The sequence below is a fragment of the Thunnus maccoyii genome, chromosome 8, assembly GCF_910596095.1.
Source record: "Thunnus maccoyii chromosome 8, fThuMac1.1, whole genome shotgun sequence".
NCBI lineage: Eukaryota > Metazoa > Chordata > Actinopteri > Scombriformes > Scombridae > Thunnus > Thunnus maccoyii.
In genome coordinates, this window is record NC_056540.1 from 24,181,009 (window position 1) to 24,436,657 (window position 255,649).

Here is a 255,649-nt window from a genome sequence, read left to right on the forward strand (position 1 = left end):
CAGGTGTACAGTGCAAAACGTCTTGTGTTGGAGTAGTATTTTAGGTGGGTTGCCTCCTATAGTGTCTTTTTCAATGACTTCTAACACCATGACTCTCAGTGTATTGGGGTTGCCATGTCGCGTTCACACATAATGTGAAGCCATAGCATAATCAACATTTTTTGTGCTTATTTTCTGCATTTTTCTGTTCAGCAATTCTGTCTTTTAGTCCTCTTTATGTTCATCCTACATAGAAACAACCACAGGGGCACTCCAGTCAATAAACAACATGTGTAGTGTTGCAATTGGCAAAGCGTCTCATTTGATATGTGTAAGATGCACTCCCATCTTAAAAATGATTGGTTTTCACAACATTATCACGATGATTACAACTCCCACATTTAAAAATTCCAGCTAGTGTAATGGGTAGCTTGGTTAGCAGTAAACTAATTGTGGAAAAGCCAAATCACAAAATCACCATATAATGAATAGAGTACCTACAGACGACGCTCAAACAAGGGCATTTAGGGAGAAGATAGATATCTTGTCAACACTTGTTTGGTCACCTTTCTGGTAGGACTGAGTATGTTTCACTGGGAGGATGCAGGTCTAGACCGCTCCCTGTCACCTGTGGTGTTCCACAAAGATCGGTTCTCGGCCCCATCCTGTTTACTCTCTACATGCTCCCCCTTGGACGACTCATGATCAGACACAGGATGTCTTTCCATTGCTATGCTGATGATACCCAGCTGTACATCAAAACAGCCCCAAGCCCTTCTGCAGCCATGTAATGCCTCAGCACCTGTCTTAAGGAGATAAAGACTGGATGAGCAGAATTTTCCTCCAGTTAAAAAGCAGCAAAATTGCAGCTCTCCTTATTGGCTCTCCACACCAGATTCAGTCATCCCCCATACATCATCTCACCTGACAGCCAGGACATCCCCCTTTCCTCCTCAGTCACTAATCTGGGTGTTAGGTCTGACCCTCAGCTGACTTTTGATGACCATTTAAGACGTCTGTGCAAAACTTATTTCTACCATCTCAGAAATCTCTCTAAACTCTGCCCCTCTCTAACCCCGTAAGATGCAGAGAAACTTGTCCTGACCTTTATCTCCTCAAGACTGCACTACAGCATTGCACTCTTAACAGGGATCCCTGGCAGGAGCATCCAGAGGCTCCAGTACATTCAGAACAGTGCTGCCAGATGAGAGTGCGAATACACGAACATATAACACCAATTCTTTTTTCACCGCACTGGCTCCCTGTCTCCTTAAGGGTTGACTACAAAGTCCTGTTACTCACATACAAATCAACAGACATGCATCTCCCTACTTACAGGAACATAACCTTGCATGCCAGATGGTTTGTACACAGAACCATCGTCCCTGGAAACTGTTTGGAAAAGGGCAGGCACTTTGAAAAAGTACTTGGCAGTTGATAGGATGAACCATCTGTCTATCACTGCTTATAACTGTCTTACCTTGCAAGGCAGCTGGATTTGCCAGATCATGAAATCATGCAAGAATCCTCATGGGATGCTGATTGGTTTGACTCAACGGTGGCTGTTTTCACATTCATCAACTGAAAGTGGAAAGTTTTTTTTCGGTGAGCACAGAGAAACTTTCCTCTTAATTAATCACAGAGAAACTTTCCTCTTAATTAATCACAGAGAAACTCTCCCTCTGACAGCTTTCTGGTATCAAACTTTCTAGTATCAAACTTTCTAGTATCAAATTCTGCACATAAATAATTTTGCACAGTGAAGTTCAAACATCCAACTGTAACAATAAGTAAAATACATTTTTGAGTGGAGGAGGACTATTTTAGTTATGAAAAACATATGGGTCAAATTACTTATAATCCTGTGTTTTGTTCCTCTGTCTTTGTCTAGCTCATTGAGTCTGGACTGTGACACAACCTGGTGTTCCTATCAAAAACCCCAAAGACCAGAGGTCCAGCTTCACCCTGTGTCTACACAGTAAACGTAGCATGAGCAGCAGAAGCAGCGAGTGCAATGGAGGCGTTCAGGTGATGCGTGTAAAATGGAGGAAAATAGACTTGAAGCATAAATGAATGCTGGTGCAGACAGCTGCATAGATTACATGCGCATGAAAAACATGTCTGACACACTTGCTGTCTAGACACGGGGTTAGGCCGCATTCACACCAAATCTGGCAAAGCAGGAAAAACAGCAGCAGCAACAACAGAGAAAGAGAGAGAGAGAGAGAGAGAGTGAGGGAGGGAGCAAGAGAGAGCAGCAGTGGTCGAGGGAGCTAGAGAAGAGGGGGGCGGCAGTAACAAGAACAAAGCCGTGAGTTCTAAAGCACAAATAAACACGCCCACACCTGAACAACAACCAAATATACATAGGCCTATGACAAGTATCAACAGTATGAGCTGGGATGTTTCAACATGGACAACTGACCATCAATGTAGCAGGTTACTGTTAACATATAACTTTAATTATTCTGTCATAATGTGTTAAAGAAGTTTGTGATGCTATCTATCCAGATATGCTAACTATCCAGGCTGCTTACAAGATTAGTGAAGTCTGTCACATATTAGAGAGCAGACACCAGGAGATGAGAGTAGAGATATGGACGTATGAGAATAGCATGCTACTGTTTGAAGCAACTTTTGGTTTAGTTTCTGTCTGCATCTATTTGTTAATCTAAATGAACTGAAACCAACACTGAACTCAGTGCATCAATAGCGACACAGGAAGAGGGTCACGTAGCCGAGTGAGGCCCAGATCCTGTTGTTGGCAATTTTAGTATTTTGGAGTGGTAGTAACCGGTACAGCCATAAGACTTAGCAGTGATTGAAACCAAATATTTGCGGTCTTCACATTATCAGGGATTATCATCATTACCATTAAATTGCTTAATACACAATGACTGTTACGCGCGTAAAACAAAGGAAATACTTCCACAGGCAGTTCAAAACCAGTTTGTCTCATATGTTCCAAGACCGTGGCTATTGTGAAGTGCCTCTACAGACAAAGTACAAATCTTTTGAGCAAACACAGTGTGAGCAGCACATTTAGCAGCAGCAGTAGCAGAAGTGAGTCAACTGTTGTGTCTACACAGGAGGCGTTCAGGTACATGGTGGAGTGTAGGTCACCTCTCAGAACACAATACATAATGACTGTAGTTATGTGCCTAAAACAAAGTAAATACTTCCAACGGGCAGTTCAAAACCAGTTTGTCTCATATGATCCAAGAATGTAGCGATATATAATACTCTGATACTGTCAGAGTATTAATTATTTATAACATCTGTATATAATATAATGTTAGTTCTTTCATGTTGTTGGTGTATATACTCATTCACACCTCACATCAACTGTGTTCATTTTTCGATGCTTTGAATTAGCGGCTGGAAGCCAAGCAATCGGCCCGTTCTGAACAGACACTGCACTAGTTCATCATTAAACAAGACATTCAGTCAGTCAGTCAAACTTTATTAAACTAGAGGCAAACTACACTGATTGTGATTTTTAAAATAAACACATCATGGCTAAAATTAAGATAGATGAGAATGTAAAAAAGATGTAAAAAAGTGTTTGGGAAAGAATAGTGCAGTAAAGGTTAAACGTTGTGTTCTTAATTTAATCATTAGTTTGGTATCTGTTGTCATAATGTATATTTCTTAATTAAGAAGAAAGCACAGCTACGCAACCACCAATTCATTTTAATGAAATACTTTGGCATGGCATTGAAACAGATGTGGGTCATGCAGGAAATTAATAGACTTAAAAATACATGATATACACTCTGATAAAAACTCACACAATAAAACAAACATTCATGGTGGGACACCTACTCTATAGGTCTATCACCAAGAACTCATTTCCTTAAACATATACAGTATAAACATGTATAAATGAAATGGCAAAAGTAAATATAATACATGTTGCAGGTTATTTAACATTCACCAACTCAAGAGCTGAAATGTGTACATCAGTATATCTTCCACACAATGTGCCATATAAACATTATATCAGCATCAAATTTGTGTTTAGACTGTTAATTCAACCTGAGAGCACTGGCATCAGTGTAGATGATATCTTCCTCTGCAGTTTTTCTATCCCTTGTCCTGGATTTGCAAGATTTTCTTATGAAGGTTGGTGCAGAATAAACCAATGAGTCCTCGTCTCTCTGAGTATAATATAAAACATATAAGAAATATATGTGTCAAAAATGAAATAGAAGATGTCAAAATTTATTTAGAGAGAAAAACACACTGATAAGCTTTCCAGCTACATTTTATGCTTGTATACCTTACCTGCCAAGTTTGCTGAACACTGCTAGCGGCAACATTTTTGTGTAGATCAACTGCAGCTGTATTATAAAATAAAAACACAACACTCATAAGAATCATGTGAATCTAATTTTGCCAAATATGTTTGATTAATCAATGTATGAGTGACTTCTCTTACTGTTACAACAGTCACAAGATTTTTTCTTGATTTTCTTGATTGAATAAATGAGAACGACTATAACAATCAGACTGAGAGCCAGAGCAGCACACAGCAGAAAGAGAACTGTATTGTCCTTCTGCAAATCACAGATGTTGACTGCTGAAACAGTATGAAAAGGTGCAAATAATGAAAGTTTAGAATGAATAAAAGTGTAATTATTATTTTTTTTGTTAATTATTATTTATGTTACTTAATAAGATGTTAAAGTACATTAAGGATACAAACTAGACATAAATAGGGTAATTCCCCCATTAGATAGAAATATTGTTTGATGCACTTACCTTCAGTGTTGAGTTTTGTTCCATTTCTACTCAGTGTCTCCCCACATGTGGTCACAGCACAGTAGTGAGTCCCAGTATCAGAGCTGCTGACATTGTTCCTGGAGAAGTCGTAGATGCATTTCTGTAAAAACTGAGTGTCAAGACTCTTCTCACTTCGATCATCACTGTTTTCATGAGTATAAATAAAACTGGCGTTAAATTTATCCAAACTGGCACTGAACCAGTAAACACTGTGTTCTTCTAGACATGTTTTGTTTGCCGAGAGGACTGAACACTGGAGAGTCACAGAGTCTCCTGGATGCACTGGATCAGATGGAGGGACTGTAGTGATATCTGTATGTGGTCTTCGTCCTTGGAAATTGAAAAAAGGATAAAAACTTCAAAGATTAATTTATATGTTCAAGTCTGGAAATTTTATGTAAATTACGATAGACGCTTTGATGTATTTACCTTCAACTTTTAGATGTGTTCCTCTCAAAAATATCAACTCTTGTTGTGATGTTCTCACACAATAGTAAACTCCAGTATCACTAAGCTTTGCTTTTTTAATACGCAGAGTAAATTTTCCAGGTTCTTCTATGGCTGTAATGCGAAGATCATCCTCAGAGCCATATACTCTTCCGAAGACCTGAGGCACATTTTCAGAAACAAGTTTGATCCAAAACAAGGTTTCAGCTAACTTGCGGGGACATGTCATTTTTACATAATTTCCAACACGAAAAGTCTTTGTCTCATAGATCCAATCGTCCGCACATCCTGAGAAGACATTAAACAAGAATCATATACACTGTCTCCTATTGTAAGAGGATGACAATACTTTAAATATACTGTATATCTGGAGTAAATCTGACCTTTCTACATATACTTACGCCCAACTCTGTGCATCAGCAGTAAATATAGTATGATCAGCATTTTCCTGTTAATCCACTTGAGACTGCAGTTAAATCATACTGTATTAGAAGAGGATTCGCCTTAATGTAATCATATCAAGTGGGAGGGAACAATTTCAGAGCAACCTGATTGGCCTCTCACTACGTTGATGTTTCACTGTACCACAGTGGAAATAATCTTGACTAGCTTTCCAAACACGTGACACAAAACCAGCATGAACCCCTCTCATCTCATATTTGATTCTCATTGTGGGTTTCTATAACTGCCACTTACAGTAAACATGACAGATCTTTTGTTTACAATATCTCTGCTGTAAATATAAGGTACAAAAACAAAAAAAGTTTTTTTTAAATATCATGGCTCTTATTTCACTTGATCTTGATGTGAAATAATCTCCCAATGTCAATATATAGATGGACTTTTCTGCTGATAGGCTTGTGTGAAAATGCCATCCAAGCTGTTGAAGCCACACACAAATATCTCCAACTTAAATATCATTTTATCCTGTGGGGTCATGTGTCAAGTATATGTGCCCCATTTCCCTTAAAGGGGAATTCCACCAATTTTACACATCAAAGTCTGTTTACATGTGTTGGGGAGTAATACTTCATGTGTGAAAAAAGTTTGTATAAAAAGCGTTTTGTGGCTGCAGGGGATGCTTCACAGAGTTTCATAAATTACCTCAAGTAATGTTACTTGAGTCAGCATCAGTTGGGGCTCAAGACTACTAGGTTTGAAAATGAAAAAATTCTCAGGCTGTGGAGTTAGAAAGAAGTGAGTTTACCAGGCCTCTGTAGCCAGCTGCTCATCTCTGCTTGAGCCTAGCGGCTAAAGGCTACATTAACCACTACTTGCATAATGCACCCTGATCTGCACAGTCAAGTGAATCAAGTCAATTTGCATTGTGGGTAATGTAGGCATGAGGTTTTGACAAGGACGACAAATGTATGGAATAAAAAATACGATATCTGTGGTTGTACTGCATCAATTGTCATCCTTTCTTTTAACTATCCATTGAGAGTCTGATAATGTTATGAGTGCAATACTAAATCAGTGGATTACTCTTTTAGCACAATACAGTACATTGTACTGTTTTGTACATCTTGCTCTGTCTCACTGTCATTCACTGTAGCACTACCATATTTATGGGGGGATGTGACCTGGTTTCTAAAATCCCTGAAATAGACTGTCTGAATGTATTGTCTTGATTTTGAGTCTTTTCACAAACACCCAAGATTACATCAATGATGAAGACAATGTTGACTTCAAATGTTCGATGCCATTTTTTACAGCATAGTTAAGACATGGTTAAGGTGAAGCAACTGCATGTTTTGATCTGAGAGAGGGGGGAACCTGGGAGAAAGCCCAATTAAATTCAGCGAATGAAGAATCAGGGCCGAAATGTGAACTCAAGACCTTGCTGCTGTGAGGCAGCATGTTTATGACAGAGAGACTAGACTAGAAGCTTTTCACTTACAGTAAAAATACCAACTTAATTAACATGAAGAAAACCTTGGCTACCCCACTGGTGAACACCCTAGTCAGAACAGGAACACACAATGCTCTCTCTTTGACCTTACAGTCACCCTGACACTGCATAAGACAAATACACAGTGAAATACAGAGAGAGTGCACAGAGGAGAAGTAACAGTTACAAAATTCAAAAGTCCTGTGATGAATACTTTTATGTGCTTTGTGTCCTGCTTTGTACTTTATACTTTACCCTTGCGCACGCATGCACAACCACATACACACACACAAACACACACAAACACACACACTTAGTTACAGTTTGTTTACTGGAACAATGTATGGAAAGTTTAGTATTATTGTGGTTGAGCTTTTAAAATAAGTTGTGAATTCAAAAGGGGCTCTTCTTCCTTTCCCACTCTCAGTCTGAAGTCTGAGCACAACTGTTTGTCCTGTTCATCAAGGCAAATGCAATAACATTACATGGTTGTATCATCACAACCATTTACAGGAGTAGACAGGGGTTTTTGCTTTTTAGTGGTAGTTGGTGTGAGAAGATGCCACAAGGATCTGGGTGAGACCATCATTCTTTTGAATGAGACCATTGTGAAGGTGCTGACGCAAGTGGCCTGGCAAAAAAGCTGAACCTGGCTCAACCTTCCAGGGCTGTAAAATCCTTCATCATTGCATCACATTACACAAATTCTTGTTGCTTACAAAATTGAAGATACATTTAGTTATCGTGCATGGGTCGCAAGTATGATGCTGTTTTGATAAGTGAAATGTGTCCAAATAAAAGAGAGAGGGAATGTTGCAAATTTCAGCTTGCATATTGCACACTTTGTGAAATGAGCTCCAGGATTGTATTTCATCATCTCTCTGTTATCTAAAGCAACACACCTGCACTAACCCCCTGCTTTTTTTAATGCAAGGCTGTTTTCGGTATGAATGCCCACTTACTGGCACATCTTCAATATCAAGCACCTCCACTTCACCTACCCTTCATGAAACCATGGAACCAAAAGGTAAAATACACGGTCATAATAACTCTCTTAGCTGAAGTCAGCGTAATCAGCAAGGCTGTCATCACCAAGTGTTGTCTCCTAACTCCCAAAAACCCTCATGACAGGAGGAAACAGCTGTTGCATATACTTTAACAGTGGCATGAATCAGCCCCTTTTCAACCAGATATTGTAGAAAACCTTTCTCACTGCACATGTCAGGAGGTCTAATCTCCTTTACTCATACCAGCGTTTGAATCCCAATCACTTTGCTTGTAGCAAGCAATGGTGGATCCTGCTCTCGCTGCCTGGACTGGTCTTCACCATCTGTCTGTCAGTCTGTCCCTCTCAGGAGCCAAGTCTCGAGAGATTGGCCAATGTAGGCAACGCACCTATCAAGCCGGCCTCCTGCGACAGAGCCCCCCAAAATTGAGGGATGGACCAGGGCTGGGCTGCCAACATCTGGGTCATCTCTGCTTACCACAGCACTGAATGGCAGTCCAGGGCTATCAGGATGACTGACAGCTGCTCTTGTCTCACTCTTTCCAACAGAGGGGGAATGAGACAAAGAGGAGTAAAGATGTAAAGCAGCCTCCCGGCCAAGGTGCACATGCAAACGCACCCCCCCCCCAGGGATGGATCCTCTTGGAAGAGAACCAGAGTGGGCAGTGGGTCTTGTTTCGACTGGAAAACAGGTCCACATCCACTCTCCTGAACCAGTTCCAAATCTGCCGCACCACCTCGGGGTGCAGCCCCCACTCGTTTGCCAGAGGGCTGCCTCTTAACGTGAAGTCGGCACCCCTGAGTGAAACAGACATGACGTCTCCTCTCCTTGGTTTGTGTGTGAGCCTGTTGCTTTACTCCTTAAGGGGGAGATAATGCTGCTGGCCACGCCATCATTAACCCGAGAAATAAGCTGTGTGTGCTGGTCCCATGAGGGATGACGACAAGATCAGCGGGAGACAGTGTTGACACTAAGTAGACATGTAGTGTCCTCTCCCCGCCCAATGTGTGTGCACAAAGCTTTATTCCTCAGTGAAGAGGTAACATCGCTAGATGCATCACCATTAGATGCATCACCGTTAGACTCGTCACCATTAGCTGGAGAGATGAGCTGTGCTAGCTGGTCTAATCGGTGGTGCCAGGGAGCACAGTGAGAGACAGATCTGCTTCTCTGTGTCACTGTGTCGGGTGGGATGTGTTTCTTTCTCACAACATCGTGCCTAACATAGCACTCGTGCATGGTCTTGGCGCTGAGCTTTTCCCGGCTAGCATAGCACGTAGTTGAATGAGGCCGCCCCCCATCTGCTTCCCTAACGGTGGGAAGAGAGGCAGGGGTGCCAGCTGAACGAGTGCTTTCTGCACTCGTTCAGAGGCTGTGCACTCTTACACAGCCTCTGTGATGAGCTGAATGAAGCAGGCTGGGCCGCTATCATCACAGTGTCATGGAGGGCCTGAGAGGTGGTAGAGGGAAGGGTGGAGGATTTTGCTCTTTGATGGAAGATGTCATTTGTTTTATTAAAACATTCTCAACACAGCAGAACACATGAACATGAACAGTGGTGGGAGGGGCCAGTGAACTCCACTGACACATTCAGGAGGGCGCTGTTGAACATAATCCGTGCTGATATGATGCTCTCTCCCACTAACAGTCACTTCAGTGCTGCTGCTCTCCCTACATGCAGGGCTTCTGCGTGGGACTGCCGGCATTTTTCATTCTGGCATGGACCGCTCCACGGTTATGGGAGGGCCAGTGCTGCGGTGTCTCTGCTGAGGTGGTCTGGGAGGTGGCTGATGGTGTTGACGGTGCTCTCCTCCTTGCCATGGTGTTGCGACGATACACCTCGTCACCTCTTTGGCTAGAAGAAGGCCTCTTCCAGCCTCTTGAAGCACTGATACAGTCATGTGACTGCATCACACGATTGTCTTGCTGAAGTATACTTCAGTGTATACTTCATCTATGGTTGCATCATTGAAAACACACATAAAATACACATTTTCAGACATGAGCCCATTAACAAGCAACTAAAACAGTCAATTTGTTCAACTAAACTTAGCCTGCTATTAAAGCTTGCCGCATTCTAGATCATCTGTAGAGGTTTGAGTGTACATGCAGGGAGGCCTGCCAGTAAGGAGTTGCAGTAGTCGATACGTGATATTACAAGAGTTGTGCTGCAAGCTCAGACAGGTAGGGTCTGATCTTCCTGATGTTGTACAGGGCAAATCGACATGATCGAGTGACTGAAGCCACGTGAACCTTAAAGGTTAGTTGGTCATCAATCATGACACCCAAGTTCTGGGCAGACTTTGTGGACAAATGCAGACAAACACACACACAACACAAACACGACATCATCTGACCTTTCCTTGTCTCAGAGCCGCGTTGTAAAGTCCATGTCATTGTAGCCAACTTGTGATAAAACAGAAGCCTTGTCTCTGGAGTTATAACATTATATATTGTAAATAAAACCTGGCACTGAACTGCTGCTGCTATTCCTGATTTGAGTTGTGGATCTGCGGTAAAACCCAGAGTGGACTTTTGAGTTGCTGTTCTTTTGTATTTGTGAAATTAAATAGGATTGGACTGAACTGATTTGGGGCTGTGGTGAAAACAAAGCGGATTGAAATCTGAGATTTTGGGACGCATTACACTTTTGCGTTAAAAGTAACACAAAAGATATGTTCCCTTGTAACTAATTACTTTTCATATGCAGTAATTGGTAAAGTAATTCAATTACTTTTTGAGAGAAGTAAGTGTAACTAATTACTATTTTTCAGTAACTTGCCCAACACGGTTTAAGACATGGTAAAGGTTAGGCAACTGCATGTTTTGATCTAAGGGAGGGCAGAGAACCTGGGAGAAATCACAATTAAATTCTGCAAATATAGAATCAGGGCTGAAATGTGAACTCAAGACCTTGCTGCTGTGAGGCAGCATGTTTATGACAAAACTACGACAAAAAATAAGCGTTTCACTTGCAGTAAAAATACCAACTTAATTAACATAGCACCCTAGTAGGAACAGAAACAGGAACACACAATGTTCTCCAGTACAACAACACAAAGAGCTCTGGCATCAAAAAATGACCTTACAGTCAAATTAAGGATTCCTGGACACTGCATAAGACAAATACACAGTGAAATATACAGAGAGTGCACAGAGGAGAAGTAACAGTTACAAAATTCAAAAGCCCTGTGATGAATACTTTGTACTTGTACTATGTGCTTTGTGTCCTGCTATGTACTTTATACTTTCTCTTCGCGCACGGACACACACGCACACACACACACACACACACACACACACACACACACACACACACTCATACACTTAGTAACAATCTGTTTACTGAAAGAAATGATGTATGGAAAGTTTAGCATTGTTGTGGTTGGGCTTTAAAAATAAGGTGTGAATTCAAAAGGGGCCCTTCTTCCTGTGTCACTCTCAGTCTGAAGTCTCAGGAAGCTGGGCTTGAGCACAACTGTTTTACATGTTCACCAAAGCAAGTGCAGTAACAATACACGATTGTATCATCACAACCATTTACAGAAGTAGACAGAGGTATTTGCTTTTTATTGATAGTTGCTAAGAGAAGGTGGATCTGAGTGAGACCAGTGACCATTATTCTTTTGAATGGGACCATTGTGAGGGTGCTGATGCAAGTGCTCTGGCAAAAAAGACGAATCTAGCTCAACCTTCCTGAGCAGTAAATCCTTCATCATATCATGTTACACAAATGATTGCTCCCTGAGAAGACATTAAACAAGAAACATATACACCTTCTAATGCTATCTCTCTCTTTCTCTCTCTGTCTCGCCCTCTGTTGTAAAAGGATGACAATACTTTAAATATATATCTGGAGTAAATCTGACCTTTCTACATATACTTATGCCATTTTATATCCCATTTTATTGCACTATAAGTTACTGTAGTTACTGCCTCCAAACCTGAACAAATAAACAACTTGCAACATAGTTGAGGCATTTTAAAGCTGAAGTGACAACCTCTGCCTTAAATATTGTGTCTCTTTTTTGTGTAACATCTCATATGCTGCAAATTATATGTGTATAATTGATATAGAAAGTAGAATGCAATAATGTGAAACAAAAACATTGTAAGCTGTAATCAGCCTAAACAAGTTTCAAAAATATTTCTAGGACAACACCCCACAATGTAAATACACAACATAGAACATAAAGAGCAATTATGTGAGCATGTATATATTTAGATATGTATATGCATATATGTATAGGCATCTAAATGAAGGTATGTGCCTATATGTATACATGCATAAAGGCATATGGGCACTTATATATATATGCTCACTCTCAACAAAGTTAGAAGGAAATCCAATACATTTATTTACATAGAGTGTCAAAGGTCAGTCCTGTTAACCAAACCTCAAGTTGTCAGCGTTTAACTTGAGCGTAAACACTTTCATCAGTCAACTCTTTTTTCTTCCAACCTCTTGTAGCTTTTGTTTTAGAGAAATGCAACCCAGCATAGTTCAGATCATCTCCACCTTCAGTCTGTGCAGAAAATGAAAGCTCATTATAAAGTCACGTTGTTATATAGTGCAGTTGGGAAATACATGGGTGGGATATAGTCTGGGATATGTTTTGTGACCCACATAGGGTCGACCTTTATCAGGGTTATTGTCAGCAATAGCTTACACACCTATAGTGTATTACAGTAATGAGTTGAGTGGGAGGATAGTTCTCTATAAATGTGCAAGCCAAAAACAAGGAAGTGATGCATGATTAATAGACAGCAGAGGGAAGGAGGGAACAGAAAGGGGAGGGAAGGGAGATGAAAGGAAGGGAAGGAGTGGCTACCAAGTCAAAGTTGACTTAATCCATATGTACACATGATAAATTCACCAATCTCTCTGTCTACTCTCTCTCTCTCTCTCTCTCTCTCTCTCTCTCTCTCTCTCTCTCTCTCTCTCTCTCTCTATATATATATATATGTATATATCAAAATTCACACACAAATTCACTGTGTGTGTGTGTGTGTGTGTGTGTGTGTGTGTGTGTGTGTGTGTGAATTTATATGTATATATATTCCTGAAGTAATCATTGGGACCGGTGTATTTAGTTGCTTTCAGGTGTACAGTGCAAAACGTCTTGTGTTGGAGTAGTATTTTAGGTGGGTTGCCTCCTATAGTGTCTTTTTCAATGACTTCTAACACCATGACTCTCAGTGTATTGGGGTTGCCACGTCGCGTTCGCACATAATGTGAAACCATAGCATAATCAACATTTTTTGTGCTTATTTTCTGCATTTTTCTGTTCAGCAATTCTGTCTTTTAATCCTCTTTATGTTCATCCTACATAGAAACAATCACAGGGGCACTCCAGTCAATAAACAACATGTGTAGTGTTGCAATTGGCAAAGTGTCTCATTTGATATGTGTAAGATGTACTCCCATCTTAAAAATGATTGGTTTTCACAACATTATCATGATGATTACAACTCCCACATTTAAAAATTCCAGCTAGTGTAATGGGTAGCTCGGTTAGCAGTAAACTAATCGTAGAAAAAGCAAATCACAAAATCACCATGTAATGAATAGAGTACCTACAGACGACGCTCAAACAAGGGCATTTAGGGAGAAGATAGATATCTTGTCAATACTTGTTTGGTCACCTTTCTGGTAGGACTGAGTATGTTTCACTGGGAGGATGCAGGTCTAGACCGCTCCCTGTCACCTGTGGTGTTCCGCAAAGATCAGTTCTTGGCCCCATCCTGTTTACTCTCTACATGCTCCCCCTTGGACGTCTCATGATCAGACACGGGATGTCTTTCCATTGCTATGCTGATGATACCCAGCTGTACATCAAAACTGCCCCAAGCCCTTCTGCAGCCATGTAATGCCTCAGTGCCTGTCTTAAGGAGATAAAGACTGGATGAGCAGAAATTTCCTCCAGTTAAAAAGCAGCAAAACTGCAGCTCTCCTTATTGGCTCTCCACACCAGATTCAGTCATCCCCCATACATCATCTCACCTGACAACCAGGACATCCCCCTTTCCTCCTCAGTCACTAATCTGGGTGTTAGGTCTGACCCTCAGCTGACTTTTGATGACCATTTAAGACGTCTGTGCAAAACTTATTTCTACCCTCTCAGAAATCTCTCTAAACTCTGCCCCTCTCTAACCCTGTAAGGTGCAGAAAAACTTGTCCTGACCTTTATCTCCTCAAGACTGCACTACGGCATTGCACTCTTAACAGGGATCCCTGGCAGGAGCATCCAGAGGCTCCAGTACATTCAGAACAGTGCAGCCAGATGAGAGTGCGAATACACGAACATATAACACCATTTCTTTTTTCACCGCACTGGCTCCCTGTCTCCTTAAGGGTTGACTACAAAGTCTTGTTACTCACATACAAATCTATCAACAGACATGCATCTCCTTACCTACAGGAACACAACCTTGCGGTGAGCACAGAGAAACTTTCTTAATTAATCACAGAGAAACTCTTCCTCTGACAGCTTTCTAGTATCAAACTTTCTAGTATCAAACTTTCTAGTATCAAATTCTGCACATAAATAATTTTGCACAGTAAAGTTCAAACATCCAACTGTAACAATAAGTAAAATACATTTTTGAGTGGAGGAGGACTTTGAGTTAAATTTATTTTAGTTATGAAAAACATATGGGTCAAATTACTTATAATCCTGTGTTTTGTTCCTCTGTCTTTGTCTAGCTCATTGAGTCTGGACTGTGACACAAGCCCACTAAGGTGTTCCTATCAAAAACCCCAAAGACCAGAGGTCCAGCTTCACCCTGTGTCTACACAGTAAACGTAGCATGAGCAGCAGCAGCAGTGAGTGCTCCATCTGTGTCTACACTGGAGGCGTTCAGGTGATGCGTGTAAAATGGAGGAAAATAGACTTGAAGCATAAATGAACGCTGGTGCAGACAGCTGCATAGATTACATGCGCATGAAAAACATGCCTGACACACTTGCTGTCTAGACACGGAGTTAGGCTGCATTTACACCAAATCTGGCAAAGCAGGAAAAACAGCAGCAGCAACAACAGAGAAAGAGAGAGAGAGAGAGAGAGAGAGAGAGAGAGAGAGAGAGTGAGGGAGGGAGCAAGAGAGAGCAGCAGTGGTCGAGGGAGCTAGAGAAGAGGAAGGTGGCAGTAACAAGAACAAAGCCGTGAGTTCTAAAGCATAAATAAACACGCCCACACCTCTGCACAACCCTGTGGGAAGGTGCCACATTTGGTGTGAATGCAGCCTTACAAAGACAAAAACTAATGACACTTTTCAGTGGTCCTGAACAACAACCAAATATACATAGGCCTATGACAAGTATCAACAGTATGAGCTGGGATGTTTCAACACGGACAACTGACCATCAATGTAGCAGGTTACTGTTAACATATAACTTTGATTATTCTGTCATAATGTGTTAAAGAAGTTTGTGGTGCTATCTATCCAGATATGCTAACTATCCAGGCTGCTTACAAGATTAGTGAAGGTTATTACTTGTTTACCATTAACCCTGCAGTGTTTTTTTCAGTACAGTTAATATCAGATTTACCAAGAACCCCCGAACTTTGACCACCTGAACTCAAACAAACGCCTACAGGAATGCAGTTTCTTTTACCTATATTTAGTCATAAGCTCTATTTTCATATTTATATGTCATGGTCACAGGTTGCCATTTGTCATTTGTGATAGGTTGCTAAGCTTCAAGAGGGCAGGTCTTGTCTAATATGTGTCTGTCACATATTAGAGAGCAGACACCAGGAGATGAGAGTAGAGATATGGATGTATGAGAATGGCATGCTACTGTTTGAAGCAACTTTTGGTTTAGTTTCTGTCTGCGTCTATTTGTTAATCTAAATGAACTGAAACCAACTCTGAACTCAGTGCATCAATAGCGACACAGGAAGAGGGTCACGTAGTCGAGTGAGGCCCAGATCCTGTTGTTGGCAATCAAGGCTTTTAGTATTTTGGAGTGGTAGTAACCGGTACAGCCATAAGACTTAGCAATGATTGAAACCAAATATTTGCGGTCTTCACATTATCAGGGATTATCATCATTACCATTAAATTGCATAATACACAATGACTGTTACGCGCGTAAACGAAGGACATACTTCCACAGGCAGTTCAAAACCAGTTTGTCTCATATGTTCCGAGACCGTGGCTATTGTGAACTGCCTCTACAGACAAAGTACAAATCTTTTGAGCAAACACAGTGTGAGCAGCACATTTAGCAGCAGTAGCAGCAGTGAGTCAACTGTTGTGTCTACACAGGAGGCGTTCAGGTACATGGTGGAGTGTAGGTCACCCGCGTTTTGGAAGTGCTCAGAACACAATACATAATGACTGTAGTTATGTGCCTAAAACAAAGTAAATACTTCGAACGGGCAGTTCAAAACCAATTTGTCTCATATGATCCAAGAATGTGGCGATTGTGGAGCCCCCCGACAGACAAAGCACAAATCTTTGGAGCAAACATACCCACTATGCCTTCCAGACAGAAAATAGAAACATTTTAAGAGACCAATACGATTGATCCACTTCATTTTAAATGCAGCCCTTATTTTACTTGAAATGAGAAAAGAATATTTATTTACTGTCAGAGTATTAATTATTTATAGCATCTGTATATAATATAATGTTAGTTCTTTCATGTTGTTGGTGTATATACTCATTCACACCTCACATCAACTGTATTCATTTTTCTATGCTTTGAATTAGCGGCTGGAAGCCAAGTAATCGGCCCGTTCTGAACAGACACTGCACTAGTTCATCATTAAACAAGACATTCAGTCAGTCAGTCAAACTTTATTAAACTAGAGGCAAACTACACTGATTGTGATTTTTAAAATAAACACATCATGGCTAAAATTAAGATAGATGAGAATGTAAAAAAGATGTAAAAAAGTGTTGAACATCGGGAAAGAATAGTGCAGTAAAGGTTAAACGTTGTGTTCTTAATTTAATCATTAGTTTGGTATCTGTTGTCATAATGTATATTTCTTAATTAAGAAGAAAGCACATCTACACAACCACCAATTCATTTTAATGCAATACGTTGGCATGGCATTGAAACAGATGTGGGTCATGGAGGAAATTAATAGACTTAAAAATACAAAATATACACTCTGATAAAAACTCACACAATAAAACAAACATTCATAGATGTGGGACACCTACTCTATAGGTCTATCACCAAGAACTCATTTCCTTAAACATATACAGTATATACATGTATAAATGAAATGGCAAAAGTAAATATAATACATGTTGCAGATTATCAACAAAAAAAAAAAAAAATCACCAACTCAACAGCTGAAATGTGTACATCAGTATATCTCCCATACAATGTGCCATATAAACATTATATCAGCATCATATTTGTGTTTAGACTGTTAATTCAACCTGAGAGCACTGGCATCAGTGTAGATGATATCTTCCTCTGCAGTTTGCATTTCTTTCTTGTGAATGTTGCTGTAGAATAAACCAATGAGTCCTCGTCTCTCTGAGTATAATATAAAACATATAAAAAATATATGTGTCAAAAGTGAAATAGAAGATGTCAAAATTTATTTAGAGAGAAAAACATACTGATAAGCTTTCCAGCTACATTTTATGCTTGTATACCTTACCTGCCAACTTTGCTGAACACTGCTAGCGGCAACATTTTTGTGTAGATCAACTGCAGCTGTAGTATAAAATAAAAACACAACACTCATATGAATCATTTGAATCTAATTTTGCCAAATATGTTTGATTAACCAATGTATGAGTGACTTCTCTTACCGTTACAACAGTCACAAGATTTTTTCTTCATTTTCTTGATTGAATAAATGAGAACGACTATAACAATCAGACTGAGAGCCAGAGCAGCACACAGCAGAAAGAGAACTATATTGTCCTTCTGCAAATCACAGATGTTGACTGCTGAAACAGTATGAAAAGGTGCAAATAATGAAAGTTTAGAATGAATAAAAGTGTAAATAATTATTTTTTAAAATTATTATTTATGTCATTTAATAAGATGTTAAAGTACATTAAGGATAAATACTAGACATAAATAGGGTAATTCCCACATTAGATAGAAATATTGTTTGATGCAGTTACCTTCAGTGTTGAGTTTTGTTCCATTTCTACTCAGTGTCTCCCCACATGTGGTCACAGCACAGTAGTGAGTCCCAGTATCAGAGCTGCTGACATTGTTCCTGGAGAAGTCGTAGACGCATTTCTGTAAAGACTGAATGTCAAGACTCTTCTCACTTCGATCATTACTGTTTTCATGAGTATAAATAAAACTGGCGTTAAATTTATCCAAACTGGCACTGAACCAGTAAACATTGTGTTCTTCTAGACATGTTTTGTTTGCCGAGAGGACTGAACACCGGAGAGTCACAGAGTCTCCTGGACGCACTGGATCAGATGGAGGGACTGTGGTGATATCCGTATGTGGTCTTGGTCCTTGGAAATTGAAAAAAGGATAAAAACTTCAAAGATTAATTTATATGTTCAAGTCTGGAAATTTTATGTAAATTACGATAGACGCTTTGATGTATTTACCTTCAACTTTTAGATGTGTTCCTCTCAAAAATATCAACTGTTGCTGTGATGGTTTCATACAATAGTAAACTCCAGTATCACTAAGCTTTGCTTGAGTAATACGCAGAACAAATTTTCCAGGTTCTCCTTTGGCTGTAATGCGAGGATCATCCTCAGAGCCATATACTCTTCCGAAGACCTGAGGCACATTTTCAGACACAAGTTTGATCCAAAGCAAGGTTTCAGCTAACTTGCGGGGACATGTCATTGTCACATAACTTCCAACACCAACAGTCTTTGTCTCATAGATCCAATCGTCTGCACATCCTGAGAAGACATTAAACAAGAATCATATACACTGTCTCCTAAGTTACTGCAAGAGGATGACAATACTTTAAATATACTGTATATCTGGAGTAAATCTGACCTTTTTACATATACTTACGCCCAACTCTGTGCATCAGCAGTAAATAAAGTATGATCAGCATTTTCCTGTTAATCCACTTGAGACTGCAGTTAAATCATACTATATTAGAAGAGGATTCGCCTTAATGTAATCATATCAAGTGGGAGGGAACAATTTCAGAGCAACCTGATTGGCCTCTAACTACGCTGATGTTTCACTGTACCACAGTGGAAATAATCTTGACTACCTTTCAAAACACGTGACACAAAACCAGCATGAACCCCTCTCATCTCATATTTGATTCTCATTGTGGGTTTCTATAACTGCCGCTTACAGTAAACATGACAGATCTTTTGTTTACAATATCTCTGCTGTAAATATAAGGTACAAAAACAAAGAAAAGTTGTTTTAAATATCATGGCTCTTATTTCACTTGATCTTGATGTGAAATAATCTCCCACTGTCAATATATAGATAGACTTTTCTGCTGATAGGCTTGTGTGAAAATGCCATCCAAACTGTTGAAGCCACACACAAATATCTCCAACTTAAATATCATTTTATCCTGTGGGGTCATGTATCAAGTATATTTGCCCCATTTCCCTTAAAGGGGAACTCCACCAATTTTACACATCAAAGTCTGTTTACATGTGTTGGGGAGTACTACCTCATGTGTGAAAAAAGTTTGTATAAAAAGGATTTTGTGGCTGCAGGGGATGCTTCACAGAGTTTCATAAATTACCTCAAGTAATGTCACTTAAGTCTGCATCAGTTGGGACTGAAGACTACTCGGTTTGAAAATGAAAAAATTCTCAGGCTGTGGAGTTAGAAAGAAATGAATTTACCAGGCCTCTGTAGCCAGCTGCTCATCTCTGCTTGAGCCTAGCGGCTAAAGGCTACATTAACCACTACTTGCATAATGCACCCTGATCTGCACAGTCAAGTGAATCAAGTCAATTTGCATTGTGGGTAATGTAGGCATGAGGTTTTGACAAGGACGACAAATGTATGGAATAAAAAATACGATATCTCTGGTTGTGCTGCATCAATTGTCATCCTTTTTTTTAACTATCCGTCGAGAGTCTGATAATGTTATGAGTGCAATACTAAATCAGTGGATTACTCTTTTAGCACAATACAGTACATTGTACTGTTTTGTACATCTTGCTCTGTCTCACTGTCATTCACTGTAGCACTACCATATTTATGGGGGGATGTGACCTGGTTTCTAAAATCCCTGAAATAGATTGTCTGAATTTATTGTCTTGATTTTGAGTCTTTTCACAAACAACCAAGATTACATCAATGATGAAGACAATGTTGACCTCAAATGTTCGATGCCATTCTTTACAGCATAGTTAAGACACGGTTAAGGTGAAGCAACTGCATGTTTTGATCTGAGAGAGGGGGGAACCTGGGAGAAAGCCCAATTAAATTCAGTGAATAAAGAATCAGGGCCGAAATGTGAACTCAAGACCTTGCAGTTGTGAGGCAGCATGTTTATGACAGAAAGACTAGACTAGAAGCTTTTCACTTACAGTAAAAATTCCAACTTAATTAACATAAAGAAAACCTTGGCTAACCCACTGGTGAACATCCTAGTCAGAACAGGAACACACATTGCTCTCTCTTTGACCTTACAGTCACCCTGACGCTGCATAAGACAAATACACAGTGAAATACAGAGAGAGTGCACAGAGGAGAAGTAACAGTTACAAAATTCAAAAGTCCTGTGATGAATACTTTTATGTGCTTTGTGTCCTGCTTTGTACTTTATACTTTACCCTTGCGCACACATGCACACACACATACACACACACACAAACACACACACACACACACACACACACACACACACACACACACACACACACACACACTTAGTTACAGTTTGTTTACTGGAACAATGTATGGGGAGTTTAGTATTATTGTGGTTCTGCTTTTAAAATAAGGTGTGAATTCAAAAGGGGCTCTTCTTCCTGTCCCACTCTCAGTCTGAAGTCTGAGCACAACTGAGCACAACTGTTTGACCTGTTCATCAATGCAAATGCAATAACATTACATGATTGTATCATCACAACCATTTACAGGAGTAGACAGGGGTTTTTGCTTTTTAATGGTAGTTGCTGTGAGAAGATGCCACAAGGATCTGGGTGAGACCAGTGACCATCATTCTTTTGAATGTGACCATTGTGAAGGTGCTGACGCAAGTGGTCTGGCAAAAAAGCTGAACCTGGCTCAACCTTCCAGGGCTGTAAAATCCTTCATCATTGCATCACATTACACAAATTCTTGTTGCTTACAAAATTGAAGATACATTTAGTTATCACACATGGGTCGCAAGTATGACGCTGTTTTGATAAGTGAAATGTGTCCAAATTAAAGAGAGGAAATGTTGCAAATTTCAGCTTGCATGTTGCACACTTTGTGAAATGAGCTCCAGGATTGTATTTCATCATCTCTCTGTTATCTAAAGCAACACACCTGCACTAACCCCCTGCTTTTTTTTAATGCAAGGCTGTTTTCGGTATGAATGCCCACTTACTGGCACATCTTCAATATCAAGCACCTCCACTTCACTTACCCTTCATAAAACCATGGAACCAAAAGGTAAAATACACGGTCATAATAACTCTCTTAGCTGAAGTCAGCGTAATCAGCAAGGCTGTCATCACCAAGTGTTGTCTCCTAACTCCCAAAAACCCTCATGACAGGAGGAAACAGCTGTTGCATATACTTTAACAGTGGCATGAATCAGCCCCTTTTCAACCAGATATTGTAGAAAACCTTTCTCACTGCACATGTCAGGAGGTCTAATCTCCTTTACTCATACCAGCGTTTGAATCCCAATCACTTTGCTTGTAGCAAGCAATGGTGGATCCTGCTCTCGCTGCCTGGACTGGTCTTCACCATCTGTCTGTCAGCCTGTCCCTCTCAGGAGCCAAGTCTCGAGAGATTGGCCCAATGTGGGCAGCGCACCTATCAAGCCGGCCTCCTGCGACAGAGCCCCCCAAACTTGAAGGATGGGCCGGGGCTGGGCTGCCAACATCTGGGTCATCTCTGCTTACCACAGCACTGAATGGCAGTCCAGGGCTATCAGGATGACTGACAGCTGCTCTTGTCTCACTCTTTCCAACAGAGGGGGAATGAGACAAAGAGGAGTAAAGATGTAAAGCAACCTCCCGGCCAAGGCGCACATGCAAACGCATCCACCCCCAGGGATGGATCCTCTTGGAGGAGAACCAGAGCGGGCAGTGGGTGTTGTTTTGACTGGAAAACAGGTCCACATCCACTCTCCTGAACCGGTTCCAAATCTGCTGCACCACCTCGGGGTGCAGCCCCCACTCGTTTGCCAGAGGGCTGCCTCTTAACGTGAAGTCGGCACCCCTGAGTGAAACAGACATGACGTCTCCTCTCCTTGGTTTGTGTGCGAGCCTGTTGCTTTACTCCTTAAGGGGGAGATAATGCTGCTGGCCACGCCATCATTAACCCGAGAAATAAGCTGTGTGTGCTGGTCCCATGAGGGATGACGACAAGATCAGCGGGAGACAGTGTTGACACTAAGTAGACATGTAGTGTCCTCTCCCCACCCAATGTGTGTGCACAAAGCTTTATTCCTTAGTGAAGAGGTAACATTGCTAGATGCATCACCATTAGATGCATCACCGTTAGACTCATCACCATTAGCTGGAGAGATGAGCTGTGCTAGCTGGTCTAATAGCTGATGGTGCCAAGGAGCACAGTGAGAGACAGATCTGCTTCTCTGTGTCACTGTGTCGAGTGGGATGTGTTTCTTTCTCACAACATCGTGCCTAACATAGCACTCGTGCATGGTCTTGGTGCTGAGCTTTTCCCGGCTAGCATAGCACGTAGTTGAATGAGGCCGCCCCCCATCTGCTTCCCTAACGGTGGGAAGAGAGGCAGGGGTGCCAGCTGAACGAGTGCTTTCTGCACTCGTTCAGAGGCTGTGCACTCTTACACAGCCTCTGTGATGAGCTGAATGAAGCAGGCTGGGCCGCTATCATCACAGTGTCATGGAGGGCCTGAGAGGTGGTAGAGGGAAGGGTGGAGGATTTTGCTCTTTGATGGAAAATGTCATTTGTTTTATTAAAACATTTTCAACACAGCAGAACACATGAACATGAACAGTGGTGGGAGGGGCCAGTGAACTCCACTGACACATTCAGGAGGGCGCTGTTGAACAGAACCCGTGCTGATATGATGCTCTCTCCCACTGACAGTCACTTCAGTGCTGCTGCTCTCCCTACATGCAGGGCTTCTGCGTGGGACTGCCGGCATTTTCATTCTGGCATGGGCTGCTCCACGGTTACGGACAGCAGAGGGAAGGAGGGAACAGAAAGGGGAGGGAAGGGAGATGAAAGGAAGGGAAGGAGTGGCTACCAAGTCAAAGTTGACTTAATCCATATGTACACATGATAATTCACCAATCTCTCTGTCTACTCTCCCCCCCCCCCCCCCCTCTCTCTCTCTCTTTATATATATATATATATATATCAAAATTCACACACAAATTCACTGTGTGTGTGTGTGTGTGTGTGTGAATATATATACATATATATATATATATATATATATATATATATATATACATTTGGTGTGAATTCAGCCTTACAAAGACAAAAACTAATGACACTTTTCAGTGGTCCTGAACAACAACCAAATACACATAGGCCTATGACAAGTATCAACAGTATGAGCTGGGATGTTTCAACATGGACAACTGACCATCAATTTAGCAGGTTACTGTTAACATATAACTTTAATTATTCTGTCATAATGTGTTAAAGAAGTTTGTGATGCTATCTATCCAGATATGCTAACTATCCAGGCTGCTTACAAGATTAGTGAAGGTTATTACTTGTTTACCATTAACCCTGCAGTGTTTTTTTCAGTACAGTTAATATCAGATTTACCAAGAACCCCCGAACTCTGACCACCTGACCTCAAACAAACGCCTACAGGAATGCAGTTTCTTTTGCCTGTATTTAGTCATAAGCTCTATTTTCATATTCATATGTCATGGTCACAGGTTGCCATTTGTCATTTGTGATAGGTTGCTAAGCTTCAAGAGGGCAGGTCTTATCTAATATGTGTCTGTCACATATTAGAGAGCAGACACCAGGAGATGAGAGTACAGATATGGACGTATGAGAATGGCATGCTACTGTTTGAAGCAACTTTTGGTTTAGTTTCTGTCTGCGTCTATTTGTTAATCTAAATGAACTGAAACCAACACTGAACTCAGTGCATCAATAGCGACACAGGAAGAGGGTCACGTAGTCGAGTGAGGCCCAGATCCTGTTGTTGGCAATCAAGGCTTTTAGTATTTTGGAGTGGTAGTAACCGGTACAGCCATAAGACTTAGCAATGATTGAAACCAAGTATTTGCGGTCTTCACATTATCAGGGATTATCATCATTACCATTGAATTGCATCATACACAATGACTGTTACGCGCATAAAACAAAGGAAATACTTCCACAGGCAGTTCAAAACCAGTTTGTCTTATATGTTCCAAGACCGTGGCTATTGTGAAGTGCCTCTACAGACAAAGTACAAATCTTTTGAGCAAACACAGTGTGAGCAGCACATTTAGCAGCAGCAGTAGCAGCAGTGAGTCAACTGTTGTGTCTACACAGGAGGCGTTCAGGTACATGGTGGAGTGTAGGTCACCGCTCAGAACACAATACATAATGACTGTAGTTATGCGCCTAAAACAAAGTAAATACTTCCAACGGGCAGTTCAAAACCAGTTTGTCTCATATGCTCCGAGAATGTGGCGATCGTGGAGCGCCATGACAGACAAAGCACAAATCTTTGGAGCAAACATACCCACTATGCCTTCCAGACAGACAATAGAAACATTTTAAGAGACCAATACGATTGATCCCCTTCATTTTTGCACATTGTTTTATTTTTTAAATGCAGCCCTTATTTTACTTGAAATGAGAAAATTTATTTACTATCAGAGCATTAATTATTTATAACATCTGTATATAATATAATGTTAGTTCTTTCATGTTGTTGGTGTATATACTCATTCACACCTCACATCAACTGTGTTCATTTTTCTATGCTTTGAATTAGCGGCTGGAAGCCAAGCAATCGGCTCGTTCTGAACAGACACTGCACTAGTTCATCATTAAACAAGACATTCAGTCAGTCAGTCAAACTTTATTAAACTAGAGGCAAACTACACTGATTGTGATTTTTAAAATAAACACATCATGGCTAAAATTAAGATAGATGAGAATGTAAAAAAGATGTAAAAAAGTGTTTGGGAAAGAATAGTGCAGTAAAGGTTAAACGTTGTGTTCTTAATTTAATCATTAGTTTGGTATCTGTTGTCATAATGTATATTTCTTAATTAAGAAGAAAGCACAGCTACAAAACCACCAATTCATTTTGATGCAATACTTTGGCATGGCATTGAAACAGATGTGGGTCATGGAGGAGATGAATAGACTTAAAAATACAAAATATACACTCTGATAAAAACTCACACAATAAAACAAGCATTCATAGATGTGGGACTCCTACTCTATAGGTCTATCACCAAGAACTAATTTCCTTAAACATATACAGTATATACATGTATAAATGAAATGGCAAAAGTAAATATAATACATGTTGCAGGTTATTTAACATTCACCAACTCAAGAGCTGAAATGTGTACATCAGTATATCTCCCACACAATATGCCATACAGACATTATATCAGCATCAAATTTGTGTTTAGACTGTTAATTCAACCTGAGAGCACTGGCATCAGTGTAGATGATATCTTCCTCTGCAGTTTTTCTATCCCTTGTCCTGGATTTGCATTTCTTGCTTGTGAAGGTTGCTGCAGAATAAACCAATGAGTCCTCGTCTCTCTGAGTATAATATAAAACATGTAAGAAATATATGTGTCAAAAGTGAAATAGAAGATGTCAAAATTTATTTAGAGAGAAAAACATACTGATAAGCTTTCCAGCTACATTTTATGCTTGTATACCTTACCTGCCAACTTTGCTGAACACCACTGGCTGCAGTATTTGTGTGCAGATCAACTGCAGCTGTATTATAAAATAAAAACACAACACTCATATGAATCATTTGAATGTAATTTTGCCAAATATGTTTGATTAATCAATGTATGAGTGACTTCTCTTACCGTTACAACAGTCACAAGATTTTTTCTTGATTTTCTTGATTGAATAAATGAGAACGACTATAACAATCAGACTGAGAGCCAGAGCAGCACACAGCAGAAAGAGAACTGTATTGTCCTTCTGCAAATCACAGATGTTGACTGCTGAAACAGTATGAAAAGGTGCAAATAATGAATAAATAAAGTTTAGAACGAATAAAAATGTAATTAATTATTTTTTAAAATTATTAATGTTATTTAATAAGATGTTAAAGTACATTAAGGATACAAACTAGACATAAATAGGGTAATTCCCACATTAGATAGAAATATTGTTTGATGCAGTTACCTTCAGTGTTGAGTTTTGTTCCATTTCTACTCAGTGTCTCCCCACATGTGGTCACAGCACAGTAGTGAGTCCCAGTATCAGAGCTGCTGACATTGTTCCTGGAGAAGTCGTAGACGCATTTCTGTAAAGACTGAATGTCAAGACTCTTCTCACTTCGATCATTACTGTTTTCATGAGTATAAATAAAACTGGCGTTAAATTTATCCAAACTGGCACTGAACCAGTAAACACTGTGTTCTTCTAGACATGTTTTGTTTGCCGAGAGGAATGAACACCGGAGAGTCACAGAGTCTCCTGGATGCACTGGATCAGATGGAGGGACTGTAGTGATATCTGTATTTGGTCTTGGTCCTTGGAAATTGAAAAAAGGATAAAAACTTCAAAGATTAATTTATATGTTCAAGTCTGGAAATTATATGTAAATTACGATAGACGCTTTGATGTATTTACCTTCAACTTTTAGATGTGTTCCTCTCAAAAATATCAACTTTTGTTGTAGTGTTCTCACACAATAGTAAACTCCAGTATCACTAAGCTTTGCTGGAGTAATACGCAGAACAAATTTTTCAGGTTCTCCTTTGGCTGTAATGCAAGGATCATTCTCAGAGCCATATAGTCTTCCGAAGACCTGAGGCACATTTTCAGACACAAGTTTGATCCAAAGCAAGGTTTCAGCTAACTTGCGGGGACATGTCATTGTCACATAACTTCCAACACCAACAGTCTTTGTCTCATAGATCCAATCGTCTGCACATCCTGAGAAGACATTAAACAAGAATCATATACACTGTCTCCTATTGTAAGAGGATGACAATACTTTAAATATACTGTATATCTGGAGTAAATCTGACCTTTCTATATATACTTACGCCCAACTCTGTGCATCAGCAGTTAAATCATACTGTATTAGAAGAGGATTCACCTTAATGTAATCATATCAAGTGGGAGGGAACAATTTCAGAGCAACCTGATTGGCCTCTCACTACGTTGATGTTTCACTGTACCACAGTGGAAATAATCTTGACTAGCTTTCAAAACACGTGACACAAAACCAGCATGAACCCCTCTCATCTCATATTTGATTCTCATTGTGGGTTTCTATAACTGCCGCTTACAGTAAACATGACAGATCTTTTGTTTACAATATCTGTGCTGTAAATATAAGGTACAAAAACAAAAAAAAGTTTTTTTTTAAATATCATGGCTCTTATTTCACTTGATCTTGATGTGAAATAATCTCCCACTGTCAATATATAGATGGACTTTTCTGCTGATAGGCTTGTGTGAAAATGCCATCCAAACTGTTGAAGCCACACACAAATATCTCCAACTTAAATATCATTTTATCCTGTGGGGTCATGTATCAAGTATATGTGCCCCATTTCCCTTAAAGGGGAACTCCACCAATTTTACACATCAAAGTCTGTTTACATGTGTTGGGGGGTACTACTTCATGTGTGAAAAAAAGTTTTTATAAAAAGGATTTTGTGGCTGCAGGGGATGCTTCACAGAGTTTCACAAATTACCTCAAGTAATGTCACTTAAGTCTGCATCAGTTGGGGCTGAAGACTACTAGGTTTGAAAATGAAAAAATTCTCAGGCTGTGGAGTTAGAAAGAAGTGAGTTTACCAGGCCTCTGTAGCCAGCTGCTCATCTCTGCTTGAGCCTAGTGGCTAAAGGCTACATTAACCACTACTTGCATAATGCACCCTGATCTGCACAGTCAAGTGAATCAAGTCAATTTGCATTGTGGGTAATGTAGGCATGAGGTTTTGACAAGGACGACAAATGTATGGAATAAAAAATACGATATCTCTGGTTGTGCTGCATCAATTGTCATCCTTTTTTTAACTATCCGTTGAGAGTCTGATAATGTTATGAGTGCAATACTAAATCAGTGGATTACTCTTTTAGCACAATACAGTACATTGTACTGTTTTGTACATCTTGCTCTGTCTCACTGTCATTCACTGTAGCACTACAATATTAATGGGGGTTTGTGACCTGGTTTCTAAAATCCCTGAAATAGATTGTCTGAATGTATTGTCTTGATTTTGAGTCTTTTCACAAACACCCAAGATTACATCAATGATGAAGACAATGTTGACTTCAAATGTTCGATGCCATTTTTTACAGCATAGTTAAGACATGGTTAAGGTGAAGCAACTGCATGTTTTGATCTGAGAGAGGGAGGTGAACCTGGGAGAAAGCCCAATTAAATTCAGTGAATAAAGAATCAGGGCCGAAATGTGAACTCAAGACCTTGCTGCTGTGAGGCAGCATGTTTATGACAGAGAGACTAGACTAGAAGCTTTTCACTTACAGTAAAAATACCAACTTAATTAACATAAAGAAAACCTTGGCTACCCCACTGGTGAACACCCTAGTCAGAACAGGAACACACAATGCTCTCTCTTTGACCTTACAGTCACCCTGACACTGCATAAGACAAATACACAGTGAAATACAAAGAGAGTGCACAGAGGAGAAGTAACAGTCACAAAATTCAAAAGTCCTGTGATGAATACTTTTATGTGCTTTGTGTCCTGCTTTGTTCTTTATACTTTACCCTTGCGCACGCATGCACAACCACATACACACACACAAACACACAAACACACACGCTTAGTTACGGTTTGTTTACTGGAACAATGTATGGGGAGTTTAGTATTATTGTGGTTCCGCTTTTAAAATAAGTTGTGAATTCAAAAGGGGCTCTTCTTCCTGTCCCACTCTCAGTCTGAAGTCTGAGCACAACTGAGCACAACTGTTTGACCTGTTCATCAAGGCAAATGCAATAACATTACATGATTGTATCATCACAACCATTTACAGGAGTAGACAGGGGTTTTTGCTTTTTAATGATAGTTGCTGAGAGAAGATGCCACAAGGATCTGGATGAGACCATCATTCTTTTGAATGAGACCATTGTGAAGGTGCTGATGCAAGTGGCCTGGCAAAAAAGCTGAACCTGGCTCAACCTTCCAGGGCTGTAAAATCCTTCATCATTGCATCATATTACACAAATTCTTGTTGCTTACAAAATTGAAGATACATTTAGTTATCACGCATGGGTCGCAAGTATGACGCTGTTTTGATAAGTGAAATGTGTCCAAATTAAAGAGAGGGAATGTTGCAAATTTCAGCTTGCATGTTGCACACTTTGTGAAATGAGCTCCAGGATTGTATTTCATCATCTCTCTGTTATCTAAAGCAACACACCTGCACTAACCCCCTGCTTTTTTGTAATGCAAGGCTGTTTTCGGTATGAATGCCCACTTACTGGCACATCTTCAATATCAAGCACCTCCACTTCACCTACCCTTCATGAAACCATGGAACCAAAAGGTAAAATACACGGTCATAATAACTCTCTTAGCTGAAGTCAGCGTAATCAGCAAGGCTGTCATCACCAAGTGTTGTCTCCTAACTCCCAAAAACCCTCATGACAGGAGGAAACAGCTGTTGCATATACTTTAACAGTGGCATGAATCAGCCCCTTTTCAACCAGATATTGTAGAAAACCTTTCTCACTGCACATGTCAGGAGGTCTAATCTCCTTTACTCATACTAGCGTTTGAATCCCAATCACTTTGCTTGTAGCAAGCTATGGTGGATCCTGCTCTCGCTGCCTGGACTGGTCTTCACCATCTGTCTGTCAGCCTGTCCCTCTCAGGAGCCAAGTCTCGAGAGATTGGCCCGATGTGGGCAGCGCACCTATCAAGCCGGCCTCCTGCGACAGAGCCCCCCAAAATTGAAGGATGGGCCAGGGCTGGGCTGCCAACATCTGGGTCATCTCTGCTTACCACAGCACTGAATGGCAGTCCAGGGCTATCAGGATGACTGACAGCTGCTCTTGTCTCACTCTTTCCAACAGAGGGGAATGAGACAAATAGGAATAAAGATGTAAAGCAGCCTCCCGGCCAAGGCGCACATGCAAACGCAAAGGCCTATGACAAGAATCAACAGTATGAGCTGGGATGTTTCAAAATGGACAACTGACCATCAATGTAGCAGGTTACTGTTAACATATAACTTTAATTATTCTGTCATAATGTATTAAAGAAGTTTGTGATGCTATCTATCCAGATATTCTAACTATCCAGGCTCCTATCCACAAGATTAGTGAAGGTTATTACTTGTTTACCATTAACCCTGCAGTGTTTTTTTCAGTACAGTTAATATCAGATTTACCAAGAACCCCCGAACTCTGACCACCTGAACTCAAACAAACGCCTACAGGAATGCAGTTTCTTTTACCTGTATTTAGTTATAAGCTCTATTTTCATATTCATATGTCATGGTCACAGGTTGCCATTTGTCATTTGTGATAGGTTGCTAAGCTTCAAGAGGGCAGGTCTTATCTAATATGTGTCTGTCACATATTAGAGAGCAGACACCAGGAGATGAGAGTAGAGAAATGGACGTATGAGAATAGCATGCTACTGTTTGAAGCAACTTTTGGTTTAGTTTCTGTCTGCGTCTATTTGTTAATCTAAATGAACTGAAACCAACACTGAACTCAGTGCATCAATAGCGACACAGGAAGAGGGTCACGTAGTCGAGTGAGGCCCAGATCCTGTTGTTGGCAATCAAGGCTTTTAGTATTTTGGAGTGGTAGTAACCGGTACAGACATAAGACTTAGCAGTGATTGAAACCAAATATTTGCGGTCTTCACATTATCAGGGATTATCATCATTACCATTGAATTGCATAATACACAATGACTGTTACATGCGTAAAACGAAGGAAATACTTCCACAGGCAGTTCAAAACCAGTTTGTCTCATATGTTCCGAGACCGTGGCTATTGTGAAGTGCCTCTACAGACAAAGTACAAATCTTTTGAGCAAACACAGTGTGAGCAGCACATTTAGCAGCAGCAGTAGCAGCAGTGAGTCAACTGTTGTGTCTACACAGGAGGCGTTCAGGTACATGGTGGAGTGTAGGTCACCCGCGTTTTAGAATCGCTCAGAACACAATACATAATGACTGTAGTTATGCGCCTAAAACAAAGTAAATACTTCCAACGGGCAGTTCAAAACCAGTTTGTCTCATATGATCCGAGAATGTGGCGATTGTGGAGCGCCCCGACAGACAAAGCACAAATCTTTGGAGCAAACATACCCACTATGCCTTCCAGACAGAAAATAGAAACATTTTAAGAGACCAATACGATTGATCCACTTCATTTTAGGATGCACATTGTTTTGTTTTTTAAATGCAGCCCTTATTTTACTTGAAATGAGAAAAGAATATTTATTTACTGTCAGAGTATTAATTATTTATAGCATCTGTATAATATAATATAATGTTAGTTCTTTCATGTTGTTGGTGTATATACTCATTCACACCTCACATCAACTGTATTAATTTTTCTATGCTTTGAATTAGCGGCTGGAAGCCAAGCAATCGGCCCGTTCTGAACAGACACTGCGCTAGTTCATCATTAAACAAGACATTCAGTCAGTCAGTCAAACTTTATTAAACTAGAGGCAAACTACACTGATTGTGATTTTTAAAATAAACACATCATGGCTAAAATTAAGATAGATGAGAATGTAAAAAAGATGTAAAAAAGTGTTTGGGAAAAAATAGTGCAGTAAAGGTTAAACGTTGTGTTCTTAATTTAATCATTAGTTTGGTATCTGTTGTCATAATGTATATTTCTTAATTAAGAAGAAAGCACATCTACACAACCACCAATTCATTTTAATGCAATACTTTGGCATGGCATTGAAACAGATGAGGGTCATGGAGGAAATTAATAGACTTAAAAATACAAAATATACACTCTGATAAAAACTCACACAATAAAACAAGCATTCATAGATGTGGGACACCTACTCTATAGGTCTATCACCAAGAACTAATTTCCTTAAACATATACAGTATATACATGTATAAATGAAATGGCAAAAGTAAATATAATACATGTTGCAGGTTATTTTACATTCACCAACTCAAGAGCTGAAATGTGTACATCAGTATATCTCCCACACAATGTGCCATATAAACATTATATCAGCATCAAATTTGTGTTTAGACTGTTAATTCAACCTGAGAGCACTGGCATCAGTGTAGATGATATCTTCCTCTGCAGTTTGCATTTCTGTCTTGTGAATGTTGCTGTAGAATAAACCAATGAGTCCTCGTCTCTCTGAGTATAATATAAAACATATAAAAAATATATGTGTCAAAAGTGAAATAGAAGATGTCAAAATTTATTTAGAAAGAAAAACATACTGATAAGTTTTCCAGCTACATTTTATGCTTGTATACCTTACCTGCCAAGTTTGCTGAACACTGCTAGCGGCAACATTTGAGTGCAGATCAACTGCAGCTGTATTATAAAATAAAAACACAACACTCATATGAATCATTTGAATCTAATTTTGCAAAATATGTTTGATTAATCAATGTATGAGTGACTTCTCTTACTGTTGCAACAGTCACAAGATTTTTTCTTGATTTTCTTGATTGAATAAATGAGAACGACTATAACAATCAGACTGAGAGCCAGAGCAGCACACAGCAGAAAGAGAACTGTATTGTCCTTCTGCAAATCACAGATGTTGACTGCTGAAACAGTATGAAAAGGTGCAAATAATGAAAGTTTAGAATGAATAAAAGTGTAATTAATTATTTTTTTAAATTATTATTTATGTTATTTGCTAAGATGTTAAAGTACATTAAGGATAAATACTAGACATAAATAGGGTAATTCCCACATTAGATAGAAATATTGTTTGATGCAGTTACCTTCAGTGTTGAGTTTTGTTCCATTTCTACTCAGTGTCTCCCCACATGTGGTCACAGCACAGTAGTGAGTCCCAGTATCAGAGCTGCTGACATTGTTCCCTGAGAAGTCGTAGACGCATTTCTGTAAAGACTGAATGTCAAGACTCTTCTCACTTCGATCATTACTGTTTTCATGAGTATAAATAAAACTGGCGTTAAATTTATCCAAACTGGCACTGAACCAGTAAACACTGTGTTCTTCTAGACATGTTTTGTTTGCAGAGAGGACTGAACACTGGAGAGTCACAGAGTCTCCTGGACGCACTGGATCAGATGGAGGGACTGTAGTGATATCTGTATTTGGTCTTGGTCCTTGGAAATTGAAAAAAGGATAAAAACTTCAAAGATTAATTTATATGTTCAAGTCTGGAAATTTTATGTAAATTACGATAGACGCTTTGATGTATTTACCTTCAACTTTTAGATATGTTCTTTTCAAAAATATCAACTGTTGTTGTGATGTTCTCACACAATAGTAAACTCCAGTATCACTAAGCTCTGCTTTTGGAATACGCAGAGCAAATTTTCCAGATTCTTCTTTGGCTGTATATAGATCATCAAAGCGATTCGTTCTTGCTAAGACCTGAGGCACATTTTCAGAAACAAGTTTGATCCAAAGCAAGGATTCAGCTATCTTGCGGGGACATGTCATTGTCACATAACGTCCAACACCAACAGTCTGTGTCTCATAGATCCAATCGTCTGCACATCCTGAGAAGACATTAAACAAGAATCATATACACTGTCTCCTAAGTTACTGTAAGAGGATGACAATACTTTAAATATATTGTATATCTGGAGTAAATCTGACCTTTATGCATATACTTACGCCCAACTCTGTGCATCAGCAGTAAATAAAGTATGATCAGCATTTTCCTGTTAATCCACTTGAGACTGCAGTTAAATCATACTGTATTAGAAGAGGATTCGCCTTAATGTAATCATATCAAGTGGGAGGGAACAATTTCAGAGCAACCTGATTGGCCTCTCACCACATTGATGTTTCACTGTACCACAGTGGAAATAATCTTGACTACCTTTCAAAACACGTGACACAAAACCAGCATGAACCCCTCTCATCTCATATTTGATTCTCATTGTGGGTTTCTATAACTGCCACTTACAGTAAACATGACAGATCTTTTGTTTACAATATCTCTGCTGTAAATATAAGGTACAAAAACAAAAAAAAGTTTTTTTTAAATATCATGGCTCTTATTTCACTTGATCTTGATGTGAAATAATCTCTCACTGTCAATATATAGATGGACTTTTCTGCTGATAGGCTTGTGTGAAAATGCCATCCAAGCTGTTGAAGCCACACACAAATATCTCCAACTTAAATATCATTTTATCCTGTGGGGTCATGTATCAAGTATATGTGTCCCATTTCCCTTAAAGGGGAACTCCACCAATTTTACGCATCAAAGTCTGTTTACATGTGTTGGGGAGTACTACTTCATGTGTGAAAAAAGTTTGTATAAAAAGCGTTTTGTGGCTGCAGGGGATGCTTCACAGAGTTTCATAAATTACCTCAAGTAATGTTACTTGAGTCAGCATCAGTTGGGGCTGAAGACTACTAGGTTTGAAAATGAAAAAATTTTCTGTGGAGTTAGAAAGAAGTGAGTTTACCAGGCCTCTGTAGCCAGCTGCTCATCTCTGCTTAACCCCCCCCCCCCCCCCCCCCCCCCCCCAGGGATGGATCCTCTTGGAGGAGAACCAGAGCGGGCAGTGGGTGTTGTTTCGACTGGAAAACAGGTCCACATCCACTCTCCTGAACCGGTTCCAAATCTGCTGCACCACCTCGGGGGGCAGCCCCCACTCCTTTGCCAGAGGGCTGCCTCTTAACGTGAAGTCGGCACCCCTGAGTGAAACAGACATGACGTCTCCTCTCCTTGGTTTGTGTGCGAGCCTGTTGCTTTACTCCTTAAGGGGGAGATAATGCTGCTGGCCACGCCATCATTAACCCGAGAAATAAGCTGTGTGTGCTGGTCCCATGAGGGATGACGACAAGATCAGCGGGAGACAGTGTTGACACTAAGTAGACATGTAGTGTCCTCTCCCCGCCCAATGTGTGTGCACAAAGCTTTATTCCTCAGTGAAGAGGTAACATCGCTAGATGCATCACCATTAGATGCATCACCGTTAGACTCATCACCATTAGCTGGAGAGATGAGCTGTGCTAGCTGGTCTAATAGATGATGCCAGGGAGCACAGTGAGAGACAGATCTGCTTCTCTGTGTCACTGTGTCGGGTGGGAAGTGTTTCTTTCTCACAACATCGTGCCTAACATAGCACTCGTGCATGGTCTTGGCGCTGAGCTTTTCCCGGCTAGCATAGCATGTAGTTGAATGAGGCCGCCCCCCATCTGCTTCCCTAACGGTGGGAAGACAGGCAGGGGTGCCAGCTGAACGAGTGCTTTCTGCACTCGTTCAGAGGCTGTGCACTCTTACACAGCCTCTGTGATCAGCTGAATGAAGCAGGCTGGGCCGCTATCATCACAGTGTCATGTAGGGCCTGAGAGGTGGTAGAGGGAAGGGTGGAGGATTTTGCTCTTTGATGGAAAATATCATTTGTTTTATTAAAACATTTTCAACACAGCAGAACACATGAACATGAACAGTGGTGGGAGGGGCCAGTGAACTCCACTGACACATTTAGGAGGGCGCTGTTGAACATAACCCGTACTAATATGATGCTCTCTCCCACTGACAGTCACTTCAGTGCTGCTGCTCTCCCTACATGCAGGGCTTCTGCGTGGGACTGCCGGCGTTTTTCGTTCTGGCACGGGCCGCTCCACGGTTACAGGAGGGCCAGTGCTGCGGTGTCTCTGTTGAGGTGGTCTGGGAGGTGGCTGATGGTGCTGACAGTGCTCTCCTCCTTGCCATGGTGTTGCGGCGATACACCTCGTCACCTCTCTGGCTAGAAGAAGGCCTCTTCCAGCCTCTTGAAGCACTGATACAGTCATGTGACTGCATCACACGATTGTCTTGCTGAAGTATACTTCAGTGTATACTTCATCTATGGTTGCATCATTGAAAACACACATAAAATACACATTTTCAGACATGAGCCCATTAACAAGCAACTAAAACAGTTAATTTGTTCAACTAAACTTAGCCTGCTATTAAACTTGTCGCATTCTAGATCATCTGCAGAGGTTTGAGTGTACATGCAGGGAGGCCTGCCAGTAAGGAGTTGCAGTAGTCAATACGTGATATTATGAGAACTTGTACCAAGAGTTGTGCTGCAAGCTCAGACAAGTAGGGTTTTTTCTTCCTGATGTTGTACAGGGCAAATCGACATGATCGAGTGACTGAAGCCGCGTGAACCTTAAAGGTTAGTTGGTCATCAATCATGACACCCAAGTTCCGGGCAGACTTTGTGGACAAACGCAGACAAACACACACACAACACAAACACGACATCATCTGACCTTTCCTTGTCTCAGAGCCACGTTGTAAAGTCCATGTCATTGTAGCCAACTTGTGATAAAACAGAAGCCTTGTCTCTGGAGTTATAACATTATATATTGTAAATAATACCTGGCACTGAACTGCTGCTGCTATTCCTGGTTTGAGTTGTGGATTTTCGGTAAAACCCAGAGTGGACTTTTGAGTTGCCGTTCTTTTGTATTTGTGAAATTAAATGGGATTGAACTGAACTGATTTGGGGCTGTGGTGAAAACGAAGCGGATTGATATCTGAGATTTTGGGACGCATTACACTTTTGCGTTAAAAGTAACACAAAAGATACGTTCCCTTGTCACTAATTACTTTTTATATGCAGTAATTGGTAAAGTAATTCAATTACTTTTTGAGAGAAGTAACTGTAACTAATCAGTATTTTTCAGTAACTTGCCCAACATGGTTTAAGACATGGTAAAGGTTAGGCAGTTGGGAAATACATGGGTGGGATATAGTCTGGGATATGTTTTGTGACCCACATAGGGTCGACCTTTATCAGGGTCATTGTCAGCATTAGCTTACACACCTATAGTGTATAACAGTAATGAGTTGAGTGGGAGGATAGTTCTCTATAAATGTGCAAGCCAAAAACAAGGAAGTGATGCAAGATCAATAGACAGCAGAGGGAAGGAGGGAACAGAAAGGGGAGGGAAGGGAGATGAAAGGAAGGGAAGGAGTGGCTACCAAGTCAAAGTTGAGTTAATCCATATGTACACATGATAAATTCACCAATCTCTCTGTCTACTCTCTCTCTCTCTCTCTCTCTCTCTCTCTCTATATATATATATATATATATATATATATATGTATACATCAAAATTCACACACAAATTCACTGTGTGTGTGTGTGTGTGTGTGAAGATATATATATATATATATATATATATATATATATATATATATATATATATATATATATATATATATATATATATATATATATATATATATATACTGGCTTTCTGTCTCCTTAAGGGTTGACTACAAAGTCTTGTTACTCACATACAAATCTATCAACAGACATGCATGTCCTTACCTACAGGAACACAACCTTGCATGCCAGATGGTTTGTAAACAGAACCATCTGAGAAGTCGTCCCTGGAAACTGTTTGGAAAAGGGCAGGCACTTTGAAAAAATACTTGGCAGTTGATAGGATGAACCATCTGTCTATCACTGCTTATAACTGTCTTACCTTGCAAGGCAGCTGGATCATGAAATCATGCAAGAATCCTCATAGGATGCTGATTGGTTTGACTCAACGGTGGCTGTTTTCATATTCATCAACTGAAAGTGGAAAGTTTTTTTCGGTGAGCACAGAGAAACTTTCCTCTTAATTAATCACAGAGAAACTCTCCCTCTGACAGCTTTCTAGTATCAAACTTTCTAGTATCAAACTTTCTAGTATCAAACTTTCTAGTATCAAACTTTCTAGTATCAAACTGTGCACATAAATAATTTTGCACAGTGAAGTTCAAACATCCAACTGTAACAATAAGTAAAATACATTTTTGAGTGGAGGAGGACTTTGAGTTAAATTTATTTTAGTTATGAAAAACATATGGGTCAAATTACTTATAATCCTGTGTTTTGTTCCTCTGTCTTTGTCTAGCTCATTGAGTCTGGACTGTGACACAAGCCCACTAAGGTGTTCCTATCAAAAACCCCAAAGACCAGAGGTCCAGCTTCACCCTGTGTCTACACAGTAAACGTAGCATGAGCAGCAGAAGCAGCGAGTGCTCCATCTGTGTCTACACTGGAGGCATTCAGGTGATGCATGTAAAATGGAGGAAAATAGACTTGAAGCATAAATGAACGCTGGTGCAGACATCTTCATAGATTACATGTGCATGAAAAACATGTCTGACACACTTGCTGTCTAGACACGGGGTTAGGCCGCATTCACACCAAATCTGGCAAAGCAGGAAAAACAGCAGCAGCAACAACAGAGAAAGAGAGAGAGAGAGAGAGAGTGAGGGAGGGAGCAAGAGAGAGCAGCAGTGGTCAAGGGAGCTAGAGAAGAGGGGGGCAGCAGTAACAAGAACAAAGCCGTGAGTTCTAAAGCACAAATAAACACGCCCACACCTGAACAACAACCAAATCTACATAGGCCTATGACAAGTATCAACAGTATGAGCTGGGATGTTTCAACATGGACAACTGACCATCAATGTAGCAGGTTACTGTTAACATATAACTTTAATTATTATGTCATAATGTGTTAAAGAAGTTTGTGATGCTATCTATCCAGATATTCTAACTATCCAGGCTGCTTACAAGATTAGTGAAGGTTATTACTTGTTTACCATTAACCCTGCAGTGTTTTTTTCAGTACAGTTAATGTCAGATTTACCAAGAACCCCCGAACTCTGACCACCTGAACTCAAACAAACGCCAACAGGAATGCAGTTTCTTTTACCTATATTTAGTCATAAGCTCTATTTTCATATTCATATGTCATGGTCACAGGTTGCCATTTGTCATTTGTGATAGGTTGCTACGTTTCAAGAGGGCAGGTCTTATCTAATATGTGTCTGTCACATATTAGAGAGCAGACACCAGGAGATGAGAGTAGAGATATGGATGTATGAGAATAGAATGCTACTGTTTGAAGCAACTTTTGGTTTAGTTTCTGTCTGCGTCTATTTGTTAATCTAAATGAACTGAAACCAACACTGAACTCAGTGCATCAATAGCGACACAGGAAGAGGGTCACGTAGTCGAGTGAGGCCCAGATCCTGTTGTTGGCAATCAAGGCTTTTAGTATTTTGGAGTGGTAGTAACCGGTACAGCCATAAGACTTAGCAATGATTGAAACCAAATATTTGCAGTCTTCACATTATCAGGGATTATCATCATTACCATTGAATTGCATAATACCGTTACGCGCGTAAAACGAAGGAAATACTTCCACAGGCAGTTCAAAACCAGTTTGTCTCATATGTTCCGAGACCGTGGCTATTGTGAAGTGCCTCTACAGACAAAGTACAAATCTTTTGAGCAAACACAGTGTGAGCAGCACATTTAGCAGCAGCAGTAGCAGCAGTGAGTCAACTGTTGTGTCTACACAGGAGGCGTTCAGGTACATGGTGGAGTGTAGGTCACCGCTCAGAACACAATACATAATGACTGTAGTTATGTGCCTAAAACAAAGTAAATACTTCCAACGGGCAGTTCAAAACCAGTTTGTCTCTTATGATCCGAGAATGTGGCGATTGTGGAGCGCCCCGACAGACAAAGCACAAATCTTTGGAGCAAACATACCCACTATGCCTTCCAGAGAGAAAATAGAAACATTTTAAGAGACCAATACGATTGATCCACTTCATTTTAGGATGCACATTGTTTTATTTTTTAAATGCAGCCCTTATTTTACTTGAAATGAGAAAAGAATATTTATTTACTGTCAGAGTATTAATTATTTATAGCATCTGTATATAATATAATATTAGTTCTTTCATGTTGTTGGTGTATATACTCATTCACACCTCACATCAACTGTATTCATTTTTCTATGCTTTGAGTTAGGGGCTGGAAGCCAAGCAATCGGCCCGTTCTGAACAGACACTGCACTAGTTCATCATTAAACAAGACATTCAGTCAGTCAGTCAAACTTTATTAAACTAGAGGCAAACTACACTGATTGTGATTTTTAAAATAAACACATCATGGCTAAAATTAAGATAGATGAGAATGTAAAAAAGATGTAAAAAAGTGTTTGGGAAAGAATAGTGCAGTAAAGGTTAAACGTTGTGTTCTTAATTTAATCATTAGTTTGGTATCTGTTGTCATAATGTATATTTCTTAATTAAGAAGAAAGCACAGCTACGCAACCACCAATTCATTTTAATGAAATACTTTGGCATGGCATTGAAACAGATGTGGGTCATGCAGGAAATTAATAGACTTAAAAATACATGATATACACTCTGATAAAAACTCACACAATAAAACAAACATTCATGGTGGGACACCTACTCTATAGGTCTATCACCAAGAACTCATTTCCTTAAACATATACAGTATAAACATGTATAAATGAAATGGCAAAAGTAAATATAATACATGTTGCAGGTTATTCAAAAAAAAAAAAAAACATTCACCAACTCAAGAGCTGAATGTGTACATCAGTATATCTCCCACACAATGTGCCATACAAACATTATATCAGCATCAAATTTGTGTTTAGACTGTTAATTCAACCTGAGAGCACTGGCATCAGTGTAGATAATATCTTCCTCTGCAGTTTTTCTATCCCTTGTCCTGGATTTGCAAGATTTTCTTATGAAGACTGGTGCAGAATAAACCAATGAGTCCTCGTCTCTCTGAGTATAATATAAAACATATAAGAAATATATGTGTCAAAAGTGAAATAGAAGATGTCAAAATTTATTTAGAGAGAAAAACATACTGATAAGCTTTCCAGCTACATTTTATGCTTGTATACCTTACCTGCCAACGTTGCTGAACACCACTGGCTGCAGTATTTGTGTGCAGATCAACTGCAGCTGCATTATAAAATAAAAACACAACACTCATATGAATCATTTGAATCTAATTTTGCCAAATATGTTTGATTAATCAATGTATGAGTGACTTCTCTTACCGTTACAACAGTCACAAGATTTTTTCTTGATTTTCTTGATTGAATAAATGAGAACGACTATAACAATCAGACTGAGAGCCAGAGCAGCACACAGCAGAAAGAGAACTGTATTGTCCTTCTGCAAATCACAGATGTTGACTGCTGAAACAGTATGAAAAGGTGCAAATAATGAAAGTTTAGAATGAATGAAAGTGTAATTAATTATTTTTTTTAAATTATTATTTATGTTATTTAATAAGATGTTAAAGTAAAGGATACAAACTAGACATAAATAGGGTAATTCCCACATTAGATAGAAATATTGTTTGACGCAGTTACCTTCAGTGTTGAGTTTTGTTCCATTTCTACTCAGTGTCTCCCCACATGTGGTCACAGCACAGTAGTGAGTCCCAGTATCAGAGCTGCTGACATTGTTCCTGGAGAAGTCGTAGACGCATTTCTGTAAAGACTGAATGTCAAGACTCTTCTCACTTCGATCATTACTGTTTTCATGAGTATAAATAAAACTGGCGTTAAATTTATCCAAACTGGCACTGAACCAGTAAACACTGTGTTCTTCTAGACATGTTTTGTTTGCCGAGAGGACTGAACACTGGAGAGTCACAGAGTCTCCTGCACGCACTGGATCAGATGGAGGGACTGTAGTGATATCTGCATGTGGTCCTGATCCTTGGAAATTGAAAAAAGGATAAAAACTTTAAAGATTAATTTATATGTTCAAGTCTGGAAATTTTATGTAAATTACGATAGACGCTTTGATGTATTTACCTTCAACTGTTAGATGTGTTCCTCTCAAAAATATCAACTGTTGTTGTGATGTTCTCACACAATAGTAAACTCCAGTATCACTAAGCTCTGCTTTTGGAATACGCAGAGCAAATTTTCCAAATTCTTCTTTGGATGTATATAGATGATCAAAGCCATTCGTTCTTGCTAAGACCTGAGGCACATTTTCAGAAACAAGTTTGATCCAAAGCAAGGATTCAGCTATCTTGCGGGGACATTTCATTGTCACATAACTTCCAACACCAACAGTCTGTGTCTCATAGATCCAATCGTCTGCACATCCTGAGAAGACATTAAACAAGAATCATATACACTGTCTCCTAAGTTACTGTAAGAGGATGACAATACTTTAAATATATTGTATATCTGGAGTAAATCTGACCTTTCTACATATACTTACGCCCAACTCTGTGCATCAGCAGTAAATAAAGTATGATCAGCATTTTCCTGTTAATCCACTTGAGACTGCAGTTAAATCATACTGTATTAGAAGAGGATTCGCCTTAATGTAATCATATCAAGTGGGAGGGAACAATTTCAGAGCAACCTGATTGGCCTCTCACCACATTGATGTTTCACTGTACCACAGTGGAAATAATCTTGACTACCTTTTAAAACACGTGACACAAAACCAGCATGAACCCCTCTCATCTCATATTTGATTCTCATTGTGGGTTTCTATAACTGCCACTTACAGTAAACATGACAGATCTTTTGTTTACAATATCTCTGCTGTAAATATAAGGTACAAAAACAAAAAAAGTTTTTTTTAAATATCATGGCTCTTATTTCACTTGATCTTGATGTGAAATAATCTCCCACTGTCAATATATAGATTTACTTTTCTGCTGATAGGCTTGTGTGAAAATGCCATCCAAGCTGTTGAAGCCACACACAAATATCTCCAACTTAAATATCATTTTATCCTGTGGGGTCATGTATCAAGTATATGTGCCCCATTTCCCTTAAAGGGGAACTCCACCAATTTTACACATCAAAGTCTGTTTACATGTGTTGGGGGGTACTACTTCATGTGTGAAAAAAGTTTGTATAAAAAGCGTTTTGTGGCTGCAGGGGATGCTTCACAGAGTTTCATAAATTACCTCAAGTAATGTTACTTGAGTCAGCATCAGTTGGGGCAGAAGACTACTAGGTTTGAAAATGAAAAAATTCTCAGGCTGTGGAGTTAGAAAGAAGTGAATTTACCAGGCCTCTGTAGCCAGCTGCTCATCTCTGCTTGAGCCTAGTGGCTAAAGGCTACATTAACCACTACTTGCATAATGCACCCTGATCTGCACAGTCAAGTGAATCAAGTCAATTTGCATTGTGGGTAATGTAGGCATGAGGTTTTGACAAGGACGACAAATGTATGGAATAAAAACTACGATATCTCTGGTTGTGCTGCATCAATTGTCATCCTTTTTTTTTAACTATCCGTTGAGAGTCTGATAATGTTATGAGTGCAATACTAAATCAGTGGATTACTCTTTTAGCACAATACAGTACATTGTACTGTTTTGTACATCTTGCTCTGTCTCACAGTCATTCACTGTAGCACTACCATATTTATGGGGGGATGTGACCTGGTTTCTAAAATCCCTGAAATAGATTGTCTGAACTTATTGTCTTGATTTTGAGTCTTTTCACAAACACCCAAGATTACATCAATGATGAAGACAATGTTGACTTCAAATGTTCGATGCCATTTTTTACAGCATAGTTAAGACATGGTTAAGGTGAAGCAACTGCATGTTGTGATCTGAGAGAGGGGGGAACCTGGGAGAAAGCCCAATTAAATTCAGCGAACAAAGAATCAGGGCCGAAATGTGAACTCAAGACCTTGCTGCTGTGAGGCAGCATGTTTATGACAGAGAGACTAGACTAGAAGCTTTTCACTTACAGTAAAAATACCAACTTAATTAACATAAAGAAAACCTTGGCTACCCCACTGGTGAACACCCTAGTCAGAACAGGAACACACATTGCTCTCTCTTTGACCTTACAGTCACCCTGACACTGCATAAGACAAATACACAGTGAAATACAGAGTCCTGTGATGAATACTCTTATGTGCTTTGTGTCCTGCTTTGTACTTTATACTTTACCCTTGCGCACACATGCACACAAACATACACAAACACACACACACACACACACACACACACACACACACACACACACACACACACACTTAGTTACAGTTTGTTTACTGGAACAAACAATGTATGGAAAGTTTAGTATTATTGTGGTTGAGCTTTTAAAATAAGTTGTGAATTCAAAAGGGGCTCTTCTTCCTGTCCCACTCTCAGTCTGAAGTCTGAGCACAACTGAGCACAACTGTTTGACCTGTTCATCAAGGCAAATGCAATAACATTACATGATTGTATCATCACAACCATTTACAAGAGGGGTTTTTGCTTTTTAATGATAGTCTCTGTGAGAAGATGCCACAAGGATCTGGATGAGACCAGTGACCATCATTCTTTTGAATGAGACCATTGTGAAGGTGCTGAGGCAAGTGGTCTGGCAAAAAAGTATTCATTGCATCACATTACACAAATTCTTGTTGCTTACAAAATTCAAGATACATTTAGTTATCACGCATGGGTCGCAAGTATGACGCTGTTTTGATAAGTGAAATGTGTCCAAATTAAAGAGAGGGAATGTTGCAAATTTCAGCTTGCATATTGCACACTTTGTGAAATGAGCTCCAGGATTGTATTTCATCATCTCTCTGTTATCTAAAGCAACACACCTGCACTAACCCCCTGCTTTTTTTAATGCAAGGCTGTTTTCGGTATGAATGCCCACTTACTGGCACATCTTCAATATCAAGCACCTCCACTTCACCTACCCTTCATGAAACCATGGAACCAAAAGGTAAAATACACGGTCATAATAACTCTCTGAGCTGAAGTCAGCGTAATCAGCAAGGCTGTCATCACCAAGTGTTGTCTCCTAACTCCCAAAAACCCTCATGACAGGAGGAAACAGCTGTTGCATATACTTTAACAGTGGCATGAATCAGCCCCTTTTCAACCAGATATTGTAGAAAACCTTTCTCACTGCACATGTCAGGAGGTCTAATCTCCTTTACTCATACCAGCGTTTGAATCCCAATCACTTTGCTTGTAGCAAGCAATGATGGATCCTGCTCTCGCTGCCTGGACTGGTCTTCACCATCTGTCTGTCAGCCTGTCCCTCTCAGGAGCCAAGTCTCGAGAGATTGGCCCAATGTGGGCAGCGCACCTATCAAGCCGGCCTCCTGCGACAGAGCCCCCCAAACTTGAGGGATGGACCAGGGCTGGGCTGCCAACATCTGGGTCATCTCTGCTTACCACAGCACTGAATGGCAGTCCAGGGCTATCAGGATGACTGACAGCTGCTCTTGTCTCACTCTTTCCAACAGAGGGGGAATGAGACAAAGAGGAGTAAAGATGTAAAGCAGCCTCCCGGCCAAGGCGCACATGCAAACGCATCCACCCCCAGGGATGGATCCTCCTGGAGGAGAACCAGAGCGGGCAGTGGGTGTTGTTTTGACTGGAAAACAGGTCCACATCCACTCTCCTGAACCGGTTCCAAATCTGCTGCACCACCTCGGGGTGCAGCCCCCACTCGTTTGCCAGAGGGCTGCCTCTTAACGTGAAGTCGGCACCCCTGAGTGAAACAGACATGACGTTTCCTCTCCTTGGTTTGTGTGTGAGCCTGTTGCTTTACTCCTTAAGGGGGAGATAATGCTGCTGGCCACGCCATCATTAACCCGAGAAATAAGCTGTGTGTGCTGGTCCCATGAGGGATGACGACAAGATCAGCGGGAGACAGTGTTGACATTAAGTAGACATGTAGTGTCCTCTCCCCGCCCAATGTGTGTGCACAAAGCTTTATTCCTCAGTGAAGAGGTAACATTGCTAGATGCATCACCATTAGATGCATCACCGTTAGACTCATCACCATTAGCTGGAGAGATGAGCTGTGCTAGCTGGTCTAATCGATGGTGCCAGGGAGCACAGTGAGAGACAGATCTGCTTCTCTGTGTCACTGTGTCGGGTGGGATGTGTTTCTTTCTCACAACATCGTGCCTAACATGGCACTCGTGCATGGTCTTGGCGCTGAGCTTTTCCCGGCTAGCATAGCACGTAGTTGAATGAGGCCGCCCCCCATCTGCTTCCCTAACGGTGGGAAGAGAGGCAGGGGTGCCAGCTGAACGAGTGCTTTCTGCATTACACAGCCTCTGTGATCAGCTGGATGAAGCAGGCTGGGCCGCCATCATCACATGGAGGGCCTGAGAGGTGGTTGCGGGAAGGATGGAGGATTTTGCTCTTTGATGGAAAATGTAATTTGTTTTATTGAAACATTTTCAACACAGCAGAACACATGAACATGAACAGTGGTGGGAGGGGCCAGTGAACTCATTCACTGACACATTCAGGAGGGCGCTGTTGAACATAACCCGTACTAATATGATGCTCTCTCCCACTGACAGTCACTTCAGTGCTGCTGCTCTCCCTACATGCAGGGCTTCTGCGTGGGACTGCCGGCATTTTTCATTCTGGCATGGACCGCTCCACGGTTACGGGAGGGCCAGTGCTGCGGTGTCTCTGTTGAGGTGGTCTGGGAGGTGGCTGATGGTGTTGACGGTGCTCTCCTCCTTGCCATGGTGTTGCGACGATACACCTCGTCACCTCTTTGGCTAGAAGAAGGCCTCTTCCAGCCTCTTGAAGCACTGATACAGTCATGTGACTGCATCACACGATTGTCTTGCTGAAGTATACTTCAGTGTATACTTCATCTATGGTTGCATCATTGAAAACACACATAAAATACACATTTTCAGACATGAGCCCATTAACAAGCAACTAAAACAGTCAATTTGTTCAACTAAACTTAGCCTGCTATTAAAGCTTGCCGCATTCTAGATCATCTGTAGAGGTTTGAGTGTACATGCAGGGAGGCCTGCCAGTAAGGAGTTGCAGTAGTCGATACGTGATATTACAAGAGTTGTGCTGCAAGCTCAGACAGGTAGGGTCTGATCTTCCTGATGTTGTACAGGGCAAATCGACACGATCGAGTGACTGAAGCCACGTGAACCTTAAAGGTTAGTTGGTCATCAATCATGACACCCAAGTTCTGGGCAGACTTTGTGGACAAATGCAGACAAACACACACACAACACAAACACGACATCATCTGACCTTTCCTTGTCTCAGAGCCGCGTTGTAAAGTCCATGTCATTGTAGCCAACTTGTGATAAAACAGAAGCCTTGTCTCTGGAGTTATAACATTATATATTGTAAATAAAACCTGGCACTGAACTGCTGCTGCTATTCCTGATTTGAGTTGTGGATCTGGGGTAAAACCCAGAGTGGACTTTTGAGTTGCCATTCTTTTGTATTTGTGAAATTAAATAGGATTGAACTGAACTGATTTGGGGCTGTGGTGAAAACGAAGCGGATTGAAATCTGAGATTTTGGGACGCATTACACTTTTGCGTTAAAAGTAACACAAAAGATATGTTCCCTTGTAACTAATTACTTTTCATATGCAGTAATTGGTAAAGTAATTCAATTACTTTTTGAGAGAAGTAAGTGTAACTAATTACTATTTTTCAGTAACTTGCCCAACACGGTTTAAGACATGGTAAAGGTTAGGCAACTGCATGTTTTGATCTAAGGGAGGGCAGAGAACCTGGGAGAAATCACAATTAAATTCTGCAAATATAGAATCAGGGCCGAAATGTGAACTCAAGACCTTGCTGCTGTGAGGCAGCATGTTTATGACAAAACTACGACAATAGTTAATAAGCGTTTCACTTGCAGTAAAAATACCAACTTAATAACTTAACATAGCACCCTACTTAGAACAGAAACAGGAACACACATTGCTCTCCAGCACAACAACACAAAGAGCTCTGGCATCAAAAAATGACCTTACAGTCAAATTAAGGATTCCCGGACACTGCATAAGACAAATACACAGTGAAATATACAGAGAGTGCACAGAGGAGAAGTAACAGTTACAAAATTCAAAAGCCCTGTGATGAATACTTTTATGTGCTTTGTGTCCTGCTATGTACTTTATACTTTCTCTTTGTGCACGGACACACATGCACATACACGCACACACACGCACACACTTAGTAACAATCTGTTTACTGAAAGAAATGATGTATGGAAAGTTTAGCATTGTTGTGGTTGGGCTTTAAAAATAAGGTGTGAATTCAAAAGGGGCCCTTCTTCCTGTGTCACTCTCAGTCTGAAGTCTCAGGAAGCTGGGCTTGAGCACAACTGTTTTACATGTTCACCAAAGCAAGTGCAGTAACAATACACAATTGTATCATCACAACCATTTACAGAAGTAGACAGAGGTATTTGCTTTTTATTGATAGTTGCTAAGAGAAGGCGGATCTGAGTGAGACCAGTGATCATTATTCTTTTGAATGGGACCATTGTGAGGGTGCTGATGCAAGTGCTCTGGCAAAAAAGAAGAATCTAGCTCAACTTTCCTGAGCAGTTAATCCTTCATCATATCATGTTACACAAATGATTGCTCCCTGAGAAGACATTAAACAAGAAACATATACACCTTCTAATGCTATCTCTCTCTTTCCCTCTCTCTCTCTGTCTCGCCCTCTGTTGTAAAAGGATGACAATACTTTAAATACATATCTGGAGTAAATCTGACCTTCCTACATACTTATGCCATTTTATATCCCATTTTATTGCACTATAAGTTACTGTAGTTACTGCCTCCAAACCTGAACAAATAAACAACTTGCAACATAGATGAAGCATTTTAAAGCTGAAGTGTAAATATTGTGTCTCTTTTTAGTGTTGCATCCTATATACTGCAAAGTATATGTGTATAATTAATATAGAAAGTAGAATGCAATAATGTGAAACAAAAACATTGTAGGCTGTAATCAGCCTCAACAAGTTTCAAAAATCAACAAATATGTACATTTATTCTTTCATAAAACAATGGACATGGAGTAAATATTTCTAGGACAACACCCCACAATGTAAATACACAACATAGAACATAAAGAGCAATTATGTGAGCATGTATACATTTAGATATGTATTGCATATATGTATAGGCATCTAAATGAAGATATGTGCCTATATGTATACATGCATAAAGGAATATGGGCACTTATATATGTATGCTCACTCTCAACAAAGTTAGAAGGAAATCAAATACATTTATTTACATAGACTGTCAAAGGTCAGTCCTGTTAACCAAACCTCAAGTTGTCAGCGTTTAACTTGAGCGTAAACACTTTCATCAGTCAACTCTTTTTTCTTCCGACCTCTTGTAGCTTTTGTTTTAGAGAAATGCAACCCAGCATAGTTCAGATCATCTCCACCTTCAGTCTGTGCAGAAAATGAAAGCTCATTATAAAGTCAGGTTGTTATATAGTGCAGTTGGGAAATACATGGGTGGGATATAGTCTGGGATATGTTTTGTGACCCACATAGGGTCGACCTTTATCAGGGTCATTGTCAGCAATAGCTTACACACCTATAGTGTATTACAGTAATGAGTTGAGTGGGAGGATAGTTCTCTATAAATGTGCAAGCCAAAAACAAGGAAGTGATGCATGATCAATAGACAGCAGAGGGAAGGAGGGAACAGAAAGGGGAGGGAAGGGAGATGAAAGGAAGGGAAGGAGTGGCTACCAAGTCAAAGTTGACTTAATCCATATGTACACATGATATTTCACCAATCTCTCTGTCTACTCTCTCTCTTTCTCTCTCTCTCTCTCTCTCTCTCTCTCTCTCTCTCTCTATATATATATATATATATATATATATATGTATATATCAAAATTCACACACAAATTCACTGTGTGTGTGTGTGTGTGTGTGTGTGAATTTATATATATATATATATATATATATATATATATATATATATACCTGAAGTAAGCATTGGGACCGGTGTATTTAGTTGCTTTCAGGTGTACAGTGCAAAACGTCTTGTGTTGGAGTAGTATTTTATGTGGGTTGCCCCCTATAGTGTCTTTTTCAATGACTTCTAACACCATGACTCTCAGTGTATTGGGGTTGCCATGTTGCGTTCGCACATAATGTGAAGCCATAGCATAATCAACATTTTTTGTGCTTATTTTCTGCATTTTTCTGTTCAGCAATTCTGTCTTTTAGTCCTCTTTATGTTCATCCTACATAGAAACAATCACAGGGGCACTCCAGTCAATAAACAACATGTGTAGTGTTGCAATTGGCAAAGTGTCTCATTTGATATGTGTAAGATGTACTCCCATCTTAAAAATGATTGGTTTTCACAACATTATCATGATGATTACAACTCCCACATTTAAAAATTCCAGCTAGTGTAATGGGTAGCTTGGTTAGCAGTAAACTAATCGTAGAACAACCAAATCACAAAATCACCATGTAATGAATAGAGTACCTACAGACGACGCTCAAACAAGGGCATTTAGGGAGAAGATAGATATCTTGTCAATACTTGTTTGGTCACCTTTCTGGTAGGACTGAGTATGTTTCACTGGGAGGATGCAGGTTTGGACCTCTCCCTGTCACCTGTGGTGTTCCACAAAGATCAGTTCTTGGCCCCATCCTGTTTACTCTCTACATGCTCCCCCTTGGATGTCTCATGATCAGACATGGGATGTCTTTCCATTGCTATGCTGATGATACCCAGCTGTACATCAAAACTGCCCCAAGCCCTTCTGCAGCCATGTAATGCCTCAGCACCTGTCTTAAGGAGATAAAGACTGGATGAGCAGAAATTTCCTCCAGTTAAAAAGCAGCAAAACTGCAGCTCTCCTTATTGGCTCTCCACACCAGATTCAGTCATCCCCCATACATCATCTCACCTGACAGCCAGGACATCCCCCTTTCCTCCTCAGTCACTAATCTGGGTGTTAGGTCTGACCCTCAGCTGACTTTTGATGACCATTTAAGACGTCTGTGCAAAACTTCTTTCTACCCTCTTAGAAATCTCTCTAAACTCTGCCCCTCTCTAACCCTGTAAGATGCAGAGAAACTTGTCCTGACCTTTATCTCCTCAAGACTGCACTACGGCATTGCACTCTTAACAGGGATCCCTGGCAGGAGCATCCAGAGGCTCCAGTACATTCAGAACAGTGCTGCCAGATGAGAGTGCGAATACACGAACATATAACACCAATTCTTTTTTCACTGCACTGGCTCCCTGTCTCCTTAAGGGTTGACTACAAAGTCTTGTTACTCACATACAAATCTATCAACAGACATGCATCTCCTTACCTACAGGAACACAACCTTGCATGCCAGATGGTTTGTACACAGAACCATCTGAGAAGTCGTCCCTGGAAACTGCACTTTGAAAAAATACTTGGCAGTTGATAGGATGAACCATCTGTCTATCACTGCTTATAACTGTCTTACCTTGCAAGGCAGCTGGATTTGCCAGATCATGAAATCATGCAAGAATTCTCATAGGATGCTGATTGGTTTGACTCACCGGTGGCTGTTTCACATTCATCAACTGAAAGTGGAAAGTTTTTTTCGGTGAGCACAGAGAAACTTTCCTCTTAATTAATCACAGAGAAACTCTCCCTCTGACAGCTTTCTAGTATCAAACTTTCTAGTATCAAACTCTGCACATAAATAAATTTGCACAGTGAAGTTCAAACATCCAACCGTAACAATAAGTAAAATACATTTTTGAGTGGAGGAGGACTTTGAGTTATATTTATTTTAGTTTTGAAAAACATATGGGTCAAATTACTTATAATCCTGTGTTTTGTTCCTCTGTCTTTGTTTAGCTCATTGAGTCTGGACTGTGACACAAGCTGGTGTTCCTATCAAAAACCCCAAAGACCAGAGGTCCAGCTTCACCCTGTGTCTACACAGTAAACGTAGCATGAGCAGCAGCAGCAGCGAGTGCTCCATCTGTGTCTACACTGCAGGCGTTCAGGTGATGCGTGTAAAATGGAGGAAAATAGACTTGAAGCATAAATGAATGCTGGTGCATACAGCTTCATAGATTACATACGCATGAAAAACATGTCTGACACACTTGCTGTCTAGACACAGGGTTAGGCCGCATTCACACCAAATCTGGCAAAGCAGGAAAAACAACAGCAGCAACAACAGAGAAAGAGAGAGAGAGAGAGAGAGAGAGAGAGAGAGAGAGAGGGACAGATATGCTAACTATCCAGGCTGCTTACAAGATTAGTGAAGGTTATTACTTGTTTACCATTAACCCTGCAGTGTTTTTTTCAGTACAGTTAATGTCAGATTTACCAAGTACCCCCGAACTCTGACCACCTGAACTCAAATAAACGCCTACAGGAATGCAGTTTCTTTTACCTGTATTTAGTCATAAGCTCTATTTTCATATTCATATGTCATGGTCACAGGTTGCCATTTGTCATTTGTGATAGGTTGCTAAGCTTCAAGAGGGCAGGTCTTATCTAATATTTTTCTGTCACATATTAGAGAGCAGACACTAGGACATGAGAGTAGAGATATGGACGTATGAGAATAGCATGCTACTGTTTGAAGCAACTTTTGGTTTAGTTTCTGTCTGCGTCTATTTGTTAATCTAAATGAACTGAAACCAACTCTGAACTCAGTGCATCAATAGCGACACAGGAAGAGGGTCACGTAGTCGAGTGAGGCCCAGATCCTGTTGTTGGCAATCAAGGCTTTTAGTATTTTGGAGTGGTAGTAACCGGTACAGACATAAGACTTAGCAATGATTGAAACCAAATATTTGCAGTCTTCACATTATCAGGGATTATCATCATTACCATTGAATTGCATAATACACAATGACTGTTACGCGCGTAAAACGAAGGAAATACTTCCACAGGCGGTTCAAAACCAGCTTGTCTCATATGTTCCGAGACCGTGGCTATTGTGAAGTGCCTCTACAGACAAAGAACAAATCTTTTGAGCAAACACAGCGTGAGCAGCACATTTAGCAGCAGTAGCAGCAGTGAGTCAACTGTTGTGTCTACACAGGAGGCGTTCAGGTACATGGTGGAGTGTAGGTCACCCGCGTTTTAGAAGCGCTCAGAACACAATACATAATGACTGTAGTTATGCGCCTAAAACAAAGTAAATACTTCCAACGGGCAGTTCAAAACCAGTTTGTCTCATATGATCCGAGAATGTGGCCATTGTGGAGCGCCCCGACAGACAAAGCACAAATCTTTGGAGTAAACATACCCACTATGCCTTCCAGACAGAAAATACAAACATTTTAAGAGACCAATACGATTGATCCACTTCATTTTAGGATGCACATTGTTTTATTTTTTAAATGCAGCCCTTATTTTACTTGAAAAGAGAAAATGTATTTACTATCAGAGCATTAATTATTTATAACATCTGTATATAATATAATGTTAGTTCTTTCATGTTGTTGGTGTATATACTTATTCACACCTCACATCAACTGTATTAATTTTTCTATGCTTTGAATTAGCGGCTGGAAGCCAAGCAATCGGCCCGTTCTGAACAGACACTGCACTAGTTCATCATTAAACAAGACATTCAGTCAGTCAGTCAAACTTTATTAAACTAGAGGCAAACTACACTGATTGTGATTTTTAAAATAAACACATCATGGCTAAAATTAAGATAGATGAGAATGTAAAAAAGATGTAAAAAAGTGTTGAACATCGGGAAAGAATAGTGCAGTAAAGGTTAAACGTTGTGTTCTTAATTTAATCATTAGTTTGGTATCTGTTGTCATAATGTATATTTCTTAATTAAGAAGAACGCACATCTACACAACCACCAATACATTTTAATGCAATACTTTGGCATGGCATTGAAACAGATGTGGGTCATGGAGGAAATTAATAGACTTAAAAATACATGATATACACTCTGATAAAAACTCACACAATAAAACCAACATTCATAGATGCGGGATACCCACTCTATAGGTCTATCACCAAGAACTCATTTCCTTAAACATATACAGTATATACATGTATAAATGAAATGGCAAAAGTAAATATAATACATGTTGCAGGTTATTTAACATTCACCAACTCAAGAGCTGAAATGTGTACATCAGTATATCTCCCACACAATGTGCCATACAAACATTATATCAGCATCATATTTGTGTTTGGACTATTAATTCAACCTGAGAGCACTGGCATCAGTGTAGATGATATCTTCCTCTGCAGTTTTTCTATCCCTTGTCCTGGATTTGCATTTCTTGCTTGTGAAGTTTGCTGCAGAATAAACCAATGAGTCCTCGTCTCTCTGAGTATAATATAAAACATATAAGAAATATATGTGTCAAAAGTGAAATAGAAGATGTCAAAATTTATTTAGAGAGAAAAACATACTGATAAGCTTTCCAGCTAAATTTTATGCTTGTATACTTTACCTGCCAACGTTGCTGAACACCACTGGCTGCAGTATTTGTGTGCAGATCAACTGCAGCTGTATTATAAAATAAAAACACAACACTCATATGAATCATTTGAATCTAATTTTGCCAAATATGTTTGATTACTCAATGTATGAGTGACTTCTCTTACCGTTACAACAGTCACAAGATTTTTTCTTGATTTTCTTGATTGAATAAATGAGAACGACTATAACAATCAGACTGAGAGCCAGAGCAGCACACAGCAGAAAGAGAACTGTATTGTCCTTCTGCAAATCACAGATGTTGACTGCTGAAACAGTATGAAAAGGTGCAAATAATAAAAGTTTAGAATGAATAAAAGTGTAATTAATTATTTTTTAAAATTATTATTTATGTTATTTAATAAGATGTTAAAGTACATTAAGGATACAAACTAGACATAAATAGGGTAATTCCCACATTAGATAGAAATATTGTTTGATGCAGTTACCTTCAGTGTTGAGTTTTGTTCCATTTCTACTCAGTGTCTCCCCACATGTGGTCACAGCACAGTAGTGAGTCCCAGTATCAGAGCTGCTGACATTGTTCCTGGAGAAGTTGTAGACGCATTTCTGTAAAGACTGAATGTCAAGACTCTTCTCACTTCGATCATTACTGTTTTCATGAGTATAAATAAAACTGGCGTTAAATTTATCCAAACTGGCACTGAACCAGTAAACACTGTGTTCTTCTAGACATGTTTTGTTTGCCGAGAGGACTGAACACTGGAGAGTCACAGAGTCTCCTGGACGCACTGGATCAGATGGAGGGACTGTAGTGATATCTGTATGTGGTCTTCGTCCTTGGAAATTGAAAAAAGGATAAAAACTTCAAAGATTAATTTATATGTTCAAGTCTGGAAATTTTATGTAAATTACGATAGACGCTTTGATGTATTTACCTTCAACTTTTAGATGTGTTCCTCTCAAAAATATCAACTGTTGTTGTAGTGTTGTCACACAATAGTAAAATCCAGTATCACTAAGCTTTGCTTTTGTAATACGCAGAACAAATTTTTCAGGTTCTGCTCTGGCTGTAATGCGAGGATCATCCTCAGAGCCATATGGTCCTCCGAAGACCTGAGGCACATTTTCAGACACAAGTTTGAACCAAAATATGGTTCCAGCTGTCTTGCGGGGACATGTCATTGTCACATAATTTCCAACACGAAAAGTCTTTGTCTCATAGATCCAATCGTCTGCACATCCTGAGAAGACATTAAACAAGAATCATATACACTGTCTCCTAAGTTACTGTAAGAGGATGACAATACTTTAAATATACTGTATATCTGGAGTAAATCTGACCTTTCTACATATACTTACGCCCAACTCTGTGCATCAGCAGTAAACAAAGTATGATCAGCATTTTCCTGTTAATCCACTTGAGACTGCAGTTAAATCATACTGTATTAGAAGAGGATTCGCCTTAATGTAATCATATCAAGTGGGAGGGAACAATTTCAGAGCAACCTGATTGGCCTCTAACTACGTTGATGTTTCACTGTACCACAGTGGAAATAATCTTGACTAGCTTTCAAAACACGTGACACAAAACCAGCATGAACCCCTCTCATCTCATATTTGATTCTCATTGTGGGTTTCTATAACTGCCGCTTACAGTAAACATGACAGATCTTTTGTTTACAATATCTCTGCTGTAAATATAAGGTACAAAAACAAAGAAAAGTTGTTTTAAATATCATGGCTCTTATTTTACTTGATCTTGATGTGAAATAATCTCCTACTGATAGGGAGGCTTGTGTGAAAATGCCATCCAAGCTGTTGAAGCCACACACAAATATCTCCAACTTAAATATCATTTTATCCTGTGGGGTCATGTATCAAGTATATGTGCCCCATTTCCCTTAAAGGGGAACTCCACCAATTTTACACATCAAAGTCTGTTTACATGTGTTGGGGAGTACTACTTCATGTGTGAAAAAAGTTTGTATAAAAAGGATTTTGTGGCTGCAGGGGATGCTTCACAGAGTTTCATAAATTACCTCAAGTAATGTCACTTAAGTCAGCATCAGTTGGGGCAGAAGACTACTAGGTTTGAAAATGAAAAAATTCTCAGGCTGTGGAGTTAGAAAGAAGTGAGTTTACCAGGCCTCTGTAGCCAGCTGCTCATCTCTGCTTGAGCCTAGCGGCTAAAGGCTACATTAACCACTACTTGCATAATGCACCCTGATCTGCACAGTCAAGTGAATCAAGTCAATTTGCATCGTGGGTAATGTAGGCATGAGGTTTTGACAAGGACAACAAATGTATGGAATAAAAAATACGATATCTCTGGTTGTGCTGCATCAATTGTCATCCTTTTTTTTTAACTATCCATCGAGAGTCTGATAATGTTATGAGTGCAATACTAAATCAGTGAATTACTCTTTTAGCACAATACAGTACATTGTACTGTTTTGTACATCTTGCTCTGTCTCACTGTCATTCACTGTAGCACCACCATATTTATGGGGGGATGTGACCTGGTTTCTAAAATCCCTGAAATAGACTGTCTGAATGTATTGTCTTGATTTTGAGTCTTTTCACATACACCCAAGATTACATCAATGATGAAGACAATGTTGACTTCAAATGTTCGATGCCATTTTTTACAGCATAGTTAAGACACGGTTAAGGTGAAGCAACTGCATGTTTTGATCTGAGAGAGGGAGGTGAACCTGGGAAGAATCAGGGCCGAAATGTGAACTCAAGACCTTGCTGCTGTGAGGCAGCATGTTTATGACAGAGAGACTAGACTAGAAGCTTTTCACTTACAGTAAAAATACCAACTTAATTAACATAAAGAAAACCTTGGCTACCCCACTGGTGAACACCCTGGTCAGAACAGGAACACACATTGCTCTCTCTTTGACCTTACAGTCAAATGAAGGATTCCCTGACACTGCATAAGACAAATACACAGTGAAATACAGAGAGAGTGAACAGAGAAGTAACACTTACAAAATTCAAAAGTCCTGTGATGAATACCTTTATGTGCTTTGTGTCCTGCTTTGTACTTTATACTTTACCCTTGCGCACACATGCACACGCACATACACAAACACACACACACACACACACACTTAGTTACAGTTTGTTTACTGGAACAAACAATGTATGGAAAGTTTAGTATTATTGTGGTTGAGCTTTTAAAATAAGTTGTGAATTCAAAAGGGGCTCTTCTTCCTGTCCCACTCTCAGTCTGAAGTCTGAGCACAACTGAGCACAACTGAGCACGACTGTTTGACTTGTTCATCAAGGCAAATGCAATAACATTACATGATTGTATCATCACAACCATTTACAAGAGGGGTTTTTGCTTTTTAATGATAGTCTCTGTGAGAAGATGCCACAAGGATCTGGATGAGACCAGTGACCATCATTCTTTTGAATGAGACCATTGTGAAGGTGCTGACGCAAGTGGTCTGGCAAAAAAGTATTCATTGCATCACATTACACAAATTCTTGTTGCTTACAAAATTGAAGATACATTTAGTTATCACGCATGGGTCGCAAGTATGACGCTGTTTTGATAAGTGAAATTTGTCCAAATTAAAGAGAGGGAATGTTGCAAATTTCAGCTTGCATATTGCACACTTTGTGAAATGAGCTCCAGGATTGTATTTCATCATCTCTCTGTTATCTAAAGCAACACACCTGCACTAACCCCCTGCTTTTTTTAATGCAAGGCTGTTTTCGGTATGAATGCCCACTTACTGGCACATCTTCAATTTCAAGCACCTCCACTTCACCTACCCTTCATAAAACCATGAAACCAAAAGGTAAAATACACGGTCATAATAACTCTCTGAGCCGAAGTCAGCGTAATCAGCAAGGCTGTCATCACCAAGTGTTGTCTCCTAACTCCCAAAAACCCTCATGACAGGAGGAAACAGCTGTTGCATATACTTTAACAGTGGCATGAATCAGCCCCTTTTCAACCAGATATTGTAGAAAACCTTTCTCACTGCACATGTCAGGAGGTCTAATCTCCTTTACTCATACCAGCGTTTGAATCCCAATCACTTTGCTTGTAGCAAGCAATGGTGGATCCTGCTCTCGCTGCCTGGACTGGTCTTCACCATCTGTCTGTCAGCCTGTCCCTCTCAGGAGCCAAGTCTCGAAAGATTGGCCCAATGTGGGCAGCGCACCTATCAAGCCGGCCTCCAGCGACAGAGCCCCCCAAACTTGAAGGATGGGCCAGGGCTGGGCTGCCAACATCTGGGTCATCTCTGCTTACCACAGCACTGAATGGAGTCAGTCCAGGGCTATCAGGATGACTGATAGCTGCTCTTGTCTCACTCTTTCCAACAGAGGGGGAATGAGACAAAGAGGAGTAAAGATGTAAAGCAGCCTCCCGGCCAAGGCGCACATGCAAACGCATCCACCCCCAGGGATGGATCCTCTTGGAGGAGAACCAGAGCGGGCAGTGAGTGTTGTTTTGACTGGAAAACAGGTCCACATCCACTCTCCTGAACCGGTTCCAAATCTGCTGCACCACCTCGGGGTGCAGCCCCCACTCGTTTGCCAGAGGGCTGCCTCTTAACGTGAAGTCGGCACCCCTGAGTGAAACAGACATGACGTCTCCTCTCCTTGGTTTGTGTGTGAGCCTGTTGCTTTACTCCTTAAGGGGGAGATAATGCTGCTGGCCACGCCATCATTAACCCGAGAAATAAGCTGTGTGTGCTGGTCCCATGAGGGATGACGACAAGATCAGCGGGAGACAGTGTTGACACTAAGTAGACATGTAGTGTCCTCTCCCCGCCCAATGTGTGTGCACAAAGCTTTATTCCTCAGTGAAGAGGTAACATTGCTAGATGCATCACCATTAGATGCATCACCGTTAGACTCATCACCATTAGCTGGAGAGATGAGCTGTGCTAGCTGGTCTAATAGATGATGCCAGGGAGCACAGTGAGAGACAGATCTGCTTCTCTGTGTCACTGTGTCGGGTGGGATGTGTTTCTTTCTCACAACATCGTGCCTAACATAGCACTCGTGCATGGTCTTGGCGCTGAGCTTTTCCCGGCTAGCATAGCACGTAGTTGAATGAGGCCGCCCCCCATCTGCTTCCCTAACGATGGGAAGAGAGGCAGGGGTGCCAGCTGAACGAGTGAGGCTGTGCACTCTTATTTAGCCTCTGTGATCAGCTGGATGAAGCAGGCTGGGCCGCTATCATCACAGTGTCATGGAGGGCCTGAGAGGTGGTAGAGGGAAGGGTGGAGGATTTTGCTCTTTGATGGAAAATGTCATTTGTTTTATTAAAACATTTTCAACACAGCAGAACACATGAACATGAACAGTGGTGGGAGGGGCCAGTGAACTCCACTGACACATTCAGGGGGGTGCTGTTGAACATAACCCGTGCTGATATGATGCTCTCTCCCACTGACAGTCACTTCAGTGCTGCTGCTCTCCCTACATGCAGGGCTTCTGTGTGGGACTGCCGGCATTTTTCATTCTGGCATGGGCCGCTCCACGGTTACGGACAGCAGAGGGAAGGAGGGAACAGAAAGGGGAGGGAAGGGAGATGAAAGGAAGGGAAGGAGTGGCTACCAAGTCAAAGTTGACTTAATCCATATGTACACATGATAATTCACCAATCTCTCTGTCTACTCTCTCTCTTTGTCCCTCTCTCTCTCTCTCTCTCTCTCTCTCTCTCTCTCTCTCTATATATATATATATATATATATATGTATATATCAAAATTCACACAGAAATTCACTGTGTGTGTGTGTGTGTGTGTGTGTGTGTGTGTGTGTGTGTGTGAATTTATATATATATATATATATATATATATATATATATATATATATATATATATATATATATATATATATATATATATACATATACATTTGGTGTGAATGCAGCCTTACAAAGACTTTTCAGTGGTCCTGAACAACAACCAAATATACATAGGCCTATGACAAGTATCAGCAGTATGAGCTGGGATGTTTCAACATGGACAACTGACCATCAATGTAGCAGGTTACTGTTAACATATAACTTTAATTATTCTGTCATAATGTGTTAAAGAAGTTTGTGATGCTATCTATCCAGATATGCTAACTATCCAGGCTGCTTACAAGATTAGTGAAGGTTATTACTTGTTTACCATTAACCCTGCAGTGTTTTTTTCAGTACAGTTAATATCAGATTTACCAAGAACCCCCGAACTCTGACCACCAGTTTCTGTCTGCGTCTATTTGTTAATCTAAATGAACTGAAACCAACACTGAACTCAGTGCATCAATAGCGACACAGGATGAGGGTCACATAGTCGAGTGAGGCCCAGATCCTGTTGTTGGCAATCAAGGCTTTTAGTATTTTGGAGTGGTAGTAACCGGTACAGCCATAAGACTTAGCAATGATTGAAACCAAATATTTGCGGTCTTCACATTATCAGGGATTATCATCATTACCATTGAATTGCATAATACACAATGACTGTTACGCGCGTAAAACGAAGGAAATACTTCCACAGGCAGTTCAAAACCAGTTTGTCTCATATGTTCCGAGACCGTGGCTATTGTGAAGTGCCTCTACAGACAAAGTACAAATCTTTTGAGCAAACACAGTGTGAGCAGCACATTTAGCAGCAGCAGTAGCAGCAGTGAGTCAACTGTTGTGTCTACACAGGAGGCGTTCAGGTACATGGTGGAGTGTAGGTCACCCGCGTTTTAGAAGCGCTCAGAACACAATACATAATGACTGTAGTTATGCGCCTAAAACAAAGTAAATACTTCCAACGGGCAGTTCAAAACCAGTTTGTCTCATATGATCCGAGAATGTGGCGATTGTGGAGCGCCCCGACAGACAAAGCACAAATCTTTGGAGCAAACATACCCACTATGCCCTCCAGACAGAAAATAGAAACATTTTAAGAGACCAATACGATTGATCCACTTCATTTTAGGATGCACATTGTTTTATTTTTTAAATAAAGCCCTTATTTTACTTGAAATGAGAAAAGAATATTTATTTACTGTCAGAGTATTAATTATTTATAGCATCTGTATATAATATAATGTTAGTTCTTTCATGTTGTTGGTGTATATACTCATTCACACCTCACATCAACTGTGTTCATTTTTCTATGCTTTGAATTAGCGGCTGGAAGCCAAGCAATCGGCCCGTTCTGAACAGACACTGCGCTAGTTCATCATTAAACAAGACATTCAGTCAGTCAGTCAAATGATTAAATTAAGAACACAACGTTTAAACGTTGTGTTCTTAATTTAATCATTAGTTTGGTATCTGTTGTCAAAATGTATATTTCTTAATTAAGAAGAAAGCACATCTACACAACCACCAATTCATTTTAATGCAATACTTTGGCATGGCATTGAAACAGATGTTGGTCATGCAGGAAATTAATAGACAAAATACATGATATACACTCTGATAAAAACTCACACAATAAAACCAACATTCGTAGATGTGGGACACCTACTCTATAGATCTATCACCAAGAACTCAGTTCCTTAAACATATACAGTATATACATGGATAAATAAAATGGCAAAAGTAAATATAATACATGTTGCAGGTTATTCAAAAAAAAAAAAAAAAATTCACCAACTCAAGAGCTGAATGTGTACATCAGTATATCTCCCACACAATGTGCCATACAAACATTATATCAGCATCAAATTTGTGTTTAGACTGTTAATTCAACCTGAGAGCACTGGCATCAGTGTAGATGATATCTTCCTCTGCAGTTTTTCTATCCCTTGTCCTGGATTTGCAAGATTTTCTTATGAAGACTGGTGCAGAATAAACCAATGAGTCCTCGTCTCTCTGAGTATAATATAAAACATATAAGAAATATATGTGTCAAAAGTGAAATAGAAGATGTCAAAATTTATTTAGATAGAAAAACATATTGATAAGCTTTCCAGCTACATTTTATGCTTGTATACCTTACCTGCCAACTTTGCTGAACACCACTGGCTGTAGTATTTGTGTGCAGATCAACTGCAGTTGTATTATAAAATAAAAACACAACACTCATATGAATCATGTGAATCTAATTTTGCCAAATATGTTTGATTAATCAATGTATGAGTGACTTCTCTTACCGTTACAACAGTCACAAGATTTTTTCTTGATTTTCTTGATTGAATAAATGAGAACGACTATAACAATCAGACTGAGAGCCAGAGCAGCACACAGCAGAAAGAGAACTGTATTGTCCTTCTGCAAATCACAGATGTTGACTGCTGAAACAGTATGAAAAGGTGCAAATAATGAAAGTTTAGAACGAATAAAAGTGTAATTAATTATTTTTTTAAATTATTATTTATGTTATTTAATAAGATGTTAAAGTACATTAAGGATACAAACTAGACATAAATAGGGTAATTCCCACATTAGATAGAAATATTGTTTGATGCAGTTACCTTCAGTGTTGAGTTTTGTTCCATTTCTACTCAGTGTCTCCCCACATGTGGTCACAGCACAGTAGTGAGTCCCAGTATCAGAGCTGCTGACATTGTTCCTGGAGAAGTTGTAGACGCATTTCTGTAAAGACTGAATGTCAAGACTCTTCTCACTTCGATCATTACTGTTTTCATGAGTATAAATAAAACTGTCGTTAAATTTATCCAAACTGGCACTGAACCAGTAAACACTGTGTTCTTCTAGACATGTTTTGTTTGCCGAGAGGACTGAACACTGGAGAGTCACAGAGTCTCCTGGACGCACTGGATCAGATGGAGGGACTGTAGTGATATCTGTATGTGGTCTTGGTCCTTGGAAATTGAAAAAAGGATAAAAACGTCAAAGATTAATTTATATGTTCAAGTCTGGAAATTTTATGTAAATTACGATAGACGCTTTGCTGTATTTACCTTCAACTTTTAGATATGTTCCTTTCAAAAATTCCAACTGTTGTGATAGTTTCACACAATAGTAAACTCCAGTATCACTAAGCTTTGCTTTTGTAATATGCAGAGCAAATATTCCAGGTTCTTGTTTGGCTGTAAATAGATGATCAAAGCTATACGTTCTTTCTAAGACCTGAGGCACATTTTCAGAAACAAGTTTGATCCAAAACAAGGTTCCAGCTGTCTTGCGGGGACATGTCATTGTCACATCATTTCCAACACGAAAAGTCTTTGTCTCATAGATCCAATCGTCTGCACATCCTGAGAAGACATTAAACAAGAATCATATACACTGTCTCCTAAGTTACTGTAAGAGGATGACAATACTTTAAATATACTGTATATCTGAAGTAAATCTGACCTTTCTACATATACTTACGCCCAACTCTGTGCATCAGCAGTAAATAAAGTATGATCAGCATTTTCCTGTTAATCCACTTGAGACTGCAGATAAATCATACTGTATTAGAAGAGGATTCGCCTTAATGTAATCATATCAAGTGGGAGGGAACAATTTCAGAGCAACCTGATTGGCCTCTAACTACGTTGATGTTTCACTGTACCACAGTGGAAATAATCTTGACTACCTTTCCAAACACGTGACACAAAACCAGCATGAACCCCTCTCATCTCATATTTGATTCTCATTGTGGGTTTCTATAACTGCCACTTACAGTAAACATGACAGATCTTTTGTTTACAATATCTCTGCTGTAAATATAAGGTACAAAAACAAAAGGAAGTTTTTTTTAAATATCATGGCTCTTATTTCACTTGATCTTGATGTGAAATAATCTCCCACTGTCAATATATAGATGGACTTTTCTGCTGATAGGCTTGTGTGAAAATGCCATCCAAGCCGTTGAAGCCACACACAAATATCTCCAACTTAAATATCATTTTATCCTGTGGGGTCATGTATCAAGTATATGTGCCCCATTTCCCTTAAAGGGGAACTCCACCAATTTTACACATCAAAGTCTGTTTACATGTGTTGGGGAGTACAACTTCATGTGTGAAAAAAGTTTGTATAAAAAGCGTTTTTTAGCTGCAGGGGATGCTTCACAGAGTTTCATAAATTACCTCAAGTAATGTCACTTGAGTCAGCATCAGTTGGGGCTGAAGACTACTAGGTTTGAAAATGAAAAAATTCTCAGGCTGTGGAGTTAGAAAGAAGTGAGTTTACCAGGCCTCTGTAGCCAGCTGCTCATCTCTGCTTGAGCCTAGCGGCTAAAGGCTACATTAACCACTACTTGCATAATGCACCCTGATCTGCACAGTCAAGTGAATCAAGTCAATTTGCATTGTGGGTAATGTAGGCATGAGGTTTTGACAAGGACGACAAATGTATGGAATAAAAAATATGATATCTCTGGTTGTGCTGCATCAATTGTCATCCTTTTTTTTAACTATCCGTTGAGAGTCTGATAATGTTAGGAGTGCAATACTAAATCAGTGAATTACTCTTTTAGCACAATACAGTACATTGTACTGTTTTGTACATCTTGCTCTGTCTCACTGTCATTCACTGTAGCACTACCATATTTATGGGGGGATGTGACCTGGTTTCTAAAATCCCTGAAATAGACTGTCTAAATTTATTGTCTTGATTTTGAGTCTTTTCACAAACACCCAAGATTACATCAATGATGAAGACAATGTTGACTTCAAATGTTTGATGCCATTTTTTACAGCATAGTTAAGACATGGTTAAGGTGAAGCAACTGCATGTTTTGATCTGAGAGAGGGAGGTGAACCTGGGAGAAAGCCCAATTAAATTCAGTGAATAAAGAATCAGGGCCAAAATGTGAACTCAAGACCTTGCTGCTGTGAGGCAGCATGTTTATGACAGAGAGACTAGACTAGAAGCTTTTCACTTACAATAAAAATACCAACTTAATTAACATAAAGAAAACCTTGGCTACCCCACTGGTGAACATCCTAGTCAGAACAGGAACACACATTGCTCTCTCTTTGACCTTACAGTCACCCTGACACTGCATAAGACAAATACACAGTGAAATACAGAGAGAATGCACAGAGGAGAAGTAACACTTTCACACACACATACACACATACTTAGTTACAGTTTGTTTACTGGAACAAACAATGTATGGAAAGTTTAGTATTATTGTGGTTTGGCTTTTAAAATAAGGTGTGAATTCAAAAGGGGCTCTTCTTCCTGTCCCACTCTCAGTCTGAAGTCTGAGCACAACTGAGCACAACTGTTTGACCTGTTCATCAAGGCAAATGCAATAACATTACATGGTTGTATCATCACAACCATTTACAGGAGTAGACAGGGGTTTTTGCTTTTTAATGATAGTTGCTGTGAGAAGATGCCACAAGGATCTGGTTGAGACCATCATTCTTTTGAATGAGACCATTGTGAAGGTGCTGATGCAAGTGGCCTGGCAAAAAAGCTGAACCTGGCTCAACCTTCCAGGGCAGTAAAATCCTTCATCATTGCATCACATTACAAAAATTCTTGTTGCTTACAAAATTGAAGATACATTTAGTCATCACGCATGGGTCGCAAGTATGACGCTGTTTTGATAAGTGAAATGTGTCCAAATTAAAGAGAGGGAATGTTGTAAATTTCAGCTTGCATATTGCACACTTTGTGAAATGAGCTCCAGGATTGTATTTCATCATCTCTCTGTTATCTAAAGCAACACACCTGCACTAACCCCCTGCTTTATTTAATGCAAGGCTGTTTTCCATATGAATGCCCACTGGCACATCTTCAATATCAAGCACCTCCACTTCACTTACCCTTCATAAAACCATGGAACCAAAAGGTAAAATACACGGTCATAATAACTCTCTTAGCTGAAGTCAGCGTAATCAGCAAGGCTGTCATCACCAAGTGTTGTCTCCTAACTCCCAAAAACCCTCATGACAGGAGGAAACAGCTGTTGCATATACTTTAACAGTGGCATGAATCAGCCCCTTTTCAACCAGATATTGTAGAAAACCTTTCTCACTGCACATGTCAGGAGGTCTAATCTCCTTTACTCATACCAGCATTTGAATCTCAATCACTTTGCTTTTAGCAAGCAATGGTGGATCCTGCTCTCGCCGCCTGGACTGGTCTTCACCATCTGTCTGTTAGCCTGTCCCTCTCAGGAGCCAAGTCTCGAGAGATTGGCCCAATGTGGGCAGCGCACCTATCAAGCCGGCCTCCTGCGACAGAGCCCCCCAAACTTGAAGGATGGGCCAGGGCTGGGCTGCCAACATCTGGGTCATCTCTGCTTACCACAGCACTGAATGGCAGTCCAGGGCTATCAGGATGACTGACAGCTGCTCTTGTCTCACTCTTTCCAACAGAGGGGGAATGAGACAAAGAGGAGTAAAGATGTAAAGCAGCCTCTCGGCCAAGGCGCACATGCAAACGCATCCACCCCCAGGGATGGATCCTCTTGGAGGAGAACCAGAGCGGGCAGTGGGTGTTGTTTTGACTGGAAAACAGGTCCACATCCACTCTCCTGAACCGGTTCCAAATCTTCTGCACCACCTCGGGGTGCAGCCCCCACTTGTTTGCCAGAGGGCTGCCTCTTAACATGAAGTCAGCACCCCTGAGTGAAACAGACATGACATCTCCTCTCCTTGGTTTGTGTGCGAGCCTGTTGCTTTACTCCTTAAGGGGGAGATAATGCTGCTGGCCACGCCATCATTAACCCGAGAAATAAGCTGTGTGTGCTGGTCCCATGAGGGATGACGACAAGATCAGCGGGAGACAGTGTTGACACTAAGTAGACATGTAGTGTCCTCTCCCCGCCCAATGTGTGTGCACAAAGCTTTATTCCTCAGTGAAGAGGTAACATTGCTAGATGCATCACCATTAGATGCATCACCGTTAGACTCATCACCATTAGCTGGAGAGATGAGCTGTGCTAGCTGGTCTAATAGATGATGCCAGGGAGCACAGTGAGAGACAGATCTGCTTCTCTGTGTCACTGTGTCGGGTGGGATGTGTTTCTTTCTCACAACATCGTGCCTAACATAGCACTCGTGCATGGTCTTGGCGCTGAGCTTTTCCCGGCTAGCATAGCACGTAGTTGAATGAGGCCGCCCCCCATCTGCTTCCCTAACGGTGGGAAGAGAGGCAGGGGTGCCAGCTGAACGAGTGCTTTCTGCACTCGTTCAGAGGCTGTGCACTCTTACTCAGCCTCTGTGATGAGCTGAATGAAGCAGGCTGGGCCGCTATCATCACAGTGTCATGGAGGGCCTGAGAGGTGGTAGAGGGAAGGGTGGAGGATTTTGCTCTTTGATGGAAAATGTCATTTGTTTTATTAAAACATTTTCAACACAGCAGAACACATGAACATGAACAGTGGTGGGAGGGGCCAGTGAACTCCACTGACACATTCAGGTGGGGCGCTGTTGAACAGAACCCATGCTGATATGATGCTCTCTCCCACTGACAGTCACTTCAGTGCTGCTGCTCTCCCTACATGCAGGGCTTCTGTGTGGGACTGTCGGCATTTTTCATTCTGGCATGGGCCGCTCCACGGTTACGGACAGCAGAGGGAAGGAGGGAACAGAAAGGGGAGGGAAGAGAGATGAAAGGAAGGGAAGGAGTGGCTACCAAGTCAAAGTTGACTTAATCCATATGTACACATGATAATTCACCAATCTCTCTGTCTCCTCTCTCTCTTTCTCCCTCCCTCTCTCTCTCTCTCTCTATATATATATACACATATATATATGTGTGTGTGTGAATTTATATATATATATATATATATATATATATATATATATATATATATATATATATATATATATATACATATACATTTGGTGTGAATGCAGCCTTACAAAGACAAAAACTAATGACACTTTTCAGTGGTCCTAAACAACAACCAAATATACATAAGCCTATGACAAGTATCAACAGTATGAGCTGGGATGTTTCAACATGGACAACTGACCATCAATGTAGCAGGTTACTGTTAACATATAACTTTAATTATTCTGTCATAATGTGTTAAAGAAGTTTGTGATGCTATCTATCCAGATATGCTAACTATCCAGGCTGCTTACAAGATTAGTGAAGGTTATTACTTGTTTACCATTAACCCTGCAGTGTTTTTTTCAGTACAGTTAATATCAGATTTACCAAGAACCCCCGAACTCTGACCACCTGACCTCAAACAAACGCCTACAGGAATGCAGTTTCTTTTGCCTGTATTTAGTCATAAGCTCTATTTTCATATTCATATCTCATGGTCACAGGTTGCCATTTGTCATTTGTGATAGGTTGCTAAGCTTCAAGAGGGCAGGTCTTATCTAATATGTGTCTGTCACATATTAGAGAGCAGACACCAGGAGATGAGAGTAGAGATATGGACGTATGAGAATGGCATGCTACTGTTTGAAGCAACTTTTGGTCTAGTTTCTGTCTGCGTCTATTTGTTAATCTAAATGAACTGAAACCAACACTGAACTCAGTGCATCAATAGCAACACAGGAAGAGGGTCACGTAGTCGAGTGAGGCCCAGATCCTGTTGTTGGCAATCAAGGCTTTTAGTATTTTGGAGTGGTAGTAACCGGTACAGCCGTAAGACTTAGCAGTGATTGAAACCAAGTATTTGCAGTCTTCACATTATCAGGGATCATCATCATTACCATTGAATTGCATCATACACAATGACTGTTACGCGCATAAAACGAAGGAAATACTTCCACAGGCAGTTCAAAACCAGTTTGTCTCATATGTTCCGCGACCATGGCTATTGTGAAGTGCCTTTACAGACAAAGTACAAATCTTTTGAGCAAACACAGTGTGAGCAGCACATTTAGCAGCAGTAGCAGCAGTGAGTCAACTGTTGTGTCTACACAGGAGGCGTTCAGGTACATGGTGGAGTGTAGGTCACGCGCGTTTTGGAAGCGCTCAGAACACAATACATAATGACTGTAGTTATGCGCCTAAAACAAAGTAAATACTTCCAACGGGCAGTTCAAAACCAGTTTGTCTCTTATGATCCGAGAATGTGGCGATTGTGGAGCGCCCCGACAGACAAAGCACAAATCTTTGGAGCAAACATACCCACTATGCCTTCCAGACAGAAAATAGAAACATTTTAAGAGACCAATACGATTGATCCACTTCATTTTAGGATGCACATTGTTTTATTTTTTAAATGCAGCCCTTATTTTACTTGAAATGAGAAAAGAATATCTATTTACTGTCAGAGTATTAATTATTTATAACATCTGTATATAATATAATGTTAGTTCTTTCATGTTGTTGGTGTATATACTCATTCACACCTCACATCAACTGTGTTAATTTTTCTATGCTTTGAATTAGCGGCTGGAAGCCAAGCAATCGGCCCGTTCTGAACAGACACTGCACTAGTTCATCATTAAACAAGACATTCAGTCAGTCAGTCAAACTTTATTAAACTAGAGGCAAACTACACTGATTGTGATTTTTAAAATAAACACATCATGGCTAAAATTAAGATAGATGAGAATGTAAAAAAGATGTAAAAAAGTGTTTGGGAAAGAATAGTGCAGTAAAGGTTAAACGTTGTGTTCTTAATTTAATCATTAGTTTGGTATCTGTTGTCATAATGTATATTTCTTAATTAAGAAGAAAGCACAGCTACACAACCACCAATTCATTTTAATGCAATACTTTGGCATGGCATTGAAACAGATGTGGGTCATGGAGGAAATTAATAGACTTAAAAATACGAAATATACACTCTGATAAAAACTCACACAATAAAACAAACATTCATAGATGTGGGACACCTACTCTATAGGTCTATCACCAAGAACTCATTTCCTTAAACATATACAGTATATACATGTATAAATGAAATGGCAAAAGTAAATATAATACATGTTGCAGATTATCAACAAAAAAAAAAAATTCACCAACTCAAGAGCTGAATGTGTACATCAGTATATCTCCCACACAATGTGCCATACAAACATTATATAAGCATCAAATTTGTGTTTAGACTGTTAATTCAACCTGAGAGCACTGGCATCAGTGTAGATGATATCTTCCTCTGCAGTTTTTCTATCCCTTGTCCTGGATTTGCGAGATTTGCTTATGAAGGTTGGTGCAGAATAAACCAATGAGTCCTCGTCTCTCTGAGTATAATATAAAACATATAAGAAATATATGTCTCAAAAGTGAAATAGAAGATGTCAAAATTTATTTAGAGAGAAAAACATATTGATAAGCTTTCCAGCTACATTTTATGCTTGTATACCTTACCTGCCAACTTTGCTGAACACCACTGGCTGCAGTATTTGTGTGCAGATCAACTGCAGCTGTATTATAAAATAAAAACACAACACTCATAAGAATCATGTGAATCTAATTTTGCCAAATATGTTTGATTAATCAATGTATGAGTGACTTCTCTTACTGTTACAACAGTCACAAGATTTTTTCTTGATTTTCTTGATTGAATAAATGAGAACGACTATAACAATCAGACTGAGAGCCAGAGCAGCACACAGCAGAAAGAGAACTGTATTGTCCTTCTGCAAATCACAGATGTTGACTGCTGAAACAGTATGAAAAGGTGCAAATAATGAAAGTTTAGAACGAATAAAGGTGTAATTAATTATTTTTTTAAATTATTATTTATGTTATTTAATAAGATGTTAAAGTACATTAAGGATACAAACTAGACATAAATAGGGTAATTCCCACATTAGATAGAAATATTGTTTGATGCAGTTACCTTCAGTGTTGAGTTTTGTTCCATTTCTACTCAGTGTCTCCCCACATGTGGTCACAGCACAGTAGTGAGTCCCAGTATCAGAGCTGCTGACATTGTTCCTGGAGAAGTCGTAGACGCATTTCTGTAAAGACTGAATGTCAAGACTCTTCTCACTTCGATCATTACTGTTTTCATGAGTATAAATAAAGCTGGCGTTAAATTTATCCAAACTGGCACTGAACCAGTAAACACTGTGTTCTTCTAGACATGTTTTGTTTGCCGAGAGGACTGAACACTGGAGAGTCACAGAGTCTCCTGGACGCACTGGCTCAGATGGAGGGACTGTGGTGATATCTGTATCTGGTCTTGGTCCTTGGAAATTGAAAAAAGGATAAAAACTTCAAAGATTAATTTATATGTTCAAGTCTGGAAATTTTATGTAAATTACGATAGACGCTTTGATGTATTTACCTTCAACTTTTAGATGTGTTCCTCTCAAAAATATCAACTCTTGTTGTGGTGTTGTCACACAATAGTAAACTCCAGTATCACTAAGCTTTGCTTGAGTAATACGCAGAACAAATTTTCCAGATTCTCGTTTGGCTGTAATGCGAGGATCATCCTCAGAGCCATATGGTCTTCCGAAGACCTGAGGCACATTTCCAGAAACAAGTTTGATCCAAAGCAAGGTTTCAGCGAACTTGCGGGGACATGTCATTGTCACATAACGTCTAACACCAACAGTCTGTGTCTCATAGATCCAATCGTCTGCACATCCTGAGAAGACATTAAACAAGAATCATATACACTGTCTCCTAAGTTACTGTAAGAAGATGACAATACTTTAAATATACTGTATATCTGGAGTAAATCTGACCTTTCTACATATACTTACGCCCAACTCTGTGCATTAGCAGTAAATAAAGTATGATCAGCATTTTCCTGTTAATCCACTTGAGACTGCAGTTAAATCATACTGTATTAGAAGAGGATTCGCCTCAATGTAATCATATCAAGTGGGAGGGAACAATTTCAGAGCAACCTGATTGGCCTCTAACTACGTTGATGTTTCACTGTACCACAGTGGAAATAATCTTGACTAGCTTTCAAAACACATGACACAAAACCAGCATGAACCCCTCTCATCTCATATTTGATTCTCATTGTGGGTTTCTATAACTGCCACTTACAGTAAACATGACAGATCTTTTGTTTACAATATCTCTGCTGTAAATATAAGGTACAAAAACAAAAGAAAGTTTTTTTTAAATATCATGGCTCTTATTTCACTTGATCTTGATGTGAAATAATCTCCCACTGTCAATATATAGATGGACTTTTCTGCTGATAGGCTTGTGTGAAAATGCCATCCAAGCTGTTGAAGCCACACACAAATATTTCCAACTTAAATATCATTTTATCCTGTGGGGTCATGTATCAAGTATATGTGCCCCATTTCCCTTAAAGGGGAACTCCACCAATTTTACACATCAAAGTCTGTTTACATGTGTTGGGGAGTACTACTTCATGAGTGAAAAAAGTTTGTATAAAAAGCGTTTTGTGGCTGCAGGGGATGCTTCACAGAGTTTCATAAATTACCTCAAGTAATGTCACTTGAGTCAGCATCAGTTGGGGCTGAAGACTACTAGGTTTGAAAATGAAAAAATTCTCAGGCTGTGGAGTTAGAAAGAAGTGAGTTTACCAGGCCTCTGTAGCCAGCTGCTCATCTCTGCTTGAGCCTAGTGGCTAAAGGCTACATTAACCACTACTTGCATAATGCACCCTGATCTGCACAGTCAAGTGAATCAAGTCAATTTGCATTGTGGGTAATGTAGGCATGAGGTTTTGACAAGGACGACAAATGTATGGAATAAAAAATACGATATCTCTGGTTGTGCTGCATCAATTGTCATCCTTTTTTTTAACTATCCGTCGAGAGTCTGATAATGTTATGAGTGCAATACTAAATCAATGGATTACTCTTTTAGCACAATACAGTACATTGTACTGTTTTGTACGTATTGCTCTGTCTCACTGTCATTCACTGTAGCACTACCATATTTATGGGGGGATGTGACCTGGTTTCTAAAATCCCTGAAATAGATTGTCTGAATTTATTGTCTTGATTTTGAGTCTTTTCACAAACACCCAAGATTACATCAATGATGAAGACAATGTTGACTTCAAATGTTTGATGCCATTTTTTACAGCATAGTTAAGACATGGTTAAGGTGAAGCAACTGCATGTTTTGATCTGAGAGAGGGAGGTGAATCTGGGAGAAAGCCCAATTAAATTCAGCGAATAAAGAATCAGGGCCGAAATGTGAACTCAAGACCTTGCTGCTGTGAGGCAGCATGTTTATGACAGAGAGACTAGACTAGAAGCTTTTCACTTAGAGTAAAAATACCAACTTAATTAACATAAAGAAAACCTTGGCTAACTCACTGGTGAACACCCTAGTCAGAACAGGAACACACATTGCTCTCTCTTTGACCTTACAGTCACCCTGACGCTGCATAAGACAAATACACAGTGAAATACAGAGAGAGTGCACAGAGGAGAAGTAACAGTTACAAAATTCAAAAGTCCTGTGATGAATACTTTTATGTGCTTTGTGTCCTGCTTTGTACTTTATACTTTACCCTTGCGCACGCATGCACAACCACATACACACACACAAACACACAAACACACACGCTTAGTTACAGTTTGTTTACTGGAACAATGTATGGAAAGTTTAGTATTATTGTGGTTCCTCTTTTAAAATAAGTTGTGAATTCAAAAGGGGCTCTTCTTCCTGTCCCACTCTCAGTCTGAAGTCTGAGCACAACTGAGCACAACTGTTTGACCTGTTCATCAAGGCAAATGCAATAACATTACATGATTGTATCATCACAACCATTTACAGGAGTAGACAGGGGTTTTTGCTTTTTAATGATAGTTGCTGTGAGAAGATGCCACAAGGATCTGGATGAGACCATCATTCTTTTGAATGAGACAATTGTGAAAGTGCTGACGCAAGTGGTCTGGCAAAAAAGCTGAACCTGGCCAACCTTCCAGGGCTGTAAAATCCTTCATCATTGCATCACATTACAAAAATTCTTGTTGCTTACAAAATTGAAGATACATTTAGTTATCACGCATGGGTCGCAAGTATGATGGTGTTTTGATAAGTGAAATGTGTCCAAATTAAAGAGAGAGGGAATGTTGCAAATTTCAGCTTGCATATTGCACACTTTGTGAAATGAACTCCAGGACTGTATTTCATCATCTCTCTGTTATCTAAAGCAACACACCTGCACTAACCCCCTGCTTTTTTTAATGCAAGGCTGTTTTCCGTATGAATGCCCACTTACTGGCACATCTTCAATATCAAGCACCTCCACTTCACTTACCCTTCATAAAACCATGGAACCAAAAGGTAAAATACACGGTCATAATAACTCTCTGAAGTCAGCGTAATCAGCAAGGCTGTCATCACCAAGTGTTGTCTCCTAACTCCCAAAAACCCTCATGACAGGAGGAAACAGCTGTTGCATATACTTTAACAGTGGCATGAATCAGCCCCTTTTCAACCAGATATTGTAGAAAACCTTTCTCACTGCACATGTCAGGAGGTCTAATCTCCTTTACTCATACCAGCGTTTGAATCCCAATCACTTTGCTTGTAGCAAGCAATGGTGGATCCTGCTCTCCCTGCCTGGACTGGTCTTCACCATCTGTCTGTCAGCCTGTCCCTCTCAGGAGCCAAGTCTCGAGAGATTGGCCCAATGTGGGCAGCGCACCTATCAAGCCGGCCTCCTGCGACAGAGCCCCCCAAACTTGAAGGATGGGCCAGGGCTGGGCTGCCAACATCTGGGTCATCTCTGCTTACCACAGCACTGAATGGAGTCAGTCCAGGGCTATCAGGATGACTGATAGCTGCTCTTGTCTCACTCTTTCCAACAGAGGGGGAATGAGACAAAGAGGAGTAAAGATGTAAAGCAGCCTCTCGGCCAAGGCGCACATGCAAACGCATCCACCCCCAGGGATGGATCCTCTTGGAGGAGAACCAGAGCGGGCAGTGGGTGTTGTTTTGACTGGAAAACAGGTCCACATCCACTCTCCTGAACCGGTTCCAAATTTGCTGCACCACCTCGGGGTGCAGCCCCCACTTGTTTGCCAGAGGGCTGCCTCTTAACGTGAAGTCGGCACCCCTGAGTGAAACAGACATGACGTCTCCTCTCCTTGGTTTGTGTGCGAGCCTGTTGCTTTACTCCTTAAGGGGGAGATAATGCTGCTGGCCACGCCATCATTAACCCGAGAAATAAGCTGTGTGTGCTGGTCCCATGAGGGATGACGACAAGATCAGCGGGAGACAATGTTGACACTAAGTAGACATGTAGTGTCCTCTCCCCGCCCAATGTGTGTGCACAAAGCTTTATTCCTCAGTGAAGAGGTAACATTGCTAGATGCATCATCATTAGATGCATCACCGTTAGACTCATCACCATTAGCTGGAGAGATGAGCTGTGCTAGCTGGTCTAATAGATGATGCCAGGGAGCACAGTGAGAGACAGATCTGCTTCTCTGTGTCACTGTGTCGGGTGGGATGTGTTTCTTTCTCACAACATCGTGCCTAACATAGCACTCGTGCATGGTCTTGGCGCTGAGCTTTTCCCGGCTAGCATAGCACGTAGTTGAATGAGGCCGCTCCCCATCTGCAGAGAGGCAGAAGTGCCAGCTGAACGAGTGAGGCTGTGCACTCTTACACAGCCTCTGTGATCAGCTGGATGAAGCAGGCTGGGCCGCTATCATCACAGTGTCATGGAGGGCCTGAGAGGTGGTAGAGGGAAGGGTGGAGGATTTTGCTCTTTGGTGGAAAATGTCATTTGTTTTATTGAAACATTTTCAACACAGCAGAACACATGAACATGAACAGTGGTGGGAGGGGCCAGTGAACTCCACTGACACATTCAGGGGGGTGCTGTTGAACATAACCCGTGCTGATATGATGCTCTCTCCCACTAACAGTCACTTCAGTGCTGCTGCTCTCCCTACATGCAGGGCTTCTGCGTGGGACTGCCGGCATTTTTCATTCTGGCATGGGCCGCTCCACGGTTACGGACAGCAGAGGGAAGGAGGGAACAGAAAGGGGAGGGAAGGGAGATGAAAGGAAGGGAAGGAGTGGCTACCAAGTCAAAGTTGACTTAATCCATATGTACACATGATAATTCACCAATCTCTCTGTCTACTCTCTCTCTTTCTCCCTCTCTCTCTCTCTCTCTCTCTCTGTATATATATATATATATATGTATATATCAAAATTCTCACAGAAATTCACTGTGTGTGTGTGTGTGTGTGAATTTATGTATGTATATATATATATATATATATATATATATATATATATATATATATATATATATACATTTGGTGTGAATGCAGCCTTACAAAGACAAAAACTAATGACACTTTTCAGTGGTCCTGAACAACAACCAAATACACATAGGCCTATGACAAGTATCAACAGTATGAGCTGGGATGTTTCAACATGGACAACTGACCATCAATGTAGCAGGTTACTGTGAACATATAACTTTAATTATTATGTCATAATGTGTTAAAGAAGTTTGTGATGCTATCTATCCAGATATGCTAACTATCCAGGCTGCTTACAAGATTAGTGAAGGTTATTACTTGTTTACCATTAACCCTGCAGTGTTTTTTTCAGTACAGTTAATATCAGATTTACCAAGAACCCCCGAACTCTGACCACCCGAACTCAAACAAACGCCTACAGGAATGCAGTTTCTTTTGCCTGTATTTAGTCATAAGCTCTATTTTCATATTCATATGTCATGGTCACAGGTTGCCATTTGTCATTTGTGATAGTTGCTAAGCTTCAAGAGGGCAGGTCTTATCTAATATTTTTCTGTCACATATTAGAGAGCAGACACTAGGACATGAGAGTAGAGGTATGGACGTATGAGAATAGCATGCTACTGTTTGAAGCAACTTTTGGTTTAGTTTCTGTCTGCGTCTATTTGTTAATCTAAATGAACTGAAACCAACACTGAACTCAGTGCATCAATAGCGACACAGGAAGAGGGTCACGTAGTCGAATGAGGCCCAGATCCTGTTGTTGGCAATCAAGGCTTTTAGTATTTTGGAGTGGTAGTAACCGGTACAGCCATAAGACTTAGCAATGATTGAAACCAAGTATTTGCGGTCTTCACATTATCAGGGATTATCATCATTACCATTGAATTGCATCATACACAATGACTATTACGCGCGTAAAACGAAGGAAATACTTCCACAGGCGGTTCAAAACCAGTTTGTCTCATATGTTCCAAGACCGTGGCTATTGTGAAGTGCCTCTACAGACAAAGTACAAATCTTTTGAGAAAACACAGCGTGAGCAGCACATTTAGCAGCAGTAGCAGCAGTGAGTCAACTGTTGTGTCTACACAGGAGGCGTTCAGGTACATGGTGGAGTATAGGTCACCGCTCAGAACACAATACATAATGACTGTAGTTATGCGCCTAAAACAAAGTAAATACTTCCAACGGGCAGTTCAAAACCAGTTTGTCTCTTATGATCCGAGAATGTGGCGATTGTGGAGCGCCACGACAGACAAAGCACAAACCTTTGGAGCAAACATACCCACTATGCCTTCCAGACAGACAATAGAAACATTTTAAGAGACCAATACGATTGATCCACTTCATTTTAGGATGCACATTGTTTTATTTTTTAAATGCAGCCCTTATTTTACTTGAAATGAGAAAATTTATTTACTATCAGAGCATTAATTATTTATAACATCTGTATATAATATAATGTTAGTTCTTTCATGTTGTTGTTGTCATCATTAAACAAGACATTCAGTCAGTCAGTCAAACTTTATTAAACTAGAGGCAAACTACACTGATTGTGATTTTTTAAAATAAACACATCATGGCTAAAATTAAGATAGATGAGAATGTAAAAAAGATGTAAAAAGGTGTTTGGGAAAGAATAGTGCAGTAAAGGTTAAACGTTGTGTTCTTAATTTAATCATTAGTTTGGTATCTGTTGTCATAATGTATATTTCTTAATTAAGAAGAAAGCACAGCTACACAACCACCAATTCATTTTGATGCAATACTTTGGCATGGCATTGAAACAGATGTGGGTCATGGAGGAAATGAATAGACTTAAAAATACAAAATATACACTCTGATAAAAACTCACACAGTAAAACAAATATTCATAGATGTGGGACACCTACTCTATAGGTCTATCACCAAGAACTCATTTCCTTAAACATATACATTATATACTTGTATAAATGAAATGGCAAAAGTAAATATAATACATGTTGCAGGTTATTTAACATTCACCAACTCAAGAGCTGAAATGTGTACATCAGTATATCTCCCACACAATGTGCCATACAAACATTATATCAGCATCAAATTTGTGTTTAGACTGTTAATTCAACCTGAGAGCACTGGCATCAGTGTAGATGATATCTTCCTCTGCAGTTTTTCTATCCCTTGTCCTGGATTTGCATTTCTTGCTTGTGAAGTTTGCTGCAGAATAAACCAATGAGTCCTCGTCTCTCTGAGTATAATATAAAACATATAAGAAATATATGTGTCAAAAGTGAAATAGAAGATGTCAAAATTTATTTAGAGAGAAAAACATACTGATAAGCTTTCCAGCTACATTTTATGCTTGTATACCTTACCTGCCAACTTTGCTGAACACCACTGGCTGCAGTATTTGTGTGCAGATCAACTGCAGCTGTATTATAAAATAAAAACACAACACTCATATGAATCATTTGAATGTAATTTTGCCAAATATGTTTGATTAATCAATGTATGAGTGACTTCTCTTACCGTTACAACAGTCACAAGATTTTTTCTTGATTTTCTTGATTGAATAAATGAGAACGACTATAACAATCAGACTGAGAGCCAGAGCAGCACACAGCAGAAAGAGAACTGTATTGTCCTTCTGCGAATCACAGATGTTGACTGCTGAAACAGTATGAAAAGGTGCAAATAATGAAAGTTTAGAACGAATAAAAGTGTAATTAATTATTTTTTTAAATTATTATTTATGTTATTTAATAACATGTTAAAGTACATTAAGGATACAAACTAGACATAAATAGGGTAATTCCCACATTAGATAGAAATATTGTTTGATGCAGTTACCTTCAGTGTTGAGTTTTGTTCCATTTCTACTCAGTGTCTCCCCACATGTGGTCACAGCACAGTAGTGAGTCCCAGTATCAGAGCTGCTGACATTGTTCCTGGAGAAGTCGTAGACGCATTTCTGTAAAGACTGAATGTCAAGACTCTTCTCACTTCGATCATTACTGTTTTCATGAGTATAAATAAAACTGGCGTTAAATTTATCCAAACTGGCACTGAACCAGTAAACATTGTGTTCTTCTAGACATGTTTTGTTTGCCGAGAGGACTGAACACTGGAGAGTCACAGAGTCTCCTGGACGCACTGGATCAGATGGAGGGACTGTAGTGATATCTGTATTTGGTCTTGGTCCTTGGAAATTGAAAAAAGGATAAAAACTTCAAAGATTAATTTATATGTTCAAGTCTGGAAATTATATGTAAATTACAATAGACGCTTTGATGTATTTACCTTCAACTTTTAGATGTGTTCCTCTCAAAAATATCAACTTTTGTTGTAGTGTTCTCACACAATAGTAAACTCCAGTATCACTAAGCTTTGCTGGAGTAATACGCAGAACAAATTTTTCAGGTTCTCCTTTGGCTGTAATGCGAGGATCATTCTCAGAGCCATATAGTCTTCCGAAGACCTGAGGCACATTTTCAGACACAAGTTTGATCCAAAGCAAGGTTTCAGCTAACTTGCGGGGACATGTCATTGTCACATAACTTCCAACACCAACAGTCTTTGTCTCATAGATCCAATCGTCTGCACATCCTGAGAAGACATTAAACAAGAATCATATACACTGTCTCCTAAGTTACTGCAAGAGGATGACAATACTTTAAATATACTGTATATCTGGAGTAAATCTGACCTTTCTACATATACTTACGCCCAACTCTGTGCATCAGCAGTAAATAAAGTATGATCAGCATTTTCCTGTTAATCCACTTGAGACTGCAGTTAAATCATACTGTATTAGAAGAGGATTCACCTTAATGTAATCATATCAAGTGGGAGGGAACAATTTCAGAGCAACCCGATTGGCCTCTCACTACGTTGATGTTTCACTGTACCACAGTGGAAATAATCTTGACTACCTTTCAAAACACGTGACACAAAACCAGCATGAACCCCTCTCATCTCATATTTGATTCTCATTGTGGGTTTCTATAACTGCCGCTTACAGTAAACATGACAGATCTTTTGTTTACAATACCTCTGCTGTAAATATAAGGTACAAAAACAAAAAAAAGTTTTTTTTTTAAATATCATGGCTCTTATTTCACTTGATCTTGATGTGAAATAATCTCCCACTGTCAATATATAGATGGACTTTTCTGCTGATAGGCTTGTGTGAAAATTCCATCCAAGCTGTTGAAGCCACACACAAATATTTCCAACTTAAATATCATTTTATCCTGTGGGGTCATGTATCAAGTATATGTGCCCCATTTCCCTTAAAGGGGAACTCCACCAATTTTACACATCAAAGTCTGTTTACATGTGTTGGGGGGTACTACTTCATGTGTGAAAAAAAGTTTTTATAAAAAGGATTTTATGGCTGCAGGGGATGCTTCACAGAGTTTCATAAATTACCTCAAGTAATGTCACTTGAGTCAGCATCAGTTGGGGCTGAAGACTACTAGGTTTGAAAATGAAAAAATTCTCAGGCTGTGGAGTTAGAAAGAAGTGAGTTTACCAGGCCTCTGTAGCCAGCTGCTCATCTCTGCTTGAGCCTAGTGGCTAAAGGCTACATTAACCACTACTTGCATAATGCACCCTGATCTGCACAGTCAAGTGAATCAAGTCAATTTGCATCGTGGGTAATGTAGGCATGAGGTTTTGACAAGGACGACAAATGTATGGAATAAAAAATACGATATCTCTGGTTGTGCTGCATCAATTGTCATCCTTTTTTTAACTATCCATTGAGAGTCTGATAATGTTATGAGTGCAATACTAAATCAGTGGATTACTCTTTTAGCACAATATAGCATATTGTACTGTTTTGTACATCTTGCTCTGTCTCACTGTCATTCACTGTAGCACTACCATATTTATGGGGGGATGTGACCTGGTTTCTAAAATCCCTGAAATAGATTGTCTAAATTTATTGTCTTTTCACAAACACCCAAGATTACATCAATGATGAAGACAATGTTGACTTCAAATGTTCGATGCCATTTTTTACAGCATAGTTAAGACGTGGTTAAGGTGAAGCAACTGCATGTTTTGATCTGAGAGAGGGAGGTGAACCTGGGAGAAAGCCCAATTAAATTCAGCGAATAAAGAATCAGGGCCAAAATGTGAACTCAAGACCTTGCTGTTGTGAGGCAACATGTTTATGACAGAGAGACTACGACAAAAAAGAAGCTTTTCACTTACAGTAAAAATACCAACTTAATAACTTAACATAGCACCCTAGTTAGAACAGAAACAGGAACACACAAGGCTCTCCAGCACAACAACACAAAGAGCTCTGGCATCAAAAAATGACCTTACAGTCAGATTAAGGATTCCTGGACACTGCATAAGACAAATACACAGTGAAATATACAGAGAGTGCACAGAGGAGAAGTAACAGTTACAAAATTCAAAAGCCCTGTGATAAATACTTTTATGTGCTTTGTGTCCTGCTATGTACTTTATACTTTCTCTTTGTGCACGGACACACACGCACACACACGCACACACACGCACACACTTAGTAACAATCTGTTTACTGAAAGAAACAATGTATGGAAAGTTTAGCATTGTTGTGGGGCTTTAAATATAAGGTGTGAATTCAAAAGGGGCCCTTCTTCCTGTGTCACTCTCAGTCTGAAGTCTCAGGAAGCTGGGCTTGAGCACAACTGTTTTACATGTTCACCAAAGCAAGTGCAGTAACAATACACGATTGTATCATCACAACCATTTACAGAAGTAGACAGAGGTATTTGCTTTTTATTGATAGTTGCTAAGAGAAGGTGGATCTGAGTGAGACCAGTGACCATTATTCTTTTGAATGGGACCATTGTGAGGGTGCTGATGCAAGTGCTCTGGCAAAAAAGAAGAATCTAGCTCAACCTTCCTGAGCAGTTAATCCTTCATCATATCATGTTACACAAATGATTGCTCCCTGAGAAGACATTAAACAAGAAACATATATACCTTCTAATGCTATCTCTCTCTTTCTCTCTCTCTCTCTGTCTCGCCCTCTGTTGTAAAAGGATGACAATACTTTAAATATATATCTGGAGTAAATCTGACCTTTCTACATACTTATGCCATTTTATATCCCATTTTATTGCACTATAAGTTACTGTAGTTACTGCCTCCAAACCTGAACAAATAAACAACTTGCAGCATAGATGAAGCATTTTAAAGCTGAAGTGACAACATCTGCCTTAAATATTGTGTCTGTTTTTTGTGTTGCATCCTATATGCTGCAAATTATATGTATATAATTAATATAGAAAGTAGAATGCAATAATGTGAAACAAAAACATTGTAGGCTGTAATCAGCCTCAACAAGTTTCAAAAATCAACAAATATGTACATTTATTCTTTCATAAAACAATGGACATGGAGTAAATATTTCTAGGACAACACCCCACAATGTAAATACACAACATAGAACATAAAGAGCAATTATGTGAGCATGTATACATTTAGATATGTATATGCATATATGTATAGGCATCTAAATGAAGATATGTGCCTATATGTATACATGCATAAAGGCATATATATGTATGCTCACTCTCAACAAAGTTAGAAGGAAATCCAATACATTTATTTACATAGACTGTCAAAGGTCAGTCCTGTTAACCAAACCTCAAGTTGTCAGCATTTAACTTGAGCGTAAACACTTTCATCAGTCAACTCTTTTTTCTTCCAACCTCTTGTAGCTTTTGTTTTAGAGAAATGCAACCCAGCATAGTTCAGATCATCTCCACCTTCAGTCTGTGCAGAAAATGAAAGCTCATTATAAAGTCACGTTGTTATATAGTGCAGTAATGAAATAGCACAAGTGACTTGGTGTCATTACTTACAATCTCATGTACTGGTTGTCTCAAGTTGTCATTTCTTGCTTGTGAAGAGGCGCTTTCTATTCCTAATGATGAATAAAAACATGAATATTATGTTCCTCATTGTTTACTGTAAAGTGAAAGTTTAATTACACATATTGGCTGTAGATTATTGGTAAACATATTTGCTGCCACACTATTAATTAATTGACACAAGGCAAAATTACAGACTTCAGCTGATATCTAGTATATCTCATCAGTTTGATCCAGTCAACAACACTTACCTTTAAACTGTGCACACACTGCTCTTGGAGTTCGGTAACAGATGAAAACAATATTTCCTATCAAAGAAATGGCCAAGCAGACTATTGCTATCACCAGTCCAGTAAATTCATAACTTGTTGTTTGCTCTAGATGAGAAAGAAAAAAAAGATATATCAATGCCTCTGTAAGAAAAGTCTTATCAGTCATGACGTTAACATATTACCCCCAGTATTGAACACAAAAATCATACCGATTTGCAATTTAGTTCCATTTCCAAATAATATCTCTCCACATGTGGCCACAGCACAGTGATAAGTCCCAGCGTCAGAGGGGCTGACGTTTTTAGAGAAGCGATGAACACAGGTCTTTAAACTGTCAGGTCTCTTGTCACATTCATCAGGTCTATTTCCATCAGTGTAGATGAGGTCTGGATGAGATCCATCTGATCTGGCTCTGAACCAGTAAACACTGTGTCCTCCAGGACACGTCTTGTTCTCAGAGTCAGAGAGGACTGAACACTGCAAAGTCACAGAGTCTCCTGAATGGACTGGATCAGATACTGTCGGCCACTGAACAACAGTATAGTTTGATGTTCTTTCAGTGTTTCCTATGAAATACAAAACTATTAGAAGTTTGGAATCTCCAAGCACTTTTAGATATCTTAAAAGTAGTTCAAAGTTCAAAAGTAAAATAAGCATAACATAGAATGATTTGACATAGTACTCCGAAATAATGTCAAATTAGGATTTGTAATATTCATTACATGTGTCCCAGAGGTAAAATAAGAACTGGGTGAAACCTCAATGTGGAAGAAAATTACAATTTGATATTTTAAGTTACACCACATAATGAAATTGAGATTCTTTCAAAAAATGGTTGATGACATACAGTAAGACAAATCATTTACATAGTGCAGTATGAAGTATTTAAAGCAATTCCAAAACATTGAAAAAAAAATCACATAATTACCTTTTAATGACAAATAGGTCCCACTCCAAGTATTCTGCAACCAATCCGTGACTGCACAGTGATACATTCCCTCGTCTTCTTGAATCGTCCTTAAAATAGTGAGATTGCTAATATTCTTATAATTATTTAACTCTAATCTAGAGGCAACAAACCCTGGTGCATATTTAGGTTTTACGTTTTTCAACAGTTTCACAATTAATTTCAGAGTATCTCCGACATTCTGCTTGTACCAGTAGATTTCTTTAATGCCATAATCTTCATCAGGCAAAACACATGTAAAGGTCACAGGTTCACCAAGTTGAACAGTGATCACTGGTATCAGCGTATCTAGATTAAAGGAAAATATACAATATATGCAACAAAAATAAAGGACAATCGGTGTATGATGTAAAAAATCTTGATAATTTGTTATTTGATAACACTTACATCCTTGATGAAGGAGAAGCAATGTAACGCACAACAGGATCATCTTGACATTGCCTGTTATTAGGAAACTTGTTGGTATTTAAGTGAAAGAGGTGAGATGGTCGTGATAAGTCAGACCGTCAAATACATCTGATTGGTTATCACAGAATATACAATCAAAGTGCATTTCCTGCCACACTGGTCGTATCTCTCATTCTTATCCATTCACTTAAGTGACTGTTTTTTACTAAAGATTCATGTTTATCTGAATTTCATTAACTCTTTAAAGATTTATTCTCAACTTGGAGTGGTTTTCATTTTTTAATTCAACATTTTCAGTTCTTGCTAATATATCCAACTGATATTATGCCTAAATCATTCATCAGCTCCACTGGCTTAAAAAAGAAAACAAGACATGTCTACAGCCATGCCATCAGCTCTGTGAGGCTGATGGAAATGCCATTAGCTTTGCAGGTAATTGGTCACAAAGCAAAGTATTGGACAAAATTAAGTTTTGGCCTGATAATGGCCCCAGAGGAAAGGTCAGGGGATGACCTAAGTTATTACATTTCATCCTGAGGGAGACATGAGTGTGTGTACCAAATGTCATGGCAGTCCATCCTATGTTTAACAGCCCCCACCGGATGTGACCTCCTTCATAGTAATGTTCACAGATGCACCCCTGACAGGGTGAAGGGGCACCTGCCTGTAGAGAGTGATAGGTAGTGGGAGGTCTTCAGGGTAAAACTGACATATCAACCTTCTCGAACTTCAGGCTGTGCTCTTGGTTCTCCAAGACTGCCTGATGCGGGTTCGGGGAAGTCATGTGTCGGTAAGAACAGACATCTGCACCACGGTTGACCAAATCAACAGGCAGGGTGGAGTCCGATCCACAGCCCTGTTGAAAATGGCGGAGAACCTGTTGTTGTGGGCTTCAGAACACCTCCTGTCTCTGAGAGCCCTCCACATTCTGGGTCCAGATAACAGGGGTGCTGACGTCACATTAAGAGGCCCTCTGGCAAATGAGTGGTCTGCACCACGAGGTGGTCATCCTGATAGCCCTGGACCACTGCTCAGCGCTGTGGTACACAGAGATGGCCTGCATGTTGGTGGCCCAGCTCTGGTCCACCCCTCAAGTTTGGGGGGCCCTGTCCCAGGAGGCGAGCTTGATAGGCGCACTGCCTACGTTGGGCCAGCCTCTCCAGGCTTGTCTCCTGAGAAGGACAGACTCATGTGGGCTGAACTGTCTGCACAGGTGGTACAGACCATCCAGGCAGCGAGAGCAGGATCCACCATTGTTTGCTACAAAGCAAAGTAGTTGTGATTCCTATGCTTGTGTGAGGAAAGAAGAGGAAAGAACCGGACCCCCTGACGTGCAGTGGGGGAGATTGATGGGATGATATATTGTCCATTTCCATCACAATTTAGCTCACTGTTTGATCTATACTAACCCTTTCAAACTCAAACTCAAACCAAAATATGTTCAGAGACATCTTTCCAAACAACATTTTGGTGTTGAGTAATTCTGCAAACCCAAGATTATGTTTAATTGTGGAGATTTTACTTCATGAACAGCAAACTACTTCCTGCACTGGAACTGAACATTAGCACTGGATATTTATGTCAGCACATACTGCAGAAATGTCTACATAATACTTATATGACTATATACTAAAATGTGCATTTTAGAATGGTAGGATTCATATAAAAATGACAATATTGCCTTTTAATTAGGCGATCCAATAGTTTTGTGCTACAGCATGGCACTAACATGTCAAGGGATGGGGTTAGGTTGGATTTGATCAAAATATATGTAATTTGCTCTTTCTGTACATCACTGCAGTCTTTTAGTGAAAGTCAGATGACTCAACAAACAGAGAATAAGATTTACAATAAACATCTGACTAACTAAATGTACATTTTTTAAGGGGGTACTGATGCCTCTTAGCCTTTAAATATATATAGCACATAAAATACTGCACATATTGTGAATATAATGTCTCCTGGTCTGGTGTAAAATCCTGCAACAATGTCTGTAGCATCAGAAATTGTGTACAATTTTAAAAAATGTATCCAGCCATTTGCCACACTGACACACAAAGATAGAGGGGCTGTCTTGAATATTGTGGGAGGCAGCCAATCCAGATGTTCCACATCATCAATGATGACCCGCCCACTGTGCCTGTCAGTCACATCAGCAGGAAGAGCTGATTATTCTAGTCAGGGGGCTGGTGAAAGGAGAGCAGAGCACAACTCTGTCACAGCGCTATCACAGAAACTAATTCAGCTGCAGGTAGTTTAGAATTTCTAACTCAACTAACCTGCATGTTTTGATCTGAGGAAGGGGACTTGTGTGAAAAGGGGAGAAAATCACAAATAAAATAACCCAGCTGAGATTTGAACCCAAGGCTTTGTTGTTGTGAGGCAGCATATTAATCACTGAGAGACAAAAGGGTGTTTTTTGTAGTAAAGGGAAGTTTTTTCACATGCAGTAAAACAGTAAAAATACCACCTTGCTACCCCATGAACAGTGGTGGACACATTCACAATAACAAGACAGAACAAGCTGACACTATAATGCAGTCAAGTGCAACACCACAGGCTTTGATATCAAAAAGAAGTAGAAGTTTCTGACACAGCTCTACTTTCTTCTCCTACTTGCAAGATGTATAGATGTACATATTTGTGGCACACAAACACTATGTGTTTATGGAGTTTCTTCTGGAGTTACTTTCATGTACTTTTGTCCTGTTTTGTACTTTCTGCTTTTTTTCCACTCCTAGTAATCGACACACAAACAGACACAGATAAACACGCATTTACAGTCAACACTGGCCAAAAAATGTTGCACGGAAAGTTAGTCATTATTGTGTTTGCACCTTCAATGTAAGGTGTGAATTCAAAGAGGCTTTTCTTCCTTTCTGCTTAAGCAACAGGAAGCTGGGCTTGCACTGCTCTTTCACCTCTTTTAAAGGCTAGTTGAATAACATTAAATTATTGTCATGATTATTGTTAACATCACAACATCTTACAGTGTTAGGGTGCAAAAGGGCTGGGGAGACACAACTTTAGAGTTACCCTATATCTTGACTATTACACTTTTCTGTGATTCAGTGCTTTTCATTGGGAGTACTACTCATTCACTGGTCCCACTCCAGTCGGTTTGAACCATGATCTTAAATTCAGTTTGCCCGATTATCTGCAAATAGGTTTGACAACCTTGCTAAAGTGTGTTCCAACATGCATCACTAGGCGTAGTGATGGACTTGTAGTATGTCCAAATGAATGGTGAATGAATCAATACCTTTACATAAAATTATAATAAAATATGAACTTATATAAAGACTGTGTATTGCAGATATGACTGTAGGTGTCTATGGTTGCACCTTTAAAAACACAATTTAGAGAAATTATTTGTTCTTAAAATGAGCATTTCAAACAATCATTTCAACTTGTTCAATAAAAAATGGTCTGCTGAAGCCTCTTGCAGCTTTTCTCTCCCGCTTTAAACTTACTACATATCCTGTTAAGCCCACAGTCACATCTATTCTGAGTAAACAGCCTCAGTGGTTGGTCAAAGGGTGGAGAAATGGCCCACCACAGCTTTTGTCTAACAGTGTAGCTGTTGCATGTGGCTTTGCTCAATTGTTCTCAAGACAGACATGCAGTATGCATTTGCAAAGTGCTGTGAGACAAGAAAAATGGAGGTGTTAATTTTTTGCAGCTGTCCCCTTACATTTTATACAGCATATTTTAGTAATGTTCTTAAAGAAAGGAACATCAACTTAACAGCAAGTTCTCCACATCACTTGACTTCCTGTGTGGTTTTAGCCACATTTCCTCTGGCTTTCCCCTGCAACTGCCCCTCAAAACTGCAGGCTACCACCTACTCTGTAGTTAATGTCATTTCAGAAGTCTCTTTTCCTCTTCTTAGGTTGTTGTCATAGTGAAGTTCTAATCAGGCTATTTCACAAACAAAACAACACAAACTACAGGTCCAAGATGAGTTTAGCCTAGCTTAGCACAAATACAGAAAGCAAAACAGATAGTGTATACAGAGAGACGAGAAATACAGCTTTCAGCTCCAACAGTGTCTGGTTTACAGTGTCTTGTTAGCTAGCAAACTGTATACCAGTGCTTCCAGAAACATCATTGGGGTTTTGTCTTTACTGTGAGGACAGGATGTTTTTGTTGTCTGCAGGCCCAGTTGTCGTGGTTTAGGAAATAGCTCCAATGCGTAAGATTACTTCCCATGAAAAGCCCTGCACACCCATGGTACACCCACACAGGTGATTTCACTTATTCTGGTTTATTCTCAGATGTGTGTGGGTGTGTACAGGCTGTTTGACTGAAATCTATGTGACTCTATTGTAAGCTTTATTGCATCTGTTTCACCTTTATCATTGTAACTATTTCAAATAATCAAGTGACGTCATGTAGCCTACACTCTGCCATAGCTTTGCCCACATTCAACCTCAACAGACATCTAACCAGCCAAATGGATTGAAAACACCTTTGTGTGTGGGTTATATTTTCATTGTTTCTCACCAGAACACGTTGCTTGCTCCTTTGAGGCATACTGTAACTCTTTCCTTTACTTAAAAAATTGAAATCTACATTGTTTACAGCCTTATTTGCTAGCTAGCTATGATCTTCTTTGTGTAGCAGTGCTATGTCTCTTGCCACACGCATGTACACTCACTGGCCACTTTATTAGGAACACCTGTGCAATCTAATGCAATCCAAGTTCATGTTCTACATTTTAGCCAATCACTATGATTTCCCCTCCATAAACCTTTATCACCTTACGACCAAATTTTCCATCTGGGTGGGAGGATATCAGTTGTAGAAGACAAGAGTGCTATACCACAATGATCCGACGACTGGCTGATTTGATTCTTCTTACTGCAGTGTGTAAGTACAATTCTTATCATGTGTAGGAAACCATGGTCTATACTGAACAGTCTGTAATAACAATGCATATGAGACAAAGCACTGTAAAAATCTTGACAAATTCTACATTTTTCATTATTTTAGTGCTGTTTTCTAGTAAGTCTCTTCTGTTTTTCTTCAGCTCTGATTCAGACTGCAGAGGTTCCTCACCTGATCTCACTGACTTTGGTTGAACCTGGTGACAATGTTACTTTTCACTGTCCAGTCTTTGAGAAGGACAAATTCTTTCACTGGTATAAGCAGCCTCTTGGACATATGGGCCAAGCAGTCGCCTCTGGACTTGTTGGCAAAATAACAGTCAGTGAACAATTTAGAGAGTCACGTTTCACATTCACAAGAGAGGATGCTCAGTATTCTCTCATCATCAGAAATGTAAGCAAAGAGGATGAAGCGACATATTTCTGTCAAAATGGAGCATCATATTCACAGACTTTCGTCAATGGCACATTCTTGGCTGTGAACGGTAAAAATAATCTTAAATGTATCTTATGTCAATGATCATTTTAGTTTTTAAGTCATTCAAATAATTTAGATTGTGAATTCTTTTTTGTTGCATTTTTAATGTTATTTTTCTAAATCACGCAGACAACAATCAGCGCAAATCAGTCTATGTGAAACAAAGTCCGGAGACAGCATCAGTCCAGCTGGGAGACGCACTGACTCTCCAATGTTCACTGCTCTCCAAGAACACAACAGAAAACACAGATCGGTGTCCAGGTGTACGCAGTGTGTACTGGTTCAGGTATCCTGGATCAGGAGGATTTCATCCAGGCGTTGTTTACACTCACAGGAACAGGAGTGATGAACGTGTGGAGAGGAGCTGTGTCTACAGTCTGTCCAAAACTATACAGGACTCCTCTGATACTGGGACTTACTACTGTGCTGTGGTCACATGTGGAGAGATCCTGTTTGGTGAAGGAACTAAAGTGGACACAAGTATGTATTTACAGTTGTATTTAAAGAGATTTCGCATATGGATTTAGCAAAGTTAAAATATATTAAACTTATAGTTTTTTTTATTAAACCGTTGTTTTATTCTAAGTTTAAGACAGTAACTTCAGTAACTTGGTGGTGATAAAAACATGATGCCAATAGTTATCAACAAAATTTTTATCCCATTGTGTAAACTACCTTAAACATTTAATATCCAGAAATATTGAAAAAGGAATTAATTCAGTGGTAATAAATACATTGTTTTTTAGGAGAAGCATACAAACATATGTGCCTCACTCCATCTATGTGGAGTATTTCACCCAAAACTCAATTAAACATTATATTTAAACATCATAATTACTCTAGTAAACATACACATAAAAAGTGAAAGTAAAACTTTAACAGTTTCAGTATTCTATATTTCATTAGCAACAAACAAGGGCTGTGTTCAAAATCACTCACCATATTCACTACTCCCTATGTAATAGACACTTAATAGTTTACTCAATAGTGAGCAGTATATCAAGATTTGAGATATTCACTAATCATTGGTGTCATCAACATCAGCTATAAGTTGTGCCACAGTATTTTCACATCTATAAAATGTGGAGCATTGCTTTGTGGGATTGTTTGCAGAAAGTAGTGTAGGCCTACATGCTATGAACACTACTGTTTTAATTCCATTGTGGAATTTTTGAGGGCACTACATAGCGGATATATATTTAACACTCTGCATTTGGACACTCAAATGAAATGGCCTAAGGTAAATGTAATGCACTATATTGTAAACAGGCAGTAATTTCGGACACAGTCATTAGCTCCAGATAGCTAGTAAAGTGGCTAGCTTTGTTAGCAGTAAGCTGAGGACACTGCTCCAACAAGGGCATTTAAGAGATAAAAGATGTCTTTGCTTAGTCACAAATCTGATAAAAGGCTGGATGCACATGCATCATATTCACACAGTGGCCATTTTCCTGACGTCACACTCAGGGTGGGAACCTGTCATGTGAAGCTTGTGTGAGAATGGCGAGATGGTTGTGTGAACTTCATTTTTTATATGTAAAATTGATCTGATAAGAGTTACACGGACCCACAGTTGTAATATTATTGACTTTTTAACATTTACATAAGCCAATGGATTCATTTGTCATCTGACTGCTTTAATGGCGCTAACATTGACATTAATGTTTATTGCAGACTTCAGGTTTGCTATCCTAACATTACAGTGTTTCCAATGTGGGCCGGGCAGGCTCCGGTCTTACCTTCAACATTGTGGATGTAAGCTTCAATCCAATTGCTGTATCCTTTTTTTTTTTTTTTTTTTTTTTAAACCCTTTTGGGGATCTTGACAAATCAATTTTTATCAATTTGGTCAGAGAAAGCGATGGTAGGATTAGGTTTAGTCAAGTCAAGTTTTTCAACCATCTTGACAGGCTTTACTTGACAGTGTTCAAGTCAATCAATCAATCAATCAATTTTTATTTATATAGTGCCAAATCACAACAAAGGTCATCTCAGGGCACTTTTCACATAGAGCAGGTCTAGACCCTACTCTATAATTTACAGAGACCCAACAATTCCCCCATGAGCAAGCACTTGGTGACAGCGGTAAGGAAAAACTCCCCTTTAACGGGTAGGAACCTCAAGCAGAATCTGGCTCTTGGTGGGCGGCCATCTGCTTTGACTGGTTGGGTTGAGAGAGTGAGAGTGTGTGAACAAGTATTCTGTAGTGTGTGATGCACCATTATTTTCAAATCTTGTAGTGTGTGCATATTTAGAACATCTGTGAAGTTTTTCCTTATGTGCGTGATGCAACCCGATTTCAAAATTGGTTAGGATTTTAAAACTCCTGTAGACTGAGCCCGGCTTTAAGCGGCACCTACAATAGAGTTGTGCCAGTAGTTATTATTAGCAGCAGAATGTTAAACTGAAACCAACATCAATGTACCAATTTTGCCTGCTGACAAAATGTAATTACTGTGGTTTTTTAAATGTATTTATAGTATATAGCAAATGTTGACAGTCCATTATTTAATATCTCTTTGGATTGTTTTCTGGTTCCAGGATCAGGATTGGATCCAGTTGTCCTTGTACTTGGAGCACTGTTGGTCTGCTGTGTGACTGTGATTGCTGTTCTTATTTTCTACATTAACATGAGGAGAGTTTGTGAACGTTGCAAAGGTATGTTCACTGTATTTTACTTTTTGCTTCAGTTAAAGTCCCCTCAACTCAACGTATTGTTACTTCACTTGGATGTTGGACCTTCACTGTGCAGAATGATGTACTGTATGTACATGTTTGACTCTCAAACATTGTTTTCATTGTCACAGGGAAACTTTCTCTGTGCCAACGTTAAATCTTTAAAGGCTGTTTTAAGTTGATTTTCTATAATTTTCTTATTGTCAACAAATCTCATGTGCAGAGCCAAACCAACCATGAATTGATCCTACTTGTCTGTATCCAAAGTCAGTGATGCAGACCTCTATAGTTATCCATTTTTTTTTAAACATGTCAGGGAACCACACTGCTGTACTGGGTAACATGTTTATTCATTATGAAGAGTATGGGCACAGTAGTTCCAAAGACTAATAACAGCAATCACTTCTTCTCAATGTTTCAGTGTCAAAATTACAATTAAAAAGTGTCAAAAATACATTTTTATAGTGATAAAATATTGTAAACCTTTAAGGAGTGAACAATTTTATGACTTCACTATCCTGTATGTTGTTGTTTTTTTTTAAATTATATTAATTTCCCTAAGTAGCAGTAACTTCTACTGGTTGATGAATGTTCTTTCATCATGTGAATAATGATTGTGTCCTTTTTGTATATTGAACATTTAATTTCAGGTGTTATATGGCATTACAAAGTGTAGTTTCCCATGAGCAAAACACTTCACCTCTAACTGCTCAGTCCTCTGGTAGACTTGGTCAGGGGCAGCCAAGGGACTGAAGTGAACTGCAGAGACAACTGTGTAACTAATGTGATCAAAGACTTGATTTGTTTATTTCTGTCTTTTAATGAGACACAAATCACACTGATACAACAGCAGTAAACACACTGAAGGTTTTGCTTTTATTAACAGGAACAACAGGAGCTTCTCATAATCTTGGACATGACAAGTCAACAGTGGATCAATCAAATGACCCGGTAACTATGCTTCTGGTAAATATGTGATGGTGTGTTGCCCTGTTTACACTGGCTAGGTCTAGTGATCTTGATGTAGGAGTGTAATGAATATTTTGCCAACTTTTTCCTTTTTTTCCTTTGTCAGATCAAGAAGTTACAAGGTAAAATAAAATAAATTCACTGTTAAGTAACATAATGTTTTTGCTATATGATAAATATGGATAAAATCAAGTGGTATGAATACAGAACAGATCACTGAGAAATATCATAGGAATATTTTAAAATAATATAGTAACATTAGAAATGACATAAAATAATGTTAATGGTTTTTAAAAGCAGTTCTATTCAATAATACAACACATCTGCTGCTTTCATGACAGAGGAATGAATAATCAATAAGACATTTCACATTTAGGCTAATAAAACTGATTAAATAAGCCACCTAAGAAAGTTACTTTATTTGTTCAGTTAATGATGTTACAGTCATGATCTCTAAATTATTTAATAACACACAAATATATTTTTTGCAGGATGGTGAAGCAAAGGCAGTAAACTATACAGCGCTGGATTTCTCCACGATGAAAGTGAAAAGAGGGAGTAAAATGAGGAGAGAGAACACACAGTGTGTTTACTCTGTTGTTAGATTAGATTACCACACCCAGCAACACTCCTCTCTATAGGCAGAGTAGGACCTTTACACTGCTCCCCAACTCTTCGCAGAGGTCTGTGGCTTAGCTTGTTTTAGAGTGTACAGTATATTATGTGCACAGACAGCGATAGGAGGAAGTTGAACATCAGTCTTCTTGAAATTCTTTGCAAAATTCAAATTTCATGATGCACATTTGTTTATGTAAAACAAAAGCAGAACATATATACAAAAACTGATGTCTTTTAGTATAATACCTTAATATAGCATTGATAATAGATGTGGGTAAAGGGGGATTGTTTAAACCTTAAAAATGCAGATCAGATAAAGAAGGCAAATAGGAAATCATCCTCATGAATCAGTTTAAGATGAATGTTTCAAGAAGACAGTTTGGGTGTCATCACAAGCTTCTTTGTGGAATTTAATTTAAAAAAATCCACAAACATTAAACAAAATGTAAAAGATATGGTATGTTAAAGACTATCCCAAAATGTTTAACTATTGAATGTGAATACTTTCACATGATTCATTCCTGATGATTCATTCCTGTTTCTGAAGTAAATAAAAGACATTGGTGTAGACACAATTTTCCTCCTTTGCTTTTGCATTCCTTTTCCCTGCTTTGCCAGTTGTCTTCTTGGTCGGTGCAGAATAAACCAAATAGTCCTCATATATCTGAGGAAATAAATCATGCATGTCAATATAAAAAGGTGCAAACAGAAAAAAAACATGCTGATAACTTTTCTCATGATATCTTCTCTTTAAATTCCTTACCTGATGACCACCACTGGTTGTTTCAGCATGTGTTTGCAGAGCAGCCGCAGCTTTATTATAAATATAATAATAATAATTAAAAACAGAAAATAATGATAAATAATGATCAGCAACACAGGCTTCACTGGTTTCACTTTACCAGCGATAAATGGTCCAGTAATCTGACTTATACACAACTCTAATATGAATCTAAAGATTTTACAGCTTTTACCAAATACTGTTTGATAGACTGATGTTTGAGTAGTTTCCTTAACTTACCGTTGCAACAATCACAAGATTTTTTCTTAACAACCAGACTTAAAGCCAAAGCAGCACACAGCAGAAAGATAAGTGTGTTGGCCTTCTGTAAATCCCACCAGCTGACAACTGAAGCATTACGAAAAGAAGGAAATGATTTAACATTAAGAAGTAGTAATTATAATGTTGGTATTATGATACGATGATGTTTCATGAAGAACAAATGTTTTTGTTAGTTGATCTAAAGGGATTGTACTTGACTCCTGATAAAACACACACATATATGATAATTTCACCATTGTATAGAAATTAATTTACCTTCAATGATGAGTTTACTTCCATCTCCAAATAATATCTCTCCACATGTGGCCACAGCACAGTAATAAGTCCCAGCATCAGAGGAGCTGATGTTTTTAGAGAAGCTGTAGACACAGCTCTTTGGAGACGAGTGAATGCCAGTTTTATTTCTACATTCATCACGGCTACTTCCGTCAGTGTAGATGATATCTGGGTGAGATGCATTTGATCCGGCTCTGAACCAGTAAACACTGTGTACTCCTGGACACGTCTTGTTCTCGTATTCAGAGAGGATTGAACACTGGAGAGTCACAGAGTTTCCTGGACGGACTGGATCAGATACTGTCGGCCACTGAACAACAGTATAGTTTGATGTCCTTTCAGTGTTTCCTATGCAATGCAAAAATGTAAGAATTTTGAGATCACTTTTGAAAATATAAATTTATGTTTTGTGATGAAATTGGGGAATTTAGTGACACTTTAAAGTTAAAGTAAAATAGATCACATTATCACCTTTAACTAACAAATATGTCCCGCTCCATTCAAGATTATTCCATTCCGTGATTGCACAATGGTACATTCCCTCGTCTTCTTCGGTTGTACTCAAAATGGTCAGGTTACTAAAATTCTTATCAGTTTGTACGTCCAATCTTGTGGAAGAAAACACATACTGAGGTGTTTTAGATTTATACAGTTGCACAAATAATTTCAGAGTATCACCGGCACTCTGCTTGTACCAGTAAAGACTTTTTCTGCTGAAATCATAATTACGCAAAGCACATGTCAAGTTTGCAGGTTCACCAGGTTGAACTGTGATCACTGGAATCAGCGCATCTGAATGAAATGAAAATATAGAAAACACATTGTAAATAACAGTTATTGTATGATGTACAAAATGTATTATGCACAAAGATGATATTTGAACCTCCAAACATTTTGTTGCAAATTCTTAGTTGTATACAGAATGCACAGAATTAGATGATACTTACATCCTTGATGAAGAACAAGCAGTGTTAGCCATAACACGATCATCTTCACATTGTCTCTTGTTAGGAACCTTTCTGGTATTTCACTGTGTAAAGGAGGTGATGTAACGTGGCCACGACACTGAATCTCACACTGAGAAATGCATGTGATTGGTTATCACAGAATCTAGATTCAAAGTGCACTTCCTGTCACATTGATCTTATCCTGGTCTTAGTGAAGCATATTTCACCTCTCATTGTTCACCATTCACTCAGTCATTTAAATGATAATCTCAAAGATTTTTGTTTCTATGAATTTTGGGAACTCTTCTATTAATGCTCTCATCTTGTAGCGCTTTTCATCTTTGGTCAGCATGTCAAGCTTCTGTCCTGACTCTGCGTGTAGGTGCACAGCTCTGCAGCGAGCTAAACACTCTTCCAACTGTGGTTGAAGGCAGGAGTGGCCTGTGAGGATTTTACTGGAACAAACAGTAAAACTGTGAAAACAGTATCAGAGAGAAATTTAATGATATTGATTGCAAATCAGAAAAAGCTAAGATACCACAAACAAGTGTCAGAATGTATTGTAAAGATGAACTACAGAAACAAGAAAACTGGATTCACAAAATATTGATAAATATAATTAAATTAGTTACTTGTCCCTCATGTAAGGATGAAACAAAATATAAGTGCAGATCAACATTATAGAGACTATAATTGATACTTTGATATTGATATTTAAATAGAGGTTTTTTGCACTTATCTGCAGTGGTTTTTATTGATAGTTGCTGAGAGAAGTTATATCTTTGTGGGACCAGTGACCCTCATTATTTTGAATGGGACCACTGTGAGGATGCTGACGCAAGTGATCTGGCAAAAAAATTTGAACCTGGCTCAACTTTTCTGAGCAATGAAATCCTTCCTCATAGCATCACATTACACAAATGATCCTGAGAAGACATTAAACAAGGATCATATACGCCCTCCCCTAAATTACTGTAAAAGGATGACAATACTTTAAATATACATTACTATGCAAAAGTTTTAGGCACCTTAGATGTTTAGACTCTCATCTATTATGCAATACCATCAGAGAGGTGTCTGATTGGTCCCAGTTTTATTCATGACATGACAATGACCCCAAGCATACAGCTAGAGTCATAAAGAACTATTTTCAGCAACAAGAAAAATGATAAGTCCTGCTATAGATGGTATGGCCCCCACAGAGCCCTGATCTCAACATCATGGAGTCAATCTGGGATTAAATGAAAAAGCACCTGAGATGGCCTAAATTGTAAATCCACAGAAGAACATCTTTCTCCAGGATGGTTACAACAACCTACCTGCAAGTTACCATGAAAAACAGTGTTAAAGTGAACCGAGGAGAATTGCTGCTGTTTTAAAGGCAAAGCTGCTCACAGCAAATATTGATTTCATTTAGGTTTCTGCTGTTTACTCAACTTGGAAGAAGTTAATTGATAAATTAAAACAATTCACAACATCTTGATGTGAACTAATCTCCCAATGACAATATTGTGGCTCCTGCTGACAGTCACCATCTCTGGTTGTGCTGCATTAGTTTTCATCCTTTTTTTAAACTATCCATCGTAAGTCTGACAGTGTTACAGGAGTGCAATACTAAATCAGTGGATTACTCTTTTAATACAAGACAGCACATTGTATTGTTTTGTACATTTTGTTGTGTCTTGTTGTCTTTCATTGTGGCACTACCATATTTATGGGAGTTTGTGACCTGGTTTCTAAAATCCCTGAAATAGATTGTCTGAACTTATTGTCTTGATTTTGAGTCTTTCCACAAACACCCAAGATTACATCAATGATGACGACAATGTTGACTTCAAATGTTCGATGCCATTTTTTACAGCATAGTTAAGACATGGTTAAGGTGAAGCAACTGCATGTTTTGATCTGAGAGAGGGAGGTGAACCTGGGAGAACAACCCAATTCAATTCCACAAATAAAGAATGAGGGTTGAAATCTGAACTCAAGACCTCGCTGCTGCGAGGTGGCATGTTTATCACAGAGAGACTATGACAAAACGGTCTTATTTTATAAAAGATGACGCTTTTTACTTGCAGTTAAAATACTAACTTAATTAACATGATGAAATCCTCGGATGCCCCCCTGGTGAACACCTTAGTTAGAACAGGAACAGGAACACACAATGTTCTCCAGTACAACAACACAAAGAGCTCTGGCATCAAAAAATGACCTTACAGTCAAATTAAGGATTCCTGGACACTGCACAAGACAAATACACAGTGAAATATACAGAGAGTGCACGGAAGAGAAGTAACAGTAACAAAATTCAGAAGCCCTGTGATGAATACTTTTATGTTCTTTGTGTCCTGCTTTGTATTTTATACTTTCTCTTTGCGCATGGACACACGCACACACACAAGTGTGCGCACACACACACACACACACATACACGTAGTAACAGTCTGTTTACTGAAAGAAACAATGTATGTAAAGTTTAGCCTTGTTGTGGTCGGGCTTTTAAAATAAGGTGCAAATTCAAAAGGGGGCCGTTCTTCCTGTCTCACTCTGTCTTAAGTCTCAGGAAGCTGGGCTTGAGCACAACTGTTTTACCTGTTTATCAAGGCAAGCGCAATAACAACACACGATTCATCACAACCCTTTACAGGAGTAGACAGAGGTTTTGCTTTTTATTGATAGTTGCTGTGAGAAGATGGATCTGGGTGAGACTAGTGACCATCATGGGACCACTGCGAGGGTGCTGATGCAAGTACTCTGGCAAAAGAGATGAACCTGGCTCAACCTTCCTGAGCAGTAAAATCCTTCATCATAACATCATGTTACACAAATGATTGCTCCCTGAGAAGACATTAAACAAGAATCATATACGCTCCTCCCCTAAATTACTGTAAAAAGAACAAAGACTTGCTTTGTTTATTTCTGTCCTTTAATGAGACACAAATCACACTGATACAACAGCAGTAAACACACTGAAGGTTTTGCTTTTATTAACAGGAGCAAAGGGAGCTTCTCATAATCTTGGACATGACAAGTCAACAGTGGATCAATCAAATGACCTGGTGATTATGTGTCTGGTAAATATGTGATGGTGTGTTGCCCTGTTTACACTGGTTAGGTCTAGTGATCTTGATGTAGGAGTGTAATGAATATTTTGCCAAATTTTTCCCTTTTTTCCTTTGTCAGATCAAGAAGTTACAAAGTAAAATAAAATAAATTCACTGTTAAGTAACATAATGTTTTTGCTATATGATAAACATGGATAAAATCAAGTGGTATGAATACAAAACAGATCATTGAGAAATATCATAGGAGTATTTTAAAATAGTATAGTGACATTAGAAATGGCATAAAAGAATATTGTTTGTTTTATAAAAACAGTCCTGTTCAATAATATAACACATCTACTGCTTTCATGACAGAGGAATGAATAATCAATAAGACTTTTCACATTTAGGCTAATAAAACTGATTAAATAAGCCACCGAAGAAGAAGAAAATAACTTCATTGTTCAGTTAATGATGTTACAGTCATGATCTCTAAATTATTTAATAACACACAAATATATTTTTGCAGGATGGTGAAGCAAAGGCAGTAAACTATACAGCAGTGGATTTCTCCACGATGAAAGTTAAAAGAGGGAGTAAAATGAGGAGAGAGAACACACAGTGTGTTTACTCTGATGTTAGATTAGATTACCACGCCCAGCAACACTCCTCTCTATAGGCAGAGTAGGACCTTTACACTGCTCCCCAACTCTCTGCAGAGGTCCATAGCTTAGCTTGTTTTAAGGTGTATAGTATATTTTGTGTACAGACAGCGATAGGAGGAAGTTGAACATCAGTTAAATGTGAATACTTTCATGATGATTCATTCCTGTTTTTGAAGTAAATAAAAGACATTGGTGTAGACACAATTTTCCTCCTTTGCTTTTGCATTCCTTTTCCCTGCTTTGCCAGTTGTCTTCTTGGTCAGTGCAGAATAAACCAAATAGTCCTCATATATCTGAGGAAATACATCATGCATGTCAATATAAAAAAGTGCAAACAGACAAAACATGCTGATAACTTTTCTCGTGACATATTCTGTTTAAATTTCTTACCTGCTGACCACCACTGGCTGTTTCAGCATGTGTTTGCAGAGCAGCGGCAGCTTTATTATAAATATAATGATAATAATTAAAAACAGAAAATAATGATAGATAATGATCAACAACAGGCTTCATTGGTTTCACTTTACCAGCGATAAATGGTCCAGTAATCTGACTTTTACACAACTCTACTATGAATCTAAAGATTTTACAGCTTTTACCAAATACTGTTTGATAGACTAACTTACCGTTGCAACAATCACAAGATTTTTTCTTAACAACCAGACTTATAGCGAAAGCAGCACACAGCAGAAAGATAAGTGTGTTGGCCTTCTGTAAATCCCACCAGCTGACAACTGAAGCATTACGAAAAGAAGGAAATGATTTAACATTAAGAAGTAGTAATTAATAATGTTGGTATTATGATAAGATGATGTTTCATGAAGAACAAATGTTTTTGATAGTTTATCTAAAGGGATTGTACTTGACTCCTGATAAAACACACACATATATGATAATCTCACCATTATACAGAAATTAATTTACCTTCAATGATGAGTTTAGTTCCATTTCCAAATAATATCTCTCCACATGTGGCCACAGCACAGTAATAAGTCCCATCATCAGAGGAGCTGACGTTTTTAGAGAAGCGATAGACACAGCTCTTTGGAGACGAGTGAATGCCAGTTTTCTTTCTACATTCATCACGGCTACTTCCATCAGCGTAGATGAGGAGGTCTGGATGAGATGCATCTGATCCGGCTCTGAACCAGTAAACACTGTGTACTCCTGGACACGTCTTGTTCTCGTATTCAGAGAGGATTGAACACTGGAGAGTCACAGAGTCTCCTGGACGGACTGGATCAGATACTGTCGGCCACTGAACAATAGTATAGTCTGATGTCCTTTCAGTGTTTCCTATGCAATGCAAAAATGTTAAAATTTTTAGATCACTTTTGAAAATATAAATTTATGTTTTGTGATGAAATTAGGAAATTTAGAGACACTTTAAAGTTAAAGTAAAATAGATCACATTATTACCTTTTACAAACAAATATGTCCCGCTCCATTCATAATCAATCCACTCCACGAATGCACAATGGTACATTCCCTCATCTTCTTGGGTTGTCGTCAAAATGGTCAGGTTACTAAAATTCTCGTCAGTATGTACGTTCAATCTTGAGGGAGAAAACTCTGGTTCATAATGAGGTTTTGCAGATCTATACAGTTTAACAATTAATTTCAGAGTATCACCGGCACTCTGCTTGTACCAGTAGAGATTTATTCTGCTGAGATCATAATTACGCAAAGCACATGTCAAGTTTACAGGTTCACCAAGTTGAACCATGATCACTGGAGTCAGCGTATCTGTATTAAATGAAAATATAGAATACGCATTGTAAATAACAGTTACTGTATAATGTGCACAATGTATTATGCAAAAAGATGATTATATGAACCTCCAAACATCTTGTCAAAATGCATTCTTAGTTGTATACAGAATACACAGAATTAGATGGCACTTACGTCCTTGATGAAGAACAAGCAGTGTTACCCATAACACGATCATCTTCACATTGTCTCTTGTTAGGAACTTTTCTGGTATTTCACTGAGTAAAGGAGGTGATGTAATGCGGACACGATACTGTATGTCACACTGAGAAATGCATGTGATTGGTTATCACAGAATCTAGATTCAAAGACTAACTTCCTGTCACATTGATCTTATCCTGTTCTTTGTGAAGCATATATCACCTCTCATTCTTCACCATTCACTCAGTCATTTAAATGATAATCTCAAAGATTTTTGTTTCTATGAATTTTGGGAACTCTTCCATTAATGCTCTCATCCTGTAGCGCTTTTCATCTTTGGTCGGCATGTCCAGCTTCTGTCCTCACTCTGCGTGTAGGTGCACAGCTCTGCAGCGAGCTAAACACACTTTTAACAGTGGTTGAAGACAGGAGTGGCCTGTGAGGATTTTACTGGAATAAACAGTAAAACTGTGAAAACAGTATCAGAAAGAAATTTAATGATATTGATTACAAATCAGAAAAACTAAGATACCACAAACACGTGTCAGAATGTATTGTAAAGACGAACTACAGAGAACTGGATTCACAAAATATTGATAAATATAATTAAATTAGTTACTTGTCCCTCATGTAAGGATGAAACAAAATATAAGTACAAATCAAGATTATAGAGACTATAATTGATATTTTGATATTGATATTTAAATAGAGGTTTTTTGCACTTATCTGCAGTGGTTTTTATTGATAGTTGCTGAGAGAAGTTGTATCTTTGTGGGAATCATATATGTTCCTCCCCTAAATTATTGTAAAAGGATGACAATACTTTAAATATATATCTGGAGTAAATCTGACCTTTCTACATATACTTATCCCCAACTCTGAGCATCAGCAGTATATAAAATATAATCAGCATTTTCTGGCCAATCTGCTCGAGACTGCAGTTAAATTATAACTATTAGAGGATGATTTGTCATGTAATCAAGGAATCAAACACCAGACACAGAACCAGCAGTGAGCCCCTGTTATCTTGTATTTGATTCTTGTTGTGGGTTTCTATAACTGACTCTTACAGTAAACATGACAGATCTTTTGTTTACAATATCTTTAATCATGATGTAATCTAATCTACCAATGTCAATATTTGGATGGTCTCTCCTGCTGACAGTCACTCCTATGATCATCTGGCTTATCTGAAAATGTCATCTAAGCTTTTGAAGGCACAGATGAATATCTAATAATAATAATATCTATAATATATAATATTGAAAACAAAAACCCTGTGAACAGTACTTCAATGTACTTTGTGTCCTGCTGCATACTTTATTTTTTGTGTTGATGTCTCATTTTTATTGCACGTTATGTTACCGCAGTTATTGCCTCCAAACCTGGACAAATAAACAACCTGTAGCATAGCTAAAGTATTTTAAAGCAGAAGTGACTACCTTCGCATGAACTTCATTTTTTATATGTAAAATTGAACTGATAAGAGTTGCATGGACCCACATTTGTAATTTGATTTCTTTTTGGACCACAGTTGGAGTTTTCTCAGGCTGGTTAGGAGTTCATCTGTCCGGACTGCTGCTAACACAATGCCACTGAACACTGTTAGCTTAGCCTGTTAGCACCTGCTACCGCCAATGTTACTGAGAAAAATAACTTAACATAAAATAGCTTGCAAGCTAATTAAATCTATATCTACAGAGCTATTGGTTAATCAGGGATCCAGGAACAAAACCAGCGTAATCAGATGCATAATTGCACATAGGCTGAAAATAAAGCTGCTAATATTAGCTAGCCTGATTCACTCAACACTCAACAGTTCATAAATACATCATAAAAACTCATATTTTTATCCCGCTGATTTGGTTGCTAAACTGTCATATTCACACCAAAATGAAGATTCAGTCTGTCAGTCAAACTGTCAGGTTTTATCATGTTCTGTGAACATCCTGCTCTCAAAAATCGATATTAAATCTCAACATTTTTGAATGGAATTCTGCACACAACAAGCTGATCTGCTATCATATTACTGTATCTTTGATGCTGGTTGATCATGAAACTATATAATGTTAGTTACTTTTTAATATTTGCATAAGCCAATTGATTGATTTGTCATCTGACCGCTTTAGTAGTAGTAGAAGATGTTAATGTTTATTTGCAAACTTCATGTTTGCTATCCTAACGTACAGTGTTTCCAGTGCAGCCGGGCAGGCTCCGGTCTTACCTTCAACATCGTGAATGTAAGCTTCAGTCCAGTTGATTCAGTCCTTTTTTTTTTTTTTAACCCTTTTTGGGATCCTGACAAATCAATTTTATCAAATTGGTCAAAGAAAGTGATGGTAAACAGGTTAAGTTTTTTGACCATCTCGCACAGGCTTCAATTGACAGTGTTCAAGTGCGTGAACAAATATCTTGTCGTGTGTGATGCACCATTATTTTCAAATCTTGTAGTGTGTCCATGTTTGACATTATTAAGATTAGAGAGAAGAACATCTATGAAGTTTTTCCTTATGTGCGTGATGCAACTGGATTTCAAAATTAGTTAGGATTTTAAAACTCCTGTAGTCTGAGCCCGGCTTCAAGCAGCACCCATGACAAAGTTGTGCCAGTAGTGGTTGTTATTAGCAGCAGAATGTTGAACTGAAACCAACATTAATGTACCAAAGTTGCCTGCTGACAAAACGTAATTACTGTGGTTTTTTAAATGTGTTTACAGTAGCAAATGTTGACAGTCCATTATTTAATATCTCTTTGGATTGTTTTCTGGTTCCAGGATCAGGATTGGATCCAGTTGTCCTTGTACTTGGAGCACTGTTGGCCTGCTGTGTGACTGTGATTGCTATCCTTATTTTCTACATTAACATGAGGAGAGTTTGTGAACATTGCAAAGGTATGTTCACTGTATTTTGCTTTCTGTTTCAGTTAAAGTCCCCTCAACTCAATGTATTGTTACTTCACTTAGATGTTGGACCTTCACTGTGCAGAATGATGTATTGTATGTACATGTTTGACTCTCAAACATTGTTTTCATTAGCACAGGGAAAATTGCTCTCTGCCAACGTTAAATCTTTAAAGGCTGTTTTAAGTTGATTTTCTATATTTTTCTTATTGTCAACAAATCTCATGTGCAGAGCCAAACCAACCATGAATTGATCCTACTTGTCTGTATCCAAAGTCTGATATATCTTACTCCCCTGTGCTGTAGACCTCCATAGATATCCAAAAATTATTAAAAACCTGTCAGTGAACCACACTTTGCATCAGGCGACATGTTTATTCATTATGAAGAGTACGGGCACAGTAGTTTGTTTAGAAACAGCTCCAAAGACTAATAACAGCAATCACTTCTTTTAGTGAGTAGTTAGATGGTGGTTTTTCAATGTTTCAGTGTCAAAATTACAATTAAAAAGTGTAAAAAATACATTTTTATGGTGATAAAATATTGTAAACCTTTAAGGAGTGAACAATTTTATGACTTCACTATCCTTGTATGTTTTTTTTTTAGTTTTTTAAAAAAAAATTATATTAATTTCCCTAAGTAGCAGTAACTTCTACTGGTTGATGAATGTTCTTTCATCATGTGAATAATGATTGTGTCCTTTTTGTATATTGAACATTTAATTTCAGGTGTTATATGGCATTACAAAGTGTAGTTTCCCATGAGCAAAACAATTCACCTCTAACTGCTCAGTCCTCTGGTAGACTTGGTCGAGGGGCAGCCAAGGGACTGAAGTGAACTGCAGAGACAACTGTGTAACTAATGTGAACAGAGACTTGCTTTATTTATTTCTGTCTTTTAATGAGACACAAATCACACTGATACAACAGCAGTAAACACACTGAAGGTTTTGCTTTTATTAACAGGAACAAAAGGAGCTTCTCATAATCTTGGACATGACAAGTCAACAGTGGATCAATCAAATGACCCGGTAACTATGCTTCTGGTAAATATGTGACGGTGTGTTGCCCTGTTTGCACTGGCTAGGTCTAGTGATCTTGATGTAGGAGTGTAATGAATATTTTGCTAACTTTTTCCTTTTTTTCCTTTGTCAGATCAAGAAGTTACAAAGTAAAATAAAATAAATTCACTGTTAAGTAACATAATGTTTTTACTATATGATAAACATGGATAAAATCAAGCAGTATGAATACAAAACAGATCACTGAGAAATATCAAAGGAGTATTTTAAAATAATATAGTAACATTAGAAATGACATAAAATAATGTTAAATTTGGTTTTTAAAAGCAGTTCAATTCAATAATATAACACATCTGCTGCTTTCATGACAGAGGAATGAATAATCAATAAGACATTTAGGCTAATGAAACTGATTAAATAAGCCACCTAAGAAAATAACTTCATTGTTCAGTTAATGATGTTACAGTCATGATCTCTAAATTATTTAATAACACACACATATATTTTTTGCAGGATGGTGAAGCAAAGGCAGTGAACTATACAGCGGTGGATTTCTCCTCGCTGAAAGTAAAAAGAGGGAGTAAAATGAGGAGAGAGAACACACAGTGTGTGTATTCAGATGTTAGATTAGATTACCATACCCAGCAACACCCCGCTCTATAGGCAGAGTAGGACCTTTACACTGCTCCCCAACTCTCTGCAGAGGTCCATAGCTTAGCTCGTTTTAGGGTGTACATTATATTATGTGCACAGACAGCGACAGGAGGAAGTTGAACATCAGTCTTCTTGAAATCCTTTGCAAAATTCAAATTTCATGATGCACATTTGTTTATGTAAAACAAAAGCAGAACATATATACAAACATTAATGTCTTTTAGTACAATACCTTAATATGGCATTGATAATAGATGTGGGTAAAGGGGGATTGTTCAAACCTTAAAAATGCAGATCAGATAAAGAAGGCAAATAGGAAATCATCCTCATGAATCATTTTAAGATGAATGTTTCAAAAAGACAGTTTGGGTGTCATCACAAGCTTCTTTGATGAATTTAATTTTTTTAAAAATCCACAAACATTAAACAAAATGTAAAAGATACGGTATGTTAAAGACTATCCCAAAAGGTTTAACTATTAAATGTCAAACTTTCATGATGATTCATTCCTGTTTTTGAAGTAAATAAAAGACATTGGTGTAGACACAATTTTCCTCCGTTGCTTTTGCATTCCTTTTCCCTGCTTTGCCAGTTGTCTTCTTGGTCAGTGCAGAATAAACCAAATAGTCCTCATATATCTGAGGAAATACATCATGCATGTCAATATAAAAAGGTACAAACAGAAAAAAAACATGCTGATAACTTTTCTCGTGACATATTCTGTTTAAATTCCTTACCTGCTGACCACCACTGGCTGTTTCAGTATGTGTTTGCAGAGAAGCGGCAGCTTTATTTTAAATATAATAATGATAATTAAAAACAGAAAATAATGATAAATAATGATCAGCAACACAGGCTTCACTGGTTTTACTTTATCTTTGATAAATGGTCCAGCAATCTGACTTATACACAACTCTACTATGAATCTAAAGATTTTACAGCTTTTACCAAATACTGTTTGATAGACTGATGTTTGAGTAGTTTCCTTAACTTACCGTTGCAACAATCACAAGATTTTTTCTTAACAACCAGACTTATAGCCAATGCAGCACACAGCAGAAAGATAAGTGTGTTGGCCTTCTGTAAATCCCACCAGCTGACAACTGAAGCATTACGAAAAGAAGGAAATGATTTAACATTAAGAAGTAGTAATTAATAATGTTGGTATTATGATAAGATGATGTTACTTGAAGAACAAATGTTTTTGTTAGTTGATCTAAAGGGATTGTACTTGACTCCTGATAAAACACACACATATATGATAATCTCACCATTATATAGAAATTAATTTACCTTCAATGATGAGTTTAGTTCCATTTCCGAATAATATCTCTCCACATGTGGCCACAGCACAGTAATAAGTCCCAGCATCAGAGGAGCTGACGTTTTTAGAGAAGCGATAGACACAGCTCTTTGCAGATGAGTGAATGCCAGTTTTCTTTCTACATTCATCACGGCTACTTCCATCAGCGTAGATGATGTCTGGATGAGATGCATCTGACCCGGCTTTGTACCAGTAAACACTGTGTACTCCTGGACACGTCTTGTTCTCAGAGTCAGAGAGGACTGAACACTGGAGAGTCACAGCGTCTCCCGGACGGACTGGATCAGATGGAAAGTCTTGAGTGATGGCAGTGATATCAGGTTCTGGTCCTGTGGTATTGAAAATAAAAATATTAAACTTATTTTGTATACTTGAGTGAAATTATGTAGACATTCATTTATATACAAAAACATTTTCCTATAAATTATCGGCCACTGAACAACAGTATAGTTTGATGTCCTTTCAGTGCTTCCTATGCAATGCAAAACTGTTAAAATTTTGAGATCCACATACACATTTTTAAAATAGAAATTTAAGTTTTGTAATGAAATTGGGAAATTTAATGGCACTTTAAAGTTAAAGTAAAATAGATCACAGTATTACCTTTAACTAACAAATATGTCCCGCTCCATTCAGTATTCGTCCACTCCATGACTGCACAATGGTACATCCCCTCGTCTTCTTGGGTTGTCTTCAAAATGGTCAGGTTACTAAAATTTTTATCAGTATTTGTGTCCAATTTTGTGGAAGAAAACTCTGGTTCATACTCAGGTGTTCTAGATTTAATCACTTTCACAATTAATTTCAGAGTATCACCGGCACTCTGCTTGTACCAGTAGAGATGTTTTAAGCTGAACTCATCATTAGGGAAAGCACATGTCAAGTTTACAGGTTCACCAAGTTGAACCGTGATCACTGGAATCAGCGAATCTGAATGAAATGAAAATATAGAATACACAACAATTATAATATAATGTACAAAATGTATTACGCAAAAAGATGATATATGACCCTCCAAACATCTTGTCAGCATGCAAATTCTTAGTTGTATACAGAATGCACAGAATTAGATGGCACTTACATCCTTGATGAAGAACAAGCAGTGTTAGCCATAACATGATCATCTTGACATTGTCTCTTGTTAGGAACCTTTCTGGTATTTCACTGAGTAAAGGAGGTGATGTAACGTGGCCACGACACTGAATGTCACTCTAAGAAATTCATGTGATTGGTTGTCACAGATTCAAAGTGCACTTCCTGTCACATTGGTCTTATCTTGGTCATTGTGAAGCATATTTCACATCTCATTCTTCACCGTTCACTCAGTAATTTTAATGATAATTTCAACGATAATCAATGATAATCTCTTGTTTTTATGAATTTTGGGAACTCTTCCATTACTGCTCTCATCCTGTAGCGCTTTTCATCTTTGGTTGGCATGTCCAGCTTCTGTCCTCACTCTGTGTGTAGGTGCACAGCTCTGCAGCGAGCTAAACACACCTCCAACAGTGGTTGAAGGCAGGAGTGGCCTGTGAGAATTTTACTGGAACAAACAGTAAAACTGTGAAAACAGTATCAGAAAGAAATTTAATGATATTGATTGCAAATCAGAAAAAGCTAAGATACCACAAACAAGTGTCAGACCAAACGTATTGTAAAGATGAACTACAGAAACAAGAAAACTGGATTCACAAAATATTGATAAATATAATTAAATTAGTTTCTTGTCCCTCATGTAAGGATGAAACAAAATATAAATTAAAGACTATTAAAGAGGATATATTGATATTTTGATATCGATATTCAAAGAGCAGGTTTTTTTGCACTTATCTGCAGTGGTTTTTATTGATAGTTGCTGAGAGAAGTTGGATCTTTGTGGGACCAGTGACCCTCATTATTTTGAATGGGACCACTGTGAGGATGCTGATGCAAGTGATCTGGCAAAAAAGTTGAACCTGGCTCAATTTTTCTGAGCATTGAAATCCTTCTAATAGCATCACATTGCACAAATGATCCTGGGAAGACATTAAACAAAAATCATATACGCCCTCCCCTAAATTACTGTAAAAGGATGACAATACTTTAAATATATATATGGAGTAAATCTGACCTTTCTACATATACTTACACCCAAATCTGAGCATCAGTAGTATAAAAAATACCATAATTTTCTGGTTAATCCACTTGAGACTGTAGTAAATTATAACAATTAAAAGATAATGTAATCAATTGGGAGGGAACAATTTTAGAGCAACCTAATTGGCCTCTCGCTACAGGAAAAAATCTCAATTATCTTTCCAAACACAAGACACAAAACCAGCAGTGAGCCCCTGTCATCTCGTGTTTCTCTCTATCTCTGTTATAGTAAACATGACAGATCTTTTGTGTACAATATCTCTGATCTTGATGTGAACTAATCTCCCAATGTCAATATTGTGGATGGACTCTCCTGCTGAGAGTCACTATCTCTGGTTGTGCTGCATCAGTTCTCATCCTTTTTTTAAACTATCCATTGTGAGTCTGATAATGTTATAAGAGTGCAATAATAAATCAGTGGATTACTTTTTCATCACAAGACAGCACATTGTACTGTTTTGTACATCTTATTGTGTCTCGTTGTCATTCACTGTAGCACGACCATATTTATCGGGGTTTGTGACCTGGTTTCTAAAATCCCTGAAATAAATCGTCTGAACTGCATTAGACAAATACACAGCGAAATATACAGGGATTACACAGAAGAGTTATAGTTGTATAATTCAAAAGTCCTGTGATGAATACTTTTATGTTCTTTGTGTCCTGCTTTGTACTTTATACTTTCTCTTTGCGCGCGGACACACATGCACACACACACACACACACACACTTAGTTACAATCTGTTTACTGAAACAAACGATGTATGGAAAGTTAAGCATTGTTGTGGTTGGGCTTTTAAAATAAGGTGTGAATTCAAAAGGGGCTCTTCTTCCTGTATCACTCTGTATCAAGTCTCAGGAAGCTGGGCTTGAGCACAACTGTTTTACCTGTTCATCAAGGCAAGTGCAATAACAATACATGATTGTATCATCACAATCATTTACAGGAGTAGACAGAGGTTTTTGCTTTATATTGATAGTTGCTAAGAGAAGTTGGATCTGGGTGAGACCAGTGTTGGGCATCAACCCTGGGGTCAGACAAAGGCAGGCCTACATGTAAACTCTGAAGTCTGACCACAAGGCTGCCTTTGCACTTTAACCTCTGAAACAAAAGAGCTGTGCCAATATGCTGCTCTCACAGACTATATCTCCCAGCCTGCTTTTGCAGTTTGCACCTTGGTGTGAAATCTGGGAAACCCCAAACTCTCATCTCCCATTGGCAGAGACTCACTAACACCACTGTGAGTCATAGTAACGCAGCCGTGACCTCACTGCAGCTTTAATAAGTGACTGAACAAATTTGACATTGCCTTTCCATTGTAACCGGAAGCTTTGCTTTTTTACTTAAGGATGTAACCCTGTGCACCTGTAATTTTCCTCGCCGAGTTTGAAGAGCCTCCTCTCACTGGACGAGCTGGGACTTTGCCCCGTGTTCACCCGAACGCAATCACTGTATCCGGGAGACAGACCACTGCTGCAACTCAGCGCTCTCAATTTGCCTGCAAAAGGGAGAAAGGATTTCTTCACAGAGATGAAGGACTGCCTCATCTTTAACTGAGTCGACTCTGCTGTTTTGTCCGCAATGCCCGCCGAGGATCAGCTGTGGTCAAACTCACCGTCAGAGTGGGAGGACGGCCCCGTCAGCATCCAAGCAGAGGAACCAAGTCGGACTGGGCTTTCTAAAGCGACCAAGAGGTGTCTGGGCAGAGACAGTGTTAAATTGTGTATTCTTAGCTTTTAGCTTTTTAAGCTTTATTGCTTGTGTTATTATTGCGTGAATTGACGGACTTCCGAGTCTGTTTGCCTGCTATACTCTGAAGAGTAGTTAAAGTTTGCTGCCTGAGTAGTCTTGTGTAGTCTTCACCACACTAGACTGCCTTGTTTGTGCCACCTGGGTCTGCTGTTGTGCTACCATAAAAAGTAAGTTGCTTTGTCAGTTAACAAACCAGACAACATTCGTACAGACTACCGTTCATACGTGTGCTTTCTGTGGATAAGGCAAAGCGCTGCTATCCCCTCACCGTCGCGGAACTCCACTGAGAGTCAGCTTTCCCCTTTTCTTTTTTCTCTTGCTACTAACCCACACACACGCGCAAACACATACACAATACACGCACCTCTCTTACACATCTGATGGTCAGATAACATGGGACACAGCGCCGCTCTGCCCCTTGTCACCTACCATCAGACACGTGTGTTTGATACATTGAATTGAGTGCAGAGATGCTGACCCCCAGGCGGCACCATCTTTCTATTGTCTAACCAAAACACCGCGGTCACATCCGTTATTTGGTCCTTGTGTGACGTGACTTCCTCCTATAGTCACGTCCAACGTCCACCATCTAAACTCTTGCGCGACGTTATCACACCAGATCACGTCCACCATCTTGCCAGCTACACACACACACACACACACACACACACACACACACACCTGTGTTTTACCATGTACAGCTGTTGTTTTATGTATGTTTGCTTAGGTAGAATTAGATTTTAGGATAGTGATTTATTGATCAAAGCATCGGCTAAAGGTTGTTAACTTTGCTATTGTTTAATAAACACTGTTATACATTTCAAGAGAAGTCTTCTGTGATTATTGTGCTCATTTATGAGCTAATTGAGAGAGTCAGAGCTCGAACTCAAACCTTCTTTGTTCACCTATAAATGTTGATATCCCTCAGATATTGACATTCTAGATTAACTCATTTATGAAACTACCTCACTGTCTGTTATTGGTTCCGGTATCCAGGTGGTGCCCTGTTATTATTAATTCATATTAATATTTTTATTAATTTTAATAATTAATAATTATCTGTGATAATTATTAATTATTGCTAAAAAACAGCCATGCTCCTCCCAGCTCCAACACCAGTGACCATCATTCTTTTGAAAGGGACCACTGTGAGGGTGCTGATGCAAGTGATCTGGCAAAAAAGGTTGTTGCTCCAGTCACATCATCACCAACAGTGTTTGTCATAAAGATCTGATTGTCTGCGCATCCTAAATAAAAAAAAAACAAAACACAAAGCAATAATAAACAACATAGATTCATGTATACCTTTTTCTAAATTGCTGCAAGAAGATGACAATATAATTGAAATATATCCAGAGTGAAGATGCCTTTTTATACTTACGCCCAACTCTGAGCATGAGCAGGATATAAAATACAAACAGCATTTTCTTGTTAATTCACGTAAGACAGCAGTTAATTTAAACAGGATCAGAAGATGATCTGCCTTAATGTAATCATATGAAATGGGAGGAAACAATTTCGGAACAATCTGATTGGTTGCTTGTTATGTTGGCATTTCCGTGTACTACCACAGTGGAAATAATATCAAACATCTTTCCAACCTAAACACATGAAACAACACCAACAGCAAGCTTTTGTTTCATGTTTCATGGTGGGTTTCTATTACTGACACTGAGAGTAAACACAAGAGATGATTTAATTCAATCTTGACGTGAACTACAATAACCTGAAACACTCTTGTTCGTAACATTTTGTCTAGATTTCTACGATATTTGGATGGACTTTTCAGCTGATAGTTATGGTCAAGTTGTTTAGGACACACACAAAAATCACCATAAACTGGAATTAATTTTATCCTGATGGGGTCATGCATCAAGGAACTTTTGGATGATTTGTCAGATTTTCATTTGTGGGAAGAAGTGACACTTTTAGAGCATTGTTGTCATTACTACCATGTTTATTGGCCAGTAGCCTGATATCCAGAATCTCTAAAAAACATAGCAGGTGCTTTTTTTTGTGATTGATGGGGTGATATATTGTCCATTTCCAGAATGATTTATCTCAGTGTTTTTTCTATACTAACCCTATAAACTAGAAATCAAACCAAAAGATGTTCAGAGACATCTTTCCAAACAAAACCTTGATGTTGAGTAATTCTTCATTATGTTTAATGGTGGAGATTTCAAGTGTTCAATGTCTTTTATTTTATGTTTTACTGCAACTTAAAGTCCCCCTCCACTCAAAAATGTTTTTTGCTTATTGTTCCTTCAGTTGGATGGTCGGCCTTCACTGTGCAGAATGATGTGCAGAGTCTGACACTAGAAGGCTGTCTTCACGTTTATCTACTAAAGAGGGAAAGTTTCTCTGTGCCTGTTTAAGAGGTGGGCCTATGTGCATGATTTGTGACATCACAAAGATGGAGGGGCCATCTTGAATATTGTAGGAGGCAGCCAATCCAGATGTTCCACATCATCAATGATGACCCGCCCACTGTGCCTGTCAGTCACATCAGCAGGAAGAGCTGACGACTCTAGTCAGGGGGCTGGTGAAAGGAGAGCAGAGCACAACGCTGTCACAGAAACTAATTCAGCTGCATGCAGTTTAGAATTCTGACTCAACTAACCTGCATGTTTTGATCTGAGGAAGGGGACTTGTGTGAAAAGGGGAGAAAAATCACAAATAAAATAACATCAAGATTTGAACGCAAGACCTTGTTGTTGAGAGGCAGCATGTTAATCATTGAGAGACTATCCCAAAAGGGTGTTTTTTGTAGTAAAAGGAAGTTTTGCACATGCAGTAAAACAATAAAAATTCCACCTTGCTACCACATGAACAGTGGTGGACACATTCATAATAACAAAACAGAACCAGTTGACATGATAATGCAGTCAAGTGCAACACCACAGGCTCTGACAAACGTGGAGGTTTCTAACGCTCTACTTCCTTCACCTACTTGTATGTAGGTGTATTTGTATAGAGAATGAAACTAGATAGACTGATAATGTAAAGGGTCAAAACTGCAGCAACACTTGTCTGCATTTCTGTTTGTGGTTAAGTCTGACGGTCTGACAAAAAATTGTTCTTACTACTACAAGTGTTGAACGGCACATCAAAATGACTATACTGTACACAATGCTGTGTAATAAAATAAATAAATAAATAAAATAATCCAGCAGAGATTTGAACCCAAGACCTTGTTGTTGTGAGGCAGCATGTTAATCACTGACAGACAAAAGGTTGTTTTTTGTAATAAAAGGAAGTTTTTCACATGCAGTAAAACAGTAAAAATACCACCTTACTACCCCATGAACAGTGGTGGACACATTCACAATAACAGAACCAGTTGACATGATAATGCAGTCAAGTGCAACACCACAGGCTCTGGTATCAAAAGAATACAACAGTGGAGGTTTCTGACACTCTACTTCCTTCACCTACTTATATGTAAGTGTAGGTGTATAGAGAATAACGTTAGATAAATTGTTAATGTAAAGGGTCAAAACTGCAGCAAAACTTGCCTGAAGATGCTTTCTGTTTGTGGTTAAGTCTGACAGTCTGACTACTACAAGTGTTGAACAACACATCAAAATTATCGTACTGTACAGATAAACCAGTGGTTCCCTGACACAGTGGTGTGTCCAGCAAGGTGGATACAGGAACAGTAACAACTGCAGTAAATACTTTCATGTACTTTGTGTCCTGCTTTGTACTTTCTGCTTTTTCTTTTTGTGCACAGTACTGCTTGCAACCACAACACAAACAGACACAGATAAACACGTATTCACAGTCAACACTGGCCAACAAATGATGCATGGAAAGTTAGGCGTTATTGTGGTTGGGCTTTCAATGTAAGGTGTTGTTTTCATTGGTAGTTGCTGTGAGAGAGGGAGTGCTCATTCACTGGTCCCTCCCCAGTCGATTTCAACCATGATCTGAAAGTTAAGTTTGCCTGATTATTATTTGACCTCCTTGTTAAAGTCTCTTCATGTGTGTATGGTTGTACCTTTAAAAACAATTTGTATTTACAGACATTATTTGTCCTTAAAATGAGCATTTCAAACAATAATTTCAATTTGTTCAATAAAAATGAGACTGCCGAAACCTCTTGCAGCTTGTCTGTCCTGCTTTAACCTCACCACCTACAGTATATCCTGTTGCAGCTCACAGTCAGGTCTGTTCTGAGTAAACAGCCTCAGTTGTTGGTCAAAGGGCGGAGAAATGGCCCACCACAGCTTTTGTCATTCAGTGTAGCTGTAACATGTGGCTTTGCTCGCCTGTTCTCAAGACAGACGTGCAGAATGTATTTACAAAGTGCTATGAGACAAGAAAGATGGAGGAGTTTATTCCTTTGAGTAGCTGTCTCCTTACATTTTTATGCTGCATATTTTTAGTAAACATTTTCTTTAACAAAGAAACATCAACTTACCTGTGAGTTCTCCACATCTCTTGACTTTCTGTGTAGGTTTGGCCACGTTTCCTCAGGCTTTCCCCTGCAACTGCCCCTCAGACCAGCAGGCTACCACTGATGCTGTAGTTAATATTATTTCAAATGTCTTGTTTCCTCCTCTTAAACCTGATTTGAACATCCAAATTCTACCGAATACAGGTTTGGAATTAAATTAGTAATGTCCTCATTAGGCTATTCATCTGCTTTAGTGGAGATTACACAAACTGCAGGTTCAAGATGACATTAGCTTAACTTAATGCAAACACTGAAGCACTCTGTGTGATGCACCAAAAACACTCAGCAGTATAGTAAACATCATGGGACAACGTAGGTCCTGGATGTGCTTGTAACAATAAATTTGTAATAACAGTCATATCAATATCACTTATCAGGCAGCAGCTCACTAATGTTTTTCACCTTTCTGGTTTACTTCACTACCTGCGGAGATCTTGTGATTCCCGTTCCCACTGGAGCAGAGGGAAACCCTGAAAACCCTCTGCATGTAAATGGGAATATTAGTGGAATATTCATTCTCATTAGCCATGTTAACAGCTTATTAGGAAAATTGCCAAAAACTGTGTACCCAAAATTATTGGGGTTTTGTCTTTACTCTGTGGACAGGATCATAGGCGCCTGGTTATGTTTTAAAATGGGGAAGCAAACTTGGAAAAATAACTAATTGTATGGGGGGGTCTAGGGGAGTTATTCTAAGTAGCACCATTAGCTGATGTAGTTGTAGTTATAGTTGGCTCTATAAATGGGCATGTAAACACAGTGGCTTAGAGCGAGCAACACAACACAAATCCAGCCAATCAGCATGCTCATGCACCGGACAGGGGGAAGTCATCAGAGCAGTTGTTTGTGTGAGGAAATGATAGTCTCCCGTCTTCAGCAATTCAATATAGAAAGCATTTTCTCATGGAACAAATATGCTTCCATTTTATTAAATGTATCGATCCACGCTGAATCCGAGACAGGCTCATGGAAACCCCCCGCGTTTTTTTACACTCTGAGTCTGTCTCTGTTGCGTTTAATGAAGTATAATCTGAGCAGGCAGCTGCTTAAATTACACAAATGTCATGCTATATATATGTTTTCAACTTATTAACTGTATCAATTTATCAATAAATACAAACTCTGTCAATTTCCTCCTGTGGAGTCGACATGCAAACTATTTTGGTTCAGTAAATTTCTGTTGTCAGTCAGCCTGGTGAATGCAATTTGTCCTCTCAGCTCCCTGGGAGCTGTAGCTGACAAACGGCTGCTTCTGTGGACAGAGACACTAAATGCAGGTTAAGTGAGAAGTGGGGAGGCCGCAGAGAGGTGGAGAGTGTGGATGGACTGTTGTGCTCACATGAGAATTTTTTTTCCCGCTTGAGATAAACTGTGAGAGGAGCAGAAGTGACTCTACAGTGGATGCATCGCCTTGTATTCCACCATATTTCTCTTTTGGTTGTTGCCATGGTAATGCGCGTCCATGAATTTTGAGGGTGGAGCTTCTGAAGGAGCACGAAGGGAGGGGTGTTTTTGTTTGGGTGTTTAGTTCAAATGTCAACAGTCTTTTTCCAGAATGACTGACTATACATTTACCTCTTTTTCTCTAATCTTTTTTTAAAATGAGTCGGGAAGCCAACAGAAAAGTGTAACTTAACTTTTAACATTATATAACTTATATAACGTCTTTGGCCATGAGGACCATGGAAGAGTTTACAGCTCTGATCAGTCTGATCTCATCGCACCTCTGACTCTGGAACACTGGCATGCTATGTAAAAGCACACATAGAGATGGCTTTAAGACGGCTTTTTGTGGATCAGTGTAAAAAAATCAAATGCAGCTCAAAGGCGGATCCTCTTTATGGCTACAATGCGGGTTCTCCATATAAAAGAGGCTTCTCTCTTCAGGTTGGACTGAACCAACTCAAAGGGTGGTCCAAAATTGTGTGTTTTTTTATTACTTGTTTTTGTCAATTGCTGAAAATAGTAAAATGATCATCGATATAAGCTGCTTAAATATAATCACCGGATTGCGGGGACTGTGTGATGATACGTTTATTTTTAAAAAGACAAAAAGTGGGGTAGCAAAACCATAACTTTGCTCCCCCTAAATGAATAATGGGGATGCATTTTCTCCACTTGCTCCACTGTTGAGGTGCCTATGGACATGATGATATTGTTACATTCAGCCATCGGGCCCAGTTGTTGTGGGTCAGTAAATAGCTCCAATGTGTAAGCTAACTTCCCATTAAAAGCCCTGCACACCCATGGTACACCCACACAGGGTCAACCTGAGCAGATGCGTAATCAGCCAAAATAACTGAAAGCACCTGTGTGCGTGTGAATAATTTCAAGCAGTATTACAGTATTGTGTTTGCTATTTCTAGCTCCATTACAGGCACCCCTACACACTTGTGCCAACAGTTTCACACTATTCTACACTCTGTGGTGGTAATGTGGCTAGAAACACAGCATTGCTACAGGAAGCGGAAGACTGTTAGCTAGGAAACATAGCTGTAAATAATGCAGGTTTGAAAGTATGAAGTAAATGTTTTTTGAAATGTTTTGTGAGCAAAGAGTTACAGTATGTCTCAAGGAAGCAAAAAATGTGTTCTGGTAAGAAACAAGGAAAATATAACTTTGTTCAAAAGAAAATTACAGTCATCTTCGTGCCTGTGCTGTGTACGTGTGTTGGTAGGTGGCATTATCCAAACATAAAGGTAAAAACATTGCGTCATAGCTCCATCTTTAAATACACTCACACAGTTGTACACACAGTACACAAAACACAGAAACAGGAATTACAGACACAAAGAAATTGAACTTAATTATAGTTCAAGTGGTCAGAATGTAGAGAATGCTTTGAAAACAATACAAACACAACAATTATGTGCATGTACATCTTGTGTCAATGGAAAATAGATCACTGGTTTGTCTAAGGGGAAGTTCATGTTCTGCATTTCGGCCAATCACTATGTTTTCCACTACGTAAACCTTGATCACCTTGTAACCAAACGTTCCATCTGGTTAGAAGACATCAGTTGTGAAGACGAGTGCTGTACCACAATGATCCGACATCTGGCGGCTTTGATTCTTCTTACTGCAGTGTGTAAGTACAATTCTCATTAGATGTGGGAAACCATTTAGTCTGAGCAGTCTATGATAGTAATGTGTATGAGACCTTGTAAATAAATTTGAAATGAAAAAAAATTTCATTGTTTTTGTGCTGTTGTCTAATAAGTCTTTTTTGTTTTTCTTCAGCTCTGATTCAAACTGCAGAGGTTCCTCAGCTGATCTCTTTGACTTTGGTTGAACCTGGTGACAATTTTACTTTTCGATGTCCATTTTCTGACAGCGACAAATTCTTTACCTGGTATAAGCAGACTCTTGGACATATGGGCCAAACAGTCGCTTCTGGACTCGCTGGCAAAATAACAGTCAGCGAACAATTTAGAGAGTCACGTTTCACAGTCGCAAAAGGGGATGCTCAGTATTCTCTCATCATCAGAAATGTAAGCAAAGAGGATGAAGCAACATATTTCTGTCAGAAAGGAACGTCGTTTTCTCCAACTTTCGTCAATGGCACATTCTTGGCTGTGAACGGTAAAAATAATATGTGCCTTATTGCAACAATCTTTTACATTTTTAAGTCATTCATATAATTTAGATTGTGAATTAATTTTGTTACTTTTTTAAATGTTGTTTTACTGAATCACACAGACAACAATCAGCAGAAATCAGTCTATGTGAAACAAAGTCCGGAGACAGCATTTGTCCAGCTGGGAGACGCACTGACTCTCCAATGTTCACTGCTCTCCAAGAACACAACAGAAAACACAGATCAGTGTCCAGGTGTACACAGTGTGTACTGGGTCAGAGCTGGATCAGGAGGATTTCATCCAGGCATCGTTTACACTCACAGGAACAGGAGTGATGAACGTGTGGAAAGGAGATGTGTCTACAGTCTGTCCAAAACTATACAGAACTCCTCTGATACTGGGATTTACTACTGTGCTGTGGTCACATGTGGAGAAATCCTGTTTGGTGAAGGAACTAAAGTGGACACAAGTATGTATTTACAGTTGTATTTAAATCATAAATAGATTTTGCATAAATGTATTTAGCCTGGTTAAAATATATTAGATTTCAGCTTTTTCTTTTTAAAAATGTATTATTAGTTTGTTGCTTTCTCCAAAGTTTTAAGCCCCCATGTATGTGCACTGCACATACAAGTGCCTTTTGCACTTGTATGTGCAGAAGCACCAAGTGCAAAAAGGCTGGGTGAAGGTGAATAAAGATCAGTTGGTATGATGATTATTAAATACTCTCTCAGCCAGTCACATTCATGGTCTCAGCTCAGAAACAGCTGTGCCAATCAAAGTTAAGCATGATAATGACAGATGAACAAAGGGAAAGCTTTTCTTTAGGAAATGTCTGCACCAAACCATGAACACACATCACCACAAATCTGTAGTCAAAGACGGCTGGTATAGAATTTTTCATCAGTTAGTTAGGCTACTATAACAATGTTAAAATAAAAAAAATAGAAAAACTTAATTTGGTGAAGCCGTTTATATGATTGCATTGGACTGACACTATTTCAGCCATAATTATCATTTATAAATCAAATTTTGTTTATTAGCATTTGTCAAATCCAAAAGAAGAGGATACTTTTGACTAAATATTATACATGCTCTATGTGTAGAAAGTAAAAGTAAAAAGAGTAAAATACTTAACATCATTCCAACACTAAGTTAACAGTTATTTAGATTGTTGACAAAATGTAATTAATGCCAGCAAATGATGACTCCTGACAGTCCATTAATAAATAATGTTTAATGTCTCTTTGGAGATTATTTGGTTCCAGGATCAGAGTTGGATCCAGTTGTCATTCTACTTGGAGCGCTGTTGGCCTGCTGTGTGACTGTGATTGCCGTCGTCATTTTCTACATTAATGGGAGGAGAGTTTTTGAACATTGCAATGGTAGGTTCACCATATCTTACTTTTTGTTTCAGTTGAATCAAATAAAATCAAATCAACTTTATTTATATAGCACTTAACACACAACACAGTTGATCCAAAGTGCTTCCTAGTACACAGAGAGGAAGACAAAACAAAACAAAATTAATGCTGCAAGCAGTGTTGGTCAGGACCTCGCACTCTGGCCTGTTGGGATCAGATCATTTTGCTTTTTAAAAATGAGAGATATTTCTTACAAGTGTGGTGTGCTTTTATTTTGAAAGTTTGATTGACAGGATGAGAATTTTCTGCAGGGTGAGACATGTCTGTCTTGCTCACCCCTGTGTCATCAAAATTATGCAAGTTTTGGGCCCATTCACTTGAATTTCAATTAGTAAATTAAAAACTTGCTCTTGATGAGTTTGTGTGTAAAACAAATTATTTTCCTAATTTTCATCAAGTCTATTTTTAGAAAAGGAGACTTTCAACCCACATGACCTGGTCAAAGTTTGATTGAAATGTGTACTCTCAGGTGTGTAGAGACAATAAGTAACTGCAGCTGGACAGAAAAATACTCATATATTTGAATGGAGAGTGTGAGCGAACCCACACCTTTTTGAACGTTTACTGCCTCCACATAGTTTTAGATACAAACTCATCTTTCTTCAAAACTTTAAATGAGTCACAAGACTTTGACCTACAAATCTTGAATTTACATGTTTTTTCTATCTTTTATTGTTTTTGAGATATTAGAGTGAGTTTTAAAGTCTTCTCTTGCTCCTTCTGTGATTTTATGAGTGTGTATTGCGGAGTGTTTCACAGCACTGAGGGAGAGACATCACCAGGAGCAGTTGGAGAGGAGGATTTTAAAGTACACTTTTTGTGAAATCTCCTCATAAATCCCATGACTTTGTCCAAATCTTACATTAAAAATCATATTTTTAGAGGAAATTTCATTGCGAATCAATTGATACAGGTTTTGAAAGTGGTCAGACTTATAGTTTAGACATCAGAAGCCTCTATTTGACGTAAAGTTCATGCCGATAGATTGCCTCCCCATTGTTTTACATTGTAATGTGTGATGTGGCACTGCAACTTTCAGGGCTTATAAAATCCAAACCGTTCGAGTTATTGCAAAGTTTTTAACAACTTTTTTTCAGCATAGTGTCATAAGTCACCTATTAAAGTTTGAAGCCGATACCATTAATGCCTGCGGAGGAGATAGCGTTTGTTCAGGGGCCAAAATTGGGGCAAAGTCTTATTTTGAAAGGCTAATTGCGGACTTCCTGTTGGATTTAGGTCAGGGGTGTCAGGTGTATGATTTGTAGGTCTTGATGAGACGAATAATTGAGTTTTGGTTTGATCCCTCTACGACATTCCTACGGGCCATGGCGGCTATTTTAGTTGCATAGGTGGAGCTAGAGAGCACATTTTGGCACTTAAGGGGTTAATTTTTTCATTTTATCAAATTTTTCACCAGACCCGATGTGCGTGCCAATGTGGTGTGTTTTTGAGCATGTTTAGGGGGTCAAATATAGGTGTGATGTCCCATAATAATAAAGAAAGAAAGAAAGAAAGAAAGAAAGAAAGAAAGAAACACATGAAAAACAATAGGGTCCTTGCCCTTACCTCGCTCTGTTTTACAGTAGTCCTCTGCCTTTTGGGCTCGGTCCCTAATAACAGAGAAAAGAGAGAAAGAAGAGACTTACAGAGACTTCAGGAAGAATATCTGACTTGGATTAAGTTAGTCACAGTTAAAGGCGAATGAATATAAGTATGATTTAACATGACACTTAGTGGGGGAGAATCAGATGGTGGGAGGAAGAGAATTCCATAATTTTGGAGTAATAGACTAAGCCCTGTCCCCATAACACTTTGCCCTGGATCTTTGGACAGACAGAAGTCTTTGGTCAGATGATTTCATTCTCTGACAGTGTGCTATGGGTATAGGAGTTCTGTAAGAGAGGGCAAATACATTTAACACCTTGTAAACAAACAACAGAATTTTAAAATCAATTCTTTAGCTAACAACCTGATTAATTTGTCAAAATTCAATCCTAAATCAAAAATGACTGAAATTTTTTGCATTTGATTTAACAGATGAAACCAATGGGCCAAGAGGAGGAGAAATAATGTTGGTTGAATTCTGTGGTCCAAATAAAATGACCTCAGTTTTATTCTCATTGAGGTGGAGAAAGTTTGCAGCCATCAAGGATTTGATGTCTTGAAGTCAGTTATTGAGGTCGTTTAGTTTGTTGTAGTTATTGGGCTCTAGGTGGAGGTAGATCTGTGTGTCATCCACATAACAGTGAAAAGAAATGTGCTTTTGAATAATATGACCTAGTGGAAGCAAATAGATGGAGAACAGGATTGAACCAAGAATGGAGACTTGAGGGACACCACAGGACAAGGGGGCAGAGGAAGAAGATAAGTTGCTAATAGAGACACTGAAGGATCTGTTGGGCAAATATGAAGAAAACCAGTTTAATGCGGGGCCATAGATCCCCGCCCACTGGCTTAACCTGTGAATGAGAATGGAATGACCTGCAGTGTCAAAGGCTGCAGTTAGGTCTAAGAGCAAAAGGACAGAGCAGTTACTTGAGTCACCAGCAAGAAGGAGGTCATTGGTTATTCTCAGTAGTGCAGATTCTGTACTGTGCAGGGGTGTGAAGCCAAATTGGAATCTTTCAAAGATGCTGTTTTTGAGCCAAGTGGGACAACAGTTGATTAAAAACTACAGTGTCAAGGATTTTAGAAAGATAGGGGAGTTTGTAGATTGTCCTGTAATTATTGAGGACTGTAGGGTCTAGATTCTATTTTGTTAAAAGTGGCTTGACACTGGCTGGTTTCCAGGAATCTATTGATAATTGAAAGAATGCTGGGGCCAATGGTGCCAATAACGTCTTTGAAGAGTTTAGTTGGAATAATGTTAAGAGAGCAGGTGGAGGTTTTCATAGAAGAGATGATATGATGAAGTTCTGGTAGAGTGATGGAGTTAAGGGAATTTAGAACTGCGGTGTTCTCAGAGGAGATGGACAGGCTATTTACAAATGGAATGATACTAGCTCTGATGCTAAGTACTTTGTCTTTAAAGAACTGTAGGAATCCTCACATTTAGAGACAGATGCCTCTAAATATGAGGTGGGAGTGGAGGAGGTGACAGACTTTAATACACTAAAAAGTACCCTGAGATTATGTTTTTGTCAATGAGATTAGAAAAATGTTGAGCCCTAGCATTTTTGACAGCCAGCTGGTATTTCTCCAACAGATCCTTCAGAGTTTGAAATGAGATCTGCATTTTATCCCGCTTCCACCTTCGCTCTTCCTTTCTGCATGCTCTCCTTATTTCTCCAATATTATTGTTATTGAGCCATGGTAAGGTCGGAGGCTTTCGTGTTTTAGTTCTGACTGGTGCAACAGAGTCAGTGGTGGCCGAAACAGTACTGTTAAAAAGTGAGACAAATTCTTCTGTGCTCACATGAGATGCTGCAGTCTCAATACTGGTGGTGATGGGAGCCCCTCTATAGGCTTCTGCAAACCTAGTGGCAGTGGAAGAATTTAACGAGCAAAGAAATGCAGGGCGGACATGAGAAGCATGTAGCAAACTGAGATAAAAAAATGATGGCCCTGTCATCAGAATGGTTAAAATCTTCTATCACAGGGTTGAAGATAGAGAGACCTGAGGAGAGAACTTAGTCTAGGATGTGTCCTTTAACAGATTACTGGGGACCAAAGGATTCAAAGAAATTCATAAGATCATGGGTCATGGCCTCAGAGGGACAGCAAATGTGAATGTTGAAATATCCAAGAACGAGAATATTGTCATATTTCGGAGCAATGTGGGAGAGGATATCAGAGAATTCACTGATAAAGTCCATATTGGGCTTAGGGGTCTGTAGAGTAGTAGGCAGAAGACTGGTGCGGCGCCATCTATCACAAAAGCCAGAGGTTCAAAAGGTGAAACAGGCCCTATGGAGATAATGGAGCACTTGAGGGCATTTTCGTGAATTACGGCAACCCCACCACCTCGTGTGACCTGGATTGATGAAAATGAGAGTAGCCTGGAGGAGTGGCTTCAATGAGAGGGGAGGGGTCATCAGGGGTAAGCCATGTGTCAGTGATGAAAAAACAGTTTTGGGACATAATGACATCTTGACAGATAAATGATTTGTTAGACTCGATCTCACATTCAGCAGACCAAATTTGGAGGGAGGGAGGGAGGGAGTGTGTGGCAAGGATGGAATTATAGTGTGTGTAATAGTAATAAGATTGTCATAATTTACTGAACGGGATATGGTGTCTGAGTGTTAGGCAGATTGGGATGTGATTAACAGGTAGTTCAGCTGAATGTGAGTTTGACGGTCCATGCCCCATGAGTGGTAGGTGTCGATTTGGCCAGTTGAAATTTCACTCATAACAGGGACCCTGCCAGTAGATTTACGGTGGCAGTGAACATTATTTTGATTACTTTGGCCGTGAGCATTATCTTGATCGTGTGCGTGGATTACCTCATGGCGGCATGGACTGTCTCAGACCGTCTGACAGGCATTCTGAAGGTTAACCAATGCATAGTCAATTTTTCCAGAGAGCAATCTTGCCCCGTGTAGGTTGGATGGAGTCCGTTGGGTCTGTACAGTTGGCTGTGGTTCCAGAGCAGCTCAAAATTATCAATCATGTCCACGTTCATTTGTGCTGCACTGGATTCTCATTTCAGCTAGGTGTGCAGTGACAGCAAACGGGAAAACCAGCCATAGCCCTGCCCAAGGGACGGGCTCGGACCAGATATGAGGATGCGTTTCCCAGTGTCTTGAAGGGCAGAGATGAGCAGTTGGAAGTCAGCATGGAGGATTTCTGACTGTTGTTGGCTGACGTCATTTGATCCCACATGAATAACCAGGTTGGAGCAGTCTGGATGACATTCAAGGACAAAAGGCAGTTTATCACAAATGTCTCAAACGCGGGCTCCAGGAAAGCAGAACATGTGGGCACCTTTGGCTCTGATGTTCCTTACCATGGAGCTTCCGATAATCAGTGTTGAGGGGCGAGGCAGAGAAGGGGTTTGTGGCTGTGGTGGTGGCAGATCAGACTGGGGATGTACCTTGGTGCTCCAATTATTTTGCCTAGGGAATTCCCAGGCCTAGGCTATCTTTCTCTTACACCTAATCCGAGAGTCTATGGATGTCCTACTTGAGGTTAGTTATGTTTCTGTTCGCCTTCTGAAGCAGCTGGCAGTCTTCACAGGGCATTGTAGCTCCAGATACAATCAGACTGTTGTGAGGGAGAGGGATGTTAGCCTCACAAGTGGCAGACCACGACCGAGTCAAAATCCCCCTCAATTCAAAAATGTGTTTCTTTTTCTTATTTCACTTGGATGTTAGACCTTCACTGTGCAGAATGATGTATATTTGGAGTTTGACATTCAAACACTGGTTTCACATTAATCTGCTGAAGTGGGAGAGTTTCTCTGTGCTCACTTAAAATTTGAGTTTAAAGGACATGGCTGGCCATTTTCTATATTTGTCTCATTGTCAACAAATCCCATGTGCAGAGACCAAACCAACAGTGAATTAATCCCACTTACAAGTATTGTCTGTAGTTTCCAATGAGCAAAGCACTTCACCAGTGACTGTTCAGTGCTCAGGGGCCAGCAAGGGACTGAAGCTGGGCACATCACAAGTGTGTAACTTTAAAACCAAGACCTTATCAATGTGATCATAGTCTTGTTTAGTTCATTTCTGTCTTTTAATGAGACACAAACACACTGATATGACATCAGGAAACATATTCCCACTGTGAACACACTCAAGGTTTTGCTTTTATTAACAGGAGCAGCAAGAGCTTCTCATGATCTTGGACATGAAAAATCAACTGTGGAACAATCAAACAACCTGGTAATTATGCTTCTGGTAAATATGTGGTGTATTTCCCTGCTTTCACTGGCTAGGTGTAGAGATCTTGATGTCGGAGTGGATATGTATATTTTGCCTACTCTTTCCCTTTTCCTTAAGTAAAGCAAGGTGAGTTCACTGTTAAGTAACATAACGTTTGTTCCTATGAGATAAACATGGATAAAGTCAAGAGTTATAAATACAAAATAGATCACTGAGGAATATCATAGAAATATTTTAAAATAAGTGTGTTAATCTGTCTAAGACAATATAAATAATCAGATATGTCACTATGGAAATATTATAGGAACATTACAAAGTGCAAGAAATAATAAAATAAATGAACAAGTGCACCGAATGATGAAGTCAGTACTTGTTGATGTTTTTTCCACCTGCATACTGCTCACATTTTCAATGCAGTTTTGTTCAATAATATAAGACATCTGTGGAATGAATGATCAATAACACATTTTACATTTAGGCTAATGGCACTGATTAAATAAGCCACCTAAGAAAGTAACTTTATTGTTTAGTTAATTATGTTCCAGTCAAATCTCTAAATTATTTAATAACACACAAATATTATATTTCTTGCAGGATGGTGAAGCAAAGGCAGTGAACTATGCAGCGCTGGATTTCTCCACAATGAAAGTGAGAAGAGGGAATGAAATGAGGAGAGAGAACACAAAGTGTGTTTACTCTGATGTTAGATCAGATTACCACACCCAGCAACACCCCTCTCTATAGGCAGAGCAGGACCTTTACACTGCTCCCCAACTCTCTGCAGAGGTCTGTAGCTTAGCTTGTTTTAGAGTTACAGTATATTATGTGCACAGACAGCGATAGGAGGACGTTTAGCATCAGTCAGAATGTGTGTTTTCTGAAAAGTGTTGCACCCAGCAGATTTCCAGACAGACTGCTCTGAAAAGTTGAGAAAGATTTAGTTCTTGAGGAAAACAAACAATCTCAACTGCTTTTCATTTCAAAATATAAATTTCATGATGCATATTTGTTTATTTAAAACTAAAGTAAAACATGTACACAAACATCAGTTTCATGGCATTGATAGATAAGCGTCATATGAGATGTTCAAGCCTTAAAAATGCAGATCAGATAAAAGTGGCAAATAGGAAACTTTCCTCATGGCTAATTCATTTCAAACCAACTCTTTCAAGATTAATCTTTTAAAAAGCCAGCTTGGGTGTCATCACAAGCTTGAGACAATAAACAAGATATAAAAGATATGGTATGCTAAAGACTATTCTAAATGTTTAACTATTAGATGTTATTTTTGCAGCATGATGATTAATTTTCTTTTCTGAAATAATGATAAAAACAGAATGATACACAAAACATCTTTTATCCAAAATTGAAAAATCATCATGTTACAGAGTTCAGAGGTGAAAGGCATGTGCTAGAACAGCTTAAACACTATTTTCACAGATAATGTGACAGAGAAAAACTTAATATTAGAAACAATCTGGTGTGTGAATTAATCTGATCCCTGAACCCTGACAGTAGTGTAGACACAATTTTCTTCTGCTGCTTTTGCATTCCTTCTCCCTGCTTTGCCAGCTTTCTTCTTGGTGAAGGTTGGTGCAGAATAAACCAATGAGGTCTCACATCTCTGAGGAAATAAATCCCAAAATATTGTGAGATGGTAAGTCAATGTAAGGACGTGCAAACAGATAAAAAATGCTTTTCAAGTTACATATTATCTTTAAATTCCTTACCTGCTGACTTTGTTGACCACCACTGGCTGTTTCAGCATTTGTTTGCAGAGCAACAGCAACTGTATTATAAAATAATAATAATAATAACATGACTTATTCACAGCACTGTTATGAATCTAAAGATGTTATAGCTGTTACTAAATACTTTTTGATAGATTAATGTTTGAGTAATTTCTCTTACCGTTCCAACAATCACAAGATTTTCTCTTGATGCAATATATGAGGAAGATTGTTACAACCAGACTTATAGCCAAAGCAGCACACAGCAGGTAGATAATTGTGTTGGCCTTCTGTAAATTCCACCTGCTGACAACTAAAGCGTCATGAAAATAATAAAATAAAATAAATAATTTGATGTTACAAAGTAGCAATAACTAATTTATGGTATGTGAAAAGATAAAATGAAGAAGAATAAATGTTTTTTGATAGTTGATCTAAATGGATTGTACTTGACTCCTAATAAAACACATAGATAGGATAATTTCACCATTATATAGAAATTAATTTACCTTCAATGTCCAGTTTAGTTCCATTTCCAAATAATATCTCCCCACATGTGGCCACAGCACAGTAGTAAGTCCCAGCATCAGAGGAGCTGACGTTCTTAGAGAAGCTGTAGAAACATTTCTGTGGAGAGCGAGTCTCAGGACTCTTTTCACATTCATCACCACTGTTTCCATGAGCATAAATAAAACTGGGATGAGATTCATCTGATCCAGCTCTGAACCAGTACACTCTGTGTTCTTCTGGACACTTTTTATTCTCAGAGTCAGAGAGCACTGAACACTGGAGAGTCACAGAGTCTCCTGGATGGACTGGATCAGATGGAAAGTCTTGAGTAATGGCAGTGATATCAGGTTCTGGTCCTGGGAAAGTGAAAATACAAATTATGAACATGTTTTACTCACTTTAATGAAAACAATTACACACATTCATTCATATACGAAGAACACTTTCTTATAAACTATGGAAACATTAAAATGTAAATATGTAAACTGCTGTTATAAATGGTGTTGAATGTAAGCAGATAAACTGATGATTACATTAGGGAATATTAAATCTTTGCTTGCTGACTTTTATTTACCTTTAATCCTCAGAAATGTTCCTTTCAATAATGTCATGTTAAGTTTGTCTACTTTTATACAGTAATAAAGTCCAGCATCGCTTAGCTTAGCTTTATTTATATGCAGGACAAATGTCCCAGGCTCTTGTTTTGTTGTAATGTGAGTAATCTTATTAACACGATTGTAATCAAAGGCAAATGTGCCTCCCAAGAATTCAGGTACGTTTCCAGAAACAAGCCTGATCCAGAACAAGGTTGCTTCGTACTCAGCTTTCTGGCGAGTACATGTCAGAGTCACATTATCTCCATCACCAACAGTCTTTGTCACAAAAATCTGATTGTCTACGCATCCTAAAAAAAAACAAAAAACAAAAAAAACACTGAGGAGCAAGAAACAACAGATATGGCTTCATATATGCTTTCTGCTAAATTGCTGCAAGAAGATGACAATATAATATAAATATATCTGGAGTAAAACTGACTTTATATACTTACGTCCAACTCTGAGCATGAGCAGGATATAAAATCCAAACAGCATTTTCTTGTTAATTCAGGTAAGACAGCAGTTAATTTAAACAGTATCAGAGGATGATCCGCCTTCATGTAATCATATGAAATGGGAGGGAACAATTTCAGAACAGTCTGATTGGCTGCTTGTTATGTTGACGTTTCCATGTAGTACCACAGTGGAAATAATATCAGACATCTTTCCAACCTAAACACATGAAACAACACCAACAGCAAGCTTTTGTTTCATGTTTCATGGTGGGTTTCTATTACTGACGCTGAGAGTAAACACAAGAGATGATTTCATTCAATCTTGATGTGAACTACAATAATCTCAAACACTTGTTCATAACATTTCATCTAGATTTCTACAATATTTGGATGGACTTTTCAGCTGATAGCTATGGTCAAGTTGTTTAGGACAGACACAAAAATCACCATAAATTGGATTTAATTTTATCTTGTTGGGGTCATGTATCAATAAAGGATGATTTGTCAGATTTTCATCAGTGAGAAGAAGTGACGTTTTTAGAGCATTGTTGTCATTACTACCATATTTATTGGCCAGTAGCCTGGTTTCCAGAATCCCTAAAAAATATAGCAGGTGCTTTTTTTGTGATTGATGGGGTGATATATTGTCTATTTTCAGCATGATTTATCTCAGTCTTTTGTCTATACTAACCCTATAAACTCAAAATCAAACCAAAAGATGTTCAGAGACATCTTTCCAAACAAAACTTTGATGTTGAGAAATTCTGCAAAACCAAGTTTATGTTTAATGGTTGAGATTTCAATTGCTCAAGATTTATATTACAGCAACTTACAATACTTACAATTTGTTTTTTGCTTCTTGTTCCTTCAGTTGGTTGTTCGGCCTTCACTGTGCAGAGTTTTACACTGGAAGGCTGTTTTCACATTCATCCACTAAAGAGGAAAAGTTTCTCTGTGCTTGTTGAAAATCTGAGTTTAAGGGGTTGGCCTACAAGCATGATTTGTGACATCACAAGTCTTTTGTAAGCTAATGTAGTCCAGTTTATACAAGTGTGATGTGGACACTTGAAGCCTCCAGTGCACATGCACAGAGAATCGACTTTCTGTGAAGTAGGACACATCTTGTTTCCAGCAGTTAAAATTTTGAAATGAACAATATTTACATATTCATAGATTTTTCAATGAGGGAGAAGGAGGAGATGTTATTTTAAGCATTTTAATGAGGTAATTGGACTTTTTTTGTGGTAAAACAAATTAAATACACATTATTATTACATGCAGAGCATTCTTTATATATCTTACAACATGCCCGGAGGGAATCTTTAAGCAAAACTACTCGTTTAATGTTAGGGAAAGATGATGATAACAACAAATAAACCACAGTATGATGACAGACATACTATGACAAATGTCTGGCAGATGACAGACACAATGCCTCATGAACGGCACACTACTTCCTGCACTGGAACTGAACATTAGCACTGGATGTTAATTTCAGTACCTACTGCAGAAACGTCTACATAATACTTAGTACTTATTGCCATGTTCAAGATGTGCATTTAAGAATGGTAGGATTCATATAAAAATGACAATATTGCCTTTCAATAAGCATTAAACATAAAATAATGATGTCTTTATGTCTTTTAGTTATCGAATAGTTTTGTGCTGCAGCATGGCACTACCACTTCAAGAGATGCAGTTAGATTGGATTTGATCAAAACATATGAAAATTGCTCTTTCTGTACATCACTGCAGTCTTTTAGTGAAAGTCAGATGACTCAATAAACAGAAGACAACATTTGCAATAACCTTTTCAGCTAAATGTTAATGTTAAATGAAGTACTGATGCCACTAGCATATCAATATAAACATCACACATAATATATCTGTAAATATAGAGGCCTATGTCTCCTGATCTGACGTAAAATTCTGCAACAATGTCTGTAGCATTCAGTTAAATATGATTTATTGATCTCTTTGATTTGTGTGCAATTTAAAAAATGCATATAGCCATTTACCTCACTGACGGAAAAAAGATAGAGGGGCTGTCTTGAATGTTGTGGGAGGCAGCCAATCCAGATGTTCCACATCATCAATGATGACCCGCCCACTTTGTCTGTCACTCACATCAGCAGGAAGAGCTGATGATTCTAGTCAGGGGGCTGGTGAAAGGAGAGCAGAGCACAACTCTATCGCAGTGCTATCACAGAAACTAATTCAGCTACAGATCGTTCTGACTCAACTAACCTGCATGTTTTGATGTGAGGAAGGGGACTTGTGTGAAAAGGGGAGAAAATCATAAATAACCCAGCTGAGATTTGAACCCAAGACCTTGTTGTTGTGAGGAAGCATGTTCATCACTGAGCGATTATCCAAAAACTGCAGTAAGATTGTAAAATGCCACCTTGCTACCCCATGAACAGTGGTGGACACATTCACAATAACAAGGACAAAACCACCTGAAACTATAATGCAGTCAAGTGCAACACCACAAGCTCTGGTATCAAAAAAATACAAAAGTGGAGGTTTCTAACACTCTACTTCCTTCACCTACTTTTGTATTTATGTATTCATTGGGACCATATACAGTGTTAAACATAAATGTTACAATTTGATGTACTATACCAGAGTTAGCTTATAGCTAATTTTCATCTGCAGTCCTTTAGGCAGGTCACAATTAAAACATATAACAGCACAATAACAAACAGTACAAAGCAAAGAACACACAGGACACATAATACAAAATACAAATCTACACACAATAGGACATCACATACACCCACAATGTCAACTAGAAATTAATAATGTAAGCTTGTCAAATTAAAGGAAGATTATTTGTATTTACGAGAAGACCATGAGATGAAATTCAGAGTCAGTGATAACAGAGCTGAGTAGTTTTTAGCAGATTTTTGAATTTGGTTTTAAACGTACTGATGGAACTGCAGCTCCTCATATCATCAGGTCAGACGTTCCACTGAGTTGTGACTTTCACAGAGAAAGCTGATTGCCCAAGTCACATGGTGAAGGAGGGGCCAAACCATTTAAAATTTTCATAAAATAGGCACAAATTTGAGAATAATTTAAAATTATTTTTCCAGTACCCTACAATGATGGAAATGCATTGGCTTTTTGTACAGAGTTTTTAAAGTTTGTTTGTATGAGGACTCAAGAGGTCTTATGGCTTTTTCTCCAGCCTGCCCCCAACATGTGATGCAATAAGACATATGGGAAAGAATCATAGCATGCATAAATATCTTGGCTGTGTCCAAAGAGAGACAGTTTCTAATATGTCTAAAATTTGCTAAATGGTACTTTATGGTTTTAATTATTTTTTTAAACATGTTTCTTAAAGTTCAAATTTGGATCCAGTGTCACACCAAGATATTTAAAATCGGTGACTATGTCAATCCTTTCACGTTTGATGAGAATATCAGCGTTAGGAGGTTGAACCATGGTTTTAGAGAAAAACATATCTTCTGTCTTGTTTACATTTAGACTCAGACATGATTGATCAAGCCAATGTGTGATCCTTTCCAATGCCATTGTTAGTTTAGCAGCAGCTAACTCAACTGTTTTTGCATGCATGTACACAACAGTGTCATCTGCATACAGTTGCAGTTCTACATCATGACACTATTGAGAGAGATCATTCATTTATAGGCTAAATAATAGGGGACCTAACACTGACCCTTGTGGAACACCTATTGTGCACTTCATGTTACTGGACAGTGTGTCACAAACTTTAACACATTGTATCCTATTAGATAATGATGAGGACCTCCGTGCCAGTGCTCTAGATGAGAAGTTAAATTTAGAGAGTTTCGACATTAAAACATCATGATCGACTGTATTGAACGCTTTACTCAGATCTAAAAACACAGCACCAACTACTCCTCCTTTATCAAGTCTTGATTTAATTTACTCTATTAAGTGCAAGGTAGCAGTTTCAGTGGAATGATTTGCTCTAAAGCCAAATTGCATACGATGTAGACCAAAATTGCTTGTATTAAGAAATTTTGTCTGTTGTTCAATGACAACTTTCTCAGCAACCTTTGATAGTACTGGCAGTATACTTATTGGTCTGTAGTTACTGGCTTCAAGGTGGTCTCCAGATTTAAAAATAGGCGTGACAATGGCACATTTCTAGTCATCAGGAAGGGAGCTGTATTTAAAAGACAAGCTAATTAAATGAGCAGTGGGTGGAGTTAAAATATCACTGTGTACTTTAACAAACGTGGTGTCAAATTGGAAAGCATCTCTACATTTGGAGCTTTTTAAGGAGCTGATGATTTTGTTTACCTGTAACTCATCAGTCTCTACTGGCTTGAAAACCTCAGGACTCAAGAAATAATACAAAAACATATTATTTTTTGCAGGATGGTCAAGCAAAGGCAGTGAAATATGCAGTGCTGGATTTCTCCACAAGGAAATTGAAAAGAGGGAATAAAATGGGGAGAGAGTACACACAGGAGTGTGACTCAAATTTCATGATGCATATTTGTTTAATTAAAGCTAAAGTAAAACATGCACACAAACATCATTTCAGGGCACTGATAATAGATGAGCATCATATGAAATGTTCAAGCCATAAAAATGTAGATCAGATAAAAGAGGCAAATAGGAAACTCTCCTCATGGCTAATTAAATTCAAACCAACTCTTTTAAGATGAATCTTTTAAAGCCAGTTTGGGTGTCATCACAAACTTGAAACATTAAACAACATTTAAAACATATGATATGCTAAAGGCTATTCTAAATGTTTAACTATTAAATGTTGTTATTTTTGCATCATGATGATTAATTTTCTTTTCTGAAATGATAAGATTCAAAGATATTAAACAATGATACAAACAGAATGATACACAAAATATCTTTCATCCAAAATAATAAAAAAAAAATCATTATGTTACAGAGTTCAGAGGTGAAAGGCATGTGCTAGAGCAGCTTAAACACTATTTTCACAGACAATGTGACAGAGAAAAACTTAATATTACAATCAATTAGCAAATCTGAATTAATCTAACCCCTAAGCCCTGACAGTATCGTAGACGCAATCTTTTTCCACTGCTTTTGTATTCCTTCTCCCTGCTTTGCCAGCGTTCTCCTTGGTGAAGGTTGGTGCAGAATAAACCAATGAGGTCTTACATCTCTGAGGAAATAAATCCCAAAATATTGTGAGATGGCAAGTCAATGTAAGGATGTGAAAACAGATAAAACATGTTTTTCAAGTTACATATTATCTTTAAATTCCTTACCTGCTGACCTTGTTGACCACCACTGGCTGTTTCAGCATTTGTTTGCAGAGCAACGGCAGCTGTATTGTAAAATAATAATAATAATAACATGACCTATTCACAGCACTGATGTGAATCTAAAGATGTTGTAGCTGTTACTAAATACTGTTTGATAGATTAATGTTTGAGTAATTTCTCTTACCATTGCAACAATCACAAGATTTTCTCTTGATGCAATATATGAGGAAGATTGTTACAACCAGACTTATAGCCAAAGCAGCACACAGCAGGTAGATAATTGTGTTGGCCTTCTGTAAATTCCACCTGCTGACAACTAAAGCGTCATGAAAATAGATGAATAAATAAAGAAACATTTTAAGATTAAGAAATAGCAATAAATAATTTATGGTATGTGATAAGATGAAATGAAGAAGAACAAATGTTTTTTGATAGTTGATCTAAACGGATTGTACTTGACTCCTAATAAAACACATAGATAGGGTAATTTCACCATTATATAGAAATGAATTTACCTTCAATGTCCAGTTTAGTTCCATTTCCAAATAATATCTCCCCACATGTGGCCACAGCACAGTAGTAAGTCCCAGCATCAGAGGAGCTGACGTTCTTAGAGAAGCTGTAGAAACATCTCTGTGGAGAGCGAGTCTCAGGACTCTTTTCACATTCATCACCACTGTTTCCATGAGCGTAAGTAAAACTGGGATGAGATTCATCTGATCCAGCTCTGAACCAGTACACTCTGTGTTCTTCTGGACACTTTTTATTCTCAGAGTCAGAGAGCACTGAACACTGGAGAGTCACAGAGTCTCCTGGATGGACTGGATCAGATGGAAAGTCTTGAGTGATGGCAGTGATATCAGGTTCTGGTCCTGGGGAAGTGAAAATACAAATTATGAACATGTTTTACTCACTTTAATGAAAACAGTTACACACATTCATTCTTATACGAAGAACACTTTCATATAATCTATGGAAACATTAAAATGTAAATATGTAAACTGCTGTTATAAATGGTGTTGAATGTAAGCAGATAAACTGATGATTACATTTAAGGAACGTGAAATCTTTGCTTGCTGACTTTTATTTACCTTCAATCCTCAGAAATGTTCCTTTCAATAATGTCATGTTAAGTAGGTCTACTTTTATACAGTAATAAAGTCCAGTATCGCTTAGCTTAGCTTTATTTATATGCAGGACAAATGTCCCAGGCTCTTGTTTTGTTGTAATGCGAGTAGTCTTATCAACACCATCGTAATCAAAGGCAAATGTTCCTCCCAAGAATTCAGGTACGTTTCCAGAAACAAGCCTGATCCAGAACAAGGTGGTTGCTCCAGACTCAGCTTTCTGGCGGATACATGTCAGAGTCACATCATCTCCAACATCAACAGTCTTTGTCACAAAGATCTGATCGTCTGCACATCCTGAAAAAAAGATAAAAAATAAACACAGAGCAATAATAAACAACAGATATGGCTTCATATATGCTTTCTGCTAAATTGCTGCAAGAAGATGACAATATAATTGAAATAAATCTAGAGTAAAGCTGACTTTATATACTTACGCCCAACTCTGAGCATGAGCAAGATATAAAATACAAACAGCATTTTCTTGTTAATTCAGGTAAGACAGCAGTTAATTTAAACAGGATCAGAAGATGGTCCGCCTTAATGTAATCATATGAAATGGGAGGGAACAATGTCTGCTGATTGGCTCCTTGTTATGTTGGCATTTCAGTGTACTACCACAGTGGAAATAATATCAGACATCTTTCCAACCTAAACACATGAAACAACACCAACAGCAAGCTTTTGTTTCATGTTTCATGGTGGGTTTCTATTACTGACACTGAGAGTAAACACAAGAGATGATTTCATTCAATCTTGAAGTGAACTACAATAATCTCAAACACTCATGTTTTTTTTCTAGATTTCCACAATATTTGGATGGACTTTTCAGCTGATAGTTATGGTCAAGTTGTTTAGGACAGACACAAAAATCACCATAAATTGGATTTAATTTTATCCTGATGGGGTCATGCATCAAGGAACATTTGGATGATTTGTCAGATTTTCATTTGTGGGAAGAAGTGACACTTTTAGAGCATTGTTGTCATTACTACCATATTTATTGGCCAGTAGCCTGATATCCAGAATCCCTAAAAAACATAGCAGGTGCTTTTTTTTGTGATTGATGGGGTGATATATTGTCCATTTCCAGAATGATTTATCTCAGTGTTTTGTCTATACTAACCCTATCAAACTCAAAATCAAACTAAAAGATGCTCAGAGACATCTCTCCAAACAAAACTTTGATGTTGAGTAATTCTGCAAACCCAAGATTATATTTAATGGTGGAGATTTCAAGTGTTCAATGTCTTTTATTTTATTTTTTACTGCAACTTAAAGTCCCCCTCCACTCAAAAATGTTTTTTGCTTATTGTTCCTTCAGTTGGATGGTCGGCCTTCACTGTGCAGAATGATGTGCATAGTCTGACACTAGAAGGCTGTCTTCACGTTTATCTACTAAAGAGGGAAAGTTTCTCTGTGCCTGTTTAAGAGGTGGGCCTATGTGCATGATTTGTGACATCACAAAGATGGAGGGGCCATCTTGAATATTGTAGGAGGCAGCCAATCCAGATGTTCCACATCATCAATGATGACCCGCCCACTGTGCCTGTCAGTCACATCAGCAGGAAGAGCTGACGACTCCAGTCAGGGGGCTGGTGAAAGGAGAGCAGAGCACAACGCTGTCACAGAAACGAATTCAGCTGCATGCAGTTTAGAATTCTGACTCAACTAACCTGCATGTTTTGATATGAGGAAGGGGACTTGTGTGAAAAGGGGAGAAAAATCACAAATAAAATAACATCAAGATTTGAACGCAAGACCTTGTTGTTGAGAGGCAGCATGTTAATCATTGAGAGACTTTCCCAAAAGGGTGTTTTTTGTAGTAAAAGGAAGTTTTGCACATGCAGTAAAACAATAAAAATTCCACCTTGCTACCCCATGAACAGTGGTGGACACATTCATAATAACAAAACAGAACCAGCTGACACTATAATGCAGTCAAGTGCAACACCACAGGCTCTGGTATAAAAAAAAGACAAACGTGGAGGTTTCTAACGCTCTACTTCCTTCACCTACTTGTATGTAGGTGTACTTGTATAGAGAATGAAACTAGATAGACTGATAATGTAAAGGGTCAAAACTGCAGCAACACTTGTCTGCATTTCTGTTTGTGGTTAAGTCTGACGGTCTGACAAAAAATTGTTCTTACTACTACAAGTGTTGAACGGCACATCAAAATGACTATACTGTACACAATGCTGTGTAATAAAATAAATAAATAAATAAAATAATCCAGCAGAGATTTGAACCCAAGACCTTGTTGTTGTGAGCCAGCATGTTAATCACTGAGAGACAAAAGGGTGTTTTTTGTAATAAAAGGAAGTTTTTCACATGCAGTAAAACAGTAAAAATACCACCTTACTACCCCATGAACAGTGGTGGACACATTCACAATAACAGAACCAGTTGACATGATAATGCAGTCAAGTGCAACACCACAGGCTCTGGTATCAAAAGAATACAACAGTGGAGGTTTCTGACACTCTACTTCCTTCACCTACTTATATGTAAGTGTAGGTGTATAGAGAATAACGTTAGATAAATTGTTAATGTAGTGGGTCAAAACTGCAGCAAAACTTGCCTGAAGATGCTTTCTGTTTGTGGTTAAGTCTGACAGTCTGAGTACTACAAGTGTTGAACAACACATCAAAATTATCGTACTGTACAGATAAACCAGTGGTTCCCTGACACAGTGGTGTGTCCAGCAAGGTGGATACAGGAACAGTAACAACTGCAGTAAATACTTTCATGTACTTTGTGTCCTGCTTTGTACTTTCTGCTTTTTCTTTTTGTGCACAGTACTGCTTGCAACCACAACACAAACAGACACAGATAAACACGTATTCACAGTCAACACTGGCCAACAAATGATGCATGGAAAGTTAGGCGTTATTGTGGTTGGGCTTTCAATGTAAGGTGTTGTTTTCATTGGTAGTTGCTGTGAGAGAGGGAGTGCTCATTCACTGGTCCCACCCCAGTCGATTTCAACCATGATCTGAAAGTTAAGTTTGCCTGATTATTATTTGACCTCCTTGTTAAAGTCTCTTCATGTGTGTATGGTTGTACCTTTAAAAACAATTTGTATTTACAGACATTATTTGTCCTTAAAATGAGCATTTCAAACAATAATTTCAATTTGTTCAATAAAAATGAGACTGCCGAAACCTCTTGCAGCTTGTCTGTCCTGCTTTAACCTCACCACCTACAGTATATCCTGTTGCAGCTCACAGTCAGGTCTGTTCTGAGTAAACAGCCTCAGTTGTTGGTCAAAGGGCGGAGAAATGGCCCACCACAGCTTTTCTCTATCAGTGTAGCTGTAACATGTGGCTTTGCTCGCCTGTTCTCAAGACAGATGTGCAGAATGTATTTACAAAGTGCTATGAGACAAGAAAGATGGAGGGGTTTATTCCTTTGAGTAGCTGTCTCCTTACATTTTTATGCTGCATATTTTTAGTAAACATTTTCTTTAACAAAGAAACATCAACTTACCTGTGAGTTCTCCACATCTCTTGACTTTCTGTGTAGGTTTGGCCACGTTTCCTCAGGCTTTCCCCTGCAACTGCCCCTCAGACCAGCAGGCTACCACTGATGCTGTAGTTAATATTATTTCAAATGTCTTGTTTCCTCCTCTTAAACCTGATTTGAACATCCAAATTCTACCGAATACAGGTTTGGAATTAAATTAGTAATGTCCTCATTAGGCTATTCATCTGCTTTAGTGGAGATTACACAAACTGCAGGTTCAGGATGACATTAGCTTAACTTAATGCAAACACTGAAGCACTCTGTGTGATGCACCAAAAACACTCAGCAGTATAGTAAACATCATGGGACAACGTAGGTCCTGGATGTGCTTGTAACAATAAATTTGTAATAACAGTCATATCAATATCACTTATCAGGCAGCAGCTCACTAATGTTTTTCACCTTTCTGGTTTACTTCACTACCTGCGGAGATCTTGTGATTCCCGTTCCCACTGGAGCAGAGGGAAACCCTGAAAACCCTCTGCATGTAAATGGGAATATTAGTGGAATATTCATTCTCATTAGCCATGTAAACAGCTTATTAGGAAAATTGCCAAAAACTGTGTACCCAAAATTATTGGGGTTTTGTCTTTACTCTGTGGACAGGATCATAGGCGCCTGGTTATGTTTTAAAATGGGGAAGCAAACTTGGAAAAATAACTAATTGTATGGGGGGGTCTAGGGGAGTTATTCTAAGTAGCACCATTAGCTGATGTAGTTGTAGTTATAGTTGGCTCTATAAATGGGCATGTAAACACAGTGGCTTAGAGCGAGCAACACAACACAAATCCAGCCAATCAGCATGCTCATGCACCGGACAGGGGGAAGTCATCAGAGCAGTTGTTTGTGTGAGGACATGATAGTCTCCCGTCTTCAGCAATTCAATATAGAAAGCATTTTCTCATGGAACAAATATGCTTCCATTTTATTAAATGTATCGATCCACGCTGAATGGAGACTCATGGAGGCTCATGGAGACCCCCCACGTTTTTTTACGCTCTGAGTCTGTCTCTGTTGCGTTTAATGAAGTATAATCTGAGCAGGCAGCTGCTTAAATTACACAAATGTCATGCTATATATATGTTTTCAACTTATTAACTGTATCAATTTATCAATAAATACAAACTCTGTCAATTTCCTCCTGTGGAGTCGACATGCAAACTATTTTGGTTCAGTAAATTTCTGTTGTCAGTCAGCCTGGTGAATGCAATTTGTCCTCTCAGCTCCCTGGGAGCTGTAGCTGACAAACGGCTGCTTCAGTGGACAGAGACGCTAAACGCCGGTTAAGTGAGAAGTGGGGAGGCCACAGAGAGGTGGAGAGTGTGGATGGACTGTTGTGCTCACATGAGAATTTTTTTTCCCGCTTGAGATAAACTGTGAGAGGAGCAGAAGTGACTCTACAGTGGATACATCGCCTTGTATTCCACCATATTTCTCTTTTGGTTGTTGCCATGGTAATGCGTGTCCATGAATTTTGAGGGTGGAGCTTCTGAAGGAGCACGAAGGGAGGGGTGTTTTTGTTTGGGTGTTTAGTTCAAATGTCAACAGTCTTTTTCCAGAATGACTGACTATACATTTACCTCTTTTTCTCTAATCTTTTTTTAAAATGAGTCGGGAAGCCAACAGAAAAGTGTAACTTAACTTTTAACATTATATAACTTATATAACGTCTTTGGCCATGAGGACCATGGCAGAGTTTACAGCTCTGATCAGTCTGATCTCATCGCACCTCTGACTCTGGAACACTGGTATGCTATGTAAAAGCACACATAGAGATGGCTTTAAGACAGCTTTTTGTGGATCAGTGTAAAAAAATCAAATGCAGCTCAAAGGCGGATCCTCTTTATGGCTACAATGCGGGTTCTCCATATAAAAGAGGCTTCTCTCTTCAGGTTGGGCTGAACCAACTCAAAGGGTGGTCCAAAATTGTGTGTTTTTTTATTACTTATTTTTGTCAATTGCTGAAAATAGTAAAATGATCATTGATATAGGCTGCTTAAATATAATCACCTGATTGCGGGGACTGTATGATGATACATTTATTTTTAAAAAGACAAAAAGTGGGGTAGCAAAACCATAACTTTGCTCACCCTAATTGAATAATGGGGATGCATTTTCTCCACTTGCTCCACTGTTGAGGTGCCTATGGACATGATGATATTGTTACATTCAGCCATCGGGCCCAGTTGTTGTGGGTCAGTAAATAGCTCCAATGTGTAAGCTAACTTCCCATTAAAAGCCCTGCACACCCATGGTACACCCACACAGGGTCAACCTGAGCAGATGCGTAATCAGCCAAAATAACTGAAAGCACCTGTGTGCGTGTGAATAATTTCAAGCAGTATTACAGTATTGTGTTTGCTATTTCTAGCTCCATTATAGGCACCCCTACACACTTGTGCCAACAGTTTCACACTATTCTACACTCTGTGGTGGTAATGTGGCTAGAAACACAGCATTGCTACAGGAAGCGGAAGACTGTTAGCTAGGAAACATAGCTGTAAATAATGCAGGTTTGAAAGTATGAAGTAAATGTTTTTTCAAATGTTTTGTGAGCAAAGAGTTACAGTATGTCTCAAGGAAGCAAAAAATGTGTTCTGGTAAGAAACAAGGAAAATATAACTTTGTTCAAAAGAAAATTACAGTCATCTTCGTGCCTGTGCTGTGTACGTGTGTTGGTAGGTGGCGATATCCAAACATAAAGGTAAAAACATTGCAGCATAGCTCCATCTTTAAATACACTCACACAGTTGTACACACAGTACACAAAACACAGAAACAGGAATTACAGACACAAAGAAATTGAACTTAATTATACTTCAAGTGGTCAGAATATAGAGAATGCTTTGAAAACAATACAAACACAACAATTATGTGCATGTACATCTTGTGTCAATGGAAAATAGATCACTGGTTTGTCTAAGGGGAAGTTCATGTTCTGCATTTCAGCCAATCACTATGATTTCCACTACGTAAACCTTGATCACCTTGTGACCAAACGTTCCATCTGGTGAGAAGACATCAGTTGTGAAAGACGGGTGCTGTACCACAATGATCCGACATCTGGCTGCTTTGATTCTTCTTACTGCAGTGTGTAAGTACAATTTTCATCAGATGTGGGAAACCATTTAGTCTGAGCAGTCTGTGATAGTAATGTATATGAGACAAGGCCTTGTAAATAAATTTGAAATGAAAAAAAAAATGTCATTGTTTTTGTGCTGTTGTCTAATAAGTCTTTTTTGTTTTTCTTCAGCTGTGATTCAAACTGCAGAGGTTCCTCACCTGATCTCTTTGACTTTGGTTGAACCTGGTGACAATGTTACTTTTCACTGTGCAGTCTCTGACAAAGACAAATTTACCTGGTATAAGCAGCCTCTTGGATATATGGGCCAAACAGTCGCTTCTGGACTTATTGGCAAAATAACAGTCAGCGAACAATTTAGAGAGTCACGTTTCACAGTCGCAAAAGAGGATGCTCAGTATTCTCTCATCATCAGAAATGTAACCAAAGAGGATGAAGCAACATATTTCTGTCAGAAAGCAACGTCGTTTTCTCCGACTTTCATCAATGGCACATTCTTGGCTGTGAATGGTAAAAATAATTTGTGCCTTATTTCAACAATCATTTACATTTTTAAGTCATTCAAATAATTTAGATTGTGAATTCCTTTTGTTACTTTTTTTTAATGTTGTTTTACTGAATCACACAGACAACAATCAGCAGAAATCAGTCTATGTGAAACAAAGTCCGGAGACAGCATCAGTCCAGCTGGGAGACGCACTGACTCTCCAATGTTCACTGCTCTCCAAGAACACAACAGAAAACACAGATCAGTGTCCAGGTGTACGCAGTGTGTACTGGTTCAGAGCTGGATCAGGAGGATTTCATCCAGGCGTTGTTTACACTCACAGGAACAGGAGTGATGAACGTGTGGAAAGAAGATGTGTCTACAGTCTGTCCAAAACTATACAGAACTCCTCTGATACTGGGATTTACTACTGTGCTGTGGTCACATGTGGAGAAATCCTGTTTGGTGAAGGAACTAAAGTGGACACAAGTATGTATTTACAGTTGTATTTAAATCATAAATAGATTTTGCATAAATGTATTTAGCCTGGTTAAAATATATTAGATTTCAGCTTTTTCTTTTTAAAAATGTATTATTAGTTTGTTGCTTTCTCCAAAGTTTTAAGCCCCCATGTATGTGCACTGCACATACATGTGCAAAAGGCACTTGTATGTGCAGAAGCACCAAGTGCAAAAAGGCTGGGTGAAGGTGAATAAAGATCAGTTGGTATGATGATTATTAAATACACTCTCAGCCAGTCACATTCATGGTCTCAGCTCAGAAACAGCTGTGCCAATCAAAGTTAAGCATGATAATGACAGATGAACAATGGGAAAGCTTTTCTTTAGGAAATGTCTGCACCAAACCATGAACACACATCACCACAAATCTGCAGTCAAAGACGGATGGTATAGAATTTTTCATCAGTTAGTTAGGCTACTATAACTATGTTAAAATAAAAAAAATAGAAAAACTTAATTTGGTGAAGCCGTTTATATGATTGCATTGGACTGACACTATTTCAGCCATAATTATCATTTATAAATCAAATTTTGTTTATTAGCATTTGTCAAATCCAAAAGAAGAAGATACTTTTGACTAAATATTATACATACTCTATGTATAGAAAGTAAAAGTAAAAAGAGTAAAATACTTAACATCATTCCAACACTAAGTTAACAGTTATTTAGATTGTTGACAAAATGTAATTAATGCCAGCAAATGATGACCTCCTGACAGTCCATTAATAAATAATGTTTAATGTCTCTTTGGAGATTATTTGGTTCCAGGGTCAGAGTTGGATCCAGTTGTCATTCTACTTGGAGCGCTGTTGGCCTGCTGTGTGGCTGTGATTGCCGTCCTCATTTTCTACATTAATGGGAGGAGAGTTTTTGAACATTGCAATGGTAGGTTCACCATATCTTACTTTTTGTTTCAGTTGAATCAAATCAAATCAAATCAACTTTATTTATATAGCACTTAACACACAACACAGTTGATCCAAAGTGCTTCCTAGTACACAGAGAGGAAGACAAAACAAAACAAAATTAATGCTGCAAGCAGTGTTGGTCTGGACCTCACACTCTGGCCTGTTGGGATCAGATCATTTTGCTTTTTAAAAATGAGAGATATTTCTTACAAGTGTGGTGTGCTTTTATTTTGAAAGTTTGATTGACAGGATGAGAATTTTCTGCAGGGTGAGACATGTCTGTCTTGCTCACCCCTGTGTCATCAAAATTATGCAAGTTTTGGGCCCATTCACTTGAATTTCAATTAGTAAATTAGAAACTCTTGATGAGTTTGTGTGTAAAACAAATTATTTTCCTAATTTTCATCAAGTCTATTTTTAGAAAAGGAGACTTTCAACCCACATGACCTGGTCAAAGTTTGATTGAAATGTGTACTCTCAGGTGTGTAGAGACAATAAGTAACTGCAGCTGGACAGAAAAATACTCATATATTTGAATGGAGAGTGTGAGCGAACGAATTTACTGCCTCCACATAGTTTTAGATACAAACTCATCTTTCTTCAAAACTTTAAATGAGTCACAAGACTTTGACCTACAAATCTTGAATTTACATGTTTTTTCTATCTTTTATTGTTTTTGAGATATTAGAGTGAGTTTTAAAGTCTTCTCTTGCTCCTCCTGTGATTTTATAATGAGTGTGTATTGCGGAGTGTTTCACAGCACTGAGGGAGTGACATCACCAGGAGCAGTTGGAGAGGAGGATTTTAAAGTACACTTTTTGTGAAATCTCCTCATAAATCCCATGACTTTGTCCAAATCTTACATTAAAAATCATATTTTTAGAGGAAATTTCATTGCGAATCAATTGATACAGGTTTTGAAAGTGGTCAGACTTATAGTTTAGACATCAGAAGCCTCTATTTGACGTAAAGTTCATGCCCATAGATTGCCTCCCCATTGTTTTACATTGTAATGTGTGATGTGGCACTGCAACTTTCAGGGCTTATAAAATCCAAACCGTTCGAGTTATTGCAAAGTTTTTAACAACTTTTTTTCAGCATAGTGTCATAAGTCACCTATTAAAGTTTGAAGCCAATACCATTAATGTCTGCGGAGGAGATAGCGTTTGTTCAGGGGCCAAAATTGGGGCAAAGTCTTATTTTGAAAGGCTAATTGCGGACTTCCTGTTGGATTTAGGTCAGGGGTGTCAGGTATGATTTGTAGGTCTTGATGAGACGAATAATTGAGTTTTGGTTTGATCCCTCTACGACATTCCTACGGGCCATGGCGGCCATTTTAGTTGCATAGGTGGAGCTAGAGAGCACATTTTGGCACTTAAGGGGTTAATTTTTTCATTTTATCAAATTTTTCACCAGACCCGATGTGCGTGCCAATGTGGTGTGTTTTTGAGCATGTTTAGGGGGTCAAATTTAGGTGTGATGTCCCATAATAATAAAGAAAGAAAGAAAGAAAGAAAGAAAGAAAGAAAGAAAGAAAGAAAGAAACAAACACATGAAAAACAATAGGGTCCTTGCCCTTACCTCACTCTGTTTTACAGTAGTCCTCTGCCTTTTAGGCTCGGTCCCTAATAACAGAGAAAAGAGAGAAAGAAGAGACTTACAGAGACTTCAGGAAGAATATCTGACTTGGATTAAGTTAATCACAGTTAAAGGCGAATGAATATAAGTATGATTTAACATGACACTTAGTGGGGGAGAATCAGATGGTGGGAGGAAGAGAATTCCATAATTTTGGGGCAGTAATAGACTAAGCCCTGTCCCCATAACACTTTGCCCTGGATCTCGGGACAGACAGAAGTCTTTGGTCAGATGATTTCGTTCTCTGACAGTGTGCTATGGGTATAGGAGTTCTGTAAGAGAGGGCAAATACATTTAACACCTTGTAAACAAACAACAGAATTTTAAAATCAATTCTTTAGCTAACAACCTGATTAATTTGTCAAAATTCAATCCTAAATCAAAAATGACTGAAATTTTTTGCATTTGATTTAACAGATGGAACCAATGGGCCAAGAGGAGGAGAAATAATGTTGGTTGAATTCTGTGGTCCAAATAAAATAACTTCAGTTTTATTCTCATTGAGGTGGAGAAAGTTTGCAGCCATCAAGGATTTGATGTCTTGAAGACAGTTATTGAGGTCGTTTAGTTTGTTGTAGTTATTGGGCTCTAGGTGGAGGTAGATCTGTGTGTCATCCACATAACAGTGAAAAGAAATGTGCTTTTGAATAATATGACCTAGTGGAAGCAAATAGATGGAGAACAGGATTGAACCAAGAATGGAGACTTGAGGGACACCACAGGACAAGGGGGCAGAAGAAGAAGATAAGTTGCTAATAGAGACACTGAAGGATCTGTTGGGCAAATATGAAGAAAACCAGTTTAATGCGGGGCCATAGATCCCCGCCCACTGGCTTAACCTGTGAATGAGAATGGAATGATCTACAGTGTCAAAGGCTGCAGTTAGGTCTAAGAGCAAAAGGACAGAGCAGTTACTTGAGTCACCAGCAAGAAGGAGGTCATTGGTTATTCTCAGTAGTGCAGATTCTGTACTGTGCAGGGGTGTGAAGCCAGATTGGAATCTTTCAAAGATGCCGCTTTTGAGCCAAGTGGGACAACAGTTGATTAAAATCTACAGTGTCAAGGATTTTAGAAAGATAGGGGAGTTTGTAGATTGTCCTGTAATTATTGAGGACTGTAGGGTCTAGATTCTATTTTGTTAAAAGTGGCTTGACACTGGCTGGTTTCCAGGAATCTATTGATAATTGAAAGAATGCTGGGGCCAATGGTGCCAATAACGTCTTTGAAGAGTTTAGTTGGAATAATGTCAAGAGAGCAGGTGGAGGTTTTCATAGAAGAGATGATATGATGAAGTTCTGGTAGAGTGATGGAGTTAAGGGAATTTAGAACTGCGGTGTTCTCAGAGGAGATGGACAGGCTATTTATAAATGGAATGATACTAGCTCTGATGCTAAGTATTTTGTCTTTAAAGAACTGTAGGAATCCTCACATTTAGAGACAGATGCCTCTAAATATGAGGTGGGAGTGGAGGAGGTGACAGACTTTAATACACTAAAAAGTACCCTGAGATTATGTTTTTGTCAACGAGATTAGAAAAATGTTGAGCCTAGCATTTTTGACAGCCTGGTATTTCTCCAACAGATCCTTCAGAGTTTGAAATGAGATCTGCATTTTATCCCGCTTCCACCTTCGCTCTTCCTTTCTGCATGCTCTCCTTATTTCTCCAATATTATTGTTATTGAGCCATGGTAAGGTCGGAGGCTTTCGTGTTTTAGTTCTGACTGGTGCAACAGAGTCAGTGGTGGCCGAAACAGTACTGTTAAAAAGTGAGACAAATTCTTCTGTGCTCACATGAGATGGTGCAGTCTCAATACTGGTGGTGATGGGAACCTCTCTATAGGCGTCTGCAAACCTAGTGGCAGTGGAAGAATTTAGCATGCGAGAACGAAGAAGTGCAGGGTGGACATGAGAAGCATGTGGCAAATTGAGATAATAACTAATAGCCCTGTGATCAGAATGGTTAAAATCTTCTCTCACAGTGTTGTAGATAGAGAGACTTGAGGAGAGAACTATGTCTTGGATGTGTTCTTTAACATGGATTGTTTATAGATCACTGGAGACCAAAGGATTCAAATAAATTTATAAAATCACGGGTCATGGTTTCAGAGGGACAGCAAATGTGAATGTTGAAATCTCCGAGAATGAGAATATTGTCATATTTCGGAGCAATGTGGGAGAGGAGATCAGAGAATTCACTGATAAAGTTAATACTGGGCTTAGGGGGTCTGTATAGTAGTAGGCAGAAGACTGGTGAGACGCCATCTATCACAAAAGCCAAAGGTTCAAAAGATGAAACGGGCCCTATGGAGATAATGGAGCACTTGAGGGCATTTTTGTGAATTACGGCAACCCCACCACTTCGTGCATGTGACCTGGATTGATGAAAATGAGAGTAGCCTGGAGGAGTGGCTTCAATGAGAGGGGAGGGGTCATCAGGGGTAAGCCATGTCTCAGTGATGAAAAAACAGTTTTGGGACATAATGACATCTTGACAGATAAATGATTTGTTAGACAGCGATCTCACATTCAGCAGACCAAATTTGGAGGGAAGGAGGGAGGGAGGGAGGGAGTGTGTGGCGAGGATGGAACTATAGTGTGTGTAATAGTAATAAGATTGTCATAATTTACTGAATGGGATATGGTGTCTGAGTTTTAGGTGGATTGGGATGTGATTAACAGGTAGGTCAGCTGAATGTGAGTTTGACAGTCCATGCCCCATGAGTGGTAGGTGTAGATTTGGCCAGTTGAAATTTCACTCGTAACAGGGACAGTAGATTTACGGTGGCAGTAAACATTATTTTGATTATTTTGGCCGTGAACATTATTTTGATCGTGTGTGGATTACCTCATGGTGGCATGGACTGTCTCAGACCGTCTGACAGGCATTCTGAAGGTTAACCAATGCATAGTCAATTTTCCCAAAGAGCAATCTTTCCCCGTGTAGGTTGGATGGAGTCCGTTGGGTCTGTGCAGTTGGCTGTGGCATGTCCACGTTCATTCGTGCTGCACTGGATTCTTGTTTCAGCTAGGTGTGCAGTGACAGCAAATGGGAAAACTAACCATAGCCCTGCCCAAGGGACGGGATCGGACCAGATATGAGGATGCGTTTCCCAGTGTCTTGAAGGGCAGAGATGAGTAGTTGGAAGTCAGCATGGAGGATTTCTGACTGTTGTTGGCTGACGTCATTTGATCCCACATGAATAACCAGGTTGGAGCAGTCTGGATGACATTCAAGGACAGAAGGCAGTTTATCACAAATGTCTCAAACATGGGCTCCAGGAAAGCAGAACACGTGGGCACCTTTGGCTCTGATGTTCCTTACCATGGAGCTTCCGATAATCAGTGTTGAGGGGCGAGGCAGAGAAGGATATTGTGGCTGTGGTGGTGGCAGATCAGACCGGGAATGTACCTCGGTGCTCCAATTATTTTGCCTAGAGAGGCGAGAATGGGAAAAGTGGGATAGCCTAGCTAATCTTCACTTGGATGTTAGACCTTCACTGGGCAGAATGATGTATATTTAGAGTTTGACATTCAAACACTGGTTTCACATTAATCTGCTGAAGTGGGAGAGTTTCTCTGTGCTCACTTAAAATTTGAGTTTAAAGGACATGGCTGGCCATTTTCTATATTTGTCTCATTGTCAACAAATCCCATGTGCAGAGACCAAACCATCAGTGAATTAATCCCACTTACAAGTATTGTCTGTAGTTTCCAATGAGCAAAGCACTTCACCAGTGACTGTTCAGTGCTCAGGGGCCAGCAAGGGACTGAAGCTGGGCACATCACAAGTGTGTAACTTTAAAACCACGACGTTATCAATGTGATCATAGTCTTGTTTAATTCATTTCTGTCTTTTAATGAGACACAAACACACTGATATGACATCAGGAAACATATTCCCACTGTGAACACACTCAAGTTTTTGCTTTTATTAACAGGAGCAGCAAGAGCTTCTCATGATCTTGGACATGAAAAACCAACTGTGGAACAATCAAACGACCTGGTAATTATGCTTCTGGTAAATATGTGGTGGTGTGTTGCCCTGCTTTCACTGGCTAGGTGTAGAGATCTTGATGTCGGAGTGGATATGTATATTTTGCCTACTCTTTCCCTTTTCCTTAAGTAAAGCAAAGTGAGTTCACTGTTAAGTAACAATGTTTGTTCCTATGAGATAAACATGGATAAAGTCAAGAGTTATAAATACAAAATAGATCACTGAGAAATATCATAGAAATATTTTAAAATAAGTGTGTTAAGCTCTCTAAGACAATATAAATAATCAGATATGTCACTATGGAAATATTATAGGAACATTATAAAGTGCAAGAAATAATAAAATAAATGAACAAGTGCACCGAATGATGAAGTCAGTACTTGTTGATGTTGTTTCCACCTGCATACTGCTCACATTTTCAATGCAGTTTTGTTCAATAATATAACACATCTGCGGAATGAATGATCAATAACACATTTTACATTTAGGCTAATGGCACTGATTAAATAAGCCACCTAAGAAAGTAACTTTATTGTTTAGTTAATTATGTTCCAGTCATGATCTCTAAATTATTTAATAACACACAAATATTATATTTGAATGAAGGAATGAATAATCAATAAGACATTTCACATTTAGGCTAATGAAACTGATTAAATAAGCCACCTAAGAAAGTTACTTTATTTGTTCAGTTAATGATGTTACAGTCATGATCTCTAAATTATTTAATAACACACAAATATTATATTTCTTGCAGGATGGTGAAGCAAAGGCAGTGAAATATGCAGCGCTGGATTTCTCCACAATGAAAGTGAGAAGAGGGAATGAAATGAGGAGAGAGAACACAAAGTGTGTTTACTCTGATGTTAGATTAGATTACCACACCCAGCATCACCCCTCTCTATAGGCAGAGCAGGACCTTTACACTGCTCCCCAACTTTCTGCAGAGGTCCATAGCTCAGCTCGCTTTAACTTTACAGTATATTATGTGCACAGACAGCGATAGGAGGACGTTTAGCATCAGTCAGAATGTGTTTTCTGAAAAGTCTCAGACTGCTCTCAAAAGTTGAGAAAGATTTAGTTCTTGAGGAAAACAAACAATCTCAACTGCTTTTCATTTCAAAATATAAATTTCATGATGCATATTTGTTTATTTAAAACTAAAGTAAAACATGTACACAAACATCAGTTTCATGGCATTGATAGATAGGCGTCATATGAGATGTTCAAGCCTTAAAAATGCAGATCAGATAAAAGTGGCAAATAGGAAACTTTTCTCATGGCTCATTCATTTCAAACCAACTCTTTCAAGATGAATCTTTTAAAAAGCCAGTTTGGGTGTCATCACAAGCTTGAGACAGTAAACAAGATATAGAAGATATGGTATGCTAAAGACTATTCTAAATGTTTAACTATTAGATGTTATTTTTGCAGCATGATGATTCATTTTCTTTTTTGAAATAATGATAAAAACAGAATGATACACCAAACATCTTTTATCCAAAATTGACAAATCGTTATGTTACAGAGTTCAGAGGTGAAAGGCATGTGCTAGAACAGCTTAAACACTATTTTCACAGATAATGTGACAGAGAAAAACTTAATATTAGAAACAATCTGGTGTGTGAATTAATCTGATCCCTGAACCCTGACAGTATTGTAGACACAATTTTCTTCTGCTGCTTTTGCATTCCTTCTCCCTGCTTTGCCAGCTTTCTTCTTGGTGAAGGTTGGTGCAGAATAAACCAATGACTTCTCACATCTCTGAGGAAATAAATCCCAAAATATTGTGAGATGGTAAGTCAATGTAAGGACGTGCAAACAGATAAAACATGCTTTTCAAGTTACATATTATCTTTAAATTCCTTACCTGCTGACTTTGTTGACCACCACTGGCTGTTTCAGTATTTGTTTGCAGAGCAACAGCAGCTGGATTATAAAATAATAATATGACTTATACACAGCACTGTTGTGAATATAAAGATGTTTTAGCTGTTACTGAATACTGTTTGATAGATTAATGTTTGAGTAATTTCTCTTACCGTTCCAACAATCACAAGATTTTCTCTTGATGCAATATATGAGGAAGGCTGTTACAACTAGACTTATAGCCAAAGCAGCACACAGCAGGTAGATAATTGTGTTGGCCTTCTGTAAATTCCACCTGCTGACAACTGAAGCATCATGAAAATAATAAAATAAAATTAATAATTTGATGTTACAAAGTAGCAATAACTGATTTATGGTATGTGAAAAGATGAAATGAAGAAGAATAAATGTTTTTTGATAGTTGATCTAAATGGATTGTACTTGACTCCTAATAAAACACATAGAATAATTTCACCATTATATAAAAATTAATTTACCTTCAATTTCCAGTTTAGTTCCATTTCCAAATAATATCTCCCCACATGTGGCCACAGCACAGTAGTAAGTCCCAGCATCAGACGAGCTGACCTTCTTAGAGAAGTTGTAGACACATTTATGTGGCGAACGAGTCTCAGGACTCTTTTGACATTCATCACCACTGTTTCCATGAGCGTAAATAAAACTGGGATGAGATTCATCTGATCCAGCTCTGAACCAGTACACTCTTTGTTCTTCTGGACACTTTTTATTCTCAGAGTCAGAGAGCACTGAACACTGGAGAGTCACAGAGTCTCCTGGATGGACTGAATCAGATGGAAAGTCTTGAGTGATGGCAGTGATATCAGGTTCTGGTCCTGGGGAAGTGAAAATACAAATTATGAACATGTTTTATTCACTTTAATGAAAACAGTTACACACATTCATTCATATACGAAGAACACTTTCTTATTAACTATGGAAACATTAAAATGTAAATATGTAAACTGCTGTTATAAATGGTGTTGACTGTAAGCAGATAAACTGATGATTACATTTAAGGAATGTGAAATCTTTGCTTGCTGACTTTTATTTACCTTTAATCCTCAGAAATGTTCCTTTCAATAATGTCATGTTAAGTTTGTCTACTTTTATACAGTAATAAAGTCCAGTATCGCTTAGCTTAGCTTTATTTATATGCAGGACAAATGTCCCAGGCTCTTGTTTTGTTGTAATGCGAGTAATCTTATTAACACGATCATGATCAAAGGCAAATGTGCCTCCCAAGAATTCAGGTACGTTTCCAGAAACAAGCCTGATCCAGAACAAGGTTGCTTCGTACTCAGCTTTCTGGCGAGTACATGTCAGAGTCACATCATCACCAACAGTCTTTGTCACAAAGATCTGATTGTCTACGCATCCTAAAAAAAAAACAAAAAACAAAAAAAACACTGAGCAACAATAAACAACAGACATAGCTTCATATATGCTTTCTGCTAAATTGCTGCAAGAAGATGACAATATAATAGAAATATATCTGGAGTAAAGCTGACTTTATATACTTACGCCCAACTCTGAGCATGAGCAGGATATAAAATCCAAACAGCATTTTCTTGTTAATTCACGTAAGACAGCAGTTAATTTAAAAAGGATCAGAGGATGATCCGCCTTCATGTAATCATATGAAATGGGAGGGAACAATTTTAGAACAATCTGATTGGCTGCTTGTAATGTTGACGTTTCCATGTACTACCACAGTGGAAATAATATCAGACATCTTTCCAACCTAAACACATGAAACAACAGCAACAGCAAGCCTTTGTTTCATGTTTCATGGTGGGTTTCTATTACTGACACTGAGAGTAAACACAAGAGATGATTTCATTCAATCTTGATGTGAACTACAATAATCTCAAACACTTGTTCATAACATTTTATCTAGATTTCTACAATATTTGGATGGACTTTTCAGCTCATAGCTATGGTCAAGTTGTTTAGGACAGACACAAAAATCACCATAAATTGGATTTAATTTTATCTTGTTGGGGTCATGTATCAAGAAAGGATGATTTGTCAGATTTTCATCAGTGAGAAGAAGTGACGTTTTTAGAGCATTGTTGTCATTACTATAATATTTGTTGGCCAGTAGCCTGGTTTCTAGAAAAAAATATAGCAGGTGCTTTTTTTGTGATTCATGGGGTGATATATTGTCCATTTTCAGCATGATTTATCTCAGTCTTTTGTTTATACTAACCCTATAAACTCAAAATCAAACCAAAAGATGTTCAGAGATATCTTTCCAAACAAAACTTTGATGTTGAGAAATTCTGCAAAACCAAGTTTATGTTTAATGGTTGAGATTTCAATTGCTCAAGATTTCTATTACAGCAACTTACAATACTTACAATTTGTTTTTTGCTTCTTGTTCCTTCAGTTGGATTTTCGGCCTTCACTGTGCAGAGTTTTACACTGGAAGGCTGTTTTCACATTCATCCACTAAAGAGGGAAAGTTTCTCTGTGCTTGTTGAAAATCTGAGTTTAAGGGGTTGGCCTACAAGCATGATTTGTGACATCACAAGTCTTTTGTAAGCTAATGTAGTCCAATTTATACAAGTGTGATGTGGACACTTGAAGCCTCCAGTGCACATACACAGAGAATCGACTTTCTGTGAAGTAGGACACATCTTGTTTCCAGCAGTTAAAATTTTGAAATGAACAGTATTTACATATTCATAGACTTTTCAATGAGGGAGAAGGAGGAGATGTTATTTTAAGCATTTTAATGAGGTAATTGGACTTTTTTTGTGGTAAAACAAATTAGATACACATTATTATTACATGCAGAGCATTCTTTATATATCTTACAACATGCCCAGAGGGAGTCTTTAAGCAAAACTACTTGTTTAAGGTTAGGGAAAGATGATCATAACAACAAATAAACCACAGTATGATGACAGACATACTATGACAAACGTCTGGCAGATGACAGACACAATGCTTCATGAACGGCACACTACTTCCTGCACTGGAACTGAACATTAGCACTGGATGTTAATTTCAGTACCTACTGCAGAAACGTCTACATAATACTTAGTACTTATTGCCATGTTCAAGATGTGCATTTAAGAATGGTAGGATTCATATAAAAATGACAATATTGCCTTTCAATAAGCATTAAACATAAAATAGTGATGTCTTTATGTCTTTTAGTTATCAAATAGTTTTGTGCTGCAGCATGGCACTAACATTTCCAGAGATGCAGCTAGATTGGATTTGATCAAAACATATGTAAATTGCTCTTTCTGCACATCACTGCAGTCTTTTAGTGAAAGTCAGATGACTCAATAAACAGAAGATAACATTTACAATAACCTTTTCAGCTAAATGTTAATGTTAAATGAAGTACTGATGCCACTAGCATATCAATAAAAACATCACACATAATATATCTGTAAATATAGACGCCTATGTCTCCTGATCTGACATAAAATTCTGCAACAATGTCTGTAGCATTCAGTTAAATACGATTTATTGATGTCTTTGATTTGTGTACAATTTAAAAAATGCATGTAGCCATTTGCCACACTGACAGAAAAAGATAGAGGGGCTGTCTTGAATGTTGTGGGAGGCAGCCAATCCAGATGTTCACATCATCAATGATGACCCGCCCACTTTGTCTGTCACTCACATCAGCAGGAAGAGCTGATGATTCTAATCAGGGGGCTGGTGAAAGGAGAGCAGAGCACAACTCTATTGCAGCGCTATCACAGAAACTGATTGAGCTGCAGATCGTTCTGACTCAACTAACCTGCATGTTTTGATGTGAGGAAGGGGACTCGTGTGAAAAGGGGAGAAAATCATAAATAACCCAGCTGAGATTTGAACCCAAGACCTTGTTGTTGTGAGGAAGCATGTTCATCACTGAGCGATTATCCAAAAACTGCAGTAAGATTGTAAAATGCCACCTTGCTACCCCATGAACAGTGGTGGACACATTCATAATAACAAGGACAAAACCACCTGAAACTATAATGCAGTCAAGTGCAACACCACAAGCTCTGGTATCAAAAAAATACAAAAGTGGAGGTTTCTAACACTCTACTTCCTTCACCTACTTTTGTATTTATGTATTCATTGGGACCATATACAGTGTTAAACATAAATGTTACCATTTGATGTACTATACCAGAGTTAGCTTATAGCTAATTTTCATCTGCAGTCCCTTAGGCAGGTCACAATTAAAACATATAACAGCACAATAACAAACAGTACAAAGCAAAGAACACACAGGACACATAATACAAAATACAAAGCTACACACAATAGGACATCACATACACCCACAAAGTCAACTAGAAATTAATAATGTAAGCTTGTCAAATTAAAGGAAGATTATTTGCGCTCATGAGAAGACCATGAGATGAAATTCAGAGTCAGTGATAACAGAGCTGAGTAGTTTTTAGCAGATTTTTTAATTTGGTTTTGAACGTACTGATGGAACTGCAGCTCTTCATATCATCAGGCCAGACATTCCACTGAGTTGTGACTTTCACAGAGAAAGCTGATTGCCCAAGTCACATGATGAAGGAGGGGCCAGACCATTTAAAATTTTCATAAAATAGGCACAAATTTGAGAATAATTTAAAATTATTTTTCCAGTACCCTACAATGATGGAAATGCATTGGCTTTTTGTACAGAGTTTTTAAAGTTTGTTTGTATAAGGACTCAAGAGGTCTTATGGCTTTTTCTCCAGCCTGCCCCCAACATGTGATGCAATAAGACATATGGGAAAAGAATCATAGCATGCATAAATATCTTGGCTGTGTACAAAGAGAGACAGTTTGTAATATGTCTAAAATTTGCTAAATTGTACTTTATGGTTTTAATTATTTTTTTAAACATGCTTCTTAAAGTTCAAATTTGGATCCAGTGTCACACCAAGATATTTAAAATCAGTGACTATGTCAATCCTTTCACCTTTGATGAGAATATCAGTGTTAGGAGGTTGAACCATGGTTTTAGAGAAAAACATATCTTCTGTCTTGTTTACATTTAGACTCAGACATGATTGATCAAGCCAATGTGTGATCCTTTCCAATGCCATTGTTTAGCAGCAGCTAACTCAACTGTTTTTGCATGCATGTACACAACAGTGTCATCTGCATACAGTTGCAGTTCTACATCATGACACTATTGAGAGAGATCATTAATTTATAGGCTAAATAATAGGGGACCTAACACTGACCCTTGTAGAACACCTATTGTGCACTTCATGTTACTGGACAGTGTGTCACAAACTTTAACACATTGTATCCTATTAGATAATGATGAGGACCTCCGTGCCAGTGCTCTAGATGAGAAGTTAAATTTAGAGAGTTTCGACATTAAAACATCATGATCGACTGTATCGAACACTTTACTCAGATCTAAAAACACAGCACCAACTACTCCTCCTTTATCAAGTCTTGATTTAATTTGCTCTATTAAGTGCAAGGTAGCAGTTTCAGTGGAATGATTTGCTCTAAAGCCAAATTGCATACGATGTAGACCAAAATTGCTTGTATTAAGAAATTTTGTCTGTTGTTCAATGACAACTTTCTCAGCAACCTTTGATAGTACTGGCAGTATACTTATTGGTCTGTAGTTACTGGCTTCAAGGTGGTCTCCAGATTTAAAAATAGGCGTGACAATGGCACATTTCCAGTCATCAGGAAGGGAGCTGTATTTAAAAGACAAGCTAATTAAATGAGCAGTGGGTGGAGTTAAAATATCACTGTGTACTTTAACAAACGTGGTGTCAAATTGGAAAGCATCTCTACATTTGGAGCTTTTTAAGGAGCTGATGATTTTGTTTACCTTTAACTCATCAGTCTCTACTGGCTTGAAAACCTCAAGACTCAAGAAATAATACAAAAACATATTATTTTTTGCAGGATGGTCAAGCAAAGGCAGTGAAATATGCAGTGCTAGATTTCTCCACAAGGAAATTGAAAAGAGGGAATAAAATGGGGAGAGAGTACACACAGGAGTGTGACTTAAATTTCATGATGCATATTTGTTTAATTTAAGCTTAAGTAAAACATGCACACAAACATCATATGAAATGTTCAAGCCATAAAAATGTAGATAAGATAAAAGAGGCAAATAGGAAACTCTCCTCATGGCTAATTAAATTCAAACCAACTCTTTTAAGATGAATCTTTTAAAGCCAGTTTGGGTGTCATCACAAACTTGAAACATTAAACAACATTTAAAACATATGATATGCTAAAGGCTATTCTAAATGTTTAACTATTAAATGTTGTTATTTTTGCATCATGATGATTAATTTTCTTTTCTGAAGTGGTAAGATTCAAAGATATTAAACAATGATACAAACAGAATGATACACAAAATATCTTTCATCCAAAATAATAAAAAAAATCATTATGTTACAGAGTTCAGAGGTGAAAGGCATGTGCTAGAGCAGCTTAAACACTATTTTCACAGACAATGTGACAGAGAAAAACTTAATATTACAATCAATTAGCAAATCTGAATTGATCTAACCCCTAAGCCCTGACAGTATCGTAGACGCAATCTTTTTCCATTGCTTTTGCATTCCTTCTCCTTGCTTTGCCAGCGTTCTTCTTGGTAAAGGTTGGTGCAGAATAAACCAATGAGGTCTTACATCTCTGAGGAAATAAATCCCCAAATATTGTGAGATGGCAAGTCAATGTAAGGATGTGAAAACAGATAAAACATGCTTTTCAAGTTACATATTATCTTAAATTCTTAAATTCCTTACCTGCTAACCTTGTTGGCCACCACTGGCTGTTTCAGCATTTGTTTGCAGAGCAACGGCAGCTGTATTATAAAAGAATAATAATACTAACATGACCTATTCAAAGCACTGATGTGAATCTAAAGATGTTATAGCTGTTACTAAATACTGTTTGATAGATTAATGTTTGAGTAATTTCTCTTACCATTGCAACAATCACAAGATTTTTTTCTTGATGCAATATATGAGGAAGGCTGTTACAACCAGATTTATAGCCAAAGCAGCACACAGCAGGTAGATAATTGTGTTGGCCTTCTGTAAATCCCACCTGCTGACAACTGAAGCATCATGAAAATAGATTAATAAATAAAGAAACAATTTAAGATTAAGAAATAGCAATAAATAATTTATGGTATGTGATAAGATGAAATGAAGAAGAACAAATATTTTTTGATAGTTGATCTAAACGGATTGTACTTGACTCCAAATAAAACACATAGATAGGGTAATTTCACCATTATATAGAAATTAATTTACCTTCAATTTCCAGTTTAGTTCCATTTCCAAATAATATCTCCCCACATGTGGCCACAGCACAGTAGTAAGTCCCAGCATCAGAGGAGCTGACGTTCTTAGAGAAGCTGTAGAAACATTTCTGTGGAGAGCGAGTCTCAGGACTCTTTTGACATTCATCACCACTGTTTCCATGAGAGTAAATAAAACTGGGATGAGATTCATCTGATCCAGCTCATCTCTCAGAGAGCACTGAACACTGGAAAGTCACAGAGTCTCCTGGATGGACTGGATCAGATGGAAAGTCTTGAGTGATGGCAGTGATATCAGGTTCTGGTCCTGGGGAAGTGAAAATACAAATTACGAACATGTTTTACTCACTTTAATGAAAACAGTTACACACATTCATTCTTATACGAAGAACACTTTCATATAATCTATGGAAACATTAAAATGTAAATATGTAAACTGCTGTTATAAATGGTGTTGAATGTAAGCAGATAAACTGATGATTACATTTAAGGAATGTGAAATCTTTGCTTGCTGACTTTTATTTACCTTTAATCCTCAGAAATGTTCCTTTCAATAATGTCATGTTAAGTAGGTGTACTTTTATACAGTAATAAAGTCCAGTATCGCTTAGCTTAGCTTTATTTATATGCAGGACAAATGTCCCAGGCTCTTGTTTTGCTGTAATGCGAGTAGTCTTATCAACACCATCATAATCAAAGGCTAATGTTCCTCCCAAGAATTCAGGTAGCCTGATCCAGAACAAGGTTGTTGCTCCAGACTCAGCTTTCTGGCGGATACATGTCAGAGTCACATCATCTCCAACATCAACAGTCTTTGTCACAAAGATCTGATTGTCTGCACATCCTGAAAAAAAGATAAAAAATAAACACAGAACAATAATAAACAACAGATATGGCTTCATGTATGCTTTCTGCTAAATTGCTGCAAGAAGATGACAATATAATTGAAATAAATCTAGAGTAAAGCTGACTTTATATACTTACGCCCAACTCGGAGCATGAGCAAGATATAAAATACAAACAGCATTTCTTGTTAATTAAGGTAAGACAGCAGTTAATTCAAACAGGATCAGAAGATGGTCCGCCTTAATGTAATCATATGAAATGGGAGGGAACAATGTCTGCTGATTGGCTGCTTGTTATGTTGGCATTTCAGTGTACTACCACAGTGGAAATAATATCAGACATCTTTCCATCCTAAACACATGAAACAACACCAACAGCAAGCTTTTGTTTCATGTTTCATGGTGGGTTTCTATTACTGACACTGAGAGTAAACACAAGAGATGATTTCATTCAATCTTGAAGTGAACTACAATAATCTCAAACACTCATGTTTTTTTTCTAGATTTCCACAATATTTGGATGGACTTTTCAGCTGATAGTTATGGTCAAGTTGTTTAGGACAGACACAAAAATCACCATAAATTGGATTTAATTTTATCCTGATGGGGTCATGCATCAAGGAACATTTGGATGATTTGTCAGATTTTCATTTGTGGGAAGAAGTGACACTTTTAGAGCATTGTTGTCATTACTACCATATTTATTGGCCAGTAGCCTGATATCCAGAATCCCTAAAAAACATAGCAGGTGCTTTTTTTTGTGATTGATGGGGTGATATATTGTCCATTTCCAGAATGATTTATCTCAGTGTTTTGTCTATACTAACCCTATCAAACTCAAAATCAAACTAAAAGATGCTCAGAGACATCTCTCCAAACAAAACTTTGATGTTGAGTAATTCTGCAAACCCAAGATTATATTTAATGGTGGAGATTTCAAGTGTTCAATGTCTTTTATTTTATTTTTTACTGCAACTTAAAGTCCCCCTCCACTCAAAAATGTTTTTTGCTTATTGTTCCTTCAGTTGGATGGTCGGCCTTCACTGTGCAGAATGATGTGCATAGTCTGACACTAGAAGGCTGTCTTCACGTTTATCTACTAAAGAGGGAAAGTTTCTCTGTGCCTGTTTAAGAGGTGGGCCTATGTGCATGATTTGTGACATCACAAAGATGGAGGGGCCATTTTGAATATTGTAGGAGGCAGCCAATCCAGATGTTCCACATCATCAATGATGACCCGCCCACTGTGCCTGTCAGTCACATCAGCAGGAAGAGCTGACGACTCCAGTCAGGGGGCTGGTGAAAGGAGAGCAGAGCACAACGCTGTCACAGAAACGAATTCAGCTGCATGCAGTTTAGAATTCTGACTCAACTAACCTGCATGTTTTGATATGAGGAAGGGGACTTGTGTGAAAAGGGGAGAAAAATCACAAATAAAATAACATCAAGATTTGAACGCAAGACCTTGTTGTTGAGAGGCAGCATGTTAATCATTGAGAGACTTTCCCAAAAGGGTGTTTTTTGTAGTAAAAGGAAGTTTTGCACATGCAGTAAAACAATAAAAATTCCACCTTGCTACCCCATGAACAGTGGTGGACACATTCATAATAACAAAACAGAACCAGCTGACACTATAATGCAGTCAAGTGCAACACCACAGGCTCTGGTATAAAAAAAAGACAAGCATGGAGGTTTCTAACGCTCTACTTCCTTCACCTACTTGTATGTAGGTGTACTTGTATAGAGAATGAAACTAGATAGACTGATAATGTAAAGGGTCAAAACTGCAGCAACACTTGTCTGCATTTCTGTTTGTGGTTAAGTCAGACGGTCTGACAAAAAATTGTTCTTACTACTACAAGTGTTGAACGGCACATCAAAATGACTATACTGTACACAATGCTGTGTAATAAAATAAATAAATAAATAAAATAATCCAGCAGAGATTTGAACCCAAGACCTTGTTGTTGTGAGCCAGCATGTTAATCACTGAGAGACAAAAGGGTGTTTTTTGTAATAAAAGGAAGTTTTTCACATGCAGTAAAACAGTAAAAATACCACCTTACTACCCCATGAACAGTGGTGGACACATTCACAATAACAGAACCAGTTGACATGATAATGCAGTCAAGTGCAACACCACAGGCTCTGGTATCAAAAGAATACAACAGTGGAGGTTTCTGACACTCTACTTCCTTCACCTACTTATATGTAAGTGTAGGTGTATAGAGAATAACGTTAGATAAATTGTTAATGTAAAGGGTCAAAACTGCAGCAAAACTTGCCTGAAGATGCTTTCTGTTTGTGGTTAAGTCTGACAGTCTGAGTACTACAAGTGTTGAACAACACATCAAAATTATCGTACTGTACAGATAAACCAGTGGTTCCCTGACACAGTGGTGTGTCCAGCAAGGTGGATACAGGAACAGTAACAACTGCAGTAAATACTTTCATGTACTTTGTGTCCTGCTTTGTACTTTCTGCTTTTTCTTTTTGTGCACAGTACTGCTTGCAACCACAACACAAACAGACACAGATAAACACGTATTCACAGTCAACACTGGCCAACAAATGATGCATGGAAAGTTAGGTGTTATTGTGGTTGGGCTTTCAATGTAAGGTGTTGTTTTCATTGGTAGTTGCTGTGAGAGAGGGAGTGCTCATTCACTGGTCCCACCCCAGTCGATTTCAACCATGATCTGAAAGTTAAGTTTGCCTGATTATTATTTGACCTCCTTGTTAAAGTCTCTTCATGTGTGTATGGTTGTACCTTTAAAAACAATTTGTATTTACAGACATTATTTGTCCTTAAAATGAGCATTTCAAACAATAATTTCAATTTGTTCAATAAAAATGAGACTGCCGAAACCTCTTGCAGCTTGTCTGTCCTGCTTTAACCTCACCACCTACAGTATATCCTGTTGCAGCTCACAGTCAGGTCTGTTCTGAGTAAACAGCCTCAGTTGTTGGTCAACGGGCGGAGAAATGGCCCACCACAGCTTTTGTCATTCAGTATAGCTGTAACATGTGGCTTTGCTCGCCTGTTCTCAAGACAGAATGTATTTACAAAGTGCTATGAGACAAGAAAGATGGAGGTGTTTATTCCTTTGAGTAGCTGTCTCCTTACATTTTTATGCTGCATATTTTTAGTAAACATTTTCTTTAACAAAGAAACATCAACTTACCTGTGAGTTCTCCACATCTCTTGACTTTCTGTGTAGGTTTGGCCACGTTTCCTCAGGCTTTCCCCTGCAACTGCCCCTCAGACCAGCAGACTACCACTGATGCTGTAGTTAATATTATTTCAAATGTCTTGTTTCCTCCTCTTAAACCTGATTTGAACATCCAAATTCTACCAAATACAGGCTTGGAATTAAATTAGTAATGTCCTCATTAGGCTATTCATCTGCTTTACTGGAGATTACACAAACTGCAGGTTCAGGATGACATTAGCTTAACTTAATGCAAACACTGAAGCACTCTGTGTGATGCACCAAAAATGCTCAGCAGTATAGTAAACATCATGGGACAACGCAGGTCCTGGATGTGCTTGTAACAATAAATTTGTAATAACAGTCATATCAATATCACTTATCAGGCAGCAGCTCACTAATGTTTTTCACCTTTCTGGTTTACTTCACTACCTGCGGAGATCTTGTGATTCCCGTTCCCACTGGAGCAGAGGGAAACCCTGAAAACCCTCTGCATGTAAATGGGAATATTAGTGGAATATTCATTCTCATTAGCCATGTAAACAGCTTATTAGGAAAATTGCCAAAAACTGTGTACCCAAAATTATTGGGGTTTTGTCTTTACTCTGTGGACAGGATCATAGGCGCCTGGTTATGTTTTAAAATGGGGAAGCAAACTTGGAAAGATAACTAATTGTTTGCGGGGGTCTAGGGGAGTTATTCTCAGTAGCACCATTAGCTGATGTAGTTGTAGTTATAGTTGGCTCTATAAATGGGCATGTAAACACAGTGGCTCAGAGCGAGCAACACAACACAACTCCAGCCAATCAGCATGCTCATGCACCAGACAGGGGGAGGTCATCAGAGCAGTTGTTTGTGTGAGGACATGATAGTCTCCCGTCTTTAGCAATTCAATATAGAAAGCATTTTCTCATGGAACAAATATGCTTCCATTTTATTAAATGTATCGATCCACGCTGAATCCGAGACAGGCTCATGGAAACCCCCCGCGTTTTTTCACGCTCTGAGTCTGTCTCTGTTGCGTTTAATGAAGCATAATCTGAGCAGGCAGCTGCTTAAATCACACAAATGTTGTGCTATATATATGTTTTCAACTTATTAACTGTATCAATTTATCAATAAATACAAACTCTGTCAATTTCCTCCTGTGGAGTCGACATGCAAACTATTTCTGTTGTCAGTCAGCCTGGTGAATGCAATTTGTCGTCTCAGCTCCCTGGGAGCTGTAGCTGACAAACGGCTGCTTCTGTGGACAGAGACGCTAAACGCAGGTTAAGTGAGAAGTGGGGAGGCCGCAGAGAGGTGGAGAATGTGGATGGACTGTTGTGCTCACATGAGAATTTCTTTTCCCGCTTGAGATAAACTGTGAGAGGAGCAGAAGTGACTCTACAGTGGATGCATCGCCTTGTATTCCACCATATTTCTCTTTTGGTTGTTGCCATGGTAATGCGCGTCCATGAATTTTGAGGGTGGAGCTTCTGAAGGAGCACGAAAGGAGGGGTGTTTTTGTTTGGGTGTTTAGTTCAAATGTCTTTTGGAAAAATGGTCTTTTTCCAGAAACGACTGACTATACCTTTACCTCTTTTTCTCTAATCTTTTTTTAAAATGAGTCGGGAAGCCAACAGAAAAGTGTAACTTAACTTTTAACATTATATAACTTATATAACGTCTTTGGCCATGAGGACCATGGAAGAGTTTACAGCTCTGATCATCACACCTCTGACTCTTGAACACTGGTATGCTATGTAAAAGCACACACAGAGATGGCTTTAAGCCGACTTTTTGTGGATCAGTGTAAAAAAATCAAATGCAGCTCAAAGGCGGATCCTCTTTATGGCTACAATGTGGGTTCTCCATATAAAAGAGGCTTCTCTCTTCAGGTTGGGCTGAACCAACTCAAAGAGTGGTCCAAAATTGTGTGTTTTTTTATTACTTATTTTTGTCAATTGCTGAAAATAGTAAAATGATCATTGATATAGGCTGCTTAAATATAATCACCTGATTGCGGGGACTGTATGATGATACATTTATTTTTAAAAAGACAAAAAGTGGGGTAGCAAAACCATGACTTTGCTCCCACTAATTGAATAATGGGGATGCATTTGCTCCACTTGCTCCACTGTTGAGGTGCCTATGGACATGATGATATTGTTACATTCAGCCATCGGGCCCAGTTGTTGTGGGTCAGTAAATAGCTCCAATGTGTAAGCTAACTTCCCATGAAAAGCCCTGCACACCCATGGTACACCCACACAGGGTCAACCTGAGCAGATGCGTAATCAGCCAAAATAACTGAAAGCACCTGTGTGCGTGTGAATAATTTCAAGCAGTATTACAGTATTGTGTTTGCTATTTCTAGCTCCATTATAGGCACCCCTACACACTTGTGCCAACAATTTCACACTATTCTACACTCTGTGGTGGTAATGTGGCTAGAAACACAGCATTGCTACAGGAAGCGAAAGACTGTTAGCTAGGAAACATAGCTGTAAATAATGCAGGTTTGAAAGTATGAAGTAAATGTTTTTTCAAATGTTTTGTGAGCAAAGAGTTACAGTATGTCTCAAGGAAGCAAAAAATGTGTTCTGGTAAGAAACAAGGAAAATATAACTTTGTTCAAAAGAAAATTACAGTCATCTTCGTGCCTGTGCTGTGTACGTGTGTTGGTAGGTGGCGATATCCAAACATAAAGGTAAAAACATTGCATCATAGCTCCATCTTTAAATACACTCACACAGTTGAACAGACAGTACACAAAACACAGAAACAGGAATTACAGACACAAAGAAATTGAACTTAATTATAGTTCAAGTGGTCAGAATATAGAGAATGCTTTGAAAACAATACAAACACAACAATTATGTGCATGTACATCTTGTGTCAATGGAAAATAGATCATTGGTTTGTCTAAGGGGAAGTTCATGTTCTGCATTTCGGCCAATCACTATGTTTTCCACTACGTAAACCTTGATCACCTTGTAACCAAACGTTCCGTCTGGTTAGAAGACATCAGTTGTGAAGACGAGTGATGTACCACAATGATCCGACATCTGGCGGCTTTGATTCTTCTTACTGCAGTGTGTAAGTACAATTCTCATTAGATGTGGGAAACCATTTAGTCTGAGCAGTCTATGATAGTAATGTGTATGAGACCTTGTAAATAAATTTGAAATGAAAAAAAATGTCATTGTTTTTGTGCTGTTGTCTAATAAGTCTTTTTTGTTTTTCTTCAGCTCTGATTCAAACTGCAGAGGTTCCTCAGCTGATCTCTTTGACTTTGGTTGAACCTGGTGAGAATATTACTTTTCACTGTCCAGTCTCTGACAACGACAAATTCTTTACCTGGTATAAGCAGCCTCTTGGACATATGGGCCAAACAGTCGCTTCTGGACTTGCTGGCAAAATAACAGTCAGTGAACAATTTAAGTCACGTTTCACAGTCGCAAAAGAGGATGCTCAGTATTCTCTCATCATCAGAAATGTAAGCAAAGAGGATGAAGCAACATATTTCTGTCAGAAAGCAACGTTGTTTTCTCCGACTTTCGTCAATGGCACATTCTTGGCTGTGAACGGTAAAAATAATATGTGCCTTATTGCAACAATCTTTTACATTTTTAAGTCATTTATATAATTTAGATTGTGAATTAATTTTGTTACTTTTTTAAATGTTGTTTTACTGAATCACACAGACAACAATCAGCAGAAATCAGTCTATGTGAAACAAAGTCCGGAGACAGCATTTGTCCAGCTGGGAGACGCACTGACTCTCCAATGTTCACTGCTCTCCAAGAACACAACAGAAAACACAGATCAGTGTCCAGGTGTACACAGTGTGTACTGGGTCAGAGCTGGATCAGGAGGATTTCATCCAGGCATCGTTTACACTCACAGGAACAGGAGTGATGAACGTGTGGAAAGAAGATGTGTCTACAGTCTGTCCAAAACTATACAGGACTCCTCTGATACTGGGACTTACTACTGTGCTGTGGTCACATGTGGAGAGATCCTGTTTGGTGAAGGAACTAAAGTGGACACAAGTATGTATTTACAGTTGTATTTAAATCATAAATAGATTTTGCATAAATGTATTTAGCCTGGTTAAAATATATTAGATTTCAGCTTTTTCTTTTTAAAAATGTATTATTAGTTTGTTGCTTTCTCCAAAGTTTTAAGCCCCCATGTATGTGCACTGCACATACAAGTGCTTTTTGCACTTGTATGTGCAGAAGTACCAAGTGCAAAAAGGCTGGGTGAAGGTGAATAAAGATCAGTTGGTGTGATGATTATTAAATACTCTTTCAGTCAGTCACATTCATGGTCTCAGCTCAGAAACAGCTGTGCCAATCAAAGTTAAGCATGATAATGACAGATGAACAATGGGAAAGCTTTTCTTTAGGAAATGTCTGCGCCAAACCATGAACACACATCACCAAAAAATCTGCAGTCAAAGACGGATGGTATAGAATTTTTCATCAGTTAGTTAGGCTACTATAACAATGTTAAAATAAAAAAAATAGAAAAATTTAATTAAGCCGTTTATATGATTGCATTGGACTGACACTATTTCAGCCATAATTATCATTTATAAATAAAATTTTGTTTATTAGTATTTGACAAATCCAAAAGAAGAGGATACTTTTGACTAAATATTATACATACTCTATGTATAGAAAGTAAAAGTAAAAAGAGTAAAATACTTAACATCATTCCAACACTAAGTTAACAGTTATTTAGATTGTTGACAAAATGTAATTAATGCCAGCAAATGATGACTCCTGACAGTCCATTAATAAATAATGTTTAATGTCTCTTTGGAGATTATTTGGTTCCAGGATCAGGGTTGGATCCAGTTGTCATTCTACTTGGAGCGCTGTTGGCCTGCTGTGTGACTGTGATTGCCGTCCTCATTTTCTACATTAATGGGAGGAGAGTTTTTGAACATTGCAATGGTAGGTTCACCATATCTTACTTTTTGTTTCAGTTGAATCAAATAAAATCAAATCAACTTTATTTATATAGCACTTAACACACAGCACAGTTGATCCAAAATGCTTCCTAGTCCACAGAGAGGAAGACAAAACAAAACAAAATTAATGCTGCAAGCAGTGTTGGTCAGGACCTCGCATTCTGGCCTGTTGGGATCAGATCATTTTGCTTTTTAAAAATGAGAGATATTTCTTACAAGTGTGGTGTGCTTTTATTTTGAAAGTTTGATTGACAGGATGAGAATTTTCTGCAGGGTGAGACATGTCTGTGTTGCTCACCCCTGTGTCATCAAAATTATGCAAGTTTTGGGCCCATTCACTTGAATTTCAATTAGTAAATTGAAAACTCTTGATGAGTTTGTGTGTAAAACAAATTATTTTCCTAATTTTCATCAAGTCTATTTTGAGAAAAGGAGACTTTCAACCCACATTACCTGGCCAAAGTTTGATTGAAATGTGTACTGTCAGGTGTGTAGAGACAATAAGTAACTGCAGCTGGACACAGAAAAATACTCATATATTTGAATGGAGAGTGTGAGCGAACCCACACCTTTTTGAACATTTACTGCTTCCGCATAGTTTTAGATACAAACTTCATCTTTCTTCAAAACTTTAAATGAGTCACAAGACTTTGACCTACAAATCTTGAATTTACATGTTTTCTATCTTTTATTGTTTTTGAGATATTATAGTGTGAGGTTTTTTTTTTGAGTCTTTTCTTGCTCCTCCTGTGATTTTATAATGAGTGTGTATTGTGGAGTGTTTCACAGCACTGAGGGAGTGACATCACCAGGAGCAGTTGGAGAGGAGGATTTTGAAGTACGCTTTTTGTGAAATCTCCTCATAAATCCCATGACTTTGTCCAAATCTTACATTAAAAATCATATTTTTAGAGGAAATTTCATTGCGAATCCATTGACACAGGTTTGAAAGTGATCAGACGTATAGTTTAGACGTCAGAAGCCTCTGTTTGACACAAAGTTCATGCCCATAGATTGCCTCCCCATTGTTTTACATTGTAAGGTGTGATGTGGCACCGCAACTTTCAGGGCTTATAAAATCCAAACCGCTTGAGTTATTACAAAGTTTTTAACAACTTTTTTTCAGCATAGTGTCATAAGTCACCTATTAAAGTTTGAAGCCGATACCATTAATGCCTGCGGAGGAGATAGTGTTTGTTCAGGGGCCAAAATTGGGGCAAAGTCTTATTTTGAAAGGCTAATTGCGGACTTCCTGTTGGATTTAGGTCAGGGGTGTCATTGTATGATTTGTAGGTCTTGATGAGACAAATAATTGAGTTTTGGTTTGATCTCTCTACAACATTCCTACGGGCCATGGCGGCCATTTTAGTTACATAGGTGGAGCTAGAGAGCACATTTTGGCACTTAAGGGGTTAATTTTTTCATTTTATCAAATTTTTCACCAGACCTGATGTGCGTGCCAAATTTGGTGAGTTTTTGAGCATGTTTAGGGGGTCAAATTTAGGTGTGATGTCCCATAATAATAAAGAAAGAAAGAAAGAAAGAAAGAAAGAAAGACAGAAAGAAAGAAAGAAACACATGAAAAACAATAGGGTCCTTGCCCTTACCTCGCCCTGTTTTACAGTAGTTCTCTGCCTTTTGGGCTCGGTCCCTAATAACAGAGAAAAGAGAGAAAGAAGAGACTTACAGAGACTTCAGGAAGAATATCTGACTTGGATTAAGTTAGTCACGGTTAAAGGCTAATGAATATAAGTTTGATTTAACATGACACTTAGTGGGGGAGAATCAGATGGTGAGAGGAAGAGAATTCCATAATTTTGGGGCAGTAATAGACTAAACCCTGTCCCCATAACACTTTGGCCTGGATCTTGGGACAGACAGAAGTCTTTGGTCAGATGATTTTGTTCTCTGACAGTGTGCTATGGGTATAGGAGTTCTGTAAGAGAGGGCAAATACATTTAACACCTTGTAAACAAACAAAAGAATTTTAAAATCAATTCTTTAGCTAACTACCTGATTAATTTGTCAAACTTCAATCCTAAATCAAAAATGACTGAAATTTTTTGCATTTGATATAACAGATGGAACCAATGGTCCAAGAGGAGGAGAAATAATGTTGGTTGAATTCTGTGGTCCAAATAAAATGACTTCAGTTTTATTCTCATTGAGGTGGAGAAAGTTTGCAGCCATCAAGGATTTGATGTCTTGAAGACAGTTATTGAGGTCGTTTAGTTTGTTGTAGTTATTGGGCTCTAGGTGGAGGTAGATCTGTGTGTCATCCACATAACAGTGAAAAGAAATGTGCTTTTGAATAATATGACCGAGTGGAAGCAAATAGATGGAGAACAGGATTGAACCAAGAATGGAGACTTGAGGGACACCACAGGACAAGGGGGCAGAGGAAGAATATAAGTTGCTAATAGAGACACTGAAGGATCTGTTGGGCAAATATGAAGAAAACCAGTTTAATTCAGGGCCAGAAACCCCCGCCCACTGGCTTAACCTGTGAATGAGAATGGAATGATCAACAGTGTCAAAGGCTGCAGTTAGGTCTAAGAGCAAAAGGACAGAGCGGTTACTTGAGTCACCAGCAAGAAGGAGGTCATTGGTTATTCTCAGTAGTGCAGATTCTGTACTGTGCAGGGGTGTGAAGCCAGATTGGAATTTTTCAAAGATGCTGTTTTTGAGCCAAGTGGGACCACAGTTGATTAAAATCTACAGTGTCAAGGACTTTAGAAAGGTAGGGGAGTTTGGAGATTGTCCTGTAATTATTGAGGACTGTAGGGTCTAGATTCTGTTTTGTTAAAAGTGGCTTGACACTGGCTGGTTTCCAGGAAGCTACTGATAATTGAAAGAATGCTGGGGCCAATGGTGCCAATAACGTCTTTGAAGAGTTTAGTTGGAATAATGTCAAGAGAGCAGGTGGAGGTTTTCATAGAAGAGATGATATGATGAAGTTCTGGTAGTGTGATGGAGTTAAGGGAATTTAGAACTGCGGTGTTCTCAGAGGAGATGGACAGGCTATTTACAAATGAAATGATACTAGCTCCGATGCTAAGTACTTTGTCTTTAAAGAACTGTAGGAATCCTCACATTTAAAGACAGATGCTTCTAAGTATGATGTGGGAGTGGAGGAGGTGACAGACTTTAATACACTAAAAAGTACCCTGGGATTATGACAGTTTTTGTCAATGAGATTAGAAAAATGTTGAGCCTAGCATTTTTGACAGCCAGCTGGTATTTCTCCAACAGATCCTTCAGAGTTTGAAATGAGATCTGCATTTTATCCAGCTTCTACCTCCGCTCTTCCTTTCTGCATGCTCTCCTTATTTCTCTAATATTACTGTTATTAAGCCACGGTAAGGCCAGAGGCTTTCGTATTTTAGTACTGACTGGTGCAACAGAGTCAGTGGTGGCCGAAACAGTACTGTTAAAAAGTGAGAAAAATTCTTCTGTGCTCACATGAGATGGTGCAGTCTCAATACTGGTGGTGATGGGAACCTCTCTATAGGCGTCTGCAAACCTAGTGGCAGTGGAAGAATTTAGCATGCGGGAACGAAGAAGTGCAGGGTGGACATGAGAAGCATGTGGCAAATTGAGATAATAAATGATAGCCCTGTGATCAGAATGGTTAAAATCTTCTCTCACAGGGTTGTAGATAGAGACTTGAGGAGAGAACTATGTCTAGGATGTGTCCTTTAACATAGATTGGACTGTTTACAGATCACTGGAGACCAAAGGATTAAAATAAATTTATAAAATTATGGGTCATGGCTTCAGAGGGACAGCAAATGTGAATGTTGAAATATCCGAGAACGAGAATATTGTCATATTTCGGAGCAATGTGGGAGAGGAGATCAGAGAATTCACTGATAAAGTCCATATTGGGCTTAGGGGTCTGTACAGTTGTAGGCAGAAGACTGGTGAGATGCCATCTATCACAAAAGCCAAAGGTTCAAAAGATGAAAAGGGCCCTATGGAGATAATGGAGCACTTGAGGTCACTTTTGTGAATTACAGCAACCCCACCACCTCGTGCATGTGACCTGGACTGATGAAAGTGAGAGTAACCTGGAGGATTGGCTTCAGTGAGAGGGGAGGGGTCATCGGGGTAAGCCATGACTCAGTGATGAAAAAACAGTTTTGGGACATAATGACATCTTGACAGATAAATGATTTGTTAGACAGCGATCTCACATTCAGCAGACCAAATTTGGAGGGAAGGAGGGAGGGAGTGTGTAGTGAGGATGGAATTATAGTGTGTGTAATAGTAATAAAATTGTCATAATTTACTGAACGGGATACTGTGGAAACAGAATTATGGTGTCTGAGTGTTAGGCAGATTGGGATGTGATTAACAGGTAGTTCAGCTGAATGTGAGTTTGACAGTCCATGCCCCATGAGTGGTAGGGGTAGATTTGGCCAGATTTTGTTGAAATTTCATTTGTAACAGGGACCCTGCCAGTGGATTTATGGTGGCAGTGAACATTATTTTGATTATTTTGGCAGTGAACATTATTTTGATTGTGTGTGTGGATTACCTCATGGTGGCATGGACTGTCTTAAAGGCATTCTGCAGGTCAACCAAAGCATAGTCAATGTTTGCAGAGAGCAAATTTGCCCCGTGTAGGTTTGGATGGAGCCTGTCAGGTCTGTGCAGTTGGCTGCGGTTCCAGAACAGGTCGAAATTATCAATATAGTCCACGTTCATTCGTGCTGCACTGGATTCTTGTTTCAGCCAAGTGTGCAGTGACAGCAAACGGGGAAACTGACCACAGCCCCACCCAAGGGACAGGATCGGACCAGATATGAAGATGCGTTTCCCAGTGTCTTTAAGCGCAGAGATGAGTAGTTGGAAGTCAGCATGGAGGATTTCAGACTGTTGTTGGCTGACGTCATTTGATCCCACATGAATAACCAGGTTGGAGCAGTCTGGATGACATTCAAGGACAGAAGGCAGTTTATCACAAATGTCTCAAACACGGGCTCCAGGAAAGCAGTGCATGTGGGCACCTTTGGCTCTGATGTTCCTTACCATGGACCTTCCGATAATCAGTTTTTAAAGGCGAGGCAGAGAAGGATATTGTGGCTGTGGTGGTGGCAGATCTGATCAGGGATGTACCTCGGCGCTCCAATTATTTTGCCAAGGTAGGCGAGACTAGGAATTCCCAGGCCGTGATCTGACAGAGGAGCCAGTGGAGGTGACCACAGGAGAAACAGCGGTGACAGGATGTGAGACGGCCGCTATAGCAGAGCCGGTGGTGGACTGGGCGGGGGGACAGGCAGCCGAGGGCACAGATCTTCCAGACCTCGAGCCAGCAGCAGAGCACAGGTTGGCAGCTGCATCCACGGAGAGATCCGCTGGGTGAGTTTTTTTTTTCGCCACTTTTTTCTGAAGAATCGTGAAGCGATTTGAAAGATTGAGGGTAGGTGAGCAGGAGGAAGGTTGCGGACATGTTACTGGATCCCACAGAATGGTGTCGGATAAAGTAGAGCTCATAGCTGATATAATTTTAGCCTGGGCAGAGGCGATGTCAATGAAGCTGGATAGGAGGCTTTATTTTTCAGCTAATCAGAGAATCTATGGATGTCCTCTTTGAGGTTAGTTATGTTTCTGTTTGCCTTCTGGAGCAGCTGTCTTCACAGGGCATTGTAGCTCCAGATACAATCAGACTGTTGTGAGGGAGACGGATGTTAGCCTCAAAAGTGGGAGACCACGACCGAGTTAAAGTTCCCCTCCACTCAAAAATGTGTTTTGCTTTTTCTTATTTCACTTGGATGTTGGACCTTCACTGAGCAGAATGATGTATGTTTAGTGTTTGACTCAAACACTGGTTTCACATTAATCTGCTTAAGTGGGAGAATTTCTCTGTGCTCACCTTAAATCTGAGTTTAAAGGACATGGCTGGCCATTTTCTATATTTGTCTCATTGTCAACAAATTGCATGTGGAGAAACCAAACCAACAATGAATAAATCTCACTTACAGGTATTGTCTGTGTATCCGAATGCTATTCTTCTGTGCCATAGACCTCCATAGTTATCCAAAAACTATTAAAAACATGTCCATGAGCCACACTGTTGCACTTGGTGACATGTTTATCCATTATGAAGAGTTTGAGCACGGTAGTCTGTTCAGAAATGGCTCCAAACACTAATAACAGCGTCTTCAGTGAGTGGTTAGATGTTCATTTTTCATTTTGTGTCACTTTTACAATTAAAAAGTGTCAAAATTGTAGTTTTACAATATTGTGAATGTTTAAGAAGTGAACAATTTTATGAGGTCACTATAGAGTATTTATATTATTGTCAAATTACATTAATTTCCCAAACTAACTTGTAACTTCCATTGTCTGATGAATGTTCATCATGAGAATGATGATTCAATACTTTTATATATGTGTAATGAACATATAATTTCACATGTTACATGACATTACAGTTTAGTTTCCAATGTGAAAGCACTTCAACAATGACTGCTCAGTGTTCAGGGGCCAGCAAGGGACTGAAGCTGGGCACATCACAAGTGTGTAACTTTAAAACCACAACGTTATCAATGTGATCAAAGTCTTGTTTTGTTCATTTCTGTCTTTTAATGAGACACAAACACACTGATATAACATCAGTAAACATATTCCCACTGTGAATACACTCAAGGTTTTGCTTTTATTAACAGGAGCAACAGGAGCTTCTCATAATCTTGGACATGACAAGTCAACAGTGGATCAATCAAACGACCTGGTAATTATGCTTCTGGTAAATATATGGTGTATTTCCCTGCTTTCACTGGCTAGGTGTAGAGATCTTGAAGTGGGAGTGTGATGAATATTTTGCCTACTTTTTCCTTTTTCCTTAAGTAAAGTAAAGTGAGTTCACTGTTAAGTAACATAATGTTTGTTCCTATATAATAAACATGGATAGAGTCAAGAGTTATAAATACAAAATAGATCACTTAGAAATATGATAGGAATATTTTAAAATAAGTGTATGTATCTAAGACGATGTAAAATAATCAGATATGTCATTATAGACATATTATAGGAACATTATAAAGTGCATGAAATAAAGTAAATGAACAAGTGCACCAAATGATTTTAAGTCGGTACTTGTTGATATTGCTCACATTTTTAATACAGTCCTGTTCAATAATATAACACATCTGCTACTTTCATGACAGAGGAATGAATAATCAATAACACATTTCACGTTTAGGCTAATGACATTTATTAAATAAGCCATCTAAGAAAGTAACTTCATTGTTTAGTTAATGATGTTACAGTCGTAATCTCTAAGTTTTTTATAAAAACACAAATATTATATTTTTTGCAGGATGGTGAAACAACAGCAGTGAATTATGCAGCGCTGGATTTCTCCACACAGAAAGTGAAAAGAAGGAATAAAATGAGGAGAGAGAACACACAGGAGTGTGTACTACGATGTTAGATCAGATTATCACACCCAGCAACACCCCTCTCTATAGGCAGAGCAGGACCTTTACACTGCTCCCCAACTTTCTGCAGAGGTCTGTAGCTTAGCTCGCTTTAAAGTTACAGTATAATGTGCACAGACAGCGACAGGAGGAAGTTGAATATCAGTCAGAATGTGTTTTCTGAAAAGTGTTGCACCCAGCAGATTTCCAGACAGACTGCTCTCAAAAGTTGAGAAAGATTTAGTTCTTGAGAAAAACAAACAATCTAAACTGCTTTTCATTTCAAAATTCAAATTTCATGATGCATATTTGTTTATTTAAAACTAAAGTAAAACATGTACACAAACATCAGTTTCATGGAATTGATACTAGATGAGCACCATATGAGATTTTCAAACCTTAAAAATGCAAATCAGATAAAAAAGGCAAATAGGAAACTCTCCTCATGGCTAATTCATTTCAAACCAACTCTTTCAAGATGAATCTTTTAAAAAGCCAGTTTGGGTGTCATCACAAGCTTGAGACAGTAAACAAGATATAAAAGATATGGTATACTAAAGACTATTCTAAATGTTTAACTATTAGATGTTATTTTTGCAGCATGATGATTAATTTTCTTTTTTGAAATAATGATAAAAACAGAATGATACACAAAACATCTTTTATCCAAAATTGAAAAATCATTGTGTTACAGAGTTCAGAGGTGAAAGGCATGTGCTAGAACAGCTTAAACACTATTTTCACAGATAATATGACAGAGAAAAACTTAATATAAGAAACAATCTGGTGTGTGAATTAATCTGAACCCTGAACCCTGACAGTATTGTAGACACAATTTTCTTCTGCTGCTTTTGCATTCCTTCTCCCTGCTTTGCCAGCTTTCTTCTTGGTGAAGGTTGGTGCAGAATAAACCAATGAGTCCTGATATCTCTGAGGAAATAAATCCCAAAATATTGTGAGATGGCAAGTCAATGTAAGCATGTGCAAACAGATAAAACATGCTTTTCAAGTTACATATTATCTTTAAATTCCTTACCTGCTGACTTTGTTGACCACCACTGGCTGTTTCAGTATTTGTTTGCAGAGCAACAGCAGCTGTATTATAAAATAATAATAATAATAACATGACTTATATGCAGCACTGATGTGAATCTAAAGATGTTATAGCTGTTACTGAATACTGAGTAATTTCTCTTACCGTTCCAACAATCACAAGATTTTCTCTTGATGCAATATATGAGGAAGGCTGTTACAACCAGACTTATAGCCACAGCAGCACACAGCAGGTAGATAATTGTGTTGGCCTTCTGTAAATCCCACCTGCTGACAACTGAAGCATCATGAAAATAATAAAATAAAATAAATAATTTGATGTTACAAAGTAGCAATAACTAATTTATGGTATGTGAAAAGATAAAATGAAGAAGAATAAATGTTTTTTGATAGTTGATCTAAATGGATTGTACTTGACTCCTAATAAAACACATAGAATAATTTCACCATTATATAAAAATTAATTTACCTTCAATGTCCAGTTTTGTTCCATTTCCAAATAATATCTCCCCACATGTGGCCACAGCACAGTAGTAAGTCCCAGCATCAGACGAGCTGACGTTCTTAGAGAAGCTGTAGAAACATTTCTGTGGAGAGCGAATCTCAGGACTCTTTTTACATTCATCGCCGCTGTTTCCATGAGCGTAAGTAAAACTGGGATGAGATTCATCTGATCCAGCTCTGAACCAGTACACTCTGTGTTCTTCTGGACACTTTTTATTCTCAGAGTCAGAGAGCACTGAACACTGGAGAGTCACAGAGTCTCCTGGATGGACTGAATCAGATGGAAAGTCTTGAGTGATGGCAGTGATATCAGGTTCTGGTCCTGGGGAAGTGAAAATACAAATTATGAAAGTGTTTTACTCACTTTAATGAAAACAGTTACACACGTTCATTCATATACAAAGAAAACTTTCTTATAAACTATGGAAACATTAAAATGTAAATATGTAAACTGCTGTTATAAATGGTGTTGACTGTAAGCAGATAAACTGATGATTACATTTAAGGAATGTGAAATCTTTGCTTGCTGACTTTTATTTACCTTTAATCCTCAGAAATGTTCCGTTCAAAAATGTCATCTTAAGGCGGTCTACTTTTATACAGTAATAAAGTCCAGCATCGCTTAGCTTAGCTTTATTTATATGCAGGACAAATGTCCCAGGCTCTTGTTTTGTTGTAATGTGAGTAATCTTATTAACACCATCATGATCAAAGGCAAATGTTCCTCCCAAGAATTCAGGTACGTTTCCAGAAACAAGCCTGATCCAGAACAAGGTGGTTGCTGCAGACACAGCTTTCTGGCGGATACATGTCAGAGTCACATTATCTCCAACATTAACAGTCTTTGTCACAAAGATCTGATCGTCTGCACATCCTGAAAAAAAGATAAAAAATAAACACAGAACAATAATGAACAACAGACATGGCTTCATATATGCTTTCTGCTAAATTACTGCAAGAAGATGACAATATAACTGAAATATATTTGGAGTAAAGCTGACTTTATATACTTACGCCCAACTCTGAGCATGAGCAGGATATAAAATCCAAACAGCATTTTCTTGTTAATTCAGGTAAGACAGCAGTTAATTTAAACAGTATCAGAGGATGATCTGCCTTAATGTAATCATATGAAATGGGAGGGAACAATTTCAGAACAATCTGATTGGCTGCTCGTTATGTTGGCGTTTCATTGTACTACCACAGTGGAAATAATATCAAACATCTTTCCAACCTAAACACATGAAACAACACCAACAGCAAGCTTTTGTTTCATGTTTCATGGTGTGTTTCTATTACTGACACTGAGAGTAAACACAAGAGATGATTTCATTCAATCTTGACGTGAACTACAATAATCTCAAACACTCTTGTTCATAAGATTTCTTCTGGATTTCCACAATATTTGGATGGACTTTTCAGCTGATAGTTATGGTCAAGTTGTTTAGGACACACACAAAAATCACCATAAATTGGAATTAACTTTATCCTGATGGGGTCATGTATCAAGAAATGTTTGGATGATTTGTCAGATTTTCATTTGTGGGAAGAAGTGACACTTTTAGAGCATTGTTGTCATTACTATAATATTTGTTGGCCAGTAGCCAGTTTCCAGAATCCCTAAAAAAAAAAAAGGGGGTGATATATTGTCCATTTCCAGCACGATTTATCTCAGTCTTTTGTCTATACTAACCCTATCAAACTCAAAATCAAACTAAAAGATGTTCAGAGACATCTCTCCAAACAAAACCTTGATGTTGAGTAATTCTGCAAACCCAAGATTATGTTTAATGGTGGAGATTTCAATTGCTCAAGATTTCGATTACAGCAACTTAAAGTCCCCCTCCACTCAAAAATGTGTTTTGCTTCTTGTTCCTTCAGTTGGATGTTCGGCCTTCACTGTGCAGACAGAGTTTTACACTGGAAGGCTGTTTTCACATTCATCCACTAAAGAGGGAAAGTTTCTCTGTGCTTGTTGAAAATCTGAGTTTAAGGGGTGGGCCTACGAGCATGATTTGTGACATCACAAGTCTTTTGTAAGCTAATGTAGTCCAATTTATACAAGTGTGATGTGGACACTTGAAGCCTCCAGTGCACATACACAGAGAAACGACTTTCTGTGAAGAAGGACACATCTTGTTTCCAGCAGTTAAAATTTTGAAATGAACAATATTTACATAAGACATTGAGCAAGTGTTCAATGTCTTTTATTTTATTTTTTACTGCAACTTAAAGTCCCCCTCCACTCAAAAATGTGTTTTGCTTATTGTTCCTTCAGTTGGATGGTCGGCCGTCACTGTGCAGAATGATGTGCAGAGTTTGACACCAGAAGGCTGTTTTCACGTTTATCTACTGAAGAGGGAAAGTTTCTCTGTGCCTGTTTAAGAGGTGGGCCTATGTGCATGATTTGTGACATCACAAAGATGGAGGGGCCATCTTGAATATTGTAGGAGGCAGCCAATCCAGATGTTCCACATCATCAATGATGACCCGCCCACTGTGCCTGTCAGTCACATCAGCAGGAAGAGCTGACGACTCTAGTCAGGGGGCTGGTGAAAGGAGAGCAGAGCACAACTCTATCATAGAAACTAATTCAGCTGCATGCAATTTAGAATTCTGACTCAACTAACCTGCATGTTTTGATCTGAGAAAGGGGAGAAAAATCACAAATAAAATAACATCAAGATTTGAACCCAAGACCTTGTTGTTGAGAGGCAGTATGTTAATCACCGAGAGACTTTCCCAAAAGGGTGTTTTTTGTAGTAAAAGGAAGCTTTTCACATGCAGTAAAATAGTAAAAATGCCACCTTGCTACCCCATGAACAGTGGTGGACACATTCACAATAACAAGACAGAACCAGTTGACATGATAATGCAGTCAAGTGCAACACCACAGGCTCTGGTATCAAAAGAATACAACAGTGGAGGTTTCTGACACTCTACTTCCTTCACCTACTTATATGTAGGTGTAATTGTATAGAGAATGAAACTAGATAAATTGTTAATGTAAAGGGTCAACACTGCAGCAAAACTTGCCTGAAGATGCTTTCTATTTGTGGTTGAGTCTGACAGTCTGAGTACTACAAGTGTTGAACAACACATCAAAATTATCGTACTGTACAGATAAAGCAGTGGTTCCCTGACACAGTGGTGTGTCCAGCAAGGTGGATACAGGAACAGTAATAACTGCAGTAAATACTTTCATGTACTTTGTGTCCTGCTTTGTACTTTCTGCTTTTTCTTTTTGTGTACAGTACTGCTGGCAACTGACAAATAAACAGACACAGATAAACACACATTCACAATCAACACTAGCCAACAAATGACGCATGGAAAGTTAGGTGCTATTGTGGTTGGGCTTTCAGTGTAAGGTGTTATTTTCATTGGTAGTTGCTGTGAGAGAGGGAGTGCTCATTCACTGGTCCCACCCCGGTCGATTTCAACCATGATCTGAAAGTTAAGTTTGTCCGATTATTATTTGACCTCCTTACTAAAGTTTGTTCATGTGTCTATGGTTGTACCTTTAAAAACACAATTTATAGACATTATTTGTCCTTTAAATTAGCATTTCAAACAATAATTTCAATTTTTTCGATAAAAATGAGACTGCCGAAACCTCTTGCAGCTTGTCTGTCCTGCTTTAACCTCACTACCTACAGTATGTCCTGTTGAAGCTCACAGTCAGGTCTGTTCTGAGTAAACAGCCTCAGTTGTTGGTCAAAGGGCGGAGAAATGGCCCACCACAGCTTTTGTTTCAGTATAGCTGCAACATGTGGCTTTGCTCGCCTGTTCTCAAGGCAGACGTGCAGAATGTATTTACAAAGTGCTATGAGACAAGAAAGATGGAGGTGTTTATTCCTTTGAGTAGCTGTCTCCTTACATTTTTATGCTGCATATTTTTAGTAAATATTTTCTTCAACAAAGAAACTTCAACTTACCTGTGAGTTCTCCACATCTCTTGACTGTCTGTGTAGGTTTGGCCACGTTTCCTCAGGCTTTCCTCTGCAACTGCCCCTCAGACCAGCAGGCTACCACTGATGCTGTAGTTAATATTATTTCAAATGTCCCATTTCCTCCTCTTATCCTGATTTGAACATCCAAATTCTACCAAATACAGGTTTGGAATTAAATTAGTAATGTTCTCATTAGGCTATTCATCTACTTTAGTGTAGATTACACAAACAAAACAACACAAACTGCAGGTTCAGGATGAGCACTCTGTGTGTGTGGGGGGGGGGGGGTAGCACCCACTACTAGTTACACTCAGTAGCACTACTAGCTGATGTAGTTGTAATATTATACAGGAATGAATAATCATAACTTCAAAAGCATTTTAACTTATATTATCTCAAATCAAGGACTATTTTAATGCACAACTCAGAAGGTGATTTTTGCTCCTCAAGACTTAAAAGGGCCATTTTAGTAGAGGACTAGACCTTACTGCCAAACCACCCCTGAGAGTAAACTTGCACCTCTCATTTACCCTGTACGAGAAAATGAGAGAATAATTGTAATAATGACAGCACATCACAGAGCGGCCAGATAAAAGCAGAGATCATTACATGGAGCAATAATTCCATCTAAAGTCTGACTAAAACTGAAACATAAAGATATAGTCAGCGATTCTAATCCAATACACTTTTTGTCAAATTCAGTGAATATCTTCTCACGGTCCGCTAGCTGTCTGTTCTGTGTGAGCGTCGAGAAAAAAATCCAGTGTCCATTCACAACACTGGCTCTGTAAATGGGCATGCAAAAACAGCGGCTTGGAGCAAGCCACACAACATTACTCTGGCCAATCAGCAGGGGGCGTTCATGCTTGTGCACAGGACAGGGGGAAGTCATCAGAGCAGCTGTCTGTGTGAGGACATGATAGTCTCCCGTCTCCAGCACCCGACTGGTGGGGGAGGGCTGACGAACTGGAGAGAGAGAGGCCGTGGCCAATTCATATGGAAAGCGTTTTCTCACAACAGATACGCTCCATTTTATTAAATGTATCAATCCACACTGAATCCGAGACATTCTCATGGAGACCCCCCGCGTTTTTTTATGCTCCAAGTCTGTTTCTGTCATGTTTAGTGAAGCATAATCTGAGCAGACAGCAGTTTAAATCACACAAATATTGTGCTATATATGTGTTTTGAACTCATTAACTGATCAATGAATCAATAAATACAAACTGTCGATTTCTTCCTGTGGAGCGGATATGCAAACTTTTTTGGTTCAGTAAATTTCTGTAATTCAGTTGGCCGCTTCTGTGGACAGAGACACCGAACCCAGGTCGAGTGAGAAGCGAGGAGGCCGCAGAGAGGCGGAGAGTGTGGATGGACTGTTGTGCTCACATGAGATGATTTTTTTCCCCGCTCGTGATAAAGTGTGAGAGGAATAGAAGTGACTCTACAGCTGACACATCGCTTTGTACTTGCCATATTTCTCTTTTGGTTGTTGCCATGGTAATACGTGTCCATGAATTTGGAGGGCGGAGCTTCTGAGGGAGCACGAAAGGAGTGGTGTTTTTGTTTGGGTGTTTAGTTCAAATATCAACAGTCTTTCTCCAGAATGACTGACTTTACCTTTAAACAAAGCAGTATGTAGAAGTCAAAATAAGTCACTTTCCATCGAACATTTGACTGTTTGTTAATTCAGACACTTTCGCGCTGTAGGGAAAAGCTCCGCTCTCTCTCTAGCCCCATTTACTCATCCCATTCAAGGTGGGAATACTGCCTGTAATCCGCCTCACTGTTCTGGTACAGATAAGGAGTGGAGGGGGAAGAGTTGCTCCGCCAATAAGCTGGCTATAGAGGTAGTCACAGAATCGGATTGACTGTGTGTGTAAAACAGACAGCTGGCACAGCGGGACAGGGAACTGACGCTGTTGTGTTAGCCCATATTCAGACCAAATCAGGCGGTGTGGTGTACAGCTGCAGGGTTGAACAGAGGTGTTGAGGTGTTTGTGCTTTAGAACGTAACCGCTGTGAAACAATAAGAAAATAACATTTTATTGTTCTGATTCACTGGCTTTCTCACTACCAGTGCTCCCTCTCTTCTTTCAGTCTCTAGGTCACTCGACCACAGCTGTCATCCCTCTCTCACTAGTGCTAGCTCTCTCTCTCTCTTTTTCTCACGTCTTTTTAAAAATGAGTTGAGAAGCCGACAGAAAAGTCTAACTTAACTTTCAATGTTATATAATTTATGTAACGTCTGGAACGCTGGCATGCTATGTAAAAGCACACACAGAGATGGCTTTAGGCTGGCTTTGTGTGGATCAATGTAAAGAAATCAAATGCAGCTCAAAGGCAGATCATCTTTACGGCTATGCTGCGGGTTCTCTGTATAAAAGAGGCTTTTCTCTTCGGGGACTGAACCAATTGCTGAAAATAGTAAAATGATCATTGATATAGGCTGCTTAAATATATCACCTGATTTCGGGGACTGTGTGATGATACGTTTATTTTTAAAAAGACAAAAAGTGGGGTAGCAAAACCATAACTTTGCTCCCCCTAATTGAATAATGGGGATGCATTTGCTGCACTTGCTCCATTGCTCAGGCGCCTATGGACATGCTGATATTGTTGCATCAGGCCCAGTTGTTGTGGGTTAGTAAATAGCTCCAATGCGTAAACTAATTTCCCATTAAAAGCCCTGCACACCAACGGCACACCCACACAGGTGATTTCACTTATTCTGGCTGATTCTCAGATCTGTGTGGGTGTCTACAGGCTGTTTGATTGACATCTACATGACTCTATTGTTGGTGTTGTTGCATCTGTTACACCTTTATCATTGTTATTATTTCGAGTAATCCAGTGACCTCATCTAGACCCCAGTATAGTTTTAACCTTGCGCGGGTGAACCTGAGCAGAAGCCTAATCAGCCAAAATAACTGAAAGCACCTGTGTGCGTGTGAATAATTTCAAGCTAAGGTATCGCGTTTGCTATTTCTAGCTTCATTACAGGCACCCCTACACATTTGTGCCGACAGTTTCATGCTATTTTACACTCTGTGGTGGTAATGTGGCTAGAAACACAGCATTGCTACAGGAAGAGGAAAAGACTGCTAGCTAACAAACGTGGCTGTAAATAATGCAGGTTTGAAAGTATGAAGTAAATGTTTTTTCAAATGTTTTATGAGGAAAGAGTTACAGTATGTCTCAAGGAAGCACACAATGTGTTCTGGTAAGAAACAATGAAAATATAACTCTTTGTTTAAAAGAAAATTACAGTCATCTTTGTGCCTGTGCCGTGTGCGTGTGTTGGTAGGTGGCACTATACAAACATAAAGGTAAAAACATCCATCTTTAAACACATGGACATAGTTGTTAGACAAAGGCATCTGTGTTTGTGCTAATCTAAGCTAAACACAAGAACAGGAAATTGAATTTAATGATACTTCAAGTGGTCAGAATAAAGAGAATGCTTTGGAAACAATACAAACACAACAATTACGTGCATGTACATCTCTTATCAATGGAAAATAGATCACTGGTTTGTCTAAGAGGAAGTTCATGCTCTGCGTTTCAGCCAATCACCATGATTTCCATTTTGTAAATGTTGATCACCTTGTAACCAAACCTTCCATCTGGGTGAGAAGACATCAGTTGTGAAGACGAGAGCTGTACCACAATGATCCGACGACTGGCTGCTTTGATTCTTCTTTCTGCAGTGTGTAAGTACAATTCTCATCAGATGTGAAAAACCATTTAGTCTGAGCAGTCTGTGATAATAATACATATGAGACAAGGTCTTGTAAAAATTTACATTTTTCATTGTTTTAGTGCTGTTGTCTAGTAAGTCCCTTCTGTTTTTCTTCAGCTCTGATTCAAACTGCAGAGGTTCCTCACCTGATCTCTTTGACTTTGGTTGAACCTGGTGACAATGTTACTTTTCATTGTACAGTCTCTGAGAATGACAGATTCCTTCTCTGGTATAAGCAGACTCTTGGACATATGGGCCAAACAGTCGCTTCTGGACTCGTTGGCAAAGTAACAGTCAGTGACCAATTCAAAGAGTCTCGTTTCACTGTCGCAAAAGATGGTGCTCAGTATTCTCTCATCATCAGAAATGTAAGCAAAGAAGATGAAGCAACATATTTTTGTCAAAGTGGAGCAGCATATTCACAGACGTTCATCAATGGCACATTCTTGGCTGTGAATGGTAAAAATAATTTGTGCCTTATTTCAATGATCATTTACATTTTTAAGTCATTCACATAATTTAGATTGTAAATTCCTTTTGTTGCATTTCTTTTTAAATGTTGTTTTACTGAATCACACAGACAACAAACAGCAGAAATCAGTCTATGTGAAACAAAGTCCGGAGACAGCATCTGTCCAGCTGGGGGACGTACTGACTCTTCAATGTTCACTGCTTTCCAAGAACACAACAGAAAACACAGATCAGTGTCCAGGTGTATGCAGTGTGTACTGGTTCAGAGCTGGATCAGGAGGATTTCATCCAGGCATCATTTATACTCACAGGAGTGATGAACGTTTGGAGAGGAGCTGTGTCTACAGTCTGTCCAAAACTATACAGGACTCCTCTGATACTGGGACTTACTACTGTGCTGTGGTCACATGTGGAGAGATCCTGCTTGGTGAAGGAACTAAAGTGGACACAAGTATGTATTTACAGTTGTATTTAAATTATAAATAGATTTTGCATAAATGTATTTAGCCTGGTTAAAATATATTAGATTTTGGCTTTTTAAAAATGTATCATTAGTTTGTTGCTTTCTCCAAAGTTTAAATTTCCCCTCCACTCAAAAATATGTTCTTCTTCCTGCTACTTCAGTTGGATGTTTGAACATTAGCAGAAATTTGCAGAATGATGTATGTGCAGACTTCTTGTAACAATCCAACAAGTTTGGAAGCCAGTTCTGGTCTAGTTTGTACTAGTTCTTACTCAAGTGTGATGTGGGAACTTGAAGCCTTGAGTGCACATACACTGAGAATTGACTCTTTGGTGAAGTTGGAAACATCTTGTGTCCAGCAGTTGAACTTTTGAAATGAACAATATTTACATATTCATAGATTATGGATTTTTAATAAGGGAGAAGGTGTAGATGCAATTTCAAGAATTTAAATGAGGTTTTTTTTATATTTCTTAAAATATGTCTTGAGGGGATTTTTAAGAAGGTTTCATAGAGCCCTATTTTAACCACACAAGTGCAACAACAAGTGCAGAGTGGTAGGTCTTGGGTGCACTGACTGTGTGGGTGTCTTCATGCACACTTGCTATTTTGGTTTATGTATGTGCAGCAGCACCAAGTGCAAAAAGGCTGGGTGAAGGTGAATGAAGATCAGTTGGTGTGATGATTATTAAATACTCTTTCAGTCAGTCACATTCCTGATCTCAGCTCAGAAACAGCTGTGCCAATCAAAGTTAAGCATGATAATGAGAGATGAACAAAGGGAAAGGTTTTCTTCAGGAAATGTCTGCGCCACACCATGAACACTCATCACCACAAATCCAAAGACAGATGGTGTAGGGTTTTTCATCAGTTTTATTTTTATTTATTTATTAGTTTATTTGTCTGGGACGATGCAAAAAATATTGTAACAGGTTAAAATAACATGAAACAGATGTATTGCATATAAGATTTATAGCCAAGTCTAATTTGCAACCCCTGTCCCTGGTTAGGCTTTTCTACTTAAAATAGTCATAACGTATCACTACCAGAAATACATTAATTAAATAAAGTTCATAATAAATAGTGAGTAATAGTTGATTAGGCTACTATAATAATGTTAAAATAAAAAAAATTAAAAAAAAATAATTTGATGAAGTTTATATGATTGCATTGGACTGACACTAATTCATCCATAATTATCATTTATAAATCAAATTGTGTTTATCAGCATTTGTCAAGTCCAAAACTCAAATGAAAGGAGAGGATACTTTTGACTAAACAATACACATACTCTATGTATAGAAAGTAAAAAGTAAAATACTCTTATTCCAACACCAACTCAACAGTTATTTAGATTGTTGACAAAATGTAATTAATACCACTCAGTTTCTATTAGCAAATGATTACTCCTGACAGTCCATTAATAAATAAAGTTTAATGTCTCTTTGGAAATTTTTTGGTTCCAGGATCAGGGTTGGATCCAGTTGTCGTTCTACTTGGAGCGCTGTTGGCCTGCTGTGTGACTGTGATTGCTGTCCTTATTTTCTACATTAATGGGAGGAGAGTTTTTGAACATTGCAATGGTAGGTTCACCGTATCTTACTTTTTGTTTCAATTAAATCAAATCAAATCAACTTTATTTATATAGCACTTTACACACAACACAGTTGATCCTAAGTGCTTCCCAGCACACAGAGAGGAAGACAAAACAAAACAGAGAAAAGAGAGAAAGAAGAGACAGACTTACAGAGACTTCAGGAAAAACATCTGGGCTGGATTAAGTTAGTCACAGTTAAAGGCTTATGAATAGAAGTATGTCTTAAGATGACACTTGAAAATCTCAATGATGGGGGAGAATTGGATGGTGGGAGGAGCAGAATTCCATAATTGTGGGGCAGTAATAGACTAAGCCCTGTCCCCGTAGCACTTTGTCCTGGACCTAAGGATAGACAGTAGTCTTTGGTCAGATGATCTCAGTTCTCTGACAGTGTGATACGGGTATAGGAGTTCTGTAATGTAAGAGGGGGCAAATCCATTAAACACTTTGTAAACAAACAGCATTTTAAAATCAGTTCTTTAGCTAACAGGCAGCCAGTGTAGAGAGGCAAGAATGGGTGTGATATGTTCCCTCTTTTTTGACCTTGTCAAATCTCGTGCTGCTACATTTTGAACTAGTTGGAATTGTGATAAACAAGATTGTGTGATACCAAAATATAACAAGTTGCAGTAATAAAGGTGTGAAGATATGAAGGCATGGATGACTTTCTCCAGGTCAGTGGTACAGAGAACTGATCTGAGTTTGGAGATGACACGGAGCTGCATGAAACTTAACTTTACAACCTGATTTATTTGTTTGTCAAACTTCAATCTTGAATCAAAAATGCATGTGATTTAACAGAAGGCACCAATGGGCCAAGATGAGGAGAAATAATTTTGGTTGAATTCTGTGGTCCAAATAAAATAACTTTTTATTCTCATTGAGGTGGAGAAAATTTGCAGCCATCCAGGATTTGATGTCTTGAAGACAGTTATTGAGGTTGTTTAGTTTGTTGTAGTTATTGGGCTCTAGGTGGAGGTAGATCTGTGTGTCATCCGCATAATCTGCAGTGAAAGAAATGTACATTTGATTAATGTGACCTAGTGGAAGCAAATAGAAGGAGAACAGGATTGGACCAAGAATAGAGCCTTGGGGGACACCATAGGACAAGGGGGCAGAAGAAGAAGATAAGTTGCTAATAGAGACACTGAAGGATCTGTTGGACAAATATGAAGAGAACCAGTTTAATGCGGGGCCAGAAACCCCTGCCCACTGGTTTAACCTGTGAATGAGAATGGAATGATCTCCAGTGTCAAAGGCTGCAGTTAGGTCTAAGAGCAAAAGGACAGAGCAGTTACTTGAGTCAGCAGATAAAAGGAGGTCATTTATTATTCTCAGTAATGTAGATTCTGTATCATGAAGAGGTCTGAAGCCGGATTGGAATTTTTCAAAGATGCCCTTTCGAGCCAGGTGGGACAACAGTTGATTAAAATCTACAGTGTCAAGGATTTTAGAAAGACAGGGGAGTTTGGAGATTGGCCTGTAATTATTGAGGACTGTAGGGTCTAGATTCTGTTTTGTTAAAAGTGGCTTGACACTGGCTGGTTTCCAGGAAGCTACTGATAATTGAAAGAATGCTGGGGCCAATGGTGCCAATAACGTCTTTGAGGAGTTTAGTTGGAATAATGTCAAGAGAGCAGGTGGAGGTTTTCATAGAAGAGATGATATGATGAAGTTCTGGTAGAGTGATGGAGTTAAGGGAATTTAGAACTGCGGTGTTCTCAGAGGAGATGGACAGGCTATTTACAAATGGAATGATACTAGCTCTGATGTTAAGTACTTTGTCTTTAAAGAATTGTAGGAATCCTCACATTTAGAGACAGATGCTTCATAATATGAGGTGGGAGTGGAGGAGGTGACAGACTTTAATATGCTAAAAAGTACCCTGGGATTATGACAGTTTTTGTCAATGAGATTAGAAAAATGTTGAGCCCTAGCATTTTTGACAGCCAGCTGGTATTTCTCCAACAGATCCTTCAGAGTTTGAAATGAGATCTGTATTTTATCCAGCTTCCACCTCCGCTCTTCCTTTCTGCATGCTCTCCTTATTTCTCTAATATTACTGTTATTAAGCCATGGTAAGGCCAGAGGCTTTCGTATTTTAGTTCTGACTGGTGCAACAGAGTCAGTGGTGGCCAAAACATTACTGTTAAAAAGTGAGACAAATTCTTCTGTGCTCACATGAGATGGTGCAGTCTCAATACTGGTGGTGATGGGAACCCCTCTATAGGCTTCTGCAAACCTAGTGGCAGTGGAAGAATTTAACATGCGGGAACGAAGAAGTGCAGGGTGGACATGAGAAGCGTGTGGCAAATTGAGATAATAACTAATAGCCCTGTGATCAGAATGGTTAAAATCTTCTCTCACAGTGTTGTAGATAGAGAGACTTGAGGAGAGAACTATGTCTTGGATGTGTCCTTTAACATGGATTGTTTACAGATCACTGGAGACCAAAGGATTCAAATAAATTGATAAGATCATGGGTCATGGCTTCAGAGGGACAGCAAATGTGAATGTTGAAATCTCTGAGAATGAGAATATTGTCATATTTTGGAGCAATGTGGGAGAGGAGATCAGAGAATTCATTGATAAAGTCCATATTGGGCTTAGGGGTCTGTACAGTAGTAGGCAGAAGACTGGTGAGACGCCATCTATCACAAAAGCCAAAGGTTCAAAAGGTGAAACAGGCCCTATGGAGATAATGGAGCACTTGAGGGCATTTTCGTGAATTACGGCAACCCCACCACCTCGTGTGACCTGGATTGATGAAAATGAGAGTAGCCTGGAGGATTGGCTTCGGTGAGAGGGGAGGGGTCATCAGGGGTAAGCCATGTCTCAGTGATGAAAAAACAGTTTTGGGACATAATGACATCTTGACAGATAAATGATTTGTTAGACAGCGATCTCACATTCAGCAGACCAAATTTGGAGGGAGGGAGGGAGGGAGGGAGGGAGGGAGGGAGTGTGTGGTGAGGATGGAACTATAGTGTGTGTAATAGTAATAAGATTGTCATAATTTACTGAACAGGATACTGTGGGAACAGAATTATGGTGTCTGAGTGTTAGGCAGATTGGGATGTGATTAACAGGTAGTTCAGCTGAATGTGAGTTTGACAGTCCATGCCCCATGAGTGGTAGGGGTAGATTTGGCCAGTTGAAATTTCACTCATAAAAGGGACCCTGCCAGTGGATTTATGGTGGCAGTGAACGTTATTTTGATTATTTTGGCAGTGAACATTATTTTGATCATGTGTGTGGATTACCTCATGGCGGCATGGACTGTCTCAGACCCTCTGACAGGCATTCTGAAGGTTAACCAATGCATAGTCAATTTTTCCAGAGAGCAATCTTGCCCCGTGTAGGTTGGATGGAGTCCGTTGGCTCTGTACAGTTGGCTGTGGCATGTCCACGTTCATTCTGCTGCATCGGATTCTTGTTTCAGCTAGGTGTGCAGTGACAGCAAACGGGAAAACCAACCATAGCCCTGCCCAAGGGACGGGATCGGACCAGAAATGAGGATGCGTTTCCCAGTGTCTTGAAGGGCAGAGATGAGCAGTTGGAAGTCAGCATGGAGGATTTCTGACTGTTGTTGGCTGATGTCATTTGATCCCACATGAATAACCAGGTTGGAGCAGTCTGGATGACATTCAAGGACAAAAGGCAGTTTATCACAAATGTCTTAAACACGGGCTCCAGGAAAGCAGAACATGTGGGCACCTTTGGCTCTGATGTTCCTTACCATGGAGATTCCGATAATCAGTGTTGAGGGGCGAGGCAGAGAAGGATATTGTAGCTGTGGTGGTGGCAGATCAGACTGGGGATGTACCTTGGTGCTCCAATTATTTTGCCTAGAGAGGCGAGACTGGGAATTCCCAGGCCTAGGCCCTTTCTCTTACAGCTAATCTGAGAATCTATGGATGTCCTCTTTGAGGTTAGTTATGTTTCTGTTCGCCTTCTGGAGCAGCTGGCAGTCTTCACAGGGCATTGTAGCTCCTGATCCAATCAGACTGTTGTGAGGGAGACGGATGTTAGCCTCACAAGTGGTAGACCACGACCAAGTTAAAATCCCCCTCAATTCAAAAATGTGTGTTTCTTTTTCTTATTTCACTTGGACGTTGGACCTTCACTGTGCAGAATGATGTATATTTAGAGTTTGACATTCAAACACTGGTTTCACATTAATCTGCTGAAGTTGGAGAGTTTCTCCGTGCTCACTTTAAATCTGAGTTTAAAGGACATGGCTGGCCATTTTCTGGCCATGTGCAGAGACCAAACCAACAGTGAATTAATCCCACTTACAAGTATTGTCTGTAGTTTCCAATGAGCAAAGCACTTCACCAGTGACTGTTCAGTGCTCAGGGGCCACAAAGGACTGAAGCTGGGCACATCACAAGTGTGTAACTTTAAAACCAAGACCTTATCAATGTGATCATAGTCTTGTTTAGTTCATTTCTGTCTTTTAATGAGACACAAACACACTGATATGACATGAGGAAACATATTCCCACTGTGAACACACTCAAGGTTTTGCTTTTATTAACAGGAGGAGCAAGAGCTTCTCATGATCTTGGACATGAAAAACCAACTGTGGAACAATCAAACGACCTGGTAATTATGCTTCTGGTAAATATGTGGTGGTGTATTTCCCTGATTTCACTGACTAGGTGTAGTGATCTTGAAGTGGGAGCGTGATGAATATTTTGCCCACTTTTTCCCTTTTCCTTAAGTAAAGTAAAGTGAGTTTACTGTTAAGTAACATAACGTTTGTTCCTATATGATAAACATGGATAAAGTCAAGAGTTATAAATACAAAATAGATCACTGAGAAATATGATAGAAATATTTTAAAATAAGTGTATGTATCTAAGACGATGTAAAATAATCAGATATGTCATTATAGAAATATTATAGGAACATTATAAAGTGCATGAAATAAAGTAAATGAACAAGTGCACCAAATGATTTTAAGTCAGTACATGTTGATATTGCTCACATTTTTAATACAGTCCTGTTCAATAATATAACACATCTGCTGCTTTCATGACAGAGGAATGAATAATCAATAACACATTTCACATTTAGGCTAATGACACTTATTAAATAAGTCACATAAGAAAGTAACTTTATTGTTTAGTTAATTATGTTACAGTTCTAATCTCTAAATTATTTATTAACACACAAATATCATATTTTTTGCAGGATGGTCAAGCAAAGGCAGTGAATTATGCAGCGCTGGATTTCTCCAACATGAAAGTGAAAAGAGGGAATAAAATGAGGAGAGAGAACACAAAGTGTGTTTACTCTGATGTTAGATCAGATTACCACACCAAGCAACACCCCTCTCTATAGGCAGAACAGGACCTTTACACTGCTCCCCAACTCTCTGCAGAGGTCTGTAGCTTAGTTTGTTTTAGAGTTACAGTATAATGTGCAAAGACAGCGATAGGAGGAAGTTGAACATCAGTCAGACTGTGTGTTTTCTGAAAAGTGTTGCACCCAGCAGATTTCCAGACAGACTGCTCTCAAAAATTGAGAAAGATTTAGTTCTTGAGAAAAACAAACAATCTCAAATGCTTTTCATTTCAAAATTCAAATTTCATGATGCATATTTGTTTATTTAAAACTAAAGTAAAACATGTACACAAACATCAGTTTCATGGCAATGATAGATAAGCGTCATATGAGATGTTCAAGCCTTTAAAATGCAGATCAGATAAAAGAGGCAAATAGGAAACTTTCCTCATAGCTCATTAATTTCAAACCAACTCTTTCAAGATGAATCTTTTAAAAAGCCAGTTTGGGTGTCATCACAAGCTTGAGACAGTAAACAAGATATAGAAGATATGGTATGCTAAAGACTATTCTAAATGTTTAACTATTAAATGTTGTTATTTTGCAGCATGATGATTCATTTTCTTTTCTGAAGTAATGATAAAAACAGAATGATACACAAAACATCTTTTATCCAAAATTGAAAAATCATTATGTTACAGAGTTCAGAGGTGAAAGGCATGTGCTAGAGCAGCTTAAACACTATTTTCACAGATGATGTGACAGAGAAAAACTTAATATTAGAAACAATCTGGTGTGTGAATTAATCTGATCCCTAAGCCCTGACAGTATTGTAGACACAATTTTCTTCTGCTGCTTTTGCATTCCTTCTCCCTGCTTTGCCAGCTTTCTTCTTGGTAAAGGTTACTGCAGAATAAACCAATGAGTCCTGATATCTCTGAGAAAATAAATCCCAAAATATTGTGAGATGGAAAGTCAATGTAAGGATGTGCAAACAGATAAAACATGCTTTTCAAATTACATATTATCTTAAAATTCCTTACCTGCTGACTTTGTTGACCACCACTGGCTGTTTCAGCATTTGTTTGCAGAGCAACAACAGCTGTATTATAAAATAATAATAATAATAACATGACTTATTCACAGCACTGATGTGAATCTAAAGATGTTATAGCTGTTATTAAATACTGTTTGATAGATTAATGTTGAGTAATGAGTAATTTTTCTTACCGTTAAAACAATCACAAGATTTTCTCTTGATGCAATATATGAGGAAGGCTGTTACAATCAGACTTATAGCCAAAGCAGCACACAGCAGGTAGATAACTGTGTTGGCCTGCTGTAAATTCCACCTGCTGACAACTAAAGCATCATGAAAAAAAAATGAATAAAAGAAACATTTTAAGGTTAAGAGAAAGGAATAAGTAATTTATGGTATTTGATAAGATGATATGAAGAACAACAAATGTTTTTTGATAGTTGATCTAAATGTATTGTAATTTACTCCCAAGAAAACACATACAAAGATGATCATTTACCTTCGATGTTGAGTTTTGTCGCATTTCCAAATAATATCTCTCCACATGTGGCCACAGCACAGTAGTAAGTCCCAGCATCAGACGAGCTGACCTCCTTAGAGAAGCTGTAGAAACATTTCTGTGGAGAGCGAGTCTCAGGACTCTTTTCACATTCATCACCACTGTTTCCATGAGCGTAAATAAAACTGGGATGAGATTCATCTGATCCAGCTCTGAACCAGTACACTCTGTGTTCTTCTGGACACCTTTTATTCTCAGAGTCAGGGAGCATTGAACACTGGAGAGTCACAGAGTCTCCTGGATGGACTGGATCAGATGGAAAGTTTTGAGTGATGACAGTGATATCAAGTTCTGGTCCTGGGGAAGTGAAAATACAAATTATGAACATGTTTTACTCACTTTAATGAAAAAAATTACACACATTCATTCATATATGAAGAACACTTTCTTATAAACTACGGAAACATTAAAATGTAAATATGTAAACTGCTGTTATAAATGGTGTTGAATGTAAGCAGACAAGCTGATGATTACATATAAGGAACGTGAAATCTTTGCTTGCTGACTTTTATTTACCTTTAATCCTCAGAAATGCTCCTTTTAATAATGTCATGTTAAGGCGGTCTACTTTTATACAGTAATAAAGACCAGCATCGCTTAGCTTAGCTTTATTAATATCCAGAACAAATGTTCCAGGCTCTTGTTTTGTTGCAATGCGAGTAGTCTTATTAACACCAACGTAATCAAAATCATATGTTCCTCCCAAGAATTCAGGTATATTTCCAGCAACAAGCCTGATCCAGAACAAGGTTGTTGCTTTTAACTCAGATGTCTGGCGGATACATGTCAGGGTCACATTATCTCCAACATCAACAGTCTTTGTCACAAAGATCTGATCGTCTGTGCATCCTGAAAAAAAGATAAAAATAAACACAGAACAATAATGAACAACAGACAGATAAAATCATATATGCTTTCTGCTAAATTGCTCCAAGAAGATGACAATATAATTGAAATATCCAGAGTGAAGCTGACTTTTTATACTTACGCCCAACTCTGAGCACGAGCAAGATATAAAATCCAAACAGCATTTTCTTGTTAATTCACGTAAGAAAACAGTTAATTTAAACAGTGTCAGAAGATGATCCGCCTTAATGTAATCATATGAAATGGGAGGGAACTATTTCAGAACAATCTGATTGGCTGCTTGTTATGTTGGTGTTTCTGTGTACTACCACAGTGGAAATAATATCAAACATCTTTTCAACCTAAACACATGAAACAACACCAACAGCAAGCTTTTGTTTCATGTTTCATGGTAGGTTTCTATTACTGACACTGAGAGTAAACACAAGAGATGATTTCATTCAATCTTGATGTGAACTACAATAATCTGAAACACTGCTGTTCATAAAACTTTTTTTTGTGATTGTTGGGGTGATTTCCAGCACAATTTATCCCATTTTTTGGTCCATACTAACCCTATCAAACAGGACACCAACAGGAGTTCAGTGACAACAACTTTGATGTTGAGTAATTCTGCAAACCCAAGATTATGTTAAATGTTGGAGTTTTCAATTGTTCAGTATATATAAATACATATTTTTGTTACAGCAACTTAAAGTCCTCCTCTATTCAAAAATGTGTTTTGCTTCTTGTTCCTTCAGTTAGATGTTCAGCCTTCACGGTGTAGAATGATATATGTGCAGAGTTTGACACTAGAAGGCTCTTTTCACATTTATCTACTTTTGAGATGAACAATAATGGCATATTCAAAGATTTTTCAATGAGGGAGAAGGAGATGTCATTTTAAGGATTTTAACTAGAAAATTGGACTTTTTTATTTTTGGAAAAAACATATTAGACACATTATTATTCTCAGCAGAGTATTCTTTATATATCTTACAACATGTCTGGAGGGGATTTTAAGTAAAACTACTTTGTTATTGTTCGGGAAAGATCATTGCAATGGCAATAAACCACAGTATAATGACAGACTATGACAGACACCATACTTCATGAACTGCACACTACTTCCTGCACTGGAACTGAACATTAGCACTGGATGTTAATGTCAGTACCCACTGTAGAAAAGTCTATATAATACTTACTACTTACCTTAGAAACAGTTGTAAAGCCTGATATATATTGAGACTGTCTTTCTCCAGTTGACCTTCCTCAACTAAGTTCAACAATTTCTTCATCTAAACCATCACCCTGTCTCTCAGACCCCATCCCAACTATGCTGCTTAAGGAAGTCTTACCCTTAGTTAGCAATTCTTTACTAGATATGATCAATCTGTCTTTGGTAACAGGCTATGAACCACAGTCCTTTAAAGTAGCTGTAATTAAACCTCTTCTTAAGAAGCCTACTCTTGATTCAGGCATTTTAGCCCGCTATAGACCCATATCTAATCTTTCTCTCTAAGATCCTCGAGAAAGCAGTTGCCAATCAGTTGTGTGACTTTCTACATAACAATAGTTTATTAGAGAATTTTCAGTCAGGATTTAGAGCACATCATAGCACAGAGACAGCACCAATGAAAGTTATAAATGATCTCCTAATGGCTTCGGACAAAGGACTCTCTGTACTTGTCTTGTTAGATCTTAGTGCCGCATGTGACACCATTGACCATCACATCCTATTAAGAGACTGGAACACTTAATTGGCATTAAAGGAACTGCATTAAACTGGTTTAAGTCCTATTTATCAGATCAATTTCAGTTTGTACACGTTAACGATGAATCCTCCATGAAGGCAAAAGTGAGACACGGAGTTCCACAAGGTTATGTGCTTGGACCAATACTATTCACCGTATATATGCTTCCTTTAGGTAATATTAAAGTGTAATGTGTAATATTACACTCCATAAATTTTCATTGTTATGCGTATGATACTCAAATACATTTATCAATGAAACCAGATTAAACTAATCAGTTAATGAAACTCAAGCATGCCTTAAGGACATAAAAACCTGCATGACCTGCGATTTTCTGCTACTAAACTCAGACAAAACTGAAGTTATTATGCTTGGCCCTAAACACCTTAGTAACACATTACCTAATGATATATAGTAACAGTAGAAGGCATTGCCCTGGCCTCCAGCACCACTGTAAAGAATCTGGGAGTTATTGATCAGGATATGTCCTTTAACCCCCACATAAAACAAATCTCAAGGACTGCCTTTTTTCACTTACATAATATTGCAAAAATGAGGCACATCCTGTCTCAAATAGATGCAGAAAAACTAGTCCACGCATCTGTTACTTCTAGGCTGGATTATTGCAATTTTTTATTATCAGGCTGCCCTAATAAGTCTCCAAAGACTCTCCAGCTGGTCCAGAATGCAGCTGCGCGTGTACTGACAAAAACTAGAAAAAGAGATCATATTTCTCCCATTTTAGCTTCACTGCATTGGCTTCCTGTTAAATCCAGAATAGAATTTAAAACCCTTATCTTCACCTACAAAGCCGTTAATGGTCAGGCACCACCATATCTTAAAGAGCTCATAGTACCCCATTACCCCACTTTAACACTGTGTTCCCAGAATGCAGGCTTACTTGTGGTTTCTAGAGTCTCCAATAGTAGAATGGGAGGCAGAGTCTTCAGCTATCAGGCCCCTCTCCTGTGGAACCATTTTCCAGATTCGGTCCTAGGTGCAGACACCCTCTCTACATTTAAGATTAGGCCTAAAGCTTTCCTTTTTGATAAAGCTTATAGTTAGGGCCAGCCAGGCTTGCCTTAGATCAACCCTTAGTTATGCTGCTATAGGCCTAGACTGCCTGTAATTTGCTCTTTCTGTACATCACTGCAGTCTTTAAGTCATATGACTCACCAAACAGAAGATAAGATTTGCAATAAACTTTTCACTAGCTAAATTTACATTTTAAAGGGGGTACAGATGCCACTAGCCTTTAAATATTAATATCACCCAAAATACTGCATATCTGTAAATAAAGAGGCCTAAGTCTCTAGGTCTGGTGTGAAATCCTGCAATAATATCTGTAGAACTCAGTTAAATAGGAAATTAGTAAATCTAATATTAAATTTAAAAAAAAATGCATCCAGCCCTTTGCCACACTGATACACAAAGACAGAGGGGATGTCTTACATATTATGGGAGGCAGCCAATCCAGATGTTCCACATCATCAATGATGACCCACCCACTGTGCCTGTCAGTCACATCTGCAGGAAGAGCTGACGATTCTAGTCAGGGGGCTGGTGAAAGGAGAGCAGAGCACAACTCTATCACAGCACTATCACAGAAACTAATTCAGCTGCAGGCAGTTTAGAATTTTTTACTCAGCTAACCTGTATGTTTTGATCTGAGAAAGGGGACTTGTGTGAAAAAGGGAGAAAATTACACATAAAATACCTCAGTTGAGATTTGAACCCAAGACCTTGTTGAGAGGCAGCATGTTAATCACTGACAGGCTATCCCAAAAGGGTGTTTTTTGTAATAAAAGAAAGCTTCTCACATGTAGTAAAACAGTAAAAATGCCACCTTGCTTCCCCATGAACAGTGGTGGACATATTCACAATAACAAGTCAGGACCAGCTGACACTATAATGCAGTCAAGTGCAACACCACAGGCTCTGGTATCAAAAAAATACAAAAGTGGAGGTCTCTGACACTACTTCCCTCACCTACTTGTATGTAGGTGTAGGGTTAGAGAATGAGAATGAGAATGAAAGATAATGAAAGTAGATAGATTGGTAATGTAAAGGATCAAAACTGTAGCAACACTTGTCTGAAGATGCAGTTCTGTTTGTGGTTGCGTCTGACAAAAAACTAACCCTAACCCTCTTACTACTACAAGTGTTGATATGACACATTAAAATTACCATACAGTTTAACCAGTGGTTCCCGGACACAGTGCTGTGTCCTGCTCTGTGCTTTCTGCTTTTTCTTTTGTTGCACAGTACTGCTGGCAACTGACACATAAACAGACACAGATAAACACACACTGACAAGCAACGATGGCCAAGAAATGACGCAATGTTGTGGTTAGGCTTTCAATGTAATCTGTTGTTTTCATTGGTAGCTGCTGTGAGAGAGGGAGTGCTACTCATTCACTGGTCCCACCCCAGTTGGTTTGACCCATGATCTGAAAATAAAAGTTTGCGCGATTATTATTTGAGCACCTTGTTATAGTCTGTTCATGTGTCTATGGTTTCACTGTTAAAAACAGACATAGACATTATTTGTACTTAGAATGAACATTTCAAACAATAATTTCAATTTGTTCAATAAAAAATTAGCCTGCCGAAAGCTCTTGCAGCTTGTTTCTCCTGCTTTAATCTCACTACCTACAGTATATCCTGTTGAAGCTCACAGTCAGATCTATTCTGAGTAAACAGCCTCAGTGGTGGGTCAATGGGCGGAGAAATGGCCCACCACAGCTTTTTTCTCAGTGTAGCTGTTGCATGTGACTTTGCTCAATTGTTCTCAAGACAGATGTGCAGAATGCCTTTACAAAGTGCTGTGAAACAAGAAAGATGGAGGTGTTTAGTCATTTGAGTAGCTGTCTCCCTACATTTTATACTGCATTTTTTAGTAAACATTTTCTTTAACAAAGAAACATATTACACACAACTGTGTGGTTTTGGTCACATTTGCTCTGGCTTTCCCCTGCAACTGCCCCTGAAACCTGTAAACTACCACTTATGCTGTAGTTAATGTTATTTCTAATGTATCCTCCTCTTAAGCCTGATTTGAACATCCAAATTCTAACAAATACAGATTTGAAATTAATTTAGTGACATGCTCATTAGGCTATTCATCTACTTTTGTATAGATTACACAAACAAAACAACACAAACATCAGGTTCAGGATGAGATTAGCTTAACGTAATGCAAACACTGAAAGCAAAACAGCTAGCCTACACTGGGAGGCAAAAAATACAGCTCCAACTCTGGCAATAACTAAATTGTTTCCCTTTTGTCACAGCCCAGCTCATAGGCTGTGACAAAATATGGGAAACCAGACAAGTTTTTGCAACTTAGGATAAGTGTTTATTTACAAAATAATAAATGAGAATGAAAAAAACGTGGAAGTCAGTAATCAGTACTGTAGGCATGTGTGGATGTGTGTGTCGGCAAACAAAAAAACAAAACAGCCATGCCGTGCCCCGCTCGGAATGGAAGAGGCGAGATGAAGGAGGAGAGAGAAACTCTGTCGAAGGCCAAGCTTTAAAGTCACGACCACACCGGGCCCAGGTGTGGCTCATGATGGCGATGATGATCCTCCACCCTGCCCCGGATCCTGCAAGACAAAAGGAAACCAGCAAACGGAACGCAGGAGCATCTAGTGGAGTGGAAGGGTTGTCACACTTTAGCTATCAAGTTATGTGCCAGTGCACCCGAAAACATCATTGGGGTTTTGTCTTTACTGTGAAGACATGATGATTTTGTTGCATGCAGCCATCAGGTCCATTTGTTGTGGGTCAGTAAAGAGCTCCGATGTATAAGCTGACTTCCCATTAAAAGCCCTGCGCACCCATAATACACACACACACAGATGAATTCACTTGTTGTGGCTGATTCTCATATCTGTGTGGATGTCTACTAGGGCTGTCACGATATCAGATTTTCACAACACAATTATCGTGGCCAAAGAAATAACCATATATAAGATAAAGATAACCATATATGAGTGTAGGGAGGTGGAAAGACAGTCGGTAACCATAACTGTACATGCTACAGAAAATAAATATTTTACACATTTTTCTAAGGGTATGTGTAGCCGTCTTCCAAAAAAGGCCATTTAGAGACACCAAATAACCCCTGCTTCAGAGTAACTGAAGCATAAACACATTATAGTGCTTTTCCCCTCTTGAACAAAACTTTGTGCATGTAAAAGAGTCAAAACAAGTGTTATGGTGGAAAAGCAGTTCATTTAAAAGTAAATCACAGCAAACTATTTATATTTGCACAATTTCAATGTTGTGGCTTTATAAAAAGCAATAAAGCAGCATATGGTCATTTTTGGAATTTCATTGGCTATTTGAAGCGCCTGTCATTGGCAGAATCTGTTCTGGGTAGGCACCCCCTTTCAGTGCGGACTCTCGTTGGGTATTGCAGGCTGTGGACAGGACATGGGTCAAGTGAGGTGTCAATTGAAAGGTCAGAGTGCAACCGCCATTTTGATACCAAGATGTTGCTTATATTTACATGATGCAAGAGCCAGGGGCGGCTGTGGCTCAGGAGGTAGAGAGGGTTGTCCACTAATCGGAAGATCGGCGGTTCGATTCCCGGCTCCTCCAGTACACATGCCGATGTGTCCTTGGGCAAGACACTTAATCCCAAATTGCTCCTGATGTTCACATTCATTCACTGATCATACACATTCATACACTGTGCCATCAGTGTATGAATGTGTGTGAATGGTTAGCTTTCTCTGATTGGTCTTGCATGGTAGCCCCTGGGTAGCCCCATTTAGCGTATGAATGTGTGTGAATGGGTGAATGGGTGAATGTGATTTGTAGTGTAAAAAGCGTGGTCGGAAGACTAGAAAGGCACTATACAAGTACAGTCCATTTACATAGCATAGTATTTCATATTTTATATGAAATATTTCATTTTTTAAATATCACAATTATCGTCAATACTGGTATAATGCAACACCCCTAGTGTCTACAGGCTGTTTGACTGACATCTACATGACTATTGCTAGCTTTGTTGCATCTGTTACACTTTTATCATTGTGATTAGTTCAAGAAATCCAGTGACCTCATGTTAACTCCAGCATATTTCTAACCTTGCCAGGGTCAACCTCAACAGATGCCTTATCAGCCAAAATAATTGAAAACATATGTGTGTGTGTGAATAATTTCAAGTTATGGCATCATGTTTGCTATTTCTAGCTTCATTACAGGCACCTCTACACATTTGTGCTGACAGTTTCACACTATTCCACACTCTGTTGTGGTAATGTGGCTAGAAACAAGCATTGCTACAGTAAGAAGACCACTGATGGCTAACAAACATGTCTGTAAACAATGTAGGTTTCAAAATATTAAGTAAGTGTTTTTTTAGAGGTTTTATGAGGAAAGAGTTAAGTATGTCTAAAGGAAGCACGCAGGGTGTTCTGATAAGAAACAATGAAAATATAACTCTTTGTTTAAAAGAAATTCACACGGGTCATCTTCCTGCCTTTGCCGTGTGCATGCGTTGGTAGGTGGCAATATCCAAACATAAAGGTAAAAACATTGCTCCATAGCTCTATCTTTAAATACACACACACAGTTGTTAGACAAAGGCATCTATGTTTGTGCTAATCTAAGCAAAACACAAAAACAGGAATTACAGACACAAAGATATTAAACTTAATTATAGTTCAAGTGGTCAGAATATAGAGAATACTTTGAAAACAATAGAAACACAACAGAAACACAATAATACGCATGTACATCTCTTATCAATGGAAAATAGATCACTGATTTGTCTAAAGGGGAGGATCATGTTTTGCATTTCAGCCAATCACCATGATTTCCACTTTGTAAAACTTGATTACCTTGTGACCAAACCTTCCATCTGGGTGAGAAGACATCAGTTGTGAAAGACAAGAGAGCTGTACCACAATGATCCGACGACTGGCTGCTTTGATTCTTCTTACTGCAGTGTGTAAGTACAATTCTCATCAGATGTGAAAAACCATTTAATCGGAGCAGTCTGTGATAAAGATGCATATGAGACAAGGCCTTGTAAAAATGTGCATTTTTCACTGTTTTCATGCTGTTGTCTAGTGAATCTTTTTTGTTTTTCTTCAGCTCTGATTCAGACTGCAGAGGTTCATCACCTGATCTCTTTGACTTTGGTTGAACTTGGTGACAATGTTACTTTTCAATGTCCATTCTCTGAGAATGACAACTTCATTCATTGGTATAAGCAGTCTCTTGGACATATGGGCCAAACAGTCGCTTCTGGACTCATCGGCACAGTAACAGTCAGTGACCAATTCAAAGAGTCTCGTTTCACTGTCACAAAAGAGGATGCTCAGTATTCTCTCATCATCAGAAATGTAAGCAAAGAGGATGAAGCAACATATTTCTGTCAGAAAGGAACATCATTTTCACCGACTTTCGTCAATGGCACATTCTTGATTGTGAACGGTAAAAATAATATGTGCCTTATTTTAATGATCATTTACGTTTTGAAGTCATTCAAATAATTTAGATTGTAAATTCCTTTTGTTGCGTTTCTTTTTAATGTTGTTTTACTGAATCACACAGACAACAATCAGCAGAAATCAGTCTATGTGAAACAAAGTCCGGAGACAGCATCAGTCCAGCTGGGAGACGCACTGACTCTCCAATGTTCACTGCTCTCCAAGAACACAACAGAAAACACAGATCAGTGTCCAGGTGTACACAGTGTGTACTGGTTCAGAGCTGGATCAGGAGGATTTCATCCAGGCATCATTTACACTCACAGGAACAGGAGTGATAAACCTGTGGAGAGGGGCTGTGTCTACAGTCTGTCCAAAACTATACAGGACTCCTCTGATACTGGGACTTACTACTGTGCTGTGGTCACATGTGGAGAGATCCTGTTTGGTGAAGGAACTAAAGTGGATACAAGTATGTATTTACAGTTGTATTTAAATCATAAATAGATTTTGCATAAATATATTCAGCCTGCTTAAAATATATTAGATTTTGGCTTTTTAAAAATGTATCATTAGTTTGTTGCTTTCTCCAAAGTTTAAAGTCCCCCTCCACTCAAAAATATGTTCTTCTTCTTGTTAATTCAACTGGATGTTTGAATGTTAGCATGCAGAATGATGTATGTGCAGACTTGTTGTGATTTTACAACTAGTTTGGAAGCCAATTCTGGTCCAGTTTGTATCTTACACAAGTGTAGTGTAGAAACTTGAAGCCTTTGGTGCACATACACTAAGAATTGACTCTTTGGAAAAGTTGGAAACATCTTGCGTCCAGTAGTTGAGCCTTTGAAATGAACAATATTTACATATTCATAGATTTTGAATTTTAAATAAGGGAGAAGGAGTATATGTCATTACAAAAATTTTAATTAGGTATTTTTTATACTTCTTAAAATTTTTAAGAAGGTTTCATAGAGCCCTATTTTAACTTCACAAGTGCAACAACAAGTGCAGTGTGGTAGGTCTTGGGTGCACTGACTGTGTGGGCGTCTTCATGCACACGTGCTATTTTGGTTTATGTGTGTGCAGCAGCACCAAGTGCAAAAAGGCTGGGTGAGGGTGAATAAAGATCAGTTGGTGTGGTGATTATTAAATACTCTCTCAGCCAGTCACATTCAATGTCTTAGCTCAGAAACAGCTGTGCCAATCACAGTTAAGCATGATAATGAGAGATGAACAAAGGGAAAACTTTTCTTCAGGAAATGTCTGCGCCACACCATGAACACTCATCACCACAAATCTGCAGCCAAAGACAGATGGTGTAGGATTCTTCATCAGTTAGTTAGGCTACTATGATAGTGATAGAAATGAAAACAAAAAAATTGGTGAAGACGTTTATATGATTGAATCGGACCAACACTATTTCATCCATAATTCTAATCAAATTCCAACCAAAATAAAACAACTTGCTTTATGCTCCTTCATTTGAATGAAACTCACACCTGTGCACCATGTGTTCTGCCACACAGACAGGTAAAGTGAGTTTCAAGGTCAGGAAAATACCAAACAGTCGGAGCATGATGCGAAAAGTCAACAAAATCTAATCATTATCCCATTATGTAAGTTTGTCATTCAGAAATATTGAAAAAGGATTAATTCATCCATAAATAATACTTCATGCATACATTGCATTTCACCCAAAACTCAAATAAAATAAGATCATACTTTTGACTAAATACTATAAATATTCTAGTAAACATGCACATAGAAAGTAAAAGTAAAAAGAGTAAAATACCTAACAGTTGTTCCAACAGTAATTCAACAGTTATTTAGATTGTTGACAAAATGTAATTATTCTCACTCAGTTTCTAATAGCAAATGATTACTCTTGACAGTCCATTAATAAATAATGTTTAATGTGTCCTTGGAAATATTTTGGTTCCAGGATCAGAGTTGGATCCAGTTGTTCTTGTACTTGGAGCACTGTTGGCCTGCTGTGTGACTGTGATTGCCGTCCTTATTTTCTACGTTAATGGGAGGAGAGTTTGTGAACATTGCAACGGTAGGTTCACTATATTTTACTTTTTTGTTTCAGTTAAACTTTCCTCCACTCAAAATGTGTTTTGCTTTTTCTTACTTCATTTGGATGTTAGACCTTCACTGTGCAGAATGATGTATGTGCAGAGTTTGACACTCAAATGCTGGTTTCACATTCATCTGTTGAAGTGGGAGAGTTTCTCTGTGCTCACCTTAAATCTGAGTTGAAAGGACATGGCTGGTCATTTTATATATCTGTCTTATTGTCAACAATTTACATGCACAGAGACCAAACCAACAATGAATTAATCCCACAGTATTGTCTGTGTATCCGAATCCTATTCATCTGTGCTGTAGACTTCCATCGTATCCAAAAACTATTAAAAACATATCAATGAGCCACACTGCTGCATGGTGACATGTTTAATCATTATGAAGAGTTTGGACACAGTAGTTTGTTCAGAAATGGCTCCAAAGACTAATAACAGCATCTTCAGTGAGTGTTAGATGTTGCTTTTTCATTGTTTGTCACTATTACAATTAAAAAGTGTCAAAATAAAATTCATCTTTGTGAACATTATTTTTTGTAGTGTTACAATATTGTAAACGTTTAAGAAGCGAACCATTTTATGAGGTCACTATAAAATATTTATATTTTTGTCAAATTATATTAATTTCCCAAACTAGCTTCTACCAAAGAATGGTTAGAGCAGAAGAAAGATAATGTTTTGGAATGGTCGAGTCAAAGTCCTGACCTTAATCCTAAAGAAATGCTGTGGAAGGACCTGAAGCAGGCAGTTCATGCAAAGACACCCACCAACACTCCTGAATTGAGACTATTTTGTAAGGAGGAATGGGCTAAAATTCCTCCAAGCAAATGTGCAGAGCTGATAAACAGTTACTGGAAACGAAAGTTATTGTTGCAAAAAAGGGTCACAACAGTTACTGAAAGCAAGGGTTCACATAATTTTGCCTCCTACAAATATGTAAGTTTGGATAATTTTCCTTAATAGATAAAAGTTTTTTCTTTGTCTCATTTGTTTAATTGGGTTCACTTTATCTAATTTTAGGACTTGTGTAAATATCTGATCATGTTTTAGGTCATATTTATGCAGAAATACAGAAAAATCTAAAGGGTTCACAAATTTTCAAGCAGCACTGTATATGTGTATTGAACATTTCAGTTCACATTTTACATGATGTCACAATCCAGTTTTCAATGAGCAAAGCACTTCACTAGTGTCTGCTCAGTGCTCAGGGGCCACAAGGGACTGAAGCTGGGCACATCACAAGTGTGTAACTGTAAAACGAAGACCTTATGAATGTGATCAAAGTCTTGTTTTGTTCATTTCTGTTTTTTAATGACACAAAGTTCCCTGATATGACATCAGTAAACATATTACCACTGTGAACACACTCAAAGTTTTACTTTTATTAACAGGAGCAGCAGGAGCCTCTCATAATCTTGAAACATCAACGGTGGATCAATCAAACAACCTGGTAATTATGCTTCTGGTAAATATTCATGACAGAGGAATGAATAATCAATAACACACATGTAGGCTAATGACACTGATTAAATAGGCCATCTAAGAGAGTAACTTTATTGTTTAGGTAATGATGTTATGGTTGTAATCTCTACATTATTTAATAACACACAAATACTTTATGTTTTATAGGATGGTGAAGCAAAGGAAGTGAACTATGCAGCGCTGGATTTACCCACAATTAAAGTGAAAAGAGGAAATAAAATGAGGAGGGAGAACACACAGTGTGTTTACTCTATTGTTAGATCAGATTACCACAACCAGCAACACCCCTCTCTATAGGCAGAGCGGGACCTTTACACTGCTTCCCAATTCTCTGCAGAGGTCCGTAGCTTAGCTTGTTTTAGAGTTACAGTATAATGTGCACAGACAGGGATAGGAGGAAGTTGAACATCAGTCAGAATGTGTGTTTTCTGAAAAGTGTTGCACCCAGCAGATTTCCAGACAGACTGCTCTCAAAAGTTGAGAAAGATTCAGTTCTTGAGAAAAACGAACGATCTCAACTGCTTTTCTCTTCAAAATTCAAATTTCATGATGCATATTTGTTTATTTAAAAGTAAAGTAAAACATGTACACAAACATCAATATAATGGCAATGATAATAGATGAGCGTCATATAAGAAACTTTCCTCATGGCTAATTCATTTCAAACCAACTCTTTCAAGATTAATCTTTTAAAAAGCCAGTTTGGGTGTCATCACAAGCTTGAAACATTAAACAACATTTAAAAGATATAGTATGCCAAAGGCTATTCTAAATGTTTAACTATTAAATGTTCTTATTTTTGCATCATTTTCTTTTTGAAGTAATAAATATATTAAACAATGATACAAACAGAATGATACACAAAACATATTTCATCCAAAATTAAAAATCATTACGTTACAGAGTTCAGAGGTGAAAGGCATGTACTAGAGCAGTTTAAACACTATTTTTACAGATAATGTGACAGAGAAAAACTTTATATGAGAAACAATCTGGTGTGTGAATTAATCTGACCCCTAAGCCCTGACAGTATTGTAGACAGAATTTTCTTCTGCTGCTTTTGCATTCCTTCTCCCTGCTTTGCCAGCTTTCTTCTTGGTAAAGGTTACTGCAGAATAAACCAATGACTTCTCATATCTCTGAGGAAATAAATCCAAAATATTGTGAGATGGTAAGTCAATGTAAGGATGTGCAAACAGATAAAACATGCTTTTCAAATTACATATTATCTTTAAATTCCTTACCTGCTGACTTTGTTGACCACCACTGGCTGTTTCAGCATTTGTTTGCAGAGAAACAGCAGCTGTATTATAAAATAATAATAATATGACTTATACACAGCTCTGATGTCAATCTAAAGATGTTATAGCTGTTTTTAAATACTGTTTGATAGATTAATGTCTCAGTAATTTCTCTTACCGTTCCAGCAATCACAAGATTTTCTCTTGATGCGATATATGAGGAAGGCTGTTACAACCAGATTTATAGCCAAAGCAGCACACAGCAGGTAGATAATTGTGTTGGCCTTTTGTAAATTCCACCAGCTGACAACTAAAGCATTATGAAAAAAAGAAATAAAATAAATAATTTAAGGTTACGAAATAGCAATAACTAATTTACGGTATTTGATAAGAAGAAGAACAAATGTTTTTTGATCTAAATGGATTGTACTTAACTCCTAATAAAACACATAGATAGGATAATTTCACCATTATAGAGAAATGAAGTTACCTTCAATGTCCAGTTTAGTTCCATTTCCAAATACTATCTCCCCACATGTGGCCACAGCACAGTAGTAAGTCCCAGCATCAGAAGAGCTGACGTTCTTAGAGAAGCTGTAGACACATTTCTGTGGAGAGCGAGTCTCAGAACTCTTTTCACATTCATCACCACTGTTTCCATGAGCGTAAATAAAACTGGGATGAGATTCATCTGATCCAGCTCTGAACCAGTACACTGTGTCTTCTTCTGGACACTTTTTATTCTCAGAGTCAGAGAGCACTGAACACTGGAGAGTCACAGAGTCTCCTGGACGGACTGGATCAGATGGAAAGTCTTGAGTGATGACAGTGATATCAAGTTCTGGTCCTGGGGAAGTGAAAATACAAATTATGAACATGTTTTACTCACTTTAATGAAAACAGTTACACACATTCATTTATACACGAAAACTGCTGTTATAAATGGTATTGAATGTAAGCAGATAAGCTGATGATTACATATAAGGAACATGAAATCTTCGCTCACTGACTTTTATTTACCTTTAATCCTCAGAAATGTTCCTTTCAATAATGTCATGTTAAGTAGGTCTACTTTTATACAGTAATAAAGTCCAGCATCGCTTAGCTTAGCTTTATTAATATCCAGGACAAATTTTCCAGGCTCTTGTTTTGTTGTAATGTGAGTAATCTTATTAACACGATCATGATCAAAGGCATATGTTCCTCCCAAGAATTCAGGTACATTTCCAGCAACAAGCCTGATCCAGAACAAGGTGGTTGCTCCAGACTCAGATGTCTGACGGGTACATGTCAGAGTCACATCATCTCCAACATCAACAGTCTTTGTCACAAAGATCTGATCGTCTGCACATCCTGAAAAAAAAGACACAGAGCAATAATAAACAACAGACAGATAAAATCATATATGCTTTCTGCTGAATTGCTTCAACAAGATGACAATATAATTGATATATCCAGAGTGAAGACTTTTTATACTTACGCCCAACTCTGAGCATGAGCAAGATATAAAATCCAAACAGCATTTTCTTGTTAACTCATGTAAGAAAACATTTAATTTAAACAGTATCAGAAGATGATCCGCCTTAATGTAATCATATGAAATGGGAGGGAAAAATTTCAGAACAATCTGATTGGCTGCTTGTTATGTTGGCGTTTCATTGTACTACCACAGTGGAAATAATATCAAACATCTTTCCAACCTAAACACTTGAAACAACACCAACAGCAAGCTTTTGTTTCATGTTTCATGGTGGGTTTCTATTACTGACACTGAGAGTAAACACAAGAGATGATTTCATTCAGTCTTGATGTGAAGCACAATAATCTTAAACACTCTTGTTCATAAAACTTTTTTTTGTGATTGTTGGGGTGATTTCCAGCACAATTTATCCCACTTTTTGGTCCATACTAACCCTATCAAACAGGACACCAACAGGAGTTCAGTGACAACAACTTTGATGTTGAGTAATTCTGCAAACCCAAGATTATGTTTAATATTGGAGTTTTCAATTGTTCAGTATATATAAATACATATTTTTATTACAGCAACTTAAAGTCCTCCTCTACTCAAAAATGTGTTTTGTTTCTTGTTCCTTCAGTTAGATGTTCAGCCTTCACGGTGTAGAATGATATATGTGCAGAGTTTGACACTAGAAGGCTCTTTTCACATTTATCTACTTTTGAAATGAATAATAATGGCATATTCAAAGATTTTTCAATGAGAGAGAAGGAGATGTCATTTTAAGGATTTTAACTAGAAAATTGGACTTTTTTATTTTTGGAAAAAAACATATTAGACATATTATTATTCTCAGCAGAGTATTCTTTATATATCTTACAACATGTCTGGAGGGGATTTTAAGTAAAACTACTTCGTTATTGTTCGGGAAAGATCATTGTAATGGCAATAAACCACAGTATGATGACAGACTATGACAGACACCATACTTCATGAACTGCACACTACTTCCTGCACTGGAACTGAACATTAGCACTGGATGTTAATGTCAGTACCCACTGTAGAAAAGTCTATATAATACTTACTACTTACCTTAGAAACAGTTGTAAAGCCTGATATATATTGAGACTGTCTTTCTCCAGTTGACCTTCCTCAACTAAGTTCAACAATGTCTTCATCTAAACCATTACCCTGTCTCTTAGACCCCATCCCAACTATGCTGATTAAGGAAGTCTTACCCTTAGTTAGCAATTCTTTACTAGATATGATCAATCTGTCTTTAGTAACAGGCTATGAACCACAGTCCTTTAAAGTAGCTGTAATTAAACCTCTTCTTAAGAAGCCTACTCTTGATTCAGGCATTTTAGCCCACTATCGACCCATATCTAATCTTCCCTGTCTCTCTAAGATCCTCGAGAAAGCAGTTGCCAATCAGTTGTGTGACTTTCTACATAACAATAGTTTATTAGAGAATTTTCAGTCAGGATTTAGAGCACATCATAGCACAGAGACAGCACCGATGAAAGTTACAAATGATCTCCTAATGGCATCGGACAAAGGACTTCTCTCTGTACTTGTCTTGTTAGATCTTAGTGCCGCATTTGACACCATTGACCATCACATCCTATTAAGAGACTGGAACACTTAATTGGCATTAAAGGAACTGCATTAAACTGGTTTAAGTCCTATTTATCAGATCGATTTCAGTTTGTACACGTTAACGATGAATCCTCCATGAAGGCAAAAGTGAGACACGGAGTTCCACAAGGTTATGTGCTTGGACCAATACTATTCACCGTATATATGCTTCCTTTAGGTAATATTAAAGTGTAATGTGTAATATTACACTCCATAAATTTTCATTGTTATGCGGATGATACTCAAATACATTTATCAATGAAACCAGATTAAACTAATCAGTTAATGAAACTCCGAGCATGCCTTAAGGACATAAAAACCTGCATGACCTGCAATTTTCTGCTACTAAACTCAGACAAAACTGAAGTTATTATGCTTGGCCCTAAACACCTTAGTAACACATTACCTAATGATATATAGTGACAGTAGAAGGCATTGCCCTGGCCTCCAGCACCACTGTAAAGAATCTGGGAGTTATTGATCAGGATATGTCCTTTAACCCTCAAATAAAACAAATCTCAAGGACTGCCTTTTTTCACTTACATAATATTGCAAAAATGAGGCACATCCTGTCTCAAATAGATGCAGAAAAACTAGTCCACGCATCTGTTACTTCTAGGCTGGATTATTGCAATTTTTTTATTATCAGGCTGCCCTAATAAGTCTCCAAAGACTCTCCAGCTGGTCCAGAATGCAGCTGCGTGCGTACTGACAAAAACTAAAAAAAGAGATCACATTTCTCCCATTTTAGCTTCACTGCATTGGCTTCCTGTTAAATCCTGAATAGAATTTTAAATCCTTCTCCTCACCTACAAAGCCATTAATGGTCAGGCACCATCATATCTTAAAGAGCTCATAGTACCCTATTACCCCACTTTAACACTGTGCTCCCAGAATGCGGGCTTACTTGTGGTTCCTAGAGTCTCCAATAGTAGAATGGGAGGCAGAGTCTTCAGCTATCAGGCCCCTCTCCTGTGGAACCATTTTCCAGATTCGGTCCAGGGGGCATACACCCTCTCTACATTTAAGATTAGGCCTAAAGCTTTCCTTTTTGATAAAGCTTATAGTTAGGGCCAGCCAGGCTTGCCTTAGATCAACCCTTAGTTATGCTGCTATAGGCCTAGACTGCCAGGGGACTTCCTGTGATGCACTGAGCTCCTCTCTTCTCCTCCTCCTCTCCATCTGTATGCATTCATGTACCATTAATGTATGTTACTAACTTGGCTTCCTCCCCAGAGATTTTGTGCTTTCTTGTCTCGCAGGAAACTTCAGAGTCTGATGGATGATGGCGTGGTCCTGTGGGTATCCTGCCTGGACACCTTCTCTGGCTATTATTGCTATTGTTATTGCTAGTAATATCTCTATTATTATTATTATCATTGTTATTGTTATTTTTTTTGTTATTATGCTTCTCTGTGTCTGTCTCCCCCCTCTCCCACTCCCTCCCCCCTCTCCCCCTCCCTCCCTTTTTGTCTCTCAACCCAACCAGTCAAGGCCCACCTAGAGCCCGGTTCTACTTGACGTTTCTTCTGGTTAAAGAGGAGTTTTTTCCTTGCTGCTGTCACATAGACCTACTCTATGTGAAAAGTGACCTGAGATAACTTTTGTTATTATTTGGCGCTATAATATATAATAAAATTGAAGTGAATTGAATCAAATTACTTATTTCCATGTGCAAGATGTGTATTTTAGAATTGTAGGACTCATATAAAATGACAATATTAACTTTTAATTAGCAATGAACATAAAATAGTGAATAAAATAGTGTCTTTTGGTGATCCAATAATTTTGCACTACAGCATGGCACCAACTAGATTGGATTTGATCAAAACATATGTAATTTGCTCTTTCTGTACATCACTGCACTCTTTAAGTCATATGACTCACCAAACAGAAGATAAGATTTGCAATAAACTTTTCGCTAGCTAAATTTACATTTTAAAGGGGGTACAGATGCCACTAGCCTTTAAATACTAATATCACCCAAAATACTGCATATCTGTGAATAAAGAGGCCTAAGTCTCTAGGTCTGGTGTGAAATCCTGCAATAATATCTGTAGCACTCAGTTAAATAGGAAATTAGTAAATCTAATATTAAATTTTAAAAAATGCATCCAGCCCTTTGCCACACTGATACACAAAGACAGAAGGGATGTCTTACATATTGTGGGAGGAGCCAATCCAGATGTTCCCGCCCACTGTGCCTGTCAGTTACATCTGCAGGAAGAGCTGACGATTCTAGTCAGGGGGCTGGTGAAAGAAGAGCAGAGCACAACTCTATCACAGCACTATCACAGAAACTAATTCAGCTGCAGGCAGTTTAGAATTTTTGAGTCAGCTAACCTGTATGTTTTGATCTGAGAAAGGGGACTTGTGTAAAAAAGGGAGAAAATCACAAATAAAATACCCCCGTTGAGATTTGAACCCAAGACCTTGTTGAGAGGCAGCATGTTAATCACTGACAGGCTATCCCAAAAGGGTGTTTTTTGTAATAAAAGAAAGCTTCTCACATGTAGTAAAACAGTAAAAATGCCACCTTGCTTCCCCATGAACAGTGGTGGACATATTCACAATAACAAGTCAGGACCAGCTGACACTATAATGCAGTCAAGTGCAACACCACAGGCTCTGGTATCAAAAAAATAAAAAAGTGGAGGTCTCTGACACTACTTCCTTCACCTACTTGTATGTAGGTGTAGAGTTAGAGAATGAGAATGAGAATGAAAGATAATGAAAGTAGATAGATTGGTAATGTAAAGGGTCAAAACTGTAGCAACACTTGTTCTGTTTGTGGTTGAGTTTGACAAAAAAACTAACCCTAACCCTCTTACTACTACAATTGTTGATATGACACATTAAAATCACCATACAGTTTAACCAGTGGTTCCCGGACACAGTGTTGTGTCCTGCTCTGTGCTTTCTGCTTTTTCTTTTGTTGCACAGTACTGCTGGCAACCGACACACAAACAGACACAGATAAACACACACTGACAAGCAACGACGGCCAAGAAATGACGCATTGAAAGTTAGGCATTGTTGTGATTGGGCTTTCGATGTAATCTGTTGTTTTCATTGGTAGCTGCTGTGAGAGGGGGAGTGCTACTCATTCACTGGTCCCACCCCAGTTGGTTTGACCCATGATCTGAAAGTAAAAGTTTGCTCGATTATTATTTGAGCACCTTGCTATAATCTGTTCATGTGTCTATGGTTTCACTGTTAAAAACAGACATAGACATTATTTGTACTTAGAATGAACTTTTCAAACAATAATTTCAATTTGTTCAATAAAAATTAGCCTGCCGAAAGCTCTAGCAGCTTGTTTCTCCTGCTTTAATCTCACTACCTACAGTATATCCTGTTGAAGCTCACAGTCAGGTCTATTCTGAGTAAACAGCCTCAGTGGTGGGTCAATGGGCGGAGAAATGGCCCACCACAGCTTTTGTCTCAGTAGCTGTTGCACACACACTGTGTGGTTTTGGTCACATTTGCTCTGGCTTTCCCCTGCAACTGCCCCTGAAACCTGTAGGCTACCACTTATGTTGTAGTTAATGTTATTTCTAATGTATCCTCCTCTTAAGCCTGATTTGAACATTCAAATTCTAACAAATACAGATTTGAAATTAAATTAGTGACATGCTCATTAGGCTATTCATCTACTTTTGTATAGATTACACAAACAAAACAACACAAACATCAGGTTCAGGATGAGATTATCTTAATGTAATGCAAACACTGAAAGCAAAACAGCTAGCCTACACTGAAAGATGAAAAATACAGCTCCAACTCCAGCAGTGACTATGTTGTTTCCCTTTAGCTATCAAGTTATATGCCAGTGCACCCAAAAACATCATTGGGGTTTTGTCTTTACTGTGAAGACATGATGATTTTGTTGCATGCAGCCATTAGGTCTATTTGTTGTGGGTCAGTAAAGAGCTCAAATGTATAAGCTGACTTCCCATTAAAAGCCCTGCGCACCCATAATACACACACACACAGATGAATTCACTTGTTGTGGCTGATTGTCATATCTGTGTGGATGTCTACGAGGGCTGTCATGATATCAGATTTTCACAACATGAAAAAATTCAAGATAATGATATTATTGCGATATCTATAGAAAATTTGAAAAGAAAATGCTATCAGTCAAATCTTTAACTTTGTTTATTGTATGTTTTGCTTTTCTGGCAAATGAATTACACTCAAAATACAAGTGTAGGGAGGTGGAAAGAGAGTCGTAACCATAACTGTACATGCTACAGAAAATTAATATTTTACTCATTTTTCTAAGAGTATGTGTAGCCGTCTTCCAAAAAAGGCCATTTAGAGACACCAAATAACCCCTGCTTCAGAGTAACTGAAGCATAAATACATTAGCATAAACTAAACTTTGTGCATATAAAAGAATTGTTATGGTGGAAAAGCAGTTCATATAAAAAGTACATCACAGCAAACTATTTATATTTGCACAATTTCAATGTTGTGGCTTTATAAAAAGCAATAAAGCAGCATATGGTCATTTTTGGAATTTCATTGGCTATTTGAAGCGCCAGTCATTGGCAGAATCTGTTCTTACTGGCTCGGTCTTTATATGGAAGAAGAGGGGCAGGCACCTCCTTTCAGCGTGGACTCTCGTTGGGTATTGAAGGCTGTGGACAGGACATGAAAGCTCATTGGGTCAAGTGAGGCGTCAATTGAAAGGTCAGAGTGCAACCGCCATTTTGATACAAAGATGTCACTAATGTTTACATGATGCAACAGTTTGTGGATATTTATTGATGTAATAATGTGTTTTGGACTAAATATTTTAATGGATTGGATCAACTGAACTTTTGCGAATCTAAGAAGACCATTTTTGTTGGATTTGCATCAGTCAGCAGAATAATATGAGGCTTCATAGATGAGTAGCATGTATTTTGTAATTGTTTGTTTTTTGGTGGTCTGACAGAGTCGTTGATTGTACTTGCTGTTGCCATGGTATCTTGAGATGGTTTGCATCAGTCGAATCACAAGAATCTTGGCTTTCCAAAGATGTGTTGCATGGGTACCCACTTAAAGACAAGAGTTGTGTACATAACATAGTTGTGTACTTAAAAGTCGCAACATTAAGGGGTTTTAAGAAGCGCTGGATTATTTACACTACATTATCATATGTATATTATATTATATTATATTATTATATGATATCAATATTTCATTTTTTAAATATCATGATTATCGTCAATACTGGTATAACGCAACACCCCTTGTGTCTACAGGCTGTCTGACTGACATCTACATGACTATTGTTAGCTTTGTTGCATCTGTTACACTTTAATCATTGTGATTAGTTCACGAAATCCAGTGACCTCATGTTAACTCCAGCATATTTCTAACCTTGCCAGGGTCAACCTGAACAGATGCCTTATCAGCCAAAATAATTGAAAATATATGGGTGTGTGTGAATAATTTCAAGTTATGGCATCGTGTTTGCTATTTCTAGCTTCATTACAGGCACCTCTACACATTTATGCTGACAGTTTCACACTATTCTACACTCTGTTGTGGTAATGTGGCTAGAAACACAGCATTGCTACAGTAAAAAGATCACTGATGGCTAACAAACATGGCTGTAAACACTGTAGGTTTCAAAATATTAAGTAAGTGTTTTTTTAGAAGTTTTATGAGGAAAGAGTTAAGTATGTCTAAAGGAAGCACGCAGGGTGTTCTGGTAAGAAACAATGAAAATATAACTCTTTGTTTAAAAGAAATTTACACGGGTCATTTCCTGCCTGTGCCGTGTGCATGTGTTGGTAGGTGGCAATATCCAAACATAAAGGTAAAAGCATTGCTCCATAGCTCCATCTTTAAATACACACACAGTTGTTAGACAAAGGCATCTATGTTTGTGCTAATCTAAGCAAAACACAAAAACAGGAATTACAGACACAAAGACATTAAACTTAATTATAGTTCAAGTGGTCAGAATATAGAGGATACATTAGATTATGGCCTTTTAAGAATGTATTATTAGTTTGTTGCTTTCTCCAAAGTTTAAAGTCCCCCTCCACTCAAAAATATGTTCTTCTTCTTGTTACTTCAGCTGGATGTTTGAATGTTAGCATGCAGAATGATGTATGTGCAGACTTGTTGTGATTTTACAACTAGTTTGGAAGCCAATTCTGGTCCAGTTTGTATCTTACACAAGTGTAGTGTAGAAACTTGAAGCCTTTGGTGCACATACACTGAGAATTGACTCTTTGGTAAAGGTGGAAACATCTTGCGTCCAGTAGTTGAGCCTTTGAAATGAACAATATTTACATATTCATAGATTTTGAATTTTAAATAAGGGAGAAGGAGTATATATCATTACAAAAATTTTAATTAGGTATTTTTTATACTTTTTAAAATTTTTAAGAAGGTGTCTTAGAGCCCTATTTTAACCGCACAAGTGCAACAACAAGTGCAGCATGGTAGGTGCACTGACTGTGTGGGCGTCTTCATGCACACGTGCAATTTTGGTTCTGTATGTGCAGCAGCACCAAGTGCAAAAAGGCTGGGTGAGGGTGAATAAAGATCAGTCGGTGTAGTGATTATTAAATACTCTCTCAGCCAGTCACATTCATGGTCTCAGCTCAGAAACAGCTGTGCCAATCACAGTTAAACATGATAATGAGAGATGAACAGAGGGAAAACTTTTCTTCAGGAAATGTCTGCACCACACCATGAACACTCATCACCACAAATCTGTAGCCAAAGACAGATGGTGTAGGATTTTATATCAGTTAGTTAGGCTACTATGATAGTGATAGAAATGAAAACAAAAAAATTGGTGAAGATGTTTATATAATTGAATCGGACCAACACTATTTCATCCATAATTCTAATCAAATTCCAACCAAAATAAAACAACTTGCTTTGTGCTCCTTCATTTGAATGAAACTCACACCTGTGCACCATGTATTCTGCCACACAGACAGGTAAAGTGAGTTTCAAGGTCAGGAAAATACCAAACAGTCGGGGCACTGGTTGGTCTTGCATCTCCACAAAAATAGGGCCTGGTGTCTTAATGTTAATAAGAACATGATGCGAAAAGTCAACAAAATCTAATAATTATCCCATTATGTAAGTTTGTCATTCAGAAATATTGAAAAAGGATTAATTCATCCATAATAATACTTCATGCATACATTGTTTTTCACCCAAAACTCAAATGAAATAAGATCATACTACTAAATACTATAAATATTCTAGTAAACATACACATAGAAAGTAAAAGTAAAAAGAGTAAAATACTTAAATACTTCCAACAGTAATTCAACAATTATTTAGATTGTTGACAAAATGTAATTATTCTCACTCAGTTTCTAATAGCAAATGATTACTCCTGATAGTCCATTAATAAATAATGTTTAATGTGTCCTTGGAAATATTTTGGTTCCAGGATCAGAGTTGGATCCAGTTGTTCTTGTACTTGGAGCACTGTTGGCCTGCTGTGTGACTGTGATTGCCGTTCTCATTTTCTTCATTAATGGGAGGAGAGTTTGTGAACATTGCAACATTAGGTTCACTATATTTTACTTTTTTGTTTCAGTTAAAGTCCCCTCCACTCAAAATGTGTTTTTCTTTTTGTCACTTCATTTGGATGTTGGACCTTCACAGTGCAGAATGATGTATGTGCAGAGTTTGACACTCAAATGCTGGATTCACATTCATCTGCTGAAGTGGGAGAGTTTCTCTGTGCTCACCTTAAATCTGAGTTTAAAGGACATGGCTGGCCATTTTATATATTTGTCTTATTGTCAACAATTTACATGCACAGAAACCAAACCAACAATGAATTAATCCCACTTACAAGTATTTTCTGTGTATCCAAATCCTATTCGTCTGTGCTGTAGACTTCCATAGTTATCCAAAAACTATTAAAAACATGTCAATGAGCCACATTGTTGCATGGTGACATGTTTATTCATTATGAAGAGTTTGGGCACAGTAGTTTGTTCAGAAATGGCTCCAAAGACTAATAACAGCATCTTCAGTGAGTGTTAGATGTTGCTTTTTCATTGTTTGTCACTATTACAATTAAAAAGTGTCAAAATAAAATACATCTTTGTGAACATTATTTTTTGTAGTGTTACAATATTGTAAACGTTTAAGAAGTGAACCATTTTATGAGGTCACTATAAAGTATTTATATTTTTGTCAAATTATATTAATTTCCCAAACTAGCTTCTACCAAAGAAGGGTTAGAGCAGAAGAAAGACAATGTTTTGGAATGGCCGAGTCAAAGTCCTGACCTTAATCCTAAAGAAATGCTGTGGAAGGACCTGAAGCAGGCAGTTCATGCAAAGACACCCACCAACACTCCTGAATTGAGACTATTCTGTAAGGAGGAATGGGCTAAAATTCCTCCAGGCAAATGTGCAGAGCTGATAAACAGTTACTGGAAACGAAAGTTATTGTTGCAAAAAAGGGTCACAACAGTTACTGAAAGCAAGGGTTCACATAATTTTGCCTCCCACAAATATGTAAGTTTGGATAATTTTCCTTAATAAATAGATGAAAAGGGTTTTTTTTTGTCTCATTTGTTTAATTGGGTTCACTTTATCTAATTTTAGGACTTGTGTAAATATCTGATCATGTTTTAGGTCATATTTATGCAGAAATACAGAAAAATCTAAAGGGTTCACAAATTTTCAAGCAGCACTGTATATGTGTATTGAACATTTAAGTTCACATTTTACATGATGTCACAATCCAGTTTTCAATGAGCAAAGCTCTTCACTAGTGTCTGCTCAGTGCTCAGGGGCCACAAGGGACTGAAGCTGGGCACATCACAAGTGTATAACTGTAACATGAAGACCTTATGAATGTGATCAAAGTCTTGTTTTGTTCATTTCTGTTTTTTAATGAGACACAAAGTTCCCTGATATGACATCAGTAAACATATTCCCACTGTGAACACACTCAAAGTTTTACTTTTATTAACAGGAGCAGCAGGAGCTTCTCATAATCTTGAAACATCAACCGTGGATCAATCAAACAACCTGGTAATTATGCTTCTGGTAAATATTCATGACAGAGGAATGAATAATCAATAACACATTTCACATTTAGGCTAATGACACTGATTAAATAAGCCATCTAAGGGAGTAACTTTATTGTTTAGGTAATGATGTTGCGGTTGTAATCTCTACATTATTTAATAACACACAAATACTTTATGTTTTACAGGATGGTGAAGCAAAGGCAGTGAACTATGCAATGCTGGATTTACCCACAATTAAAGTGAAAAGAGGGAATAAAATGAGGAGAGAGAACACACAGTGTGTTTACTCTGATGTTAGATCAGATTACCACAACCAGCGACACCCCTCTCTATAGGCAGAGCAGGACCTTTACACTGCTCCCCAACTCTCTGCAGAGGTCCATAGCTTAGCTCGTTTTAGAGTTACAGTATAATGTGCACAGACAGCGATAGGAGGAAGTTGAACATCAGTCAGAATGTGTTTTCTGAAAAGTGTTGCACCCAGCAGATTTCCAGACAGACTGCTCTCAAAAGTTGAGAAAGATTCAGTTCTTGAGAAAAATGAATAATCTCAACTGCTTTTCTTTTCAACATTCAAATTTCATGATGCATATTTGTTTATTTAAAACTAAAGTAAAACATGGACACAAACATAAATTTCATTGCATCACACTGATAATAGATGAGGGTCATATGAGATGTTCAAGCCTGAAAGGTGCAGATCAGAAAGAAGAGGCAAATAAGAAACTCTCCTAATGGCTCATTAATTTCAAACCAACTCTTTTAAGATTAATCTTTAAAAGCCAGTTTGGGTGTCATCAAAAGCTTGGAAAAATGCTTAAGTCTATCCCAAAATGTTTAACTATTAAATGTTCTTATTTTTGCATTGTGATTATTCATTTCCCTTTTTGAGGTAATAAGATTCAAATATATTAAACAATGATACAAACAGAATGATACACAAAACATATTTCATCCAAAATTAAAAATCATGTTACAGAGTTCAGAGGTGAAAGGCATGTACTAGAGCAGCTTAAACACTATTTTCACAGATAATGTGACAGAAAACTTTATATGAGAAACAATCTGGTGTGTGAATTAATCTGACCACTAAACCCTGACAGTATTATAGACACAGTTTTCTTCTGCTGCTTTTGCATTTCTTCTCCCTGTTTTGCCAGCTCTCGTCTTGGTAAAGGTTGGTGCAGAATAAACCAATGAGTTCTCATATCTCTGGAAATAAATCCCAAAATATTGTGAGATGGTAAGTCAACGTAAAGACGTGCAAACAGATAAAACATGCTTTTCAAATTACATATTATCTTTAAATTCCTTACCTGCTGACTTTGTTGACCACCACTGGCTGTTTCAGTATTTGTTTGCAAAGAAACAGCAGCTGGATTATAAAATAATAATAACATGACTTATACACAGCTCTGATGTCAATCTAAAGATGTTATAGCTGTTTTTAAATAATGTTTGATAGATTAATGATCCAACAATCACAAGATTTTCTCTTGATGCAATATATGAGGAAGGCTGTTACAACCAGACTTATAGCCAAAGCAGCACACAGCAGGTAGATAATTGTGTTGGCCTTCTGTAAATTCCACCTGCTGACAACTGAAGCTTTATGAAAAAAAGAAATAAAATAAATAATTTAAGGTTACGAAATAGCTATAACTAATCTACGCTATTTGATAAGATGATACGAAGAAGAATAAATGTTTTTTGATCTAAATGTATTGTACGTAACCCCTAATAAAACACATAGATAGGATAATTTCACCACTATAGAGAAATGAATTTACCTTCAATGTCCAGTTTTGTTCCATTTCCAAATAATATCTCCCCACATGTGGCCACAGCACAGTAGTAAGTCCCAGCATCAGAGGAGTTGATGTTCTTAGAGAAGCTGTAGACACATTTATGTGGAGAGCGAGTCTCAGGACTCTTTTCACATTCATCACCACTGTTTCCATGAGCATAAATAAAACTAGGATGAGATTCATCTGATCCAGCTCTGAACCAGTACACTCTGTCTTCTACTGGACACTTTTTATTCTCAGAGTCAGAGAGCACTGAACACTGGAGAGTCACAGTGTCTCCTGGACGGACTGGATCAGATGGAAAGTTTTGAGTGATGGCAGTGATATCAGGTTCTGGTCCTGGGGAAGTGAAAATACAAATTATGAACATGTTTTAGTCACTTTATGAAAAAAGTAGTCACATTCATTCATATATGAAAAACACTTACTTATAAACTACGGAAACATTAAAATATAAAAATGTAAATTGCTATAAATGGTGTTGAATGTAAGCAGATAAGCTGATGATTACATATAAGGAACATGAAATCTTTGCTCACTGACTTTTATTTACCTTTAATCCTCAGAAATGTTCCTTTCAATATTGTCATGGTAAGTTGGTCTACTTTTATACAGTAATAAAGTCCAGCATCGCTTAGCTTAGCTTTATTAATATGCAGGACAAATTTTCCAGGCTCTTGTTTTGCTGTAATGCCATTAGTCTTATCAACACCATCATAATCAAAGGCAAATGTTCCTCCCAAGAATTCAGGTACATTTCCAGCAACAAGCCTGATCCAGAACAAGGTTGTTGCTTCAGACTCAGCTCTCTGGCGGGTACATGTCAGAGTCGCATCATCTCCAACACCAATAGTCTTTGTCACAAAGATCTGATTGTCTGCGCATCCTGAAAAATAGATAAAAATAAACACAGAGCAATAATAAACAACATATATAGAATCATATATGCTTTCTGCTAAATTGCTGCAAGAAGATGACTATATAACTGAAATATATCTGGAGTAAAGCTGACTTTATATACTTACGCCCAACTCTGAGCATGAGCAGGATATAAAATCCAAACAGCATTTTCTTGTTAATTCACGTAAGAAAACAGTTAATTTAAACAGGATCAGAAGATGATCTGCCTTAATGTAATCATATGAAATGGGAGGGAACAATTTCAAAACAATCTGATTGGCTGCTCGTTATGTTGACGTTTCCATGTACTACCACAGTGGAAATAATATCAAACATCTTTCCAACCTAAACACATGAAACAACACCAACAGTGAGCTTTTGTTTCATGTTTCATGGTGGGTTTCTATTACTGACACTGAGAGTAAACACAAGAGATGATTTCATTCAATCTTGATGTGAACTGCAATAACCTGAAACACTCTTCTTCATAACATTTTGTCTAGATTTCTACGATATTTGGATAGACTTTTCAGCCAATAGTTATGGTCAAGTTGTTTAGGACACACACAAAAACCACCATAAATTGGATTTAATTTATCTTGTTGGGGTCATGTATCAAGAAAGGATGATTTGTCAGATTTTCATTTGTGAGAAGAAGAAGTGATGTTTTTAGAGCTTTTTTAGTGGTCATTACTACCATATTTATTGGCCAGTAGCCTGGTTTCCAGAGTCCCTAAAAACATAGCAGGTGCTTTTTTTGTGATTTATGGGGTGATATATTGTCCATTTCCAGCATGATTTATTTCAGTCTTTTGTCTATACTAACCCTATAAACTCAAAATCAAACCAAAAGATGTTCAGAGACATCTTTCCAAACAAAACTTTGATGTTGAATAATTCTGCAAACCCAAGATTATGTTTAATGGTGGAGATTTCAATTGTTCATTTTTTTTTAATCATTATTACAGCAACTTAAAGTCCCCCTCCACTCAAAAATGTTTTTTGCTTCTTGTTCCTTCAGTTGGATGTTTGGCCTTCACTGTGCAGAGTTTGACACTAGAAGGCTGTTTTCACATTCATCCACTAAAGAGGGAAAGTTTCTATGTGCTTGTTGAAAATCTGAGTTTAAGGGGTGGGCCTACGAGCATGATTTGTGACATCACAAGTCTTTTGTAAACTAATGTAGTCCAATTTATACAAGTGTGATGTGGACACTTGAAGCCTCCAGTGCACATACACAGAGAATCGACTTTCTGTGAAGAAAGGGACATCTTGTTTCCAGCAGTTAAAATTTTGAAATGAACAATATTTACATAGTCATAGATTTTCAGTGAGGGAGAAGGAGGAGATGTTATTTTAAGCATTTTAATGAGGTAATTGGACTTTTTTGTGGTAAAACAAATTAGATACACATTATTGTTCCAAGCAGAGTATTGTTTATATATCTTACAACATGTCTGGAGGGGATCTTTAAATAAAACTACTTGTTTAAGGTTAAGGAAAGATGATTATGACAGCAAATAAACCACAGTATGATGACAGACATACTATGACAGATGTCTGGCAGATGACAGACACAATGCTTCATGAACGACACACTACTTCCTGCACTGGAACTGAACATTAGCACTGGATGTTAATTTCAGTACCCACTGCAGAAATGTCTACATAATTCTTAGTACTTATTGCCATGTTCAAGATGTGCATTTTAGAATGGTAGGATTCATATAAAAATGACAATATTGCCTTTCAATGAGCATTAAACATAAAATAGTGATGTCTTTTATTGATCAAATAGGTTTGTGCTGCAGCATGGCACCAACATTTCCAGGGATGGGATTAGATGGGATTTTTTCAAAACATATGTAAATTGCTCTTTCTGTACATCACTGCAGTCTTTTAGTGAAAGTCAGATGACTCAAGAAGCAGAAGATAACGTTTACAATAACATTTTCAGCTAAATGTTAATGTTAAATGAAGTACTGATGCCATTAGCTTATCAATATAAACATCACACATAATATATCTGTAAATATAGAGGCCTATGTGTCCTGGTCTGACGTCAAATTCTGCAACAATGTCTGTAGCACTCAGTTAAATAGGAAATTGTGTAAATTTAAAAAATGCATCCAGCCATTGGCCACACTGACAGACAAATAAGATGGACTGTCTTAAATATTGTTGGAGGAAGGGGACTTGTGTGAAAAGGGGAGAAAATCACAAATAAAATAACCCAGCTGAGATTTGAACCCAAGACCTTGTTGTTGTGAGGCAGCATGTTAATCACTGAGAGACTATCCCAAAAGGGCGTTTTTTGTGATAAAAGGAAGCTTTTCACATGCAGTAAGATAGTAAAATACCACCTTGCTACCCCATGAACAGTGATGGACACATTCACAATAACAAGACAGAAACAGCTGACACTATAATGCAGTCAAGTGCAACACTACAGGCTCTGGTATCAAATAAAAAGACAAAAGGGGAGGTTTCTAACACTATGTCCTTCACCTACTTTTTTTATGTATGTATTTTTTGGGACCATGTACAGTGTTAAACATACATGTTACCATTTGATGTGCTATACCAGAGTTAGCTTATAGCTAATTTTCATCTGCAGTCCCTTAGACAGGTCACAACAACAGCACAATAACAAACAGTACAAAGCAAAGAACACACAGGACACATAATACAAAATACAAAGCTACACACAATAGGACATCACATACAGCCACAATGTCAACTAGAAATTAATAATGTAAGCTTGTCAAATTAAAGGAAGATTATTTGTATTTACGAGAAGACCATGAGATGAAATTCAGAATCAGTGATTACAGAGCTGAGTAGTTTTTAGCAGACTTTTTAATTTGGTTTTAAACGTACTGATGGAACTGCAGCTCTTCATATCATCAGGTCAGACGTTCCACTGAGTTGTGGCTTTCACAGAGAAGGCTGATTGCCCAAGTCACATGGTGAAGGAGGGGCCAAACCATTTAAAATTTTCATAAACTAGGCACAAATTTGAGAATAATCTAAAATTATGTTCCCAGTACCCTACAATGATGGAAATGCATTGGCTTTTTGTACAGAGTTCTTAGAGTTTGTTTGTATAAGGACTCAAAAGGTCTTATGGCATTTTCTCCAGCCTGCCCCCAACATGTGATGCAATAAGACATATGGGAAAGAATCATAGCATGCATAAATATCTTGGCTACGTCCAAAGAGAGACAGTTTGTAATATGTCTAAAATTTGCTAAATTGTACTTTATGGTTTTAACTATTTTTTAAAACATGTTCCTTAAAGTTCAAATTTGGATCCAGTGTCACACCAAGATATTTAAAATCAGTGACTATGTCAATCCTTTCACCTTTGATGAGAATATCAGCGTTAGGAGGTTGAACCATGGTTTTAGAGAAAAAAACATATCTTTTGTCTTGTTTACATTTAGACTCAGACATGATTGATCAAGCAAATGTGTGATCCTTTCCAATGCAATTGTTAGTTTAGCAGCAGCCAACTCAGCTGTTTTTGTATGTGTGTACTCAAAAGTGTCATCTGCATGCATAGGCTAAATAATAGGGGACCTAACACTGACCCTTGTGGAACACCTATTGTGCATTTCATGTTAATGGACAGCGTCACAAATTTGAACACATCCTATTATATAAATATGAGGACATCCGTGTCAGTGCTCTAGATGAGAATTTAAATTTAGAGAGTTTTGATATTAAAACATCATGATTGACTGTGTCAAATGCTTTACTCAGATCTAAAAACACAGCATCAACTACTCCTCCTTTATCAAGTCTTGATTTAATTTGCTCTGTGTAAGTGCAAGGTAGCAGTTTCAGTGGAATGATTTGCTCTAAAGCCAAATTGCATACGATGTAGACCAAAATTGCTTGTATCAAGAAATTTTGCCTGTAGTTCAATGACAACTTTCTCAGCAACCTTAGAGTGTACTGGCAGTATACTTATTGGTCTGTAGTTACCTAAAAATAGGTGTGACAATTGGCACATTTCCAGTCATCAGTAAAGGAGCTGTGTTTAAAAGAGTTAATTAAATGAGCAATGGGGGGTGTTAAAATATCTTTGTGTAATTTAACAAACATGGTGTCAAATTGGAAAGCATCTCTACATTTGGAGCTTTTTAAGGAACTGATTATTTTGTTTACTTGTAACTCATTAGTCTCTACTGGCTCGAAAACCTGGCCTGTAGCATCTATAGGAACAATATCCAGTTTCCTTTTCATATTTTTTTTCCCTAGCTCATATACAGACTCAAGAAATAATACATATATATTTTATTTTTTGCAGGATGGTGAAGCAAAAGCAGTGAACTGTGCAGCGCTGGATTTACCCACATGAAAGTGAAAAGAGAGAGTAAAATGAGGAGAGAGAACACACAGTGTGTTTACTCTGATGTTAGATCAGATTACCACAACCAGCAACACCCCTCTCTATAAGCAGAGCAGGACCTTTACACTGCTCCCCAACTCTCTGCAGAGGTCTGTAGCTTAGCTTGTTTTAGAGTTACAGTATAATGTGCACAGACAGCGATAGGAGGAAGTTGAACATCAGTCAGAATGTGTTTTCTGAAAAGTGTTGCACCCAGCAGATTTCCAGACAGACTGCTCTCAAAAGTTGAGAAAGATTCAGTTCTTGAGAAAAACAAACAATCTCAACTGCTTTTCTTTTCAACATTCAAATTTCATGATGCATATTTGTTTATTTAAAACTAAAGTAAAACTTGTACACAAACATCAATTTCATGGCAATGATAATAGATGAGCGTCATATAGGAAACTCTCCTCATGGCTAATTCATTTCAAACCAACTCTTTCAAGATGAATCTTTTAAAAAGCCAGTTTGGGTGTCATCACAAGCTTGAAACATTAAACAACATTTAAAAGATATAGTATGCCAAAGGCTATTCTAAATGTTTAACTATTAAACTATTAACTATTACTTATTTTTGCATCATGATGATTCATTTTCTTTTTTGAAGTAATAAGATTCAAATATATTAAACGATGATACAAACAGAATGATACACAGAACATATTTCATCCAAAATTAAAAATCATTATGTTACAGAGTTCAGAGGTGAAAGGCATGTGCTAAAGCAGCTTAAACTCTATTTTCACAGATAATGTGACAGAAAAAACTTAATATTAGAAACAATCTGGTGTGTGAATTAATCTGACCACTAAACCCTGACAGTAGTGTAGACACAGTTTTCTTCTGCTGCTTTTGCATTTCTTCTCCCTGCTTTGCCAGCTTTCTTCTTGGTAAAGGTTGGTGCAGAATAAACCAATGAGTCCTGATATCTCTGAGGAAATAAATCCCAAAATATTGAGACTTAGCAAGTCAATGTAAGGACGTGCAAACAGATAAAACATGCTTTTCAAGTTACACATTATCTTTAAATTCCTTACCTGCTGACTTTGCCATCCACCACTGGCTGTTTCAGCATTTGTTTGCAAAGCAACAGCAGCTGTATTATAAAATAATAATAATAATATATAATAATACAAATATGACCCATACACAGCACTGATGTGAATCTTACAATGTTATAGCCGTTATTAAATAATGTTTGATATAGGGATGCACGATATTATCGGCACGTCATCGGTATCGGCCGATAAAAGCTCTAAAATGAAATATCGGCATCGGCCATTTCTGCCGATTATGAGAGGCTGATTTGTTGTCTTCTCCTCTGCTGCCTGACTGTGCTTCCCTCCACAGACTGTTTCACCCTGATGGTCCTAGTGCTTCCTCCGCAGGCTCCACTTCACTCAACTAGAGCACCAAGCCCCGGTTTGTTATTCAAGTTAAAGTGGGAAGAAGCAGCGGGTCTGACAGGCAGCTTGAGTGAAGTGGAGCCTGCGGAGGAAGCACCAGGACCGTCAGGTTGAAACAGTCCATCGAGGAGCTGCTAAGTTCAGCTGCACAGATAGGAAACACTTCGGCTGACAGGATGTACCACTCTGTTTGGAAAAAAAAATCTTTTTGGTTTATAACGGCGGTTGGCAACCAGCCTATTAGGTGCATTATCGCCACCCTCTGCTCCGGAGTGTGGACCAGAGATTAAATCCTACACATTAATCCTGTCTGTCTAATGAACTCAAAGAAAACTCTACTGCCCAACACACTTGGCAAGTTCATTAAAGTTTTAACGCTGAGCTCCTGAACTCCAGTCTTTTTAAGTTCTTCCTTCATATAATGTCTTTCTTGATCATACTTAGTACAATCTATGCTTGCATGCATAATAGTCCCCTCAGCCAGCTGGAAAAAAAATATGTGCATATATTGGTATCGGCATCGGCAATCGGCCACAATGAGTTGGAAATATCGGCATATCGGATATCGGCAAAAAATTCAATATCATGCATCCCTAGTTTGATAGATTCATGTTTGAGTAATTTCTCTTACCGTTCCAACAATCACAAGATTTTCTCTTGATGCAATATATGAGGAAGGCTGTTACAACCAGACTTATAGCCAAAGCAGCACACAGCAGGTAGATAATTGTGTTGGCCTTCTGTAAATCCCACCTGCTGACAACTGAAGCTTTATGAAGAAATAAATAAATAAATAAATAAAAGACACAATTTAAGGTTAAGAAATAGCAATAAATAATTTATGGTATTTCATAAGATGATATGAAGAAGAACAAATGTTTTTTGATCTAAATGTAATGTACTTGACTCCTAATACAACACATAGATAGAATAATTTCACCATTATATAGAAATTAATTTACCTTCAGTGTTGAGTTTTGTTCCATTTCCAAATAATATCTCCCCACATGTGGCCACAGCACAGTAGTAAGTCTCAGCATCAGAGGAGCTGACCTCCTTAGAGAAGCTGTAGACACATTTCTGTGGAGAGCGAGTCTCAGGACTCTTTTCACATTCATCACCACTGTTTCCATGAGCATAAATAAAACTGGGATGAGATTCATCTGAGCCAGCTCTGAACCAGTACACTCTGTGTTCTTCTGGACACTTTTTATTCTCAGAGTCAGAGAGCACTGAACACTGGAGAGTCACAGAGTCTCCTGGATGGACTGGATCAGATGGAAAGTCTTGAGTGATGGCAGTGATATCAGGTTCTGGTCCTGGGGAAGTGAAAATACAAATTATGAACATGTTTTACTCACTTTAATGAAAACAGTTACACACCTTCATTCTTATACGAAGAACACTTTCATATAATCTATGGAAACATAAAAATGTAAATATGTAAACTGCTTTTATAAATGGTGTTGAATATAAGCAGATGAGCTGATGATTACGTTAAGGAACGTGAAATATTTGCCTGCCGATTTTTACTTACCTTCAATCCTCAGAAATGTTCCGTTCAAAAATGTCAAATGACGTTGGTTTACTTTTATACAGTAATAAAGTCCAGTATCACTTAGCTTAGTTTTATCAATATGCAGGACAAATGTCCCAGGCTCTTGTTTTGCTGTAATGCGAGAAGTCTTATCAACACCATCATAATCAAAGGCTAATGTTCCTCCCAAGAATTCAGGTACGTTTCCAGCAACAAGCCTGATCCAGAACAAGGTTGTTGTTTCAGACTCAGCTCTCTGGCGAGTACATGTCAGAGTCACATTATCTCCAACACCAACAGTCTTTGTCACAAAGATCTGATTGTCTGCGCATCCTGAGAAAAAGATAAAAATAAACACAGAGCAATAATAAACAACATATATAGAATCATATATGCTTTCTGCTAAATTGCTGCAAGAAGATAACAGTATAACTGAAATATATCTGGAGTAAAGCTGACTTTATATACTTACGCCCAACTCTGAGCATGAGCAGGATATAAAATCCAAACAGCATTTTCTTGTTAACTCACGTAAGAAAGCAGTTAATTTAAACAGGATCAGAAGATGATCTGCCTTAATGTAATCATGTGAAATGGGAGGGAACAATTACAGAACAATGTGATTGGCTGCTTGTTATGTTGGCATTTCCGTGTACTACCACAGCGGAAATAATATCAAACATCTTTCCAACTTAAACACATGAAACAACACCAACAGTGAGCTTTTGTTTCTTGTTTCATGGTGTGTTTCTATTACTGACACTGAGAGTAAACACAAGAGATGATTTCATTCAATCTTGATGTGAACTACAATAATCTCAAATACTCCTGTTCGTAACATTTTGTCTAGTTTTTTCTACAATATTTGGATGGACTTTTCAGCTGATAATTATGGTCAAGTTGTTCAGGACACACACAATTACCACCATAAATTAGACATAATTTTATATCAAAGGGTAATCTATCAAGAAATGTCTGGAGGATTTGTCAGGTTTTCATTTGTAGGAAGAAGAAATGACACTTTTAGAGCATTGTTGTCATTGCCACAATATTTATTGGCCAGTAGACTGGTTTTGAGAATCCCTAAAATTCATAGCAAGTGCTGTTTTTGTGATTGATAGGGAGATATAGTGTCAGCACAATTTATCTCATTGTTTGGTCTATACTAACCCTATCAAACTCAAAATCAAACCAAAAGATGTTCAGATATCTTTTTAAACAAAACCTTGATGTTGAGTAATTCTGCAAACCCAAGATTATGTTTAATGGTTGAGATTTCAATTGTTCATTTTTTTTATCATTATTACGGCAACTTAAAGTCCCCCTACACTCGAAAATAGGTTTTGCTTCTTGGTTCCTTAAGTTGGATGTTTGGCCTTCACTGTGCAGAGTTTGACACTAGAAGGCTGTTTTCGCATTTATCTACCGAAGAAGGAAAGTTTCTCTGTGCTTGTTGAAAATCTGACTTTGAGGGGCGGGCCTATGAGCATGATTTGTGACCATAGACTATAAAAAAGATGGACGTAGCCACCGTGATGTCATCCACTGAGTTCTGAAGAGTGGTTCTGAAGATCAAAGTTGGCGGCTCTGGCCATCACCATCTTGGCACTGCCTGACTCCGCCTGACTCCTGGCTAATCCAAAATGGGCAAAGAGGTGAAGCTGAGACGGGCCGAATGAAGCCTGGTTGCTGAAACAAGCTACATAGTGGGTAGCGACCTGTCACTCAAAGCAGCCACATCCTTAATTATGCATAACTTTACGGCTTAATAAAATTTAAACAGGTGAGTTATAAAAAATAATTCACCCCCCTGTACAATTATCATGAAAGGGGAAATTAATTATAGAGGCCAGCATGTTTATTTCTGCTGTAAAGTTTGGGGTCTGTGGTGATTAACTCGCTTTTGGAGTCAGCCTCAAGTGGCCATTGGAGAAACTGCAGTTTTTGACACTTCCACATTGGCTTTACTTTTCAGTCCTGGAGGTTGCCGCTTGTTTGTGACATCACAACTAGTTTGTGAGCTAATGTGATGACAAGTGTGATGTGGAAACTTGAAGCCTCCAGTGCAAATACACAGAGAATTGACTTTTCTGTGAAGAAAGGGACATCTTGTTTCCAGCCGTTAAACTTTTGAAATGAACAATAGTTGCATATCATTGATTTTTCAATGAGGGAGAAGGAGTAGATGTCATTTTAAGGATTTTAACAAGAAAAGTAAAGTTAGTAAAAGTCAGATGACTCAACAAACAGAAGATAAGATTTACAACAAACTTTTCACTTGCTAAATGTTAATTTTTGAAAGGGGGTACAGATGCCACCAGCCGTCAAATTAAAATTTAACATATGATATATCTGTAAATAAAGAGGCCTATGTCTCTAGGTCTGGTGTAAAATCAGATAATGTCTGCAATAATGTCTGTAGCACTCAGTTGAATAGGAAATTATGTAAAATTTAAAAAAATGCATCCAGCCATTTGCCACACTGACAGAAAAAGATAGAGGGGCTGTCTTGAATATTGTGAGAGGCAGCCAACCCAGATGTTCCACATCATCAATGATGACCCGCCCACTGTGCCTGTCAGTCACATCAGCAGGAAGAGCTGATGATTCTAGTCAGGGGGCTGGTGAAAGGAAAGCAGAGCACAACTCTGTCACAGTGCTATCACAGAAACAAATTCAGCTGCAGATAGTTTAGAATTTCAGACTTAACTAACCTGCATGTTTTGATGTGAGGAAGGGGACTTGTGTGAAAAGGGGAGAGAAAAATCACAAATAAAATAACCCAGCTGAGTTTTGAACCCTTGAAGACCGTGTTGTGAGGCAGCATGTTAATCATTGAGAGACTATCCCAGAAGGGTGTTTTTTGTAACAAAAGAAAGCTTTTCACAGGCAGTAAAAAAGTAAAAATGCCACCTTGCTACCCCATGAACAGTGGTGGACACATTCATAATAACAAGACAGAACCATCTGACATGATAATGCAGTCAAGTGCAAGACCACAGGCTCTGGTATCAAAAAAAAAGATAAACATGGGGGTTTCTAACACTCTACTTCCTTCACCTGCTCGTATGTAGGTGTACTTGTATAGAGAATGAAACTAGATAGACTGATAATGTAAAGGGTCAAAACTGCAGCAACACTTGTCTGCATTTCTGTTTGTGGTTAAGTGTGACGGTCTGACGAAAAATTGTTCTTACTACTACAAGTGTTGAACGGCACATAAAAATGACCATATTGTACACAATACTGTGTCCAACAAAGTGGATACAGCAACAGGAAAAACTGTAAAATGTAATTTGAAAAAGCCCCGCTGTAAATACTTTCATGTACTTTGTGTCCTGCTTTGTAGTTTCTGCTTTTTCTTTTTGTGCACAGTACTGCTTGCAACCACAACACAAACAGACACAGATAAACACGCATTCACAGTCAACACTGGCCAACAAATGACGCATGGAAAGTTAGGCGTTATTGTGGTTGGGCTTTCAATGTAAGGTGTTGTTTTCATTGGTAGTTGCTGTGAGAGGGGGAGTGCTACTCTTTCACTGGTCCCACCCTGGTCGGTTTCAACCATGATCTGAAAGTTAAGTTTGTCCGATTATTATTTGACCTCCTTGTTAAAGTCTCTTCATGTGTGTATGGTTGTACGTTTAAAAACAATTTGTATTTATAGACATTACTTGTAATTAAAATGAGCATTTCAAAAAATAATTTCAATTTATTCAATAAAAATGAGACTGCCGAAACCTCTTGCAGCTTGTTTCTCCTGTTTTAACCTCACCACCTACAGTATATCCTGTTGAAGCTCACAGTCAGGTCTGTTCTGAGTAAACAGCCTCAGTTGTTGGTCAAAGGGCGGAGAAATGGCCCACCACAGCTTTTGTCATTCAGTGTAGCTGTTGCATGTGGCTTTGCTTGCCTGTTCTCAAGACAGAATGTATTTACAAAGTGCTGTGAGACAAGAAATATGGAGGTATTTATTAATTTGAGTAGCTGTCTCCTTACATTTTTATACTGCATATTTTTAGTAAACATCTTCTTTAATAATGAAACATCAACTTACCCGTGAGTTCTCCACATCTCTTGACTTTCTGTGTGGTTTTGGCAACATTTCCTCTGGCTTTCCCCTGCAACCGCCCCTCAGACGTGCAGGCTACCACTTGCGCTGTAGTTAATGGTATTTGAAATGTCTCATTTCCTCTTCTTAAACCTGATTTGAACATCCAAATTCCACCAAATATATGTTTGGAATTAAATAAGTGACATTCTCATTAGGCTATTAATCTACTCTTGCGTATATTACACAAACAAAACAACACAAACTGCAGGTTCAGGATGACCTTAGTTTAACTTAATGCAAACACTGAAAGCAAAACAGCTAGTATTCACCAAAAGATGAAAAATACCCCCTACAACTCCAACTCCAACATTGGGTACGTTAACATGCACACTAATATTATTATTATTCCGATATGACATTATTCTGAATTTGATACGGGTCATGTAAACAGCATATTCCGTTTGGATATTTCAAATTAGGCCTTATTCTGAGTTTAGCATTTTCAAATTAAGGCACATGTGATATACCAGTATTATTCTGGTTTTAGGAGCATTCTTCGGCCATTTATGCAGTGCATTTGGAATATACGCCTCAATTGGGGTTTTTACTGCGGTTTGCAGCACACTGCCCCCTTGCCTCTTTACCTCTGTGCAGGCAAAATGACATATACTAGCTAGCTATGCTAGCGTACCCAAAAATATCATCGGGGGTTTTGTCTCCACTGTGAGGACAAGATTATTTTGTTGCATGCTGCCATCAGGCCCAGTTGTTGTGGTTCAGTAAATAGCTCCAATGCGTGAGCTAATTTCCCAAAAGCCCTGCACACCCATGGCACACCCACACAGGTGATTTCACTTATTCTGACTGATTCTCAGATGTGTGTGGGTGTCCACAGGCTGTTTGCTTGACATCTACGTGACTCTATTGTTAGCTTTGTTGCATCTGCTCTTTTATCATTGCAATTATTTCAGTTAATCCAGTGTCCTCATGTACACTCCAGTTTAGTTTTAACCTTGCCAGGGGGAACCTGTGCAGGTGCGTAATTAGCCAAAATAACTGAAAACAGCTGTGTGTGCCTGTGTGAATTGTTTTCATGTTACAGTATCGTGTTTGTTATTTCAAGCTTCATTACAGGCACCCCTACACATTTGTGCCGACAGTTTCACGCTTTTCTACACTCTGTGGTGGTAATGTGTCTTGAAACACAGCATTGCTACAATAAGAAGATCACTATTAGCTAAAAAACGTGGCTGTAAATAATGCAGGTTTCAAAGTATTAAATAAATGTTTTTTTCAAATGTTACAGAGGGAAAGAGTTACAGAATGTCTCAAGGAAGCACACAATGTGTTCTGGTAAGAAACAATAAAAATATAACTCTTTGTTTAAAAGAAATGTACACGGGGCATCTTCATGCATGTGCCGTGTGTGCATGTGTTGGTAGGTGGCAATATCCAAACATAATGGTAAAAACATTGCTTCATAGCTCCATCTTTACATACACTCACACAGTTGTTAGACAAAGGCATCTGTGATTGTGCTAATCTAAGCTAAACACAAGAACAGGAAATCGAATTTAATGATACTTCAAGTGGTCAGAATAAAGAGAATGCTTTGGAAACAATACAAACACAAAAATTATGTACATGTACATCTCTTATCAATGGAAAATAGATCACTAGTTTGTCTAAGGGGAAGTTCATGTTCTGCATTTCAGCCAATCACTGTGATTTCCATTTTGTAAGCCTTGATCACCTTGTAACCAAACCTTCCATCTGGGTGAGAAGACATCACTTGTGAAAGACGGGTGCTGTACCACAATGATCCGACATCTGGCTGCTTTGATTCTTCTTACTGTAGTGTGTAAGTACAATTCTCATTACATGTGAAAAACCATTTAGTCTGAGCAGTCTGTGATAGTAATTCATATGAGACAAGGCCTTGTAAAAATTTACATTTTTCATTGTTTTAGTGCTGTTGTCTAGTAAGTCTCTTTTGTTTTTCTTCAGCTGTGATTCAAACTGCAGAGGTTCCTCACCTGATCCCTTTGATTTTGGTTGAACCTGGTGACAATGTTACTTTTCGATGTCCATTTTCTGACAACGACAAATTCTTTACCTGGTATAAGCAGCCTCTTGGACATATGGGCCAAACAGTCGCTTCTGGACTTGTTGGCAAAATAACAGTCACTGAACAATTTAAGTCACATTTCACAGTCGCAAAAGGGGATGCTCAGTATTCTCTCATCATAAGAAATGTAAGCAAAGAGGATGAAGCAACATATTTCTGTCAGAAAGGAATGTCATATTCACAGACATTCGTCAATGGCACATTCTTGGCTGTGAACGGTAAAAATAATTTCTGCCTTATGTCAATGATCTTTTAACTTTTTACGACATTCAAATAATTTAGATTGTGAATTCCTTTTGTTGTGTTTTTTAATATTGTTTTACTGAATCACACAGACAACAATCAGCAGAAATCAGTCTATGTGAAACAAAGTCCGGAGACAGCATCAGTCCAGCTGGGAGACGCACTGACTTTCCAATGTTCACTGCTCTCCAAGAACACAACAGAAAACACAGATCGGTGTCCAGGTGAACACAGTGTGTACTGGTTCAGAGCTGGATCAGGAGGATTTCATCCAGGCGTCATTTACATTCACAGGAACAGGAGTGATGAACATGTGAAAAGGAGCTGTGTCTACAGTCTGTCCAAAACTATACAGGACTCCTCTGATACTGGGACTTACTACTGTGCTGTGGTCACATGTGGAGAAATCCTGTTTGGTGAAGGAACTAAAGTGGACACAAGTATGTATGTACACTTGTATTTAAATCATAAATAGATTTTGCATAAATATATTCAGCCTGGTTAAAATATATTAGATTTTGGCTTTTTAAGAATGTATTATTAGTTTGTTGCTTTCTCCAAAGTTTAAATTTCCCCTCCACTCAAAAATATGTTCTTCTTCTCGTTATGTCAGTTGGATGTTTGAACGTTGCATGCAAAATGATATACGTGCAGACTTCTTGTGACATTACAACTAGTTTGGAAGCCAATTCTGGTCCAGTTTGTATCTTACACAAGTGTGATGTGTAAACTTGAAACCTTGAGTGCAAATACACTGACAACATCTTGTATCCAGCAGTTGAACTTTTGAAATGAACATTATTTGCATATTCATAGATTCTGGATTCTTAAAGGGATATTTTACATTTTCTGAAGTGGGGTTGTATGAAGTATTTGGTAGGTAGGTGTGAGGTATCCACAGTCAGTGTATAATCTGCAGTAGATGGCGGTCCATAACCCCCAATTTGGGGTGAACAACCATCCACTGCAGGTATTACACTGACTGTAGATATGTACCTCATACAACCCCACTTCAACAAATGTTAAGTATCCCTTTAATGAGGGAGAAGGAGTAGATGTTATTTCAAGGATTTCAATGAGGTATTTTTTATATTTCTTAAAATATGTCTGAAGGGGATTTCTAAGAAGGTGTCTTCGAGCCCTACTTTAACCACACAAGTGCAACAACAAGTGCAGTATTGTAGGTCTTTGGGTGCACTGACTGTGTGGGCGTCTTCATGCTCACCTGCTGTTTTGGTTCATGAATGTGCAACAGCACCAAGTGCACAATGGCTGGGTGAAGGTAAATAAAGATCAGTTGGTGTAGTGATTATTAAATACTTTCTCAGCCGGTCACATTCATGCTCTCAGCTCTGAAACAGCTGTGCCAATCACAGTTAAGCATGATAATGAGAGATGAACAAAGGGAAAACTTTTCTTCAGGAAATGTCTGCGCCACAGCATGAACACACATCACCACAAATATGCAGCCAAACACAGATGGTTTAGGATTTTATATCAGTTGGTTAGGCTACTATAATAATGATAGAAAAGGTGATGAAGGTGTTTATATGAATGCATCAGATCGACATTATTTCAGCTATAATTCTAATCAAATTCCAACCAAAATAGAACAAAACGCTTTGTGCTCCTTCATTTGAATGAACCTCACACCTGTTTGCAACTCTCCTACAAACTCTGCCACACAGACGGGCAAAGTGAGTTCAAAGGTCAAAGGTCAGGAAAATACCAAACAGTCGGAGTGCTGCTTACGCTAGAGTTCTGCACAGGTCCAATTTTGCAAACCTGCCCACACCCACAAAGCTCAGAACCATAACTTACTTGTTACCCGCAATTATCTCATGTCAAGTCCGGACCCGCCCGGACCCGTAATTAAAAGACCTGTGAAACGACGCAACCCGCGATTAAACACATAGGCTACACAGTCACTCGCTTTAAAGTGCTTTATTTTTACTCGTTGCGTAATCATTATCTGTGTCTCTGCAAGAGGGTCAGTACCACACAATCACTATATTCCACACATGCTGGTGCACACACAGATACACAGTTGCAGATACCATGGCCCTCTCTCTCTCCTTCTCTCTCTCTCTCTTTCTTTCTCACATACACACACTCTTAACAATGATTGCATATACTAATGTATTAATGACTGCTCGTTACACAACGTTTTTGCAGGTTACCCATCAGGTACCTGTGGCTACCCAACCTGGTGCAGGACTCTGGCTTATGCTGGTCTTTGCATCTCCTGAAAAATAGGGCCCGGTATTTTCGTGTTAATAAAAACATGATGCCAATAGTAAACAAAATTTCAATAATTATCCGATTGTGTAAGTTTGTTATTCAGAAATACTGAAAAAGGATTAATTCAACCATAAGACATGCTTTTTGTAGAAAGTTATGTCATTTATTTGATTTCAAATTGCATTTTTATTGTAAATCAAACTGTGTTTATCAGCATTTGTCAAGTCTTTTGCCCAAAACTCAAATAATACTCAAGAGGATACTTTTGACTAAATACTGTAAAAATAATTAACAGTCATTCCAACGGTAATTTAGATTTTTGACAAAATGTAATTAATATCACTCAGTTTCTAATAGCAAATGATTACTCCTGACAGTCCAATAATAAATAATGTTAAATGTCTCTGTGGAATTTTTTTGATTCCAGGATCAAAGTTTGATCCAGTTGTCATTCTACTTGGAGCGCTGTTGGCCTGCTGTGTGACTGTGATTGTAGTCCTCATTTTCTACATTAATGGGAGGAGAGTTTGTGACCATTGCAACGGTAGGTTCACCATATTTTACTTTTTTGTTTCAGTTAAACTTTCCTCCACTCAAAAACATGTTTTGCTTTTTGTTGCTTCACTTGGATGTTGGACCTTCACTGTGCAGAATGAGGTATGTGCAGAGTTTGACACTCAAATGCTGGTTTCACATTAATCTGCTGAAGTTGGAGAGTTTCTCTGTGAACACCTTGAATCTGAGTTTAAAGGACATGGCTGGCCATTTTCTATATTTGTCTTATTGTCAACAAATGACATGCACAGAGACCTCACCAACAATGAATTAATCCCACTTACAAGTATTGTCTGTGTATCTGAATCCTATTCCTCTGTGCCATAGACCTCCATAGTTATCCAAAAAATATTAAAAACATGTGAATGAGCCATACTGTTGCACTGGATGACATGTTTATTCATTATAAAGATTTTGGACACGATAGTTTGTTCAGAAATGGCCCCAAAGACTAATAACAGTGTCATCAATGAGTGGTTAGATGCTGATTTTTCATTGTTGGTCACTATTACAATTAAAAAGTGTCAGAATAAGATCAGAAAGATCAGATCAGAAAAAAAAATTCATTTTTTTTGTTACAATTTTGTAAACATTTAAGTAGTGGACCATTTTATGAGTTCACTATAGAGTATTTATATTTCTAATTATATCAATTTCCCAAACTAGCTTGTAACTTCCATTGTCTGATGAATGTTCATCATGTGAATGATGAGTAAATCTTTTTATATATGTGTAATGAACTTTTAAGTTCACATGTTACATGACATTACAGTCTAGTTTCTAATGAGCAAAGCTCTTCACCAGTGACTACTCAGTGCTCAGGGGCCACAAGGGACTGAAGCTGGGCACATCACAAGTGTTTAACTGTAATACCACAACCTTATCAATGTGATCAAATTCTTTTTTGTTCATTTCTGTCTTTTAATGAGACACAAATACACTGATATGACATCAGTAAACATTCCCACTGTGTACACACTCAAGGTTTTGCTTTTATTAACAGGAGCAACAGGAGCTTCTCATGATCTTGGACATGAAAAACCAACTGTGGAACAATCAAACAACCTGGTAATTATGCTTCTGGTAAATATGTGTGTTGCCCTGTTTGCACTGGCTAAATCCAGGAGGTATAAAGCAAACTTTAATAAATTCACTGTTAAGTGACACAAATGTTTGTTATTATATGATAAAAAAAATGGATAAAGTCCAGAAGTATAAATATAAAAAAATATAAATATAAATATATAAAAGATCAGTGAGAAATATCAAAGGAATATTTTAAAAGAAGTGTGTTAAGCTCTCTTAGGCAATGTAAATAATCAGATATGTCACTATATAAATATTATAGTAACATTATTAAGGGCCAAAAATAATAAAGTAAATGAACAAGTGTACCAGATTGTTTAGTAAGTCAGCTCTTTATTATATTGTTTCCACCTGCATATTGCTCACATTTTCAATGCAGTTGTGTCCAATAATATAACACATCTGCTGCTTTCATGACAGAAGAATGAATAATCAATAACACATTTCACATTTAGGCTAATGACACTAATTAAATAAACCACCCAAGGAAATAACTTTATTGTTTACTATCTCCAAAATTTAATAACACACAAACATTATGATATTTCTTCGCAGGATGGTGAAGCAAAGGTAGTGAACTATGCAGCGCTGGATTTTTCCACAAGTAAAGTAAAAAGAGGGAATAAGAAGAGGAGAGAGTACACACAGTGTGTATACTCTGATGTTACATCAGATTACCACACTCAGCAAATCCCCTCTCTTTAGGCAGAGAAGGACCTTTACACTGCTACTCACAGTTCTTCTTGTTTTAGGGTAACATGTTATTCTCAGCTGCCACCCCATAATGTGCACAGAGAAAGAATACGAGGCAGTTTTGCATCAGTCATCACGTGTATTCTGTATCTTGTACACAGAAGATTTTCAGGCAAAGTGCTCTCAAAAGTTAAAAGATTCAGTTCTTGACAAAAGCCAATAATCTCAAATGCCTTTCTTTTAAAAATTCATAATGTACATTTGTTTATGTAAAACAAAAGCAAAACATATAAACAAACATCAATTTCTTTTAGTATAATACCTTGACCTGGCATTGATAATATATGTGGGTAAAGGGGGATTGTTCAAGCCTTAAAAATGCAAATCAGATAAAGGAGGCAAATAGGAAATCGTCCTCATGATTCATTTTAAGATGAATGTTTAAAAAGACAGTTTGGGTGTCATCACAAGCTTCTTTGAGGAATTTAGTAAAAAAAAATCCGCAAAATTTAAAGTCTAAAAGACACGGTATGCTAAAGATTATCCCAAAATGTTTAACTATTAAATGTCAATACTTTCATGATGATTCATTCCTGTTTTTGAAGTAAATAAAAGACATTGGTGAAGACACAATTTTCCTCCCTTGTTTTTGCATTCCTTTTCCCTGCTTTGCCAGTTGTCTTCTTGGTTGGTGCAGAATAAACCAAATAGTCCTCATATATCTGAGGAAATAAATCATGCATGTCAATATAAGAAGGTGCAAACAGACAAAACATGCTGAAAACTTTTTGAGTGACATCTTATCTTTAAATTCCTTACCTGCTGACCACCACTGGCTGTTTCAGCATGTGTTTGCAGAGCGGCGGCAGCTTTATTATAAAAATAATTATTATAATTTACACAAGAAAATAATGATAAATAATCAGCAACACAGGCTTCATTGGTTTTACTTTACTGGAAATGAATGTTCCAGTAATATGACTTATACACAACTCTAATGTGAATCTAAAGATGTTACAGTTTTTATCAAATACTGTTTGAAAGATTGATGTCTGAGTAATTTCTCTTACCGTTACAACAATCACAAGATTTGTTCTTGATGCGATATATGAGGAAGGCAACCAGACTTATAGCCAAAGCAGCACACAGCAGAGAGATAACTGTGTTGGCCTTCTGTAAATCCCAACTGCTGACAACTGAAGTTTTATGAAAAGAAGGAAATTAGTCAACGTTATGAAAAAGTAATAAATCATTTTGGTATTATGATAAGATGATGTTACATGAAAAACACATTTATTTGATAGTTAATCTAAATGGATTGTACTTGACTCCTGATAAAACACACACAAATATGATCATTTCACCAAAATTAATTTACCTTCAGTGTTGAGTTTTGTTCCATTTCCAAATAATATCTCTCCACATGTGGCCACAGCACAGTAGTAAGTCCCAGCATCAGAGGAGCTGACCTCCTTAGAGAAGCTGTAGACACATTTCTGTGGAGAGCGAGTCTCAGGACTCTTTTCACATTCATCACCACTGTTTCCATGAGCGTAAATAAAACTGGGATGAGATTCATCTGATCCAGCTCTGAACCAGTACACTCTGTGTTCTTCTGGACACTTTTTATTCTCAGAGTCAGAGAGCACTGAACACTGGAGAGTCACAGAGTCTCCTGGATGGACTGGATCAGATGGAAAGACTTGAGTGATGGCAGTGATATCAGGTTCTGGTCCTGGGGAAATGAAAATACAAATTATGAACATGTTTTACTCACTTTAATGAAAACAGTTACACACCTTCATTCTTATACGAAGAACACTTTCATATAATCTATGGAAACATAAAAATGTAAATATGTAAACTGTTTTTATAAATGGTGTTGAATGTAAGCAGATGAGCTGATGATTACGTTAAGGAACGTGAAATATTTGCTTGCTGATTTTTACTTACCTTCAATCCTCAGAAATGTTCCGTTCAAAAATGTCAAATGACGTTGGTTTACTTTTATACAGTAATAAAGTCCAGTATCACTTAGCTTAGTTTTATCAATATGCAGGACAAATGTCCCAGGCTCTTGTTTTGCTGTAATGCCATTAGTCTTATCAACACCATCATAATCAAAGGCTAATGTTCCTCCCAAGAATTCAGGTACGTTTCCAGAAACAAGCCTGATCCAGAACAAGGTTGTTGTTTCAGACTCAGCTCTCTGGCGGATACATGTCAGAGTCACATTATCTCCAACACCAACAGTCTTTGTCACAAAGATCTGATTGTCCTCCTGCACATCTCTCCACTCTCCTCCCTGTCATCCTGATTGTCATCCTGAGAAAAAGATAAAAATAAACACAGAGCAATAATAAACAACATATATAGAATCATATATGCTTTCTGCTAAATTGCTGCAAGAAGATAACAGTATAACTGAAATATATCTGGAGTAAAGCTGACTTTATATACTTACGCCCAACTCTGAGCATGAGCAGGATATAAAATCCAAACAGCATTTTCTTGTAAATTCACATAAGACAGCAGTTAATTTAAACAGGATCAGAAGATGATCTGCCTTAATGTAATCGTATGAAATGGGAGGGAACAATTCCAGAACAATGTGATTGGCTGCTTGTTATGTTGGCATTTCCGTGTACTACCACAGCGGAAATAATATCAAACATCTTTTCAACTTAAACACATGAAACAACACCAACAGTGAGCTTTTGTTTCATGTTTCATGGTGTGTTTCTATTACTGACACTGAGAGTAAACACAAGAGATGATTTTATTCAATCTTGATGTGAACTACAATAATCTCAAATACTCCTGTTCGTAACATTTTGTCTAGTTTTTTCTACAATATTTGGATGGACTTTTCAGCTGATAATTATGGTCAAGTTGTTCAGGACACACACAATTACCACCATAAATTAGACATAATTTTATATCAAAGGGTAATCTGTCAAGAAATGTCAGGAGGATTTGTCAGGTTTTCATTTGTAGGACGAAGAGGTGTCACTTTTAGAGCATTGTTGTCATTACCACAATATTTATTGGCCAGTAGACTGGTTTTGAGAATCCCTAAAATTCATAGCAAGTGCTGTTTTTGTGATTGATAGGGAGATATAGTGTCAGCACAATTTATCTCATTGTTTGGTCTATACTAACCCTATCAAACTCAAAATCAAACCAAAAGATGTTCAGATATCTTTTTAAAAAAAACCTTGATGTTGAGTAATTCTGCAAACCCAAGATTATGTTTAATGGTGGAGATTTCAGTTGTTCATTTTTTTTATCATTATTACAGCAACTTAAAGACCCCCTCCACTCGAAAATAGGTTTTGCTTCTTGGTTCCTTAAGTTGGATGTTTGGCCTTCACTGTGCAGAGTTTGACACTAGAAGGCTGTTTTCAAATTTATCTACTGAAGAAGGAAAGTTTCTCTGTGCTTGTTGAAAATCTGACTTTGAGGGGCGGGCCTATGAGCATGATTTGTGACCATAGACTATAAAAAAGATGGACGTAGCCACTGTGATGTCATCCACTGAGTTCTGAAGAGTGGTTCTGAAGATCAAAGTTGGCGGCTCTGGCCATCACCATCTTGGCACTGCCTGACTCCGCCTGACTCCTGGCTAATCCAAAATGGGCAAAGAGGTGAAGCTGAGGCAGGCCGAATGAAGCCTGGTTGCTGAAACAAACTACATAGTGACACCATATGCTCAACATATGCATCTTAGAATGGTAGGATTCATATAAAGGATGACAATATTGCTCTTTAATTAGCACTAAATATGATATAGTGATGTCTTTTAGTGATCAAATACTTTTTTACTGAAGCATGACACCAACAATTCCAAGGTTGGGCTTAGGTTGGATTTGATCAAAATACATGCAATTTGCTCTTTCTGTACATCACTGCAGTCTTTTAGTAAAAGTCAGATGACTCAACAAACAGAAGATAAGATTACAACAAACTTTTCACTTGCTAAATGTTCATTTTAAAGGGGGTATAGATGCCACTAGCCATCAAATTAAAATTTAAAATATATGATATATCTGTAAATAAAGAGGCCTATGTCTGGTGTAAAATCCTGCAATAATGTCTGTAGCACTCAGTTGAATAGGAAATTATGTAAAATAAAAAAAAAATGCATCCAGCCATTTGCCACACTGACAGAAAAAGATAGAGGGGCTGTCTTATATATTGTGGGAGGCAGCCAATCCAGATGTTCCACATCATCAGTGATGACCCGCCCACTGTGCCTGTCAGTCACATCAGCAGGAAGAGCTGATGATTCTAGTCAGGGGGCTGGTGAAAGGAGAGCAGAGCACAACTCTGTCACAGCGCTATCACAGAAACCAATTCAGCTGCACATAGTGTAGAATTTCTTACTCAACTAACCTGCATGTTTTGACCTGAGGAAAGGGGCTTGTGTGAAAAGGGGAGAAAAATCACAAATAAAATAATAATAATTCAGCTGAAGGCAGAATTCCTGGCTCAAAAAGGGGAGAAAATCACTAATAACCCAGCTGAGTTTTGAACCCTTGAAGACCGTGTTGTGAGGCAGCATGTTAATCATTGAGAGACTATCCCAAAAGGTTGTTTTTTGTAACAAAAGAAAGCTTTTCACAGGCAGTAAAACAGTAAAAATGCCACCTTGCTACCACATGAACAGTGGTGGACACATTCACAATAACAAGACAGAACCAGCTGACATGATAATGCAGTCAAGTGCAACACCACAGGCTCTGGTATCAAAAAAAAGACAAACGTGGAGGTTTCTAACACTCTACTTCCTTCACCTGCTTGTATGTAGGTGTATTTGTATAGAGAATGAAACTAGATAGACTGATAATGTAAAGGGTCAAAACTGCAGCAACACTTTTCTGCATTTCTGTTTGTGGTTAAGTCTGACGGTCTGACAAAAAATTGTTCTTACTACTACAAGTGTTGAACATCAAAATGACCATACTGTACACAATGCTGTGTCCAGCAAAGTGGATACAGCAACAGGAAAAACTGTAAAATGTAATTTAAAAAAGCCCCGCAGTAAATACTTTCATGTACTTTGTGTCCTGCTTTGTACTTTCTGCTTTTTCTTTTTGCGCAGTACTGCTTGCAACCACAACACAAACAGACACAGATAAACACGCATTCACAGTCAACACTGGCCAACAAATGACGCATGGAAAGTTAGGTTATTGTGGTTGGGCTTTCAATGTAAGGTGTTGTTTTCATTGGTAGTTGCTGTGAGAGGGGGAGTGCTACTCATTCACTCGTCCCACCCTGGTTGGTTTGAACCATGATCTGAAAGTTAAGTTTGTCTGATTATTATTTGACCTCCTTGTTAAAGTCTGTTCATGTGTCTGTGGTTGTACCTTTAAAAACAATTTGTATTTATAGACATTACTTGTAATTAAAATGAGCATTTCAAACAATAATTTCAATTTGTTCAATAAAAATGAGACTGCCAAAACCTCTTGCAGCTTGTTTCTCCTGTTTTAATCTCACCACCTACAGTATATCCTGTTGAAGCTCACAGTCAGGTCTGTTCTGAGTAAACAGCATCAGTTGTTGGTCAAAGGGCGGAGAAATGGCCCACCGCAGCGTTTGTCATTCAGTGTAGCTGTTGCATGTGGCTTTGCTCGCCTGTTCTCAAGACAGAATGTATTTACAAAGTGCTGTGAGACAAGCAAGATGGAGGTGTTTATTCATTTGAGTAGCTTTCTCCTTACATTTTTATACTGCATATTTTTAGTAAACATCTTCTTTAATAATGAAACATCAACTTACCCGTGAGGTTTCCACATCTCTTGACTTTCTGTGTGGTTTTGGCCACATTTCCTCTGGCTTTCCCCTGCAACCGCCCCTCAGATCCGCAGGCTACCACTTGCTGTAGTTAATGTTATTTCTAATGTCTTGTTTCCTCTTCTTAAACCATCCAAACATCCAAATTCTACCAAATACAGGTTTGGAATTAAATTAGTGACGTTCTCATTAGGCTATTCATCTATTTCTGCATAGATTACACGAACAAAACAACACAAACTGCGGGTTCAGGATGACATTAGTTTAACTTAATGCAAGCACTGAAAGCAAAACAGCTGTATTACACCAAAAGACGAAAAATACCTCTTACAGCTTTAACTCCAACATTGGGTACGTTTACATGCACATTCCACTATTATTCCGATATGACATTATTCTGAATTTGATACGGGTCGTGTAAACAGCATTTTCTGTTTGGATATTCCAAATTAGGCCTTATCCTGAATGTAGCATTTTCTAATTAAAATGTGAGATATAGCAGTATTATTCTGGTTTTAGGAGCATTCTTCGGACATGTATACATTTGGAATATGCACCTCAATTGGGGTTTTTACCACAGTTTGCAACACACGGCCTTCTTGCCTGTTGACCTCTGCGCAGGCAAAATGGCATATACTGGAGCAGGAAGGCAAAAAGAGGAGAGGAATGAGAGTGAGGAGAGTGGAGAGATGTGCACCCTCTTCATGACAGGGACGGAGGGGTTTGTTATTATACTGACTGATGGTGATGACTCAGCAATGTAGTAAACATCATGGGACAACCGAGCCACTGGATGTGCCTGTAACTATAAAAGTATCATATCAATATCACTTGTCAGGCAGCAGCCCACTAATGTTTTTCATCTTGCTGTTTTACTTTACTGCCTGCGGAGATCTTGTGATTCTTGTTCCAACTGGAGCAGAGGGAAACCCTGAAAACCCTCTGCATGTAAATGGGAATATTGGTGTAATATTCATCTTCATTCTCCATGTGAACAGCTTAGTAGGAATACTGTCTTTTTCTAAGGGCAAAAATAGAAATATTTTGTGCATGTAAGCATATGCAGTGTCTATGTTGTTTCCCATTAGCTATCAAGCTTTAAGCTAGCGTACCCAAAAACATCACTGAGGTTTTGTCTTCACTATGAAGACAGAATGATATTTTTATCATGCAGCCATCAGGCCCAGTTGTTGTAGGTTAGTAAATAGCTCCAACGTGTAAGCGTATTTCCAATTAAAAGCCCTGCACACCAATGATACTCCTACACAGGTGAATTCACTTAATCTGGCTGATTCTCAGATCTTTGTGGGTGTCTACAGGCTGTTTGATTGACATCTATGTGACTGCGAAAGGATTTGATGGTCAATTGTGTCGAATGCGGCACTAAGATCTAACAGGACAAGTATAGAGACAAATCCTTTGTCCGATGCATTAAGGAGGTCATTTGTGACTTTCACCAGTGCTGTCTCTGTGCTATGATGCACTCTAAATCCTGACTGAAAATCCTCAAATAAACTATTGTTATGTAGAAAGTCACATAACTGATTAGAGACTGCTTTCTCAAGGATCTTAGAGAGAAATGGAAGGTTAGATATAGGTCTATAATTGGCTAAAGTGCCTGACTCAAGAGTAGGCTTCTTAAGAAGAGGTTTAATTACAGCTACTTTAAAGGACTGTGGTACATAGTCTGTTACTAAAGACAGATTGATCATATCTAGTAAAGAAGTGCTAACTAGGGGTAAGGCTTCCTTAAGCAACCTAGTTGGGATGGGGTATAAGAGACAGGTTGATGGTGGTCATGTACACTCCAGTATTGTTTTAACTTTGCTGGGGTCAACCTGTGCAGGTGCCTAATTAGCCAAAATAACTGAAAACAGCTGTGTGTGCGTGTGTGAATTGTTTTCATGTTACAGTATCGTGTTTGTTATTTCTAGCTCCATTACAGGCACCCCTACACTTTTGTGCTGACAGTTTCACGTTATTCTACACTCTGTGGTGGTAATGTGGCTAGAAACACAGCATTGCTACAGGAGGAAGATCATTGCTAGCTAACAAACATGGCTAAAAACAATGCAGGTTTCAAAGTATGAGGTAATTTTTTTTTCAAATGTTTTATATGGAAAGAGTTACAGTATGTCTCAAGGAAGCACACAATGTGTTCTGGTAAGAAACGATGAAAATATAACTCTTTGTTTAAAAGAAATCTACACAGGTCATCTTTGTGCCTGTGCCGTGTGCGTATGTTGGTAGGTGGCGATATCCAAACATAATGGTAAAAACATTGCTTCATAGCTCCATCTTTAAATACACACACAGTTGTTAGACAAAGGCATCTGTGTTTATGCTAATCTAAGCTAAACATAAAAACAGGAATTAAAGACCATCAATCAAGCTGCAAGCATCAATCAAGCTGGGAGATGCACTGACTCTCCAATGTTCACTGCTCTCCAAGAACACAACAGAAAACACAGATCGGTGTCCAGGTGAACACATCGTGTACTGGTTTAGAGCTGGATCAGGAGGATTTCATCCAGGCATCATTTACACTCACAGGAAGAGGAGTGATGAACGTGTGGAAAAGAGCTGTGTTTACAGTCTGTCCAAAACTATGCAGGACTCCTCTGATACTGGGACTTACTACTGTGCTGTGGTCACATGTGGAGAAATCCTGTTTGGTGAAGGAACTAAAGTGGACACAAGTATGTATTTACACTTGTATTCAAATCATAAATGGACTTTGCATAAATATATTTAGCCTGGTGAAAATAAATTAGATTTGGCCTTTTAACCCTCCTGTTATGTTCCGGGTCAAATTGACCCGTTTTAAAGTTTGAAAATCTAGGAAAAATAGTTAAAAGTATTTTTTCAGTATGAAACTTCTTCTGCTTGCCTTAATTAGTGTAATCAACATATAATATGAAAATGGTTCATCTCACATATCTGCAACCACCCCCTGCATGTTTATATCACATAGATACTGTTTGGGTCAATTTGACCCAGCAGTCAAACTGGAGGTAAAAGGGTGTCAGAAATGTCAGACTATTTTTTTCTTTGCAACTGTGAGACATATTTCATCCCAATCACTCACACACACACACACACAGAGCACACGCACACACACACACACAGGTGCAGGTGTTATGATATTTGACGAGAACCATTTATGTTCTCGCGGGAAAACTCCACCCACATTCAGTGGACACTCAACAGGGGAGGGGCAAAACATATAAAAGATTCTCTGCATGGGAGTCCTACCAACATTACACTCTGTCAGGCAAACCTTTACAAAATGAGCAGCAGAAACAAAAGGATGACAGTCCAGGAGGCTCTGGAAGTCATCATTGATCATGACAGTGAAATGGAGGGGGATGTGTCTGAAGATGAAGACCATCTTGAGCTAAATTCTGATTCTAATGATTCTGATTTTGAACCAGATGAGGGAATTGCTATTCCTATTCCTCCAAGCAAGACATTCATGTCAAAAAATGGTGAAATACAGCTGACGATGTCAAGACAAGCATGACCTGTGTGAAATGTGCAAAATTCATTTGCACAAAGCACAGTGTGGTGACATGTCACTCGTGTGCTGTGTAGATGTACAGAGGTAATGGTCCTAATTGAACCATTACCTGTTAGAGGTAAGGAACACCATTGCACTAAATATTGATAGAATAGTTAGTAATGGAGTTAGTAATGAAATATTCACACTGCTTGTTAGGATTTTTTTGGTTTCGGATATCTTTTGGATTAGTTTGTTGCTTGCCAGAGTTTAAATTCCCCCTCCACTCAAAAATATGTTCTTCTTCCTGCTACTTCAGTTGGATGTTTGAACATTAGCGTGCAGAATGATGTATGTGCAGACTTCTTGTGACTATACAACCAGTTTGGAAGCCAATTCTGGTCCAGTTTGTATCCTACACAAGTGTGATGTGGAAATTTGAAACCTGAGTACAAATACCCTGAGAAGATCTTGTGTCCAGCAGTTGAACTTTTTAAATGAATAATATTTGCATATTCATAGATTATGAGTGGATTATAGAGATTAAAAGGGAGAAGGAGTAGATGTCATTTCAAGGACTTTAATGAGGTATTTTTCATATTTCTTAAAATTTTTAAGAAAGTGTCTTAGGGCCCTACTTTAACTGCACAAGTGTAACAACAAATGCAGCATGGTAGGTCTTGGGTACACTGACTGTGTGGGCGTCTTCATGCACATGTGCTGTTTTGGTTCATGAATGTCCAGCATCGCCAAGTGCAAAAAGGCTGGGTGAAGAGATGAATACAAATCAATGGGTGTGGTGATTATTAAATACTCTCTTGGCCAGTCACATTCATGGTCTCAGCTCTGAAACAGTTGTGCCAGTCAAAATTAAGCATGATAATGACAGCTGAACAAAGGGAAAGCTTTTCTTCAGGAAATATCTGCGACAAACCATGAACACACAAATCTGCAGCCAAAGACAGAGGGTGTAGGGTTTTTTATATGTTAGTTAGGCTGCTATAATAATGTTAAAATAAAAAAAGTAAAAAATTCAATTTGGTGAAGTTGTTAATATGACTGCATTGAACTGACATTATTTCAGCCATATTCTAATCAAATTCAAACCAACATAAAACAATTCGCTTTGCGCTCCTTCATTTGAATGAACCTCACACCTGTTTGCACCTCTCCTCCCGTCTCAGCACCATGTGCTGTGCCACACAGACGGGCAAACCAGTTTCAAGGTCAGGAAAATACCAAACAGTCAGAAATAACAGTCGGAGCGCTGCTTACATTGGTCTTTGCATCTCCACAAAAATATGGTGCAGTGTCTTAGTGTTAATAAAAATACGATGCCAAAAGTCAACAAAATCTAATAATTATCTCATTATATAAGTTTGTCATTCATACACATTGAAAAGGGATTAATTCATCCATAGTAAATACTTCATGCATGCATTGTTTTTTGCTTGTATCAATTGCAAATTTCACTTATAAATCAAACTGTGTTTATTAGCATTTGTCAAGTCTTTTGCCCAAAACTCAAACAAAAGAAGATGATACTTTTGACTAAATACTATAAATATTCTAGTAAACATGCACATAGAAAGTAAAAGTCAAAAGAGTGAAATACCTAACAGTTATTCCAGCAGTAATTCAACAGTTATTTATATTGTTGACAAAATGCAATTAATGTCATTCAATTTCTAATAGCAAATGATTACTCCTGACAGTCCATTAATAAATAATGTTTAATGTCTCTGGAAATTTTTTGGTTCCAGGATCAGAGTTTGATCCAGTTGTCCTTGTACTTGGAGCACTGTTGGCCTGCTGTGTGACTGTGATTGCCGTCCTAATTTTCTACATTAATGGGAGGAGAGTGTGTGACCATTGCAACGGTAGGTTCACCATATTTTTTTTTTGTTTCAGTTAAAGTCCCCTCCACTCAAAATGTGTTTTGCTTTTTGTTGTTTCACTTGGATGTTGGACCTTCACTGTGCAGAATGATGTATGTGCAGAGTTTGACACTCAAATGCTGGTTTCACATGAATCTGATGAAGTTGGAGAGTTTCTCTGTGCTCACCTTAAATCTGAGTTTAAAGGACATGGCTGGCCATTTTATATATTTGTCTTATTGTCAACAATTTACATGCACAGAGACCAAACCAACAATGAATTAATCCCACTTACAAGTATTGTCTGTGTATCCGAATCCTATTCCTCTGTGCCGTAGACCTCCATCGTATCCAAAAACTATTAAAAACATGTCAGTGAGTCACACTGTTGCACTGGATGACATGTTTATTCCTTATGAAGTTTGGACACGGTAGTTTGTTCAGAAATGGCTCCAAACACTAATAACAGCGTCTTCAGTGAGTGGTTAGATGTTGATTTTTCATTGTTTGTCACTATTAGAATTAAAAAGTGTCAGAATAAAATAAATCATTGTGAACATTTTTTTTATAGTGTTACAACATTGTAAACTTTTAAGAAGTGAACCATTTCATGAGGTCACTATAGCGTATTTATATTTTTGTCAAATTACATTAATTTCCAAAGCTAGCTTGTAACTTCCATCTTCTGATGAATGTTCATCACGTGAATGATGATTGAATCCTTGTATATATGTGTAATGAACATTTAAGTTCACATGTTACATGATGTCAAAATCTAGTTTCCAATGAGCAAAGATCTTCACCAGTGACTGCTCAGTGCTCAGGGGCCACAAGGGCCATAGCTGGGTACATCACAAGTGTGTAACTGTAAAACCACAACGTTATCAATGTGATCAAAGTCTTGTTTTTTTCATTTCTGTTTTAATGAGACACAAGCACACTGATATGACATCAGGAAACATATTCCCACTGTGAATACACTGAAAGTTTTGCTTTTATTAAGAGGAGCAGCAAGAGCTTCTCATAATCTTGAAAAATCAACTGTGGATCAATCAAATTATCTGGTAATTATGCTTCTGGTAAATATGTGGTGGTGTGTTGCCCTGTTTGCACTGGCTAGGTGTAGTGATCTTGATGAAAGTGTTTAATGAATATTTTGCCAACTTTTTCCCTTTTTTCCGAGAAAAATCAGATCCAGAAGGTACAAAGTAAAATAAAATAAATTCACTGTTAAGCGACATAATGTTTTTACTACATGATAAACCAGAGGTATAAATACAAAATAGGTCACTGAGAAATATAGAAATATATTTAAATAAGTGTGTTAAGCTCTCTAAGACAATGTAAATGATCCCGTATGTCACTATAGAAATATTATAAAAACATTATAAAGTGCAAGAAATAATAAAGTAAATGAACAAGTGAACCAAATGATTTTAATAAGTCAGAACTTGTTGATATTGTTTCCACCTGCAGTCCTGTTCAATAATATAAGACGTCTGAGGAATGAATAATCAATAACACATTTCACATTTAGGCTAATGACACTGATTAAATAAGCCACCTAAGGAAGTAACTTTATTGTTTAGTTAATGATGTTACAGTTGTAATCTCTAAATTATTTAATAAAACATAAATATTATAT

At 38.4% G+C, this 255,649-nt stretch overlaps 15 protein-coding genes, 3 long non-coding RNA genes and 1 pseudogene across 19 annotated transcripts; 7 read left to right on the forward strand and 12 right to left on the reverse strand.

The window, feature by feature from the left end:
• Nucleotides 1–25,802: 25,802 nt before the first annotated feature.
• LOC121901457 lies at nt 25,803–45,885 on the reverse strand. The gene is made up of 6 exons (XM_042418250.1): nt 45,498–45,885; nt 42,194–42,493; nt 41,744–42,094; nt 41,426–41,566; nt 41,272–41,327; nt 25,803–25,947 (listed from the first exon to the last, which is right to left on the reverse strand). Exons 1-6 carry the CDS (start codon nt 45,883–45,885, stop codon nt 25,816–25,818), a joined length of 1,368 nt encoding a protein of 455 aa, XP_042274184.1. The 3' UTR covers nt 25,803–25,815.
• An 8,364-nt stretch (nt 45,886–54,249) lies between these two features.
• LOC121901458 lies at nt 54,250–55,767 on the reverse strand. Its single transcript, XM_042418251.1, has 5 exons — nt 55,521–55,767; nt 55,071–55,421; nt 54,750–54,890; nt 54,596–54,651; nt 54,250–54,468 (listed from the first exon to the last, which is right to left on the reverse strand). The coding sequence occupies exons 1-5, from the start codon at nt 55,765–55,767 to the stop codon at nt 54,337–54,339; spliced, it is 927 nt and encodes a 308-aa protein (XP_042274185.1). The 3' UTR covers nt 54,250–54,336.
• A 22,796-nt stretch (nt 55,768–78,563) lies between these two features.
• LOC121901459 lies at nt 78,564–80,039 on the reverse strand. Its single transcript, XM_042418252.1, has 6 exons — nt 80,036–80,039; nt 79,851–79,982; nt 79,401–79,751; nt 79,080–79,220; nt 78,926–78,981; nt 78,564–78,798 (listed from the first exon to the last, which is right to left on the reverse strand). The coding sequence occupies exons 1-6, from the start codon at nt 80,037–80,039 to the stop codon at nt 78,667–78,669; spliced, it is 816 nt and encodes a 271-aa protein (XP_042274186.1). The 3' UTR covers nt 78,564–78,666.
• A 3,100-nt stretch (nt 80,040–83,139) lies between these two features.
• LOC121901587 lies at nt 83,140–85,097 on the reverse strand. The gene is made up of 6 exons (XM_042418419.1): nt 85,055–85,097; nt 84,629–84,955; nt 83,910–84,266; nt 83,680–83,805; nt 83,420–83,481; nt 83,140–83,330 (listed from the first exon to the last, which is right to left on the reverse strand). Exons 1-6 carry the CDS (start codon nt 85,095–85,097, stop codon nt 83,211–83,213), a joined length of 1,035 nt encoding a protein of 344 aa, XP_042274353.1. The 3' UTR covers nt 83,140–83,210.
• Nucleotides 85,098–89,829: 4,732 nt separating this feature from the next.
• On the forward strand, nt 89,830–128,888 carry LOC121901579. 2 transcript variants are annotated; one of them, XM_042418411.1, is made up of 6 exons: nt 89,830–89,947; nt 90,108–90,449; nt 90,572–90,922; nt 121,689–121,820; nt 127,623–127,687; nt 128,282–128,888. In XM_042418411.1, exons 1-6 carry the CDS (start codon nt 89,905–89,907, stop codon nt 128,429–128,431), a joined length of 1,083 nt encoding a protein of 360 aa, XP_042274345.1. In that variant the 5' UTR covers nt 89,830–89,904; the 3' UTR covers nt 128,432–128,888. The 2 variants fall into 2 exon arrangements, with proteins under 2 accessions (XP_042274345.1, XP_042274346.1); XM_042418412.1 differs by lacking the exons at nt 89,830–89,947; nt 90,108–90,449; nt 90,572–90,922 and adding exons at nt 119,807–119,945; nt 120,098–120,439; nt 120,557–120,904.
• On the reverse strand, nt 100,836–102,656 carry LOC121901586. Its single transcript, XM_042418418.1, has 6 exons — nt 102,603–102,656; nt 102,117–102,443; nt 101,622–101,993; nt 101,324–101,431; nt 101,088–101,137; nt 100,836–100,990 (listed from the first exon to the last, which is right to left on the reverse strand). Exons 1-6 carry the CDS (start codon nt 102,643–102,645, stop codon nt 100,856–100,858), a joined length of 1,035 nt encoding a protein of 344 aa, XP_042274352.1. The 5' UTR covers nt 102,646–102,656; the 3' UTR covers nt 100,836–100,855.
• Nucleotides 105,454–107,061, forward strand: LOC121901592. Its single transcript, XR_006097333.1, has 3 exons — nt 105,454–105,498; nt 106,473–106,537; nt 107,042–107,061. It is a non-coding gene; the product is annotated as an uncharacterized LOC121901592 (long non-coding RNA).
• A 666-nt stretch (nt 128,889–129,554) lies between the features above and the next one.
• Nucleotides 129,555–131,018, reverse strand: LOC121901460 (signal-regulatory protein beta-2-like). Its single transcript, XM_042418253.1, has 4 exons — nt 130,976–131,018; nt 130,502–130,831; nt 129,927–130,283; nt 129,555–129,730 (listed from the first exon to the last, which is right to left on the reverse strand). The coding sequence occupies exons 1-4, from the start codon at nt 131,016–131,018 to the stop codon at nt 129,555–129,557; spliced, it is 906 nt and encodes a 301-aa protein (XP_042274187.1).
• Nucleotides 131,019–136,004: 4,986 nt separating this feature from the next.
• LOC121901461 lies at nt 136,005–137,858 on the reverse strand. The gene is made up of 6 exons (XM_042418254.1): nt 137,795–137,858; nt 137,322–137,654; nt 136,746–137,102; nt 136,415–136,546; nt 136,234–136,292; nt 136,005–136,127 (listed from the first exon to the last, which is right to left on the reverse strand). The coding sequence occupies exons 1-6, from the start codon at nt 137,835–137,837 to the stop codon at nt 136,005–136,007; spliced, it is 1,047 nt and encodes a 348-aa protein (XP_042274188.1). The 5' UTR covers nt 137,838–137,858.
• A 7,898-nt stretch (nt 137,859–145,756) lies between these two features.
• On the forward strand, nt 145,757–152,988 carry LOC121901589. Its single transcript, XR_006097331.1, has 3 exons — nt 145,757–145,860; nt 151,460–151,524; nt 152,273–152,988. It is a non-coding gene; the product is annotated as an uncharacterized LOC121901589 (long non-coding RNA).
• A 7,184-nt stretch (nt 152,989–160,172) lies between these two features.
• Nucleotides 160,173–161,669, reverse strand: LOC121901462 (annotated as a pseudogene).
• A 6,095-nt stretch (nt 161,670–167,764) lies between these two features.
• Nucleotides 167,765–175,060, forward strand: LOC121901463. The gene is made up of 5 exons (XM_042418255.1): nt 167,765–167,807; nt 167,960–168,298; nt 168,416–168,763; nt 169,559–169,675; nt 174,879–175,060. Exons 1-5 carry the CDS (start codon nt 167,765–167,767, stop codon nt 175,058–175,060), a joined length of 1,029 nt encoding a protein of 342 aa, XP_042274189.1.
• Nucleotides 175,061–176,833: 1,773 nt separating this feature from the next.
• Nucleotides 176,834–179,979, reverse strand: LOC121901580 (signal-regulatory protein beta-2-like). The gene is made up of 6 exons (XM_042418413.1): nt 179,691–179,979; nt 179,218–179,550; nt 178,642–178,998; nt 178,318–178,449; nt 178,156–178,214; nt 176,834–178,049 (listed from the first exon to the last, which is right to left on the reverse strand). Exons 1-6 carry the CDS (start codon nt 179,731–179,733, stop codon nt 177,915–177,917), a joined length of 1,059 nt encoding a protein of 352 aa, XP_042274347.1. The 5' UTR covers nt 179,734–179,979; the 3' UTR covers nt 176,834–177,914.
• Nucleotides 179,980–186,043: 6,064 nt separating this feature from the next.
• LOC121901464 lies at nt 186,044–194,251 on the forward strand. Its single transcript, XM_042418256.1, has 6 exons — nt 186,044–186,342; nt 186,489–186,830; nt 186,952–187,293; nt 188,772–188,888; nt 193,446–193,510; nt 194,102–194,251. The coding sequence occupies exons 1-6, from the start codon at nt 186,300–186,302 to the stop codon at nt 194,249–194,251; spliced, it is 1,059 nt and encodes a 352-aa protein (XP_042274190.1). The 5' UTR covers nt 186,044–186,299.
• A 10,389-nt stretch (nt 194,252–204,640) lies between these two features.
• On the forward strand, nt 204,641–208,707 carry LOC121901466. Its single transcript, XM_042418257.1, has 5 exons — nt 204,641–204,848; nt 204,969–205,316; nt 206,787–206,903; nt 208,320–208,378; nt 208,558–208,707. Exons 1-5 carry the CDS (start codon nt 204,641–204,643, stop codon nt 208,705–208,707), a joined length of 882 nt encoding a protein of 293 aa, XP_042274191.1.
• Nucleotides 208,708–208,738: 31 nt separating this feature from the next.
• On the reverse strand, nt 208,739–211,166 carry LOC121901585. The gene is made up of 6 exons (XM_042418417.1): nt 211,132–211,166; nt 210,672–211,004; nt 210,142–210,498; nt 209,830–209,961; nt 209,655–209,713; nt 208,739–209,549 (listed from the first exon to the last, which is right to left on the reverse strand). The coding sequence occupies exons 1-6, from the start codon at nt 211,145–211,147 to the stop codon at nt 209,427–209,429; spliced, it is 1,020 nt and encodes a 339-aa protein (XP_042274351.1). The 5' UTR covers nt 211,148–211,166; the 3' UTR covers nt 208,739–209,426.
• A 19,713-nt stretch (nt 211,167–230,879) lies between these two features.
• On the reverse strand, nt 230,880–232,517 carry LOC121901467. The gene is made up of 4 exons (XM_042418258.1): nt 232,296–232,517; nt 231,824–232,156; nt 231,249–231,605; nt 230,880–231,055 (listed from the first exon to the last, which is right to left on the reverse strand). Exons 1-4 carry the CDS (start codon nt 232,336–232,338, stop codon nt 230,880–230,882), a joined length of 909 nt encoding a protein of 302 aa, XP_042274192.1. The 5' UTR covers nt 232,339–232,517.
• Nucleotides 232,518–237,155: 4,638 nt separating this feature from the next.
• On the forward strand, nt 237,156–242,211 carry LOC121901468. The gene is made up of 6 exons (XM_042418260.1): nt 237,156–237,233; nt 237,596–237,741; nt 237,888–238,226; nt 238,344–238,691; nt 240,920–241,036; nt 242,051–242,211. The coding sequence occupies exons 2-6, from the start codon at nt 237,699–237,701 to the stop codon at nt 242,209–242,211; spliced, it is 1,008 nt and encodes a 335-aa protein (XP_042274194.1). The 5' UTR covers nt 237,156–237,233; nt 237,596–237,698.
• A 289-nt stretch (nt 242,212–242,500) lies between these two features.
• Nucleotides 242,501–243,983, reverse strand: LOC121901590. Its single transcript, XR_006097332.1, has 3 exons — nt 243,897–243,983; nt 243,646–243,695; nt 242,501–243,548 (listed from the first exon to the last, which is right to left on the reverse strand). It is a non-coding gene; the product is annotated as an uncharacterized LOC121901590 (long non-coding RNA).
• Between the last annotated feature and the right edge of the window lie 11,666 nt (nt 243,984–255,649).

Excerpts from the sequence above, each read along its gene's own strand:
- LOC121901467 (XM_042418258.1), bottom strand. The coding sequence starts at position 232,338 with ATGCTGTTTGGATTTTATATCCTGCTCATGCTCAGAGTTGGGC. Across the intron at positions 232,157-232,295 it reads GCTCATGCTCAGAGTTGGGC|GATGCGCAGACAATCAGATC; the intron begins GTAAGTATATAA and ends TCTTTTTCTCAG. Across the intron at positions 231,606-231,823 it reads AACATTTCTGAGGATTGAAG|GACCAGAACCTGATATCACT; the intron begins GTAAGTAAAAAT and ends TCACTTCCCCAG.
- LOC121901458 (XM_042418251.1), bottom strand. The coding sequence starts at position 55,767 with ATGACATGTCCCCGCAAGACAGCTGGAACCATATTTTGGTTCAAACTT. Across the intron at positions 55,422-55,520 it reads AACACATCTAAAAGTTGAAG|GACGAAGACCACATACAGAT; the intron begins GTAAATACATCA and ends TCAATTTCCAAG. Across the intron at positions 54,652-54,749 it reads ATCTTGTGACTGTTGTAACG|CTGCAGTTGATCTGCACACA; the intron begins GTAAGAGAAGTC and ends TTTATAATACAG.
- LOC121901579 (XM_042418411.1), top strand. The coding sequence starts at position 89,905 with ATGATCCGACGACTGGCTGATTTGATTCTTCTTACTGCAGTGT. Across the intron at positions 89,948-90,107 it reads GATTCTTCTTACTGCAGTGT|CTCTGATTCAGACTGCAGAG; the intron begins GTAAGTACAATT and ends GTTTTTCTTCAG. Across the intron at positions 127,688-128,281 it reads TGGAACAATCAAACAACCTG|GATGGTGAAGCAAAGGCAGT; the intron begins GTAATTATGCTT and ends TATTTCTTGCAG.
- LOC121901457 (XM_042418250.1), bottom strand. The coding sequence starts at position 45,885 with ATGTCTGTTTCACTCAGGGGTGCCGACTTCACGTTAAGAGGCAGCCCT. Across the intron at positions 41,328-41,425 it reads ATCTTGTGACTGTTGTAACG|CTGCAGTTGATCTGCACACA; the intron begins GTAAGAGAAGTC and ends TTTATAATGCAG. Across the intron at positions 25,948-41,271 it reads GTGTTCAGCAACGTTGGCAG|AGAGACGAGGACTCATTGGT; the intron begins GTAAGGTATACA and ends TATTATACTCAG.
- LOC121901466 (XM_042418257.1), top strand. The coding sequence starts at position 204,641 with ATGGGCCAAACAGTCGCTTCTGGACTCATCGGCACAGTAACAGTCAGT. Across the intron at positions 204,849-204,968 it reads CACATTCTTGATTGTGAACG|ACAACAATCAGCAGAAATCA; the intron begins GTAAAAATAATA and ends TGAATCACACAG. Across the intron at positions 206,904-208,319 it reads AGTTTGTGAACATTGCAACG|GAGCAGCAGGAGCCTCTCAT; the intron begins GTAGGTTCACTA and ends TTTTATTAACAG.
- LOC121901461 (XM_042418254.1), bottom strand. The coding sequence starts at position 137,837 with ATGCTGTTTGTATTTTATATCTTGCTCATGCTCAGAGTTGGGC. Across the intron at positions 137,655-137,794 it reads GCTCATGCTCAGAGTTGGGC|GATGTGCAGACGATCAGATC; the intron begins GTAAGTATATAA and ends TCTTTTTTTCAG. Across the intron at positions 136,547-136,745 it reads AACTAAACTGGACATTGAAG|TTGTCAGCAGGTGGAATTTA; the intron begins GTAAATTCATTT and ends ATGACGCTTTAG.
- LOC121901460 (XM_042418253.1), bottom strand. The coding sequence starts at position 131,018 with ATGCTGTTTGGATTTTATATCCTGCTCATGCTCAGAGTTGGAC. Across the intron at positions 130,832-130,975 it reads GCTCATGCTCAGAGTTGGAC|GATGCGTAGACAATCAGATT; the intron begins GTAAGTATATAA and ends GTTTTTTTTTAG. Across the intron at positions 130,284-130,501 it reads AACATTTCTGAGGATTAAAG|GACCAGAACCTGATATCACT; the intron begins GTAAATAAAAGT and ends TCACTTTCCCAG.
- LOC121901464 (XM_042418256.1), top strand. The coding sequence starts at position 186,300 with ATGATCCGACGACTGGCTGCTTTGATTCTTCTTTCTGCAGTGT. Across the intron at positions 187,294-188,771 it reads AGGAACTAAAGTGGACACAA|GATCAGGGTTGGATCCAGTT; the intron begins GTATGTATTTAC and ends TTTTGGTTCCAG. Across the intron at positions 188,889-193,445 it reads AGTTTTTGAACATTGCAATG|GAGGAGCAAGAGCTTCTCAT; the intron begins GTAGGTTCACCG and ends TTTTATTAACAG.
- LOC121901463 (XM_042418255.1), top strand. The coding sequence starts at position 167,765 with ATGATCCGACATCTGGCGGCTTTGATTCTTCTTACTGCAGTGT. Across the intron at positions 168,299-168,415 it reads CACATTCTTGGCTGTGAACG|ACAACAATCAGCAGAAATCA; the intron begins GTAAAAATAATA and ends TGAATCACACAG. Across the intron at positions 169,676-174,878 it reads AGTTTTTGAACATTGCAATG|AGGAGCCAGTGGAGGTGACC; the intron begins GTAGGTTCACCA and ends GTGATCTGACAG.
- LOC121901587 (XM_042418419.1), bottom strand. The coding sequence starts at position 85,097 with ATGATCCTGTTGTGCGTTACATTGCTTCTCCTTCATCAAGGAT. Across the intron at positions 84,956-85,054 it reads GCTTCTCCTTCATCAAGGAT|ATACGCTGATACCAGTGATC; the intron begins GTAAGTGTTATC and ends CCTTTAATCTAG. Across the intron at positions 84,267-84,628 it reads GACCTATTTGTCATTAAAAG|GAAACACTGAAAGAACATCA; the intron begins GTAATTATGTGA and ends TGTATTTCATAG.
- LOC121901585 (XM_042418417.1), bottom strand. Across the intron at positions 210,499-210,671 it reads AACATTTCTGAGGATTAAAG|GACCAGAACTTGATATCACT; the intron begins GTAAATAAAAGT and ends TCACTTCCCCAG. Across the intron at positions 209,714-209,829 it reads ATCTTGTGATTGCTGGAACG|CTGCTGTTTCTCTGCAAACA; the intron begins GTAAGAGAAATT and ends TTTATAATACAG.
- LOC121901586 (XM_042418418.1), bottom strand. The coding sequence starts at position 102,645 with ATGATCGTGTTATGGGTAACACTGCTTGTTCTTCATCAAGGAC. Across the intron at positions 101,138-101,323 it reads ATCTTGTGATTGTTGCAACG|CTGCCGCTGCTCTGCAAACA; the intron begins GTAAGTTAGTCT and ends TTTATAATAAAG. Across the intron at positions 100,991-101,087 it reads CAGCCAGTGGTGGTCAGCAG|ATATATGAGGACTATTTGGT; the intron begins GTAAGAAATTTA and ends GTATTTCCTCAG.
- LOC121901580 (XM_042418413.1), bottom strand. The coding sequence starts at position 179,733 with ATGCTGTTTGGATTTTATATCCTGCTCATGCTCAGAGTTGGGC. Across the intron at positions 179,551-179,690 it reads GCTCATGCTCAGAGTTGGGC|GATGTGCAGACGATCAGATC; the intron begins GTAAGTATATAA and ends TCTTTTTTTCAG. Across the intron at positions 178,215-178,317 it reads ATCTTGTGATTGTTGGAACG|CTGCTGTTGCTCTGCAAACA; the intron begins GTAAGAGAAATT and ends TTTATAATACAG.
- LOC121901468 (XM_042418260.1), top strand. The coding sequence starts at position 237,699 with ATGATCCGACATCTGGCTGCTTTGATTCTTCTTACTGTAGTGT. Across the intron at positions 237,742-237,887 it reads GATTCTTCTTACTGTAGTGT|CTGTGATTCAAACTGCAGAG; the intron begins GTAAGTACAATT and ends GTTTTTCTTCAG. Across the intron at positions 241,037-242,050 it reads AGTTTGTGACCATTGCAACG|GAGCAACAGGAGCTTCTCAT; the intron begins GTAGGTTCACCA and ends TTTTATTAACAG.
- LOC121901459 (XM_042418252.1), bottom strand. Across the intron at positions 79,752-79,850 it reads AACACATCTAAAAGTTGAAG|GACCAAGACCAAATACAGAT; the intron begins GTAAATACATCA and ends TCAATTTCCAAG. Across the intron at positions 79,221-79,400 it reads AACAAAACTCAACACTGAAG|CAGTCAACATCTGTGATTCG; the intron begins GTAACTGCATCA and ends ATACTGTTTCAG.